The sequence below is a fragment of the Takifugu flavidus genome, chromosome 14, assembly GCF_003711565.1.
Source record: "Takifugu flavidus isolate HTHZ2018 chromosome 14, ASM371156v2, whole genome shotgun sequence".
In the NCBI taxonomy this organism is placed as follows: domain Eukaryota; kingdom Metazoa; phylum Chordata; class Actinopteri; order Tetraodontiformes; family Tetraodontidae; genus Takifugu; species Takifugu flavidus.
Genome location: NC_079533.1, coordinates 9841404 through 10118647, shown reverse-complemented (window position 1 = coordinate 10118647; position 277244 = coordinate 9841404). Strand labels below are relative to the sequence as shown.

The 277244-nt window shown below is 43.8% G+C and overlaps 7 protein-coding genes across 20 annotated transcripts; 4 read left to right on the top strand and 3 right to left on the bottom strand.

The window, feature by feature from the left end:
* The first annotated feature begins 59296 nt into the window (after positions 1-59296).
* LOC130537751 (roundabout homolog 2-like) lies at positions 59297-123952 on the top strand. Its single transcript, XM_057054761.1, has 27 exons — positions 59297-59913; positions 63373-63699; positions 93925-94082; positions 94228-94348; positions 94470-94608; positions 96627-96763; positions 98109-98233; positions 98789-98960; positions 102418-102623; positions 104291-104372; positions 104468-104633; positions 105083-105249; positions 105327-105448; positions 106723-106954; positions 111938-112062; positions 112164-112335; positions 113384-113560; positions 114241-114267; positions 114349-114388; positions 115648-115775; positions 116427-116699; positions 117490-117652; positions 118041-118298; positions 118923-119128; positions 121119-121280; positions 121392-121649; positions 122459-123952. Coding segments are annotated over exons 1-27 (4380 nt in total). The 5' UTR covers positions 59297-59678; the 3' UTR covers positions 122461-123952.
* Positions 123953-128443: 4491 nt separating this feature from the next.
* LOC130537316 (roundabout homolog 1-like) lies at positions 128444-197123 on the bottom strand. Of its 5 annotated transcripts, XM_057054012.1 has the most exons (32): positions 196992-197123; positions 195788-195857; positions 192121-192234; positions 191197-191286; positions 174526-174852; positions 145881-146038; positions 142277-142397; positions 141135-141273; positions 140917-141044; positions 139344-139468; positions 139092-139263; positions 137580-137785; positions 137420-137501; positions 137172-137340; positions 136725-136891; positions 136520-136641; positions 135731-135965; positions 135470-135591; positions 135219-135390; positions 134916-135113; positions 134213-134239; positions 133436-133475; positions 133103-133257; positions 132650-133009; positions 132450-132569; positions 132231-132366; positions 131147-131287; positions 130636-131060; positions 130378-130518; positions 130087-130308; positions 129869-130002; positions 128444-129656 (listed from the first exon to the last, which is right to left on the bottom strand). In XM_057054012.1, exons 3-32 carry the CDS (start codon positions 192209-192211, stop codon positions 129642-129644), a joined length of 4740 nt encoding a protein of 1579 aa, XP_056909992.1. In that variant the 5' UTR covers positions 192212-192234; positions 195788-195857; positions 196992-197123; the 3' UTR covers positions 128444-129641. The 5 variants fall into 5 exon arrangements, with proteins under 5 accessions (XP_056909992.1, XP_056909993.1, XP_056909995.1 ...); XM_057054013.1 differs by having other exon boundaries at positions 191197-191280; positions 195788-197072; XM_057054015.1 differs by lacking the exons at positions 191197-191286; positions 192121-192234; positions 195788-195857; positions 196992-197123 and adding exons at positions 187700-188096; positions 188166-188321.
* A 4737-nt stretch (positions 197124-201860) lies between these two features.
* LOC130537317 (protein phosphatase 1D-like) lies at positions 201861-206924 on the top strand. Of its 3 annotated transcripts, none has more exons than XM_057054018.1 (7): positions 201861-202525; positions 202848-203076; positions 203223-203347; positions 203451-203632; positions 203726-203953; positions 204279-204366; positions 205039-205225. In XM_057054018.1, the coding sequence occupies exons 1-6, from the start codon at positions 202009-202011 to the stop codon at positions 204360-204362; spliced, it is 1365 nt and encodes a 454-aa protein (XP_056909998.1). In that variant the 5' UTR covers positions 201861-202008; the 3' UTR covers positions 204363-204366; positions 205039-205225. The 3 variants fall into 3 exon arrangements, with proteins under 3 accessions (XP_056909998.1, XP_056910000.1, XP_056909997.1); XM_057054020.1 differs by having other exon boundaries at positions 205019-205138; XM_057054017.1 differs by lacking the exon at positions 204279-204366 and having other exon boundaries at positions 205039-206924.
* A 6632-nt stretch (positions 206925-213556) lies between these two features.
* Positions 213557-218202, top strand: LOC130537310 (T-box transcription factor TBX2b-like). Its single transcript, XM_057054002.1, has 7 exons — positions 213557-214048; positions 214165-214432; positions 214604-214750; positions 215657-215733; positions 215816-215961; positions 216137-216624; positions 216939-218202. The coding sequence occupies exons 1-7, from the start codon at positions 213744-213746 to the stop codon at positions 217299-217301; spliced, it is 1794 nt and encodes a 597-aa protein (XP_056909982.1). The 5' UTR covers positions 213557-213743; the 3' UTR covers positions 217302-218202.
* A 1060-nt stretch (positions 218203-219262) lies between these two features.
* On the bottom strand, positions 219263-222893 carry LOC130537311 (uncharacterized). Its single transcript, XM_057054003.1, has 8 exons — positions 222802-222893; positions 221201-221289; positions 220733-220826; positions 220553-220634; positions 220104-220437; positions 219932-220025; positions 219755-219836; positions 219263-219667 (listed from the first exon to the last, which is right to left on the bottom strand). Exons 2-8 carry the CDS (start codon positions 221232-221234, stop codon positions 219275-219277), a joined length of 1113 nt encoding a protein of 370 aa, XP_056909983.1. The 5' UTR covers positions 221235-221289; positions 222802-222893; the 3' UTR covers positions 219263-219274.
* Positions 222202-247572, top strand: acaca (acetyl-CoA carboxylase alpha). 8 transcript variants are annotated; one of them, XM_057053993.1, is made up of 55 exons: positions 222202-222422; positions 223376-223631; positions 224850-224982; positions 225230-225368; positions 225769-225878; positions 225979-226060; positions 226160-226258; positions 226345-226451; positions 226531-226641; positions 226884-227093; positions 227198-227368; positions 227506-227667; positions 227760-227923; positions 228015-228165; positions 228271-228374; positions 228460-228687; positions 228802-228952; positions 229038-229172; positions 229328-229474; positions 229561-229749; positions 229874-229974; positions 230135-230223; positions 230386-230510; positions 230904-231017; positions 231268-231381; positions 231458-231547; positions 231646-231764; positions 233200-233223; positions 233599-233745; positions 234211-234354; positions 234447-234549; positions 234645-234752; positions 234833-234889; positions 235138-235182; positions 235752-235793; positions 236359-236574; positions 236712-236867; positions 236958-237161; positions 237596-237751; positions 237840-237986; positions 238367-238636; positions 238903-239000; positions 239159-239279; positions 239362-239472; positions 241426-241569; positions 241657-241777; positions 242430-242526; positions 242689-242785; positions 242873-243008; positions 243086-243263; positions 243341-243453; positions 244135-244289; positions 244825-244995; positions 246000-246139; positions 246241-247572. In XM_057053993.1, exons 2-55 carry the CDS (start codon positions 223402-223404, stop codon positions 246365-246367), a joined length of 7203 nt encoding a protein of 2400 aa, XP_056909973.1. In that variant the 5' UTR covers positions 222202-222422; positions 223376-223401; the 3' UTR covers positions 246368-247572. The 8 variants fall into 8 exon arrangements, with proteins under 8 accessions (XP_056909973.1, XP_056909972.1, XP_056909978.1 ...); XM_057053992.1 differs by having other exon boundaries at positions 236958-237182; XM_057053998.1 differs by lacking the exon at positions 233599-233745.
* A 6737-nt stretch (positions 247573-254309) lies between these two features.
* On the bottom strand, positions 254310-258162 carry LOC130538006 (LIM/homeobox protein Lhx1-like). Its single transcript, XM_057055216.1, has 5 exons — positions 257546-258162; positions 257108-257328; positions 256627-256901; positions 255845-256001; positions 254310-255590 (listed from the first exon to the last, which is right to left on the bottom strand). Exons 1-5 carry the CDS (start codon positions 257713-257715, stop codon positions 255220-255222), a joined length of 1194 nt encoding a protein of 397 aa, XP_056911196.1. The 5' UTR covers positions 257716-258162; the 3' UTR covers positions 254310-255219.
* Between the last annotated feature and the right edge of the window lie 19082 nt (positions 258163-277244).

Below are 277244 nucleotides of genomic sequence, written 5' to 3'. Positions count from 1 at the left end.
AAAATGCGCGTCCTTTATCAGCACAAATCAAAATTTAGCGCAGATCTGACGCAGCCCTGTTACCGTAATGCGTCCCGGAGCTGCTACGCACTCAAATGAGCACGACCAATGTTTCAAGCATCGTCACTGTGATCCACGGAGGGGGGGCGAGTGGACAATCCCACGCTGTGACTGCCTGTTTTTCTACAGACTGGACAGCAGAGCGGATGAAGCACACCGAGATGCTGACTTGGAAATGGAAATAATGAGGGTTAATCTGGATAAGGACGGGTCGGTTTATGCAGATTTATCAAGTCACATGTGCTCCCTCTTGGTGGTCAGACTGTGAACAAGCACACAGTTAGTCTTGGATCAAATATCTATTATCTGCTGGTCATTCAGAAATCCTCACACAGCTGATGAGTGTCAAGATGGGGCATCGGATGCGACGACTGGAGGGATAAAATCTGGCTGTGAAACGTTGTGTTTGTCTTTGGAAATGCTGTACTGGCACTCCGCATTTATCCATCTGTGCCAGTTTGAGAACGCTCACACAGATGACTCGAAGGCGATGTAACGCCAGGCGGAGTCGAGTCCGGCGTCGAGCGGAGGGTCGTGCACATGGCTCAGACGGGGTGACTTGATGGGAGGGGGTAAAGAGTGCCAAAATATAATGAAAGCGCAGCTCGGTGCAACAACGACTCTGGGCTTCCGTGCCCATTATTTTCCTACTAATTAGCTGAGAATGCTATGACTGCATTCAAATTAACGAGGTGAACTTCAGTCCATCATCATTACAACTGATTTGCGGTGCACTTTTGAGGAAAAGCCCTCGTGTTGTTTTGTGTTCATCGCCGCCAATGTGTTGTTTAATGAGAACATGATCCTGGTGTCTCGGTCGCCTTCAAGGCAGTCGCTGCAACCTCCATCTGCACTGAGGTGGGTGTGTGGAGTCCTGCACCACTCATTTTACACTCTATTATGGCCCACCTGAGCACACTCAGTCATTACTGAATTACCTACACGCCATCCATTTGTGATGACAGACCTGCAGAAATTGTGCTCCATTTCTCAGACAGCCATCGCTAATTTCAGAACAACCGGAGGAGCCACCAAAGGAAAAAAGGAGAGAATTGGCCCATTACACTACCTTTATTTGACCACTTTTCATCAATAATTTTGACTGTTTGCTCACAAAGGCAGCAGGAATTACTGGCAACACATCATTAGCAGGAAATCAGATTCACTTCCGAAGTTTCAAACTCCAAACAGTCCTGGGAGACAATTACATTTAAGTCTCACACTGTGTTCATCCACAATATCAGAAAACAAATTTCAAAGGTAATATCTCCCGTAAATCTCTGTCCAAATAGAGCGGTTGAGTGTGTTTCAAAATTAATTCAAAGGATTGCCGTGCGCCACTGCAGAGATCAAGGACTTGTTATGATGCGAGAGCACCAGTGAGATTAAATTTGAGCTTGTTGTAATGAACTGGTTTGTTTTTACAAAGGCAACGGATGGTAATTGTGAGGTTTGAAGGACAGATGGTTTAATCAAAAGCGCATCTCTTAAGTACAATGTGGCAGCAGAATGCCTTGTATTTTAATTATGGGAACAGTAACTGGTCAGAGTGGTCGGATCAGACATCTTCTCACACTTACTGTGAACCAGAACGTCTATATTCTCCCCAAACGTGATGCTTTTCAAAGGGCGCCGTTGGGAATTGCTCCTTGACATTAGCTCAGCGCCTCGCAAGGTGGTGTGAAATAATATTAATAAAAATGTGTGTGTGGGTGCTTTCCTCCGATTTAAAATAGCCCTACTACCAGCCAACTCTGTGAAACAGACAGATAACCACACGTATTCCCAATATTTGAAATGATCCATGAGCGTTTCTCTTCATTTTATCCAGTAGAAGGTCGACCTCGTCGGCAAGAGCGGAGTTGCACGTTAAGAGCAGGTGAATTCCACCAAAATAATATATGCATCAGAGAGGTATTGTTTTTTAAGCTGCAAATCCTGATAGCGTGAATGTTTTATGGTTTTAATGAAAAATTCAATAGTTTTAAGATATGCATATCCATTATTGTTAAAAGCTGTAATGGGCTTCCCGCTGTTTTCAGATCAGTCATTCAGACTCCATTACTCAGTCCTGAATCTCACTGAATGCTACATAAAGGGAGAAAATTAGCAGCAAAGCAAATTAATAATACAATTCCATCCATTTGACATGAACCAGGCTTTGTTCAAAGGCCCCGAAGAGACCCTGAACCCCTCGCCGGTGCTGAACCACTCTTATGGTCGGCCTGAGGCGGTAATGCGGCTCAGGTGTTGTAAACATAGATTGCTACCAGCAGGTTGTGGTGATGGTTGGCAAGGACGAGCGGAGTTGGCCGTCGGGGTCGGCTTCCTTTCACAACAAGCTGTTGGTCCTTGGAGAGACCCTCGTGGCTCCAGTGGTGGAGAAAAGGAGTGAGTGTGAGGGCTTTATCGAATGTTATTCTGGATATGAAAACACTCCAAAGTGAAAACCAACTAACTTCATTAGCATCATCTCATCCAACATTTGAAGGGGGGGGGGGGGGGGGGGGGGGGATGTTGTAGGGGGGCAGCCAAAATATAAAACAGGATTTCTATTGTTCAAATACTTTCTGGGCACCAAATATTCACTTAGTGTTATGTAAACCACCCTTGCACACAAAGCCATTAAGGCCAGCAGAGATTGGATTTCCAGATTAAATTAGCCACAAATTTCACTAAAACTCCACACAAGCACGCCGCCAGCAGGGGAGAGCTTTCCCACTATGGCTTGGTAGCCTTGTATTTAATGATTTCCATTTACATCTCTAAAACCGATAAATATGACATTTAAGCGGTAATCTAATAAGCCGCCTCTACAGGTCCAAGTGGAATTAACGCGGTTTGCATCTTCTGAAGATGTATTCAGAACGGACGTCTCAGCTACTTTAGCACTTTTCCCCTTCACTCACGGGCTCATTTCCATTTTCCGTATAAGCTGCATTTCTAATATAATATGGAGCCAGTTTGTGCAATAACTAATAACAGCTTCAAAGGTTGCGGTGTGAGCTTCACTAGAGTTACAGTTAGATATATATTGTTAGAACTCCGGCCAAATATGGGCTTTTGAAATTTATGGCATTTCATTAAGGCCTGAAGTGAAAACTATCCAAAAACAATAAAAAGCATATCAATAATGCGCCTTATACAACTGGGATAGTCCAGAGTCTACATGCACGCAAACACAAATTTTCTTTTAAGTGTGATTTAGCTGTTGCCTGAGGGACTCTGAATGAGTGAGCAAAAGGCACAAAGCCAGCGGAGCCCTAGAGGGAGAAAAGTTTAAATTCTGTGTTTATATGAGGGGCTTTTTATACCCAGAATTCCCTGCAGTTGTAAGGAAATTTGATCATTGCATTGGCACACTGGCGGGAACTGGTGCGAGCCAGAAAGTACAGTGGCACTGGAAGGAAAGTCAATAGAATTTTACTTGGGCCAGTGGGCTGATTGTCAGATGCAATTATAGGGAAATACACATTTTGGAAAACGGACGCTGCACCACTGAACATAGGTGGCGATAAGAATGGAAAAGCGAACTTAATTGATTGGAAGGGTGATACGGGTGAGGTAAGTGTAGCACTTAATGCCGTGAGTAATAAGATCTGCAGGAAGAAAACCACAAAGACTAAGGCTAGACTGGGCTGGTCCCCACAGCGGGGGTAAAGTAAAGAACGCACCATGAAATATGCATGCTAGTACTGAGTGTAAAGGCTCTACAAACACACATCAGCCTGAATCGGGCAGGAATGTGATAGACATGACTCCTTGTGTGGTAATAGTTTTGTATTATGATAATATCAGAGGAGTTTCCCCGTTTAAAATTCAAGGTTTACAAATTGAAGCGCGACAACATGACACGTGCAAAGTCGCGAGGAAGAGCCGAGGAAATCTCGCAGCAAATGAAATGTTAAATGAGAGCGTTGTGTCGAACAGTGTAAAGCCCTCCGGCATTACAGTCTGTTGTTGGGAAGTAGTCTTGCCCTATTATATCTTACAGGCTGTGATTTGTAATTAAATATTAAGTCTGATTAGCAGAATGTTTCTACGCGAGCGATCCGGCACTTCAGAGCTGTCATCGGGTAGCCGGGATGCTAGATTTGGAGTCATCACAATGGAAACCCAGTGAGAAATCTAGCGTTATTTCGCTTATATTGTGTGTGCCACCGCTGCCGCAGCGTGCACGGTATTTAAAGTGCTGTTTCTACATTTGACTTGGTTTCAGTGGGTTTGACTTAAAGAGCCAGGAAGCTTGTTAGGGAGCGTTTTGGAGCAATATTAACTTTCCGTCCGTCATAGCTCCCATAGTTCCTGGAGTTCACAGCCCTATCATCTGACTCTTGAAACTAATCACCTGCGTCATACATACTGTCAGCTTTTAGATGCCTGTAGGTGATAGAATAATTGGTTACGGTTCACTTTCTTCCAGCAGCGCGATGCTGTAATGCGTTTCTTTAAAAGGCGCCATCCTCCATGTTATGGAGGTGGCAGTGGATCCTGGTGGAAGACAGAAGCACCAGAGACGTTTTGCTCAACGGTGGAAGCCAACTGTCACTTGACAGCTTCCAAATATTGATCGGCCTTTTATCCTGACATCACATTATCGCTGCGTGAGACACAATTTGGTTGCATTTTCTTTTCATCACTGGAGGAATTTGCTGCCACGTTCAGCTCGGTTTACCAATTTCAGAAACAAACGCCGTGGTGTGTTCTATCCGCCTTTTTAAATGCCGCTTTATTTGAACATGGTTGAAAGGAGCAAATTTTCTGGGTTTTACAGGTTTTTTTCAGCATTGTACCAACAACAACCACAAATATTGACTAATGCTATCTGGGCTGAGATGCACTTTCACTGAGGATCGATACTGCGCAGCAGCAAAGTGTACATTATCAATGTCCTACAACCTTTTAGATGCTATTTTCTTACTTATTGCAGTACACTTTACCTTAAAGAGCAGGCGGTGTACAAACATATTGATGTTAGTCCAATACTGCGGGGTTGTGGGGGTGGTGGTGAATTATATTGTTACCTGTGGTGTCCCAACCTTTTATAAGTCCGTCGCTGTACCACAGTGTGATGGCTGGCTGAGTGCTGTGTTCCCAAACAGCTACCCCTGAAGTGACAGGGTGTAACCTTTATATGGGGCCGGTCCGTCTCCTCGGGGACAGAAGGTGAAGACAGCAAATTCACATGACCGCGTCTCTTAAGCAGCCGGGGTGTTGGTTGTGGGGCACTCGCTCAGCTCGCAGATGTCAAAGCCTTGGAGCTTTGCCTGTTCACCGCTTGATAATTGGTCATCCATCTACTCTTCTGTGATCACCAGTGAGGCTGTGGGCTCTTTGGGCCAGACATTTATTTCACATCCTATTGGTGCTTGTTTGTTTCCAGGGGGGTAGTTAGCCATTCGCTTCTGGTTCGCGGATGCATTCGAGGTCGCAGCAGTGAGTTGCGGCCATTTTCTGCCTGATTTTATTATTTGGTTATTTATTCTAAGCAGAGTGGAGGCAGAGGAGGGTATAATTGCTGACGTTGACTGCTGACACAGAGCTAAACCGCATTGCTTAAGAAGCTATAATGTAAACTGTATTGGTTCATGTATAGCTGGGAGCTGCATGGGACTGCTTGATTAATGGGTTGGAGCTAAACGGCAATGCTTACTTTGTCTGAAGGAGCAGCTGTGTGTACAGAGCGGAGGTAGAAGGACAGGGATGAAGGAAGCACGCTATAGTGTTTGGCAAGTAAGTGAGAATCTGATTTGAAATATCTCTGCGACTCCTGAATGCGGCTGTAAACCAAACTGAGATTAATATGAAACGCACTTCCCAAACTCTCTCCCCACAAGAGTAATGCCCCTTGCCAAAGTTTTTTGGAAGTCTCCTTCATCACATTGTAGTAAGAAATGTGGTCAAAAATCAGGGAAATAAAGTTCCGTTGCTCAGCGTTCTGTTCTTAACAATTCCTAACAATTGAACAGATGCGGATTGGCCCAATTTGCAGCTCACGGCACAAAAGGTGTAAAGGTGGCGGCTCCCCAGAGTAATTGCCATTGTTAGAAAAACTTGCTTCATCTCCATTCAGGTCTTAACCTCGCGGGACACTTCAGCTTTGGCACTAGCTAAAAGTTCAGCGTTGCTACTCTTCAACACTCCTTGTTTTAAAAGGGTTTACATTAACAAATAGATGCATTCTTTCTAGAAATGCTTACATATGCATGAAAAGCACAAAAAAAACAACCTCCCAGTACATGAGCTCTCCTGGTTCCTGAGCTCGGACTGAGAACCATGCGTCCAAACGTAGGACGCAGAGGGTTTGAGAAGCTGTTGAAGTTAATGCCTGAGTTGGCCTCTGGCTACATGCCATGACTGCCTTTTTCCACTTTTTTCAGTTCCTTAGTCCATTATTTTGAATCATTTTTGTTTCCTTACTCACAAGTGCAAAATGAGCAAGAATTCCCAGCATGCCCCAGCTCCTAATTAGCTAACAAACTACTGCGAAACTTCTCCTGATGAAAATCTAAGCAAAAACTCTTATCTGGCATTTTTTTTAATGTGGAGTTTCAGACAAGAAAAACCTTTCTTGTTTTGTATTTGCACTCATGGAGGCCACAAAAACAGGGAGAAATAAAAATAAACTAAGGATATCTTTAACAGACTTATAAAGCAACGATTCAGCGTCTCCATACAAAAATCATCTAGTTTAAATAAGACCCACAACAGAGTAGCTGTTTATTTTTTAGTTTTCCATCTCTTTTTTTTTTTTGAGAAAAACTATGTATACTTATTTCAATGGTTTGTGGACATGTTACTGTATTTAGCAACACCTTTTTGTCAAAAAGTGACTGGAAATAAGAGAGGAAAGAAGGTTTTTCAACCACGTAAGTTGTTACTTGTCAGCAAAAGGTCAAGACGCACTCATTTGAAAGAGCATAATATTCAAAATGCCCAATTTGTATTGACATTTCTCCTGAGTGCACTCTCCCTCCCATTTTGGCACCATTCCGTGCCATGGAGAGCCATTAAATTACTAAATGGGTGCAAGCATCAGGAAAATACCTGCTCCTGCTTGACACGACTGTCACTTTACAAGGTCACCGAGCTTGATCTACCCCTGTGCAGAGCCGGGGGCCCCCCTCGCGGTATCACAGAAACTAAATTGACAGGAAATTCATCCGCTAATGAAAAGACAAAAGAACTAACCACGTCTTATTTAAAATGCCGCCCAGACTGATTTTAAAGCATACCATCCATCTCTCCCTTTCTTTCCGCTATAATGAAGTCTCTCGCTCAGTTGAGTGAACGTTCCTTCCTTCAAACATGCCTAATTGGACTTCACTACCTCTCACTGTGGATTGTGTCTAATTAAAGGTCTTTCATTCTTCCACTCACCTCTTGTGTCACTTCCTCTCCCACATCCACATAAAGTCTGGGACTCTTTTTCAACACCCCCCACCCCCAACCGGCAGATTTTTATTTGTTGGCGCTGTTTTGGGTTGCGCCTGCTCCTGTAGATGTTCAGCATCTCAACATTTTGCCTGTATCTCTGCTCAGGGCGCCATTTGTCTTACTTTTGTTTGCGTAGACATATGGGCTGGAAAGCTGTTCAACATGGAGGCTGAGGCACCACCTTATCTCCTCCAGTGTTCTTTCTCCTGTGGCGCGAAGACAAAACATATTTATTCGGATATTATGGGGTGTGAAATGCCACATTATGCCCACTGTAGGCATGGATTTGGGATGGTGCTAGAGTGCCTCATTAAGCAAACTTCACCTTAAAATGGGCTTTTCAGGCTCATGACAACAGAAAAACCAACACGGATTAATAAAAAAGAAAAAATTCTTACCAAACCTCTGCATTTATAATCTGAGGACATAAACACATGTGCTATGCTTGTGTATCAAATATTAATATGCACAAATTGCCATTATATGTTAGCCGAACACTCAATGGAGTGCTGCTGCTACTGTAAGCAAGTTTTAATGGCGCAATATTGTTCCACAAATCACCCGAATGTTTGAATATAGCCAGAAGTAACGATTCACAGGAGACGTGATACTGGGTTCAGACTGCACCCCAGATACAAGATACAGAGCAGCATGTTTAAGACTAGCCGGACTACCGGGCCTACGTTGAAACTACGCACATTCGGAAGTCGTGGTAGGACTCTTAATGAGCCTCAGAAATGGCACAAAGCGGGATCACTTAGGTGGCGAACCTTATCAGCTGCTGCTGCATCAGCTCCTCTGTAATTCAGGGCTCCTTTGGCCTGACTGCTGATCTGGAGCATTGAAAATGAAATGGAACCGTCTGCAAGAGTAACATGGAGGCAACAGGAGCAGATTGCTGGAATGAATTGAGAAAATTTGCTGACGTCACTCCTGTAATGGAGGCCGATTATTAACGATTGTGCATTCCGTGCATGGCTGATTGAAAAACCAGACTCAGATAACTTTGTGTTAACAGATTCGAAGAGTAGACCAGCTCTATTGTTGAACTGGATGAACAGTTGTAGAAAATTATCTATTTGATGCATAGAATTTTTTAATCAGCCAATTCCAATCTTATTTTTTGACATAACGCTCTATAATTACTGCAATCTGACTGGCCTGCATTGGTTTTTCAAGCTGGGCTCGTGTGCAGTAAATCAATAGTGGTTCAGATAGAAAATGTGACTTCGGTGTCTATAAACATGCCGGGAAAACATTTTTAGGACTGCTAGGAATGTTCACGTTTGCAACTGTGGCTCTCCACCGCTGGTAGAGGTAGGAGTATTGTTCTATTTCTGGGCTGACAGAGGAGGTGATAACTGGTTCAACAAAAAGGACTGAGCCTGGTGAGGCAGCGGAATGAAACAGGGTTGTGATGTTATGTTAATGCACCGCATTCAAGCCACACTGGCAAGAGCAAAGAAGCAGCTAGCAGCAGGAGCAGAGAGGGAACACAAGCACCGACGGAGGTCACAGCAGAACACGTCTGTCAAAGCCTGCTGCTGGACAATGTAACAGGCAAAAGATGTTATTACCATGTTATTATCAGTTCCAGCCAGTGCTGCTGAGTGTCTACATAGGCGTGCACAGTTGGACCCACACATTGACAGGATTACTGATCTGTTTTGACTCGATTTGTGCTGATTCGATTCAGGCTCACCTCTCAACAAGCCTCACCAATTTGTTTGAACCTAGACATTAAGTTGTAGTTGTTTATTTGACAGAGGGAAGGAATCTCTGGAAGTTTGGACGCCATGCTGTGGAGGCGTGGGGAGCACAGCAGGAGAGAATCTGAAAGTCGGGATAAAAGGCTGAAGCAGCTGCTCGTGTCCTCTAGCCTTAAAGTTTATCTCCCACCAAGCAGCCACTGTCTCAGGAAAGAGATGTAGTCTCTCCATGTGGCAGGCAGAGTTGAACTTCCCATTCCCATTAAAGATTTATTCTACAAAGCCCGGCTGGCTTTTTTTTTTTCTTGTAATACCTTGTGTGAATTTCAGCTAATTTGAGCTACAGCTCAGAAACTAGAACAGTTGGGGATGCTGCTTGCCAAGTGCGGAATGGCAGCATTTATGAGTGGGAGTGAGCATCCTCGATAACAAGTATCTACAATAATGCGCACCAGAATCTGGAAGTTGCGTTTGCCAACTTTGGTGTTGACAACGCATCACAAAGCTCAGAAGAGAGACTGAAACAGTCACATCGGTTTAGTTAAGAGATGCTAGTGAAATGTCGTTTGCTGGGGCTGCAGCCTGATAGTTTGGTCTTGATTAAAATCATCAGTAATTCATTTTATTTTAAATTTGGAATAAAAGAAACAATGAAAAGGTTTATGTTAAGTCCATGTGCTGACTTTAAAATCAGATTTAAACCCTTCGGGTAGCAACAACCGAAACATCGTGTGCTGTTGCTATCGGTCACCTGTCAAATCAGCGTTGACACTAATTCCACATCTTCGTTAACGTTAACTGTTAATGTGACACCGAGTAATTTGTTGGGTGAGAAGATGATTTGCAGCGTGGACAATGAAAGACTAAAATACTGATGCTTCCTGTCAGACCTAATGTCAATACTTGTTGCTGACATTCAAGAGAAAAAAAAAAGCTTTATTTACAAATATAACAAATTTGCAATTGAAAGAGAACTTAATTTCCCAAACTGTCTCAGCTGCTGGGCTGACATATTTCACTTTCATAACAAGACATCCTTTCACGCATGACTTCACTTGTGTTCGCCGCCCCTCTTTCCAGATGGGGGCCATCTTTTTGTTCTCTTTTGGCCATCATAGTAGCGGTGAAGATGATTTGACAAGCCTGCCAGGTTTCTCCCGCTCATCCCGGGGAAATGGCGGACAAAGAGGGAGCAACCTGTGAGGCCAATTACTCAAGTTTTCCTGTTTTCTTTCACTCCACTCCAAATAGAAAGGCTTCGATGAAAACTTTAGCGGTGGCTGCGCTAACGTGACCAATGTTCATGCATTCGCTCATATTCACATCTTCATTTTCTTCATTTCTGCACGCACAAATCTGTAAAAAATAGAGTTCAGGGTAACTTTTTCTGTGACTGCGGCACGCCACCGAGGACTGTGACGTAGAGCTACTTCGCAGCTTTTAGATAAGATTTCGATGCTAGCGACAAATCAAATGCAGAGCCGTGGGACTGTGAGAAGGCGGCGGTGCAGCCAATCATGCAGAGCCGTGCTGCCAAAAATGAGATTCTTATCGGTAGTCAATAGCTGTTTTCATAAAATGCGGCGCCGGTCAGCATAAAATATCCTTTTAAACATCGGGGGAACGGGATGTCTTCACACCAAAATATCTGCAGTTACTTTGAAAAAGAACAATTGTCTGGAGAAACAATACTTTTTCCATAAACCGTGTATTTTTGGGAGGTTTGGGACGTATATGCGAAAGACCTTTGACTCTGTCAGAGGGCTAAAGTGGAGCTGGCCCTTCTCTCTTCATCTGTGTGTTGGCCTGCTCTTGGCCAGAGGGGATGCAGTCAAAGAGGGGAGGAGGTGGAGGAGCTTGCTTGGTATCGAGCTGGGCCTGAGCAGTTTCTCAATGTTCTGACTAACTAAGCACAGCAAAAAAGAAAACAACAACAACCAAATAACCGCGTTTTACCAAGTTACCGACGTAAGAACGAGAGCAAATTTGCACTCTGGGAGGAGAATTATTCTGCAAACGTGGCAGCTGACAGAACACGTGTAAATTATACTGGCGATAAATCCCAAAATGGGGCTGAAGCTTGGATCGAAGACGATGGCGTTGCTGCACACGTTTTCACTGGCTAACGGGGCTTTTGCCCTCAACTTCAAAACTGCGTATATCTGTAAATAGAAAGTGGTAACAGGTCGCTGTGGGGCGGACCTCAAGGCAACAGAAAAAGAAGCAACGTGCAGAAAAAGAAAGAGAAGAAAATTCACACATCAAGCATGTTGCAATCTTTGCAGCAGCCACTTAATGGCATCAGGCTTCTCTCGTGAAGGGTTATTTGTCGGTTTTCTCCAGAATTTGAATGATCATTGTCCTATTTTGAGTTTATTACATGGAAACCCATCCTGGTATTTGTCTGTTTTGAAAATTGTCTACATCATCTTTTGGGCGTTCCCTCCAGGGTTCTCTAAAGAACATCCTCGATCAAAGGCGCTAACCCTCAGAGATTGCCCTGGGGAGCATATACTGGAGCGAGGTTTGTCTGGGCCAATCACAATTTTGCTTCTCTCCTTCCCGCCGGTGCTTAGAAAACTGAATTGCTCATTCATAGAGGAGCAATCGTTCTTTCAGGCAACTAAGGGACCTGATCTGTCGTATGGGAGGTAAATAACTAGAAATAAGGGACTGTCCACAAAGTAAAAAGATGGCTTTCATGTGTGCATGGACTTACGGGACAGGTTTTTCTATTGCATGGCCACATTTGTCCACTTAGAGGTCACTCAATCCGGGGAAATGTTGGGTTTCTGGCTGCACCCGTCACGTTAGGTGCACCCTCTGCTAAGTTAAAGAACCCGCGTAAGCTGACAGCGTGTTTCGTACGTGCAAACAACGCCAAGATGCAAAATCACTCGTCGCTCCGTCACAACGACGCCGCCGACGATATATAAATGTAACCAGTTCAGGCTTCGCTGGTGTAATTGATTCTGTGTAGACAAAAAGACGGTCGAAAAAAAAAGAAAATCCACATTCATTTATTCAGCAAATTGTATTGATCATCAAGATGTCAGCCTTCACTCAGATTGATGGATGGCTAGAACTAATAAAGTTAAACTGTGTTTTCTCTTTAATCAGCCTGTCACTCAGCTTGTCAGTGTTTCCCCCCCGCTGGCCCGTCAGATCTATGATTCTGAAGCGAACATCAGCCAGCATCATAAAAATGAGGTGGAATATCAAATTAAAAATAAAATTGATTCCTTGAGGGGAGACAAAAGTTATTGTCCCATCAAACAGAACTCTTCTTTAAGGGGGGTGGGTCAGAAACTTTTTTACAAACAAGACAAGAAAAAATGTTCTCTTCAAGTGTCCAAAACCCCAAACACAAAACAACACACTCTAAGTTGTACTCCAGAGAAACAAAATACCATTTAATATATTTGAATTATTCAGGTTAAACTAGGGGGGTGTTCTGTAACGGGCGATTTTTACATATTTGCAGTAGACCATTCCACACTCCAGTCCAGAGGGTGGCAGTAATGCACCTGAAGGAGCACATGTGTTTGAGAGATGACACGAGCAGAGAAATGTGTGTGCTTTGTGTGTGCTTGTTCATTTAGACGACACAGTTCTTGGCGGGCAACAATGACTGATTGAGCACAGTGATTATGTGCAACTTCTGGAGTTGGCTTTGAACACAGAAGTTGTCCAACAGAGTTGCAATCTTCTTTTTCTCGGTGAGTACATGCTAACATCGGCTTCTATGCTAATTTCCTTGTGTGTTTTATTTTTTTATTTTTGTGTTTAAAATTAGCAATCTGTTATTTAATAGTTGTCATTTTATTGCCAGCATCAGTTGCTCGGGATTAATTATTAAAAAGGCTGAGTTGTATGTGCATACATATACATTTACATATGGTTAAAGCTGTGCATGTTACACAGGGTAGGTTTTTGCGATACCTCTATATCTGAACACTGGAGTCTCTCCATGATGACGGGGTGGTGAACCACCATTTATAAGAAACAGGATATTTTCTCTCAACATCCCATCTGTCCACTATTAGCATGGTATGACCCTTAACCCTAACCATCCCCACCCAATCATAACCTAAGAGGAAGTCTTTTCCTTTTCATTAAAAGTGAATTAATTTCATTTAGTTCCAACCCAAATTCATGAAGGACATCGAAAGACAATTTAAAATTCTCAAGCTGTTCTTTTCTGGAAGTGTTCAATAGATTTTTAGTATTTATGCTCACTTTTCAACTAATTTTGGTCCAATGAGCACTTGCCTTTCAGGTGGGTTACAGGACTTTATGATATCCACCAAATAGGAAAAAGTAAGACATTCTTGGCACATGTTTCCAACATTTGCTTCCGTTTGAAATTGGAATCTCTCTTAAAGACAGCACCTGGGCTTCAGAACACCACCAAAGCGAAACCATGCTGTGCAGCCTTGGTTCTGGACAATGTGACACTGCCTTAAATATTAAAAAGAGTAAAACTACTAGCTAGCAGCATTATTCCTGCTAAGTAGGCGCACCAGGAGCTCTTAGAGCTAATGCTCCCAAACTCTATTGAATCCAGGAGGAATGCGATAGGTGAAGTTGATTTTATTAGAATTGGTCAGAATATTTTCACGAATTAATTTGTTTCCTCAACTGTTGTTTTTTTTCAAATTGGTTACATCTCTTCAGCTTGTCGGATATGTTTGATAGAGTTGAGATTCAACGTAATCTCAGTATTACTGCCATCTGCTGTGGTGACTGGCATGACGGGAGTTCTGCACCTGTGAAGCTTCTATAGGATCCAAGAATTCTTCCAACATTGTGTCAATTAAAGGCAACACAAGTATGTCTCAAGTGGAATTAGTCAACTAAGTCTAGAATGAAAGCTTCTGGTAGAACTCTAGTGCAACTAAAAGCTACAAAGCATCCACAAGATCATAGAATACCACGATGTAATTTTAGCAACACTGTCCACACCCTTTCGTGTCACTGTTGATCCGTGAGCTGTGCACTCTTATTTCAGCAGCTTTTTACCCCGTATTTTGAATTCTAAATTTAACGCAAGGCTCCTTTCATGACACAGTCGTGTGAATCGTCCTGATACAAAAAAGACATAAAGTGTATTCGCTCTGTCGTGTGCCGCTTCGGTCCTTCAAAGCACGCCGTCATGACCAAAGGACTAAGTTTACCCTGGACTTAATAAAAACTTCTCATTTCCTCTCTCACCCGGTTGTGACATTTAGGAGCGGTCAATTACTCCTTTTGTTGGAAACCTCCACTAACTCTTCTGACACAGTCGCTAACCTTTAGCGGAACGCAGACGACACCCAATTCATGTTTCTGACCTTTTTCCCATTCCACACGCCGCTGACAGTCGGTCTCCCGCTCCCAATATCAGCTTTAATTTGATAGTTTGCATCTTTCTTTGCAGATTGAGCTACGCGGATTTTTCTTATCCCATCTGTGTTCAATAAATGATTAAAAACTCGGGAGTTGCTGTGTTTCTGTGTCAGCTGTGCTTTTAGTCCAACTCTGATCATTCATTTAAAAAACCAAAGCAGCAACAATGTTACATTACAGACGAACGATGTGGAAAAATTAATAAAAAAAAATAATTTTTAAATAAAAAATTCCAGCATTTGTCTGTCAGGCAGACCTGTGAGACGACTGCAACGGGAACATTTGTTTACCCAAATCAGTGCTTCAGAACATATTTGGGTGCACAGGCACCCGCAAGGCGGAGTTGTGCCATTGTGTGCGAGATGAAAGGGGCAGACGCTTTTGCCTCCGGAGACGGAAACTCGGCCCTCGGTGGGCTGTTTCGCTCTAATTAATTCAGCTTCATGTGTCGCTAAGTTCTGAAACTCCGCATCAGCCTGGAAACAGCATTGTAAAACTTTTAGAATTCAATTTGCGTGCCCGCCGCAATACGTGCAGCAGAACTGAATGTGCAGCAGGCATATTGATGAAAGCGGCCTCACATCCAGGTGTCTTCAGCAGACGGGACCAAGGCCGCTTCCTTTCGCTGTCTGCGAGCTTGTTGGCTGTTTAGCAACTGGATGTAAACAAATGGACAGATTTGCCTGCAACTGACGTATTATGACCTATTATGGTTGAAAGTGGTCAGGAAGACTTGAGGACAGTGCAGAAGGGAGCAGAATAGTGCTGAGTCGGCGTATTTCAGGGAGAAACGTGGTCAGGAACATCGTTGTATCAGACATTTGAATGTTGAACTGTACTCATGGTAGATGAAGCAACCTCAGGAGTTGAACTCGGGGCTTTGTCTGCTAGTGAAAGCAGGAGAGTTTCAGCATGTTTGACTCAAAGATGACTCACAAAAGTGGCACTAAAAAGCTCGGAGGCTTTTAAAGACAACTGTTATTTTAGAGACTGATCAGAAAAAAAGGCTCCGGTTCTGTGTGTGAGTTCAGCCTTGCCCCCTTCCAGGGTGATGGCTGAATCAGAGGCAGATAAAACAATGCAACAATCAAGTCTGTCACGCAAGCCTGCAGAGGCACCGTGATGATCTGGCGCCGCTTCATTTGTCTCGGATCAAATCCGTGATGTGCCCAAAATGAGAAGTGAGACGACCACTAGAATCAACCGAATGAGCAGACTTCTTTCCTGATGAGCTTCCAAAGACGACAAGGCCAGGATTTGTTTTGTATCATTCCAGGCACCTTATCCAGATCTGGGTCACAGGGAGAGCTCGGCCACCCCATCACCAAAGCCCTGTTATTGGGCTGAGCCAGGCCGGACCCCGTGGGCGAAGGCCCGGTCATCGGGGTCCCACCAACAGACATGGAGCCTGGATTTTGTTCCCCCGTGGACAGTGCCAGGATTATCTGGCAGCAATAATCCACAAATGGCTCCAAGCACACGAGGCATCATTTTAGGATCAGCTGTAAAAGCGAATTTTATTTTCTGGAAAGTAAATCATAAATCAGAATCGAGCTTATGCAACCTCAGTCTTTGCGTCCTCCCAGATGCAAGAAACTCTGTTTGGGGCACCTTTGATTTACTTGTTAAACAAATGAAATGAACATGCAAAGCCTGTTTCCCATTTTAGAAAAAAATTAGAGACTTAATTTGTGTTCATGCTGATGGGCTTTTTAAGGTACAGGAGAGTTTTGAACAAAATTGTATTTGTTCTCAACTAAACTGAGCTCATCACCCTTGTGTAAATTGTTTTAAAATGAGCCAACCTGTCAGCTGTACCGGCAACAACGTAACATTTAGTTTTTTTTATTTATATAGAGCGAATCGGCCAAGATTGCCGGTGCGACTTGGGTTTACGAGTAATTTGCCTACACGTGTCGCTCACACCCGTGATGCCCGGCCTCCTTCTCCTCTCAGACCCTTCCTGTCTGTACCTCCCATTTCCATCATCCTCTGACGTGAGCCCTCATTCAATGGGCTGCACAGAAGGGGCTGAAGATAACAGAAAACAGCTGCCATCACGGGCAGTCTTTGACATTTGCCCTGCCACCTATTTGTTTGGACTGACCTTCAAACTACGGCCGTATATAACAACTCATCTTCAGCGGTTGCCTCCTTGCCACCTCTGTAACAACACGGTGTATAATAGCGACACTCTGAAAATCATTCACATTTTAACCTCTTTCTCTTCAAAGATCGCCCATGAGCTTCTCAGAATATGTCTGCTCTCATTTTCAAAACGTTATGGTCACAGTAATTAGCCTTGGAAAGTCCTTGAAAGTCTTTGGTGTAAGAAGGCGTGGGAGCTCCAGTCGGCGCCGGTTTTCAGGCTGCAGGTATCGCGAAGACAAACAACTGGGTACATCAAACTAGGAAGAACAAATAACATCCAGGGAAATTAATAATATGAGCTGCATGGCGTGACAGCGTGGGTGTGTTGTGGGCAGTTATGTACTGCTACTCGCTACCAGTGTGTGTGTGTGTGTGTGTGTGTGTGTGTGTGTGTGCGCGCGCAGGTGAGCATTTGGAGCAAGCCTCACAAACTGGAGTGGCCAAAATCAATCGTGCGTGCCAAATCAAAATGTATAACCGGCCAGATTCCACCTGTGCCTCCAGTGTGGATGCTGTGAATAATGGTCAGACAAGACTTGGAGAGGGTAATCAAGCAGCCCCAATGAAGGACCCCCCCCCCCCCCCCCCCCCCCCCCCCCCAAACGATGCAGTGAAAATAACCCTAAATCAGGAATGTATGATGACGTAACAGATGAAAGTGAATAAACAAAATGAATAAATGAATGAAAAGATCTGTCATCATTGTTCATGTCAGCTCTTGGGGGGGGGATCGAAAACGTTAATGTTTATGTCTATTTGGCAAGTGAGCAGCTGCCTCTGCATGCGGCTGTGGTGTTGATCTTGGCACAGCATCCCGACAAGCATGTTGCCGTGGAAGCGGCTACTTCCACAGTAATGTATTTACTGTCTAATTTGTGTCTCAGTGAGAGCCCATATATCCTGTTTAGGGAGTGACACCTCTCCTCCTCCACTTTATGAAGCGGTGCAGGCATTTGATTGGGACTTGAGCATGCTGTGCTGATGGATGAGCTTGTCATAGCATCCCCGTGATGCTGCGTTACCCGCAGAAGGCACAGGGCTCAGTAAACTCAATCATATAGTGAGACATTGCTTGAAACATAGTTAATAACTCATTCATAACACTGGAAAATAATGTCCTTAACAGTTAAGCCTCCCTTTGTGAAGATAAAGTCTGAATTTATGGTGGGGGAGGGTGTCAGACTTTAGGTTTGTCAGGAATACAAATTAGGGGTGTTTGATGAAAGCAGATATTTCATTTTTAAAAAGACACATCGGGAAGTTGGGGATGTTTGGGAGTCAACAAGCTCATTTTGATTTTTTTGTATCTAAATTTGCTGCTCGCACTATGACTTGCCTCCTCTGCCTGCCAGTGCGCACGGTTGAACGCTGCGCTCCCAGTGTCAGGGATTCAGCTAGAAACGCGGGTGCCGAGTTTGATTCCCCGAGGCAGAAGTTCTCATTGGCTGACAGGTGTTACAAAGTGTTCAATTTGTGGATGTTGCAAAAACAACCCGTTGAAACGGTGCACTTTCACAAGCCTCTTTGAATGACTCTTCGCTCTTTTTATTTTGGTCTTCTTGTTTGTTGGGGCGTCTATTTTCGTTGCCGTTTTTGCTGAAAATCATCTCAGTCAACAACACCTTGAGCGCTGTCGCTCGTGCAAAAAGACTGATGAGCGGGACTAATGAGAGTTCCACTGATCACCGTGCGCGTCGGGGTTGTATTGGGGGTGTAAAAATATACAAACGCTAAAGGCTAACCCAAGCTCGACCCTCATCTTACCTGTCGTTTATCCTGCAGGAGCTAAATTAGCAGCGCGGTTAATTAAATTAGCAGTGCGGCTCTTGTGATGCATTTGTGAGTGCAGAGACACGTGTCCTCACCCTGGAACCAGCTGAAACAGACGCACGGTGTTTACAGCGCACAGAAGGTGGCTCTGTCCACGACAAGCCTCTTTGAAAATGCAGGCAGCTGACACAGCTTTTAAAGTTTTGTGTTTACGTGTCGTGGGTAATTCTCACATGTACTCATCTTCGCTACTCGCCGTTACTGACAGACAGCAGAACTTTATTTTTTAATGAGCATCCGGGGCCCAAGGTCCTTGCACATTTTGAATGGATGTCCTCGATTCTCAAGCCTCCATACCAAGCCTGTAGCCTCAGATTAAAACAAAATAAATAGGAAACACTTTTTATTGTCTTTGCTTTTTTCCAGTACATGTGATTAACATAAATTTCCTCACCAGGCACAACTTCCTTCAGGCGGAATATGCAAAGTCTTTTTTTCTCTCCCACAGCTGATAACCATGTCTGTGTGCACAATAGCAGAATATTTAGTTGGTACACATCGCTGCAGGCTGTACATATCAATATACATCATTTTTGGTTGAGCACATTTAAACGGCTAATGCGTATTTACAGATTTTACAGCAAATCTGAACATGTTATAGTACAGGGCTGATGCGGGTTTGATACCGGATACATCCTGCAACGCTGCCATGATGCATCTTGGGTACCATTATTCACAGCCATCACGCACCGTTATTTGAGCCGTAATACCTATTGATTGATGTCACCCTATCCGAAAAGTTTTAAATCAATTATTCACACATAAACTGAGCAGCTGAAATGGGGATATGTAATTCTACACAGGAACCAGAACGCATCCACACGTTAGCAGAAACAGAAAGTGCTTCTTAATTGATAGAAACTCTTCAGCGAACTCCGTCTGCACATAAAATGACACTCCTGGTGAGCAACAGCATCCGAGGATTTATCCAATATTAATCATCCCTCAGAGTTTTATCCTATAATTCAATATCCCCAAACTGGTTTTGGGTTGGATGCTAGTAATGCCAAAGCCACTGCAGTATTGTCACAATATAATTTTACTATTTTCTTTTATTTAAGTGTTTTACAGTAGTAATACACGTTCTTGGAAGACAAATTTCCCATCCTTCAAATTCATAGCAACATTGATTCTGTCCCATGCTCGACTCCTCTGAAAAGTCCATACGCAGTATTTTGTGGACGTGTGACCCTGAGAGAGTCAGGGAAAGTTTATGATAGTCCAGAAGAAGAAAAAAATATTTGGCAGTTTTGCTGACTCCAGGACCTCCAACAACAACAGTGGTGAATAACTGGTAACCCCCCCCACCCCCACCCTCCCGTTCAAATCAGCTAATACATGCTGCTTCCTTGCACGCACTATCGGAAACAAATAACTAAATGTTGGCTAGTAGGGATGACAGATCTGGGAAAGAAAACTTTCACACAAACAAAATAACCTATAGTTGATGATTGATTTATGAATGTTGTTGTGTTTTTTTTAGTTTTGGGGTTCTTATGCCTCTTCTGATGAATAAGTAATCTCAGCTCTGCCCCTCCCCCACCCACCAAAAAGTCACATTCTAAGGGAATCAAGGACGCAACAGAAAATCAATATGTAGAATGAAAGGCCTGCTGGGTCAGCCTATGAGGCAGCATGCAGGCGCAGACGTTCCATTCAACACCATAAATGATTTAGAGCTACATCGCACTGAGGACAGTGTGTGCCTCTTCTGCTCTATAACGAGTTAAGAAAGAAAAATTGTACCTTCTGCTTCCGACCGCTTTAATTACCAGTTACAGTACAGTGAATATTTTACACTAAGACTATTTCGACAAGCAAAAATCCATTCGCAGCACAGCTGATTGAACAACAACAACAACGGCAATAATAACGATGCCATCTGGTATTGTGATCACACGGCTGTAATTTGTGAAATGTTTCCATCAAAACATGGAAAAACCTGCAGGGAGGAGGATGGTCAGTGACGACGCTTACAGGCCGCAACGGTGACGCGATGCTTTGTTTGCTCTAAGGAATGAAATGTGCGCCTGGAATCTATCTTCCGCATCATTACATCAGGTCGGCGTGAATTGTAGCTGCAGGTTGCCTTTATTGGCAGCAGGGGCGGGACGTGTGGTCTTCTGCTGCTGCAGCAGATCTGCAGACGCTCGGGGTCGTGATAATGAACGAGCCACGGTTGGCCGATCGCAGGTGGCGCCGACTCTGCACCCGTGTCATAACAGAGGCTGATCAGATTTAACTGTTGCCTTTTGAATCATTGCCAGCTTTAAAAAAAATAAAAAAAAATAAATCTCCTCAAATAAATCCAGAAGTCCTATTATGCAGGATTCAATTTTGCTCCTCATCGGATCTTCCACAACAGTCCAAATTTCAGATGTGGCCCCTGGGAAAGAGCAATTGCATACCCCTGTCATGTTAAAATACAGCATTAAAGTAAACAGCGCAGTCGTAAAGTACAGCAAAAGAGCTGCGTAAACAGTGTTCCTGAATATCTGAACCAGGCTGGAAATGAAAATAACGGATAGACTCAACTGGGACACGATTTTCTGCAATATAAGAAAATTAAACGGCATTTATTAGTGCAGCTTTTGTCTTATAGTCATTTCTGCTCAATCTCGCCATGATTGACAGGAGTCCTTGAGGTGCGGATGGGTAGCCATCTTTAAAGTGAACTGGGAGTGAACTTTCCAGGTTGGAAGCAGCATGAAGGAGTAATAAGCGTATTTAGCTGTGGTTTATCCCTCACCACAGAGGGTTGTTTATATCTAGCCTCAACTCCGGCACATAAGGAATGAGGGCAAACTTTTCCGCTGCATTTTAAATATTCTACTTTTTGCCCCAATGTGGCCAAAAAAAAAAAACAAGGAAAGGAAAGGAAAAAAAACGAAAGAAACGGCGATGTGAATTCCAATTTTTACTCGGAGGCAAACTTTCGACAGCGTGGCATTTGTATGCGTGGATGGAGATGTCAGGATGACAAAACGCGGCACGTCAGTTTGGAAATCTGACCAGATGATTCATGAAAGTACATCGCTCAGTCAGTCACACAGGCAGACCACACAGGCGGCGGTTGGGCCGGGGATTACCTGGAGGCAGGGACGCTAACACAAAGACAGAGCAGTCGTGATACAAGGGTGCTCTTTTAGTTAAAGATAAGGACAGTATAAAGGAAGGTCCACACAGCCCAGATAAGGACCCAGTGACCTTTATAAAACTGAAAAATTACAAACAGAAACCAGCGTATATGGATGCTAATTGTCAGAGAGACGGTAGAAACACCATAAAATTGATTATTTTGCCGCAGTCTAATGGTGCGTAGCAAAACCTTTGCCCCCATGTGGATGCCATCTAGTCAACCCCCCCACCCCAAAAATGCTGCAGTGACATTAGGTCACCGCTGCGGGACGTGTAGGGGAAAATCTGAGGAATCGTGGCATCCTCAGACTGACCCAAATGTGATCGTGCATCCATGACATGTCAGGAAAATTCTGAGCGATGGACGCCCATCAAGGCGCAGACGCACGACCTCCGTGGGAGTTCCTGCGGTACCTTGTGTCGGCATCTGTGGCTGAGGGGTGGATGTCTGTCGGCAGAATGCAGCGCCTGTGGACATTTTAATTGCTGGGAAATGTCCAGGATCATTACAGTCAGGGGAATTTTTTTAACCTGGACTGTCATCGGAGTGTTGTTCCGTGGTATGGAAGGGGCATCGCACCACCGACCACCAGGCAACCGTCGTTAGCATGCGGATGTTTGTTTTGAAGTGTCAGTATGGTGGATTTTCTAGGTCAAACATCATCTTTCTGCTCCACTAGGTGCTCGACCGGAAAGCTAAATAGCAGCCTGATAATTACCGTCTAAAGCGGAACATGTACCAAGTAGCAGCTTTATAGATCCACCTATCATCTCTGCTATTACAGGTGACGGCTATAGGCTATCCCATCATGCAATGGGAAAAACAGGCTGCGGTATTGACACATTTTGACCTCTGCTCACCATTTGCTATCATAGGGGCCTCCCCTGCCTCTCCTGAGAAAGGACGTACACACGTGTGGTGTGTCCCTGTTAACAGAGAAGAAAAGGTGCACACGCAGAGCACCTATCTGGGTTTTCATGTAATTACTGTGCATGTAATTCTTTTCCTAAGTTATGGTAGATGCATTTATTAAGGGCGCTGAATGATGATAAGGGAATAAATGCACAGGCATGTTAATATACTACCTCATTTCCTTTCTCCCTTCGTTGTTCTCTCAATAAATCCGGAATGAGGACTGAGTTTGTCTGGCTGGCACATAATAAGCGAAAAGGCACCAGCCCTTTTCTTCCACCAACCTCAACCAGGAAAACAGCCCAGCCCGGCAAAGTGATTCCGGGGATCATTAAAGAAGCTATGTTCTATGATTCATGATAGCCTCGCCGTAGATTTCGTATAATTGGGGTGCAGAAAAGTGGGAGTTCTGCCGAGGATTTCATCTCCCTCATCGGTTACCGTTCCAGTGGCACTTGTTCTTTCCCTTTCTACTTGCAAATCATCCGCACATCAAAGTTCTGCAGCAGCAGTGCACCGCAGTAATGAATGCCCCACATTTCTGCTGCTTAAATTCGATGATGCCCTGTTGAAATCTTGAGGGTTCCTCTCTTCTTTTTTTTCCCACAGTTTTTCGTCACGGTACAACTTTGGCTGTTTATTTGTGGTGAGGACAGTTGGACAGTGTCACAGATGTTTCCAACAAATAAAAATAATAATAATAAAAAATCTATCCAATTAGGACAAATGAATCGGGGTGGTGGGAGCTCAGTCTGTTTGGAACTAGACTGAAAAGCGGAGGGTTGTCTATTCGAACCCCTGGTAGACCAAACATGGAAGGTGTTCTAGTAGTAGGGACACCTTCAGAGCACTGCTGAGGAACCCTTGAGCAAGGTACCCAACCCATAAATGCTCACATAGGGCGCTGTGATGAACTGGTAGCTCATCCAGGGGTGGACCTGCCTTCACCCATTGTCTTCCCTCCCTGTGACCCTGAAAGGGATAAAGGGCTTAGGGGGACAAGACCTTCTAACTTTGGTCAGGGATCAATTTATCCCTAGTCACGATCACTTTTGATGCCTGAATTTTGAAATGAAGATCTGCATCTTCAAGGTGCTTTTGCACCTTCTGTGATGAGTTTGTTCACTCATCAGTATCCCAAAGTACTTAAAGGTGTCACGTCAGACTATGTGAGAACATGCTTTGTCCGCCTCTGCGAGATATCACAGCCAATTTTTGTGTTTTATGAGAGAACTCTGGGATTTTATCTGCTTAATCCTTGTCTCAATAAAAGATTTTATGCTGCAATAGCAGTAGTGTACTTGACATTAGATGGGATGGTTTTTCCTGTGACAAACTGGAGGCTTACGCTGCCATTTGTCCAAAGGCTCCCGCTGTTTTCGACTGAATCGGGGGGAATATTCTTTTTTTTGGATAGAAAATAGTGATAAAAGTAGACAGAATTACAGGCCAAAGCATTACAGGACGTTTGCAGTCAAGGTTGATTTGTCACTGGAGTCTCCCTGAACAGAATGATAATATTTCACAGTTTGCCATAAAGAAATATCAATTTGCGGGTGTGCGGGTCACACCGGTGTTTTGGGGGAAACCCACCGTAGATGGACCAGAATTGAAGCAGGAGATCTATCCATTCCAGACAAATCTCTGCAGTCAACCCCATTTTGCGCAGCCATTGATTCAGAATTAAGAAACAAGAGGGAAGGAGCAGAAAGTAAAGAAAACGGTAACGTTACCATAGGAAAACAAATCTGAAAAAAGTCAATATTCCGAGCAGTGCACTTTTTTTTCCTGTCTTTAAACGTCCCTGGAGGAAATCTTAAACGGACTCATTTCAGTTTCGGCTCGCTGGAATTTTTAAAAAAGGCGGTAGACAACTGGCGGCGTTGTTTCATCTGCAGACAAAAAGACAAGTAGAACTATTCAACATGTTCCCGGTCTGACATTGGTTGATAAAGCATCTTTGTGCGGGACTGTAACCTTCAGAATTTGATGTCTCACTTGCCATTGGTATTGCATGAGGTATTGCTAAAACACAATTAGTTAGTCTCAACATGACGTTTAATCATGCAAAAAGGAGCACAAAGCTTCCAGGTGCTGGCCCAGAAAATGCAGGACAAGTCAGGGGCACACCAGACGAGACTTGTGCTTGTGCATGGCTTGCAGGTACGTTTAATAATGTTAATTTGCATAACTGAGTCGTCTGTGAATGAATAACAATGGCACTGACGTCCACAGCTGTCACCTCAGACGGCTGCCCTGCAGATGCTGACATTTCATTGTGTCAGTCACGCACATGCACGCACACTTTCTGACACTGTAGCCAGCTGAAGCAGGCGTTTCAAACCAAACCAATGGGAACTTGCAAATGTTGGAAACTCGTGTCTTATCTACTACCAACCAAGGACAGTTGTGTTTGAATGCAAGCTAAACTAGCAGCATTTCAATGATTCCTTCTGCTTTAACACGTAACTATCTTTTAAAAAACTAATAAGTAAATGTGTGATGATAATTTCCTCTATTGTGATTCAACCTTAAAGTGGTTGTGCTGCCAAACGGGTCACGCCGCTCAGCTCTGTTGTTCTGGCACAGCCTCTGCAGTAAAGACTCGGCTGGAGTCAAGTGGTAAAATCTGATGAGGAGCAAAGGCTCAAATGATGAGATATGAAAAAACACATTACAGTGGGAACTGTGGATGGGAGCCACGCTGACCTTTTTAGGCTCCAGAGAGAGGCAACAGAAGTCAAAGCAAGGAGAGTTAAACGTGGTTTATTTCACAGAGTCACTCTCTCCTCTCAGGTTTACTGTTGTGTTTATTTGCATTTTAGTCGCGCCGGCGCTGCGACTGTATAAGAACCTTATCTGACGCGGACAAAAGTGCAAATGACTAAAGGGACAGGGAGTAAAAATGCCCATTTCTGACACACACGGTGAGGGAGTGTATATTGTGTATTATTACTGATCGGTATTCACTGGGCCACTCATGTCAGTTCATGTGGGAGTTTTTTTTTATAAAATAAAGCAGAGGTTTGTGTTGATTATGTGGTTTTCTTGCAAGGGAAGACGTGTTTTCTAAATTTCCAGGGCCGACTGGACCTTCCCTCTGCGACGTGTGCTGTGTAAAAACTTTACACCTTTATAAAATCAAGATAATTACATTCTCCACAAAGGTAATTACATTTCCAGTGGGGGCAAAATATATTGAAAACAGAACACAATTAGAGACGAGTGGACAGGTGAGCTGAATTTAAACAATGCATACAAAAACTTCTCATATATTTACCTTCCTATAAGAGATAAATGGCTTTATGGTATTACCTATCTATCTATCGATCTATCGGTCTATCGGTCTATCGGTCTATCGGTCTATCGGTCTATCTAGCGGTCTATCTTTCTTTCTATCTATCTAGTGTTCTATCTATCTAGCATTCTATCTTTTTATCTATCTAGCGGTCTATCTTTTTATCTATCTAGCGTTCTATCTATCTAGCGGTCTATCTTTCTATCTATCTAGCGGTCTATCTATCTAGCGGTCTATCTTTCTATCTATCTAGCGTTCTATCTATCTAGCGGTCTATCTTTCTTTCTATCTATCTAGCCATCTTGTGTCTGTTTAAATTCAAAGAGAACCTTTATATATCGCAGCCACATTAAAATATGAAGATGTGATTTTTTTTTCTTCCTCTTTAATGTTCCCGGTGTATTTTAGTCACTTAGACCTCATGAAATATTTCCCAGGGTGCAATGGAGCGGCCAAATGAGGTGAGTGTTTGGGTCCTCGCAGGCCTGGCCACAGCTCTCACATTAGACAGCCCATCAACAGCCACATTTGCAGAGGAAAACATCGATGGTGTGATTAAGCTAGAGGTGAAACTCAAGGCCTCAGACGACACTTTCCATTTTTGGCAGCCAATATCTACAGAAAACCCATTATAGCGTCTACTGTAGGGCCATACGTGGTGTTTATTTCTGAATATGTCGATGCCTGGGTGATATGCTAATTAAAAACAAATGCAGGGCCTGATTGCTGTTTCAGGAGTGTTGGCAACATAATGCTTGAAATTTAAAAAGGATCTAATCACAGCCTCAGCCTAGTGCTGCTAATTGATAACTTAAAATACCATATATCTGTGCATCATAACATTTAATCAACATGTCAGTTAACCTAATCAACGGATTCATCTGAAATAGATTTCACAGCTTGATTGCAAAGTATTTCTGGCGCTGGTGCACGAAGGCATAAAATCAAAGGTGCCTAGTGAGTGAGTGAGATTGATCAAGCGGTGGATAATGCCAGTTATGTGCCTGATCCCGGCCTCTCCGGATCATTCCTCCTACTGACATCATTTCCGTCTTCAGAAACGGAGCGAAGTTTCCGACTGTGGGAGAATGCTTTTTCAGCAGCACCTTGCTGCAATAATAGCTCCCAGGAAGGGTAGAAGCCGATGCGAGGTGCCACACACGCCTTTGTTCGCCGTGCTCCCATTTCACTTGCGAGCAGGTCCTTCGCAGCCTCTGCCATGTGGCACGCAGAGTGTTGGCTGCGGCTGGAGTCTGAACCCGAGGCAGAAGCCCTGTGATGAGATTCCAAACATTCTTAGAGGAGGTGAAAAACAATCCATACTGCTTTGGGCAGTCACTTAGCTCAGAAGTTTCAATCCTGCCTATTCAGGAGTCAGCATATGATAAAGCTACCTGTCCAAATATCATCCTGCAGCTGCTGGAGAGCTTAAACCCCGCACTAGCACCTCATAGGGGTATATGTTATACGAGTGACCTGTGCTCTGCTCACCACCGCGGCCAAAGCGCCTCAAAACGGAGCACGAGGAAAATGCAGATCTGCTCTGGAGCCGCCAAGACGAGGCTGCACATCCTTGTACTCGCTGGGTCCCAGCAGTGAACACCTCCTGCACCGCTCTCCCACTGCTATCGCTGTAAATAGGGAAGCATTTTTGCCTCGTTAAATCGGGAATACTCATCCTGGCGTACGGAACCTTGCCTCTCCAGCGCCAGAAGAGCCAGTAAATCCGAACACCGTCTTGAAAGTAAATGCCCCTTGACTCTCAAAAGCGGTGCATTTTTCTGTGTGTGCGTGTCTGTGTGTGTGTGTTTTCTGTCTAACTTGTGAGCACAAGTTTAGTCAGTAGCCGCATGTAAATTTGGTGTAATAGAGTGTCGCCATCCAAGCATCTTGTGCTCAGCAGGAAGCACGTTGCCTCCCCTGTGCTGGTGTTGTTTCCATTCTGACATGCAGCATAAACGGATGACAGGCTTGTAGTTTTTTTTTTTTTCCTTAAGAGTTGGAATAAATGGCGTGCATGTGCATGTGCTGTGAAAGGCTTCTGTTGGGACTGTGTAGGAGGGAGAAGCGGCGCGAGGAAGAGAGGGAATAATTGTTTGAGAGCTTGTTATGTCATCACTGAGTAATAATTGCCGTAATTAGCGAGAATGTGCATCCGTCTCCTTCAGATCCGCTCATGGAGAAAGGGATGAATCTAACAATGTGGCGAACGGATTGGTTTGTTGCAAAGAGTTTAAAATCTTATCAGATGTGGGGCGAATCTCCTTTGCATTCAAGCGGCCCGCGATAAGAGTCTCTGGCGATCCATAATGTTTGTCTGCAGTAATTAACTGGAGGTGAAGATTACGGGAGATTTCTTCTCTTGCGTGTAGACATTATGCAGAATTCAGATTCTGACCTAAGCCCAGAACAATGAGCCTCATTTATAGCTCCTGCTGAAGCTGACGGGGGAAGGGTTTGACAGTGATCAAAAACCGCATGCTAATCCACCCAGTTGGCATTTGTCACTGGTGTGTATTTATGGCAGCCGTGCCGTGTGTTTTAATGCGCTCTTTACACGACAGGGAAGAAAACAAAAAGCTGAGATTTGTGATGTCGCTGCGAGCGCGGCGCTGGCAGCAGGGGGTCGCGATGCTGAGTGCCGATCGTCAGGTGATCTCCGAGCCATTTCTGTCACAGATATGTCTGGATCACAGCCAATTACCTTAAGCTGCTGCTAAGCCCTGCGTGTATTCAATGACTCTTAAATACAGATCGGACCGTATCAGCAGCCGGTCGTGGGCAGGAGTGACCGCCGTTACACTCCTGCAAGCAAGCGAGCGGCGTGAAACTCTTGATAAAAAGCTGAGGAAATAGGAATGTTGGCACATCCTCCATGTCATTTATGGTCTGCGCAGGAACAATGTCAGACAGTCCAAGGGATCAGCGAAAGGAGAGTGTGCCCTGAAATTGAATAAAACAGCTTTCAAATAATCAGCAGTTTCTTTCAGGGCAGGGAGAAAGCCCTGTTCCATTTCGCTAACGTTCCTCTAGAACCTCTACGTCTGGGTTTTTATGTCAGGTCATGAAGAAACCCTCGACCACTCAAAAGGAGCATGTCGTCGCTCCGGATTTTTAGTCAATGTGGGAGGTTGGATTAAATCATCCATTCTTAAGTCATTCCGCACGCTGCAAAGGGTAAAAATGAGGGCTCAGCGGAGCTCCACAGGTGGTTCCTTCCTATAACTCAGAGTTAAAGCATCTATCTAGGGCTCGGGCTTTTAAAACAAAAACCTGAGTCACGGCTGGCGGGGCGGCGGATCGTTATTGTGGATTTACTCTTTGATTTTATGCGTGACCTTTCAGTTTTTCATGTCATCGAATGTTGAAGATGCCTGTCTAGTTAGCTATCTGAATTGTCAGCTAAATCTGAAACTTTGAGGGAAGTCGCCACCTTTAAAGAAGATCGCTACAGATGCACCGACCTTTATTTTTAGCCAATCACGTGCAGCCAAAGTCGAAGCGTGCTCTCAGTCCTCTTATCCAGATGCCCGTGCCTACGTCTCCACCCCTATCCCCAACTCCTCCGTGGTCATCCAGAGTTTACCCACCCCCTTCACTTCATGTCATCTGCTGCCGCTCCAGCAGCATCTACGCCCCTGGGGAGTTTCTTCCTCCTGTTCTGGGGACTAATTGCCAAAGCTTGTGCTCAGATAAGTCCTTCATCTATCAAGCTCAGTGTTTTCCTTGGATCATCAATCACAGACTTTAGATTTTTGGTTTAATTGTGAGCCGTGCGCTCAACATTATGACAGCGAGAAAGCATTTGTTCCCGCTGAAACGCTCTCGCGCTGTTAACAATCACTATCTACTGTTTTTTTCAAGAAAAATAACCAGAGTTTTTGGAACCAAACTCTGATTTGGTATGCTTGGTTGATTTTCTCTTCTTTCAAATGTGTTTCGGCTTGTTTAAAAGGCCCTGAAGTCCCAAGAACAATGCTCTACATATGGAGAGCCGCTCCGTCTTTATGATTTCAAATTAACGGCTTCAAGAAGAGCTGTAAGCTCTGCGCGCCACTTTCCAGTTAATCCATTATACATCCGTCATCCATCTTGGCGGATCCACCTCTTGTGCTCTTAGAACACTGCCCAAGCAGAGAAGGAGTTTGACTGGAGAAGCTCCTGCTATTAACAGAATTAACTCCTGCCAGGAGCGCAGCTCTGGGAGAACACACCAATTCCATTATCTCAGCTGGACGGAGGCCATTCCCCCCCAGTCACTCTGCAGCCAAAGTGCTCCGAGCACGGAGGCCACCGAGCCCATTGTACAGAGACCCAACATGCACCGACTCGCAGTTGCACTCTATCAAAGCTCTTCTGCGTGAAATATTCATCTGGCTTGAAAACCACATTTAAATCTTTTGGACAAAAATGCATATATAAATAAATTACATATATTTAATTCGTTTTTGCTTTTACTGACTCACTAAAAGTGCACTGCATTAAAACCAGGGAAATTCTTTTGTGTGCGCTTCTGTTTACATGGAGACTTTGTCCAAGAACATTCTACAAATAGTGTTTTAATTTCATTTTAGCATGAATAGCAGACACAAGACGCTCGTTTCTGATATGAGTTGATGGAGGAGGACACGTTGTACGGCTCAGGCATAATTCATCGATCACCGCGGTAACACTGATGAAATCATGAATACACAGATGTGATTAAACACGAAGACATTGAGGACAATGTGGCTTAATTGCAGCTGAGACCTTTTCCATGTGACACTCGCGGGTTCTCTTGTGTGGCCTTTCTCCCGGTTTCTCCAAAAACATGAGCATCAGGTTGATTGATGACTCTAAAGTGCACCCCACTGCGACTATGTCACTAAATGACGTGTGTGTGTGTGTGTGTGTGTGTGTGTGTGTGTATTGTGGGAGACTGGCGAGGTTTCCAGTGTGTATTCCTGCCTGTCATCCACTTTCTGGGAAAACTCTCAACTGAGACCCTGATTAAGTATCGGTGCTGGTTCACAGTAAACGGTGACACAAAAGTATCAGGTTGCTTAGAGAAATGATGATAAGAAGATGATTTTGGGGTCGCCACATAGCAAAAAACCAGATGAATCAAAAGGTGATATTAGTATTGGTTTCCAAATTGACGTCTGCTTGTGGGGGAGTTAAAACAGCATAGAATGGGGTATAATCGGTGTGTATTTAGACTGTGGATCCCAAAATGAGCACATCCAGTGTTTCGCGCTCGTCTTCTTCACTGAAATGAAAATGCTGCACTTAGGTGGAATGATCTGCTCTGTAAGAGCGGCTCAGCTCCCGCCTTCCTCCCCTGTCCATCAACCTACAATGTTAGCGTGACATCTGTTAAATGCGTCGGCAAAAAAAAGAATTCCGGCTGAAACTGGGATTTGGTGGCGTGGGTGTATCGGGGTCGGGAGATCGTCCACGCAACTTTCTCATATTTGTTGCTTACTTCGTGCGGATGTTGGAACGCCGCATGAGAAACGGTGCTAAAATTACACTGCCTCGTTAACAGGGTGTCAAGTTCAGCGGCAAAGCTTTCAGGTGGTGCAAAACGCAACGATGCTCTCATTAATGAAGTGGCTGTTGCGTCGTTGCTTTTCTTCTTTTTATTTCAGAGTCAGCTTCCTTTAGGCGGAAAGCAAGCGCCGAGACACCGTTTTTAAAAGCAGTAGCGAGACCTTGCCTGAAAGCTGCCGCTTCGCATTTCCTACATTAAACACAAAAACAAAATGCTATTTTTTTCTCGTTCTTTCTCTGAAAATGGGAAAATGACAAAATGTGCTTTTCCTCCCGCATAATTCTCCATTTCCTGGTTTGAAAAGAACAGCCGCAATTGCCTTTGTCAAACAGATGGGGACGAATGCGTTTGGCTATCGTAAACAAGTCAAGTTTTGGGGGTTTTGGGTTGGTTTAGTTTAGTTTTAGTGGTGCATAAATATGACAAACCAATAAAAGAACAACCTTCAGAACAGACTCAATAAAACACCCAATGCAGGGACCAGAAGTCACTTTCCCAATTAATAATTCATATAAATTGAGTTGACTCAGTAACACCCCACCCTACAGCAGCACTTCCTGTCTCGGCACGGACGGTGGGCCCAGCATGGACCCCCCCCTCCCCACCAAAGCATGAGGATGAGGAGGGGGGAGACAGTCAGACAGGTGAGAGACGGATGAACAGACCGCTCAGGTAATTAAGGTGCAGGAGGAAATGACAGGAGAGAGAGAGAGTGCGCCACAAGCTTAACAGACAATGCAGACAACAGAAGAAAACCTCCGCGGAAAATCAACGCAGCCTCGCTGACCCGAACCCACTGATCCACATGGGCCTCCAGTGAAGCCGCAGGGTTGCGAAATAATCATCCGATAAAATAGAGTAAAAATACTGCAGCTAGCTCCAGCGTACGTGAAGCCTGTCCTTAACCTTAAGAGTGCTGAAAGTGCAGCTGACTTTCCCTTTTGAATGTGAGGCAAAGGCAGCGTCTGTCTGGTCTTTCTCTCATCGCACAGCGTCTAAAGACCGAGATCTTTTCTAAAGGCCGTCTCGGATAAACACGAGTAATTCAAAGGAGAGTTGCCTGTGCGGCGTCTTTGGGCTGCTGCCTCCTTTATAAGAGCCAGCCATTTGACAGGAAGCGGTAAAAGTGCTTCTGTAGACGCTGGGATTTTAACAACACTGGCATTTGGAGTCAGTTCAACATTTCTCCAGTTATGATTGCAAACGTTCAAATAATCACCCCAGCCCCCCCCCCGCCTGTCGCCTGTGTCGTTGCGTCTCTATATGGCGCACAGCGACAAAAAAAAGAACCCCATTAGAGCCAGAACAACAGTGGAGATGTCACCGTCGTGCACGGGCTTGTTTACAATATCCAAACCTATTTATTGCCATTTGTTTGACGCTGCACTTGACGCAACCGCTGTTGTCTTTGCCGAGGAGGGAATAAGTGGTAAAAAATTCTGAGGGGGCGATAAAAATATTACCATCTAAGTGTCAGGCATCAAAGAGCAACAGGCGCGACCAGAATCAGTCAGATGGCGTGTCGGGGCTTCGTGCTACGCTCGGCGCGTCGTTCCCGGGTCGTTTTTAGCAAACACGAGATCTGAACAATCAGATAAATTGTGGGAGAATCATGCCGAGGCTGTCACCAGCAGCTTGTTGGGGGTGTGCGTGGAGGGGGAAGAGTGAGCGTTACAGGGAAGACAACTGTCCAGGTATAAATATGGACTGTTTTAAAAAAAATAATAATCCTATTAGTTTAAAATGTTGTTTTCTGTGCCTCCCTCCCCGGGCAATTTATGTCCACAAACAGAAGCCGTTCGTGATGTTGCCTCCTGACAAGATGTATCACTTCCACGTCATTATGTGCTGTGGCCAAAACCAATACAGGAACGCTGCGTTTAGCCCATTTTATTAAATTTACTGGAGATGCGACTCGCCTCATTTAATGCATGTGACCTTTTGGGGAAGCAACAGGAAGCTGAAACTAAGAGTGGATTTAATGAGGCTTCGCTGCGACAGAACAGGGCGAGCCTCTCCTGTCCTCGCCAACACTGAAAGCAGGCAGCATTCCTATAATAAGAGTAAAAAAAAGGGAAACAATAGATGCACTCCAGCAATGAGACCCGCATTCTTGTAGAAAGAACTTTTCTGGGCACGTTGTTTCCAATTTAGTTTGGCGCAACATCATTGCAATTAGAATTTCAAAAAGTCACTTGGCAATTACCAACATATGGTTGTCTCCCACATCCCCGTTTTTTGGTTCAAAACACTTTTTATGCCGACTCAATCTGTTCCTGCATCAGGGAACACTGGTTCTGTGGGAGGCATTAGAAATGGTGACAAAAACCTGCACAACAGGCGCTGAATTTCCCTTCATCGACTTGAATCAGGCTGGTGTGCAAAGCCTGGTTTTAAACTGGGGGAGTCGAGACCGCTTTCTGACAGCCTAATTAAAGTATAAAACTATGACAAGAAGCCATTAGGAACAAAGAAACTGTCAGAGTCGTTAAAACCTGGAGTATCAGACTGAAGCTCGAACCTGTGAAATCTGATGAAAGTGCTCCTCTGGGCCTCGTTCAGCCGTTAGGACTCATAAATAAAGAAAAAACAACACCAAGCCAATATTCAAACAACAAATCATTCAGGATGATGAAGGGATCAGGCTTTTCACTGTCGTTTCCTGGCAACAACGATATCTTGCACGCCTGATAGACATTACACTGTCCAAAGGTCTGCAGATCCAGTTGGCAAAACAAGAGGGCGAAGAACAACACGCACTTGAATTAATGTCGTGTTTATATCACATTTTCACATCGCCACACATCCCACATCACACGTGTTCTCACGGCCGTCCTCTCACCTGTGCTGTGTTGTTCCTGCTGCTAGCATATTCATGTCCTGTGCCTGCTCTGTTTACGTTCCCCTCTATGAAGCAATATTGTGCTCGGATTTCGTGCCATGACATTATTTCTGCTCATGCACTTGCAACTCATCCTAAAAGTTTCAACCTGGCATCGAGCAACGCGTTTAAGAACGGTGGCAGCGCTTTGGAATGTACATGTCATTCTAATATTAGTTGAGCATGTTAGTGTCTGGCACTAATTTCTTGCCATCTGTAGGCAGCTAAACTCAATTAGCACAGAACCTCGCTATTTACATAGCAGCTCTAACTAGCCAAATTGGCCGTTTTCTATAGATTGCATTGCATTGAGTGACAAAAGTTCCTGGCTTAAGTTTCTGCATTTCTAAGAATACACAAAAGTCAAGACAGTAGGTAGATATTATTGCAGCAGTCTAATTTGGTCATTAGCATTAGCCATTGAGCGCAAGAGCGATTTCAATGAAATCACTTGGAAACACTTTATTAGCTGGGAAAATGAGATGAGTCCTGGTAGCTGAAACATGCTGTAACATCTCTTTTGTCTCTCTCTGGTATATAACAGTTAAACAGAGGTGCAGAGAAAGATGTTACATGGTGTAAATGTACACAATAACACCATTTTGGCTGCATACATACATAAATGGGCAAAAATAGCCCGGTCTTGCATCCTTTGTGAAGTTACCGCTTCCCGGCAGGTAGGTTGGTGTATTAGATTCCCCTCTTCTTTAAATCTCTGTCTGAGATTAAAAGCTGATGTGCGCAGTTTTTAGGCCGTGCGAGTTCTGGAAATGAGCCCTCGGAGATTCCAGTCTCTGATCCGTGATGTCACACTGATGTACAGCCTGGAGCTGTTCCACGACACCAACGGCTACAGATTGGAACCCACTACGTCTCCACAAGTGTGGGTATTCTTTGAACCCTCTTGTGTTTTGTACAACCCTAGTGCGACAGTGCACTGCATCCTGGAACGGTTTTATGATTGAATGTTAGCGAGAATCCGATTTGACTGTAAGCTGCAGAAGACAACACCACACTTCACTGCATATAAATGATTAACGGCGGTTTAAAAGCTGCAGGAAGCTTCAGTTGTAATCAGTGTATTAAAAAAATAGAACCCTCAACACGTACTCTCAAGCCTCGCTGCGTGTTTTTGCACCTTATTTTAGTTTAGTTACTCAACAGCAAACACGTATGTACTGTAAAAAAAAAAAAAAATCCTCACACACACTTTTCTTTTTTTTTTCTGAGGGATTTTTAGCAGGTTTGGAACCTGAAAAGTTTTTGATTCGGTTGCCTGTTTGTGCAGCTGTTCCCCATTAGCATAGCATTTATTTATTTATTTAATTTTGCGATTCATACCAGCCAAGTTTATCCCTTAACTCTGTTGTAAATCTGTTGATAGCAAAGGCCCCGGTCTTGTGCATCAAACACTCTTTGGTTATGTCACGCGTTCCTTTTTCTGTCCTTTTCCAAATCAATTATGCATCACTCTGGCATCACAGATTTGAGCAGGACAAAAAAAAGAACAAACAACAGGAAAAAAAAACAGCCTTCTGTTGTATTTTGGCTGGAGAAGCAAACAGCAGCAAGTGTTCGCTCATTCACTATTCACAAAAGAAAAAGGCGCTTGCGCTCAAAAGTCACTCGTGCCGCCGGAACAGCCAAATTTCCAGCAATCAGGTGGGACCAGATGTTGCACACGCTATTCCCAGCTTAGGGCAACCAGAAACTCGGACCGGCGGCAGGTTTTTTCCCTCTGCATCAGCTGATGACACAGCGAATGTTGTCTGCTTGTCGTTAGCGCGACGCCAGACAGCAGCGTGAGCCACCGGCACGGTTCAAGTAGCCCCTACTGAGGCCCAGCTGGCGGAATGTTCCTCAGACCGGTATAGAAAGAGCCCAACAGTTCTAATTTACCTCTAAAAGCTGCAATGTGTAAGTCAAATGTCACCGAATCAGCTCTGCACCTGTGCGGACCAGAGGGTTAAAGGCTTTCCATCCATGAAGGAAAACATGGTAGGTATGCATTTATTTATACCCTGGCTCTTGCCAAGTGTCCCTACAGAGCTGTCTGCACTTCCAGCACCTCTCCACTTTGACGCACTTCCCCTGGCGGAGGCTGACTGCTCCGGCGAGCGTGTTCCGCCCCGCTCAGAGCACTCTCCCCGCTGCCTGGGGAATGACACCCTTAAGAAACACCTACATGGAAATGCAATTAAAAGCGCCTTTTGCTGAATAGTACAGGCTGTTTCCAGGGATGACAGCAGGAAATGTAGTGTGAAGGCAACATGGTGTGGGATGGACAGAGGATGAGGGATCAAGGTGGGGAGGCGAATGCCACCCAAACCTTCCATCCGAGACACTCCGCTCCCCTCCCTCTTTCCGGCCCTCTGTGTCTTAATTCCGCTGTTTTTATCTGATGAAGCGTGTTCACACGCCCTATTTATAGCCGCTGCCTTCTCCGCCCGTCAGGAAGATATGTAGCAGCGTTCCCTGCCAGGGCTGCAGAGCGAATGTTGGAGAGTCCAGAGCTCAACTGTTTGTAATTAGATCTGAATCTGTGTTTTAATTTATCCAAACTGTAGAGCTTCCCACCAGCAAATCCCACCTTTGAGAACATTCTTTGAGTGCAAAATGGCGAGGGGAAAGATGTACAGGAGCCAAATATTTAATTAGACAAATGTTTCTGTAAAGGATTAGTCTGTCTCTTAAGAATACTTGGACGGGGGTTTCAGCCATGTGCGTTTCCACCTGTATTGTAGTGATGGATTTCAAGTGGCTAACGCTTTCCCCAGAGCAGCAGGTTGTGGGGGGAGTGAGCATTAAAGGTCCGTCTTCTCCGTCAAATCCCAATTTTAAAAAAGCGAACTGCTAGAAAATAAATAAATAAACACACTAAATTGCCTTTGGCCGCTTGCGAGCTTGATTAACTTGCTTTGCTAACGTTATTGGGTCCACGGTGGCTGCGTCTGCTGTGAGTTTAGCCTTCGCCAGTTATTTGCAAGTGCATTATTGTATTTGTGTGAGATTATTTAAAAAGAAAGCTGTGACCTAAAGTGTCTTACATTCTTTATCTGGAAACATCCCAGAAAGAAGCAGAAATGACCCTTGAGAGGCTGCAGTTTCTCTGTATGATCATTACTGGCTGAAGGGGAATGGCTTCCATTCCACTAACATCCCAGTTCTATTTGAATATACTGTATATTTAGTGGCGGGCCAACGTTAGTACGACACTTGAAGAGGTTTCTGATGAATTTGCAATTAGGATAGCCAGTGAAAACACACTGAAAATGAAGGACTGCCCCCCTCAAAGGCCGGACTTCAACCCCCTTGAGCAAATTTGGGACAAGTTTTCTAAGACGCTGGTCAACTCAGGCAGTAAATGCCAACAGATTTCCTTTTAAAAGAGTTGCAGGCAGCAGAATTCCAACGTGGTGGAGTTGCTAAACATGGCCGCTCCTTTCCTGATACTTGGAGCTAACGTGCCTCCTCTGATGAAGGCTGACTCACTTTGTTTTTATCAGCCTCCAGTGGAATCCTTCGGCTCGGCTCGGATGACTTCATCGCAGCTAGTTTCTGGAGTTTATTCAGCCCGAGGGAGGACTGGACATCGAACGTGGCGCTCACGGTGATGCATCGCTCTTTTATGCCTGCGCTACGCCAACGATAGCCTGTTTAATGGACTTGTTTTGGAAAAGCAGCATCCTCGTCCAGCTCCGCCATAGAAAAGTACATCACGAATGATTTGCTGATGGTCCTTCGCTTCACATCCCAAACTACACAGTAGTTACAGTTACATCTCATTAGTTAAGCACGTCTGTTCCGATCGTGGGGGGAGCGGGGGAGCCGGGGATCAGGTCTCGCCGCTGCGCGTGCCGGTTTCAAAGAAAACGTTCCCATTCCAAACGTAATGACCGATTAAGCTAGAACATTTCTTTAGCATCACTCGCCGTCTATGCTCCATTTTGCCTCATTTCTTCCCTTGTCCTGCTAGAGGGCCGTTTGAAGGAATCATTTCCACGACGCCGCGCAAAACTGTAGCTGTTGTTGGAGCGTGAGCGGCGGCGACGAGCGCTAATATGATTTCAAGATTAGCGTCGCGATTGTGACACAGCCTTATCCTCTCTGTCAAGGCCCTCGCCATGCTGCGGCTGCTTAATTGTGCAGCTCATTAAGTGCTTCAGTATCACTCTACAATACAGACAGTCATCACTGATATGGCTTAATATCATCATTCCCCCCCTCCCGTTTGAGTCCTTTGTATTTTTCCCCAGCCCTGTGGTTGTTGTTCAAGTTAAACTTCAAACATAATTGAAACGTGGCGAGTTTCTAAGAATCCCTCCGAAGTGCGCCTAAGCTATTTTCCCCTTTTTTTGTGGGGGGGTTTTGCCCCACTCTCTTTACATTAGCACGGATAGCTTAATCTAGCATCATATGCAGCGCGTGATTTCGATCGCTCTTATTACGCCTCCAAAACAATGTCGGTCGGTCGTGAGTAATAAAATCAAAAGAATGGTGGAAAGCTAGAAATGGCCAGAGGCCCCTTGTCACACCTCTGAGTGTCATTTGTAAACCCCCACTCTACCCCACCCCATCCACATTTCGCTTCGGGGACAAACAGTGTAGGGTATTGTGAAACATGTTTGGTACCAATTATTATTATTTTTTTCTCTCCGGTGCTTCTCTTTTTAATGACAAATAAGACTGTCGTGCTTCCAGCCGTGCGGCAGCTCTCTGCATTCATGTTCTCCGCTGCACGGCACACTTTAACCTCGGGTCCAGACCGCCTGCTCTGCACTTTACCACAGGCTCCTGGTCTGCATTAATTGCTCTGGATGCTAATTGGACTGCGGAAACGGTCCCTCGAATTGCCAGTTTGCTTTGGGGATTTCTACCATCTGAATTTAAAAATAAGAGGCAAAAGTGGTATTCCAATTTCCACAAGACATCTGGATCTTCTTGCCCTGAAAGCACATCCATAATTAATACACGACGTCTGGCGGAAGGTGGCTTTTTTATTTTTTTTTTACTAAGTGGTCTTTCCACATTACCCCAGCTAAATATGAAAAGAAGACGTAAACTTTGCATGCAGGAATATGACATTTGAATTAGAGCATGCGGCTCATTAATTTTAAAGCGCAGGGAGCCGATGAACTGTCCACGTGCACAGACGTGACGCTAAACGTACGAGACTGCAGTCATAGATTATTATAAGCTAGCATAGGGGGCAGATTCTTGTGTTTTTCTGGTCTTAACTTCCTGTGAGGACAGAAGCAGAGGCAGCGGTGTTTAGAGAAGTGGAAATGTGACTGGTGGTTTCCGTCCCCAGATAAATCTCGCCGACATTTGCCCATTTCTCACCGCGGTGACGGAAAAGCCCTCAAGGAGGGCCCTTATCTTTAACCGCTCCACAGATCAGACTGCAGTTGCACAGAACTGCAGCTCCCAGGTATGAATTCACAGATGTGCCAATGAGGCATCAATCTAGAGCTAAATAAGAGCAGATCCAGGGTCAGCAGGATCAGATACAGCCGCACCTAAAGGGGGAGGGCTATATATATTTGGGATTAAGGAAGCTGTAATCAGACCAGCATTAGCACTTAATCCCATGTGCTTTGCTTGTATGTTCAGTGATCATCTGCTCATCATTTCTCAAGCTTCACAGAAGCCTGTTTAAGGTGAAGTCCATCCATCCTGTATGCTAAAGGTGATGCAGCAGTCTGGAGGAGCACAGGCCCCCGCATGGCTGCGTTAACGACCACAGGTTCCACGAAGCACAATAACCTCTTTCTGTCTGTCACACTGGCATCACTTTCACCAAATATTTAAAAAAGAAAAAGTGTAATAATTGAGGACCCGTTTCGACTCCATCCATCAACATAAAGCACCACTTATCACTATCAGTCACAAAGACAGACAGAACACGTGCTGCTTTTACTGAACCTGCTTCCGGTTCTCCTCTTTCGACCAGTAGGGGGCAGCAGAATCACGTGAATTATCACTGTAAGTCAGTGGGAATTTTGACAGCCTCGTTGCTCTGTGTGGTTTCTCCAAGGTCCAGATAGAGAGTCTGAGTCAAAGACTCAGAGATCGCATCAATGCTGTTTGGCTCTTCTTCTGTCTGTTTTCTCACGACTCTATTTTACACTTATCCAGACATAGCTGAAGAAAACATACGAACAAGGATCAAATAAGCAAAGTCTTTATAATAAAATACAACAAAAAATGGAATAAAACATAACAACAAAAGCATTTTTCCTCCGCTGACGTCTCCGTCCTTGAAATGTGTAAAGCAAAGCAGAGGGGAGGGCGACGCTCCGACGCTGCAAACAGACACGGAGGTTAGGACGCGCCGGCTGCCTTGAGTGGCTGCGTGGTGGAAAAGCAGGAGCCGCTAATGGAGACAAGCTCTTTCCATTACACCTCCATCTGTTCCAGCCAGTACCTGCTGGCAGCTGCACACATGTTGGCATCAGACAGACAGACAGGCAGACAGACAGATGGAACCACCTGACAAAATGTCTCAGCTCATCCCATCAATGGAAATATTTGGATCCTGGGTTTTTGCGCACGTCAGGAAATCTAACGCACATGTGTCCGTTAAAAGGCGTCTGGGAAGCCGCCGCTGGAGGCGCTCGTACATGGCTGCTGATCTGGCCAGAGAAATCCACCATGAAGCCATCATTCACACATGAAACATTTATTTCTCCTAATTCTCCTTGCAGAACCTTTGAGTGGTAATAACATTTTTCTTTCCGCTTGGACGTACCAGGCGAGCGACAGGAAGACTGTGGGCCATAATTATCCTGTTTGTTCAGAGGCCCAGCGCTTTTTATTATTTAAATCTCCCAGGGCTGTGAGAGTGCTGAGAGGCGACTCTTTCTCCCATATTTTTCGCCATGCCGCATTCAGTGGTGTTAATGCCACCCTGTAATTTTTTTTGATGCTCTAGTTTTCCTCTGTTTTCACCAAGAATGTGAGGGATGTCTTCAGAGAGACAAAGGCGCATGATGGGGGACCAAACCAAACTGCCTTCTACAGACATAAATAGTGGTTAGAAAAGACATCAGATGGCCATATTGTTGTGAGGAATTAACTTCTGAGCAGCGTGTGCAATGGCATGTGTGTGTGTGAGTGCGTGTGTGTTCCTCATATAATCATGGCTGCGATACTAAGCAGTTACAGCTCTAATGATGTGTAATTATGTCACATTTATTACTGTCCTATTCAACAAAACAAAGGCTAATTATGCCAATGTATGAGTTCTGTATGTTCTTAATTTATTGTGTACATTTGCTGTGAAGGAGAACGCCTTTAAAAACACTGTAGAGTGTGAAAATATGTACTGGATGTGTGTTTGTGTGTGTGTGTGTGTGTGTGTGTGTGTGTGTGTGTGTGTTGTGTGTGTGTCTCCAGGTGACAGGAAAACCAGTAAATACTTGTAGTATATATAAATATAAATATAATATAAATAAATACGGGTACAAGCGGCTGAAATGAGCTTCCTCCGTAGGGTGGCTGGGCTCTCCCTTAGAGATCGGGTGAGAAGCTCTGCCATCCGGGAGGAGCTCGGAATAGAGCTGCTGCTCCTCCGCGTTGAGAGGAGCCAGATGAGGTGGCTTGGGCATCTAGTCAGGATGCCCCCTGGACGCCTCCCTGGTGAGGTGTTCAGGGCATGTCCCTCCGGTAGGAGACCCCGGGAAGACCCAGGACACGTTGGAGAGACTATGTCTCTCGACTGGTCTGGGAACGCCTGGGGATCCCTCCGGATGAGCTGGAAGAAGTAGCTGGGGAGAGGGAAGTCTGGGCTTCTCTTCTTAGGCTGCTGCCCCCGCGACCCGACCCCGGATAAGCGGTAGAGGATGGATGGCTGGATGGCTGGATGGACGGATGGATGGATGGATGGATGGATAAATATATATATATCAGTCCTTGCTGAGGCTCTACTATGATCTCCAGTTCACTTCTACTAACTGCTGAAGGTCTGGAGAAGTTAAAGGATAGAAAAAAAATCAAAAACGCAGCGACTATCGGAGCGCCTGATAGATTTTCTTCCTCTCTTGCTTCACCTGCTTCACAGCGTTATTTATCAGGCGGCCTGGATGCCTCTGCGTGTCCAGACCCCCCCCCCCCCTCCCCCGTCTCCCTGCGAGGGCACATTCAGCGCTGATATTGGGCCAGGCCTTCTCACTGCACACGCTCATACAAGCCAATTGTGCAGGAGACAATTGGAGGAGAAAGAAGTCCGAGCCTGGGAGAGCAGAGATATTCGAGCGGGCCTCTGCGTGGCTGTTGCGCTTGGAATGAGACCCCAGCAGGGCAGTGCTGTATCCTCTGATAACTCGAGTGGACACCAGTGAGGGAGCTTTTCAGATGGGCTGCACTTTAACTCCTCTCCTGGGTCTGTTTTAGCTTCAAGACTCAGAAGTTGCTTCAACCACAGCCTGAACTCTGACCAGTTGTACCTCGCTCCCAGCCTGGCAGCTATTAAACACCACTAGTTTCCATCTTGTTTACACCACATCTGAAGTAATGCTTACAAAATCAGTTTTCAGCTGCTAGATATTTTTTAAGGGAGACCTAATTGCGTTTTCTGGGTTTTTTTTTTCTTTTTTCGTCTCTGCGCACTAACGAGGGGAATCGATTCGTTGTATCTGGCAACTGGCAAAAGCCTCGTGAAGGATGTGATCAGCGAAATGTTCAACAACTTTAATCACAACTGTTGTTGTTTCCTGGCTGATCGGAAGGTCACAACATGCTGGAAATCCATCGACTGCCAGATATCGTCTCGGAAAGTGCCCAAAAAGAAGAGAGGAAAATCCATAGCGGGATGGTTTTCTCACTCAGATGAAGGAGCTGCAACTTCAGCGCAGCCCGTTTCCGAACCAGTCCGATCCAGCTGTGGTCCCCCCCCCGACACACACACACATACACACACACACACACACACACACATATACACACATTTACATGGATGTGATAGTGGAGCTGCGAAAGAGGCAGTGGGCTACAACATTTGTGAGTCTACACACTGATGTAACGATACACACTGATCTAACGATACACACTGATCTAACGATACACACTGATCTAACGATACACACTGATTAATGATACACACTGATGTAACGATACACAGGATCTAACGATACACACTGATGTAACGATACACACTGATGTAACGATACACACTGATTAATGATACACACTGATGTAACGATACACACTGATTAATGATACACACTGATGTAACGATACACACTGATTAATGATACACACTGATGTAACGATACACACTGATTAATGATACACACTGATGTAACGATACACAGGATCTAACGATACACACTGATCTAACGATACACACTGATTAATGATACACACTGATGTAACGATACACACTGATGTAACGATACACAGGATCTAACGATACACACTGATGTAACAATACACACTGATCTAACGATACACACTGATTAATGATACACACTGATCTAACGATACACAGGATCTAACGATACACACTGATCTAACGATACACACTAATCTAACGATGTCTGTTTGCACATTTTGTTTACATGTGCAAGATGTAATGAGATGAGCGTTTGTCTCTAAACTCGCAACGTGCCATTAAAGCGTGACACCTAAAGGAAGCAGTGTCCTTTAACTAAAGACTGAGGAGGCAGAATAGGACCCCCCCCCCACACACACACACACACACACACACACACACACACACCATAATGATGTCTGTTTACAGTGACTGAGCAGCAGAGTTTAGGATTTACGGGCTGTTGTGAAATGAGCGAGCACAAAGACACGAAAATGTCACAGTTTATCGGATGACTTGTGACCTGTAAAACTCTCAAGAAAAAAAAAGAAGGAAAGAATAAAATCACTGATCAGAGAGCAGCGTATGGACAGCGTGCACAATAACACGCATGACCAGCCCTAATGATTTAATCTCTACTGAAACGTGCTGCTATAGCATAACGCCAGAGCTGCTGAGCTGCCCTCTCCGGATCCTCTCAGATCCTTGTGATTAGGAAGAAAAGGGTCACAACTGCAAAAATAAAAGAGTAGCTGCGGCACACGAGTCTCTTTACAAGCCCAGCGATGCAAATTTCATTATAGAGACGCGACAATTATTTCAGCCAGTTGCCCACAGAAGCCACGTGAGTCAGACGCTCGCTCACATGTTCTCCCTAACATGTAAACCCTCTGGTCCATGTAATTGGCTTTGATTGGACGTTTGGAGGGCCGGCACGCTGGTTTGATCCCATCATGTCCTGTGTGTGTGTGTGTGTGTGTGGGTTTTCCCTGGGTACTCCAGTCTACTTCCACACGCCAACAGCATGAACATTAGGTTGATTAGAGATTCTTAATTGCCCCTCAGGGTGAGTGGTGTGTGCCTGTGTGTTTCCTGAAATGGACTGGTGTGGCCCTGGTTCTTGCCCACTGACTACTGGGATGGGCTCTAACCCCCAACAGCCAGTGCATGGATGATGTAGAGCCTTGGATCCGTGCAGCTGTATAAACTATCATCACAAAAACACAGTTATGGATTTTTGTTTTTAAGGTGGGCTTTAGCCTCAGGAAAATAGCTAAAAGTTATTAAATGCCCTTTGCTTGATTCTACTTCCTTAACAGGTTTAATTGAATTCATGCGCGTGCAGATGCTAAATGAAGGAACGGAAGAGTTAACTTAAGTGGTATCGATGATGTGGCACATTCCTTAATTTTCCTCATTGTGATCCAACATGCTTAATGAATCCTGCTGAACAGGCACTGGGTTCTAATGGGAACCAGCTGTGAAGCGCTAACTTTTAATAGCTGATTGTTCGGATGAAGCTTTGCTTTCAATGAGCCATAAAAGATGAGGATTAGAACAATAATAATAATGCACTCATCTCAGGCAAATGTAAAATTTCCCAATTTCCTTGAGTGAATTGACTGACGTTCCCAACAGCAATAACGGAGCCTTTGCCGTATACTTTGTATCAGGGTGAACTTCAGCTGGAATGTTTCAGTCACCAGTACTTAACAGTGCAGCAAAGGTGGCTCTTATTAGCTTGTTTGCCAGTTGGCAACATTTGTCAGCTCTAAAAGACGGCTGCCAAACAGCACTCGAACATTTTCAGAGCAGTTGGAGCCAACAAATGGAGCTCCAAACCATCTGTGGCCACACTACTGGTCCACCTGTAGTGTCTTTATGCAGCAGTTATTTTGTCACACTCTCTATACCATATTTTTTCTCCCTCCCTCGGTTCCCAATGTTTTCATCCTGCAACCACCCCCCTCCCGTCCAATTACCTTCGGCATCAACGCGGTTTTAAAGGCAATTAAAAGTCAAGAAAAGAAAACACAGCCCTGCTGCTGGAGTAAATCTGCTGATTTATTTGTGTTCCCTGCTTCCAACCCCTGTCTGCAGCAGTGACAGAGCAATAAAAGAAATGATGTATGACTTTCTATTCCAAATACAAATCCACATAACTCACTGATAGGCCACACCCAACAGCAGAGAAACATCTATTTATTTTATTATTTCAGTGTTTTCTATCTATAGTGACAGGGGAGCCGCTGACAGCTGGTCCAGGCGCAGCAGCAGGGCCGACAAAGCTCATCCACACTGACATTTAATTCATGTGCCAATTAGTGTCACATTTATGGCCAGCGTCCACATCAACGCGCAGCTCTTTATTTATCTCCGGAAAGCGTCAGTGTTTAAGGTGTCCACTTGCTGTGCAGTTTACTTTGCAAGGTCGGTCCAAAGCAAGAAGTGTTGAAGTTCAGTTAACTTGAAATCTGTGGGCAGCACAAGTGCGAAAATATGTGTGCTAAGCTCAAAGCAGAAAAGCTTGGCAACATTGATCTTAGAGATAAACAGTGGTTTAAGCTTTTCTACAGCGATTCAGCTACTCTTCTCCTGTCAAAGACGCGCAGCTTGCCTATTAGCTTTGAAAGGATATGTATGTATATATATATATATATTTACACTATTTTTTAAGATGGGGAAATACAAGATGTTGAGCTCAGTTATAATGAACAAGAGATGTTGTAGGAAGAGTGAGTTCCATTCTCCAAAAGTCTAACCCAAGCAGGCATATGCTTTTTCTGAGAGTATTTATGAATAGTTTTGAATATAATGAATTGGATGATTGTCGTGTAATAACACAGTATGACCAGAAGATGGCAGCAGAAACGCAGTTTCACTAACAGCGTCATTATACCGCATCTCTTTCTGACTGCAGAGGATCACACACACACACACACACACACACACACACACACACACGAACACACACACACACACACACACACACACACACACACGAACACACAGGCTTACCATAACTCATAATGTTGCAGCTGTATTTAAGGGTGTAGTATCATACCTTCGTGTCTATATGTTGTTTAAATGTATTTAACTTAGTAGCTTAATCTTGATTCGAGAAAAAAACATATAATAACTATGTTCTATGAGCAAATTATTTACCATTTAACATATACTAACGTTGATCACTAGGTGGCAGTATAACAGTGGACATCTGCAGTTGTTGAAATGGTTAAATGGAGTCTACATTGCTGCGGAAGATGGTGCCCATTGCTATAAAAAGCAATAAGAAAATGTCACACTCATGTGCCACTTATACATTTATATATTGTACAGATGATTTTCTGGCCAGAAAAACAAAACAAAACAATCAAGGTCCAACTGGATCCTGACCGGAAAAGATGACAAGACAACCACTGGAATGCACCAGTCTCCTACCTGTAAAACCATTATGTGCCACAGATTGAGCACATTAGACAAAAGTAAACTGCTGTAGGAATGTCAGAGAACCAAGCACGTTGTCTGCGTTTTCAAACATGCAGAAGATTCAGCCGTCAGTTTTTGCATCTGACTTATCTAGAGGAGCAGCAGAAGTCCAGCAGACAGCCCTGTTTGAAATGGTAAACAGCCTGTTGTGAGCCAGTCACCATCAGTGTGAAGACTAGAGGCAGCCTGCTGGCCACTTTTTAATGTTAACAAAGTGTTGCATAGTGCTGGATGATGAATTTTTCATCAGCAATGTCACAGCAGCAGCCAGATGACCCTGGCGCCGTAGAAAATAACCAGCATCCTGCTAGTATCTGCACCGGGCTTGGGTAGAGATAATTGGATGAATCTATGCCCTGAAGATGTGAGGGTGTTTTGAGGCCAAAGGGATGTCCAGTCGGGTGTAGGATGAGTGTAATATATGTAATTATGTAGCTAGTATTTCCTGCAGTGGCTGTTTGTAGCTCTTCAAATCTCCAAATAGTTGACCCGTGGCCACCACTCTGCCTGAGTATATGTGCTTTTTTTTTCTCCTCCGGTGATATTTAAAGGGATAGAACAGTTGCAGAAGAGAGCAGACACAAGCGTCCTTCTGGCTCTTTAATTATAAAGAAAAGCATGTAAATACGGTGGAGTCTGCAGGGTCCCCAGCCTTCCGTGCCAGCCGGCGTCAGGCTCTGTGGCCATCACTCAGTGGGGTGGTGCGAAGTTGTGCAAGGTGCGTCAGGTAGATCCAGCCTGGCAGCCAAAAGCCCCCCGGGGCCACGGCGTGCATTCAGGTTAATTTGAAGTGATCCGATTAAGAAGCAGGAGCGTTGCCACGGGAAAAGGGAGCGCTGCATGCGCAGCTCTGAGGGAACTTGGTGAGGGCGCTGCTTAAGGATGGCTGCTCACACCAGTCGCACTCCTTGATAGGCCGCGTCCAGCACGGCTGGTGTCACACCGGCAGTCGGAGGAAGGAGTGGGCACTTTGGAGGAGGATGGTGGATGGTTTGGTTTCCCAGGTTTGTGCAGCTTTAGATGTTTCTGCCTTTCTACAGTCTGAGTGTCTGCTGCCTTGTGAAGCTTCAAATATTTTTGTTTTCTCAGTGTAAGCTCTCCTACTGTTCGGTGTTGTTTCTTCCTGACTCTTTTGGAAGCCCCCCCGACAGATTCTGTACTTTTAAGAACACTCTGTGCTAAAAATCCCAACTGAGTTGAAATAAAAGGGGGGAAAAGGGGAAGATTGTTGTTCTCAACGATCACAGACGAAATAAAAAATATATAATTCAGGATTTTTGTCCCCATCTACGCTGTTTGCCTGTCAGATATCAATGGAAAACAGTGGTTTTAGATGAAAAAGCAGCTACTGAATAATATTTAAGCCTTTGACTGCTAACAGGACAACCTTAGATTAATTATAATTCCCTTTCTGTCATTAAACAATCACCCTTTAAATGTGCAGATGCTGATTTTCCTTGACTCTCTTACGAGTTTGTGTCGGCTACAGTTTTACTGAAATCATATTGATCCTACTGAGATGAGGAGTGTTTGCCTGCTCCATGAATAGCACCTTTACTGATGCACCTTTGGTGGCTTGTGTCTGTCTGAAGAGGACACAGGAGCGGCCAGTGTCCAGGCTCCCCCCACTTCAGCAAGTCCGACTCGCTTGGTTTGCTGCTTTTTCAGCTTCCTCCAAACGAACTTCTGAAGCGAGAGCAGATGCAGGCGCTGAGAGGTGAGGGAAGTAAACTGGGCAATGACAGTGGTGGTGTGAGCGCGGCGGGCGGGAGGAGAAGGACAAATGTATCTAATCTGGTTTACTCAGACTTTTGGTGGTGGTGGGGGGGTGAGAAGCATGCTGGGTAAGCTGACAGCCCTTAAATCTGGGGCCCACGCTCTCGTTGACGTATGCAATTTCTCTGACTGCAGCCCAAATTTGCCAAAGTGTCGAATTTAGGCAGCTGCCGATGAATCCAGTGTGTGTGTGTGTGTGTGTGCGTTTGTGTATGGGGGGGGTGACCAACAATCGGGAGAGGAAGGAGCTGATGGTGATTAAGGTGATCCCCATTAGAAGGGTGGAGATGTTCCACCGAACATACCTGACCCATTTAAGAGTTGGGTCGGCCGGCTCCCCTGAACTTTTAACTTTTATCTCCAGCATCACTTCATTTTCTGCCTCCGCAGGAGGATTTTCCTGCAGATTGGTTCCAAGCTGCTTCACCCAGCACCGCCCTCGTCCCGGATTCAAACGTACCGTCACGTCGCCTCGGGGAAATTAAATCTCGCCGAGACGAGGCGCGGATTTGGATGGCGCACTCTGCATTAATGTTAACATTGTTTAAAATTACATCAGCTCGGAATTAAAGTGTCTTTCCAATTAAGCTCCCGTTACCACATATTAAGAACTCACCGTAAGCTGCAGGCGGCGGAGGATGCGTTTCGGCCCAGATGGATTTCCTTTCATGCGGTCTGGCACACGGTGTGTGTGAAGGAGCGACTAAACCCCCGCAAGATTTCAGGTTTTTGGAGGAAAATAAAATAAAACGCAGCAGCCAAATTCAGACTCTCGCCGCCTGTAAGCTGGTTTAAGCCCCACTAACGGCTAAGCTCTCCTTACTATTATGTGCTGCTGTGTGGATGGAGCACAGTCCAACCCCCCCTGTCTTTACACCCGTCCTTTTAGCTTTCATACCTCAGACGACCAGTTCAAAAGGGCCCCTGGACATTAACTTTCTCAGGTGTGAACAAAGTGGCTGCTTCAATACCAAAAGAGCTTCACACTGAGACCTCCCACCACCCCTGAGGGGAGGGGAGAGTCAAGGGGGGATCCACGTGGCATCAGGAGTTATCAGAACACCTGAAGGTGAAAGAATGGCGGGCAGGACTATAAACAATGGCGGCGGAGCTGGCCACCACTTTGGATTAAAAAAGTCTTCCCTCCACCATTTCCTGCCGAGAGCCGAGACGCCAGAGTTTTTCCAAACGTCACACCAACAGTTTATTGACGGTAGTGATGAGGCGGTGCCCTCCCCCCCCCCGCTGTGGTGCCTCACACAGAGCCTTCAGTCAAAGGTTCAGTAATGTTTGGGGGGCTGTCAGCCTTTAACATCCATGGGGGAGGGGTGGCGTCCCCCAGTCCTCAGCCACCGGATCTTCAACAAGAAGTAGGCACTTTGAGAAGAAAAGTGGTCCAGGAAGAATTTATAGCTCACATTTGCATTTGCGCCGACTTCTCAGGGCTGCGATGGAGGCTCAGACTAATGAAGAGAACATTTTGCTCCCTTTTGTTCATTTATTTTAAGCAGCGTCCCGTCACTTCATGCTAGCGTCCTTTATGCGGTATGATGTATCTCGCAACAGCCGCGCTGGTTCAGGAACCTCTTGGAATTCAATAATTTAGTTCTCAACAAGAAAGAATTCTCTCACCAGCAGTGGTGTTAAAAAAACTGCCTCTATGACAGCATTAGTTAATTGTTAAAATACTCGAATATACAAGACTGTGGAAATCTTTATGTAAGACTGTAATAAATTGCAGCGTTTAGTTTAATAGCACAACCCTGATATGCTTTTTGGCCTAACTGAAGAACACATTAACACGGCCTTGTAAATAAGTGCAATTCAATTGGAAAGATGCCCGTCAGGTTAGCCAAAGTCATTATAAGCACCACTGGGATTTCTTTGTTTTTCCTAATATCTCAATTTAATGCAGCGATAGAATCTAAGAGTATCAAAGCAGGAAAACATCTCTTGACTTGCACCATCACCACCACCACCACCATCATCATCATCATCATCATCATCATCATCATCACCATACATATCACTCATCATACAACTCAAGAGTCTGAACTCGGGGTGGGGGGACTATGTCATTCCTTTATTGCAGGGATCCACTGGGCTGATATTTAATGCCGTGCACATTATCAGGAGCGACATATGACAGTAACAGTAGCTGACAATGTTCTCCCTCAACAGGGCCTCCTGGAGTCGCTGCCTCTGCCGCTCTCTTCATCACTGAACGGAGGAGCAACCGGCGTCGGGCTGGATGGCTCTGCGCCGAGAGCCGGGGCGTCACCGCAGCCGAGGCGATCAGATCTGACAAATGAGCTTCGTAATGTTGGGGAAGGGAGGGCCGTTTAGCGGCAGGTCAAAGTGCACGCGTAGAATAGCAGCGTTGCCGTCGGCCACGTTCAGGTACGGACTCTTTTCTATTAAGGAAATCTATTGTGTTTAAAATGGGCCGCTCCCCTCAGATGCTTCCTCACAGGAGCTTCTGTAGCCACGGTGGTCTGGGATCAGGACTACATCACAATTCATGACAGCAGGTGCAACCAAACAGCCTTTTGTCCTTAACTTCAAGACAATATGAAATGCCAGGATGGCTTAAAATAGGAGGGGGGGGGATCAATGGGAATGCTAAAGATGAGCGAGTCTGCTGATGAAGCTGAGGCGACACACAGAAGGAAGCGGCTGGTACTGCTGCGGGTTATTTGACGCAGCCGTCCCTGCCTCCCCAACACCATGCATTTTGCATTGGCAAATTTACTTTTCCGCACTCTGGACCAACAAAAGGAGCCGCTGCACTTTTAGACAAAAAAAGGGAACAAACCCTGTAATTTCAATGACGCGCGGCACCAAATTACACCGTCTTGAATTAAAGACATCTGCCAATCCTGAGGCATTCACACTGGAACTTTACTGCTGTCTCACTGTCATTCACTGAGTTCACTGGAGCTCCGGGTGCTTTCGTTTTCATCCTTCCTTGTTTTAGCAGCAGCATCACGAGGACAGAACGCATTCGGAACAATATATCACACGTAGCTTGCTCTATTATACATGTAGACGCTGGCGGTATATGTTTAATGCATGTAGCGCCTTACATCCCGCGCTCTTCCCGTGCACGCAGCATCAGAACGTGGCTGCAGAGTGATGGAGACGGAACAAAATGAAGAAATAATCAGAGGGAGGCAGCTCCAGAATGTGCGTTACTGATTCATTAGCGGTGCATTCTGAGTTCCGAATAACGTGAAGGTGACATCATCTGTCTTGTCAGATGCACTTAAAAACATTGTATTTCCCCCTAATCAATCTTGAATATAACTCAGGACAAAATTTGAAGCTCTATTACTTCACTTAATTTAGTGACATGAGATAAGTGGGCCCTCTGGAAGCACTTCATCCACATGCTTTTAGGCAAACAAAAAAAAAAGAAAAGTGCTTTACTTTCAATACCCAACCTTCACATCTGGCTCGTCTCATTTAAATTTCAATATCCAGCAGCTGAATTGTTCGGTCGGCCTGTTTCAAGCGATATGAATTTATTATGAAACAATAGCGCGCCTGCATTTTCATGAGTCATATTTCATCCCGCAGCTCTGCTGGAGACTCTGCGGCGGCGCTCATTTTGTTGCGATTCCACAATGTCTGAGCTTAATCTGGCGCTAGTGCTGTTAGCGGCGTGTCTGAGCAACATCAGGTGGGTGGACACAGAGCGACTCCATGTGAGGACTGCTCCGACTTCTGCCGTCATGTGACACCCGACCCACGAGTTTTTAGCCCTCCCTGCAGCTTTCTTTCCCAGGTCCTATCCTAACTTTAGCGCAGATTTTGAAACGAAGCACCTTGTGTTCCTGTCATCACTGGGGAGACGGATGACTCTACAGGAGCAGCTTTCGGAGCTCCCGCTCTTTCCACATACCTTCTGTCGATGCCTTGATGGATGTTTAGGGAGGTAACGCTGTTGGCATTGGTGCAAGCCTGGACAAAAGAAAGGCATGACAATAGTAACCGTGCGTCATCCCCGACATTTGCTGTCACTGCGTCACCACACCTGAAGTCACATGATCCCATGGATCCCATCGAGAGTGTGGAGCTGCTGTCGAGCTCCAGCTCATGCAATCACCCTGAAAATACAGCAGAACTTCCATGGGATCATGTGACCTCAGGTGTGGTCAGGTCTGCTGAGGCGCCACCAATATAAAGTGAGGAGTGAGGAGTTTTCAGTATTTGTCTGTACTTTTGTTCTCACGCTCCATGAAGCATCATCAGTCGCCGTTCAAGTACTGTTCCAGGTCTAAGTTTGCAGGCTCTCTAGTACACTAAGTTTCCCAGAAGAGTACTTGCTCCACCCACCTCATCAAGTCAGATGTCACTTGTTTGGACTTGGGACAGCTAAGTATCCCATAATGCAGTTTACTTGTCCAAGTATGGACACCCAACACCACATTGAGAAGCTTTGGCCACGTCTTTAAAGAGCTCTAACATCGTTAAATGTTCTCCAAATCCACCCTAAATCTGAACTGTGTGTCTCCGGAACTTAGAATACATTTTAAATGTGATAATAAGAGAGAGACATCCGTCTGTTTAGATTGTCTTGCTCTGCAGGGTCCCTGATGTGCAGCTGGTACTTCCTTAACAACTGCCAATGTGGGGGAGCAGCAATGTAACCGGGGTCATTTTTGGATCACTAAATCTCTTCCACTGCTACCAGGAACACGCAGAGCAAGGACATAAACTTTGGGTCAGTTGTATCTACGATCTCATTCTTCCGGTCACTAACCAGGAAGCGCATGACCGCACAGGCTGGGACGCACGGAAGGCTGAGGAGGAAACAGAGTCTCAGGTGACCCAAAAGCCTGGCGCTTCCATTCCCCTGTTGTGACACACCTGACCTCTTGGGGTTAGATCATAGAACCCTGTAACCAGCAGGGAACGCTCCTCAGTAAAGGAGGTGCTCTTCGAACAGCTCAGAAGGAACGTCTTTTCTTCACAGAAATGCTAATTTATGCGGTGGCTCTGTTCAAATCTCACTGGTGCAGAAAAGAAAATCAACCGTCTTCTTCTTCTTCTTCCTGCAGTTTAAAAATTGCCTTTATGAATAATGTCGTAGTAGCTAACGTAAAAAAATGAGTTTTCTTTTTCATATAATAAATATCTATTTATAAACATCAACTGTGCTAAATACAAGGCTAGCAAGAATTGTTTCATATTTATCATGGATTTCAAATGCATGAATGAACCATACGTGCTGTGTGTGTTGTAAATCATTGTCCAATTCTGCATAAAAGATGGCAAACGGAGATTGTAAAGAGATCTTTGCTACATTTGTGGGCACAGAAAAGACGGCGTGTGTGCGTGTCATGTGCCCCTCCGATATTTTTATTTTCCTCCCTCTTTTAGAGCCCAAGCTGCCATTTTGTGAGAGCTCTAACACGATTAAGAGACGAGCGCTGCGTCAGTCCCTCGCCCGTGGTTACCTATTTGAGACACAGAAACAAACCATTTCTATGGAAATGCAATGTTTACACGCATGGTAGAAGTCTATTATCTGCCATTTTGAAAATGTTAAGAGTGCTTCCTGGGGTTTCTCCTTCATATTGCTCGCAGCGTTTTTGTCCCTGTTAGCCTGTTTTTTTTTTGTTTTTTCCCCTGTGCTCATCCAGAAGAAAAAAAACAAATGGTGTAAATGTCCTTGCGCCTGATTAAACACGAGCTTTTTCTTTCTTGTCCGCGCCTGTGTCGCTGGAGAGATATCTCAGTAGTGTCCTCCGAAGTACATCTTCCACTTCTGGAAGCTGAATGGTGGGGGTGGGGGGGGGCACTTTTCACCTTGAAAGCATTTAAATGGAGTTGGAAGGCTGGGGCCCTTCTCTCACCACTCTGACAAGGTGTGGCGAGAGTTCAACGGCGTTTTGTGGAGCGTGATGGAGCAACTACAACAACTAAATATAGCCATGGTGATCGGAAAACGCACTCATCTTCGAGAGGGAAAACGGTTTGTGGGGATGAGACTTCCACCCTCGCTTCAATTTGTGTGTTTCCATAAGAACTGACCCCCACAGGGTGTCAAATTTTATACATATAAAGGTGTAGGTCAAGCTCTATTTTTTTTAATTCAGTAATTGAGATGTTTGCATCGTCCGGGAGCTTCTGCATGTCTGCACATGCGGCGGATTTCAGAATATTTGAGCTTTTTCACCCCAGAATTTAACGAGCCGAGCAAAAATAACCGAGCGGACCAAACGGAAGCTTGGACAGATCAGCCGCTGCTCGGAAATCATGTCGTGCCAAGAAGGTCTGATTATGAGAGACGCATTTGATGGGGGGGAGAAAAAAAAACAGTGTAGAAGAGATTTACATGCTTACGCTTGGCATTATTCCACCACAGAACAGCTAAAAGTGATCTCATTTACTTTAATTAAGAGTGTAGCTCGTGCGGTGCCAGCTCTGGGACGCGGGTGTGATTAGCAGGTGTATTGCTCTCGGAGAGCTTGCTTTTCTTATCATGCGTAGCTCTGCCTTCACTGGGTCCCATCCTGGCAGTTAGCGCTCACAGCTGTTGGTTTAATATGGGGTTAGCTGCTGAGTGACAGGCTGTCACCAGCACGGTAACCATTATTCTCTGGCTCATGTGCTGTGTCCTCTCAGAGCAGCAAGCTGTTGTGCTAACACACTTAGCAGCATCCTGTCCCCTTACAATACAGGGCCCGTTCTCCGTTCTGAACCAGCATGCTAAAGCTAAAGCACCATCAGGGCCTGTGCATGGTGGGCAGGCTCTCCTTGCCCAACCAGGCTTACTCCATGGATCACAGAGGGACATTTGTTCATTGATCATGCTTCATTAAAGGCTGCTCGTGCTTATCGAACAAGGTTTACTTGATCTGCCTCCTCTCTTGCACCAGGCTGGGATGTAGCGAGCTGCTTGTTGTTGTCGGTCACCTTTAAATCATATTGGAATGATATCGCACGCTTTGACCACGTCCCCCCCACACCCACGAATTGGTGGAAACTCAGCGCCGTTTTTCTGTGCGGCGCTGAGTTGGAACTGCTGAAGCAGGGAATCCTTTAAAGGGATTTGCTCCAGCAGCAGTCAGTTGGACCGTCACCGCTTGCCCCGTCAGCTTCCAGCGCCTCTCCCCAGTAAGCTACCTTCTGCATTTTTAAAGGGTGAACAAATTTGTTGTTTTGTCACACCAGCTTTGAAATGGCCCCGCCACATTGCGCTCGTGAAACCCCTGGAACGCCAATCCGAACAGCTGGCTCAGTTGTGCTGAAGTGACGGATCACTCGACAGGACCGATTTAATCTGGAATCTGGTCTAGGCTTCAGTTTTATTTATTGTTTTGAGCGGCCTGACAGTGACTCTGAGAGGTGCCGCATAATGTGATGAGCTGAAAACATCAGGCTGCTAAATGGATATTACAGTCACACCGGAGCTGCGCACCTCTGTCGGCTGAGGTGATGTACAGTAAACAGGAGGAAGCAATAATGTTCTTAATATAGTATAAAAATACATTTTTTTGTCATTCACGTGGAGGGAAAATGGCCTTTAAAGTCCACTCTCTGCTCATTTGGCTTCCTAGTGCCCACAGTTTGACACCTTGTTTAATTTTATGTGTACTGTTCCCCAGGGCGCCACATTTAGGGTGTTACAGGTATGTCATAACAGCAGTGGATGCCACCTTCTGCTCACTGGCTAAATTGGATGTCAAAGACTAGAAGATGAAAATGATGACATAATTGGTTGATGCATCACTGGAGCACTGAGAAAAGTCCCAGTACCACCCCACTCCGTGAAGCACCTTGGGATATCTTGACCGTTGTGGTGCGTTCTATTTACCACAGAGGTGACATCACCATAAATGCTTCCGAGCATCTTTTGCACTGTGTTATAGTCTGACCTCACCTAAAAGTAGCATCGCAACGCATCTACTGGTAGAAAGGTAGCGTACCATGACCCCCAGAGATGCCTGCGTCGAATAAATGGTGTCTTGTAAAGCTTTTAGTCACTGTTTTGTTCCTACCATCAATGACTAGACTCAGTCTGGGTCCTCCTGAGTTCCAGTCATGGGCTAAAGACGTCGCTCACCGAGAGGCTTCAAGATTTAAATGAAAAGAACCGTGAAAACTGGGGGAGCTTCACAGCTGACAGCTACTTCCTGTGTCCGGCTGTGAGCTCATCATTATCTTTTACACCAGTAGACTTGCACTGGGGGGAAGAAAATGCATTTATGGAACTTCTGTATTACTAACAGAACCTTTCTCACAAGAGCAAAATGTTATTTTAAATAAAACCATATAGAATATTCAGATGGCTGGTGGATATTTCCAAGGGCAAACGTGCACTCATTCAAGGTCGTTTCTACGGCTGGATCGTTTTGTGGCCGCTCTCAGAGTCAAGAGCCGAGGCTTCCAGACAGGCGTTTGTCACTTGTGCAGGTTGAGACTCTGTGGTCAGGACACATGTCCGCTCTGTCTGCTCTCAGGAAGGCTGAGCCTGCCTGTGTCCAACACACTTGTCACACACACCATCTGTTCCCTCCAACACTCCTGGCTTGGACAAACATGGCGTGGAGTAGGTAATGGTGCAGACGCAACTTGTGACCTTGACACCATCTCTTATGTGTGAACGTGAGGGGGGGAGGGGTGGATGAAAGATGGGAGCCTTTCAGATTTTACCTTTTAAATGTACCGTTCTGCACGTTGCCTGGAAACATGTTTGTCTCGGCGCGTGATCAGAGACGCGGGCGCTCTCGTCCGCCTCCCTTATCGTGTTCAACTTTAAAGATAAGCATCACATCCCCTCACGCCACACGTCTCTTTTTTGACACCTGCAAAGATGTTAAATTGCCTTCCACAATTATTTATGACAGGTGTCATTCGCTCGGGACGTCTCCATTTTAGAGCTCCTCTCGCTCCCTCTGCCACTGGTTCCATACGTGAAGACGCTTCACGCGGACGCAGCCCACCGTGCACAATATCGGCACCGTGTGTTGAAGTGTAGGTTGTCGTTGAGCAGCCAGGAGAGCAAGAAATGGTTGAAGGTGTGAGCCATATCTCAGTGGAGGGAGCCGACACGTCTTCATGATAGAAAGCAGCCCAAATGTGTGTTAATGTTCTTACAGGACATGTTGTCCTCAAGTGTCCCCCTCCTAAATCGTTAATGCTCACCTTGACAGGCTTTGTGAGGTCATTCATTTCCAGAAAGGCTTATTTATTATGTCTTTGCACTTGTGAGTGACAGCGGGGACGATGTGTTAAGGTCACCATTTGGGTAAAGTTTGGAAATGGACCAGCGCAGGGCAGAGTGAGACGTCCCTCTTTCTACCATCTCCATCCTCTCTGGGCTTTTCCAACGGCAACAGAGAAGATCTTTTTGTTGTTCTTCCACCGGCCACCAAAACAAAGGCCGTTCCGGTGATGTATGCCGGGACGGCGGCTGCATAGAAGCCTTGGACGGTGAAATTTAAACAGAAAGAGACGGAACCAGACAGATTCTGCCGGAGACATCATCTTCAGGTCAAATCCCCTCAATTTAGCCATCACCTACAATTATTTTTCGACCCACTGCTGCGAAGAAAGCACTAAAAATGGTTTAATTTTCCCCATTTGATCAATATCTCCTGATGCAGCCCGGCTCACTCTCACCTCACGCTGCGACGCTGCATTTCTAATGCCATTGACAATATTGAACAATATTGACAACAAGGCCAGGCAGGATAAGCCCCCTCAGGCAGCAGGCAGGATATTTTTTTTTCTTTTACAGCTGTTGTAATAGCTTTTCTCAACCGTGAACATGAATATAAATGCCGCAGAGTAAAACCAGAGGGCTTCATATGTATATATTTTCCATTATTGCCTTCTGCAGAATGGCGTAGACAGCCAGTGCATAAAGGATTAGCATGAGAAAAGTAGGTAAAATAAATGACAGGCGGTGAGGAAATTTGTGTTTTTATTTATTTAAATTTGGTCATTTTGAATAACTCAACACATTCATTTGGTTCACATATTTTATATATATATATTGAATCCAGCTTTATTTTCTTGTCTTCCCGTGCAGTATTTTAGTGATTTTGCACACCAAACAAATCAAGAAGATAAATAATGAACGCATCATTTCAGATTGATGAAATCGATAAAGAGAATAACTGTCTTGTTGGCTGCCGCCACAGACACATTCAGTATTGACATTTATTGTCTTATCAATACCTTTGATAGCGCCACTTGACGCATGTGTTGAAAACGTGACAGATTGATGCAGATAACGTGTCCATAATCTAAAAAAGTGAGTTATGAACAGGAATCAATACCAGCGCATAAACCCCCCGCCCCCCCTATCCGAAACAAACCCAATGAAGTGATGTGAGAAATCTCCACACCCAGAACGTGAACCCTCGCTGAACGCGCGGCCACAGAGCTGCCTCATGTTATATTCCGTTAGTTAGTTTCTCCCCGGGCAGCAGGCTGGAGAGGAGGGGCTGCGCTGCTGTGCGTTGCTGCGCCGCGCAGCTTCTCACCTCTGACTGGATCCCTTCTCCACCTTCCATCGCTCCGCTTGTCCCGCGCAAGGATGGACGCGTGTACCTGCGGTGAGTCCCGCTGAAGTGTCGGCAGAATGCGGTCGGACGGGACTGGGGGTGTTGGAACGTCGCTAAGTGGAGAGTCTCGGGGCGTCGGTGATGTTTGCAACTGAAGACTGCAGAAATTTGCCAACGTGTCGGCGAGACCACTCGCTCACTGGTGCGCTTTTGGAGAGGAGGGAGAAATGGAGCCGTGAATGAATTCAGTCAGCGACCGAATTAACTGCAGTGACTGGTTTAGTGCTCCTAAACATCAAAAACGCCACAAAGTCGCTCAAGTGAAGACAGGACAGATTCACTGCTCGGGGTTCGCGTCCCTTTCTTTCCGCTCGAAGAGGAATTCGTGCGCCCGCAGTTTACGGGGCCAATATGCCAGAATGGGTCCTCTACAGTATTTATTTCTCTGTGGACTTCTGTACACCAAAACTGACGGTAAGTTCACGAAAAAAACGCAATGTTTGTAATGGTTTAATTTCCCTCTTAAAGAGCTGTGAGCTGAGGCGCATTCATCCTATTCTGCGCAGGTAAACAGTAGATTGGTTCTTGATGAACTGATGAAGGATGTTCTTCTGGGGTCTGCAAATGGCTCAGGCAGACATTGGTTACTTGGTTATTCATAAGGTCTGTGCATAGTTAAGTATATGAAGGCATTCTTTGGAAGCTTTGGCCACATTTCCAGCTTTGAGGTGTGAAATGCCACATTACATAGACATATGTATATATATATTTACACACACACACACACACACACACACACACACAGCTTGTCTGTTCAAGTGCAGCTGTACCTTTTTACGTTTTTGGTACAAAGTGTTGTTTTTAGCATGATGGATTGTGTTTATTTATTTATTTATTTATTTTGGTGCCTCTTTGTCCCCTGCAGACCCTTAAACCTAAATCAGCGGTAGCATAAATGAACAGGTGTGTTCAGTGCAAACCGTGGCTGATGATTTGGGTTGTTCTCGGGTTTAACGATAGTTCTGAGGTGTATGTTGGTTAAAAAAGAGAGAGAGTGAGAGATACAAGGTCTTTTCCATGAATCGTCAAGCTTCAGTGGTCAGTTTTGAAGGGATTGACTGGGCCTTCGCTGCTGCTGAAAGGTGTCTCCGCCTGCACACTGTGTATGTATTCAGAGTGAGCTTCCTTTCTTTCTAATGTCAAACAGTATCTTAAACATGACCCTAACCAGATTGGGTCTCCGCAGTCTTAGCTAAGCAGGTTAGCCCCCCAGATCCAGTGAGTGATATAGATGCACTGTTGGGAAGCGTCCTAATGTTATGAGCGTCAACATGTGGTCAGTTGTTAGGGTACAGGCCAGCGGAGCAGATGGCTGCTCTGGTGGTCCATTGAAGTTTTTAGTTGGGGAAAGCAATGAGGGAGGCATAGTCATATAATGTAACCTATAATCCAGCAGTTTCACTCACCATCATTTGCATTTTACTGGCATTCTTTATTCCAAACGCCACACTGTAATTTATATTCACTTTGTGTCCTGGATCTCTGCATGGCTGCTTGGATTACTAATAGATCTGCTGTGGATTGTTATTCAGCTATAGAGTTAATGGTGTTTATTGAACTGATTGATTGGTCGCAATGGATGTTGTTCCTTTTATTAAAAAAGCAGAACTTCCCTGCAAAAAACAATGTATATATATATATGTATTTACGACATTCAGATGTGCATCTGTTCTTGTCTGGAAAATCTTATCTGTGCCACAGGGGTAATGTGGATTTATGCACCTTTAGTCGTCCATCATACAGAGCAGCAGGTTCTCTGACCCTGCGAGGCATCAACGGACTTTGTTGTTGTGAAATGTCAAACCCAGTCCTTTGCTAACAGACATCCTGAAAGAAGGATGTTCTTTGCCCCACAATCAAAGCCTAAATTTAGTGCCTCTGGTGGAAAGATGTCACCTCAGACAGAGTTCCATTTGAATTGCCATTTAACAAGCCTTTCCATGCTACATCTAACTTATTCTGCGAGACCTCGGAGCTTCAGCACCATGGACAGAGACGCAAAACTAGGCTGACTTGCCAAAGACCTGAGAGAAAAGAAAAATCCGTTTTAATTGAATTGTAGTTATTAATACCGAACCATCCATCTGTTTATTACAGTACAGAAATAAAGCAGCCGTATGAAAAACAAATATCCATCCATTTATTCATTGTTTACCCCACTCATTCATAGTCAGGGTCATGGGGTGCTGGAGCACGAGTAGAATGCAGACAAACACTGTGGTTGGTTGCCAGTCCAGAGCGGAGAGACTGACAGGACCCCACAGGCCCTTCTTGCTGTTAGATGATGGGATCAGGAGCCACCAAGCTATCCTCAACTTAAAGCACCTAATTTCAATTATGCTGTGCGGCAGCTAACGGCCTCAAACTGCATTAGGCACAGCAGAGAGCCGGTAATGGGACAGCCAATTAGGAGACGTTGGTATTTCACATGCAGCGTGTTTATCTGGGCATCACCGCGGGGCCACGGAGATGCTGCTTGAGCAGGAGACGTAGTATGTATGTGGCTTTAAAAGCGTGCTGAAAACATCATACATCATCACGCGTGGCATGTCGGCGGCAGCTAATGGAATGCTTTTCATAACAAACCTCTCAACATTATAGAGTTCGACAATAATTTCACTCATGTTCGCCGATGCACGGCGAGTCATCATGGCCACCTTTTCAGTTTGAATTATGACCATCTTGGGAACACAAACGACGCTGCGTAACATCTTTCTCACTTTAAATTCTTCTTTTTCTTCGTCTGGACCGCTTTTTCCCTTCCGGGGTAACAGGGAAGGTGCTGGAGCATATCCCAGTTGCTTATGGGCAAAGACACCACCCCTGAATGAGTCTCCAGCTCCAGAGCCCTACAGGAGCATTAGGGGTTTTGTTACCATGCTCAAGGGTACCTCGGTGATGCTCAGAAGGTGTCCTGGCACTGCTTTCTACTAACAGAACACCTCCCAAGTCTGGTCCGGACCGGGGCTTGAACAGGGAACCCTCTGCTTCTCAGCTCAGTCTCCTGCAGACTGAACTACCACATCTCCATATTTCTTTCAGTTTTACTTCTTTACAGCACTAATGTCTTCGGAATAAGACGGCATTTGTTTCCAAGCGAACAGGAAGCCCTTTTAACATGGCTTGTTCAGCATGTAACAGATGAGGGATGCGATAGTGTCATGTCTGTAAACAAACAGTGGCTCTACATTTGGGCCAATCCATTCCGACATCTATGAGATGAAGTCCAACAGCATCAAAGTTGTTTCGTGCAGGCAAGTAAATAGAGAAATGAGCCGAGTATGGGTCCTTAAATTTGACATTCTTATTGTCGCGATTTAACATCCTCTCAATGCTCTCCTTAAAATCCAAACACTTGCTTGCCAGTTTAATCATCTAGCCTTTAAAGGGGCTGAGATCATTTGTAAACTTTGCATATCGCCGCCATTAGGGTGCAAAAGTGAAAAATGTAGCTGTTGCTGCTCTGCACCCACTGAGACAACATGTCTGATGAGGCCGGCGTTTGATGGAACACGTTAATGAAAAAGCTAATAAGATGTAATGACTCTTCGGCCTCAGTCTGCGTGAGAGCAAATATGTGGGCTGCAGTTAAAACGCATGCGTACGCCACCGCCAAGTAAGAACCTGACGCTAATTGACAGTCTTTCAAGGAGAGTAATCACATTACACCTGGCTGTGTACTGCAAATTTAATATACAAATGTATGCAGTTCTAGCAGCAGTGGTCGCCCAATGGTTAGACAGGTGCTTGTGCGTTAGAAGATGCTGCTTAGCATTTCTTGGCTTTGCTGTGTTTGCAGGAAATTGAATCAATGCATCATATATATATACTAAGAACTACTTATTTATTGCATTTGCAATTTTTTTTCCTCAGGGTCTCGTGTTCGCCAGGAAGACTCCCCTCCCCGCATCGTGGAGCACCCCTCTGACCTGATTGTGTCCAAAGGGGAACCGGCCACTCTCAACTGTAAAGCAGAGGGCCGGCCAACCCCCACGGTGGAATGGTACAAAGACGGGGAGCGCGTGGAGACGGACCGCGACAACCCCCGTTCTCACCGCATGCTGCTGCCCAGCGGGTCCCTCTTCTTTCTGCGCATCGTGCACGGACGCCGCAGCAAGCCCGACGACGGCAGCTACGTGTGCGTGGCCCGAAACTATCTGGGAGATGCTGTAAGCCGGAATGCATCGCTGGAAGTGGCATGTAAGTCAGATCTCTCAGTCGGGCCCTGTGGGCAGAAAGGTTTGTGTCCAGCATGGGGAAATAGGGGTTGGTAATCTGGCCAAAAATGTGTCGCCAGGGAATCAAAAAAAGGTAGAGTTCAGGTTAAATCAAGCATGAAATGTCTGGACTGTTGGAATAAAAGATGTCATCTGTCATAATAGGAGCAATATCACCTACCCACTGAACCTCCGAGCATGTGCTTGTGGATGCTAAACCATGTGCATAGCATGTGTGAATACATTTTCAGATAGCTAGTAGGACCTGTTTGGCTGACCTGTTTGTGTAATGTAGGGGCAGAGTGTTGCATGGTGCTGCAGGGAGGGGGAGAGTAAGGGGGCAGGAAGTTTAACCCGTCTACCTACTTTCCACTGTTTGGATTTGGAAAGACACAACATTCTCCCAGCCAGCTTTCTCCCCGTGTGGGAGAGAAGCGCTCTGGGCTATTCGCATTTCCATTATGTGCTAAACTGAGCTGATTTCTTGCCATGAACAAGCTGCACACGCTCAGACGCACACATTGATATACATGCCTGCGCGCACACTCACACTGTCTCTCCATCGTCATGTTTGGAAAATATTGGGAACTCCATGAAAAGACTCTACTCTCTAGTTGGATTTGAAATGGACCCAGTGACACGTTTCTATGGCTACCATAGGATGTAAACGGAGACCTGCCAAGCTGGTTCCTGCAATGGAATCCATGTGGCTTTAAAGTGGAAACTGTAGAACGGGGTTGCAAAAATAAGATAAAGCAGAAATAAAAGAACCCTCCTAATAGGCACTCAGTGGAAACATTACCAGAGATCTTTGTGAGTATTTGGGCACCACATCCTCTTTTTGCCTTAGTGCCTTTTCCACATTAGACACTTGCATCTCTGTTGTCTCCTTTCATTGGTGCTGTTTGCTCATCTTTCTCGAATCAATACTGCTGAACAAATAGCAATGCTGAAGAAGGAGCATTTTTAATGCAATCAAATCCTCCCTGAAATAAGCACACTTGTGTGTGTGTGTGTGTGTGTGTGTCTGTGTGCTGCGTAAATGGATTTGTGTTAACAACCATGGAAATTGTAGCGAATATCAGTTATTGAATATAAAAGAAGCATTCTTTGGGCAAATGAACTGTCTTTGGGCCCTTTGTCGTTTAAGCCTTTAGTAGTAATGTGATGCATTTTACCTGTGGCTGTTATGAACTCGCCTCAGGGATCAGTGTGTGCACGCTGCAGCACACATGATTTCAGTTTTAACACTGCTTTCTGCTTTTTCGTGCATTAAAAATAAACAGTAATAACACAAACTAGCAGCCTGAGCAGCCCGCAGTCGTGTTGTTGTAATTTAGAATATCATGGCTACGGGGACGTATAATCGCACGATCCCTTCAGGAGCAGCAGGATGCTGCCAGTGCCGCCGAAGCCAGTGTTGTCATGCGGTGCTGCGGGTGTGAGCGGGCGGGGAGATAAAGTGCTGTGGGGATGCTCTGACACCGAGTCTGGCTCAAAACGGCCCATTTCCTGAGAGTCCACACACACACTCATTTATTGCTAATGAGCTGTAGCATTGTATCTCAATCAGCGGCTTTGAGTACACAGTCAACTGCAGGGGAGCTGCTTCCTTGGGTGCAACCTCGATGTTGGTGGCTCATCATGCATTTTATGAGCTTCGGTCAGAATGTAATTTGAAGGGACAGTCTATAGATTCCATATGATGCACAAGACATTAGGGCTGTAACAGTAGCTAACCTTCCTTTATGCAGATGTTCTAATGAAACTTTTTCCATCTTGTTGACGATGTCCTCCTGAATGTCGTTAGGAATCATTTTGTTGGAGAATAAATAGCTAGTCACTAGCCACACATCCAAATGGAGGACGCCAGGGAGACAAAAAAGTAACCCCGGAGCAGTATGAGAACATGTGCTGTTGTTATTTGACGGACCTTCGCTGGGCACAAAACTGCAGGATTTTCTCTCGTATTGAAATTCTATTTCCTGCTCAGACTTGTCGGATGCATATTTGACACGAGCGATAACATCAGCCATTTTGCAGCGAAATGAGGCCATGTCTGCTTATTATTAGAAGGTCCTGTGTCTTGGTTGGATAAACCAGACTGTTTCTCTTACTGCCACAACAGTAAGAGAATCAGTCCCCCACCATCTTACACGCATGCAATTTTAATACCGCCTGCTGTTAATGTGTACAATCACAGGAGGCCAACAACCGCGTCCGTCGTCATTGGTATATTTATCCAGGGACGGCAGCTGCGCGGACAAACAACTGTGCTACCTCCAGGCCACCAGTGGACTGGCACTAATCATCAGAGTGAGTGGCTGTTGATGGAATTAGAGCAGCTCCCCCGAACTATTAAGAAAGGACAGAAAGACGTAAACAGTGATGTGTTGAAGGGTGGCGTGGGCGGATTGAGGAGTGTTCATTAGTGCGAGACCCAAGAGCGAGCTGTTTGACTCCTCTAAGTGAATTAGACATATAGTCACTCAGCCAGACAACCATCAGTTTAATCCTCCGGAACCCTTGATAATTCAGTAATATGTTGTAGTGCACAGTGGTAATTGCATCTAAAGGTCCAAGGCAACAATTCCTCCAGTGTAATACTTGTGATAGGATTTTGTCAAGTTTGTCAACAGAAATATGGGGTCTCTTAAAATAGACTAAAGACGGCATCAGCAGTGATAAAAAAAGGTTATTAGTCAGTTTACCAGATGCTGTAGGTGACACATCTAGATAGGCGACATGAATTTCATATTTCCATACTTGCTCTTGTGGGTTTGGTTGATTTATGTTAGTCTGGTGCATCTCAATGTTACCAAGTTCAGCACAAATGAATTAACCACTCAATCTGACCCCAAATCTCACAGTAATCTCATTTCAAATGAAAATAAAATCATCTTTGCTGACCTTTGGCCTTCCTCGCTGATATCCACCCATCCATCTTCTGCTAATTTTCCCTTAGTGGGTACATGGGAGCCTAAACCAGTTGCTTTCAGACAAAGGCAGGGTAGAACCTGGACAATTCTCCGGATAAATGCAGCGATTTATATATGTATACGCTTTTTCAGTACCAGGGTCTTCTGGTCTCATCCTGTTTTCCTACAGAATGAACCTTATAGCAGAGCAGATTCCCTCAGAGTCCTTCTATAGGCTGCAAACAAGGCAAAACAGGAAAATAAGCAAAGGAACCAGGAGCTGTGAACCAGAGTGTCCAGCAGCACAAACTGGGACGATTATTGACTGACAGTGCAGCAAAAGAGAGGCGATGTTTTCGTACGGCTGCTCCCTGTTGCACTGTTTGTAGTTCGCCTCTTGTTGGGACCATCGAGCGGCAACATCATACAGAGGGGACGGCTTGTGCCACCTGAGGCTCAGGCTAGATGTTGCAAACTAGAGCTTTAACCTTTTTTTCTCCACAAACATATTTCTGTCCGCTGATTCAAAAGCTCTGTCTGAGATTTTTGGTTGCGGCAGCAGGAAGGAGAGCCGTGGTCAGCCACGGATAATTGCGGGTATTGTTAACTCTAATAGTGGGTTTGTGAGAATCTGCTACGCCATTTTCCCGAGGTTCAGTGGGCTTTCCTGTTGGGAGTAACTCTTTGGTGTTTGTGGAAAGTGGCAAGTTGCCATTAATCATTGCACCCATTTACAACATCCAAAGCGAGCGGCTGCCAGCTCTGTGTGTTCCTAGGCAGATTGTCAATGTTTTCTGTGAGTAGATAGGTTGGCCACATTGCACCATCTGTTGCCAGTCCAACCCCCCCAGTCTGCTTATCCCCTGTTTGCTTTCCTCTGCCTTGCTCCCGTTATACTGGTACTGGGTTCTGGGTTTTGCCAGCCCAGCTGATCACAATAAGTCCTTACCGGCCACTGTACCGGCCAGCAAAACTCCGTTTCTGGACTCTCGGTCCAACTTTTTTAGTGAGACATCCTGCTGGATCCTTTAAAGTCTAGGATGTCTGATTTAATAAAAGTAAAAGCCACTCGAATCAGTGAAGTTTTAGTATTCACATACACATTAAACATGCTTTTACCTGAGTCATTACAGATGGAAATTTGTAAGTGGATGAATATGATCATTTCCTGTGCTCTCATTGATTGGATTTGTGGTAAAGGAGCTATTATTCAAAGGCAGGCATGACTAAGAAGTGTAAAACTGTCAATATACCTGCAGTACAAGAGCATAATTCTTTAAAAGCACTCGGGGGTGGTGGAAAATATGAGGCCGTCGCTGCCATTTCCTTCTCTACTGCAGCCTCACATCAAGGCAGGTTTCTGCCGCGGGTCCATCTTACTGTGTTCAGACAACACGATTGTACGACTACTTGTAAACCAGCAGGCTGCACACAACTAGCAACATTTAAACATTCCAAACCAAAAGCAGTAACTGGAATGCGTCTGAACTTTAGCCCAAGGTTCAAGCTCCCTGCTAAAGTTAGCTTCAGCTTGATGTTTGCTGTTCCCATCGTATCACGTTGGGTTCACTTAATCAGATCCAGTCGCTCCGGGTGGCCAGTAATAAGCACCAAGAGCACTTCTCTCTGCTTCTCTTGCTGACATTGCTGCTGAAAAACGCTAACTGAGCTCTTACGACTGAGCAGCAGAGAAAAAGAAGAAGCTTCATTACCCTGGAGCGTTTATCAGCTCAGAGTTGAACTTTTTCCAACTGGGATCAGAGTCCAAACCAAACACATAATAAACATCACAAAAATACACCTGCTGCGCCCTGCTTTCAATGTTTCCAACGCATGAAGATGTGTCTTAGACGAGCGGAATAATAATGATAGGCGAGAACTGTGAACTTTTCCTCGCATGTGTCTTCAAGCTCCACTGCACCACAGTATCTTTTGCATTTATAATCCCATAATTTATGTTTCAGCTGTATTAAACAATACTTAATAAGTACATAAATGTATTTTAGCAAACATGGCCCTCAGGGTCAATGTAGTTTGAGTTAGTTTTAATTGGAAAATTAAATATTAGCTATTTCATGATGATTTGGAAGCAGGAGATTTACTTTTAGTGCAAATAGAGGTGTCCAACCAGGCAAGTGGAACTAATGAATGCATATTTTTTTGGCTGTAGACAGTGAGATAAGGGGCTAGCATCTGGTGCTAACTGGACCATGCTCACTCCTCGGAGGTCTGTGTATTAGGAGGTACGGTAAGTTAGCTACGGGCTAGCATCTGGTGTTAATTGGACCATGCAAACACCTTTAAGAGCCTTGGTGCACTTTCTTACAGTTGGTTGGAAGAAACATATGCCCGCTGCTAACTGGATTTACTCCGTTGAAGCTTCCTAATTCTTTAAAGAAACAGCTCTGTGTGTCTGTATACGTTTAAGATTTTAGCCAGTTTGCGTCATCATTTGATGTCGAGACGAAGCATGTTATATAAAGACATATTGTCTTGCTAATATAATCCTCCTGTTGTATGTAAATAACAAACACGTCTCAGTGTGAGCCAGGATAGCACCTTCCATATGGCCGCTGAGTGTCTGTTACACCCTGCTAAACTCTCTGAGCCCTTCTTTTGAAAGAGAATATCTGACATCAATATAAATGAGCAGCCATGTAATAGGCAGCTTGACTTTAATTTGAATCTGACTTTTAAATTGTCTCCTTGTGGCACTTCCACTTCTCATACATCTCTTTAATGACTCCACCTCACATGCGTATCAGATTTGAATTTCTGTCTTATACCAACAGCCAGCTGCGTTAGGGCGCATTACTAATTTTGTCTTAAAATTTTACGGCCGGCGATATTTGTCATCACTCATTTGTTTATCACAGAATCAATGTTAATATTGAAACATTCTATTGAAGCTTTAATTACCTTTGATTATATTGTATAATTTAGCAGAGTGTCCTTATGTAAGTATTTATTTCATCAGATGTTTTAATAAATTGATCATCATCCATGAATAACCTGTCTCAGGGGCTTATTAGTGAAGTCCAGCTGTACATGTTCATATTGTAAGGTTAAACAAAGCCCAGTCCAGTCTAATGACAGCTCCAGTCGTCACTGTTCCTTCATTAGTTTAAGGGCCTGGTCTTTAAGAAGGTGAGACTCGTAAAGGTCTCTTTGGGTCAAGCTGCCCCCCCATGCACCTGTCACACAAGCCTTGACGGAGGAGCCCCTTCATGAATAAACCAAATATCCCTGTCTGCCCGAGGTGTTGTGCCACAGAAATGAAAATCCTCCAGCACATCAGTGTGGACGCCAGCATCTGCCAGTCTCTCCATCACTATCTGACATTGTCCCCCCCCCGACCCAAAAAAGAAAAAAAAAACTAGCAAATATGTTTACTGTCAAGGTAGCCTCAGGTTTGGTTTTTTCAGGGTGCTACAAATGACTCCCGATAATTCTTTTTAATGTTTCGATACCTGATATATTTACACTCACCCATGCACGCAGAACCCTTTAATCATGTTATTTTTTGTGTGCATGTTTGCTGTATGACGCGGCAAGGCTCATACCCCGGCGTCCGGTGTGATGGATCATGAAATGATTCATTGCACGCTGCACCCTACCTTTCAAGGTAATGTATTGTGCTGCCACACACAATGCAACGCTGGCTATAATTTAATGCAGTCGTGTTTCGACGTTTGAATCTAAAATATGGCCGCACGGCTCCTTTTAAATGAGATGGTGCTGGCTTAAGCTACTCCATTAGCGGTCCTTGAATGCAGCATTCACACTCTTATGACTTATTTCTGCTGGCGTGCATATGGAACCCGCAGCTGGCTGTGGGATTTCTCTTCTTAGTGCGTCATAACTGCTATAGGATGTCTGGCAGCGATATTTGAAAACAAATTAAAGAAAAAAATACACGAGGAAGATTCAAATTGCTGCTTTTGAATGTGTTCTGAGCTTATGTGCATGTGTGGGTCAGTGTGCAAGCATGAGTGACTCCCTGTACTTGCTTGTGCATTTGGGTGTGACAAAGTGAAGTCATGTGTCTTGCAGGGAAATGCTAATAGTTTATAATTGTTGCCGTGCACTGTGCAATTTCTGCATGCACGGGCCAAATAAGCGCCTTTGGAAATATTAGTTGGTAAAACAACCAATGGGAACGTCGGAGGGCTTTGGGTGTTTCGCAGTTCAGTAATAAAGTTGTTACTTTTCTGGTATATTAAGCTGGGAATAAAGCTCAACTTGTGTTTCAATAAAGCTTGTATTTTCACTCCCTTCTGAGGTCTCCTGTCTGGCTGGGGTGATGAGAGTAAAGAACATCATCAGCCAGCCGCAGGGGCTCGGTTTATTATTTATGTGTTCTGCCCAACATTCCACCAATCTAGGCCAAAGCCCTGTTCTAGCAGCTAAGTGTCAAATTCCAGACTTCCGTTTGGCCATTCATTCACCTCCATCACACCAGTTTGTCCTGAAAACAACTCTCTCCTCCGTGATTCATGAAGAGTGATGAGTGCCAGTGCAGCAGTGAACTCACCTCCAGTGTTCCCAGTACACACCTGAGTGGGTAAAAAACCAAAGTGAATATCCGGGAGGCTGATTAATTCATGAAATACACCGAACGAAGTGTCTTTCTTTTATCCGATCTCCAGAGACCGCACTCTGCAGCACCTGTTTCCTTGTGCTTTTTGCCCAGGTTACACGAATTCATAAATAAAAGCTCTAAATGGGACAGAGTGAGCTTCCCTTTCTGATCTGCCACAAATCCATAAAATGCTGCGTTCCAATATGTCCACCGTCTTTTTCTAGCATCATAGAGGAGCATCAAAGATGAGTGCCTCCTCTCTGGAATATGCCTGCAAGGCAATTGTTGGTGTTCTGAAAGGCAAAGCATGACCTGGATATTAGATTTGGACTGATTGACCCATACTTCAAGAATCCTTTTAAGAATCACAGCATTAGCAGACTTTTGCTATAATGCTTCCCTCCATCTCCTGTTACTCACCTCTTTTCCCAATTAGTCTTGCTCACGTGCACTCTAAGCAGGCCACCAGTTGGAGAATAGGTTAATTGGAGACTCTAAATTGGCCTGTGAATGTAAGTGTGGATGGTTGTTTGATTCCATATGTTAGCCCTGCCATTAGCTGGTGACTTGTCCTGGGTCTACCCCTACCTCTTGCCCGCATGCTGTGGGAATAGGCTCCAGCCACCCACCAACCCCCACTGTTAAGGAGAAATCAGATGGATGGAATGTAAAAAAGTGCACAGGGGACCCAGCCAATCCATCAGGCTGCCGATTCAATACAGAGTAACATTTAGAAGAACGCAAAACCAGGGAGACCCCTTTGACTGACTGGGTTACTGGAGATATATTTCGGGCAGCATTGTGATGGTGACTGGAGCTTCTCTGAAATGGAACACCATTTTCTTGCCTGGCAGTCTGTCTTAATCTGGCCTTCCTCCCTTTATGGTAAAACTTGGTAAAACCCTATTAATGTCCCTTTTCTTTATAAGGATCTGCTGCCTACACACGAATAGCACTGGCCCCCATTTGCTTAATGTCAACGTGCCTCTAAATGTGATCCGCATCCCGCGGAGCTGCAAAGGCTTAACGTCGCACCTAACCACACTTTACTAAGGCACAATAAAGCGTGACACGCCACGCAGTCGCAGCTGTGGGAGCAAAAGTTTCACTTTCACTGTATAAGAGGCTCCTTGGCCTCATCCCGCTTCTCCTCTGAGTCTTCTGAAACGGCCTGCTGGTGAAGAGCTGCAACTCTTTCCTTCTTACTTCCGCTCAATCGTCCTTGTGGAAAGGCACGGGTAGACAACGGAGGATCAGAAGTTGCACTGATCTGAGGTCAAATCATTCAAGATGGACACACGTGATATCCACTTGATTACGCAGGAGCTGAAACTGTGAGGAGCGTTTGTATGTGCAAGTGCTTGTTGTCCTGAGGAGCAGGCGCTGCTCTGTAGGTAGTGGGTTAGTTCAGTCTCATGCTCCACTAGTTAATGTGCACTAGTCCATTGCTGCAGATGTTGTCTGCGTGGGGACTGCGACTGAGTAGTGACCAACGGAGCTCAGGATGGGGAGGGATGGACAGTGTGTTCCAGAACAGATGTTACCAGCTTCTGTGTGTTTGTCGTTGGGGGCTTTAATCTGGTCAGTGAAGGGAATTAGAGTATGTAGAAAGACAGAGCTCAGGGATAACGTGCGCACGCCGTCCCCCGGCTGTCTACAACTTTCTACAGTTCAGGTGGAACTGAAGATGCAAAGGAGGTCCTCTTGTGAACATTCACTCCTTTCCTTCCATATGTGTCGACACCCCAACAAAATGGCACCCGCTTGATAATTGGCCCAGAATTAGGGCGCGTGGTGTATTGTGGAACCTGTGGAGATTATGCATAATGCTTGAATCTGTGGAGATTATGTAGCACGGGGATATTATGCCTCCATTTCCTCTGATTGCCTCGCTATTATTTCCTCTCTTCTGTGGTGACCACCCCGCTCATTTCACCATTTTCCCACCTCCCCAATATTGCACTTCATTCTCTTTTCACTTTCCACTCAATTCCCATCTGTTGTTCTGCTCCCGTTGCCCCTCTCGTCTTCTCTCTCCTCTTCACCACCACCCCCCTCTACCCACCCCCCTCCCCTTCCCTCCTCTGAGCCTCTGGCTGTCTCCCCACAAGTGATGTTCTCCTGGCCAGATGATGCATGCAGATCTCTTGTGTCTTCTTGACGCTAACTCACGTCGACATTTGCACGGCATTGTGGGATTACGCTCTCGGTCATATTTCATGTAATGATGAAAATGATGATGCTGATGAGAATTCGGGAGAGGCGGGGAGTCCGTGGGTGGGGGTGGGGTACTATTTTCTGCCCTTGTCTTTGCTTCAATATCAATCAGTGCAGTGAGTTACGATGGTGTAATTGGGGGTTTTGCAGAAATGGTAACAAGGATGAGGGGTGTTTACGGGCGTGTTTACATCCAGAATTGTCCTCCGTGTTCCACCTTTTTTGTTTCACTGTACAGGTTGGTAGGTTCTCAACTCTATGCCGAAGTATTGTTTGGGATGTTTATTTTGAAGGCAACTGGACTTCCTAAAGGTTCTGAACGCCTAAATAATAGAGCCCACCCAGCCTCCGGTCGGCTCTGGCCCATTCCACAACTGTAATTGCATTAACAGGACACACTTGAGGAGTACTTAGGCAAGAGTTGCGGGAAAGCCTCGAATCTTATATAAACCTGGCTAGATTATCATGTACTGCCTCAGGTACACAAATATAGGGAGTGACAGCAGCAAGGGGTTCTTTTTCACAGTTCTGCAGGCCCGCATCGTCTGTTTGTATCCGCTGCTCCTTTTGTCCACGTGGCACACAACCGCGTTTAAACCAAACAGCAGGAAGCGACAATCATTTTCTGCCTTTTCTTCACAAGCGCGCTAACAAGGCGAAATGTGTTCCAGGCAAAACCAGTGAGAGGAAGCAACAGAGTGGATAAACACATTCAGGGGAAGAGAGAAGGGTGTGATTATTATAATAACTCCGGAGAAAGACAGGATGAGTGGAGGTCATGGCAGACCTCTTTTTTTTTTCTTTTTTTGCCCTCCAACAGGGGGGGTGCGCTGCTGTAATTGTGTGTTTCTGGGAGAGGGCTGGTGAAGAAAACGCGAGAGGTGCTATTCGCATTTCAGGGAGCCGGTGGTATGCAAAGCTGTGTCACTGGATATAGCATCTGCGGAAGAAAGACTTTTTCCTTTTTTTCACAGTCTTCGCTACACCCTAATTAATCTGCTTAAAGCTGCTACGCCTGTCTCCAGCAGTCTTACGCATCTGAAAAGGCAGACAGCTCTGAATCCAACCAGGATTTTCTCCATGGATGCCAGTAAGGAAAAAGAAAAATCAGTCCAGCCCTGCAACTGACAGCTCTCTGTCACCGGGTTTAAAAGTGAAGCTAAAGGGAAAGCAAGCGCACACCTCGTCATCTCTCCTGATGGCTGTTGGGCAGAGAGGCAGTTACTGGCGGTTATGGAACCCCTGTAACCATCACTTTGTGTCTCCGCTGCCCACCAGACAACAGCCACTTCCTTTTCCACACAAATGGAGCAGTTTATGGCATGTTTGCTCCTTTAAGCCTCTCCTCGGGCTCAGCCCTCCATCCGGTCTTCACTGGGAGCCGGGTGACATTTGTTCTCTGTCCTCCCCACTCAGCATATCGGCTTTAATACAGTAACTCTACAACACAGACTCAATTGTGTTTTTCTGACCTATTATATGACACCATGTTGATGTTGGGATGGATTTTCAGTGAATAATAAAGCCAAGAGAGTCGGCCTGCATTAGAGACGGCGGTCAGATGACCTACCTCCCAGAACCTTCAGGTCAGGGAGCGAGCGGGGACTAATCATATGTTCAGAAGGAGGCAGAATTAGCTCATAACTTGGGATTTACTATAATTTCACTTTAACTGACTTCAGCTTTACGTGTGCCTTGTAGCTGGAACCTTATAATAACCTATGAAAAAGGTCAGACGTTTAATTAAACATGAGTAAATGTGTAATTACAGCATGAGTATGCCAAATTAAAAGAAGTTGAGTGATTACATTAGATGCTGTGTTTTGTCTGTGTGGGGATTTGGGCAGTAATTTGGGCTCTTGGCGCATCCACAAAGACAGTCAAGTGAGAGAAATACGGTCATGGTCTGGTAATCAAACCTGATCTCTCACTGTAGCAACACCATTATGATAATACCACTTGACCTGCCCGCTCTGTTGAAATTGAGCATCTCTTTCCATCGTTTCCAGCTGAGCTCAAGCATTTATAGTCATCCTTATTATAGTCAGGAGGTCTGCTTGAACTTGCTTAGCGAATGTTAGAGTCCTGCACTTAAGGGCTTTTTTTTTGGTACTTTTATGAGATGAAGAGCACAATTTATCATCCATATATATGGACAGTTTTGCATGTCATTATGGAGGGAACGCAGCCCAATCCTTTTGAGCTTTTAGCATAATTAATTTGGATTTTAAGGTATGTCACTTGTTGAGTGGAAAATGGATGAGAAGATTAGCAAAAAGACCCCATTTGTTTAATTTGCCGGACCAAAAATCGCAGTTGGTGCGGATTTACGTGACGTGTTTGGTAAACTACTGATCTCAAGGCTGAAGGGGATCTTTAAGAAGTGGATTTTTACCAAACATCATTCAGACAGATGAACGTGTGGCTACTTTAGGGCTACTCTATTTTTCTGCTCCTTCCTTCTGAAATCTACCCCTCATCCATTAAGCATCATTGGAGATCTACTGCAAGGCAGAATATTTTAGTAGACACAACCTAATCAAGATAATCTGGGGGGTTAGAGTGGAGTAAACATTTCATATTGGTTTGATATGAAGCCACCAACCAGATTGAGCAATTACACTGCTTTCATTAGGCATCACAACTGCTCCCATGTGGAATCTTTGAATAAACAACACATCATAAAACATCCATCCAACAAATACTTTTGTGTCCCACAGCAATTTTATTCAACTCTCAAACATCATCAAACACATTACTTAAAGGATTAGGTCCAAACCTTTCCAGTTTGTGTTCTTTCCGCTGTAGTTTTGCAGAGATGAATATTCCAAACTGGGCGATTCATTCAGTTTTCTAAAACTTTCCAAATTGATGGACTAATGAGGGGAATCGCATTTAGTAGAAGCTCATATAATTCCTGATTTGTGAGTAATTAGGTTCGTTTGAAGCCTGAACTAAAACCAGCAATACACTTTCTGAAACGTCTCATAACGTAATTAAAAATGTTCTGTTTCACAGATACAAATGAACCGTGACTTTTCGCTCTGTTCTATTTTAATTTACCACCTACTGGTGAGTCCACCAGACCACAGCATAATAGAATTTGATCAGCAGATCATCAGGAGATCTGTGGTGAACCTCTGATCTGCCTGCTGCCCTTCAACAGAAAGAGTTTTTGATCATTTTCCCCAGCGGTGTTCATGTTGGGCTTGAATAATTATGACGCCATGTCATACAGACCCAGTTTTATAGATGTATGAGGTACAGGTGTGTGAGACATGTCCTGTTTCATAGACTTACAATAAATAGGCATCCATGTTAAGGTTAAAAAAAACAGAGCTTAAGATGTAGCTAAAAACCCAATCAATTCAGCCTAGAAAACACTGGCTCTGTTTGGTAAATGTCGACTTTAATCCGTGTAATATAATGGTTTCCCTCAGTACGAGATTTTATCTTTCTCTTCAGACATGACCAGAGTAGCAATTTGCACCTCCAGACTCTCTCATTCTTCCCTCCACGGAGAGCAAAGATAATGCACAGGCTCTTATTTTCATCAAAAAAATTAATGGAATACGTAAAACATTCATGGTTAATGAATGTGACTCGGAATGTCAGGGAAGCAGGCGTGATCGGCACAGCTGCATGCAACTGGAGGACTTTATTCACACGGAGTCCCTTTTTCACTCTTTCCAGTCTTTCCAGTCTCTTAAAATTGTATCATTTAATACTCCCAGTCTTGACAACATCTGTTTTACGATTGGAGTTTGCTTCTCTGGGAAGCACATGTTCCGCAGCTCATAGATATCTAGTCCAGGTCTAAAAATACCTTCATTTATAATTTTACTTGGACGGTTATATTTATCCAAATTACGTCTTGACAAAATTGGTTTAACTTGTGAATTTGCATGCCTGAATTCATTAGCCTAGCATGGAGACGAGGAGGTTATTAAAATAATTTATGTCACTGACCTGATTTTACTAGCACTTTTCAAGGCTTTGCAAGTTCAGACCAGCCACAGTTTGTAAGATTAAAGCACGTTATCAAAGTGCCGCCTCGAACCCAGACAAGGCTATCTCTTCTATTTTAATGCCCAGTTTAAAGAACAGGGTGAGGAGGTTTTCCTCTAAGCATACTCTCCCTCAGGCGAGTGTCATTCTTCCTGACTTCCTTGCTTTAAAACTCACTGTTAAATGTTAGCATTGTTGCAGTTGTGGTGCTGCTGGTAGACGATGAGTTCTGTTCCGCTCCTCTAAGTCAGTAATCTGTTTTTTTTATTATTATTGTAATTTTCTTTTATGGATACAAGTCCATTTCTTTGATTTATGTCTCTAATTATTCATAGCTCCTGCCATGTATTTACCCTTTAATAGCGGTGGTTTAATTCAGAGGAGGCACTGTTTAAAAAAACACTATTTTTAAAAGAAAACATTTTTTTAATTTAAGTGAAGTCCAAATGATCTACTTCTTGAATGCCATTTAAATCCCCAGACTTTCAATTATGGTCTGATTATAAAATCCATCTATTTGTTTTTTAGTTAGCATAAAATCGCTGAGTGCATACATATATACATAACTGAGAAATATACGCACATTCACAGAGAAAAGCCCATGATGCTGAAAACAATTCTGCAACCACTCTTCTCTTTCCTTTGTTAGCATAATTAATCCCTGATTGGCGTTAATTGCTTGTGTGAAGTCGAACTGAGAGAAAAAAAATCCCTATATGGACGAGGCTGTGCATGTATGTCCATGTTTATCAGGCTTTAATGCAGTTTCCCTGCCAAATGAACACAATATTTGATCGCAAAGCCTCTAATTGCCTCTTCTTCATCTCGCTTACGTTTCCTTTCCAGCCCCTCATTACCAGGTGCATGTTGTGTTGCTATCTGGGGTTTTGATTCTGACAAAATGGCACTTATACTATAGATGCTAAATCATGAATACCCCATACGCCAATCTGGTGGCCACTGCTATTCTCTGGTCTGGATTCAATCAGATTACCAGCAGCTGTTCATCTAACTTAATAAACTGCAAGCTAATAATTAGAATGTATCTATAAAATCTGCACCCTATAGCATCACAGTTAGCAACCCCTAATTAATCAGAATGCAGTGTAGAATAAACAGGATAAACTAATACTAATAATAACCGTGCATGAATTACATTTTTCGTGCGGCGTTCTCTCTAGTGGTGCATTCACACCCGCGCGTTAATGTTCACTGTGTACGCAGTGTGTTCGCACCTCCTAGCTTAGCTTCCGTTTTCCACATCACTCTGCTCTTTCCTTGTGTTTGTTCCTCCTGATGCAAGGACGCCGACAGAGCTGGGGGGGCTGCAGCGGTGCAAGTATTTGAAGGAATGCCATTTCAATTTCATGTTGGAAGTTGAACGAGCTGTTTCAGCGAGTGGCATTTTCGGCCGCGTGTTTATCCCTGTGTGTTGTGAGGCGTGTGCGCGCGCGTGAAGTAGCTGCCACGGAGTCCTTATCACCACCTCACACACCTGCTTCCCTCCAAGACTGAACACACCCCCTCAACCCACCCACCGAACTTCTCATGTCTCATGTCTCACCATCAAAGGCAGATCCAGCCCCAGTTGTTGATTCCTTTTTCCCTGCATGGGTTCCTCGCCCTCTGTTGAGCTGGTCTGGCTCGGGTTCAACAGCCCGCCACTCTCCCCTTGTATCAGTCTGCGATTCCAAAGTGAGAAAATCTTGCAGGAAACATGCGATTCCCAAAGGAGGGACAATTACGCAGCTCAGAAAAGACTCCCGAGTGTCAGAATGGACTGACAGTTATTTCCCCGTAATGGTTCAAATCACATTTGTGCAATAAGAAAGATCTTCCAGCCTCTCACCCGTGAAATTCTGTTGGATTTCCTGGCCTAAAAACATTTAGCTTTTAGCATTTAGCTTCACTGTAGCATAGCCTATAAATATCAAACCACCTTTTTCATAAAGAAAAAGCCAATTAGAAATCAGCCAAAATCATCTGGCGAATATTCTTAAATGCGATGGTGGTGCCAGCTAATCTTTGACATTTGAATGATTTCGATACGACCAAAGCCGCCGCTGGCTTTCTGTGCCAAACTAGAGATCGATGCAGAGATCAAGGTTTAAAGAAAAGGCATATGACTCACTGAAATAAATCCAGCAGACTGCACCCAGGCTGGTTCCTAATATTTTCCCTCTGCACCTGCCAAGCTGCTTTGTGGATACAGCTTTTAGCTGCAATGCCTGGAAGCGATGCAAATTCCTCACAGTTGTGTTACAAGGCAACAAATGAATGCTGCATAAATCTGGTTTTTACACATCTTCGTGTTGCACCGCAGACCTTAACAGCATCTCGGTGTCCTCCTGCGTCCCTTTAACGTACACGCAGAGTGGATTTAAAAGTCAGTTCCCATCCTTCGCCCCCCTTTCATTCTCCCTCTTATGTTTCTGCATGCATCGTCATAAAAGTAGTGAAGTGTGCACATTTTTAATTAACGCTGACAAGAAAAGGGGGAAAAAATGTCTTTGGGTTTCTAATTAACATTGAAGTTTAAGTATAGTGAAAAAAACAAAGCGTGCTTTTAGGGGCATTTTCCTGGTGTCTCATCAAAAATCAAGGGCTCGATTAGGACGCGGTAACTTCTCCTGATTGGTGTGACGATAAAACGGTGGCGTGTTGCGCTTCTGTGTCGGTTTGGATCATTTAGGTACATTTTTCAGCGATTAGAATTAGGCACATTTCATTTGTGACAGCAACTTAAACATGGCGTTACAAGTTCCCTGACGGCACCAATGTGTGGGCCGATTGTGTCCCTTTGACTGCCTGAGAGAGAGAGAGCAAGAGAGAGAGAGAGGAGGGGGAGAGGAGGGGGAGAGAGGGGGGGCGACAGAGAGAGAGAGCATAGCAGCATTAATAACTGTAAGTGGATAATGCTCTAGCTTGAATTCCGATCAAGGATTAATAAAAGCATGATTCAGTCAGCCAGTGGCGGCAGGAGGTACTCTGTGTGTCTTTACGGGAATAACTACATTACCGCTGGTGTGTCCGTCTGACCTTTAGCCTTACATAGACAAATGTTCGCGTGCTAAACATACATTTTTGTTGGCCCTCTGGTCACAGAGCGGTCGGTTAAAATGAACAGGGGGACACTGAGAGTCAATGTTAATGCAATCAGCGGGGGGAAAGTATTTTTCTGGTCACGCACCTGTCCACTTTCTGGGACGCAAACATTTGTACAGCCTTCGCTCTTGGTTCTGGGCCCGTGCCAGCGCCGCGGCAGATAACTGAAATGTAATAGCTTGTTCTAATGTCGACACGTTGGCTTTGTGCTTCAGACTCCTGATGGAACGTCTCTGCGACGCTGTTGCACGCCGTGTCCAATCAACCACTCTGCTGAGCTGCATGCGTAATTTCCACTCGAGTATGAACGCAGCTCAACGGAGTTAATTGGAGCGTTGCAAGGATTCTATACGGGAATGCCTTCAAGAGCGGTGGCTTCTGATTCAAACGGACCGCTGGGTCCCGCAACAATGAAAAACACGACACGGCACAGCACGAAGAACGCAGACGTTAAACTGGAAAGCAATGTCACATTAAGGTACTTAATAATTATTAATGCAGTACATTATGTAATGTTAAGTTTCCACTCGGACAAAACAGGGAACGCGTATGCTGTGCTGTGCTAAGAGTCCATTAACCATGATATCTGTTCCCTGCCATTAGCTCCGAACGCTCCGAGGGCAAACTCGAGTCCGACATCTAATCCTCTTACCTGGAAGAGGACTAATGCGCACCGAGGTCCATTTGAAAAAAGGCATCAATTTCTTATGTGCGTGGGACCGATGCTGAGGCATCAATGAAGAGAACCCCATTATTGTTGCCTCCCCAATCTCTTATCGCTCCCCCATCTCTGCTCCTGCCCCCCCTTCACTCCCTCCACCCAACAGATGGACTCCCTCTAACAGAGCTTTGACACCAGATGTGCAGTTCCAGTGTCGAGTCAGGGACCAGCTGGGCTGAGTGTGCCAGTGGTTCTGTTAATGAAAATGGCTGTTCTCTTTCTCTTTGTGTGTGTATGCGAGTGTGTGTGTGTGTGTGGGGGGGGGGGGTCACTGGCATGTGACAGTTGGGGAAGTCTGTGTGGGTGAGGATTTTCAGGAGTGAGCCGCAGCGAGTTCTACTCAGCCGTGCAAACCCACCACGGTTGAAACTATACGACCACCCATCCAGAATAACACCCCCCACCCCCCCACCCCTGTCTACACTCTATCCCCCCACATCTTTCTATCGTGCAGTGCTTTTTTCTTTTCATCTGCGATGCTGCTTCCAGCCGCCCCCCCTCCGTCCTCATACATAATTATTCATTCTCTCCTCTAACCGGTTTTGCAGCACAGGGATCGCCCGCGTTATTACTAATTCATACACGCTCCTCAAACAAAAATGCACCAGAACAAACAGGCTCGGGTGGAATTTATACAACTGTAATTGTTCGGGAAGGAATATGGTAATTCCTTTCAAAGATATTTTGTTAATTGTAATGTTTGGCGCACCCAAGTTGAATGTCACCCCATTAGGAAGGCTCCATTCTGATAAAACCTCCAGCCCCAGCTAATGAAGTTGTTACTACATGCTGTGCTCTGTAATTTAGGAATTAGCTCAGAAACAATTCATTATTACTGATCGTTCCACTGATCAATTAAATGATAAGGAGACAAAGAAACCCTGTTTGCTCGGCAACAACTCTGACAGCGTCCGTGAGATGCCGACGATTGAGCGAACAGTTTCTAGTGCTTCTTCTTCTTTTATTCTAAACCTAATATGGAAAAAAAAAACGTCGGATAAAGAAGCCTACACCTCTGTGATAGCCCAGTTATCTCAGCTGATTACGTTTTGCCCCCATCTCCCTGCCAGGAGATTATGAAGGGGGGAGGGTTTAATACCTGCACCAAATGGTTGACGAGGTGCAAGCGACTCCTCCAGGGCTTCGACGTGCTCGTGAAGAAGGCGCTAGCACTCGCAGGATAAACCGCGGCTTTTGAAAACGTCCGCAGTGGATGAGGAGTCCGCTCACCTTTGTGCTGTAATATTTTCTTTTTTTTTTCTTGCATTTGTTGAGCCAGAAGTGTCGCAGCAGCCTGCTGTGGAAGGAAAGATTCCCAGAGGATTCGGAGCAGAGATGTGATACCAGACATTAAAGCTTGGCAGTAATCTAGCGGGCGAAACCGCCAGCACGTGCATGAATATCCCCCAGTTCTCTCCTGACGTGCACTGATAGCCGTTCCAGAGTCCCCCGTGCAGCCATAGATTAAAAAGCAAAGTATGGTGCTCGTATGTTTAGCACAGAGTAAATCAGACACTTAAATAATTGTAATCACTGGTGTTGAACCTGTTTCTACCACCCTGCTGGTTGGGTTGCAAATGTGTGAATATTGTTTCTAATCCAAAACACAAAATAGGGGTCTGTGGAAGTGGAGGTGGGTGGATGCATGAATGAATCCAGAGGTTTTAACAAAAGGGAGAATCTTAAATACCCTAATTTAGCCTGTTTTTCCACAAGGAACAACCAAAACATGAATTCTGTCCTGTTGGTTCATCCAGGTTCATCCAGTGATTTCATCCAGGAAGTGGAATTTGGGGACCCTCTTTCGTAGCTGGGTGACATCTGTACGGGTGTGCAGCTCGGCTGGCTCCAGAGCTGCACCACTGACGCATGCCGGCCGTTCCCAACATCCGCCACAGTTCTTTGCTGTCAATAAAGACATTCCTGATTGTATTTATGGACAAAACTGTGGACCGTCGAGAAAAATGTCCCATTTGGCCAAATGTTTATATGACACAAATTATAAAACCATTTCTTTGAGGAGAACCTTGGATTTCCCAGCTAAGTTAACGCAGAGACCACACAAAACAGAAAGACAGCTTCAGTCTTTGTCACTGAAGAGCAAGGACGTCAGCGCTGCACACTTCAACGCTTTAATGGTCGTTTCTAATGCAGCTTTTCATCTCGCTCATCCCGTTTCTACTCTTTTGAATTAAAGTTTAGTATGCATTGATGTTTCATTGGCCTGCTGGCAGAGTTTACGAGTGGCTGCGGAGCTGAGCGTTACTGATACGTGTTGTGTCGCGGCGTGTGAAGGATTTCTCTCGTAGTGGCGAGGCGGAGCAATTAAACAGGATTTCAGAAATAAGTGGAGTTTTATAATCATCGATAACAATGGTTCTTGCTGTGGACTGGAAGAAAATATGAAAACAACAGCCAGGTAGTCTCCTCCCGTAATTTAGTGTGGGACTGGATGCTTCAGTAGGTGTGTTGCTCCGTAGTGCCTCATCAATTACAGTCCCGGGGAGAAAACACGCTGCAGTTTTCTGGTTTTTCAGATGCCGGGGTTAATGGCGCTTTTCTCAAACGCCTCTGCCAGCCAGTAATTGGAGCAACTTAACAATCATAAGTGCAGTCTTTGTACTGAAAGGGAGCTGGGGTAGCGTGCAGCTTTATTAGGGATGAAAAGTCACCTTTTATTGATTGACCTTTTCTTCATTGCTCAGTTGTGTCCTGGTTTCACATCTCCAAGTCCCTGTTTTAACGCCGTCCATTGAGCTGTCCCCAGCAACGTCTCCGGAGGGGCTGATAATGAGGAGGAAGACTACTACGCGCCTGCACTGACTCGATCTGCAGGTTTAAAACCATAAAGTTTTTTTTTTTTAAATTTGTTTGTTTTATGGATCTGGAAATTTCTGAAAGAGCACAGGCTGTGGAAGCCAACTGTGCGTTTTCTTTGCGCTGTCTGCTCGGAGGCTTCGGGAGCCGGTGGTTGATTTTTCTTATCCGGGAGATTAAGACACGATTGTCAGTTTTCTTATGCCATCTACCTCGAGAACGCACGCTGGCATCTGTGCCCGGGCCTGCATCTGTCACTCATTTATTGCAGGTCTTACACTCTTGACCTTTCCTTTCACAAGTGGGCAGCCCAGGTGTTGTGCCCCCCCCTCTTGTTCGCCTGAACACAGACGATTGGATCTGTCCCGTGGCGTCTTATGCAGAACAGGCAGACGTGCATGGCTCCACCATGTCACCGCCAGAGAAGTGGAACTCCTTCAGCTGCAGAGTAAACCTCTTTAAGGAGTCATTTTACTGTGATTTAAAGGCTAATATTAAATTGCCAGCAGGAAAGAGGGATACATGTATGCGATTCGCTTTGTTTCACCGGGGGCAAATGTCTGTGCTCAGCCATGTTCCATCTCTGATTGTCTCGAAAATCAAATGAACCAGGTCCTCCTTTATTCGGAGAATCTCTGAGCCAACTGAAATGGTGAAATGAATATGTGCTGTGTGTTTCCCTGCAGGGGAGAATGTTATTGCTGGCTAATGCATTCATTTGACTTTATATTGGGACATTTTGCTAATCTAAAAAGTAAGTGTAAAAGTTTAATGTATAAAAAGAACCCGCTTCAATTTATGTGCAAATAACAGCGTCTCACCTGTGCTGTAAGGTAATTCACTGGTTCTAGACGCTTAAATCAGACTAAATAAATAGTTTTTGTGATGACAGCAGAATCTTTCATATTATGTCAGAAAGCTAAATGGCCTCCAGGAGCCACAGATTTGCATCTTATCTGCAAGTGAGCAGGGGGCCAGTCTGCTGCCTTTAGCCCACTTGGCAGCCTGGTAGCTGTTGCTCATCTGTCCTCCAGCTAGGGTGAGCACATCACCAATCTGGACCGGGATTAAAGGACCTAATGCTAACAGCTGCGCTGAGATTAGCCATGTCAGTATTTACAGTTATTTTGTCTACTGGTCCAACAGCACACTGTTCAAATTGCCAGCTTCAATATTTGAGTTTGTCAGTTGATTTATTTTATTTTTTTTGATTAAAAGAATCTCTGTCTGGTTTTGTTGAAAGCACAGATGTCGCTGGCAATGGCGTGAAGGAGAGAAGGAATCACCTGGATAACTGGAAAAGGCACAAAACGTGCAGGCAGTGGGGTTGGGGGAGGGGGCAAATGAGGGATACTGACAGAGGATGAAGAGCGGGATGATGAACTTGAAAAGTGAATGTCTGCGGCGTAAAGATGTTGATGGATTGAGCAGCTTTATCGTCCGTGTGTGTGCATGTGTGTTTGTACGAGGGAGAGGCAGACGGTTAACGCCACTGTGTTTGCACAGGCGTCAGCGTGACCCCCCAAGCTATAGCGGTATGAATATGCATGCGTGTGTTCGTGAAGTTCTTTCTCAGGAGAGACCGATCAGCCCAGGAAAGGTGATGCCCCCCCAATCGGACTGATCTCAAGCCTCCCTACCTGGAAAATGTCATATAAAAAAATATATAAATGCCATTCTCCTGGTAGATTGTGAATCCTGATCTCTGTGGGCATTTTAAGTGATAGCAGAGGTAAAAAGACATTTAAAAGGAGAGCACTGATGAGGAATTGGCGAGGGATCCGTGCAGGGGAGCCTTTTTTTCCACTGTGGGAAGAGCTGCGGATGTGATTAACAGATTTGAGGTAAATAATCTGCTCAGTGGAGCATTAGTGATATGGGCTGTGGCGATGGGAGGAGCTCAAGGTCATAAACCTGGAACCCTTTTCTCACGGTAGGGGACTTTTGGCTCTATATATGCAAAATGTGTTGGCCACACCCCCGTGAAATGCCGCCACAACCTGGTCTAGGTGACGGCCCAGATGAAGGGTAGTTAAAGATGTTCAACTCTTCATGACTGACCAAAGTTATCTCAGAACCGCAGTTTGTGTCTGTATATCCAGCACTCTAGGATTTGGCTCCATCTGCCCACTCAATCTGGTCAGCCTGCTAACATGGCATACAGTATATATAACATTGTCTAGAAACTTAATTAGCAGCAAATGTGCACTTCCAGCACATTTATTGTTGAACGTATTTAAGGTTGTTTTTCTTTAAGTCATGTTTTATACGAGCTTGCGGCAGTACACAGTGCAATGATAACCAAGCACAAACTGCAAACACGCAGCCGCTTTCATTGCTGTCTCAACCCTCCAACCCACCCACATCGTACCAACACCGACAGGTGACGAGTAATTCACCTCCGGGTTGCATGAGCTTTGTGTTTTACAGCCTACATTCAATCATTCTAGTCCATTTACTCATTTACCGATCAAAGGTCAAATCAGTGCAATCAAAGCAACAATGTGTACCATATTTTATCAGCCGCAGCGCTACTGTGGCATTAGCATATTAATTAATTTCTCTTTGTGGGGAATGTCAGTGGTAGTGGGGGTCGCCCTGAGGGTTCTTACCAATGCATTTCTACATATCTGTGAACTACACAAATATGCACACATTGTGGCCCATCTGGATGTGCCGTGTGCATGCAAAGGGGGATATAGGCAGGATGCTGTGCAGAGTTTAATATCACCGTCGTTGGTGGCGGGACGTGTTTGATCATGCCGAATGGTGCGGATGCACAGATTGTCAGTGATGATATTTCTCCTCCCACTGAGGTTTCCACAAGAGCCAGGGAAAATAGAAATATGGCACGTGCTTTTGTAGCAAAACAGTCATTCCTTTCTGCCTTTTTCCACGCCTGAATGTCGTTTCGCAGAGGCGTTTAGAATTAGAGTGAAGTCGTAGTGGGGAGTTTAAAAAAGGCTGCTTTTTATATCTTTGAATCTGTGAGGAACGCATTTTGCTTTTTGTTTGGCCACTTATGTGTGAGGATTTCAGCAAGAGTGACTATGAGACACAGCAGCGTGCATAATTTCAGCGAGAGAAGATGACTACACGTAGGAAAGGCTCTCTGGGTGACCGCTGCTTTAGTGAAACAAGGCGGATAAAAGGCTGGATTCTGATCCCTGACTCATTTTCTGGCTCATGTTGTTCATCTCCACAGTATTGCTCTCAGGGTCTATGATATCCATGATTTCTGAGTGTGTTTTGGGGATTTTTATTCATTTGTTTCTTTAATCTTCACATTCAGTCAGTACAGTGAACCCAGTTAGGGTTTCAACATATAGTAATCAAATTTATTTACCTTTTTATTTCAAAAGCAATAATAAGAAAAGAGGAATTGGAAGAAAAAATGGAGGGTTCGGCACCCTTAAGATGCATAATCATAAATTGAAGACGTGCAAATATTTGCACAAGGCGGTGTACCCACATATGCACCCGGATTTATAGGTTCAGATAGATGAGATATGTCTGGGGAGCAGGCGGGGGCACATTTACATTGGTTCGTCTACAAGATAGAGGAATGTGTTCTCGTGAACAAATGCAAAGAGACGGGAGTAATTAATTATAGATGTGGAAACGTGGTCTGAGGGAATGCTGTTACTGTAACTAGAGGCAACGCAAGAGAAAGATGTTGGGAAGAGGGGGAAGGGGGGTTTCCCTCATATACCATCCACAAATACAAATTTAAATTGTGAGAGAAGAGAGCGGAGGCTAATTAAACATGACAAGGGCAGGACATTTACTGTTAACCCTTCCACAGTGGTGGCTGACGGGCTTCTGAAATTAAAGGCCAAAGTATACATGAAAAAACAGTTTTCATCCAAAGTGTACATTCATTTGAATATCTCGTGAAAAGACGGGTCTTGAGCAAAATCGGGGGAAAATTGCGTTGGTATTTAAACGAACGCACTTTGCCGAATTCTGTAGAAAAACAAATTTGCATTTACAAACTCATCCACACTTTAAAATTCCAATTTTTCTTTTCAGCCTTAGGCCGGCTCACTTTTCCCTCAGCATCTATTTCCAGGCCTTCATCTTGATGGTAATTGGACTCGACATTAATGATGCCAAAACAGCAAAGTGAAGTAGGTCTTGGTTTTCCTCGCAGCCTGCTTTTAACTGTGACTGTTGCCGAATTTGGTCACCGTGGCGTTGGAACAATTTTTCAAAACTCAAAAGTAATCCTCGGTCCTGATAACGTCCGGATCTTTGACAGTAATGTGATTAGACATGGGAAGACGTAACTTCAGTTCTCTATTCACTGCATTATAGCTAAGTGCTTTAGTTCAGTCATCAGTAAAAAGACACATTTCTAAACAGTCTTTTCCTTGAAGTGGGCACGATTTGCCTCCGCCGTGTCCTGCTGCTGCTGCGATGGCAGAAATATAATAGGTAATGCACGTCTGTGCTGGGCTGGTAGCCTCCGGGGACACACTGTAAATGCTCCTCATTTCCCTGCTGATTGTACTCCTGACTGATTGCTGATGACTTTTTGGGGGCACCGACATGTTAAGTTGCTTATTTATTAAAAAAAAAAAAAATCCTTCCCAGTGAAAATAGCCCTCCGCTCTGTTTTCCCTCCCACCGCCGCCTGTGTCATCGAGTCTGCACATCTGTCTCGGTTTCTGCGTCGGCCTCGTAAATTGTGCTGATATGTTGTGGTCATCAGCAGAGTTTGCGACATGAGAGCTGGGCAGCTGTTTCCAAGTTAAAGCGCGTGTGTGCGTGCACATGTGACAGATATGGGACAGCCTTTGACTGCTGTTGAGACACACCCCTACAGGCGAGTGTTTTCAAAAAGAATCTTCAGCAAACTCCAGATCACATTTGCAGCGCTTGTCATGTGAAATCACTTAGCCGTTGGAACGTTTGGTTTGTTTTGTTTTTTTCCTCCCCTGCATCGGCCACTTTAAAGAAGCTTTGCAGCGGCGTTATAGTTTGTGTCTATAGTCTGTCCTCACGATGGCAGATGGGGAAGAAGAAAGGCCACGCTGATTGACGTCTGCAGCTGCCGCCCGGTGTAGCTTTGTCCACGAGCAGCATGTCGCTCCTTCGCTGTGGCTGCGATTCCCACGTGAAAATGCAGCCATCTGCTGCATGCAGCAACTGGCAAGATGTTAGTGTCTTCATCTATCCCCTCCACTCATAAACAATTCTGTTTATTTATGCCTCTGCAGTGACCGCGGGCCTAAAGACTGTATCAAGAATATAGATTTCTCCCACTACACGCACACGGCTCCACACAAGAGAGGAAGAGCTCTACAGAATAGCAAATGCGATGAAGCTGCAACACCACAAATTGGTGCATGTGGGCTGTGGTTTAAGCTGTAGCTCTTATATGTGACTTGATTGCCCTTTAATACATTCCAAAGACTTTGAAAGCAATACCTGATTTTGACATTTATGTTTGCCGAGTGACGGCCTGTTTATCACTTAATGTTGGGGGTCTGCAGATGATTTGTGCACTTCATCCTCACATTGTTTTTGGCAATAGTGGGTTTTTTGGGACGTGCTAAACACTCATTTTCCAGCATTATATGGTGCTGTAGTTAGTCTGAAAAGGTTTGCAATTTAGCAGGTGTCATTTCTTTTCTGCAAAAAAGGTTCAGCTGTGGCTTGAAGAGAATATCTGATACCCTAAACACATTAATAAAGTCAAACTTATGCTCCTAAGGCTTTGCGATGAGATGATGTCCTCTAATGGTCTCAAAAAAAATCCTCATAATATGAATTAATGAGCAGCGTATTAACACATCTAATGGTGGTTTTCCTTGTTCACCTGTGATTAACCTCATTACAGCACCAGCCTGCTTTTTCCCTTTCAACCTTTCTTAAAGGGGGTCGTGTGTTCTCTCTTTGCATCAGCCAAGGTTTTCTCTGTCTACTTTTCTGTCAGTAGAGATTGGAGATGCCGAGCTGCCCCTAGATATGAATGTATGAGAGAACGATGTGTGCATCCCACTCAGGATGACCTGACAACCTGTTTAAAGCGACGTCCTGACCTTCACCAGCTTCCCCCTGAGCTAGGTTGCTAACCCGTGATTAGTGTCAGCGGGATGAATGACTGTTATTCTGATATTAGCTAGAATCTTATATGCAAACAAACAAAGGTTCAGACCTTGCTTGGAATAGACTAAGAATGCTGACAACAATGCCTCTTTTGTGTTTTGGAGACGTATATGTGAACTGTATCATGTCAATAAATCCATAAAGATGTGACCATGGTGGCCAAAGGTTCAATCAATCTAAATATCTTCCATAAAATACTTGCTATCTGCTCATGTCGACAATAGCTGGAATCAAAGGCTCCCAGGATTTTCTAGCTCACATGGAGCTGCAGAGATCCTGACATGCCGCCATGAAGAGACTCACAGCAGCAAATGCATTCTGCTTTATGGATACATGAGCACTGAGTGTACCGGGGACCATAATAAATGCCTGTGAGGGGCAAATGTACTGGAACATCAGCAACTCCATAGGAATCAATGAGCTCCTCCAAATCCAAGTACTTGGCACCAAATCGAGTTGATATTCTTCTGCCGAGTCCCTTTGGGGGCCTTGCGGGCTGAGCAGCACACACCAGCAGGATCTTCCTGGATTTGGTGCTGTGATGTGTTGAAATGAAAATCAGTTATGGAGTGATGCAAGAGCTGAAAGGGGCCCAAAGAAGTCCCAATGCCAAAATGGAACATCAAGAATCCTTTAAACCTTCACCCCACCTCCTGAGTTTTAGAAAGGATACCTGGTGTCATCATGTGGGCCCAGATATTCCCACCATATCACCGTTTACCACCCATTGTGCCACAAAATAGAGGCCATTCACCAATCACTCTCCTCCTGATCTGATAAGTGAAAGTGCCGCATGAGCGAGACTCCTGAATAGCTCGTTTGAATAATGGAGCAATCCTTAATCAGCCGGTCGAATATTCAGAAACAATAATTACCAACCGACAACAGACTACCCAGGGATGCTGCCCCACTGTGCATCCTGCTTTTTCTGACTGGTGCATTTGTGCGTCTCCACCCCCATCACGCCAACATGCTTTAATGAACACTAGCTTCAGAGACCTGCTGAGAACAAGCAACAGGGGACCCTCCCAAATATAGAGGTGGAGGTATGGGATGGCTGTCGTTGCTGTGAGGTGATGCATAATGTTCAGACTGAATACATCACAAGCATGGAGCTGGCTCTATTCATGCATATGGACACAGATCACATCCTTATATGCTGAGCTCATTTTCTAATGCCATTACACCATGGAGCGCACGCTACCATCAAGGGGTGCATGCATTTATTCAGATACTTTTTAGATAATGTTTCAGTAGCCACAACTTTAATCTTCAATCTCTAAAAGACTGATGTTATTTTGTGTTTGTTTTTCTCTGTGTGGAACATGTTTAAAGATCACATGTGAGGAAATTCATTACAGCAGTTGACAGCTGAAAGTGCATCACGCGACCACGTAACCTAATTTAGAAATGTCACAGCCGGTCTCGAGGTCGTAAAACTATCATCCAGTCTGAGAAGTTGAATTTCTGACAGCTAGCGTCCATCATCACGGTGGCATCTTCCTCATTTATCAAGGCTTCATTCATTTAAATGACAGAGGTGGATCGTTTTTGAGTCGATACCAGTAGAGTTTTATATGAATACTTACTAATAATACTTCTGAACTACTTTCACAGGTACTGTGGACCCTGGTTTTCACTTCCTCGTGATTGCTGGCTGAGCCGGGGCTCCACAGTCCCTTGAGACAAGTGTTGCTGTTCTGGAAGCATCGCTATGACAACTCAGGCTCTGTAAGGTTGATGCCTGGATGAGCGGACTGTTTTGTCTATGGGATGGGTCAGTACGCGTATACCGTGTGACAGCCAGCCAGGCATATGTCTGCGCCACAGTTGTGTGTGCAACTGATACTAACGCAGTGGAGCACAGACTGGATGTGATTGACAGCTGGGCCGAAGGGCCTTTGGCGCCTTTCTGATTTTACTTCTCACTGGAGGTGTCCTCGGGGAATTCCGATGTTTGCAACATCCATCAGCAAAACAACTTTTTGCTGTATTAAGAATGAAAGGCACATTATATCATTATAGGGATTCAGTGTTTTTACTTTCACAGCCTGGTTTTGTTTGATTTTAGGCAATTAGCCATTCCAACGACACATGAAAGCATTCGAGGTGTCTTGAATGAGTTTTTTATCACCGGATTTCTCTATTTCCCAAATGTTGCCACGTGCTTTCATGTTGAAATGCGGTCTACACTAGTCTTGAAGCCAAAACAACATGTCGCGCTGTATTAATGCAAAAGAGACACAATTCATGGCCGGATCTGAATGATGCTCTCTATTTTTAAACCTGCTCTCAGTGATATCTTATACAGTGCGCTCATTCCTGTTGCTTTAAAGCAGCAGCTTTTAAAAGAGTGATGTTTGGAATAGATGTGACAGAATGAGGAAGATTTGAAGGAGTAACCTTTTAACTTAGCGGCAGCTAGCTCATAGTTCTCAAAGAGCATGAGTATAGATTTAAGAGGTATTTTTTTGACAATTCTTGATGTTTCCGCTGCTTTGTAGAGTCAATATCACGTTCAGCCTTCTCAACTGGGGGAGAATCAAAATAAAAATGCCTGTCCAGCAGCAGGAAGCACAAAAGGAAGCATAAATGGAATTATAATGAAGCAGGGTGTGTATGTCGAAGCAATTTTGACACATTTCACCATTCATATTTCAAGTAGCTGTCACCATTTGCAGAGCTGTATCATTTCCTTCACATGCAGTTGTTTTGCTGTTAAGATATTTGAAAGTGTTTCACTGCTGGTTTGAAAGGAACCTTTGCAAACAAAAAAGTCATTTTATAGTCCTTTATAAAATAGTGCTTTATTCCCACAGCATTCAGGGTCACCAGTATTTTTCCATCAACATTGTACATTCAGTGCTACAACCTCATTTCATGCAACCAAGGTCTAACCTTGTGTTTGCTAAAAAAGAACAAGCACATTCTTCAAAATGCTGATTATTCTCAAGGTTTGAACCTGGATTTAAAGGTCTCAAATATCTTTTTTTTGGGGTGGGGGGACTATTTTAAATTGGAATGTAAATATAGTGAGATGTTATGATGTTTTCTTTGATTTAATAATGTCCACTAGACACTTGGAATCTTGTCAAGTATCCCACAGATGACTTGCAAATGTGGCCCTCTCCTGCGGTCCTCAGAATTATACAGTTTCATAAGAAGCCAACTTTAATGGATTTGCCCGTTTCACGCTCGGCGGAAGATGACCCTGTTTTCTACTTGCATATTGATGTTAGTAGATTCATGCAGCTTTTTGAATTCATAATTTCTTTAAGAATTTTATGACCCAAAGCCTTAAGAAGTCTGTGCTTTCTGGTGCATTTTAGGTTCAGCATAATTTTTCCATTTAACCCCCTCAGCTACAGCCACAGTTATGTTGTTTTGCTGGGGGTTTTATTTCTCGTTGCCTTTATTTCTCCTGTACTCTATATTGCTCCGTTGATCCTACCTGGCTTTACATTCTCGTGGATTCAGCTCCGGAGATCCAAAATGGCCCCTTCAGGGAGGGAGCTGTATTATTAAAAAAAAAAAAAGAGAGATTGTTTAGGGTCCTCTGAGTCTTCATCAAAAAAAGGGTATTAAATCCAGACAGCTCAAATTCTGAGCAGCTTTGTGGTTCAAATAATAGAATGTGATCACCTGAACTAGAGTGGTTGTAACAAACCCTGCAGCTTAACATTTATAGAAATTAATTCATTCCTTTTTTCACTTTTTTTGCCATAGTGCTACGCGATGACTTCAGGCAGAACCCGCAGAACTCGGTGGTGGCAGTCGGCGAGACCGCTACTTTGGAGTGTCAGCCTCCACGTGGGCACCCTGAACCCACCACCTTCTGGAGGAAAGATAAAGCTCGTCTTGACCTCAAAGACGACAGGATCACGGTGGGTTAATCTTCGAGGCGTGCCTCTTTTTACAATAATGACTCTCACTGAAGCAGCGGTTTATCTGTCCGCATTTGGAAAGTGCTGCAGAGGGAAGCACTTTATGCTGAAGAGGCTCATTGGAATTGTGTGCAATCTGGAGCAGGTTCGTGGGGGGAAGCTGACGATCTCAAACACGAAGAAGACAGACACGGGAATCTACGTGTGTGTGGCTGCCAACATGGTTGGGGAGAGAGAGAGTGAAAAAGCGCAGCTCTCTGTCTTTGGTGAGGACCCTGAAACATAAAAGAGAATTTTTTTTTAATAAAAAATCCTCTTTTTCCCAAGGTTTGCTGAAAACTTCTAAGGCGGGTTAAAATCAATGTAATATATTCTGCCCGCTTTCAGAGAGACCAGTGTTTGTGCAACGGCCCGTGAACCAGGTGGTCCTAGTGGACGAGAGCCTGGAGTTCAGGTGTCAGGTCCATGGTGACCCCAAACCGACGCTGCGCTGGAAAAAGGATGATGTAGATCTGTCCCGCAGCAGGTGAGCAGCATGTGTGTGTGTGTATTCATACCGTTCATGTTCAGAAATTCCAATTTTTGTTGAACGTGTTAACCACAGCTATAATTCCGATGTTCTGGAGGAACACCGATTGAAGAGATGTATTCAAAAACAAAACACGTCACAAAATAATGTCAAACGATGCTGTTTTTCACAGGACTCGAGCTAGCATATGTTTGCAGATCTATGGTGCATAACATAGTGATTTTGTTCTGCTCGTGCAAAACAGATTGAGATTGGAGCCTTGTGATTGCAGCTCTTACAGTAAATGTTCTGTAAATTGCAATGTAAACATCGTTTGTCGATATAAATACAGAAAAGGCCCTTATTTATGTAATACCAAAAGATTTTGCTCTCTATTCATACAGATGCATAATGTAGCAAACATGATTTGTAGTTTCTGTCCTCACTATTTTTAGACTGTAATTTCTTCTTTTTTTTTGTGAAGTGCCAATTAATGGCCTGGCAATCCATTTACATCTCTTATTTGTGCAGTCATTATCGGCCTGTCATGTGGATGTTAATAGTTACTGATCAGCACTTTATACTTTTAATTACAGCATGCCTCATAATACAATCTGGCCATCCATCAAAGCCTTTTAATGTCTGCCTTGTTCAAACAGTCCTTGGTTTTCATGCATCCTCTGATGCAGCGTGCTTTTCTGGTTGACTGATGCATTCACGCTTCCAAACTGTTCTGGTACTTTTTGATTGATGGGAATTTGGCAGCCACTCATTATAGCTTGTGTTCTCGGAAGTGCATTCAGATGCGATCAGAGTTGCTATCGAGTAGATCAAGAGCTACGTAGGAAGAAAACAATACAACAGATTAGCTGAACAGAAATCTGAAAAACCGTCGCATTCAAATGCACGTCCACTTGTGGTGCGGATCCACAGACACCTGTTGGGATCCCTCATTCTTCCGTGAACGTGAGGTAGCTTCTCTGGTGTGCCACTGTAAATGTTTTCAGGTAGATTCTACTAACTGCTGCCTGTCTGCCTACCTGAGCAGTGCCCTCTACCTCAGCACCCCTTGACTCTGGAAACATGTCCTACTTTCAGACATGCTTTGCCTCACTTCCCGACTTCCCCGTCTTTCATTCTTCTCCTCCACCTCTCAGCCTCCTGGGAAGGCTGTATGTGGGTCAGAGATGGGCTGTGAATGGAGTCTTCAACAGACTCCGGACAGGCCCTACATTCCCCGCATCGATATTCTGCCCTCATCCTTCCCAACGTCTATTTCCACTGTGACTTTTTCTCACCCCTTGTGCCATTTCTCTGCCTGACTTGCATTCCATCTCTGGATCTGTATGGCTGGCTAGACAATTTCACAGGACTGCTCACGCCAAAAGGGCCCCAGAGAGTGGGGTGGGGGGTAGCTCGGTGCTCCTCTGCTCATTCAGTTTGTGGCTCCTCTAAGGTCCTTATCTAAACTCTGGCATCTGAGATGTTTCGCTAACGCCACCGCGGCCCTACAGGATGCTGCACTGGTGAACGCACTGTCACACACTGAATATATCTATGAATTAGTCATCTCTTAAGTGCTGAACTCATTCATCGTATTCTGTTTGACTTGGCCACTCCCTACTCTCAGACTGTTTGTTGTCGCTCCGTCTGTCTCTCCTCGGCCACTCACACACACTCGCACACGCACCGCAGCACACAGCGAAGCCCACACCACAGTGGGTGGCTCATCATTATAAATATTGAAGTAGTGGAACAGCCAGGGTTCCAGCTGAAAGCACCTTTCATTTTGCCATGCCTTCATCTCAGAATAATTGCTCCCCCATTTTTTTCTGCCTCTGTAAGCGAGTGCTTGCAGCGGGGAGTCTTAATTGCCAAAGAAAGTCTGTTTTTAGTCATCACAGAATGACATACACTTTATAAAGGCGTCCATCTGAGGCATCACACCAGTTTACCCAACCTCACTTAATTGGTTTACTTCATTTAATCAGCCTTTTGAATGTCCATTCATTGCTGTTGCTGTTGTCCTTTGCTAGGTACGAGATCAGATACGAAAAAGACGACTTCGTCCTGAGGATAAAGAAAGCGTCGGTCAGCGATCAGGGAACCTACGTTTGTCTGGCAGAGAACCGTGTGGGTAAAGTGGAAGCCTCTGCCTACTTGACGATCAGAGGTGGGTAGCTGCTGCTAGACTTGGCAAAGCTCATAACCAATCGACGTGGTATTTTTGTGCCATCCAAAGTGAGCCCCAGGGCAATGTTTCCTTTATTGCCCTTCTTTCCGAGCATTATTACCCCCCTGCTGAAAGGCCAGACCTGCAGAATCGGCCTTTCCTTCATATAGCAGACTGAAGTTGATTGTTTCAGATCTCCAGCCAGGCTCCAGATATGAACAATCCAACCAGCTCTAAGTAGACAGTTATGACTTCTCCTCGGGGGGCTCATTGACTGTCCACACCACACAGTCCACATTTGCACAATAATGATTAGAGAAAATCAGGTACCTTCAGATTTCTGTTCATTGTTTTGGAATTACAACCTAAACGTGGAAATAAATGAAATGATTATATCAAGACCTCACTTTTATGACATTTCATCCTTATATTACCTGTTTACCCCCAAAGGGATCTAATAACAATGCTGTAAATGCAGGTCTGGTTTAGTGCCGTAGAGGACTTGAGTTCCTTCACATGTGGGAGTGGTCTCTCTTGACCATCAGTTCAAGTTTTGAACATTGTCAGAATATTTATATCATAGCTTTTGTTTCTCCTGAGTGGACTGTTTTCAGGTAAACTTTACAGCTGGGGCAGTCTGGCATATGTTAACTCTCCCCACAACGTTGCCCAGGCGCTCTACCCTCGATGCCCATGCCATCACATGCTGTTGGTGACCAAGCTTCACCTTTAACCTCCCCCCAAACGTCACGGCTGGAACCCCAGTTCCACCTCATCCATTTCTGATTTTCATTCTTTTTTTCTGTCCCTCTGTTCTGTTCTGCTTTCGTTCTCTCTGTGTTTGTGCGTTAATCTCACCCACCCCATTGTTGTGTCACCAGCTCGGCCCGTCGGTAAGTAAGAGCTGAACCCATTGCGCATGTCTTTTTTTTTTCCTGATTTTGCTCACAAACATGTATGCATGGACTCTTGTGGCATTCCACAAACACATTCATTGCATACTGACTTACATTTGTACTATCAACCTCTGACTTCCTCTAGCAGACATAGTTTTTTTAAGAAAAATGTGGATCTACCACTCATTTTCTTTCAAAAAAGGGGGTCCAGATACATTTGGTTGATATTATTTAGTTCAAAATCTGATGAGTATGTTGATGCACTCTGTAAATCAGATCATAGTCTGCAAATAACTCTTAAACATAAGGAAAAAAACTGCATGAACCTTTTCCTGCTGGGCCCTTTGTTCAAGAATTTTCATTTTCAGCTAGTTCTCCTTTAGCCCACGCTTTGCAAGTCGGTGCAGGAGCTGCTGTAGTGTTACAGTGTTTTTCACCTTTGACCTCAGAGGCACCCCAGTTTGTGGTGCGACCCCGTGACCAGATTGTCGCCCAAGGACGAACTGCTACTTTCCCTTGCGAGACACGAGGTAAACCGCAGCCAACTGTCTTCTGGCAACGAGAGGGCAGCCAGGTGAGGATGCTGATTTCCTAAATGGAATCCTCTACTTCCCTCTATCAGATGCAGATTGAAGTATCCGTAATATAAAAAGGCCAAATCTGGCCGGAAAGCTCGGAGTGGTCCTGCTCTGCATGCAGATAATGAAGCGGTCATTTATCATCAGGCTACACCAGTCGCACCGGCCAATTCACCGGGCAACAAACAATGTCATGCGCTCCATTAAAGTCATTAAGCATAATAAAAGCAGGCTAATGTCCTTTCCTGCCCATCAGCGTTGTCTGCTTGGGTTGCTCAAGCAGACAACGCTGATGTCTCCATTCTGCGGTCATGTAAGCTTCTCATGACTCTGAGGCAGAATTTTCTGTCATAGTGGTAAACACTGCTATATATATGCATTTTCAAGTCACCAATAATTCCTAAAATCTAAAATAAATGCTCTACATTGTGAACGTGTGCACACATTTCCCGACACGGCATGAACGCAGCCACAAAAGGTAGATAGCTATCCCATTCCGATCAATTTGATAGATACAATATAGCAGATGGTGCTTACATTTCCCCCTGCAGAAGCTTCTGTTTCCCAACCAGCCGACGGATGAAGACGGCCGAGTCTCTGTGTCGGTGAACGGGGAGTTGACTGTTGCGTCTGTGCAGCGCGCCGACGCAGGGTATTACATCTGCCAGGCGCTCACTGTGGCGGGCAGCATCATGGCAAAGGCCCAGCTGGAGGTAGCAGACGGTAAGGTTATACACCCTCCGACAGAATGTGATCATCTTTATTGCATTTAATATATGTGCTACGGCGACATTTTCCCGCTTACTTTCAATCGTAGTGGATTGTTCGGTACATTATGGGAGTAGTGTGCACATATTAGTGAGTACTCAAAAACACTCTTGTGTAATTGCATGGCTCAGTACACAGGTAATTTCACTAGAGTGAAGCCATTACCCAATACACCCCCACTCCCCTCAGCGTCGCCTCGACATGACAAGAAAAACTGGCGGCTGTCGGATTTTTTTTTTTTTCTGATGTAATATCTTAAAATAGACAAATTGTTTAAAACTAATAACAGTAGTTTATAGTCAAACAAAGAGATCTGGAAAATAGCCAGTTGATATTTTACAGGCTGTGGAAGCATCAAACATATTTTACTTACCTCCCCAAAGGCATAATGTGTAAGTAATCTTGCTGTTGTTGCTTACAACATTCATTATGTTTTAAAAGCCTTGGCGATATCGGTTTGAATTTGATGCCCCTGCATTTTTAGCAGGACGATGTGACACATTCTTGGCTTTTAAAACCACGGGGGCACCACATACACACACACGCACACACACACACACACACACACACACACAGCATTGTCCAGACCTCATTAAACATTGACTCTCAGTATATCAAAGGCTATTTTCCCTGCCTACGCGTACATCAGCAAGGATGCCTGCGGAAGTTCTAAAAGCCAGTCACCCGTAATCATGCCTTCCATTATCACCTCGCCATGGTAAGTTTGCAGCCTGAAAAGACTAAAACTGTGTAAAATAAAAACTCCCCGTGATGGAGAGACACTTTCCACTTGAAAAAGCTTTAATACCAGCAATAAGTGCCGAGCCGCTGCCAGCTGGGAGCTGTTTATTCTCTCCTCTCCATTTGTTTCTACGCCTTTTTCTCCCACTCATTTAAAATGATCATCTGTTTAAGGGTATTGGGTATGGATTGATACCCACATATTCAGAGTAGACCGCGTGGAAGCTGAACAGATGCAGTTATTGGTGTTGGTGTGTACACAGACATTTGCTGCAATGCCAATGTTTAAAGGCTCGCACAGTGTGCCTAATAACACCATTTTGTTAGTGATGAATGGGAGAATATTCACTAAGCAGATTCATTTAGACAACATTTAAATCCCATAATGTAACCTGCGTAGGATTTTAACAAATTTAAATATCCATGTACCTAATTAGACCGTGGTCCAATTTGCACCAGAACATTTTCAGATTAAACTGTCACAACAGCTATTTGTTAACACAGAAACAGTGTTTTACTTCCATGAAAGCTGTTTTTTTTGTTTCGTTTTAGCTAAAAAATTGGGACAGAGTGGAGCATTTTCAAATGGCCCATCCTGTTTCCATGTAAACAGGTGACACAATAGATTGACAACTATACCGAGTCTTCTTGACTGTCTCTACAACAGATTTGTCAACAGTGATTCTTCAGCAAAGTGTGCATCCACCATCATTTGGGTCGGCAGAGACACATTTTGAACCATTTTACGGCATAATATTCTCACTCAACTTGAGTCTAAAGTCTCTGCACTCTTGTTCTGCACAGCAACTCATGGCGTGGTGTGGAAACTACAGCCCTTTTAACACTTTGTACTTTTGTACTGTTAACCAATTCTAAATTTGGAATGGCAATTTAGCTTACATTTGAACTTTAACAGTTTTCCTGTAGTCGTGCAACCTTTGTAGAATTAGCTAGATCTCAGTAGTATTTTTAAAAAAGGAATACCATCCACAAAAGGTCCTTTGAAGGTTCGAGGACCAATGAAAATGTCCCCACTCCGCAAACACATTTTCACTTTGCTAGTATAATGCATATTTTGATACTCGGTATGTAGCCAGTACAAGAACCGACACACGCAGAGAATTCTTTCTAAGCTTGCAACCTGAGGTCAGCCATTTTTTTGCACAAAGTTCTCTGGAGCCTATTGAATAACTTGTTGAGGTGGGTCACCATTAGAATCTTTCAGAACTGCTGGAAATCCATGCTTTCCAAAAGATAAGCTTTTTTTTTTTTTTTTCAAAGGCCAAGCTCTGACCTACAGGAGCGAGTGCTTGATGTAGAATTTAAGTGTAGCATCACTTCTAACAGACCCCTGCGGACGCCGAAGGTGCCTGCGGCTAGAACAGGCTGACGGTGCGAAGTCTGATCAAAGAGAGCGCACCAAGACCTCGAGATCTTTCAACTCCCGCCTTGAAAGGGGGCGTATAAAGTGAAGCCTGGATCAGACGCACTTTCTTTAATCAATGTTTTTATAATCAACATGACCTCAGCAGCAAACAGGGAAGCAGTAATTAGATCTCCCAACATCCCTTTATCTGCAATCTCCTGTAAAAGAATGCACTTTATTTGGCAGTGAGCTAAGCCTCTAGAAACTGATAAACTGCACTGAAAATAAATGTTTTGTAATTAGTTTTGCCACTGACGCTGAAGGGTTTGATTTGATTTATAAGATGGACTACAGCTAAATTAAACAGAAATGTGATGGAGCTGTTTACTCGGCATATGTGCTGTGTAGTAAACTGTCAGAGTGGAATTTAAATACAAATTTTACACTAATAAAAGGTTAGAAGGAAAGCTTTTTTCTAGATTCTTGCCACATAAATGCTGTAAATGCAAAGACTTGACAGCTCAATAATGAATGTCAGAGTACTTGTGAACTTGTCCCTGAACCCTGTTGCATGCGCGGCTATTCTGTTGTTGCGCTCCTCATTGTGCTGAAGTAGGTGTGATGGAAGATAGAGTAGAGGAGGGGGTAAACAGGCTGTAAACACTTGTGTGAATCGAAGCCGACCAGATAACAATGGAGAGCAAGGATATTGGGAGCAGGGGACGGTTGCGAGGCCTTTTGGATGATATGGCATGCTTTAAAAAAGCTTTTAAAGAGATGAATTGTCACACTGCTTGGCAAACTAATGCATGGTTGGATTTTGTGTATGGAGTTAAAGATGCGGATGGAGTTGCAAAGAGGGAGGAGGTGCAGTCATGACTCAAAGCAGGAAGAAAGAGCACAAGCAGGAACGTGTTGAAAGATGTTATAAGGAAGCTACGGTAATTAGCAGCGTGGGTGAAGCATCGTTAATCCTCACCTAGTAATTAAAGCATAAAGGTGTGACTCTCTGTCACGAGCACACTGACCTGCCGTTGACAAAAGACTCACGAAACAGTCACTTCCTCTGAAAATAAATCCAGCTGATGGATCTCCAACATCTTGCTTCTGCAATCACTAATGAAATAAGTGCATCTTGCAAATTAACACCTTGAGATAAGGTCATGTCTTTTCTTCACAAATCTGGCAAATTTGACGCAGTTACATAGGGAAATTTACGGCTTTTCTGTCCAATTGACACCATACAAATTACATTGAACGAGAGCATTTAAAAAAAAAGAAGTAAACTTTCCTTTTCATCTTCAGCCCTGAAGGACCGCCCCCCACCCATCATCAGGCAAGGCCCGTCCAACCAGACACAGGCGGTGGGAGGTGTGGCCCTGTTCAGGTGCCAGGCGTCTGGGGACCCAGAACCTTCTGTCACCTGGAGGAAGAATGGGGTCAGTCTGCTTGGAAAGGACCCGCGGTTTTCCCTGCAGGAGCATGGCAGTCTTCAGATCCAAAACACCAGGGTGGGTGACCAGCGAGTGCTCGCGATCGCTCCAGCGTGACTCTCCAGACAGTTTTACACGGGTCAATCACAAGAGAAGTGAATAGAGAATGATTAATTCCATGCGAAGATATTGGCCCTCTGAGAAATCAAATAACGCCATAAAAGCAGTGCCATCGTCATCCATCTTTATTGCTGACCTTGACGGAAACCACACCCACCGAATGATCCAAAAGAACCAGCTTCATTACAAGTTGCCCTCAGAGGGTTTCCTCCCCACATGCTGACATTTCGGAGCTGTTTTTTATTGACAGGTGGTTTAAATGATGTGGAAGATCAGTGCGAGTTGTGTAGATAATACCAGTTTATCCTATTAAAGTCCCGGTCTTTTGGCCACCAGCTCGTAGTTTTGGCCAACAGCTCTGCAGCATATAATCACTCATCAAAGTAATTACTGAGGCGAGACAACGCACTGCTATCGACAGAATGAGGCTCGCCTGGGAAAGTTATACAAGTAGATTGGAAACATGCCCAAGTTATGCCAGTGTGCTCCCAGATCAGATTTCTGATAAAAAAAGATTGTCTACAACGTAAAAAAAAACAACAGCATTTGTCAGTAAAGCTAATGCTGGGTCGGATATGATAACAATTTCCTGCGGGGGAAAATCATCTGTAACTATGAATGTGAGTGTGATACTGCGCCTGAAGATTCAGAAAACACCACAATCCAGTCTCATTCCACAGTGACTCCTTCAGGACCTGAGGATTAATTAATAAAAACAAAAGCCGTTCTAATTAAGCCTGGAGAAAACGTTTCGCTCCCTAAAGTGACAACAGCACAGTATCAATTGGATCTCTTTTTTCGGCGCCTTATCTCAGTCTGCACAAGTTTTACTCACCGGTTCTTCTGTTGCGCAGATGCCGGTTCCAGTACACACCAACGCAAATGTTTTATGTAGCAGATTTTAACCGATTATTATTTGGGATAAAACATGTCATCAGGTTGCTTTAAAAGCATGGCCACCCACTATAAATTTGTAATATATTTTTTTAAGTTGTAGACAGTCGTACTTAGTCGCAATCTCAGAGGAAGTGCGGAGTTGAAGGACGGGCACCTGTGAAAAGAGTGTGAAGGGGCTCATATAATGGAGTAACTGCAATAAGCAGTGTCCTGTCACAGTGTCACAGCGCCATTTCAGTGGCTCTCTTCCTCGTTTCTGCTCTCTCTGGAGAGGCAGTGGAGGTCCGTGGCTCTTAAAGAGCTGCCTATATAAAATGGATTGTCACATCACTTATTCCCTGTGTCAGCATCGATGATAATGTTGATGGCTTTTGGAATGAGGGTAACTGTTATTGGAGGAAATCAATTAAGAAAATTAAGATAAGCCCTTACTGGGCTCTTTCTTTTTTTCATTGGCTGGTGTTAAAGTTTCCTCTCATCCACTCTCTGGCTTTTCTCGCGCCAAATGCAGGCCACTGAAGGTTAATGCATTTTTACTGTACCAGCTAGCTGTGAACCTCCTTGAGAAGCCCAGAGTGACGTAAGGCTTCCACGGTCTGAGATCACTTTCAAAAGCTGCTGGATTCAGCCGCAAAGCCAGACAGCAAATCTGAGCGGAATAAATTTGGTTCATTTACATACGTGTAAAAGTTGTCATCTCGACTAAAGAAATATTTCCAATTCCTCAGCTCTCAGACGTGGGGTTGTACACCTGCGTCGCGACCAGCTCTAGTGGGCAGACATCATGGAGTGCTTACCTGGATGTCAGAGGTCTGTCTCTATAGGTCTTATTCATAAAAAATAGCTATTTGTGTGAAATATGCAGGTATTTATTTTTTGCCTCCGTCTTGCCTTTTCATTTTCAGACTCCTCTGACCTCATAGACTTCGTATCTCACAATTCAACCATCCTCCCCGGGCCCCCCTCCAAGCCGGAGGTCACCGATGTTACCAAGAGCAGTATCTCGCTGTCATGGGAACAGGGGCCGGAGGTGGGCTCCCCGGTGTCCGCCTATGTCATCGAGGCCTTCGGGTATGTCTGTGACCCACAGCCTCGAGCTGCATTTAGTGACCCCGAACTTTCATTGCAATAACAGATGTGGGGTGATTCTGTGGGTAGTTCAGTGATGTCGGGAAAAACGAAGAGCTTCCCTCTTCCAGAGGCACACTCAATTTTACAGAAGTAAATAAAAATGACCAAGCTTTTTCAGTGTATTTGTTACAATGTGGCTGAATAAAAGGACTCAAACCTGAAATAACGCGGATTAGTCTTTCTCAATGACTGCCAGATCTTAGACCAGATCTCCATCTTTCTTACCAATATAACTTATTGGATTTAATTTGCTTAACCTTTGGGCATGATCCAGAACTGGATTCTCTTTTTAACCTCATAAGTGCACAACCTGTAACTGACCTGGAAACTACTGAGGAGAATATAAATAGTTAAAATACTTCTGAATTTTAATCCCGCTCTACCAACAGTCAGTCGGTGAGTAACAGCTGGCAGACGGTGGCAGACCACGTGAAGACCGCGGAGTTCACAGTCAAGGACCTACGACCCAACACAGTCTACCTGTTCATCATCAGGGCCGTGAACGCTCAGGGGCTCGGTGACCCCAGCCCGATGTCAGAGCCTGTCCGGACACAAGGTACAACAAACATTTTCTGCCCTGCTAGTGTGGGTATTCATTTCCTCTTCCTGCTTGTACTTCTTTTCCTCTCCTAGACATCAGTCCCACAGCACAGGGAGTGGACCACCGTCGCGTGCAGAAGGAGCTTGGGGACGTGGTGGTCAACATGCATAACCCCGTGGTGATCAGCTCCACGTCAGTGCAGGTCACATGGACGGTAAGTGAGCTCAGTTTCGGGACTGTGCTCCGGGTTTGCTGGCGCGCACGTGGCGGTTTTCGGGGTCCGAACAGCTGGTGCTCCATCAGTTTTGAATCATTTGAGCGGATGGTAAATCAAGAGTAATGTTTCTGTTCGGCCCAAATGAATCACCATTATGTGATACATGTGTCACTTCTGGAGGCAGTTTGGAGTCAGCCCTTTATCTGGGAAATGTCATTTCTGTTGGCAAGGTGTCCCCACTGCCTGCTGCTGGAGGTTAATGACAACCAGAATGTGCTCACACCAGCCGGCTATTTCATGCCTGTCATTACAAAAGACACATACTGTAAAAGTGCCTGTAGGAGGGCGCGGTGACAGGATAAACCGCCGTGTTAGATCTGAAGGGACAGTTAGCAATGAGGTTTCATTTGTCTCAAAATGAGTGATCTATTGTCCAGGGTTTAGCAAAAGTTTGGAGTTACAAATTCTGTATTTTATTCTGCGTTTCCAATGGCTCCACAAAATCACACATTTTAGGAAACATGACATTAGACAGTTTTTTACCGAGGTAAATGACAATCCAGACCCCCCAGCAGGTCTTAAGCTAATTATAGGAACAGCGTGGTAGTTGACGGAGTGTGCTGTCACCGCGACCAAAGTTATTTACAAAAAGTACCAAATATAAGATTACCAACAATTTCAGTTAGTTTAGTAGGTACGACTCAGTAGGACACATATCGTATAATGAGAAAGAGGCATGAATTAAAAGGAGATAGACCAAGCCAGCATGCCTGCTAATTACCATAGATGTTGCTGCTCTATTGATACTGAGAGTGAAAAGTCAAATTTTACAACAATTTTTTCGACATACTTTTAACAATAACCCCTAACCCTCATTCAACCTTTTCCTTATGTGTGAGCAGGTTTAACATCAGTGTGGGCTGCAGCTACAGACAAACAGTGAAAACACTGTTACCTTTTGGACTCTTTCCCAAGTGAATCTTTTATTTTGCTATAAACATCCTCCAGATATGAAATCAGTTATATCAACACAGTAATGTAGAAGGAGACAAATGCCAGAGAAGCAGGGAATTTCTACTGTTCTTCTCTGCTTCTTTGACACTAATTAAACTGTATAATTAGTTGAAAATACATGCATTGTCACTGGCAGGAGACACTACCTGAATGCAGATCCGCCATTCCGAATCCTTTTTCACAGAGAAGGACGACACCTCCCTGGTTATTACCGTGAAACATGTCTATATCCCGCTCTCTTCTGCTTCTTCTTTCAGGTGGAGAATCCATCGCAGTTTATTCAAGGCTACCGCGTTCTGTTCCGGCAGACCTCAGGCCTGCCCTCCCCGGGGCCGTGGCAAATACAGGACTTGAAGGTCGCCTCGGAGAGGAACATAACTCTCTCCGGCCTGAAGAAAGGAATAGTTTACGAGATTAAGGTGCGGCCGTATTTCAATGAGTTCCAGGGTGCGGACAGTGAATCCATGACGGCACGCACCATGGAAGAAGGTAAGTCAGAAATTAACACAGTTCTCAAGAAACTCTGTTCACTGCTGAGTGTATGTTGCAAGAAATTGGAGATTCCGTTATGCCTGAGCAGAATGTGTCAATGATTCTTCCTACTTTCATACTTAGACGCCGCTGGTAATGGCTCTGTGGCTGGAGAGTAATGAATAATGGCATTTCAAGTGCTCCCACCCACACACGCATACTCCAGCAGTGTCGTGTCCCCTATGTGCGAAAACAGGTCTCTCAGACAGCACAGCCGGGGTCTTTGATGAGCTGGGGCCTCTGTTGGGTGGTGAGAAAGTGGGGGAGGGCAGAAAACACTTCTTGCAGCCTACAGTTGACTTCTCTCCCCAATATCAGAAAGAGTGGCAGCGTTTTGGTTTTTTTTCTTTATCACAACGCACAACCTTAAACATTAGATGTCACCTTGTGATGGTCATTTGGACCATTCAGCACCACCCAATTCATGAATGAATCTCAGCACCGGTGCCGGTTACTGTCCATAAATCCACAACATGATCTTGTGGATTTTTTATTCTCAGACAAATGCTTTGGATTGATACGTTGAATGGAAATTGTGGAATAGAAAGGGGCGGTTCGCACTGTTGCAGCTACGATGCTGTGATGGGAAGAGCGATGGAAAATGATTGGCTGATGGGGAAAAAAAGTTCATCTCCTAAACTGGCAACTGACCTGTTCTTGTATTACTTGACCATCATCTACAAAGAATGGCACTTAGGTGGTGGGGGAAAGTTGGCTTGTAAATAAATTACTGGATCGTTATTTTATAATTCTTGTGAGCTAAGTAGTTGCTAAGTACAGCTATCCTCATCAGTCGTCCAAGTCCAGTAACTCCAGCACTTTTCTTTCCAAAAATGGCAACCTTAATGGAATCTCTCGTGGATGTAGCTTCAGTACCTGATAAAGACCACGCTGGAGTTTATTTGCTGCCAGTTTGGATCGTCCTGCAGAATTTCAAAGGGCGAGAGTGAACTTGCGGGTCCCGTTATAAAGCTGCAGTACGAAAGTGTTGCTTCACCTGCACCGCGTGGAATTGTAACTGTGCAGAGTGCCAAGTCATGCAGAGACCATTAATGCATCTTCCTCCCAGTAGGAGGATTAGAAGCTATGAACAATGGATATATCTGGTGTAGAAAGAGAACCCCCCCTTCTAACCGTAGCCCAATTAAAATGGCCACACAGGACTGTTGAGGGTCTTTGTGGGCTGCTGCACAGGCTCCATTCAATTTAGCCCCGGAAATAAGGCATCATGATAGATGAAATATTGGCCACAGATGCCCCCAGTGCCTGAAAATGTGCTGATGTGCAAAAATGTGTGCGGGGGGACATAATTCATCGAAAGAAGGTGGGGAATGCGGTCCCATCTTTGCGAATTCTTTACAGAAGGTGTCTATTGACAACAAAGGTCAAAACAACACGCCTCACCCTGCACATCGAGGGGTAAATTGTTTATTGTGATTAATGATCCTCACAGTTGTTCGACGGACCGTTAGTGAGAAGAAGCCTGTGGCCAGAGTCAAATCTTCCACATGTCTGTTGTGGCTACCATCCGTATGTTCCGGTGGCTAGCTTTCCACCACGGGCAAATCAAAGGAATTGTTCTGGTGGCAGGTATAGCTATTAAAATGATCCATGGATATTATAAGACCTGGCACAAGGCAAAGACAAAAATATCTTGCATTCATTAGCATTTAGATTTCATTTGAGTCAGGGAGTTAAGGGACATTCATTTATTGTTTCATAAGTTTTCAATATGCAGTGTAGGGATATTTGCTAATTTATGGAATTAATGACCATAGCTAAACTCATTTGGATAACAGGTTATGTTTACCACTTTACATGGCATATAGCAGTGCATTAAGCAGCTTAAGTGCCTTTTGTTTAATAGCACAGCTGTTATTAAAATCTGAAATTGTCCCCTTGGACATCAGAAATAGTGATTACCTTAAATTACGCTCCAGTCTGTGGTTTCATCAGTCCAATATCAGTATTAGTCACGTTATTATGAGGAGACATTTTGACCTTCCCTGCTGTTGCAGCCATTATTCGTCCTCAGGGATTGTTCTCATAGATGGGGGGAAATGTCGAACTTAACACTTAATGGTTCCTGCGTTCTCCTGATGTAAACCTCTGACTGGCAGGGCACGCTCCATCCGTTTGCTGAAGTAGCACAACTGAAATGACAGGTAGAAAAACAGAGCTCGCTGGTGCATTCGCCCAAGTTGAGCAAAAAATATGTGTTTTGCGGTCTAATGGAAATCTCTGTGAAACTGTTTAAAATCCTCTGGGCTGCCTCCTTTTTTCCACCTCCCCTTTTTTTATTGTTTGCTCCCCTCATTTTTACAGAGCATGCTTAGCTGTCAGTCTGTCTATGGGAATTTCATGAAGCTGCTACCATATGAATGAATCATCAGGACGTAACCGTCTTTTACATTTAGCGCTTGTTTTCCATGCAAGAATTTAGTGCTCTTTGCAATGTTGGCAGCAGAAAGGAGAATTCAGAAGAAGCAGCCGTAAAGAACAGTGAAACGGACCCATAAAATGTATTAAAACCAAATGGATAGGCAATTTGTTTTTGCCAGCGCTCGAGTGAGCCACATATTTTCCTGATTTCTTATATTCTGTCCGTTGGATTTACAGAGTTTGGGGGCAACATTTAACTGCGCAGATGTAACGCCGCTCATCACGCTGCTGCAAAAGTCCAGCATCTCGATACAGCGCAGCCTAGAGACAGAACAGACTGAGCTATTTTTCCTGGAGACCATGATAAAATAACAAAAAATAACTTAAAAGCAGGGATTGATCCGATGAGTGGGACATTTGTCACCACCTCAACGGCTCATGATTTGGCTTTCTGCAATGAAAAGACACACAGATGTTACTGTATCGGCATCCTGTCCAGATGCTAAAGGAGATGATAAACTGTGAATATCTTGTCTTCATCGCAAATTTGTGTCTTCACTTTATATTTGGCTAGCTTCTCATAACCACTGCTTCACTTTAGCAACAGCAAGCCTGACTGATTTGGTCTGACAGTAATTGGTTTAGGGAGTCTTGTGGCTGAATCCAGATCCCCACACAGGGTTGGGTTTATTGGTTAAACACAACAAAATTGAAAAACCATAGAGATTCGATTCTTTGTTGTGCTGTGCTGTCAAATATTTTTGCTGACATCCGTATCTGTATTGTTATGCCCTCATTAACAGAGGGGATGAGAACTATCCTGGCTGGGTGCTTCAGCCTCATCGAGATGACGTGTCCAACTAAATTGCATTTCTCTCCGGCCATTTATACAACCAATCCCATCCGGCGAAGTTTAACTCAAAATATTCCTGTTGCTCTGTGTCCAGGTGGCAAACAAGAGGAAACTGTCACACTCCACCTACCTTGGCTGCTCTGCTCCTGGGTCACAGTCGCTGCTTTGCTGACAGTGCACTGCAGATAATGTTATTATTTTGTCGGTTCCTAATTGGGCCCAGAGTAGGTCTTTTATCCACCGAGTCGGGACAAAGTGAAGCTTTTTTTATGAGAATCCTGGCAAACTATCTACGCAGAGCTGTTATTGAGTGATGATGATCTGCTCATTTGCATTAGGATGGCGTGTGCCTCCTGCTGCCCTTTTAAAATCACTTCTCACTCGTCATCCACTTTATCAGGCCAGTGTGGTGTGTTGAAAATGTCTCCTTTTGTTGATAGACGTCATTGTAGGACATGAATCTGGATGATTATTTATTAATTTGCCCAGATTGCCATTAGTTGGTACTAAAATGAACATTCAGGGCCGTGTTCCAGTACTCTAGAGATGGAGCTTGTTATCCCTGCCTAGTGTAAGTGTCATTTTCACCCCTGCTGGGACATTGGATACTCAGTCTGGGTGTGGGAGGGTGTGTTTTGGCCCCATCCTGTCTGAATGTCCAACATCACCATCCTGCACATTTGTGATCAAGCACCTTTCTGTTTTGTCAGACTTTGGAGTGATAAGTGTCATTTTCATGTAAGCACCACATGTGGAGGTCTCTTCAATGATTCACAGCTAAAATTAATTAGGAATTACTGTAATCTTCAAGCCTGATTGATCTGAGCTGCATATCTCAGCACCGGCTTTATTCAAGATGACGTGGCATTTAAGATGAATTATTACCATGAGGAACTGACTCATATCACGTTACATATATTAGCATGAAATGTGAACATGCAGCGTCTTTTTTAAGGTTTTCCACTCTCATGAACAGTATCGTACTGTCTTTTCCTGGTTCTGCAGTGCGATTTGCAGGAATTCCAAATGTTCTAATTCAGTATTCAGCCCAGGCTACTTCATCCAGAGCAGCATCTGGGCCTTTTCATATCTTTGCTTTTGCAACTGGAGATGGTCTGAATCCATAACACTCAGGCTCCTCGCGCTGATGGTCAATAGCATTGTCTTTTAGATAATATATGCAAAATTGAATATAGCTCCATTGGAAGCCTGCATGAGATATGGTCTTAATGGTTCTAATCCATTATGGAGGCTCTATTGGCTACTGGGCTCAGCGATATTTTCTTGGCAGAAGAAATTCCACTCACTCGCTGATCTGCGCAGGAGGATGGGTATTGTTTGTGCAATTAGAAAAGCACAAACTGACCCTGGAATGCTTGATGTGTGTAGCCTATAATGCCCATCATATTATAAGGCTGGAATTCAGTACAATAGGGCTAGGCTGTGTTTTTAGGACGCAGCACTTTTCCAGTTGTACAAACAACCATGAAGATATGAAATTGAGATGAAGTGCTGCAGCAGCCATCTGCCACGCTTGGCGTGGAACATTTCTTGTTTTCTTGCTTGCTGCATGAATATAAAGGGCGGGACTGTGGAAGACAAATCCTTCTTTAACGTGATCAAAAACACATTTTTCTTTAAAAATTGCTCTGCTACATCACATTACGTCAAAGTGCTTTATTATTATTTTTCTTTTCCCCCACCAGCGCCTGGCGCCCCACCACAGCAAGTGACAGTGCTGACAATAGGGAGTCAGAACAGCACCTCCATTAGTGTTTCATGGGACCCTCCTCCCTCCGACCAACAGAACGGCATCATCCAGGAGTATAAGGTAGGATCAACCACTTTGGTAGCGCTGAAAACTCCATGAATTCTGGTAATGTGGCGCGGCGCCGTTGAATGAATTCTGCCCGCTGTGTCCGTCTTTGTCAGATCTGGTGTTTGGCCAACGAAACCCGTTTTCATGTCAATAAGTCTGTGGACGCAACCATCCGTTCAGTGGTGGTCGGCGGGCTGCAGACGGGAGTGCAGTACCGCGTGGAGGTGGCTGCTGGCACCAGTGCAGGGGTGGGGGTCAAGAGCAAACCCCAGCTCATCACTTTAGGTAATCCATTCACTCTGTCTCACACACTCACAACTCCTTAAGTCAAACGAAACAACCCCATAATGGGTAACCCCGGGTCCCCAGAATGCGTGGGGGAGGGGCCCGCGAAAATGATTTGTCAATTTATTGCACTTGCAGAAAGAAGATTGTGCGTTACAATGAGACATCTACAGAGAAATCAATAGCCTTTCATTAAGTGTAGTGTCTGGTAACACTGTGCCAAGTACTGTTAGCCATATCAATAATTCTTCTCAATATGTGGGCAGCTGGTGCTAACAAAAAAGACAGTGTTTTTGCAGGAGCTTATCAGACTTATCACATCTTATCAAATAGCTTAAGAACAGCCAGCCTATATAAGCCCAGAATCAATATCAGTAGCCCAGGCCAGATGCTCTTCATCCACGACTTTTGACTGATATATAATAACAGCCTTAACACAGGGAAGGGGGGAGGTGGGGACTCAGACCTGGGCGCCGCAGCTTAATGATGGGGGGGTCAGGGGCGGTGGAGGGGCGGGAGGGTCGAGGGGGTGTTCCTGCCGGAGACTGTGAATCTAATTTCACAGCACAGTAGCTGCAACAGAAAATCAAACTCTGTCAGGGCTGCTCTGTCAATCTCGTGTCTTGCAGCTCCAGTTGATAAGTGCACAGCTGAATTGATTTATTCTGCTTACATATTGGATATAGTGATGCTGTTTTCGTTTTTTGGGGGGTGGGAGAAGGGGTTTATTTGACATCTGATTTCTTTTGAAAGTTCCTGTGGTTTGTAGGTCGAGATGCGGTGAAGTTTGACCTAAACAACCTTTTATTTATTTTATCTTATGCTTTAACTCCCCAGAAAATCCCACATGATTTACCAACATGTACATGAAATTACACCATGTTTACCTCCTTTATTTGAGACGGTGTTTAACCACCAAGGAAACAAAATAGATTTTTCTGAATCATTACATTTCCATCCAGACATTGAGTAAATAAATCAGGGTCACGCCATTTGTTTTTCTTTGTTTCTCCCTGGACTTGTGTGTGTGCGCGTGCACGGCCCTCAGGTGCAGAGCTGACAGACATAATGACGGGCTCAGAGGGCAACAACAGCATCTCGGACGTGGTGAAGCAGCCGGCCTTCATCGCCGGTCTGGGAGGGGCCTGCTGGATCGTCCTGATGGGCTTCAGTGCCTGGCTGTACTGGAGGAGAAAAAAGCGGAAGGGGCTCAGCAACTATGCAGGTAAATAAATAAATAAACGCATCAATAAAATAAGGTTCTGCACACGGGGTCGCTCTCCTCAATGAGAAGCCAATCATCAGAGATGAGACTCCATTTGAGGTGGCTAAAAAGCACAACAAAGGAATTATATTCAGCTCAGATGGAAATAGGCTCTATTGACTTAGTGTGCACTTGATTCAGTGTGCACTGATGCACATCAACTGTGCTGAGCTCCACCAGCACCTCACCTTAACATTCTTAATACCTTCATGCAAGTCATTTTAACATCCGCTTCCATTATCGGGGCTCTCTTGATGTTGTCTGCGCATTAACATGAGGTGCGTCTGAAATTTTCTTATCCCTCTCTGACTCTGGCTGGGTGCCGTTATCGTAATGTGTATTGCAGCTCTCATTGTTGTGACTCTCGGAGTGGATGCGCAGATTTTGTAATTCAAAGAGGATTTTCATGATTGAACGCTGCATCTCTGATCTCCTCTCGAAAACAAGTTCCATTCAAAAAAAAGTCAAGAAATACAGCTTCTTCAGATGGAAAATGTTGGGAAGATAATGTATATTTTTGTATATTCTGTCCCTCACTTTAATGGAGGAACCTCATTTATGTTTTTCCTCTTAAGGCTATATATATATACATATGTCTGTTCTCCTTTACAATATAACATTTCCTTGCTTTTGATTTGCAGTTCAGTCCTTCACCTTTACTCGTGCAGGTATGCCTCACACATTTGTGCATTTGCATGTGGAACCGCGGTTAACGTATTATTTCTTTCCCTGTTTGTTTTTTCTATAAGTTACATTCCAAAGAGACAGAGGCCTGATCAGAAACGGAAGGTGAGAATTTAAATTTCCCATTCAAAAGCCACAGTAACCAGCATTGCGCACATGAACAGCAAAGATTCATGCGTTAGAGAAGCAATTCTTGCCGAGGCAGTTCGTGATTTGCCCTGGTGAACCCTCAACGCTATTATTTTGTGAAGACGACTAATGCATGAATGAGCGCCTGTGGGGGGGCATCACGCTCGGCAGCCAACGTCATGTCACAGTGGGGTCACATTTGATTTTTCAGACGACGTCTAAAAACCAGAGGAGGAAATTTTCCCCTCAGTTTTTGACAAATCAGCACACCTCAGCAGGTGGATTAGAGCTGTAACCAATGTGGCAAGTGAGGGACCGAAAATAAATATTTTCCCTCCTAATCCTCTTGTGTGAAGTCCCGCACTGTAAATTCGCATACGTGCCACTGTGTTGGCATTGGCCCGTGTTTCCTCGGTAATTTTATGTAAATGTATGTATGCTTGTGTGTATTTTAAAATGGAAATTATTGATGTCATTGTTTGAACACCTTGAGCCATCAGCAAGTCAGCTGTGAACAATTCCCCTGGCACTTGGCAATTCAGGGCCTTTTGGAGAAAAAAAAAAAAAAACGAGTGTGTAGCTGCACATTAATTAAACATATGTGAGTAGATTGCATGCAGCATTTCAATGTTGCTTTCCCTCTTTAAAGAAAAAGAAAGAAAACAGCTGATAGGAAGCATTTGTAAAGTATTGTATTCCTTCCTGAACTGATTCTCATAACTTTCTTACCTTGAAGTCAAAGACTGCTTTCATGGCTGTTGTATTTCTCGAAGACAAAATGACACGGTAGCTTTCCTGAACCACCTAATAGGCTTTTTCCTCTCCCTGTTGCCATGGAGACAGTGCTCTGGTGTAGCTGATCTGCCAGAGGCTGTCCATGATTCTCAATTTAAAATGTAAATTTCTGTTGTGCTAAGGCTCTAAAGTGGATTTAGTGTGTATTTGGGCCTGCTTTGTTTCTCTGGGGGGAGTTAGGGGTGGTTGAGTTAAGAGGAGGCAGAAGCCTGATTTATAGACTTGCCATTTTATGTCTTTCTGTTGTTTATTGGCGCCTGTGCGCTTCGGCTGCTCCACAGGCGAGAACATGCTGAATGAGATCTCACATCAATTTGCCGTTGATGCGGCAAGAAGGAAATGAGCAATGCTGATACTGTGAAAGCGGAATATTGGGCCATACTGCTGGTTCACTGTCTTACCTTTTCTTTGCCTCTCTCCACTCAAACAATCCCTTGCAGCCGTCCGGGGCTGTTAAAAGCGGGTGACCCAGGCCTCCCGTGGTTGGCTGACTCTTGGCCGTCCACAAGCCTCCCAGCAAACGGAGGATTAGGAAGTCCGAAGGGCGGCAGCAACTTTGGCCGTGGAGGTAGGAAACATAAACAGGCAGTGATGAAGGAAAACAAGGGCTGGGCAATGCCTGGTTGGACAGTTTTGATGCTCATCCATTAGGAAGCGCAGTGACAGGACATCACACATGGGCATACACACACAAACAAACACGCACACAAATTAAAAGAGCCTCGGAGGGCCGTGTTTTACTGATGTGATTTGACAAGCCTGATATTTGGCTTAATTTCATGGCGTTTGCATACATGCCTGCTGCTCTTTCTCAAGCTGGGCCTTTGTGTACTTTTCAAGCCTGCCTGGAATTGATGGTTCATGTAAATGTGTATTGTGTTGTGTGTTTGTGGGGTTGCGTGTTCTCCCGGCTCACTGGCACCCCGCTGAGCTGCAGGCTTTATGTGAGATGGTGAATCTGAAGGTTAGCACTGTTTGAATGTCCCTCTTGTGTCCAGTCCACCGGGCCTCCACAGCATGTTGCATACTAATTATGGTTGCAGAAAATCACTTTCATTTATATCAAGTCCATTTGAGACCTGTATTTAACTAATGCAGAGTGCAAGAGCAGCGGGGAGCGTTAATGACCTTAAAGATCGTTAACTTCACGCCGGCTTACCTCTCCATGATCCCTTTCCCCCTTCCCACCACGTTCTGTCAACCTTCTCTTTTGTCTCAGATGTTCTACCGTCGGCAGCGGTGGAGAAAACGGGCACCATGCTGTCCGATGGTGCCATCTACAGCAGCATCGACTTCATGGGGAAGGCAGGCTACAGCAGCCCAGCCCAAGGCAGCCAGCCCACCCCGTACGCCACCACTCAGATACTGCAGTCCAACAGCTTCCATGAGCTGGCTGTGGACAGACCAGATCCCCGCTGGAAGGCTTCTCTACAGGCACAGCAGGAAATGGCAAATCTGGGCTACTCGCTAACAGATAGGCGCCCTGGCAATGGTAATAACAATAAAAAGCATTTGCTCTGCTCTTTTTATTAGCATTTGATGAACAACTGAAACAAAATGGTGTTTTGTCAGAAAACAGGAAGTAATTTTCCTGGAAAATGCAAACATGTCAAGTGAAATCAAGGCTGGAAGAGCAAAAAGAAAATGAGAATTTATTTACATATTTACTAAAAATGACGCCTGAGGACAATGTTCTAATTACTACTCTGCCTACATCATAAATCTACCCTCAGAGCTTGACTAGCCCAGAAATGTCATCCAATCATGACGCATATCTTTGGGTTAACTTGATTAGTGATGGAGCAAAAAATGTTCGGAGCTATTTATGCAGCTTATATGCATACAAGTCGGGAAGGCATTTCAGGCAGTGCTGTTGATGTCCTGCACAATGGGCCATGTTGGAACTAAATGTCACGCTGTGATAAAGTACAGTAGGCACATTGGCTGTCCAGAACCATCTGAAAACGGTGCGCTGCTGGTTTTGATGCCTCTTTAAGTCCTGTCAAAATTGAGGAAAAAGTCCTAAAGTCCCTGCTGTCAGGGTGAAGAAAGGAGAAATAATGTATTCTGGATCGGAGACTGATTTGAAAATGTTCACATAGCACAGGCAGATAAAGTGATGGTTGTGTGTGTGTGTGTGTGTATGTGTGTGTGTGTGTGTGTGTGTGTGTGTGTGTGTGTGTGTGTGTGTGTAAAATAGTGTAGGTGTCTATAATATACGGGCTTCTGTTAGTTTTTTGATGAAAAGAACCCAGAAATGTCTCCCCTTCCCCCACCCTCAGGTACAAAGGTTGGGAAGAAAAAGAAGGTAAAGGGTGGAACAAAGGCCGCTAAATCAAATGGGACATGCTGGGCTAACGTGCCCCTGCCTCCACCACCCATGCATCCTCTCCCTGGTACAGAGGTTGACCTTGACCATTACCCGCAGGAGAACCACGGCGGAGGGTAAGATACATTCACATCTCATCAATCTCCCCTTGTGGAACTTGTGCACATGACCACAAATACATGACAAGATACGAAACAGGGGTTAGGCTGTCCGGCACCTGTGCCCAGTCTCTTCCTGCTTGACTGGGCGCACGACCGTGTGAACCCTCTCAACCAGGACACAAACACAGATGCTATTTGTCTCCGTGTCGTGTTAAAATGTAGATCCAGTTGGGTCTATTTGCTCTAAAGCCAGCAGGAATATGTCAAAATAAATGCTGCTTGCTCATTGAAATGGTTGCTGCAACAGCACGCAGTGGAATAAAGTGTTAGCATGTTACTTTTCTCCAGCTCCTGTCGGATTCCCAGCTGCGTGGGCTAAACGGCATTTCCGTGTGCGTTTCAGGTATGACAGCAACAGCTGGGCCACGCCCATGTCCGTTCAGACCTACCGCCATCAGAATCTGGACAATGACGACGATGAGGAGAGGGGTCCCACTCCTCCCCTGAGGGGGAGAACTTCATCGCCCCCAACAGTGCCCTACAGCCAGCCATCCTCCTCCTCCCTCAGCTCGGCCCACCATGATGAAATGCAGTCCATCTTGCAGGCCCACCTGGACGAGCTGACCAGGGCTTACCAGTATGAGGTGGCTAAGCAGGCATGGTGAGGCTGCTCTACTCCCAGCAGTTACAGGATAATGCTGGATTACACTGTAGCTGTATCTATCTATAGGATACCTCTAATTTTATTGATTTGACTCCATTGATAGTTTGGATTTCGCGTGTGAACGGACAGTGTCTTAAACTGGTATTTGTCAGGCCGCTGTCGGTGTCTCCCGGCGGTGATAAAAACAGCCTTCCATTGATTGCACCTTTGATGGAGGATTGGAAAACTTGACAAGCCAGTGGCGACACGTGTTGGGGGTAATGACTGGGTTTAGTCTGACATGCTGTTCTGACATCAGTAAATAGAGTTGCTAATTATGCATGCGTCCCCTCCACGGTGGGATGTGAGCCATCATGGAGGACAGCTGTGGGGGAGATAACAGGCATGTAGCTGACAGCCCTTCCCATCCAGATATCCTTTATCCAGGCCAATTACCACAGCATTGTGTTAGCAAAAGGCACAGTAATGCATAGAAAGTAATCAGTGGAATTAATGCAAGCATTCAAGGCATCTTCTGAATATGTTCTGATTCTGCATTCTGGGAGTTTTAATTGCTGTCATCCAACCTCCGGTGCTTTCAGAATGCTGATTAATGTACATTATTTATCCACATTCCATTAGGCACTTGAAGAGCAGTCCAAATGTGACCAACACCCCCATCGCTCCAGTGGACTTCATGTCCAGTACGCTGGGTTCTGATCTGGGCGCCACGCTGCTTTCAGAGGAAGACGAGGAAGAGGAGGAGGAGAGATACGCCGTGGTGTCAAAGAACCTGAGCGGCTTTGAATACGCCCCCAGTCACAGCGCGGACAACCTGGAGGGGTCAGGTAAGTCTCGGACTGCTTTGGGCCGATGTTCTTTTTCATATTCTTCCTTAAACCTGCCATGAATTCCATATTATGTGTGTGTAGCATCTTATATATAAAAATTGCAAAAAACGGGACATTCATTCCAGACATTCATCATCTGTCTAACCAATGATACCTGTGACTCTTTCTTACCTCGTCCAGTGTAACTACATTTATTAATATATGTCTCAAGGAATTTGCATTGTGATATACAGTACATTTCATGGCATGGGGGCTTTAATGAACACAAAGGGGGAAAATGGGGCATCCATGAGCAGCAAAGAGTAGTATCCCTCTGTTTGGTCGGATTAATAATCCATAGTCTGTCAGCGAGTCCCTGCTGTGCTCTCAAATTGATTTATTTTCCCAGTCACTCAATTTTGGAAACAACAGACTTGATGATTAATTAGCCGTTTGACCCCCAGTAGTGACATTGAGTAAATATCCAAGTAGCAGTTTTACTTATTTTTTTATTCTCTTCTCTTTTTTTATTCTCTTTCTGTCAACACACCTGTCAAAGGGTCATTTATCGAACTCCATCACTTTTTCTCCCCCAAAACTGCTACTGACTCTAAAAACGATGTCCTCAGCAGTTTTTTGGACAGCCGTGACAGATAGCCGTAGACAGAACATATGAAATGTGCAGACACACACTTTTCCCCCTTCGCATATGTAACGAGACAGAAACAGCGGCAGACTTTTGTCCCGATGGGAACTCGCTCATACTGAATGATTTTACAGTTGACAATTTACCTCCCGTGACAATGGGATGGCCGCGTTGAATCCCAGAGGCTGAACTTTGGGCGCGTCAAGGTCACGGCGGCAGACGCACGTGTCTGCTGTCTGGCTGAATGATGCCGTTGTTGTTTTGAATAGGAAGCTTTTCCCCACTGAAAACTGGCAGCGCCAGCATTAGGAAGGGAGAAAAAAAGTCTTTTAACACAATCCAGACTTCTGCTGAACGGTCCAGTATCGAAGATCTGTCTGCCAGGAGGGTTGGGACCAGTGAAGCACTAAACAGTCTGTTGGCTGGCTCAACTATTACACGCACAAATAGCTGCGTGCACACACACATACACTGAATGAAGACCAAAGGCCCGTTTAATCACACACTAAAAGCAGCCACTTATTATTCAAGTGATTGTTAGTAGTTTATATAGTAGCACCCAGGGAACGTGTTTATATTACCTCTGGGACGGTAATCAAACAGAAAAAAAATAATTAGTATAAAATGAAAGTTTGATCGGCTTCACTATATTCAGCTGTCTGACGAAACCATGAGCAGAATTCCTTCGCAAAGAAATATCCAGACAGTCTGGGGAAAGTTATTTGAGGGCCTCACGCACATCAAAAAACATAGCATAAAACAGTTTTTAAAAGACTTTAGCAGCACTCCCCTCAAAAAGTCGCACATCTGACATTTATGGTTTGATGCATGTATAAATAGGGGCTCTGACTGATGGCGCCGCTTTACAGAGAGACTTGAAAGCTTCTCCCACAGGGACAGAAATGCACCATTTTTAGACTCGCTGGTTTGATAAGTTAGCATTACTGGTGCGAGCTCGTGCTTTTGTTCGTCCATCACGGGATGAAATACGGGTCAGTGTGACTAAAACTGTTTACAGACCATTAGCAATGCAAACATGCTGTCCCCCTTGTTTGGAGCTGTCATGTACTGAAACCGCGCTGTATGAAAAGCGCCTTTAGGGAGGACGGGAAGACGCCTTCGGAGCAGTGAAACATATCTAGAACAAAGCCAGTGTGGTGGCAACAATTCCACGAGAGCTTCATATCGCATTAGTGGCACATTAAGTGGCACATTGCCTGCTTTGAATTTACTTCATTGAAATTAAATATTCATAGATGTTTGTTTTGACTCAAGAGTTTCTTGAACCCTGCCTTTGTAAACCTGGCTGCCTGCAAATATACCGTTCATTGAATAATCCCTCTCTGTGCTGCTCATTCGTAGGTAATAGCTCACATCAGTGTCGCTCAGACGGCTCTGCCACATCAGAATATGGTGCACAGAACACCCAGAGCCTTGGCCATAAGGGGGCGCCATTGTCCGGCTTCAAGCCACAGACAAACAAGGTCGGGACTCTGCCGAGACGACGAGACACCGGCGCAGACGGTAGGTGTTTTTCCATCCATGCACAATGCTCCAATAGGCTTTATCCAACTCAAACGCAACAAATTGCTTCTATCGTTTGCCAAATGATTTTATCTACCCTCCACTTCACAGCCCACACGCCGGCCATGAAGTCCCTGCACAGTGTGGGTCCGCGCCTGAACAGCTCGTGGGCAGCTGCAGCCTCGGACCCCTCTGAGGAGTGCATGGTGACCGTCTCAACGCTAGAGCGACAGCATATGGCTTCCTGGAGCGGCACAGCATCAACATCTAACAGGGCCACCCTGAGCAGAGGATCTCACAGGAGGCCTGGCACAGATCCCTCTCTAAACGGGCATAAACCCGCAAACAGCACAGAGAAAAGGGAACACTGTGAGTGGCCGTCCTCATGAGCATGTGTTCGTATCGCGCTCGGCGTGGGCAAAGTGCAAAGCTGCAGTTTACTCTGGCAATGACCAATAATTGGAACCACATTTTAAGTTTGTACAACATAATTTAGAAAAATTGAAGATTCAAAATCAGGGCCAGATCAGCTGATGCAGCACTTCCTGCCTTATCTACCTCCCACCTTCCTTCAATTACACAGCCAGTGGGGAAAAACATTCATGCTAAATAGCTTAGTGACAGTAAAATGTTCGACTCCTAACACCCACATAATGGCCTCGGTAGTCCAGTTCAGACGCAAAAGTCAAAGAGTCAGAGTGAGAGAATACAACATAAACACGGTCGAAACTAGCTTTCGGAGGAGACATTTGGCGCTACAAGGCGATGTTTATTGACAAAGTATGTTTACAGGGTAGGTCAGTGGGGTTGCATGATGAAAAGGCACGTTGGAGGCACTGGACATTTGTGAAGGGTTCCTTTTCAACCCGATGTTTGTGTCCAAAATCATCTTCGAATTAGCCTTTTCGGACACATGGATGTAAAAAGCTTGTTTGTGTTTTCAGCTTCAATGAGTGGTACATTGCTAGCTTTATTTATATCGATGTATCTTGAGGGTATTTCCTGGTAAATCGTTATTGAGGCATTAATTATGAAGCATTCTTTCAAATCAAACTCATCATCTATAAAAGAGCTTGAGTCACGCCGGCGTGTCACGTGAAAAGGGCTGCTGCTGCGAAGCGTAGATGCAAAATGCCGCCAGGGTTTCACCCGCTTCTGCTCCGTTTCCCCTTTTCCAGAGTCACCGTGAAACATCCTTCCCCGTGTTGGCTGCCTGTCCCAGGACGCCTCGTTTGTAAGCTCTACGAGATTCCCCCCCGCCCCCCACCAACACCAACACCACCACCACCACCACCTCCCTCTGAGCGACGCGGAATGATGCTCGGAAGACGGAAAAGGAGACGGGACGGAGACGAAGAAGCAGAGTGCGAGATAAAATGCAGAGCTGTAAATGTCATGTACAGACACAGACACCAGTCTCACAGTGTTATTTTCATCCCCCTCTCTTCAAACCAGTAAACTGTTGTATGTCCGCTTCTGTTTTCTGTCACCTGCTGTATAAAGATTCACACAGTGGAGACGAAGAAGAAAAAAATCCCAACAAAACGACTAAAAAATCCCCCCAACCCCAAAAAAGGGACTTGCATCACTTGTAAATACATTTTTATTTGTTTCTTTACATTGGTTTCTTTTGCTGTGCTATGCAAGCCGAACCCCGGTGTTGTCTCTTTTTTGTGATTTATTACTGTGAGTCATTTTTCATTCATGCTCAAAACTGCAAGCTTATTTTGATGAAGCTACTGTATCGTTGTACTTTGCACAGAGCATTTTGGTATATAAAAAAAAAAGGAATGAGACAAAAAAAAAAACCAACATGACGACAATAAGCACAAACCCTAATGACAGCTGAGCCGAGGAGAAAAATCAATAATGGCAAAGAGGAGCATGTTCAGCAGAAGATATATACACGGCTGCGCTCCGACTCTTCTGACAAATATTCATATATTGAGAGTAAAAGGAGAAAGAAAGACATGTTTGGACTCGTTGGCCGACCCCTGAAGCTGTTTCATACTTGCTGTTATGCGTTCTGTTTGCAACGCTTCTTGGTAAAGGGTCATTTTTATAGTAACGCATCGCCCGCGATATCCAAAGCCAAATCATCCGCCACTCTTAAAAATATTATGCTAGGAAAACAAACCTATATATTTAACTGTTTCCTCCAGGAACGTAGAGTGACATTATTAACGAGTGCAATAGCAAAAAGGGCAATATGAGAATAGAGGGGAAGGTTTGGTGGAAGACCAAATGGATGTGGCGTCGCCTGGAGACAAATGAGATGCAGAGTTTAATTTTAAATATATACAGTATGATGTTGGACACCAGATGATCTGTGTTGATTTGCTCTTGTTTGTGACACTCTGAAACGGCTACGAATTGGCCCCATCTCCATCGTAAGTTGTACAGAATGACTGCCAAATTGAAAGCTATTTTTAAAAGTCCTTTTTCCAGTTTTAAAATCCTGCCAATTAAGGTTTTCCTGCCAATGAGATTTGACTCTGCCATGTCTTTTACTCTCGTCGGGATGGTTTTGTTTCGTCCATTGCTCTGGTATTGGCTCCCCCGTTGAAGACTCTTTACCTGCCATATTGGTTTGCCCTCAGGAATACACAGCCACATACAGTAGGGCCGTTTTTCAATCCTTTGATGCAAAATAAAGTGTGTATGTGAAAGTTTCTCCTTGTGATGCCTCAGTCTGACACACTGTTTTCATTGGCCACACACGGTCCATTTCTGGGCCAATAACTGTGCATCATCTTACTCAAAAACGATACTGATGAGTCTTAGAGTAAGGATTTTCTTTTCACATTTCTTTTTACATTTGATAATTCATTATAAGTTTGGTGAAAAACTTACAATAAATTAACCAAACAAATTACAAAGCTTAATTACTAAAACACTGTCCATTTCAAATATACTCAACAATATACTGTGTGATGCATTTGCAGTCATCTTAACAAAGAAATCTCTTTTTTTGCATCCAAACAGATGCTAAATTAAGTAAACCATGAAAGAGAAGAATCTTTTGTTGCTATTGCTTGCTGGTAAATGTTGAACTTTAAAGAGTTGCACCTGGGCTACAATCTGCGTTACATTCTTGTTGTGTATCTTAGAAATGCTCCAACACTTTCCAGCCACATTCTAAAATAAAGAAAGTATTAGGACAACCAAATCAGTGGTGTTCCATCACCTCCAGCAGGTGATAAACACAGTTTTGCTGTGGCAAGCAAGCCGAACGTTTGCTGACGTCCGACTTCTTGCCTCGCTCACTATCTCTCACTATATGTGTTTTAAGGCAGAATGACGGGGATTAGGATTGTGAGCGGGCACACACGCCAGTGTAACAACACAGTGTACAATAGAGTTTAAGCTGTAAATCCAACTGTTTGGCTTCCCACAAATCCTGCTGCGACAGGAGAATGAGTGTTGCACATTCTCTTTTGTACTCACTTGGGCACAATTTGACCACGTCTGACCAGACTCTCTCCTAAAATCAGATTTAGCCGACCTTATAAATGTGTGTATATGTGAGACATAGATAAGCCGAGCCTACTGAGGCCAATTAGGAAGCTCCACCTGCACTCACAGCTGTCAATTCAGTCTTAGAAAGCTGCAGTTTTGGAATACTTTAAGTGAACTTTTGGTTCACTCCCCTGTAACTGACACATTCAGAACTCACAATTTGCCCTCCGTCCTTACACGGAAGCTCTGACCGATGATCTATACTTTACCTGGATAAAATCTTGATTCACAAAGGATCCTTTTTCTCTTTTAATACAAATTTTATGTATTTTATTTATAAAGTGGAAGGCGTAATAGGATTCAGATCAGGAGGCGGAGAACTGCCCACTGCAATCCTTGACCTTCCATATGATTATGAGTGCAGTTGAAAGCGATGCAACACAAAGGACAGACTGAAGGGCATGATGGAATATCGGCATTAATCATCTAAACAAAGCAAACCGAAAAACTCACTGGATTGTAACATCTGCACAAAATCGGCATTTGAAACATCTCTCCACACGGTGACATAAAAGAAAAGACAAATAAATGGGACAATGTTGACAAAACTCAGCCACACATTCATATTTATTAAGGACCTCCAATAACAACTTGTGGATATATTAGTATGTCAGCTTTCAGGATATGTTTATCTGCAATGCCACCATCTGCTCTGATCAGCAATATTTTAAAATATTTGCTAGCATGTGATGAATTAGAGTCTTATGAAAGACTGATTTGGGATGGTATTAATTCCAGTATTGCCATAGTGGCTAAAATGAACCCACTATGGGACTGTAAGTCCTGCTTTGTGGCTCAGCTGCCCTGAGGATAAGCTACGGGCCATCGGATTCCTGTTCTTTTGCTCCCTCTGAGACTAATTTATTTTCACGTTACTCACCGGATGGTCCGTTGCCTCTCTTGCCACTATCTCACATTGTGTTTGTCATGAGGAGCCTCTCCACAAGGTCTCTGATACATTTAGAGGGCTCCAAGGTTAATACATTTGCATGCAGTTGCTGAAATATATCTTTACCTGTCTTCACTTGACGCAGCCCTGAAGCCATTAATGAGTTTGCTGAGGGATTCTCAGGAGGAAAATATGTATTTTAGCCTTCTGCTACATCATTATTTTACAGTTTCAACTCAACATTTCTACCACCCAGCATTAGAGACACATAAGCAAGTAACAAATTGTGAGTTTAACACTACTAATTCAATGTAGTTATTTGAGTCAAGTTTACATTTAAATATTATCAAAAGCGTGAACTCAGAATATAGACCTTCACTGAAGAAGAATGTTCTCTGTTCCATTTCTTTATTAGAACATTTGCATATTTATGGATCACAGAACAGCGCCACGAGACACAAATTGTTATTCAAAGCCGATTATTGTCGTACGTCTTACAAGACGTCTGGAGGGGATCTTTAAACAGAGAAATCTCCTTGACAAAGCCACATATGGATGATGGGATTTATTGCCTGATTTTAACCGACCCAGTAGCACATCTTTAAAACTGTCCCTTCTGTGGCTTTGAGTGACTTTAAATAGCCTTTGTTTCATTTTAGATTATATTCTGTGAGATGCACAAAGAGGATGACTGATGAAAGTTGTGCAAAATTCTGTCTGAGTGCATTAAAAAAAAAAACAGATCCCAAAAAGCCCCTCAAAATGACTGGGTTTTAAAAAAAAGTCTCAGTATAATTTCAAAGATTTTTGTGTCCAGAAGGCTCCTATATTTGGATATTTCCTCTTTTTTTTGGCTGCACTCACTGAACTTCAAACTTGTGGACACTCCCGTCCACCATGCTCTGTCCTCAGAGGACACGTCCTCTCCTGAGATTTACAGCTCCATAAACAAAATTTGAATTTATAACTGCTGGATGGAGCTCTGCCTAACCACCGGCTTCATTATCTGTGCCGTGTCCTTAATTCTCCCCCAACTGCTTGCTTTAACTGAGAGTAATCTTCCTTAAACACCATGGCAGTAAATCCAAACTCGTAAATTCTCGCTCATTACTCCGATTCCCCTCTGCTCACAGTTTCCACACGGCCTCACCCCCACCCGGTCCTCAACCTTGGCGCCCTCCTTGCCTCCGAGAATGCCGGTGATATGGGAAAACACTGTCACGGCTTTAAATGCTGCTATCTCTGACACCACCTGTTGTGAAGCTAATCGATGTCTTCATCGCCGCCAGACTTTTCCTCTGCCGCAGCGCCTCCTGCGCTGCCTCAATAATCCTCATTATGGGGAAAATCCCATTGGTTGCACGAGCGCTTGCACCAGTTTCCGGATCAATAAATGGAATATTTGCCTAATATTGTGGATTAAATTCGATATTTGGCATGTAATGTGAGAGAAAAGGGAACACTTACATGATAAATGGTGCAGGGGAGACCTGCATTCACTGAACACGCATTCACAGCCGTGCTGTCTCTATACATCTGCCTCTTTGATCAGGAGACATTCAAGGCTCACAGGTGACACTTTTGCTTTTTCTGTCAGCCTCATGGGCGCCGCCGCCACAGCTGCCGGCTCTTTGTCAACAAATTGCAGAGATGTTGGACTGCAAACACGGTAAAATTCTAAAAGCTCTGCAGCACAAGCACGAAGAGAAATGTGCTCAGAACCAGAAGCTTAGAAACCCAGATGGACCCTCAGCAGAACCTTCGATCGTCCTTGAAAATGAAAATAAAAAGTCCAATGCAGCTGCTCATGTGTTTGTGGTATGAAATGGGGTTTTTGGTGCGGAAAACTGCATAAGTCCATACGGATACATAGTAAGACATTGTTTATTAAATACAGAAAATAAATGAAAATGAGGCATAGGTTATCTCAGAAACTTTCTCCTTTAACTTACCTTTCTTCATGGTATTTATTGTGAATCTTCCTTGCAGGAATCAGCATCATGTCGGCCATTTATTACAGGACCAGATTACCTAGCAAAGAGCATCCTTAGATGACACCTTGAGAACATTTTTTATTCTCTAACAGGGAACAAAACTCATTGAACAACCTGGATCCAAGGTTGATAGTGAAGTAAGTTGATTTGTATCAGCAAATGCACGCTGCATGTTAAAGCTCGCCTTGTTTTACCCTTTTTCAACCTTTTTCAGGCTTCTGTGGTTATAAAGTCTCCGACTGACCTGCCCTCGCTGTCCATAAACGTGCATATTCATTCATTTACCTTCTGTTAATTCAGGTTTTCAAAGTCGTTTCTATATAAGTGTTGCAGTAAATGAGGAACCTTTCTGAGATCACAAATGTAAGAAAAACAGATGAGCTGCGCCTGGTGTGTGAGGCAGTTCGCCTTCTGCCTCCTGGCCTGCTGAGGAGGACGCCGGTGGTTGCAAAAATAAGTCAGAAACAAACGTGTTGCGATTCCTGTAACAAGGACAAAACTGTCCTAATCACATGACCCGCATTTTCCTCCTGCCCCCTTGGTCATTTTGGTCATCGAGCCATTCAAAGCCATTTTCACAGATCAGAAATTGCTCTGACACACGAGAGGCTGCGGTTAATATGAGGTCAGAAATTCCAGAGCAGAAATACATTCAATTACACGGTAATAACAGAAAGGGCAGCAGAAGATGGATTTGTTGGCTAACAATATAGAAAACATCAGCCGGCGGGATTGTTTTTAATTAAAATGAGCTGCAAAGATTATTGTTGCTTAATGAACAGCAATATTTATTCAAACCGAGTACTTAAAGTGACATTTTAGTTCCATATATAACTTACAGAATAGGGCTGGACAATATGACAGAAGTCTATAACAGAATGCAAATGTAACATTTCAAACATAAATAAGAATATACAGTATATCTATTTTTAATATATTAGGGCCTGCGAATATTGGCAATGATGCTTGTTTTAGTCTTTATGTCCACAGTATTTTTTATTTTTTTCTCATTGTTTAAGGTAAAGTTTTTATTAAGAAAATGTACAATAATCTGTGATTCTTTAAGTTTACTGTCCAGCCTTAAACCCGGAGTTACGGTTAAGGTCAAGGAAACACAGGAGAAAACTAAGTGGACTCAGTGTTGGAAAACAATAAATGGAACCAGTCCATGATCCGGCGTGATCATCCGAAGAGGAGGGGACGCAGCGGTGGCGCCGTCGGGTGAAACTCCCTAAGAGTGAGTCTGCATGCAAATCTCTGAGTACACAACAGATGAAATCTGAATGAAAGCTCAAATATACGCAACGGAATTCACAATCACAATCAACAATCTTCTTAAGCCTAAAGTCAACGGCTGAAAAGATCAACAAGACTCCAAAGACGCAATTCCCTCCCCCCCCGACTGAAATTCATATTATGATTTGAAATAAAATTAAGTGATTGTGCTTTCATAACCACAAAAAAATACAAAGACAAGATGTACATTACTTATAAAACATTAACACTATTATATAAAATTTGAAGCACTTCTGTGGCAGTAAACAATTTCAAGAATTTACAAGATGGCTGGATAATGACCGAACGATTACAGTAAAAAATAGCAGGACAGCCGAGATCACAGGCGGGACGCGTCGGTGCGCGACGCTCGCAGTTGCCGTCACATGTGCGTTCACCTCATTATTCCCCAGCGGCCAGCGTTTCTGGCTGCACACCCATTAAAGCAAACGATCCACAGTGCTTCAGGCCGAAGCACAGACTTAAACAGGACAGCACGTCTTCAGTCTCTTTTTTTTTTGTTCGTTTGTTTGTTTTGTTTTGTTCCGACACCAAATGAGAAAATGTGAAGTAGAAAACAACGAGCATGTATTGTGCAGTATTGTTCCTAAAGTCCATCTGAAACAATCACAGGAACTTTTCTTCTTGCGCTTGCGCCTCCTTTTTATTCTTTTTTTTTCTTTTTTAGCTTTTCAGGAACTGCGGAAACAAAACACAATCAGGTTTTTACCCATGGTGAATTCTCACAGACAATGGAGGATTATTACATCCCATCTGTATTTGTTGGTGCAGAATTTGACTTTAATATTTAGGGCTGTATTGTATTAAATGCACCGAATGAATAGAAAACAAGCATTCTAACTACACTTGGATAAAATATACAAGTCAAATTAGACATTCTAGATGTTTACCTCCTCTACTCCTCCTCTCTGTTTGGTCCTGGAGTCTCCACATGATAAACTGGAGGAATTAGCACCATCGGGCTCCCTCTGAGTCGGTCCTGATGGGAACGATGGACGACTGTACAGGAAAATATCCCCTAATTCTGAGGGACAGACAGGAGGGAAACCACGTCAACAGGCTTGTCCCTCGCATTTTAAAAGTGTGAAGAGAAAATCCATCCTGCTACCTGAGTGCTGTCGGTTTCTGCTGCTCCCCTTCCCTCTGGGGGGGCTCCTGTGCTTGTCCTGGTTCTCTCTCTGTTCGCAAGCGGCATCCTTGACCCGGTGTGTCCCGGTGCTGCCTCGTCGACCCCGGTTCTCCCCTGAGCCCATCCGTGGCAGTGTGGCGCCCCTCGCTTTATAGTCACAGTGGGCCGTGGGGCTGGAGAAACTCAAAGGCATGCAGGAGTCTGGAGGGACAGAGGACATATTCAGTGGACCGGCTGTTTCCTAACCTCCGTTCACAATCTTTTCCGTACCGTCGTTGAAGCTGTCGCTGGGCTGGTTCTCCTGTTCACCAGGCTGGTTCTGTTTATGCCTCCTAGGTCTTCTGTGCGTTATTGCAGGACTCATGTTGCTGTCCGTGGACATGGGGCTGCTCGGTCTCTGTGTCCACCGACCTGATATCACGAGATCGGGTCTTTATATACTGATTACGTGGAATTTTGACATTAGATTGGGCTAATATTGTCAACCGGTGCCCAACCGCTGTAGCTAACATGAATGTGCATTTTCACCTGGCTCCTCCGGGTATCTGCAGACACGCAGACCTACGATGTCCCGGGACAAAGCTACCGCCTGGTTGAAGTCGCCGTCTGTAAAGAAGGATCCCTCCGAAGTGCTCCCAACGCTGGACCTGCCTGATGAGATGTTGTCCTCAGACGCTGATCCCCAGCTGTTGACCATGGATCCTGTGACCGACCGGTCGAGATCCCCCGTGCTGGAGGCCGGGGTCTGCTCCTGACCGCCGTGGAGCAGCTTGTGCAAAGACGGGTGTTTGAGTCTGGGACAGTCTTGTCCTCGGCTGCAGTGATTTCCGGCGGGCTCCGCTTCCGTCTCTTCCTCTTCCTCCACCCGCTCTTCGTAGTCTTCCTGCCCATTCATGTCCACGCAGAGGCGTATGGAGCTGTAGGTGTGTGTCGGGGAGAGAGGGGAGGGGTGGCTGGTGCCATGGCGGCGTGACAGAAATACTTTCAATCTTGTCACAAAGACATTGACGGTAAGGTTTGCGAGGAAGGCCACTCCTACCTCATGTGCTCCGCTCCATTCTGCAGACCCGGGTCCCCTTGTGATGATGAAGGGTGACTGTAGGACCCTTCAGCAGAGGATGCGGTGGCTCCTCTAGCCGGTGGAGAAGGGCAGCTCTCTGTCCTCTCTTCTGGATAAAAACTTATTGAAAAAAAAATGACATAAATGCTACAGAAACATGTCCAACTTGATTCAAAGAAACTACTTTCTAATGTTATTTATATCAAATCCAAAAACAATCATTGACAGTAATATTTCAGTACACAATGAGTTGCTCCGGTTTCAGGTGAAAATATACTAGAACGCATTCTTGACTGTGGAAAGCACAATTTAATGTACAACATGGAGCCTAAATCTATTATAACAAAGATTTAATGTATGTACATCCTCATCTTCATTTTCTTAACCACTTTATCACTTTTGGGGTCATGGGGAGGGTACACATATGGGCCAAGGCAGGGTCCACCTCTGGATGAGCCCCCAGTTGATTGCAGGGCCCTATGTGAGCATGTGTGGGTTCGGTAGCTTGCTCAAGGGTAGCTCAGCAGTGCTCTGAAGGTGTTCTTGCAGCGTCCCCTACCACCTGTAGACCTTCCATGTTTTGTCTGCACTGGAGCTCAAACCGAGAACCCCGCGCTTCTCATGCCAGCCCCCATCAGCCTGAGCTGCCACCACCCACCTGTGCATCTTTGAACCTCCACATTTGTGGTAATGGGCACGTATTCAAGCGCTGCCGTACCTCTTCCCCTTTCAGCACAGAGGAACGTATCTTTTTAAAGCTTTATACAGAATATTTACAACAAACCTGAACCATTTTTGCATCACATTTAGGAATAAAAATGGAACTCTTATTCAGATCGCTCATGATCTTTGCATGGGCAGGATGCTAATTGCATTTGTTAATTGCCTGCAGACAAAGCAATAACGTTGCGCACTTATTAATCAGTTAATGAATAAATTAATACGAGCTGGGCATGTTGAGTTTAAAGACCCAAGGAGCAAACCTGCAGCCAGGGCCACCCTAACAACCAGCAGATGAATTATGTATGTCTGTATATTACAGATGAAGTGTGTGTCTCTATACCTTCGCTCCAGGGGCAGGCTGTACTCATCACAGACACACACGTTTGCATGAAGAGGAGATAACGCTTCTCCCCAGGTCTCTGCATTATGTTTGGGGATTTTGGGGGCCCGCGCTCCTTTCTTTTGATTTTGACTCCCTGATAAATGAGAACACATCAGGGCCATCATACTGCTGTGCGTCATTGCTCAAAGGTTGAGGAGGATGTCCTGCTGCTGGTACCTGCGGTGCTGTTGCTACCTCTGTCTGAGCTGTGGTACGAGCTTCCCGTGTTGTGGTCACGGTTGTGGTTGTAGGGCACAGGCTTGGGATGGATGGCTCCTTCACTTCCTTGTAGATTATCTGCAGATAGAGAAGTGAGACTTTTTTTCCTTCTGTAGTTTCTTCTATGGACTTTTTTTCCAAATGAAACCCCAGTTTACCTTTAATTAACATGCTTTGTTCACTTATGTTGTACTGCATCTGCGTAGCCATCTCCTTCGGAATCGGGGGCAAGTTGGGGGGCTGTTGTTTCCAACAGGGTATGTCCAGAGGCTCTGCTATAGCACCGGCAGCAGCTGCCTTATTCTTAATGTTGGCCTGAATGAGCTGCGTGGTGGCGTAAGGGATGGGTTCATACGTGGCTGAGGAGTCGCCATCTGGACTCGTGTAGCACATGTTGGAGTTGGGAAACATTTTAATCTCGCTGAGCTTGTTAGAGAGGTTCACGTCACTGTAAATGGCCGTCTCAGAACTGCGCTGTGTGTTTTCGGCATGGTTCCCATAATTGGCTATGCAGTCAGCTGGAAAAAGACAGGATACAAAGCAGCTTGCTTTGATTTATTTTCTTTTATTGCCAGCATTGGACCTGTGACATGAACATGTATTGCACTTACCTGGTCGGCTGTATGTTGTCATGTTACTGTCACTGGTGCCATTGCCATTATTGCAGCAGTTGATGCTACAGTCCTTGTGATTGGCACATGCATTTGGCCAATTGTCTGGCAGCCAAAGCTGGTTCAGAGGTTCGCTCATGCCGAGAAGGCCAGGTCTGCAATAAGGTAGACCAGAAGACTGCCAATCAAAACCTTGTACTGGATGAATAAGGATGCCCGTAGTTCAATGTGTAGAGCAGGATCACATCTCCCCCTACTGGACGCTCTTGGTAACTGCGTCTCTCTTTATCTTGCCCCTTTTATATAACACAAAGGAATAAAAATATCACTCACCTGCCAGCACTGCACACAGACTCTCCTCTTTGATACGCCACTGCAGAGGGAGTAAGGAGAAAAAAAAAAAACATTAAACCTTGATGAGCTGTCAAACTGGCAGAAGAGCCAAAAGTAGAGAGAAACCATGAAATAACTCTTAAGTCAAGTCTAGACTCACTTCAATGCATGTTTCCATCAATAGGGCGCAAAGTCTGGCTCTTTAGTTTAATATGTATGAAGGGAGCACAAATAATTGCCTGTGCCTTTACTGATCTCTGCATACCTTTAGAATGCTTTGAGACAGTTTCTTCCTCCACCACCAGTAAAACATCAAACAAATTCTCCTGCTGAATGTTTTCTATTTTCCCCTTCTATAATAACCTGAACCTAAGCGAGGAAGCAGATGTGGTTGGTGCCATCTGAGCATATAAATGCTTATGCAAAAATATTGCTTTGACTTATTCTTATCTGCAAAGTCCATCATTGGTTTAAATATGCAGTATAAAACCCAGGTAGCAATAATATTTCCAAGCTTGGGTGCACTTTAGACTTCTGTTGAATCTTATTTTTGCGGATATGCTTCAATCTTTCAGCAGCGCATCCATGTCTTTCTCTTTATAAAAACCCAACAAAAAGCCCCATAAAAACGCTGAATTGCACACACCACTTTGTAACAACACTTCAAAGCGACGCGGTGGTTTGAGCTGAATAAAACATCATAACCTTCATAATTAATTTACCAAAAACATCAAATATCAGAGGCCTACAAAGATAGAAGAACCGTGTTGCACGTACCTGTCGGTGTGAAGGTGAACGACGGGACTGTGGAGAGAAGGGGAAAGAAGCATTAGCATTACAATAATCTGAATGGGCTGTGTTTTTAGCACTAAGTGTTGTGTTTGTGTCACATTCCTTCTGTGCATAAGTGCAGTGCACTCTCTGCTGTGAGTGATGGACATCTCCTCTCTGTGAAAACATTTAAATAACCACATGCCACCTGCCATACTGCTGAATGCATCTTTGACATGAGTGTCCAGGTGAGGGTTAATGGGGGTGACAGGCAATCTGAGAGAGGGCTGGAAATAACAGTTGTATTGTAGCGGTGGACGTGGTAATGGCAGGTTGACAGGTTTGTGCCTGCACAAAATGCACCGCGTGGAGAAAATGACACTCTACAAATGAGCGGCGAAAGGTCAGCTTTTGACTGACTGCATCACAGGCAAATCCGAATGTTTGTGTCAAAAGATTATTGCAGGAGGGTGCGTGTGTGTGTGCTTTTTTGCCCTTTGATGTGATGTGTTTATTCCTCTGAAAAATATCCCTTCATATCAGTGAGATAATGACTGGAATGCTTTTATAGAGAAGCGGCAACATGTCGTGGCTCGATCCCTCTTTACAGTGCAGGGGAATTAACCTTTTAACATGCACACATTTTTGGGGTTAGCATTATCTGCTTAGCATTTTAGACATATGTGCAAGCCAAAAGAAATGAAACTACCTTTGCGGATGCCAGTATAAGTGCTGCTAAGGCCACTTCTCTTCTTGCGGTGTCGATAAAGCCACACGCTGAAAATCATGAGAATCAGCCAGCAGGTGGCGCCAATGCCAGCAATAAAAGCCGGCTGCTTCACCACATCTGAGATCTGGGACAAAGTGTCTCTCTCCTCACTGATGTCCATCATCTGGCCCGCAGAGTCTAACAGGTGAGAGGCAGGGGGAGGATGATTGTAGGAAAACATTGACATTGTCTCGCACAAAAGAAAGCTTGACTCATTTTCTGAGTGGGTGAGGGTTATCTCACCTAGTTGAAAGAAAGTGACATTGCTTTTGACCCCAGGACCAGCGCCATTGCTGGCTGCGACCTCTACACTGTAGCGGATCCCTGGTGCCAGACTGGGAATAACTACAGAGTAGGTGGATCCGTCCACAGACTGGTTCACATGGTAACGGCTCTCATTACCGAGGCACCAGATCTGAAATGAGAAATTATTCACACTGTTTACCTTTTCACGCCAAAACACAGTGAGCATAAGAGCTTCCTGTTACAACTACCTTGTACTCCTGAATGCGTCCAGTTTCTTCCCATTCCGGGGGTGGTTTCCACGCAACGAGAATGGCCGTCCCGTTGACGTCACTCTTTGTCACTGTGACGCCCTGCGGTGCTCTTTTAGGAGCTAAGACCATGCAATATATAGTTTATTTTAAGAATAAATAACTTGATTCCTAGGTACATTCGACCCCCTGATTGTTCATAGAATTCTTCTCAGTGATATTTTACTCTAAAGGGGGGAAAAAGAAGATTGTTTCATTCACCATCCTCCAGTGTCCTGACCACCTTCACCTCGCTGTCAGCCCCCTGGAACTCATCAAAGAAGGGGCGCACTTTGAACTCGTAGATGGAGCCTCCTTTCAGCTGACCGATCACCACCCCGTCCTCCCGGGGGGCGTGTACCTCCACGATGCTCCACTGCCCCTCCGGCTGACCGTGATCAGCAGATGGCCGGTAAAACACCTTGTAGCCCTGAATGTACGGGGACAGCTGCTCCACCTAGTCCAGAGACAAATTTCACAACAACTTGCAAAGATGTCATTTTTTTCACAATACTGTCACAAACGGCCAGTAGCTGATTGGTGTGATGCTGAACTTCCACTGGGAACAAATCAGAATCTTTTATATCTGAATTCTCACTGTAAACCACAATATTACGGGATTATTAATAGTTTCCCCCTCAGCACAGCTCTGGTTAAAATCAAACCAATTTCCATTTAGACTACATAATTATGAGAAATGATGCCTTAAAAGATGTCCATGGAGCAAAGCGGAATGCATCATGCCTGAGATAAATTCACCTCTCAGAGCAACGGATTTATTATCAGCTGATAAATGTTTAGAGAGAACCAAATGGAATGTCATCACACAATAAATCATTTTAAAAGCTTCTAGCAGGAGTCTGATCCCTCCTCACTGCTTCTCCCAAAATATTTGGAGTGTTGTGCTTTGTATATCTGTTCAAAGTGCATCTGCCCCTGAAACGCAGCCCCTTTTTGTGCCTTGATTTGATCGACGAGGGTTTACATTTAACAGCGTGCTTGCATATTTACCGTCCACTGCACCCTGACGGCAGAAGACGACACGATGGTCGGCACGTGCAGGTGGACCAGCACGTCTCCCAGCTCCTTCTGGATGTGACGGTGGTCCACTCCCGGTATTGTGGAAGGGCTGTCTGTTGGAACATCAAGATGGTAAAAGGGCATTTTTGATTTTGTTTTTACCCCTTGGTGGTGTAATAGTGTCACCCACGCTGACCCTGTGTTCTGACGGAGTCGGAGATGGGACTGGGGTCGCTGATGCCGTGAGAGTTCACCGCTCGGACCATGAACAGGTAGACGGTAGCAGGCTTCAGGCCCTTCAGCACAAAGGTGTCTGTCTTCACATGCTCCACCAGGGTCACCCATCTGCTGCCTAGCGTGTAACTGCCGGCGGAGGATAAACACACACATATGAGGCGGCTTGCATCAGCTGATTTAATATTTACTGAGTAGTTCAAACATGCTGGACTGTGGCGCTGGCAGCCACGGCTACAGTGTTCCAGCGGCTGCCATTGTTTTTTCAGGCTGTTTGCGGGTGTGGGGAGGGGGGGGTATTTTTATTCGAAATGTCAAGATAAACAGTTCAGGCCTGACAACAAAGTTTTCACCAGGATTGCTCGTGCGACGCTGCAATGCCATTAACTTTGGATGCACAGTATCAAACCTGAACGCCTCAATGAGGTACGACGCCGGCGCCGCGCCCGAACTGGGGTTGGACTTCCACGTCAGCGTCACCGAGGTGCGGGTGACGTCGGCAACCTCAGGTTTGGATGGAGCTGCCGGAATCAGGTCCGGATCTGCAGGGTGGCCGGAGTGAACGGCAACTCCAAACTCTGCAGGAAGAAGGAACCCACCCTGTCTTAAACAACGTTTTCACTCATTCCATCCTGCGCCTCAGCAGGTGTAACCTACCCTCCACCTGTAGGTGTGCGGTCCACGAGGCCTCTCCATTTGGACTAGAAGCCACACAGGTGTAGAAGCCTGTGTCTCCCAGCTGGGGTGTGAAAGTACAGCTATCAGCATCGATAAGGCAGCTTCTAAACCAACACGTCTGTAACTCTTCATCGCCTACCTTAGCGTAGCGGATCTCCAGCGATCCCGTATCTGAGATGGACATGCGAGAGTCTACCGGTGACAACACCACGCCGTCCCTTTTCCAGTGGATGGCGGGAGGCGGAGAGCCGAGCGCGTGGCAGCTCAGGACCACCGTGCTGTCCACAGGCACGGTTTGATTGAGAGGACCCCGCTTGATCACAGGGGGAGGGTGTTCGGCTCCAGCTAATAAATAAAGAACACACGGATATATCGCGAATGACACAGTGTGGCAACAATAGGACACAAGGCCAAAATCTGGAGGTAAAAAAGTAAAGGAGGGGAAATAATCGTAAACTGTTGCCAAAAATAGAATCAAAAACGGATAAGATGTGAAAGATAGCAGGGGCGAATTGGTAAAGACTGAACAATAGGTTTATGTGGCCGCGCAGGAAGCGAAGGAAAAAGAAATCAACTTTTCCCCTCCAGCGGAGGGCAACTAATCGTTCTGCTCGGTTCTGCAGGAGCTGACTCCAATCACGACGGCGAAGCCCAGCTAATAACAATTCCACTTAGATAACACAGCTCTCATTTTGCTCTCTTTCTCTCTCCATCTGTGGATGGGGGAAGGCTTTTAGATAAAAAAAATAATAAATATTTAAATATTTTTTCTAAAAAGTAGCAAAAAAAAGGGGGGGGGGGGGGGCACACCTAGCAAACTGCCAGAGGTAATGTGGACCTGTGATTTCCATACAAATGTGCCACTCCAAAAGCGGATGAAAGAAGAGTGGTTGGATGGACAGAAATTGGGGGGAGGGAAGAGCAGATAGCAGCAGGTGCAGGAAAAAGCACTGGGCTTTCAAGTGGTGAATTTTATCTCTATATTTATTTTCTTTTTACCTGCATTATCTGCAACAGAATTTCCAGAGTGGATGCATCAGCGTGTGGACTTCCAGCAGTTTTATGTACAAAGTTACCCGGATTCTGGTTCTTGTCATCATGCAGGTGATTTAATTGGGGGCTTCTCAACTTTGCTGCTGGTGGTGGCGTGTAATTACTGCTACAGCCCTCCAAGCAGTTTTAAATTGCTTCTCTCTCTCTCTTTTTTTTTTTTTTACAATTAACAGCTATTTTAGGACAGAAGGTATGTATAGAGGTAGCAGACCACATTCCATATTTAAAATGGGACCTTTTGTCAACCCGTCAGCCTCCAAATATTAAATAAATAATGTGAAGCAACAGAAGCTTTTTCATTGAAAAGCTGAGGTAGAAGGCTCGGACATTTTTCTATTCCCCTTCATCTTTATGTTGATATTAAACGAGATAAAGGCAGACGCCTTTCTTCGATGGTCACCATGGAAACAGAGTATTTTTGAGCCCAGCGTGCAGACAACATCTCCTGAAATCCCACCACTCCCAAATCAAGGTCAACTACCACACCTGGATGGCGGCTTTCTGCAAACTGTCACCAAGGCCAGTGGTTGTGTGTGTTTTTTTCAGTGCTAAAAGAAAACATGCTGAGGACAGCCCGCCCGCCATTCCTGTTACTCACAGTCTGTGACCTCCAGCAGGGCTTTAGTAATGACACTCCCGGCGATGTTGAGAGCCTGGCAGCTATAGAAGCCGCCATCAGAGTGCTGAATGTTGGTAATGGTCAAACTACCCGTCTGGGAGACCGAGAGGCGGCTGAAGGGCTGAGGAGGCTGGTAGGAGAAGAGGAGACTCTGGGGAGGAGATAGAGATCGGAAACTCTTGGACTGAGCACAGTGATTCAGCATCATAACAGTCTAAATGTTGAACTCACCTCGCTTCCCTCCTTCTGCCAGAAGATAGCAGGTTGTGGATTACCAGTGGCTTCGCACTGAAAGGTAACAAACCTGCCCACTGCTGCCTCCTGGTTTCTGGGGCGTACAGCAAAAGCCGGGGGCACTGCGGAGGAAGACACGTTCACGCAGCAGCCTAAACCCCATCATTCATTTTTAATTACCTAAATGAAGTTTGCCAGAATAATCAGGATTTACCTTTTTTATGAAAAAAGAGCATATTTCTACTCAATTCTCGTAAATGGCATTAATTACATACTGGTTTTGGTGGATGAGCTCGATGGTGGATGATGGATGGGTGACAACTTACCCGTGTTGACTACAGAGGGAAAAAAAGACAGAGAGGAGTGGAATGAGTGATGAAGGAGCTTTGACTTTTCTGTCTGAATTCTTTCCTTCTAGTCATCCATCAGTCCATTTGACTTCTTCACAAACTGCTTAGGTCACGGTCAAATGGACAGATTATATCCAAAACATCTAGACTAATCGATGCCTCTGAGATGTGAACACTCAGTGAAACATCCTGGCTATGAAAGCAGCACTACTTCTTTAAATGCCAGTCACACTTGTCTATCTTACAGTAAATGGGAACCGCTGTATTCTAAACTAGATTTATCATAAAATGCACGTTTCGCTAACAGTTGGTTTTGCGACGTCTGCGGCAGGATAACTGTGGTTACTGTGTAGCCTTTGTGTACTCAGAAGAGAGGGAAAAACAGCAGAGAATCTGGGTTTTAAGCACTTCTGACCATGTTTCGCACTGCATGCTGGCTGCTGTTGGTGCATTGCTGCGCAACCCTATAAAGTCCTTGGACTTCACACTAGCCAAATCTTACGATAAACACTGCTCGCCCCGCTACATCTGTTTCAAATAGTAGCGGCTGAATATCAGCCAAATGTTCCACATCGGTCTAACTACAGAGCAATGATAGAGCTTTTGTATCTGCAGACAGCATATTAATTCCAATATGAAACATGCCTAATGCTTCTGTTTCTTTTGCCATTTTTATGGCCAATTGCTCCCTTGCTCAGTTTCACCCTCTATGTCCCCCTAGCATGGGGGTGTATGCGCTATATGTCTCCATGGTGCAATAATGTGCGTGTCCCAGGCTTTTCCCCCCAACCAAAGGGTGTCATTGCGGCAGCACAGCTCAGAATCCATCTTCTGTGGTCATGAGCACATTTAGTGCTTAGTTGGGACAAAACTGTGTAGCTGCTCCAGACTCCCATACTGCTTTTTTATTTTATTTTTTAGAACTATGGTCTCCGGCAGTCATTAAACGAGCCAAAAGAGGGAAGTTAAAAGGTATGAAAAGAAACCCAGGAGATAACTCTTTCTGTCTGTACTGTCTTGAGAGGAACAGCAGCCCGAGGCACAATCTTGAAATCTAGGTCTGGATAAAAGGCAAGGTGAACGTCGCTGCCTGGATAATTTGTGACACTACAAGAAGAGGTTTCTCCTTCGCTTAGGCTCCAACGAGCTGTCTTTGAGAGCAAATCTTTGAGAATAACAAAATGGCAGCGATGACATATCGAATGGCGGATCATGCTAACCGTGAACAGTGAGAGTGGCAGACGCTTCCGACTTTCCGACCATGTTTTCCACCACGCAAGTGTAAGATCCCTCATCCGCAGACGTCACTTGACGAATATTCAAGGTATGGTCCTCGAGGATTTCAAATCTGTAAAAATAAAGACCAGACAAATAATGAAGACAAGGATATCACGCAACAACGGCTCGGTCAATTAACACGCGTGCCGTTGTGGGTTACCTGCCCTTGGGCAGGTCGGAGTCGTCTTTCCTCCAGCGGACAGTGGGAACGGGGTCTCCTTGAACGGCACAGTGGAACTTGACACTCTCTTCCGCCAGCACCACCACACTTCTGGGCCGCTTCACAAAGGTTGGACGCTCTGGAAGGCATCACCAATACAATCAGTATATATCACAACTATTCCCTCTTTATTTCCGATGAGACAGGAAATCTATTTGGCGAGGTAGACAAACCAGAAACTGAAACAGGATCAGAATTTGTAACAATATTTGTAATTTGACACAAGTTGATTTAAAAGTCATGATGAAATTGGTTCTACTGGAAAAGTAAGCTGCAGCAAGAGAATCACTGGCTTAAGTCATTAAGCTTGCTGCTTGGCTAAACATTCTGCAAAAGGAAATAATTCTATGTGATTTTAATACATATTCAGCTCAATGTTTGAATAACGGTAAGGTGTGTGCATTCATCGTTAGCTTGTTTGTCTGGAGATGCGTTTGGGCCTCAGGACTCAATTACTAATGAGTAGAATCACATGGGAGGGCTGAAAATGACTGAGGTTCTTTCATTCTGTTCCTCCCAACAGGATGGTTGGCATCATCTTCATCCTCATCATTTACTTCCCAATCTGTTGACCTTGATTTGTCGGAGTGGACCACAGATAAATAATAAGAAATGTTTTCTCTACACAGGAAGTTGCCTCATGAACAAGTCTTCTTGTCTTCTTGCCTCAAGTCTTCTTAAAAAGCACTGCTTGAATAACAGCACTAAAATGCTTCCTGGAGCTCTGCACTCCCTTCCTCAACCAAGGTCATCCGAGATAGTGATAAGGACTCTGTTCTGATGGAAACTGTTGGGGGATGGAGAACAAGCTGGAAACAGGTGTGTGGGAAAGAGATTATTGAAGGGTGGCGCTGGGTGCTGAAACATTTGAGCTATGATTGGTAGACTGCCTCTCCGAACCTGGCATACCGTAGGGTCGGATAATCAATGCAATCAATCATGCATTGAAACCTCCACTCACGTAAAAGAAAAACACATTGTGCTCTGCCAACTCACTTTAAACTGACTGGATAATTGGACCGACACAAGTGTAGAGTGGAGTGTTGTCAGTGAAACGCAAGGACGGAAGCGCTGCCGTTTACCGAGCACGGTGAGTTCCGCGGTCTCGCTCTCCCTCTCTCCAACCATGTTGGTTCCAACGCAGATGTATTTCCCCGCATCGCTCTTCTTGGTGTTGGTGATCATCAGCTTGCCACTGCGGATCTGTAGCGGTACAGGAAGTACGGTAAATACATTTATGTCATCCTTTGTGTTCTTGGCCTGTCGGTGGCAGGTACATGTCTAGAAAGTACGGCATAAAGGCAATTACTTCACCGTGTCTGCAGGGAGCAAGCTGTGGCTGTGTGCATCTGTATGCATCTCTTTATCTAAGGAGCAGAGTTGGCGCTGCCTCAGAGCCGCATGGAAGGTCACTCATTAGGAAATTACATAATTCATAGCTAGTGCTATAGTCAGGAGGAGAAGAGGCACCGGCTCTTTGTAGAGACCTTCTTCAGATGTTCAATCAGACTAGTTTGCCTTTCGAAAACTTTCTCGGTCTCTATACTCTCTCTCTTACACACACACACACACACACACACACCACACACACACACACACACACACACACACACACACACACACACACACACACACACACACACGATATAGGCGCTCCATATTATGTTCCTTCCTTTCAAACCCAGCCCACTATACACCCCCTCAGGCTCTTTGATTATGCGCTACTGTATTGCTCAACAACTACCTGGTGTCACAGGTGATGCCGGAACAGAACTGCACAAAGGTGGACGAGAAAAGCTGGCTTAAAGACCTCAAATGCATATATAGGAGAGTTCAAGAACACCCATACATCTGAGCGCTTTATCCCCAGGCACTGGGGATGTCAATTAAAATCCAATTCAAGATTTACTTTTCATTCCATGCCACAGAATCTTTTCACGCATGTTTGTATGAGAACCAGAGCGTGTGGTAGCACAGGTGAGTCACTGGTCAGGGGCTGCTTGCATTGCTTTGTCCATGGACCAGGTCATCAGTGTCTTTCTACACTGCAGCACCTTGCACAATAGCAAACTGCAGTAACCATGGGTGGAACGCATCACTAAACTGATGCTGCAGGGATGAACTCAACAGCCTTACGTATTAGTCAGCCCCTTCGGGCTAACCCTTTTACAATAAAACAATCCATTCTTTATACTCTGGATAAATAAAAGGCTGAGACCAGACCAATATGTGGCTGAGGTTCCAAATGTGCTGCAAATGATGTGGCTTGAAGGGAACAACCTGACTCAGTGTGGCGTAATTTGTGGTTGTTTGTGTTTTTCACAGACAATGCCATCCATTAGTAACACAAGGAGCGCGTGTGGGGAGGGGGCAGCCGTTCCTGTCAGTATTTAATGGTTTAAGTTTGGACGTGCGGACTCACTTAAGACTCAGTGTGACATTTTCCAATTACTTAAATGTCAGCGGACACATACATATGATTGGCTCATAATCTTTCCTACTGCAGTTTTCACTGTCATTCAGTGGTATTATTTTCATTAAAAGCACAGCCATATTAAAATCAGGCGGCTGTACTAACACCAGATAAAGAGCTTTGTCTTTTGTAATAGCCAACATATTAAATGAACTGGTGTCACAGTGTGAGGCAATGCGGTGACATTAGTCGAGTGCTTTTCAAGGAATATAAGCACGACCGATCTCTAGCCGGTGTCAACACAAATACTGGAAGCAAATCAGTGCGCATTATCACTGACTGGCATGCCTCCATGACAACTCCAGAACCAGATTTTTCAGTGATTCAGTCACTGTAATTAACTTCCTCTATAGCCCTGAGTGAGCTGGAGGTGGAGCACAGTGATATGCTTGTTGAATAAGGTAGAAAATCTGAAAAAATCAATCATCAAAAAGACCCATTCCCGAGGTCAGATGCAGACAAAAACATAAGCCAGTGCCAGTGAAAGTCCTGGATGGTACAATACTGACTAGAAGTGTGGGATTTTTTTTTAATTTGCATGTTTGTGGGGGTTGCTCACACAGATTTGAGGAGTAAACTCATCTGTATTGAAGCAGCGAGGCCTGAATAATTTGTGGTGGACTCTTTTGGTCTGTGCATTAAATGATGTCTTTGGGTGAACTCTCATGGCAAAGACATAGTTCAATGGGAAAGATGATTAAGGGGGACAAAAAAAAGGCATGTCGAAGATACAAAGCCAAAGGAAGCCTTTGTATTTGTCTCAGAGGAGCCACTCCCAGTCCTGATCGAGGCCTCGCTTTAAATCAGAGGTAACGGTTCTGTCCATCACAGGCTCCAGGGGACTCTACCTGTCACTCCACACTTGTGTAAGCTGTGTGTGTGTGTGCGGGTGTGTGTGTGTGTGTGTGTGTGTGTGTGTGTGTGTGTGTGTGCCTGTGCCTCACACTAACTAAAAATATTCAGAACCAAAATCCTGATCTTACTAGCAAAGTGGGACCATGTTTGCAAAGTGGGACCATGAGTGGGGGGGGGGATCTTGTTAGGTCCCACATCTTGGCCCCCACATCTTCAAAGGCCTGTTGAAGGTTACAGAGGTTTGAGGGTTGCAGTAATAAGGTTGAGGTTAGTGTTGGGTTTAGTTTAGGGAGTTAAGCTAGGGTTGGGGTTAGTTAGTTTAGATGTTAGGGTTATGTTAAGGAGTTGGGTAAAGTATTCGCAACATATATAGAAATATAACATTGTGTGTGTTTGCAAGTGTGCAGGATCATGCATATAAAATTGCAATATGCAACTAAAATTTTAAAAAGAACCTTAACACAGGCAACCTGTATCTTTGTATCACTGGGACCTTTACATGACCAGAAGATTCTGGGAGTTAGCAGATTATGAATGTGATCATGTAAACAGCACAGTGTGACCATGTGTGTCATCTGATTAGGAGAAATCTGATTAACATGGCCGGCTATTTTCCCAGTATTCCCATGTAATGTTCTGTGCACAATCTACTCACATTCCTTCAGTTTTTGTGCATCTGCACACATGTAAATAAACAAATAAACAACAAAATGTGGCAGAAACTCCACAACGTGCCTCGTTACCTTCAGTCTTATGTTTTTATGAACAAACGTGTGTCCTCAGAAATACATTCAATAAACTGACTGTAACATGTAAACCAGGGATATCGTAGCTAGTGCATTTCTGTTGTGCACGTAAACACGTCAGATCTGATTATAACAATCTAATAACTCCTAGTTATCGTATTTTTATGGTCACGTAAACGGACACATTGTTAGTTCCTTCATTTCAAATCAGTGGAAATCCTTTCAGGGAACTCTGCTTCAGTAAGAGAGTCCTGCCCATCCTCTAGTCATGCAACAGCCCGAACTGTTACCAGCACATCACAACCAAGGTTTTGTCAAAGTAAGCTGATCTTTTGAACAGGGACTACTGTTGCAGACAAGGCTAGACAGGATTCCCGACAGGGAACAAGAATGCATGCATATCATGTGTACATCTGCACAAACGCTCCCATAATTAATGTTGCAGCGGAAACCTGGTTGGGATTCTGTGTTACAGGACTGGCAGAACTACTCGCCCTGGCCAGACCAACCACATGGCATAGTGTGTAATGCTATGAGGAAAAAAGGAAAAATTGTTCTTTAAATTCTCTTGAGGAAGAGGTCGCTCTTGCAAACGTAGAGCCATAGTCTTACCGTAATTCGTTCATCTCTGTCATCAAGGTTGGCGCCATCTCTCCTCCAGGAGATTGTGGGTTCAGGGTGCCCGCGAGGTGGTTGGCACTCCAGCACTGCGGGCTCACCCACTGCCACCATCACATCTACAGGGTTCTGTCGGAAGTCATCACGTAAAACTAAAACACAGAGAGAAAAAGAAATAGTTCAAGAGGGATTCAAGCCAAATTTCCCATGCACGTTAAAGTTGGGTTGACTTTGTCTAAACAAAAACCCAGAAAACAGCATTGCAGTTTTTACTCCATCCATCATGGTGATCATCCTTCACTGATCTGCTGAGAAAGCTAGCCACCTCATGGCTAACAGCAAAACAGGGAGATACTGCAAACGGCTTCAGAGCACAATGCAGAAAGGTGAGATCCAGACGGCTCCAGCAGCTCACAGCAGAGCTCTCCCACAGCCATTCATCATCCTTCCACAAGCTCGAGTCTGGAGAGAGCTGAAGCGAAGAGGTCGAACAGAGGGATGCGATTTCTTGTGGTTGCAGGCAGTTCCTTCCTGTCTCCAATATAAGCTGCATTCATCCGAGTGCCTCAAAACCGGGGGAGCAAATTCCAAATTATAACCGGAGTGAGAACGGAATTAGAATGAAACTACTATCCCAAAGAGACGGTGAAATCCTAGAAGATCGTCATCTACATGAGGAATGAAAGCAAATATCTAAAATTGCCAACTAATATTTACTTATGGGGAGGTGAACAATGCGTTAATGTGTGTAAGAGTGCTCTTAAGAAAAGCCAGTCTTGAATTACAGGGGGGGTGGGGGGGTGGAGGAGGACCAGAACCTGAACAAGCCAAAAGAGCTGAGCCAACATGGAGGGAGGATAACGGCAGAGCTCCACTGAGGTGAAAAGATGGAAAACCGTGAGGAAAAGGCATAATCACTCCCAGATGGTGGCGGCTCTTTCACTTCTGGCCGGGGATTTGCACATTGCGCTGGTCACGTCGGCCTGAGGCTCTGATGAGGACGAGGATATGGGGGAACAAATTGGGACGACCTTCTAATTGGAGGTATTTTCACTTCTTTGAGTTTCGGCCTGTCGCTCTCCTAGGCCACGACTGGCTGACTGCTCGACTCGAACACTGATGGGAAACAGCTGTCCGCCAGCCCCCGCCCCCCCTGCCCGACCCCACCACCGCCCCCAGCACCTCCACCACCAGCGCACCACATAAAAAAAGACATTTCTCACAGGACATTAAAAACAGTCCAAGTGACTGCAGCAGAACAAATGTGAGACCTTGACGACTGAGCTTACAGCGTTCAAGTCTGCATGCACATGTTGACCGACCGACTGACTGATAATATAGTATAAATCCGATTGCAGTCAGGTTACACATCTGTTTTTGCTATCGTGTGAGGTCTGAGAGTCGCCAGAGGATCTAAAACCCTGGAACATTTCCCAGTGCGTCGTTAAAGATTCATTTTTTGGCACTGCTGAAAGAAATAAACTGAGAACTGCAGACGAAAGGGCACAAATCTGATGCAGATTATGAAGTTTAGTGAAGAATGTTTGTAAGTATGAGAAACAAGGAAATTTTGGCACCGTGTTTGAAACTGCTGCTTCTGCACCCGGCGGGGGGAAAAAAGGCATCCGCTTATTAGGTTACATTAAGGAATTGCACGCCCAAGTAAAAGGTAAATACAATATAAGCACGCTGAAATGACACCAGTGATTCTCTGTAACTGAAATTTGTCAAGAGTCCTGGGTGCATTTGAATACATTTACTGAGTCATATACTGTATTAGCTTTAAAAGATCCATTTAAATTCAGCCTATAGGACAAGCTAAACTCAGCAGGACTGATGTTGCGGACAAACTCTAAATCCTGTAATCCTCTTTGACAGCGTGCATGTTAAACGAGGCAGGCTGAATTATCAAATAATTCAGAGGCTTCAACATACACAGAACAAATGCCGTAAAATGAATCCTCCGTTTCTTCCCTGTGACACAAACATGAGCTTATTTGTTGTTCTCGATTGTGTACGTGTTAATTTTATGAGGACAAAGGCTTTTTTTTCCCTTTGCTCATCTTTGCTTCTGTGTTTAGTTGCAGCAAATATAATTGGTTACTTGTACACAGAGATTCGGGTGGAATTATGCATGTGGCTTAGACATGTCCCCAAATTCAATTTCTTTGCAATTGAGTTTCTTTTTCCCCCCATTTCTCTTTGATGTTTGCATTAGCATTTGAAGGATTTGTGTCATCTCCATACCTTTTCCTTGACTCTTATATCTTGGTTATTCCACATGTGTAGGGTTATTCCACATGTAGCTTTTTTCTCCCCATCATCTCTAATTGAACTGGCTTCTGACAGCGAAACTAACCTCAAGACAGGCTGTCTCTTTACGCTTTACACTTTTTGCTCTCGTCAATTCACCCCCCCCATCTTATCCCTCCAGATGAGAATCTGGTTGGCCACATCAAAGCGTCCGCCCTGGGCCCCGCTGCCCTGGATCTAAGGGAGTCTGACTTGTTGTTAGTCCTCTGGAGCCTGAGTCAGAGCAGCTTGAAAGGCCTACTGCAGTCGAGCTCCAATAATCCTCTCCTCAGCGTCCAAGTAGAGGCACCACAATATAACCCCGTGGACAGGGGCAGAAAAAAGAACATAGCATGACCTCACCACACGACATCCCTGCATCATTCGGCCTCATCTTAACATGCATCTCGGGAGACCTGATCACAAGAAAGCAGTTTTGCATTGGAGACCGCCACGTTTCTCCTGTGGCCACTTGTGTTTGCAGACGTGCATTAAGTGTCCCTACAGTTTGTCTGAGAAAGCACAGAAGGTGGCCCAATAGCTTTGAAAGGAAAGCGTGGCAAGTGAATTTAACGGTTCTGCCAAGGCTTCATTTTAAATGGTACCTATAGGGTAACATCTACATCTATAGTGAGATATTATAAAGGCTTTAATGAAGTTTGACTTTGGATACAGTGAGCATGTTTTCACACCTACCTACACTTTAATCAGGTAAAACCACATGACCATCAAAACGCCTCCAAACCCTCATCAGCATCACTGTAAACTGCATTGGTTTAGTTTTCATTAAGATTAATGAAAACATGCTTTTACTTTGAACTTGACCATCATATCCTCACATATGATCTCATAAAAACCCATTTTTTACCAGGGTTTTGGTGTGTTTTTGTACATCTTAATACAGTGTATCAGCAACTTCTGGATCAGTCATAAACAAAGTCTGATAAGAGAAATACTTCATATTTGGAATGCAGCTATACCTGGATGAAGCCAAAAATGATATAGCTTATCGACAATGTAAACAATAGATAAGAGTCCATTCTGACTGACTCCTATACTTACAGTGTTTCAAAAGCCAGCAGGGCTGAAGTGGAGGAGTGTTCCGACTGGCACTATCCAAAGGGAACAAAAACCAGCACTAAAGCTCTCCAGTGCATTTCACCAAATGTTGGTTTTCCAAACCATTAGAGGGGAGCAACCATAGCAACGGGTGAGGCTTCAGTATGAGGTCCAGGCAACATCACAGAGGCAAGCATGCCCACAAGTGTCTGTGTAATTATTCTCAATGCCCAAAGAGGGGAAATTAAATTGCATACAGAAGGTTTAAATTAAAGAAAAAGTGATTGTCACTCATTCAATTTCTTTTTTTAATGCTATTTGTTTAACCACTATCCAAAAGCTATTGACTGAATATAGTAGTGTAATAGTGTAAATCTGTGGAGGCACATGCATTATTAATTAATTTATGCATGATGTTACTTATTCCAGTATCTCCTGCAAGCCGACCTCCACTAGCCTCTTCAATATCAGGAAAACAGAAAAACAACAGGATCACCACTGAATTTGTCATTAGCATATTGATCGCTGTACGCAAATACTAAAATAAAAAAGCTGGAAGCCAACGCTGGAATTATGGTTCTTTCTCAGTTCTGTGGCTCTGTGGCAGCCAAACCGCACTAAATTGCTTTATTCCAGAAGCACACAGTAATAAAAAAAACAAACGAAAAAGAAAAGGTACTGCAGACAGTAGACTGGGCTCCTCTCGCTGTGTTTACAGGTAAAATGTATAAACCAACCTTTTTTAAAATTCAGAACCAGAAGGAGAAAACTGAATATATGGATTTTTGGCGGGGGGGGGGGTGGGGGGGGGGATACAGCAGTCCACCCTCAGCAGATATAAAATCCTTGACTTTGTGCTACTGACCTCTCCCTACCCCCTACCTCTTTGCTTCTACCATGCTCCCCCTGCTCCTCCTCCTCCCCTACTGATAACTGCAGTCTCAAAAAGCTGCAAGAAAAGCAGCTGCCTGAAAGTGAAAAACAATATGAGCTGCTCATATACAGTATATCGGGTCTATACATCGAAAACAACACGCAAGTCGATCCGTGCGGGGCTCCGCTGGGCCTTGCACACTTTTACAAGTGCACACCAAACCAATAACATCTCCAACCAAGCAAATCCAATAAAAAATGGAGGTCCTCTACAGACCAAATTACACAGTTTAGCTCTGTCTGTAACTCTGCCACGTGAGACTTGTAGCATAACACGGCAAACTCTGGAAGACGCCACACAAAGGAAGCACCTTCGTTTCCTTTGCCTCCCCAAGATCCCCATTTAAAATTCATTCTCTGCAAAGAAATCGTTACTTTCAAGAGTCCCAGGACAAGAATATAAAACTGTCTTACATTTGGTGAGCCAATTAGATCAACACAGCGCCCCATTCTCTTAAGATTCCAGATATATTTGTCAGGAATTGTAAGGTCTGAACACTGCTTTGGTTATTCCTTATGGAATATTCCAAAGCAAGATGTGTCAGACTGCATACAATTTCCTGCAACAACCTTTTCATTATTCCTACTACTTTCAATTGTTACATGCAGTTTTATATTTTTATTTTAGTATTAGAACGTTTAGATGTTTTTTTTGAAGCAGTGGACATAAATTTGATAACAGTTCATTATGTCTTGTCTTGGATGGATGGATGCATGGATGGATGCATGGATGGATGCATGGATGGATGGATGGATGCATGGATGGATGGATGGATGCAGCAGTTTGCTAGTTTGTGGATGTTTGACACTCTAATCCTGCCGTCTACGTGCAGAACGCATCCCTCAAAACCAGCTAAAAGGATTGTGCAACCTCTATTTTAATCTCTTCTACTCATCCCTTCCCTCTGTATGGAAGAAGACGTGAGAAAGAGGGAAGAGGAGAAGTCATGGCTGAGAATCAGGAGAAGTCTGATACCGGGAGAGACGGACGGACATGAAGCAGATTAGGGGAATTAGTGAACTGGCGAAAGAGCTGGCTGAAACGGCTCCGATAAGGTTAGGAAAATTGTCAATCACAGAAAAGTGCAAAAGGTGGACTCAAGGTTCAGCGTTGCATTAAAAAGAATCTTCAATCCTCTCAGTTGCTGCAAGAATTTCAGTCCGTAACAACAAGAGTTTGTCACAACAGTGGTAAAACCTGGCTGGGTTCGTGGCTTCTCACAAACACGTTATGGACGACCAATTCAATCAGAGTACAATCAATGCTGAATCAATAAAACAGAACCAATATGCAAACAGGGAGTCAAACAGGAAGTCAAACAGGAAAGCCGAGAGGCAAATGGCACCTTCGTCACCTGGCTGTGATAGATTTCCAAGAAATACACTCTGGCAGGTGGTGCCACAATTCTTACCTTGTTTTTTATTTATGGAACAAAAAATAATCACACTCTGCCCTAAGAGGTCTACCTTTCAAACTAAAAAATATATTTACAGCACACAAGTGCACCGTTCGTGTGTCATTTCATTTCCCGCTAAGCTGTGTTACCTAAGGATATTTATTTCCAATTTGAAATGGTCTTCCGTCTTATTTCCCCAATGATGATGATGATGATGATATAAAGGTTATTGTCTCTTGTTTCCAGGTTAACAGATTAATTCAATAATCTCTGTATGAAAACCAAAACCTTTACCGAGACAGGAGTTGATTCTGAAGGAAACATCTTGCCCTCTGTCTTCTGCCTGGCGGACCATGCAAGAGAGGCGTCATTACTCCTTTTCACTTCAGGTGTCATTTTCACACCTACATTTAGTAAATGTGGCCATGTGTGCACCGTGTTGATCATGTTGAGGGTTGTTTTTCTTTCTTTTTTAACGAGCACAATTGAAGCAAGTTAATAATGTGAGAAGAACAAGCAACAACTTGTCCACGGTGAAGATTTGACATATAAAGGAATGTAAAAAAAAAAATAACCATATCCACAGATGTTTAGGTATGTATGCTGCAAGAATGTGTAAAAGTGTCTCATAAAGGATTCATTTGTTATGGTGGAATGTTTTTTTTTTCCCCTCTTTTGTAAAGGAGCCCAGGTTGGCCCAGTGATTGCATCATGTATAGCAAACAGTAAAGGGATCATGGGAGATTAAGGTTTGATTTGAAAAGGCTTGTTCGTGGCTAAATACCATCTGATCAAATTTTGAAAACAAAGATCTATGTTAGCCTCAAAAGCCCAATCCAAGTTCACTGATTTTCATTCAGTTATGAAAGAAATTTTTAAAACCTCTACAATAGCTCTATGGACAAGTAACCATTAAAAATGATGGGAAAACAAATCCTGTGGGCTTTTATATATCGGAAGAAAAATGCTCCTAAATGCTTGGAATTGTTGTTTCTTCAGGCCAGAACTGAATAAACATAATCAGTCAAACAAGTTGTCATGGTAATTATTTTGAACCACATTCATTTTGCGCAGGCTTTGCTAGTTCATTAAGTCTAGCTTCTATTAACTTAAATAAATGAATAGAAAGTACATTTACCTCAGGCAAATAAATCCATTCAATCACTGAGTGAAAATGTTCCAGTAAAGTGGTTATTTCCAGCGGTCACTCAAAGGATGTGGAAAGTTTTCTAAATTCATGCAGAAAATGCATGATTGTTGGAAAGGTCAAAACAAAAAAATAACACACAAAGGCACTGCCCCCACCCCTACACCCCACCCTTTTAGGCCCCGACTGGTAACTCAAAATGTTAGCAGCAAATGTTAAATGTGTATAAAAATGCAAAATGCTGGAATAAGAATATAGTAAGAATGACGTTCCAGTAATAAAATAATTCAACTTAATTGTAGATAAAGACCAGCATCTCTTATCACATCAATCCCACCACTGAATTATCACCAACTATAGCAGAATTCCTCCTGTTGCAATGAGAAGAAGTCATCAAGCAACCACCTAAGAATTCTGGGTGGATAACACTAATAAGCAGTGTCAACCAGGACTTATTTTTTTATCACTCAGGTTTCTCTGAAAAGCTCCGTCCTCATTAATGTGTTTTTGTTTCAAAACAGCGTTTTGCCACGTTTGCCCTGAGGTTTCTGCCAATATTTGATTTTTGATAAACAACTGGTTTTGGTTTTTCCAGTTAGCTGCTACCTCTTGGCTTTAATAACAGATACAGTCAGAGAGAGGTAGGAACATTCAGCAGCATTTAATTCCACTTAAATTCATCTGATTTGTGCTTACACAAATGCATAAATAGGTAACAACAATAACAATATTGCTTGGGGACTTAGTCCATTCTCATTTTTAAATCTAGAATCCCTCTAGCTAGTGTCATTATTGGTATGTGCTGTGTTAAGCTAGCTACTGTACTGCCCCATCTGTCTCATTATTCTGGTGATGTGATAATGAGCCTAGACCTTATTTCTGGAAACATCACTACTGTTGTGTTGACTGCAGCAGGTTAAAGAGGCAACAGTGTGTAGGCAGTACCTGGGGATTGTTGAACAATGACCTACATACTCGGTTATCACCTGGAAACACCACCCAATCAGGACTGGAGAGCCTGCTAGGAGCTGACTTACAATCTGTTAATGTGACACACATACTGCACTTGAGGGCTGATGCAGATGTAGACCAATTAACTCACTCAATTATGATCAAGCCTGAGATTAGGATTCAAATCAGAATCAAGAACCCAGCTTGTTTGCCACATTAATTGTGACATTTACAGCACACACCTGAATCCTCCAGATAACAGGAAGTGCACGCCAGTGTGTGTGAGACACCAGTTTGGATCGAAATCAAGTCCTCTTCTTCTGAATAATGGAGAGAGCCATGATGGAGGCAGCCAAAAGGTGCTCCCCTTTTTCTCCGGGGCAAGAGAAAAGCCCTACTCTCACACACACACACATGCTCTCTCCCACACCCACCAACGCACCACCTTTTAACCCTCTCATTAGTGTAATCCTGCATGTGAAGAGTAAATTGTCATGAATAAATCCACTTAGAAGCAAGCGAATGAAAGAGTTTCACTCTGAGATGCTTACATTACCATTTCAATAAGCGTGCCACGCTGCAAAACGTTGGCACTGCTTGACAGGGTAATTGGGGACGTTAACGAGTAGATAAAACACAGTTAGCGGAGGGAAACTTGAGTCTAAGTGAGCAATGCGACTGTCAGTTATTTATTCATTTTCTTTATTTGATTATTTCGCATTGACACAAACCGCTTTTCAGACTTTGCCACTAATAAGGCCAACCGATCCACCTGTCACACATATTCCTGCAGAAGACTTTTGAAGGTTTTTTTCAATGGCAAAACAAAAGAAGCGGTTTGCAGACAGCGGGCAGACCTTGAGACAGATGTATTCTAGCACAATGGCTCATACAGTAGAAACCATTGTTTGCATTGCATGACCCGTCTGATGATGTTTAGAGAATCTCCCTGGGCTAGGTTAAGATCAAAATAAGCACTTTCGGTGAACTGTACACAAAAGCAAAGGGGGGAAAGAACCTCAGAGTGTGCAGAAGCAGAATTACACACTGCAGACTTGAGGGATGCTCTGTTTAAATGAGGATCTACAATAATTCCTACCTGGGGTTCTATTTGAGAAAGAGGACAGAGTGGGGTGGGGATGGAAATAATAAAGGGTAAAAACCCAGGAGAGTTGCAACCGAGGTAGGAAGGCACCCAGGTCACAAAGAGAGGGAAATGGAGAGGAGGAAGGTGAGGAAGAGCTGGTGCTGCAGACGCGATGTATTGCACCAAAGAGAAAACCGAGCGAGACAAAGACGCGCAAGTCTGGGTAGGAGTAGAGGCACAGACACAAAGAAACAAAGAGCTACTGTGAACATACTGAGCGAGACAACCCAGCAGAGGCAGCACCATAGTGTTCCTTCTTTATGGTGAGGCGGTTGCCAAAATAGGAGAAGTTCTATCCTAACACACACACGCATGCAAATCCCACGTACACCCGCAGTTACTGTTATGTTCTGCATCCTAATGCACCCCGAGGTATCCCAGCTCTTCCCCAGTCATCAATCTGCGTGACAATTCAGGGCCCAGGAGGGAGAGGGACTATATAGGCAGGTGTGTGCCTGCAACATCCTGCAATGTGGCAGAAAAAAGGGCATAAATCAGATGAAGATACAAAATCCTTGGAGCTGTTTTTGTACAAATATCTGAGAGCAGGCGCTCCCGTTTCATAGCCGAGTTTAACGGATTGACAGTCATACAATATTTTTCCATTGTGATGCATAACATAGGAAGAATGTTTTTTTTCCCGACAACAGAAAATTGCATTGAAATACTGTAGATTGAACAGTGCAGGTAGTGATAAGGACATCATGTGACTGCAGTGCACGTATAGGCTGCATTTAGCACTGTGAAATACATATCATCCCATGACAACTGATGGAAATGTGTGGAAAGCAAGGGGGGAGCGTCATGAATGACTGCCTGCTCTTGTGCAATTTAACTGCCTTTCACGTGTCTGATGCAGATAATAATGTGCAGAGTGTTGTTGACGAGACGTAGAAAAGGACGGCAGCACATTCAGCCTGCTGACAACAGAGCAGATGGGATGAAACAATCACTGAGAGAGCTGCTGTATTTTCTTTCCTGTCTTTGAAAGAAAGCTACAAACAGGCAAATGACATATGATTCGCAGAGGTGTATCATCCACAAATAATGACTAGAATAGTAGCAATTGGTGGCTAATGAGTAGTAACCCCCAGACGCCGTGAGGAGGTTAGTGTTGGCGATTCAGTCAAGACCAGTTGCAGAAATCAGATTTCAATAAAAGCTTGTTTGCTTTGGCCCAAACTGCTAAAGGGAGGAATGACTGAAGAGAGAAATGAACGAGGGGTGAAAGATGAAGCTTTAATGATCCCTCTGGGGAAATTATCCTGATTTCAGCAATGCAGAGGTACAGATAAGACCAGGACGAACACAGTTACAATGAAAAATGAAAGTAATTAAACCATTTAGGAAACATTAAGTATTGTTCTCAGTGAAGGAAGATAAAAGCATTTCTCCGTGCCGAATGCTTTGATGCTTAGATGCTTTGTGGCATACAAGCAGAGTTCTTTCTTTGCCCGAATAAATTTAAATAACAGTTTACTTTTGAATAATTCTTCGATGTCTTTTAGGACATTTGAAGAATCTGCAGGCACCCTGGGAAGAATATCAGATGAGGCTGGAAAAAACACACACTGCAAATGTGCATTGAGATGTGTAAGTGGTGAAAAATTGCAGATGGAGCAAACATCGCAGAAGACGGGAGGAAGAGGGAAGACAGATTGCACAGAAGAGGGGGGGGGGGTCGGAGGATTGTGCTGAAGCAGTCCCCCAGCCCCTTTAATTGGTAGGAAACAAGAGGTCTCTGAATAAACACCCACCACCAGAGAGAGAGAGAGCGAGAGAGAGAGAGAAAGAAAGAGAGGGGGGTATAGAAAGGCTCTCCCTCCTGGTACGATCCTGCTTTTCTCCCGAGTGTTCAGCTAAAACGAACTCATGCTCATGTCATGCTCCCCTCACAGCTCCTCCACCACCCTGCTCTTCCCCTTCACTCGTCACCAGCACCGGCTGTCTATCCTCCGCCGTCTCTTGTGTGTTTGTCTGTTGCTGGGACGACGCACGAAACACCGACCCAGGATTTCCAAATATAACAACAAGCTGCTGCCCAGAGTCCCACCAACTGTCTCTGAACCTGCTGCTAAATCTCCCTCTTTTCGCCTCTGACTGGCCTGCAGTCAGACCCTCATTCTGCAATTATTTTTGGTCTTCTCCCTAATTATCTGGTGCAGGATGAGTAGCCCCTTCCCTCCCCCACACCTCCGCAGCTCCTCTGGTGAGAGACCCCGATGAATAATTTCACGTTCCTCTAGCCTTCTCTTTCGCTCTTTCGCTTGTCCTCAAATTGATTATTGTACAGAAAGCAAAGCTAAAAGAGAAGCCCACTGGGTAATTTGTCTTTCTGACGAGGGTTCACAGACAGGTGTGGGGGAGGTGAACGGTAGAGGGCTTGGAATGATATGCAAAGGAGAGCATGAGGTTAAAAAAAAAAGTGATTATGTTGAAAATTTTATATTTGATGCTTCACTCTCATCTTGTCTGATACCTTATTCCGTTTGAAGTCATAGGCGGCGGCATTACGAAGGGAGGGTTCCGAAAAGTGAGCAAGGTGCCTCTGCGGCTGCATAAAGCTCGCTGGAAAATAGAGCTAACCCAGCCCTCTGTCATCCCTTCTGTGTCATATAAACCCCACAGCAACCAACATGCATCTGACCACGACTCCAGGCAAACACGACTAATGCGCCGCTGGATGGTGCCAGGTGTTTTTGATCTCCCCGTCGGTGACGCTTCCATTGGCTGGCGTGCAAAGGTTGGAATGATAACAGGGCCGCAGGGTATCATTTGAGCGCCACGACAAAAATCACTAGGTCTGAGGCCGAGACACCCGCGCCTTATTATTAGTATGAGCTATTACGTGAATAAGCCCCATTGAAATACAGTTATCTGTCCGTGACTCAGGCCTCTGCAACATTAGGTGACTCATTGAACCGAATGGGAGGATGTTATAAAGTCAAGATGAGGTCAGTTGTGTGTATTGCTGCCAAGTTTGGTTAAGCCAAATACACACCTGAGCATGTTTTTTTTTTCCTGCATTCAAACTTTTTTTCTACACATGGCTTTGATTTCCACCAGTGCAAAGGCAGCCGAATCAGCCCCCCACTGCGTCTTTTTTATCCCTCTTCTTTTCCTCCATGTACAGTACTGTACCCTCATTGCCTTTCAAGCTCCCCCGTGTCTTCCTGTCTTCCAGCTTCAATCTCTTCATGCTCTCCCCTCCTTTGTTTCCTTTAAGCTATCTCTCCATCTCTCCAGGCTTTACTCCTCCCCATCCTTTTTTCTTCTCTCCTGCATCAAACCTTCTCTCAAGTCTTTTAACTCGCGCTAGATTTCCCTCACTGATTTTTTTTGTTGGGGAGGTGGGGAAGGGGGGGCATGCACGGCTCCTTTTCCCCTGCAAGTCTTGTTGTGTATTCACCACCAACCCGTTCCAAAACCCTAATGGATACCATCAGCAGAATACCAGAGTAAACCACACAAGTGCACTGCGGCTTTGCGTGCGTCTGTGCCTCGACATTTCTCTGCACCTAAAAAGAAACGAGGAAGAAATGCTGAAGAACAGCCTCTTTGCACTTAAAGCTGCATCTTTACTTAGTTTATACATTCATCACATCTTTCACACTTTTCTCCATCTGGTTCAAATCTGATAAAACTCCGTCCGCGCGGGAGTTTTTGCCGTGTATTTATTGCTGAAATGTAGGTTTTTGCAAAGCTGAAAATGATAATTACCCATCTCCAGAAAAACTGCAGTTGCTTCTGTAAACTCAGCACTTATTGTACACTGCATGAGAACATTTTTCCTAGTTTGTGGTAGAGCTTCTATCCCCAAGGAAATTATAGGGAAATTTCTTTAATAACCCATCCTGTCTCCTAGAAATAATGTTTATAGGATACTAATTTGCAGAAGGCAATGTGCTTTAGAGATACAAAATGCTGCCTGGAATTTATATATATAGTATTTATAGAATACCCAGCATGTGTGCATGTGCGTATGAAAACAAATTAACATTATCTGACCCAAGATGGGTAAATTAAATATTTGCTCTTGCAACATGATATCTGCTTGTGGCGATGCTGTCGAAAACGGCAGGATTATGTTTGTATGACTCAACTCCTTTGAGGAATACAGTGGCCGGTCTGGGAAACAGTCAGCTAGGACGCGAAGGACTCGGTTACTCTATTGGCATTTATTTGAAGCCACAACCATTTCCGAGCATTAACGAAAGTGTTTGCTGTTGCCTAAAAAACAACCACACGTGGGCCTCGAGGTGCCAGACCTGGTTTCCTCTTGCAGCTGTTTCTTCATTGAGGCATTTTTCACGAAGCCACTCGTGTGTTTGTCCGTTTATGCTCCTGGACACTGTACAGTGACTGTAGAAACCCAATTGTGATGTTCTGATCCGGCAAACATGGGCTTTGGTTTAAAAGAACAGGATCTCACGGTCTGTCTTTGAGCAGTCAGAAGCTCCACACAGCTTCCTATCAAAGCCACAGTGCAGGCACACACAGCAGGGAATCCAGCTGCAGCTTTTGGCCTTGTTCTCACCATTAGTGGAGGAGCGAGGCACGAGCAGCGTGCACCGAGGCTGACAGGAACGAGTCTGAAAGGTGACCGGCAGGACTGGGACCCGAGGATGGGTGCAGACTGCCATGACACCGCGGGACTCTGCACTCCACAGGTACACGGCAAATCGGGCAAACCCAGGCAGTGACAAATGGACACCATTTCCATTTATTTATCACCATGTTGGGTGGACCTCAGTACACATGTTGGCCCGCCCCCACCCATAAATCTTTATCCCGTTAACAAGATCACTGCATTAGCTCTCCCGAGCAGCACAGGATAAGCAAACATGCTGACACACAATCCAATATATTTGGCTGTGAAATGACTGGAAAACACATGTCTCGCATTATAAACAACACTCCAAACAAGTTAGCGCAGTCGTGCACAGCAGTATCTAATATAAGAAAGAGCCTCCCAACTATCCTGGGGAGGAAAATGAAATAAATCTGGGGGAGAAGTCAGTTAGAAGCCAATAATAGGTTTCTGCTGTGGAGAGGGAAAGGGAGAAACCCACAGGGATTGGATGGGGTCAGGGGTGAGGGGGAGTACACATTTACTGTTTGGATTTGATAAGGCCTGGAAATTGCTGCGAGAGGCAGCGGCGTCTAGGAGATACATGCAACCTTTGTCTGTCAGTCTGTGACTGCAGCAAGGTCAGCTCCATCAGGGGGGGCTTGTTGAACATGACATCTCTTCAGCTGTAACTGTTGACATCATTGTCCTGCTTATGTGTATCTATATCACTCCCAATCTGACCACTTGATGAAAACACACTAGAGTTATTTTTTCCTCTTCCTGTAAAGGAATCCTACTCCCCTCCTTTCCCAGCCTCACTCTCGGTGACATTAATGCACACACGCACACACAGCTCTCCCTGCTGGGTTTGTCATATTACCTGACAGAACACCAACAGATTCCTTTTTTTTTTTTTTGCTGCTTCGGTGCCAAGCAGCCGGTGGCATGAATAGCTGAGACGTTCAATTTAATTAGTGCTGCGCCCATATGGATTAGGAAAGAGACAGACATACCCACAACCGCAGAGTTTGTCACACATCCCCACTTGATGGAGCCTTAAAGTTGCCCTCGGCGGCGTGTTTATACAGATCCACACATGAATACACGCACCAGAGGAAAGAATTGAGAGGGGGACAAGGTCTGTCAGCTCTGTAATCAGGTGATTCCTCTGCTGCAAATTTTATTGGCTTTCGCAGCGGCGCAAAGAGAGCGTTAAGGTTGGCTGGCTGCACCATGTGTGCAGAGACAGCTGCTCGGATGGGCGGGGGGAAAAGGAGGGTGCAAAATGAGCATATTGCTAAATAGATTATTTTAAAAACCAGCGAGGTTGATCAACAGCATACTGTCATCCTGGCTCAGAAAAGCATGCAGATGGCTGAACGGACCCGCTTATCCTCGCATCCACCGAATCCCAAGAAAATGACAGTTTGAGTGTGTGCTAACTCGTAGCAGATTTCTGGATGAAAGGTTGTTCTTTCCGGGCCTACTACAACCCACAAGTTCAGCCAAAAGAAAGTGCAACCGGTTGAATGTATGTTAACGTTTAAACCAAATGAAATGGGGCTTTTTGCAAATCCAATAGTACAGCGTAGGATTTGGGGGCATCTGGTCATTAGTGGCATCGAAGCTGTCAGCAGTGAAAGGGTGAAACCGTAGATCGTTGTGGCAGGCTTAAAGTATCCTTTGGAATTATTATTACTTATGTCACTTTTCTTTCTCACACTTACTTATGAAACTTAACAGAAGGAATGTTGAATTGGCTTGAAGGCAACAAAAAGACTTTTAAACACCAACTTGATTCTTGCCAACTAGCAACAACTTGGGCCAACGCTGAGCTCACATCCCATTCGCTAAAGCAAGGAGCCAATCTGAGAGCTCCTTTGCTAACAAATGACACATGTTCTGTAATCGATGTCTAACACAGATGATTGACCAGTACACACAACATTTACTGGCTCCCAATGGCGAGTCACTGGGTGTGCACGGGCCTTAATGGAACAAAGACACGGCAGACAAAATCAAGTAAATCATGCTCTGTGAATCTGAGCCACAACTGTGTGCTCATTCAGGTCTCACAAAAAACAGAGCCTGGCGTCTGAAAGGAACCACTGAGCTAAACTGCTGCCAGGTTCATGTCATTACGCTCTAATGAAAATATAATTGCCAATATTAGATCCAAAAAAAAAGTCCCCTAGACACCACAGCACTGGCCTGCTACGGCCCTGGAAGGAATGTTTTCAGCACAAACAAAGCAAATTGTTGTAGGGAAAGAATCATTTCCACATTCATGCCTCTCAGTGTAAGAAAGCAGTGAGTGAATGGAGAAAAAAATACAACCCTGCCGCGTCCGATCGATGAGACTTTGTTGCTCAAATGATTTCTTGGCTACGTGGCTGTTTGTCATCTTAAGACCACCCCTGAAGTGGAAATGGTGCACTCCATGGTGAATTGGTTTCCCTGATTGATCTACGATCTGAATGGATGGTGCAATTTCCTAATTCCTGTCCAATAATACCCACAACGCACGGACCTAATGGAGACATCAATGATGTGTTGGGCCTCAGAAAAGTGGTATGATACGGTAATGGGGTTTTTTAGCTTCTGAGTTTGCCTTTATTTTTCCATTTACCAACAAAATAAAATGCGATTTATTTTGATTTGTGTATTAAGTGGTCATTTCGAATGCAACACAGTGTAAAGATATTTTAGGTCTTTTCTGGAATGTGCTCAGTGCAGTTCATCCAGCTTTCATTCTCTGACTGGACTCAACAACGAGTGCAACCGGGTAAGACAGAAATGACAAATGAGGGGAAGTATCTGGGAAGACTACAGTAGACTGTGAAATAAAGGCATGTAGAGGAGGAGGGGATCAGGGTCGAAGAGAGGTGGCGGAAAATTAATCACTTCAGTTTCTGGTGTTGGTATCCATGCTGCTACACAATGCGCATTGCATCCCAAGACGCCTTCTCCCGGGATGTGGTTGACTTTTGTGTTTTCTTAATTCTCATACAGCTGCTCGTTCAGCAGCATGGGTCCCAATTAATTGAGCTTTTATTCCTAACACCCTCGGCCAGACTTAAAAAACAAAGGCTCGGGGGGGTTGAATGAAATGCAGGTGGTCACCGCGCTTTTAAAGCGGACTCGGAACACTTGACAAGGCAGGCAACTGTGAGGTGTAGCAGAGCTGAAACTTGTGATTGGACTCAGTAGGGGTCCTCGCCAACGGTAGCCCAAGTTTAACAGCATTTGTTGAAGCCCAGTGGCAAACGTGCATGTATATGCCTATCGCTCTGTTCAGAAAACACACGCGAGTGACAGCGGGGGCTATTAAACATGGCAGGCTGTATATAGAGCAAACACTGTAGTGCACATCCCCACTGTGTGTTCACAGGAGTGTGAAGCTTCATGCACCGCTCCCTCACAGGAGTAATTTGGTGCAGAAGTCACCTGGCTAAGCTGTTGTGCTTCTGCTCCTCACTGCACACAGGCAATCAGGAAGGAATCATTCAAATCCGCCAGGCGTGTATTCACAATTAATAAATTACTGCCTTTGTTTTTTTTAACACAGACGTCTGGCTGATATATGTGTCGTTGCAAGGTCTTGTGTTTCTGATACTGGCACTGTTCTAGGGTCACAAGCACAGAGGAACGAAAACAGAGGTAGAAAATGAAAAAGAGTATCAAATCAACAGTGTGTGCATGACTATGAATGTATTTAAGCCTTAATAATAGCAACAGAATTGCTCTGTATGGAAGGGTGTCATCTCAGGAAGACACAATTCAATTAGCAAAGTGTTCCACAAGTGTTTCTGACCACTGGAGTCAAAGGTTTAATCAGGCTGGTTTTATCCCCATCTCAAGGTAAATGTGAACACCCCCCCCCCCCCCCCTTGTTTCTTCCCCTCCACCCACCACCCCACAATGCACCGCTCCCTCTATCCCCTGCGGCAAAGTGAGGCAAGAAACAGTATCCGCTCTCTTACAGAACCTCCAGAGATATCTGACTTCTCAGCACGCAGCTGAGCAAGAGACGGCGAGAGAGATCCACGCACGTATAGGACGTGCACACGCCCACGGCAGATACCCCGGCCTCCGAGATAATCGATGCCAACGGAGCTGCGGCTGATAGAGAGGGTGGAGAAAGTCGGAGCAAAGGCCAAATTTCACCCACACGAATAAATCCTTGAAAGGAAATATGCTGGATGAAGGAATATGTGAGCCCTGAACCAAAATATGACCGGCTCCTTTGTCTGAGGGAGCCATTTTCAGCTTTATGTTAGAAAATGGCAAAATGCTCAGAAGTGAAATGAAAAAAATGAAGACACGCCTGGGTGTAAAAAAAATTGGATTGGGAAACGAGTGATTCAAAGGAATGTAAACCTCTAATTAAGACGCCAGTGTCGTCTCAGGCCCTCTCCTTTCCTTTTTATTTTGTGGTGAAAATAATTGAGGGCTGCTGAAAGAGAAGCACCCATGCCGGCATCAACAACACATGGGTTCGCCTCTGGTCTACAGATATTTGGCACTTTTAAAGGTGCAGAGATAGAAAATAGGTGACAGCAGGAAAATTAGGCATGTGACTGACAGTGTTGCTACATTACACTCGCTGTCCTCGCACATGCTGTCAAACAAACCCAGAGGAGAAAGTGACAAGACACGCAGGTGTCCGCTGGCCATTAGTGTAGGAAAAAACACTCGGCTAGTCATGCAGCTGTCAATTAAACACATTCTTGTAGCTTGTAGCACTTTAAATACAGAAAAAGTGGTCTGCACTTGCAATTAATATAGAAAACAGGGATAAAAGGGTAGATATTACAAAAGACAAGCAGTGGTAGTGGCAATTTACAGCTTAGACAACATCAGCACGATCGCAAACAGTAGAGAGACAGCAAAAAAAAACATGCTAACTTTTGTTTAGCACAGCAGAGAAGCTTGCAGGATCCTGTTCACCCAATCAGCCCAATTATTAGTCCAGCAATGAATCACTCCACCCGCTCCAAACAAATTTAGTGGACCAGTAATGAGCAGCTCTGCTCAGAGGCCACAGGGACAGCACGCAGCCGTAGAACATCCGTCTTACACATGTCTGTGAATCTTTCATGAGTGTGTGTGTGTGTGTGTGTGTGTGTGGGGGGGGGGGGGGGGGGGGGGGGCAAAAGTGGCACAGGCAATATCAATCTGATCAATGCTGAGAAGTGTAAATCCCAATGTTGGAAAATGAGTAACGAAATTCATCAGTGCACATCTGCCTAAGCGGCGTGGTGGTGAGGTACCCGCTAAAAGTCCAGACAATGCTTAAAAAAAGAAAAAAAGACAACCACCACCACCCCAGACAGCCTGTTCACCCTTCTGTCGTCTGGCAAAGGATGCACAAGTATCATCTGCCATAACAGACAGAGGAGCTTCTCCCCTCAGGCTACGACAGAAATCATCCCACACATTTCATCTAAATTCGTTTTATTTTCTCATATATTGCGAGTGTGTACTCATTAAGATTTCGTTGTGTCTTAGTGGAATCACAACCAGGTGGGTTGCATTTCTCCTCTGTTTAATATCTTCGATTTTCCCTGAAGATCAGATGGAATTATTGAATGCGCACAGTAACAGGTGGCAGATGCCTCCTCTTCCTCCCTTCCTCCAACACCAACGCTCACGCGTTCTCTCGGCGACAGGCCAGTGGCTTATGGAGCTGTCAGGGAATCAGATCACCTGTCTGTCCGTGCAGGCTGTGATCGTCAGCTCCAACCTCAGCACACAATCGTCAGACAAGCAGCAAAACACACATGATGTTTCCCTGTCACACATGACAACCGCTGCACAGAAGTGAGACGTGCCCTGGAGAAAGTGCACGCCAGCTAGGTCAAGTGTCAGTCTTCATTTTAATGGCGCCGCAGACACAGATATAGTTTAACGAGGGTAAATATTTAAACCTAAACCCTTTTACATCTTTCTATAGGGAAGAAAAACCCACTTAGTATATTTGCAGGTTCAATTAAGATAAAATCCCATGAGTTAAATCCTGGCCTAAATAATTCCCTTTAAAGTCAAAAGTGGGGAAGAAACAGAGAGATATAGCTGGGATGTACAATTAAAGGTATCAAAAGGTAGAATATAAGTGTGTGTAAGAAAAAACATTTATATGTATGTTAATGAATGTGTCCAAGTGTTAAGAGTTAGATTGCTTTGAAGATCCTTTTAATTATCTGCAGTCCCTGGTCGGCGTCTCCTCGTTTACCTCCCAGTTTCACCCTCTCCAGCTCCTGGTGCCTCATCTCATGCTGCCGCTATTTGATTTGCCGTATCGTTGCAATATAGCCTTGGGAAGTCTGGGAGGAAGTATAAGGAGAGATTTCCACAGAGGGGAGAAAAAAAAAACCTGCCTGGGAAAGGTTGGGCAAACAAAGAGGAGGGTTTTATTGGCAGGAAAAGGAGTATAATGAAACATTCTGTCTCATCATATTCTGGAGTGGAGATATTATCCTTTGACTACCTGTGAATTTCCCCTATGGTGCATTTGTATAGCACATTTCAAAACACATGGGCTCCAATATTAGAGCAAAAACCACAAAAAAGAACCTTGATGGTGAAAAGCAATGGACTTAAGTGTTGGGGTGTGCCAGGGGCTGCCAACTGTATAAACACAGAGGTGGTGAATATTAATGATTTCAACAGGCAGACAGGAGCATAATTGGAAAAGAGCTGAAATGGCCCTCGTTTAATTTTACAGCAGCAGAAAAACACCGGTGATGCTCAGGACAAAGAAAAATGGGCTGTGAGCATTTTTCAGAATTATTCTAATTTAAATGTTTTTTTTCTCCTCATGTAAAAATATATGTTAAAATAAAATGGGGGTGGGGACGCAATGTGAAAACCCAGATACACACCCTAGTTTTACCCCGCGCAGTACGTGCGATGCACTTTGCACACATAGACGCACACTTACATACAATTTGTGTAGGGCGTAAATGACAAAAATGGGGAACACATCACTGGACATCAAAGCTTTTAGTGAGCCGCTTCTCCAGCAGCAGCTCCATCACAGACCTGTCTGCACATTCCAGAGTATTCCCACAGGAGAGAGATGAAGCGATGCTCCACGAGGAGGAGGGGGAGGAGGAGGAAAATGGCAGAAGATAGGGGATGCAGAACTGACAGTGAAGCACGACAGAGGAACAGCAGTGGTGCTTTGGAAGTGTTCAGCTCATTATTCAGTTCGGCACAGAGGAACCTCTCTACTCTCACTTCCTGTACCCAATTTTGCTGCAAATTATGAACGACCACATGCGACGCCTGTTAGAGGAGATGCCAGAATCTTTGGTTCTGATGGGTTTGCAGCGGGAACGACACTACATAGACACATTAAGCTTGAGTATTGTAACCGCGGTGGTGTAATAAGACACAAACATCAATGAAGTAAGACTCCGGTATTTCTAGATTGCAATGTTCCACATATTTTATGCATCCATTGGCTAAACTCAAAGTACCCAAAGAAAATGAGGTACGGAATGATACAACTACAGAGCAGCACAGACAAAAATGTGTGTAAAACTGCTCACTACGCAACACACTAACCTATAACCATTAATCCAACTATAAAACCAGACAAAACAACAAAAGAACACAACAATGCCACTTAAAGCCAAGACGAACAAGGCTTAGATATTCCACGGAAACATTTTTCTTTTATAACTGAGCAGGAATAAAAATTAGTGATTTGTTTTTCTGCATATGAATATAAAATCCTGTAAAAGCCATCATACACTTTTTTACTATGTGGCTTTTTTGACATTCACTCTGCCAAGGATCTTGTTTTTTCATCCCTGCTTTTTTGTTTCTTAATATAAGCATGAACAAAAAATAGAAGACAAGAATTTGTTTTCCATCTGTTCTGTTTTGGGTTTCAACTCTAGATTCAGAAGCTTGGTGAGAGCTTCAAGGTCAGAATAATTAATTATCCCTGTCAAAGTGAAGTGTCTGCCTCTAAATCACGTAATCTTGCCTTCTCAATCATCAGCATTACTTTCTCTAAAAAACAGTCGTGAAAAAGCTCTGACAAATGAAAGCTGACGGGAAGTTGAAATTCATAAGTGGCACAACCTTTGACCTTACAGAGATGAAGAATTAACCTTGAGCGCCACTGCGGCGGGTGGGCGTGGCTGACGATGCAGTGACGGACAGACGATGGATCAGGCTAATATCTGCAGAAACACACAACCATCCCTCTCCTCTCCGTGACAGGATTACTCAACTGTGTGTTAAGCCTTTAATACTTCCACAATGACAAATGCACAAGTAAAATATACGGCAACCTAGACACATCATGGATTATGTCAGTGAAGGGTTTGTTGCATGCAGCGGCTTGATGATGAGGTTTTTGCCAGTAATTAATTTCAGTAGTTAAAAAATCCAAGCTAACAGCTAAGCAATCAGGTTTTTATTTGGCCCTCCGGGAAGCTTCTCCTGCTCTATTCAAAATGCCGGAAACAAATGCATATGACTTCAGAGAAACCTGACACAGCACGCGCGGTCTTTTGTCGGAAATGGATCACATCTTGGCACATTACTGCTCGGAGGCTGGGAGAGACGCAACAGACGGCGGTCAGGTTCAGGTGGATGGGGAAAGAGGGAAATATGCTAAGGTGGACTGCGCTAAGCTAAATACGTGTCTCCCAAAAAACAAGATGTTGGCAACATGATTTGAAGGGATGTAAGGCAACACAATCGAAGAGAAGACACACCCAAGCATGTGCTTAATGTCACCCATGTAGGGGTGCACGGGAGCAGACAGTACACAAGTCTATCTGGAACAGCCAGATTTGCTCATTTGACTTTCCAAGGCTATTTTTCCCTCCCGGTGGCACATCTCTCTCTCCCCTTGTCAGCAAGTAATTCTCCAAAGATAAGCAGAAAAGAGGGAGAAGGGGAAAAAGAAGTGTGCGCCTTTGCACACACAACCACACACAACCGATAAATAAGGCTTTAAATCTCTGTAATGTAGAAATCTGCAATTAATTGGCTTTGCATGTGAGCTTATTATCACAGAAAGGTAGACATCTTTGAGCGTCTTGTCGACAAATCATTCTATTGTAAAAGGAAAGTCAGATAAGGTGGACTGAAAGGCAGCCCTAATTGCCAGTATAATTCAATAATTTGCTGGAGATGAAGGTCAGTCATTTGTTTTCCATCCACTTTTTTTTTTTTAAATGTTGAAATGTGTCTCCAGATTTTAAGGTTTGTTTGTTTGCTTCACTTTGCTTTTCGGCGTTTTTGACTTTTTCAGACTGTGCTCACAAAAAAAAAGGCTTTATTTTGAATCAAAACACATAAACGTTGAGCCACATCATTAAGAAACCCATCCACAGAAAACCAAACAACTAGAAAATATTACGCTGCAGGGTGTTGTTGATTCTTTTCCTTGCCATAATTGTGGGCACAACAGGCTCCATCACAGTTATTTGTTCTCTTTGTGTTTCCAGTTAGGGTTAGGCCATACAAAAGTACTGAAAGACTTGTTTGTGTCTCCAAAATTGATAGTGCCTCAAGTGGTGGAGAACAATTAGTCCCACATTTGTGTAGAACATCAGGGACCTGCTTTTTAGTGTCTTTGGTCAATGTTTTGGAGAAGTTTGGTGAAGTAGGTAATTAGTTACATCCATTATTATGACTTCCTGGAGAGACTGCCAGTATGGGCATGTATTTCTATACATGCCACAATCTGTAATACTTTGCTATTCTGAGATTATCGCCACAAACCCAGAAGCCACTACGCAACGTCTGCGACTCCATGGTACTTCGTCTTCCTTCTCCCATCACTGAAAGCCAGCAAAAGCCCATGTCCTGACGCCCTGGCTCAAATGCAGCTCTTGGAAACGCTGAGCCGAGGGGAATCCAGCGGCTGAGATTGTTTAGACAATCCTTGCGGCGCGCTCACCCTGCTCTCCGGGCTGTAAACACAAAGCAGCTGTCCCCGGAGAGCGCCGCTTCACCGACTGAGCTAACCGCTGGCCAACTGGGAGGAAAACTCAGGACTGAAACACAGGGAGAAGAACAAGAGCAAGCAAAGAAGTACTGGTACCTGACTTAGCGGCTGCAGAACATTTATATTCTAACTCTCAGTGGAGAGAAGGACGACTCCTCTCATGCACGCTTCTCTGATGTTGCGCAGAATCCTTTACTGTGTATATCCAGAGTGACAACAACAGGAAGCCGTCAGTGACAGCGACAGCCACTGTGAAGTGAGGCGCTATTAGCTAATGGATAGGAGCAGGCCACGGGGGGAGGCCGACCCCAGAGGATCCTGCTTTGTATGTCTCCAGCACTCACCTGTTTTCAGCACAAGATTAAGAATCAAAGAGGAGCGGACAGAAAGACGGACCAGGGGTCCCACCTTCAGCTGTCAATCTCCCAGTAGGACTGGGCTGCGCGGATCCCATGATCCACTTCAGAGAGTGTGGAGCTACTACGAATGTGTCTGTCAAGTCAATGTATTCATGCGATTGCTGCAATCCATCTTCTGTCACCCACTGGCTTCTCGTTGCAAAATATGGGAAAGAAAACAACAGCGAATGCATTTAAAATGATGGATACGGTGGGGACAGGAAGGGTTTATTTCTTTTAAAAAAGAGGAATGTGTATGAATGAGCCCAGGATAATGGTTTCTTTCCTGGTTTCTACGTGCACAAAAGACACAACTTTAGCTTTTTTGTTTTTGTGGTATGAAAGCGAATAGTCAGATATTAATTGTGTGTCTTCTGTTTTTCAAGCATTTGGCCATAAATGTCCTGGTTTGAGGTTTGAGTTTGCTGCCTTCTTTCTTTCACAGCTTTATCTCATTTTTCCTCTTGGCTCCTTTATTCGCCACCAATCAAAAGCCTTAACTGGATTTTTTAAATTAGCTTAATTTGTGTCAGTTCCATTGATAGTTCTAATCTAAAAGAATAAAGTAAAGGTACAATCATTTTCTGTACTGAATTGCTGCACAGTTTCATGGACATTTGTCCAAGCTGAAAGCTGTGTAAGGACACGATTCAAACAAATTCAGGTTTTCATGAAAACTTAATATGCCACCAAAATTTTGAAATGTTGTTTTCAAAGCAAAATATATCAAATACTTTATGCTTATAATTATAATAATAAATGTTAGATAGTTTATGTCCGGGACACATGCAGCCACACACGCCCCTCTGCATCGTCCATCATCCTGACGGGTTGTTTTTATCATTCATCAAGTGTGTTTTAATCATTTTCATTCACATTAGTTTGGATTCCCTTGTCACAAAAATATACAAATGCTGGCTTTATTCCGTAACCTTGGTCCAAACCAGCAGCTGATTGGTTATTTTAAAGCCTGTGTGTACATTAGAGGGGGGGTCATGGGGAGTTCAGCTCTGTTAAATAGCTTCAAGTCAGTCCCAAAGAGGTGATCCTGTTGATTGTAATGCTAATATGGGAAGGGAAAATGGAGAAGTGGTGAGGGGGTGACCTTCCTCCCACCTCTACGGGAAACCATCAAATCTCTGAGGTAGTGACTTCGGAACAACTTTGACGCTCTGACAGCGAAGAGACTCGTCATCTTTTGATGAAAGAGTGGGAAGAGTTGCTGTCAGTTTTGGGGGGTTAGTCCAAATCAGGACTTAAATAGATGACATTAAAGACCCATTTCACGTTTGCTTTTACAACAACAGATGTGATTTGTTTAAAATAGTGACCATTGTATCACATCATGGACAAGCTGATCTGAATCGAAGCAGAAAGCCGATGCCAGGCTCGTCCGTGCAAAAGCTGCTGAGGCAGTTTATCGCTACATTAATGCCTAATGTGCTCAGGCAAATGGAGTCGTCCACTTAGTTTAAGAATATCATTTATAAGTCGCCGTTAGTGGACCTAAAAACAGGTCTGCTATCCAATAACCTTTAGAGTGCACAGGCCGTGACTTTGGCTTCACCTCAATAAAGCGCTTTATGATTGAATCAAGTGGCTCAGGTCAATAGGACATATGTTCATTTCCCAGGGACCTCTGGGGTCCCTGCAGGCAGAAATATTATGCTGAGTGTCGTCTGTGACATTTATTGGATGGGAAATAAGTTTCATGTCATCTCCCCCCCACCCCATTTTTTCCCAGATTTTATCTCTTGGTGTTCAGAAAAAGGCCCCACTCGGCTGCGTGCACAACATGTGTCTGTCAGCGTGCGTTTCAGCCCCCTGGACACGCTTCAGGCCCCAGCCCAGGCTACATCTGTCACTGTCTCCCCCATGTCACTTCAATTTTCTGCAAACAAGTTTCACTTGTGAGCCTTGAAGAACCGACATATCTTCTTTCCCTCCTCCTTTCCCGCGCCTCCCTGTGACTCCTGTCCTTCACGTCTGCCAGCCTGCCTCTTGTCAGCCGCCTCCACATTTGTCATCATCTCTGTTTCATTTCGCTGAAGCTCAAGTGGCAGTAGAAGAAGTCATAATACAGGAAAAATCATTTTGAATTGAGTTGAGGGCATTTGAGAGTAATTAATTTTCCACTGGAGCTTTCACGTTCACTTTGTCGATATGGGATCAAATGACTTTGACAATCCTGTTGAGTGCTGGAGTATTATTTCTTTCAGTTGCCAGGTCCCTGAATTCATCCCACATTACAAGTGGCATGTAATAGTATATTTTATAAAAGCAAACAACTTTACCCACTCTGGAAACATCCCTCAATAAATGCTAGTTCTACATTTGCAATTACATATCCAGATATTTGAATTTGTTGTATATGTCTTACATTCATCTTTTCACACCGTCCCTGCTTTTTAATAAAACCAACGCTGCTGGCTGACATCGAAACTATCATAATGCACGAGCTGTTCAGAGAGCCAACTTTGAAATTTGTTTACAGACGATGAAAGTGTTCAATTACAGAACAGAACACGGGCCTTTCAAAGCATTTAGATGTGTTTATAATGTGGCGTGATGGCTGGGCTTCACACTGGTTCTGCCTGCATCGCAAACCAGCGAGCGTTCAGACTCGCATTATGCTAATTTGTCTCTTATTCGTTGCATTTGCTTGAATGCCTGCAGCATTTTCACTTGACAAATATAATAAATATGGCCGTGTAAGGCGGTGACCATCACGAACAAGGTGCCATTATTTATATTTCAATTTTGTGACCACCTCGGAGGGCTAACATCGCATCTCATCTGTTCTATATTTCCCAAACAAGATGTATTTTCATGTTCCGTCTACCAGAGATTCTTCTTTCGGTTCCTCCTTTCAAACAAGACAGTCTAAAACCAAGCAAACCAAAACATGCGTGTGCGGCGAGCTTTTGTTAGTTTTAAAGTAAAACAGAGCACCGCGGCCCATTTCCGGCGCTGAAATATCCCTTCACATCAAAGCCAGCACTAAGTAGTAAAAAAAAAAGACGTGAAATTAACAACAACCCCATAAATGTGACCATAAATGATCCGGCACATGACTCCATTGACAGAGAACATTCCCAACAACCCTCCCCTCCCCCTAACTTCTGTTGTAAACTCCCCAACTCAGCAGCATTCAGCAAAGAGCGGTTCTGTTTCACTACTCAGCCTCGGAGTGACCCATGAATCTGTGTGACCTCCGAGGGAAGAAGCAGGGAGGAATAACTTATCCTTGCAGCTTCAACAAGTCCTTTCTGTGTTTAGCTTGCTGAGTAAGCAAGTCTTCTCCCTGAAGAGATGAGCTTCTCCGCGTTATGAGTGCTGATCCAGCATCAACGTGATGCCGTTTGGACGTCTGCTGCATCATAATGCAGCTACAAAAGATGAAATGAGAAAACTTAGAAGGGAAACATTATTGGAAAAGATCTGCTAATGTCCGCGTCCAGAGGGAGTTGAGAGTTCTACTCAGGGACACGGCTGGGCAGAGCTGTGCAGGATACCTGAGGTTCGTCCTCATGATGCACTTTACACCAGATTTCGGTGATTTTTTCGGGACCTCCTACACCTTTGCTCTGTAGGCATTCACAGACCATCTGCACTTACCCCTCCGACGGTCGTAAACCCGACCTTTGACCCCCTGTATTCTAGTCCACAAGCTCCATTCCATCACCGCAGTCAAAGTTTGTCCAGACACAAGAACATTTGCTCCGCGGGTCCCGAGAGATTACGGACAGACGCAGTGAAAGCCAGTTTAGATGCTGACCAGCGCACGTTTGACACTCCTAACTAGCAGTGAGGGGAACCCATCACCTGTTACCGTCACATTCAACACCACTTTTGACCTGTGGGACAAAAGCGGACACACAGTTGCTGCGTGCTGGACAAGTGTTTGACATTGTGATCTCTCAGCTGCTTTGTGCAAATAAAATGACCCACGTTGGGAAAACAAAAGGGGCATATTTAGAGGTATTTGCTCTCAGGCGTAAATATCATGTGCGCATCCAAAAACATCTTTTAAACTTTTCATGGACAAACAAAAATAAAAACGTACGGTGATCATTAAAATGTGCAGCTGTCCGCGCAAACTATTCGCGCGCGTCAGCACTTCTAATACATCTGGACACATCAGCATTTGGGATTTGTCTGGGCTGTGTTTGCATTTCAGTCACCGTGGTGGAAAGCTGTTGCATCAGTGCAAGACCATACTTTCATAATTGGACAGTAGTGTCTGTCAGTATCGACCTTTTTTTTTTTTTTGTCAAACATGAGAGCACATTTTTGCATATTCACAGCCCGAAACACACAACAAGTGTCTTGACTTGATTGGCCACAGGAGACCCTGTGTCCTAAACGACGTCTAGGGACTGTGCACTAACTAGGGACTCTGTTATTGTGTAGAGGTGTCTGTTGTGAGGATCACTATAGCCCATTTAGCCCACTAGTATCTAAGTGTAGTGGACTGAAGAAGCCAGACATGACATTGATTACTGTTTTATAACTGTTAATTATCAAGATCATTGGAGGACCAGTGACAAGCCAGTGTTTTAAATTAAGCTTTTTTTTTCTTTAGATTACTGTAATTAGTGATTAGATATTTTGTGCGAGATTCGTTCCTCTGAAAAAACTGTAGGTTTGGCTGTAACTAGAAAACTCCCCGATTTCATGGACATCTTCTTCCATGGCTTCTCGTCACATGCTCAGTTGGTTTCCACATTCTGGTGCTTGAAAACAAATAGAACTGGACTTACTGGCCACTTCCAGGGATGCATTGTGGCTGATTGCCTGACCCAGATAGTTTCGGGCCACGCACACGTAGCTGCCATCGTCCGGTTTGCTCCGCCGTCCGTGCACGATGCGCAAAAAGAACAGCGAGCCGGTGGGCAGCAGCATGCGGTGAGAACGGGGGTTGTCGCGGTCCGTCTCCACACGCTCCCCGTCTTTGTACCATTCCACCGTGGGGCTTGGCCGGCCCTCTGCTTTACAGTTCAGGGTGGCCGGTTCCCCCTTGGACACAATGAGGTCAGAGGGGTGCTCCACGATGCGGGGAGGGAAGTCTTCCTGGCGTAGACGAGACCCTGAAAAAGAAGAAGGAACACTAATTAATTTTCAAGCACACTCTTCAAACAATAATTCAAACCCCCAAAAATAGCAATAATATAATTAATCAAATAATACTTAACCAGAAGCAGTAATGAAAACAATAGCGGCTCTAAATGAATTCGACATGCCGCATTATTACTGCCGAGGAAATATCTCGTATTAACAATAATCCAGTTTGACAATATAATTACCACACAATCACATGTCGTTCAGAACGTGTTTTGCTTTGGTTTCAGCAGCCGGAATCCCATCAGGCATTGCAACCGAAACGAAATAACACTACAGTGTGGAAGGATATCATGCCCAACAGTTTATATAACGCATATCTTTGTAAGGAAATAAATCGTTGGATGGTTCAAAACTGAAAATGAGAACCGCTTCGTCCCTAATTTCATTGATCGGCACATAATTGCAGCAGCGGCGCGGTTGCATGTGCCACAAACAGCAGCCTGGATAGTCTACAAACAAAAGAAAAGGCGGCTATCCTCGGCATGAGACGTTACTGTCTCCTTCCCCCTGCAGGAGTGTACACGCAGCTGTACATGCAGCGGCGGGTTGCCAGGCTCTGAAATTGTTGCCCCGGCCACAGAAGTATGAATCAATACCTCCACACAGGCTCTCTCTAACAACCACCAAATCACCTGTAATCCCAGATACACTGCTGGGATGCCAATCATACTGGACCTGTCAAAATAACTGTCTAACAACAGGTTTCTGTGAGGCAGAGGACAAAACGGAGCCCCTTAACAAGAACCACATACACAACCCCAATCCCTTCATACATCTTGCATTCTCTCCACCTCCCACCCAGCTCCAGCCTCATCCAAACACCGGCTCTTGCTTGTCCAACTAGTACCTGCACCCCAGTATCAATATACACAACACTTGTTTCTTTAAAAATGATTAGCTTATTTTATAGATGTGGGAGGAGACAGAGCGGAGGTAAAGACGGCGTCGACACCAGACACCACTGTTTACCGGTTTTATTGCTCTGGGAACACTTTCCTGCTCTTTCTAGCTACAGCAAACACTACGTGGTGCAGCCTCCAGCAGGCCACACTTTAATGTGCCAATGGCCCTGTAAAGCAGATAATCACCACTGTGCTGGAGAGCGATGAGCTCCTACACTCCCACTGCAGCCAATAAATCCCGCACAGACAAGAGTTTACCCACATTGCTAACACCTCAAACATTGGGAAATGCTGTGAGTAAGGCTGTGAACCACTGATGTGCAGGAGCCATGTAGTATTTTTGCACAAATTCAAAGTCTCAGTTCCTTCAAAAATGGAAAAGTGTTGGTATAAGTCCAATTTTACATCTGTTATTAAAGTAAGTGCTGACATCGCATTTTTAGGCAGCCAAATGTTCCCTCTAACTTGGCAATCAACCTGAGATAAGCCCTCCTGCTGCCTCGGCTAATTTATCTCTTCCAATTACTTTCTTTGTCTTGTTTTACCTTTAATGCCATCAATCAGCTATGCTAACTAAAATTCTAAGAATGCCAACAGTGACAAAAGGTGGGACTGTACAAAAGATTTGCAATTACCCCTGTTCTGCCAAACGCTCCACCAAGGTCTTGAGGTGTGCTTCAGATATGCTAATGTGCTTACATTCACGATGCTCAGACAGCACATGCTGATGAATAGCCATAATTCTTTTTTTAAATATTGTCACCTTTACAGCACAATGGAGTACAGCAAGGCCTTGAGGAAATGTTACTGGGAGTGATGATGCTCTGAAACTCAAAGTCAAGGATGAAAGTTCACAGGCAGCACAAAATGTCTGCACCAATATAATCGCTGGGCTGAGGAGCCTGAATATTAAGGTAGCAAATACAGAAAAGTAAAAGATGGGCTGCATTTAAAGTAAAAGACAGGCTACATTTTCAGAACCTGAAAATAATGTTTTGCAGAAATGATCATTTCACACCAAACAGCGAGAAATAACACCTGTTGTGTTCAAGAACGATTATCAGCCGCGCCCAGGCAGGAAGGAGAGCAATTTAAAACCAAATAAAGGAAGCGTGACAACAATATCATAAAGACAAGAGCAGAAAACAGCTGTGAGCATCATCTAAAATGAGTTCAATTTGACACAGTGTCTGGATATTTAAACCAACAATAGAACAATATAAGCAAGCTGCCCACTCCACACATACAGCCGTCTTTCTTAACTGTGTTGGGCAGATACCTAAAGGTCCAGACAGTCTGATTCTGCTCCGAGGCATTATAGCAAGAGGCAATATCAGCTGGCCACAACTGGCCCTCGCAGAAGCCCAGGTTTTATCTGCAAAGGGCCAGCAGCCAGCGTGCAATCAGTATGCGAAAAACACTCCCACGAATCCACAATGGAGTACACACACAGACAGCAAAGGTCATTTGTAGCACCTGTGTCCCTACAAATACGTTTGAGTCGTCCCGTCGGCAGTCTTGTTGTCTCCTGAAGATCCAGAGTGAGATGTCGAAATGAAGAGCAGCAGACACAAAAGAGAACGGCGCTTGGCTTTGTCACAATTGCAGAAAATTGGAGGTGGGTAGAGGGTCTGTGTTCCCCACAGATCTGTGTGTGTGTGTCTGGGGGGGTCTAAAAGAGGGAAGTAAACAGTGCAGGAAACAATTAAGGAACTATTTGGTGTTTCATTCTTACAGGTTTTAGGGAAATTGTGGGAAACAGCACATATAGGAATAAATTAGAGGTGGGAAGGCGAAGAGGAGGAACTGAATATCAGGGTAGATGGTGTTCCAGTCAAATATGACAACTATGTGGCACAAAAGTGTGTTTAATGCAGCATTGGTAGTCTTGCAAGTTCCTACCCTCTTTATTGTGAAGTATGCAACACTATATATTCTGTTTATTTACAGTGTGTGAAAGGAAATGACTCTTAAAACATGGAACCAAAGAAATATACATGAAAGAATTCTCACATTTCACCATCAAATTATCTTTTCCACTCTAGTAATGGCCAAGTGTGGAAAAACGATCGCTTGAACTTCATAACACTAATAAACAGGTTATACAATTGAAGCTGCTGACAGCTGACAGATTCATATTGGTGGAAATGGGAAATCTCCACCTGCAGAATTGGGATTACTGGCACTGCGGCGCCAGGGGCAGCTGACAGACGCAGGCGGAGGCTTAGGAGTGTGCAGCGTCTTGTTAGGGAAATTACTTTTCTCCTGTCTGTGGAAGTCGTTTGCATGATTCTTTGTGATCCGTGGCCTAGGCGGATCAAAGTCCACACTTTTTAACGGGGCGACGGAGATTGCCAGTAGCTTCCTGAGGACACTCCTGGAAATGACATCACGCGTGACTGACAAGGAAGCCTCATGCTGTACTGCAAAAACCATAAAACGGGCAGACCGATGGGACATGTGCCATTAATTTGACCTGAAAATACATGGACGTCTGACCAATTCTGCTCCCTTTTTCACCCTAAAATAAGCAAATTAAGCAACTCTGCACCCCAAAAATCTACCCTAGACTGCACAGGCTTGTGTGAGAGTACGCGTGATGTTACGCAACTTTCCTGTGCATCACTGTGCTACCTTTGGTATTTTAAGCACAACTAATTACACAGAAACGTCAGCAAAAAAGAAAAAGTACCCTGTAAATCCCATCTTCTGAGATCCAGTTCTGAGTAATGTGGATTTAGTTTGACATTAAAAGGTCTGGAAGAGCGCAGAGAGCATAATTATATAATTGACTCTAACCAATGGTTACATAAAAATGCACAAACATACTTAACCAAATTTTCCGAATACAGCGGCATAATTAACTGCAAGGACACGCTGAGAGCAGGGTAGGAGGACGCTCCGGGTCCACGGCTTTGGATGTTCGCAGAATTCTCCTTTAGAACTTTGACACAGATCAACACTATTTGCTGTTATGCCTGGTTTATTTAAGGGTTAAGGCTGATTTATGTGTCCATTAAGGGGGATTAGCTGTCTTGGCTAACATTAATTTGGAGTTATAGCCAACTATTTACTTTCATGTTTCTGTGGCAGAAAGATCCTTCAACCAGCAGCAGAAATTATTTTAGAAATTAGACTTTTAACTTCCCAAACCATAAAACCATCACATTTTGAAAAATGCATTTTGTTTTTCTGCAAACTTCTCCGAAACTGCAAATCCAGGAAATTCAAGAGTCTAAAGATCCTCGTCAGCCCTGAACACTCAGTCGGGAGGGTGAACTTGTTACCTATAATCTGTGCAAATAAAGGAAAAGTTAAGAGGGGTCTTCATGCAGATTTTGAAGGAGGAACATAGCAGCACTCTAGTAGTTACAGCCCACAACCTCTGTGCAAACAGATCTTCACTGCCTGCTTATTTTTGTAAGAATTATACAAAACAGGTTTGGCCCAGGCATTTTTAGTGGCTTTTGACCCAGGTTAGGGTTATAAATCCAGGCTTCATGCAACGCCAAGCTTGTCATTTAAAGTAAATATTTTAGTAAAAATGCTCTCCCTCTTCTCACATAGCTGTCTGCCTGAAAGTGAATATCTCCCAAAGGTGGGCGTGACTCACTGGAGAGCATTTATTTTTGCTCATCCCGAGGATAGGCACCTATTCCAAACACACACAATCATTTGTACAGTAAAACACACTCATCCAATAAATGCCAGACATTCTTTCTCAGGCTGTATAAACTGCAATTAAGTGGAACAGTTGAAGACTGTCATTCACGCAAGTATGCGAGAGAAGGAATGCTTCCCTGTCTGTGTGTGGCCACGGATAAAGGTGAGACTACCAACACACCTATACTGTTTTAATAGTTTTTTTGTTGTTGTGGTGGTGGGCCAGTTTAATGTCACTGAATATTCAGGGGAGTTTTGAGTACGCGCTGTTTCCTCTGCCACATCATTAGCACAATGAAGCAAATTCCAGGGATGAGAGTCAAGGTCGGGGCTGTGATAAGGCCTCACGCAGCACTGCCAGATGTTCAGAGTCAGATACCAACTGAGTGGAAATAGTAGGACACAAAAAACCACAGAGTTCATCGTAGCGCTCGAGAGAAACAGATTCCAGCTTCTTATTTCTGTAAATGAAATCTTAAAAACCTGGCCGGATAAACAAACACTAACAGAACATGTTGATTGGATAAGTTTGCACGAGTTAGGGTGCAGTATATTGTGGGGAGGAGCTGGGCTGCCAGCTGGTAGATTCTCACTGCAAAGGCACACGCAATGAATTCCCCAGGGCAGGCTGGAACCAGAACATTACTGGTTCAAGATAAACAACTAAACCAACCAGGTCACCAGGACTGTTCGCACCTGGAGAACAGATCCATCAGGCTGGCAGTGGCAGGAAAACCGTGGTCGACCAACATACGTGCATTCAAATATCGCAGGCGTGACTGAATTTGTTGTCACTGCACCTTTACTGCTGCGTCAAACATCATCAGCTTGTTCTACACACTCCCTTTCCGCTGTTTTTGGCGTCGCGATGCATCGATTCGAGGCCGAAGCGTCTCTCTGCAGTCGGCTTAACTGCGATAGGTGGGCTGGGGGGGTGGGGCAGAGGAGCCAGGAAAGGCCAGGAGCACATCTGAGAGGCTTATCCACACTCAATTACACGTTCAGTGAAAAATAAAGTGGCTGTACAGGCCATCGATTATCACTCAGGCGGTGCTCGAGACTTCCTGGACGGAGGCAAAAAATAAACACAGCGAAGGTTTGTTTGTGTCAGAGATCAAAATCCATTTGGAGCTGACCTTGTGATTCAGAGATTCTTCCTTTCCTCACTTCAATGCCGGTTCTTTGTTAGGCCTTCTCCGAGCCTCTGAGGTCCTAAATAGCTTTCGCAGGACCAGCACTGAACGAACGCATTAATTCAATCAGCGTGCCCGTTCATTACGTTGGAGCGCCCGTCTGTGTGACCTACATCTTTTATTTGCAGACTTAATTGTGCCGCTGCTAGCGGCAGCTGCCCAGATGTGGATGGACGCTGGGAGGGATAGACTTGGCCCTCAGCACCAAACTCACCCAACTGAGAAGCCGGTGATCTGATTACAGCCTCTGAGGAGAAACTGTAGAAAATGTATTCCCAAATACGGTGGCTGGTAGTTGGTCGGTTGTGCTGCCTTCCCTTAGCTTCCTGTTTGTCCCTCGGTATTTCTAACAAAATGTCCGTCATTGCTTTTCAAGCCTCAAATCTCTGGGCAGCAGCTTTAAAAACAACAGCGGGAGTCTGACAAATTAGACGAGACGAGGGTCCAAGTCTTATCAAAACACAGCTGCCAATGCTGCCGCTGCTGTTACACCGTCAGATAAAAACACAACCCGCATCAAAAAATAGTATTTATTTTTGCCACCACCTTGAAAGGCGACGCTCACCGCTTTGAATCGGAGGTTGTTCATTGCAAATGGCAAATTAGAGTTTGGAATCACTCATTAAGCGCAATATCTTCATTTTGTAAATGAAGATATACCAGACAAAACCAGACAGAACTTTTTGTTTTTCTGTTAGGAGCATCTTCAGAGGCCAGGAATACTACAATAATGCGGATCAGTGGGAAGAGACACAATGTCAAAGTTCAAGACAGAAAACGGCATCTGGGCCTCAAATAAAACCGTGACCTCCTTTTTTCACAGTAAACCTGTCAGTGTCAATCACATCCACAGAGAAAATATGACCTGATGTACAATTTCGACAAATAACTTGTAACTGGGAGTGACTGAACGTGTCTCAATTATAAGCCAACGTAACAAAAACGTGTCTCAATTATAAGCCAACGTAACAAAAAGGAGTTACAATTCGATTCTCCAAAGCTTTGTTCCCTAATAAGCTTGGCACGTAGCAGCTGGAGCGCCTGTCTGCTGCTTCATTATGAGTTTATCTGTATGAACAGCTTCTGATTTGGCTCCATTTTGGTGCTGCTGATCACACACGTTGGTAGAGAGAAACCAGACGTGCTGTTGACATATACCACTCAAGCCATGTTTTCAGTCGGGTCCACGTTGTTCTGCATTGAATTTAAAAACAAGGCTCATAAAGATTCTCTTCGCTTCTCAGTGTGTTTCATGTGGAGCATTGCAAGAACGAAACTTGGAAGCTGACTAATTCAGTGGTTTAAAATCTTGGCACGGGCCGGGACGCTCGCTGATTGAAGAGAGGCTCACTCGGCTGTAAAATGCAATTGCGATGATTTGTGAAAGCAACGATGTGTCACAGCATTCTTGAGCAAAAAAAAAAAAAAAAAAAGGTTCGCAACAAAGCCTCTTTAATGATCTGGCCGCGGCCCACACTTGATACCATTCTTGTACTACATGACAAAAACGACGCCAGCAGAATCCGTCCGAATGGAAATAAAATGAGTTTCTGAATGCCAAAGATTCAGGAGCAAAATGTCATTTAATGTGGGATTAGTGGGTGAAATGATTTTATCTCCGTGTCCACGGGCTAATTATTGGACTGAGGACCCCTACCTCCAAGTGTCTCGCTTGGCACCTTTTGATCAGATTACGCGTGATTTGCAGGAAACTGTGACACGGCCCCACGAGATACAGTCAGATGATGATAACAGCAGCATTGGGAGAGTGGTGAGCGTTTGACTGTTGGTTATTTGGCTGTTTTTTACAACAAGGTGGCAGATTTTCTTTGAAAGGAAAGCTGAAGGCGAGAACAAGCCTTTGAGGCGACGGGTGATCCGACCAGCTGCATGACTCACAAACTCAACAGCCGGTCCTTCACGGCCCGTGGCCAAAAGATTGTGGTCAGAATTGATCTACATGGGGTTTCTGGGAGCAGATTTTAAGGTTCATTTGGGTTCTTTGGCCTTCCCTCTACCACAGTGGTCAGGTCAAGCCCCTTCCTATTAAGAACAAGTACATTTACTTAATCTGAATATCACATTAGATCCCTAATCTTGTCCTGAAGCTATAGGTCATGTCCCTCCATCACTTGGTATTTGATACATGTGTAGCACTTAGGCCGTCATGGCAAGGGAGATTAGATTACAATGGTAAAATAACATGAGAAACAACCTTGAAAATGAGATTGTGTGTATACCTCGTAGGAAAGATTCCCAGATTATGCAATAAGAGGTAGATCTCTTGATCCAAGATGGGAACCATTTAAATCTGTTTTAAATGATTTGCTCTTATTGTAGCTTGATGCTGATACTGGTGTTTCATGTAAAAGCGATTAAACACATAATAATGCCTTTTCCATAAATAAAGCTGAATGAGATTCATGAATACATACCGAGGGTAGTCCAAAGCAAAATCCACCGACAACAGATATTCTGGCCAATTACCCCAGAATCTTCATTCTTATCAGGTGCAACATTCTGCACTTCCCACATAATAAAAGCATCAGTGGCTCCTCCACTGGCTAATGAGGCTGCTTGTCAGAATGCTGGAGATGCTTTGGGAGGCTGCATTCCAGCAGCGGCTTCAGCACTAATGAATGTAACATTAGGTCGGACCCCTCGCTGCAATAACAATGTCGGTCCTGGGGGCTTCGCCCTCATCCTGGCCCGCTTTTTCACCTTCATCATCACTGAAGTACGAGTTCCCGATGAGCCCGCAGGACCGATTTTACAATTAGAACTGCAAACAAATGTGAAGGAGTTATGAACACAAAGCAGATGAGCGCTTTGGAAAACGGATTCTTGGTTTTAACAGCAGACTGAGCTGAAATCTTCAGGAGCTTTAGTCTCACTGGGAGTATGGATCCTATTGATTATTAACCGCCTGGCTGGACAGGAGATGACTCACACCGAGGTAATCTTTAGAAGCGTCCCTGAGGTCACGCTATTACTGTGACCTTTAAAGCTGTCCTTTTAAAAAATATGAATTCACCTAGTTGCTCTCTAACGTTTGAGCATCAACAGAACCAGAAAAACCTGCCACCACTTGAATCATTCAGCCCTGATGGAGATTTAAATGGGGCAGCCTGTGTTAGGCTGATTTATGACATATGTAAGAGGACAGTGTTTTCTTTCATGCATAATACTGGATCATTGCAACTTTCAGCGTATCAATAATTTCACACATGAGCACAGGAAGCTGAAGTGAGGTTAAACGGCCTGAAAAGCACAAATCTATAGGATTTCCTCACGTTGACGTGAGCTTTTGGTGGGTTTTTTAGGACACAAGCAGGGATGAGGCCAAAATGTATTTACAAAGATTAAGTTCCTCAACCTTCTATCACAGAGGTCAGCTGGGTTCAGGTTAGTCTTACTTGTGTGTGCAGACAGCCATCTTAGATAAGGTTGAATGGCATCAATTTTCAGGTTTTATGTGTAAATTGAAGCTTATTCCCAATATTTTCACCGGCATCAGCCTTTAATTCATGTCTGTTTATGTGTTATTTTGCTAGCAGAATTAGAAAAAAATGAATGCTTCCCTCACATTTAATGAAAAGGTCAAGACTTTTGTTTTTAAATTCTCCATGTTTAAGTAGGTACTTGAGTTATAGTTGCAAAAAAAGCCACTAATGCACATTTGCAGAACATTTTCAGCTGATATATTGACAGAAAATGATCTGTGCCTCTTTTTTTATGTCAGAAAATGGTAAAAAATAGTTAAACCCGCGTGAATGAGGCGTGAAAGGAAGCTCCCGGCGAGGGGCTGCTAACGTTTGTGAGATGGACAGACAGTAATCGATCCTCCGCAGGATTTGTAAATTTTGTCTACGCCTGTGTAAAGGTGTGATGACCTGTGAACTCCAGGCCCAGAGGCACTTGTTCAGGCTCGCGGACGCTTCCCATCTCGGCGGCTGGCAACCGCGGGGCCACAGGAAACCAGCCAGCAAACAAAGGAAACACAAAGCGTTTGGCACACAAATTGATAACGCACATTACAAGATAGTGCCATTACGTATGCATTTATGCACATTTGCTCAGAGGCAAACAATTGCGACAGCGTCTGCGGAGGTTTGTGCAGGGAAAGATAAGCAGTCTGGGTGATTCTGCCAGGAGAGATCCTGGTGGACGACAGTCTCATGAGCATTTGTCAGGTAATAATAATCCCCAAACACCTGCAACAAACAGCGCGCATTAGGCATGACCTCATTTCTACAAGGGCTGACTCCATAATACGCTGTATGACAACGGCTTATCCTTGTTCCTTCTTTCTTACACTTACTCATTCTATTTAAAACACTGTATTACCTCAAGGAAATGGGATGGCTAACAGAAGGTTTTTTTTATTGATTTACTAGCACAAAGTGGAAGGATATACGTCCACTCTGGGAGTAACAAGACCCTGAGCCAAAGTTCAGTGTAAGCATCTAGCCTCCACTGAGCCGTAACGTTAGCTTAGCTGGCCGACCTGCGTGCGTCCCTCTGCACAGTGTTTGAGTCCCTACATGAAACTGCTAACAATGAGCTCTGTGAACTGTCTTGACTCACCAAGGTCACAGTCCCTGAAAGCTCAATTGCATAGCTGTTGAGTACAAGATAAAACAAGTGCAATCTAGCTCCATTATATTGAAGAACGGCAGAAATTTCGACAGCCCATTCCTGGACTATTGAGCAATTCACGGCAAAACAAACAACCCTGAGAGGGGGGAAAGAAAAAAAACGAAGCTTTGTTCATTTTTGAGGTGAAAGGGTGTTCATTCAATGATGTCTTTTACTGACTGGCTTGAAAATAAACTCCAGGATGGGAGAGACAGCGACGCTCTGCTTGAAAATAGATGAAAAGAGGAGCTCTAACAGAAAGCAGACGCGCAGAAGCCGAGGCGTTTCGACAGATCCCAGGGTCTATAAATGGAGCAGAGCGGAGCCACACCTTAAACACATTTCTGCTTTTCTGAGCCCAGAATGTTAGCCCTTTCCATCAAACAACATTAATGAAGATGCGGTCTCCGCTGAAGCCTGTTAGCAGCATTACTCCAACAGAAGTGGAGAAGGAATCTCATCCGCCAGACAAAGGAATTCTCAGACTGTACTCAAAAAGTCCTCATTAGCGGCGGGATTCTAGCTCATCGCTGTCACATCAAGAACGCTACAGAGGTTCTCGTTAGCTTCGGAGAAGACACCAGTGGGCGGGTCTCCCCCAATCATGCCGTCACTGCTAAATGTCCAGAGTCCTATAACAAGTGCCGTGTAGTAGTTTGGGTCACAGCAGTCAACCAATGCGGCAATGAGTGTCAGTCCCCGGAACATCACAAGCACGCGAACTCTGGCTGGTGCACGTCTGGCTCCCGCAGGTCAGCCACAGGTCTCAGGCAAACTGTTCCCCTCGGGGACGGAACACACAGCACTGATGGAATTAAAGCATGATCTGCCGACCCCGGAGCTCCAATTGTACTCACAACTGCGCAGATAACACGTGCGTGAGAGGGTTATAAAGGTAATATCCGCCCCAGGGGGGACTTTGGGCACACACTGCTAACGTAATTAGGATAGTTATTAAATCCTGTCCTGTTTGAAAACAGCAATCTGACAACAATCTCCAACAAAGGATTAAAGAACGACAGGTTCTTTTATTTCCCCACAATTTCTTTGGCAGTGTTTGCAGGCCGTAGCGCGGGCGTGAGGCCACGGTATCACTCTGGGGACGCATAATTTAGATGGGTGGGATGTAGGGGACAAAGAAATGTGGGTCCACGCTCATGCTTTTAATGACCAGCGTTTAGATTATTATTGCAGCATCCATTTGCTGTGGGCAGATTCATTAGCGGGGGGTTTAACTCTCAATTGGGGAGCTTCAGGCTGCCCTTATCGCTCCGAGTTGGATGAAATCACTTTCCAGCAAAGCTCGCGTTCCTGTTATAGTCGGGACCACGCAGAGGGGAATGAGATGGTACACGCGGAACACGGAGCTCTTCTGATTAGGACTTGTTCAAGCGTGGATTACTCTCGAGGACGGGCATACAAGTCTGGCAACTCCTCCCTGCTAAATTATTTGATATCCACGGAGGACGGAGGTGTGATAAACATACAGATGGATGTTTGAAAGGGGCCATTCCCCTCCATCTTTGGACACACCTTCCCAGGCTTTGTAGGAATTGCTGCATGCAGTCAAAAAAGGCATTGATGGATTGTCTGATTTAAGTACCAGGTTCCTCAAACTCCAGACACGCTCGACTTTTTGTAAAGAGCTTGTCCCTCTGGAAATTTCGAAAAGAACGAGCTGGAAAACTGATGTCAGACATTTTTGTGTGCTCTTTGAGGACATGGAAGCCTCCGTTTGAGCCGTACATTCAAACAGAAGAAAGGAGAAGCACGGGACTTAAAGGCAGACATAAAGGCAAAAAGAGCTATCTTATCAGGTGGTTTCTATCAGACAGCAAGCGGGGCTCTCGCCGGGAGCGTCTGATGTGGGAAAAGTTATGGGATGTTATCAGAACTCCATCAAAACTTTTCTTGCCTGACCTCTGCCTGTGGTATCACAGCATGTTATCAACCTTCTGCCTGAGCTAATTTTCCCAGCATGATTCCCGAGCCTCCAGCTGAGCCGCGAGAGCTTCAGCTCGTACACAGCCTGCACAACGCACGGCTTGGTGCAATAAACCCAGCTGACCGGCTGCATCTGTGGACTCTCTCAGAGATAAGCACACCACGTAAAAACCTGTTCCCCACCGTTAATGAAGGGAATCCATCTGCAATGGAAGGGTCCGGTCCACTTCTACCTGGAAGTTGTACCAAGCATGCGCTCACTAGTGAGGGTGTGGACCATCCCTTGAGTCAGGGGCCACAAGCAGCCTCTGCTGATTGGAGTAAAAGGTGACAGAAAAACCTGAGAGACCAAGAGATTACCTCTCACCTCGTCCTCTCTCTGTCGCCATCACACGCCTGAATGCAATTTAATTACTGTATTTAAACTTTCCACGCATGAATAATTTATCATTTATCTTCTATCTGCATCCTACCTGAACAAACGTGCACAAGCGTCAGCAGACAGTAAATCCCCGTCCAACAGGCAGGCATCATTCAGGAGCAGCTAGAGACGGTCGAAATCCGGTCAGAATGCGCGTTTGCTGCGTCTTTTTTCATCTAACGCGCGCGTTTTAAAGGTGATTCAGGCGTCCAGATGAAGAAGAGAGTTCCCGAACAAGAGTCCAGAGAGATACCAACGTTCAGAGCTGCTCCTCTGCCACTGACTCTCTGTTTGAATCAAAGTTTTGAGACATGGTCGCACACTGGAGAAGTGCTCCACTCGACACCACTTTGCTTCTCTCCGCTCCCGTCGAACCTCTCACTTCCAGACGCCGACAACTTCGCTGAATTCATCTGTGATCGGAGATGATCTTGGTTCCACTTCGGGAACTACAGGCAAAAATAAAATCAAATAAAAACCCGGAAAACCAGAGAGCAGAAGCTTCAACTTGCGCTCACTTTAACGCTTTAAATGTGGAGCTGCGCCCCGGTTTGGTGGAGGAGCTGGCGCTGGTTGGATGGAGGCGCAGCGCGTCTCTGCGCACACTGATGGATTTGGTTTCCCTCTCCAGTCAGAGAGGCTTTTCTGTTGTGCGGGGGAGATTCTACCAGTCAGGCACCATTCAACCGCACGTCCTCACAACCCCAGACTCCTCTTTCCTAATGAACCAATTTATGACGACCTTATTAATGATCTGTTATAAAAGCTGAGCTCTCGTAGCTTCAGCATTCAGTGGCAGATGCCCAAAGTGGTTCCTTGAATGGAAGAAGCCTGACCTAGAGTGTATAAGTAATTGGCTGCGTTTTGTTTAAAATATCAGTCTTTTTTTATAAAGTACGGTAATATTTTAAAAGTATCTTCAGGCAGAAGCGCGGATGACTTGACCTTGGTGAATGATCTATCCTTTTTATCCTCCTATGAAGAGAGAGGGCTTTGTGCACGTACTTATTAAAGCCCAAAGGGGCTGGGGTATTAGAATATTGCTTTCTTAACGATCCTGGATCTGTGCCTACATTGAGCCTATATATATATAGACTTCTTTTTAATATTTTCCCCGGTGTTTTACCACCATAACCTTTCACCTTCCTTAGAAATTTAAGTAATACTTTAAGTGTGTTGGAAATAAAAGACCCTACAAATTACGTATTGATATCAAACCTAGTGAAATAGTCCAACTGCTCCAAAAGCGAAATTTTTACCTCAATAAAATCCATTTTAAAGCAGCAGGAAGTGACTGAACCCCGGTAGATGCCAGCATGTCTGTCATCTGAGGAGGTCAGCACTCCCTCTGCTGGTCACACCTCTGCAACACAGGCTGAAGCCAAGGTAACTGCTGCAGGATTGGTTGAGTCTTCCTGAAAGTGCCCTGAAACACATGTCTCATGAGGGAATCTTTCTTTGAATGAACCGGTGTGCTGACCTCTCACTTTAGAACCTTTAATCTGTGTCCTTAGAGGAGCTCAGCTGATCCTCAGAGACCTCAAATCAGCAATAAAGCCTGCAGTTTCTGCACAAAAGTAAAACAAAAGGTATTAAACCCACCTTGGAATTCTTTATTTCTGCTACACCATATGTAAAAAGTAACAAAAAACATCAAAATAACTCAGCTGCTTTTGTGTTTGTCTTTAAAAGTCAACCAACAGTGACCTCTGCTTCTTTGCTCCTACATTTCTTGCAGTCATCGATCGTCTCTGCATCCCTGCTAATCTTGGTCTTGTGTAACGACGACAAAACTATTCTCATTTAATAACGAGAATGGAGTAAAATTCTGCAGCAGGGATAAAGCGGAGAATAGGTCCCGCTGTCGCTTTTGAATTGAGAATTTTGAAGTGCCTTGGAATAGTTGGTCCCAATCCAAATTCCTTTCCAACGCTAGAATATCCAGGAACAGATGGTGGAAAAATGGACACAAAGACATGTGCGTCTTCATGGCAACACAGCAAATAAAATGGCAAGGATTTTGAGCAGACGTGTGCCAAGTATTGAGGCCTATTTTTATTTATTTATTTCACTCCAGCGTAGCTCTCCAGTTGGTTGAGAGCCAGGGGAGAAAATATCTGCAAAAATCATAAAGCTAAATCCAGGAAATCTTTATAAAAGGATAAATCAGTTGGAATTTGCACAGAGTAACGAACCTTGCCTCAGCTAGGAACTCCCTTGTCGACTGGTTTTGCCTCTTTTGGGGCAGCAGAGGTGTGCACAACCGCGTCTGAAACACATCTCTAACACTGGCAGCACTCTTTTTTATAATCCGGCTTTTATTTCCATGCCAACTCTCTAAAAAGAAGGAATAATTGTGCAACTTCTTCACCCCCCCAGTTAGTGTCTTTGCCCGTTGTGACCATGTGTTGCTGCACATCACTCAAGATGCTTCAGGTCACAGAAAAGTCTGAAAGCAAAAATGATGGAAAACATTGCAACCCAAAAAAAATGAACAGTGTCTTACTCCAAAGTGGGAAGAAAAAAAAAATCTGGCAGCCTATTGATTTGTTAAGACTTGGGCATGCTGTCATCTTCATCCCCCGCAGCGCCACAAACACATTACTATCTCTTCAAAAGACCCCCTGTCTTCCACCAGACAACCGTTATCTCCAGAATCTGCATCAGATGGACCATTAAAAGCTCCAATTGAGACTTTATAAAGGAAAATATGGATACGCTTTTGAATAAGGATGAAAGACCAGTTGGAAAAGATGTCATGAATAAGTCAGATGTTTTATTTCCAGGAAAACAGAGGCTAAATGTTCCAGCTCATTACTGCTCATGTCTGACTCCTTCCCAGTAAATGACAAACTGAAGGGAGGCTTGAATTGTGCTGGCGTTGGACACAGAGCTTAAGGTCTGGAGATGCTGAACTGGCATTAAGGGGTATTATATTCTTTGTCAGCAAGAGGAAGCCTAGACCTCTTTCCAGGATTTTCCAGGCTACTTTGTGTCCTTCAAAGGACAAATGTGGAATCGGTGCAAACATTTCAGACAGTTTTTTTTTTTTTTTACAAGTGTTATAGATACACTTGTGAAACTTGTCACATTAACAGGAAAACCTGCTAATAAATGGGAAGAAGAGGCGGTGTAAACTGCTCAATCGAAGTGGCTTCTGACATCACAGCCGTTGTGACAGCAAATAACTAACTCCATGCAGGATGGAGTCTAAACATCATTGCTATAAGAGCATTCTAAATTAGAGCCTTTTGAAGATGTTTTTATTTGATCTAATGTCAGCAGAGAGTGGAGCCACAGCAGAACAGCTGGCCACATGCAAGATGCTTTGCTAGCATTACCAGTTTTAATACATAGTTATTGATTGCAACCAAATGCATCCAAGCATGCAATGACCTCTGAGATCTCTGTGCACAGTTCAATGAGGACTTCTACATGAATGAGAAGATCAGCATGGCTCTTATTCCATTGCTTTCTCTAAGTCTACAAAAAGAAAGATGATTGTGTTTGATTTGTGGTATTTAATTCAACAATAATCCATTAGTTTACCTTTGTATCCAAAGCTGTTGTCTTCAGATGATGGTTCTGGTACTGATGTTTGGCTGTTGACCTCACGATTCCCCGTGAGTTTATCTGTACCTTGAAATACCATCAACAACAGTAGTGAGTGTTATTACACAGTTCATTTAACATTTTACTGAGGAAAAAAATGTCTAGGGTATTTCCCTTAACCGTAACATTTTATTTTATTATAATTTTTTAGCTTTGCCAGCAGATTTAAACAGCGGCAACACACAACACAATAATTAATGTAGGTATAGACGCATTTAACTTTATGGAGGCATTAAATTCTTCATCTCCAGAGGAACATAAGCTCTCCTGTGGAAGTTGAATGCAACAAACATCAGACTGTAAGGCCTGAAATCAGTTGAACAACAATTAAAAAAGTGTTTTGGTAAATATAAATTTGAAGGGCTGATAACATATTCTACTTATAAGTCAGATGCTGAAACCTGAAAGTGTTTCAAAGAGTGAGGTTGTAGGAACATGTTTTAATAATAAATTACCGCTAGATGGAGCCATTGCGTCACATAATGTGGTGTCATTCTACGTTAACATGCTGATTCAGTGTTTATTGTCATTTACAGAGCAGAAAACACGTTTCCTTGACAATGATTTTTAATTTTGACGCTATTAACGAAAGTCATGCTGAATTTTCTGCTTATCCTGACTGAAATTGATATCATTTCTTTTTTAATAGAAGCTTTGAACATAAACTTCAACAGCAAAAGAGCCGCGGTCTATGTCCTGGAAGATACTTTTTGAAGTATTCAAATGGCATAATTTTAAAATAATAACTAACAATAAAGATATGACGACTGTGATTAAAGTTTATGCAAGAATAATAAAAAGCCATTACATATAAAACTGAAATGAAAAATAATGAGTGTGGGAAAAGCAGAGTGTTCTGACCTGAAATGACCATGGTGTGACACCGCTGCCTCTGAAGGACACAGAGCAGGCTGGTGAGTAGAAACAGCGCAGGGGCCTGAAGAACCATCATGTGCCCCTTTGGCCTTTCCAGACCTGGAAGCAATAAAGAGGTCAAGGCTTAATCTTAGACAGACATGACGTAATCATCAATCAACCAGAGACTGAAGATGACAACATTATCTCCTGTGGTTTCCTTAAGAAGGCTTTGCATGATTCCTATCTCTCTGTGTTGGTTTGTTAAAACGCTTCAGGAAAATTGGATTTTAAAAAAAGAAAAAGAAAAAGAAAAAGAAATGCTCATTTCCAACCCTGCTGAGCTCAAGGTGACCAAGTTCCTGAGTAAAATAGTACCGTGAAAGTGGCGAGGCAGACAGATGGACTTTGTTCTGAGTCCTTCTCAGCGCGCAGCCAGACTGACTCAGTCTGATCCGATCTGCATATAACAGGGGAAAGCGTATCACCGCAGCCTCACTGTTGCTCTCCATATCACATTCCAGCACTCGCTCGAGCGATGTGTCCCTGACACCTGCGCCAGGCGTGCACACGGCGCTCCATTCAACTTTCACGGGCTCATGCATAATCCCAGTCAAACACCAGAGAAACATGCTTACATTTACCTCCTGCATGTCACAGACCAACCTTCCAGAACAGACAGTCACACACACACACACACACACACACACCAAACCAAACACTCTCTTGTGGGAATAATGATGAGACACGGTGACAGTGCCAGGCCGCTGAAAAAGGGAGTCAGTTGCACTGATCAGCCATCTGTGGTACAAACAGCTTTGCAACTCATCCTGGCTGTCTGACGGACAGCCAGATCCCTGGGGTGTCTTGGCGCCCTGTTGGCCGCCAGCTCCCTGCTCCACTTTCATTGTTCTGACAAATGTGCAACAGCCATCATTGTGAAGGAGTTAAAGCAGGCGCTGAGGATCTTGTGCACGGAGTGATGACAGGAAAAAGGGGGTCAGTGTGGGTCGGGTCATGTGGGTCAATTAAATCTGCTATCAAGTGAATTTACTGTAACATTTTATCACTTTTCCACTTCATGACCAGTCGATTGCTCGTTTGTGTAATCGATTAGGATCCATTGACTCTGATTTGACTTTTCCAGGCCTGGCACAAATTCTGTTTCAGGTCATTTATAAGCTGGAACTGTCACTGTGTAAAAGAGAAGGGCTTCATTTTTGACTAGTTTTCCTGAATAAATAAAACTAACTGTAATCTCTCTGTAGCCATTAGCTGTGTTTGAGACACCTGACACACAAATCTTGAAGAGTGTGACGATACGATGCTGCATAACCTGTTAGGTGGTATAAAAATAAACACATTGCAACTGGGGACTCCACTGACAACATCCCATAGTTCCAGTCCTCCTTCAGATAGGTCAAATCATCAAATATGCAGGATAAATATAAGGTAAAATAGGAGATTTTACCTTGTATTTGTCAGCACTACATATTCTTAGTTTTATGCGTATTATGCTCGAATAAACAATATGACATCACTGATAACAAAACAGTCACAACTGAGTGTCTGAACTCTAGTAAAAGTGCTGATCTTTCAAAGATTACACAACTCTGAGCTATAATATCACAGTGATGAAAGTCTATATTAAACAGCATTCATATGGAAATCTGCTGATGCAAACATTTGCACAAGATGATATGATGAGCCAATCAGATTATAGCTCTGGATGTCAGCATAATATGTGTGAGTGGCGATATTAAATGCCAAAATGAGCAGCGTAATCTAACAGAGGAAACTGGGGGGGATCTGAGAGCAAAATGAAATGAGAAATTCACAGAAAATCACTGTCTGTATATAGTTTTTGTCGTGTTGCTTTCATTAATGTAGAATCATGTGGGCTCCAGCTGCTGCACGTGTTCAGGTGCAGAGGGCCTCATCCTGACTAGAGCTCTGCTGATGGGCAGAGTGTGCAGATCAGAGACGACAGGACTGCTGATTTCCCCTTCCTTCTTCTGTCTACATGGAGAATAATCACACCTTACCCTCCAACATATTGTCAATAAGGCAGAACAGGAGCTTCCCCGAAAGGCAGCAGACAGCCCACACTGTAGCGCCCGCTGGAGCGTGAACAGAATCAGCCCGCAGCCCAATCCCCCCCCCCCCCCCCTCCCAGTTCACCCCTGAGTATTGATGGAGACAGCTCACGGTGTGCAATTGAAAATGTTAGGCCAGATAGACGGCAGCGCTGCACAAAAGACCTGTAGATTTTGCATGGACGTGATGTTCTTTTTGATTCTGTGAACTTTTTTAACCTCTAATTTTTAAGGTAGAATATGCACATGATAACAAAGCATGATGGTGAGTTGGCGTCTGCAGAGCAAAACCACCAGGGTGCAGAGTAAACACGGGCTGGGCCACAACCAGGAAGTGGGATTCACTGATAATTCAGAGGGAATATACTGTAGGAGACTGACTCCTATAGATAAATGAAGAAAAAAAGGACAGAAAGACACTCACACGTTCTTTACATTATTGCCACCCATTTGAAGTTACACGTTAGAGAAGGATGTAGTAAAAACTCATCAGACCAGAGGAGTTCTGCTCAACTGCCAGTAGGGAAGTTGATGTATGATTACACCATCTGTATGGTGCAACGGGTGGGTGGGAGTACAGGACTGCATATATAGTGCATTATGGGAGCTATCAGAGCAAGACAGGGAATATTAAAAGCTTGAGATGCAACACCTGTCGGGACTCAAAGTTACAAGTGATAGTTGAATGTGTGGGGCCCTGTCAGAGATGATCGCATATAGCAGCAACACACACACACACGCACACGCACACACACACACACACACACACACACACACACACACACACACACGCACCCTCCTCAGAGGACAGATATCTCTGATTCTTTGGCATTGCCACCATATAACCACACGGTTGGCTGCAGTTCCACTAGCAGTGTTAAAGGCTGCACAAATATTAGCTAAAGATTATTATCAGGTAACAGTAGAGGAGACATATAACGAGCCCGTGCCTGAACTCCAAACCTCCACTTCATCCGTCCTTGATAAAAAATATATTAAAAAAAACCTCAAGCACACTTGAAAGGAATTTAGATAAAGGGATTTAGTATCTGAATCCACTGAATCCTTTCAACTTGACAAAGGATTTTTCAAGGCGTGCACGCATTAACATTACCGAAGGATGATCCCCGTATGTTCTCACTGTTTCCTAACAAGACAAACTTTCTTTCTTTTTTAAGTATTAGGACATAAATACATTCACATCTATTATCTGTCATGTAGCCCGTAAAACTGGGGATAATTAATATTGATAACTGCTGCCTGATGAAATACAGGATTACCTGCTGCGCCAGGTTTCACTTGCAACATATTCTCAGTTACATTATAAGCATTCAATGAAAGCATATTTAATTAAATCAGAGCTGTTGGAGATTTATGACCAGGCACTGTAGATTGTAGATTTGAGAACATGCATAATTGAAAAAGCAAACGGGAGTTATCAGAAATATCCGCTCAACTTCCAGCACCACAGGATGTGGACAGCACTCCTGTGTTGGTGAATGATCTGAGGGTGAAATAAATAAGCATAATTACTCAGGTTAGTGGGATATGAGGAGCAGAACAAGTTTGCAACTTACCCTTCCAGGTTATGCATCCGTCATTACTGTTCCATTTTTTCCACTCCAGTCAGATCGGTTCCAGTGTGAGCTTTTGAGGTATCCCGGTACCAAACAATGAACGCAGAAATGGAAAGGAAATAGAAGAAAAGATGTGCACAAAAGCAGTGGTGGGGGAATATCAAGGAAAGGGAGCCTTTGCCGGAGGAAAAGCCTAAATAATCCATCTGTGATCCAGAAGACGCTATCAGATGGGGTGAATACAAATCACATACCTACCTCTGCAGCAGCCTAGGTCCAATATCCTCAGGGTCCTAAGGCTACACTCAGACAATTCACTCTCTGCAATTAAGTCGGACATTAGGGACAATAGAAGAGGGCAAATTTCACCACTAAGATGATCATTTATTTCCCCTAATTTTTCAAAGCAGATCACTATAAACAACATAGTTTGTCTTCTGTCTTCAGTATTACTCTCAAATCATTTGATTTACTGACAAATGACTTCATTGTTGCATATTCTGCTGTGAAAATATACAATTTACTGGATGTCATGTGACAGCGCATCTGAGTGGACAATAATCATAAATAATGCCTCGATGTACAAGGTCGGTATTGCAGCAAAAGCCAGGCAATTTTTGTTGTTTTATTTTTCATAGAATGAAACTGATATTAGAATTAATGCTCCAGCTAGAAATTGAAAATAAAAAAATAAAAATTCACACCAAATTAATCTGTTAGGGCTTCTTTAAAAGCTGAGGTGAATGTTTTGGTATTCTGCAGCTGCAACAGAAGGGCATCGGGGCATGTGACCCGAGACTATTTTCCTTTCAACCAGACTCTTATCGGCAGCCCTCTTATCAAGATCCATCTTCTAACGCAGCAGTGTGGTCTTGAATCAACCTCAAGTCAATATCTTGGTCGTCTGTCACGCTGACAGGAGCAGATTTGAGAGTGTGACATTGGAAAGATAATCGCCTGAAGGGGAAACAACAATAATGTCTCTTAACTGGCCAGGGTGACTAAGTTACAGCCCTTGTGGTTACAGCCTGGGGTGGGTTGTATTTGAAGAGCCTAGGATATTGCCTCTCACCTGGTTTTGAAATATTTTTACTTTGAATCAATGACTTGGAAATATTACATTTATTTTTAAGCTTATCTAATTTTTTTTTTTTTAATCCTGTTTTGTTCTGTGCTGGTAGGCCCAAATATTGCTTTAACTAACCGATCCATTTCTGCTTTGTATTCCTCATCAGAGCCATGGGGGGCGCTAGAGTATAGCCCAGTAGTCAAGGGGGCAGTCAGGAGGCAGAAACCCAGGAAGAGGTCACCAGTCCACCGCAGGACACACACCATCGACTTACGCACAGCGAGGCAGTTCCGGGTCTCCTGTGGACCTGATTTGCATGTCTTTGGAAAGAACAATGAGAAAACCTGAAACAGTTCTCCTTTACAGGTGAGAGTCAGAGGAAATGCAGCATTTTAGTAATAAATTGTCTCCATGTGGCTCCAGTGGTGCTATCCATGTGGCAACAGCAAACCAGGCTTTATTGTTACAATTCTGGGTTGACTGCAACTGTTAGAGCTTCAAACCACCAGCAGCACATTTTAAAAGGGGGTCTCTGTGTTATTTCAGTTATTTAGCTGATTAAGTGTATACCATGGCCAACGGAGACGTACAACTACAAGGTCATTTATGTCCAGGTTCACCGGTTAATTCTAACACTTCACTATATTTCTCTTGCAGCAGATTAAGTGGATTTCTCACTCACAAACACACTAGATTAATATAATTGATTGTTTCTCTAATATCCAGACGTGAACACTGGTTATTTGAGCAGACATTTATATGGTAATATTGCAGTCCCGTCTCCTCTCTCGTCTTTAGTTTGGCTGACAGACGCTTCAGTTTTTAGACAGACAGGAAGCCAAACAAAGCTATTTTTATGGATGGGCCATTATCTGAGAGCTGCATTGGGATTCTATGAGAATGTAATCCAGGTGTCATTGCCCCTTGGCAATCTTCGGAAATTCATTTTCTCAGCAGCTTCACTTGAAAATGACATTCTGACACTATTTACATGGAAATCACTTTGCCTCCTCATCTGTAATAGTGGCCTGTCTGCAGACAGGACCCCTCTGAGGGCAGGACTATGAATGGATATTAAACACTAGGAAGGGGAAGAGAAGGAGAGGGAGAGGGAGAGGGAGAGAAAGAGAGAGGGAAAATGGGAGAAGAAGACAGAGTTTAGAGGTGGGTTTCCTGGGATAAAGACTAGGTGAGAGATTTAGAGTTTCAGGGATAAAGAGACTTACAGAAAACATGATGCCAGAAAATCCAACTGCTCCCCCTACATACAGTATGTAGCCTCATTCTTACATGTGAGATAGAAAGATTTATCCTTAGACAAAGAAGAATTTGACTAAATTGATAAACAGTTGGATAAATGCCTGGATAAATAGATAAATACATGGTTGCATGTATATACTTAATAGTTTCTCACTGGTCTTCAGAAAACATGCTGAAAATGAATTATACATATCAATTATGCATCTATAGACAGACCATATACATATGATTACTATTTTTAAGCGATATCAAGTATATCAACTATAGAAATAGTAAAAATCAAATATTGATGGCAACTGTTGACTATGAGGTGATGGTGTTGTGACTAAAAGGCTGCATTATAATAATGATTCATGACATCACCATTCATGATTTGGGTGAATTTGACCTTGTGTCTTCTGACCAACATGTCAGCCCGATTTATTTGCATTATGCACGGACAACAAAACAACACAGCAAATGAAAATGTGTTATTTAGCACCTGTTGTCGCACGGCAACTAATGAGAAATGTTGACTGCTCAGTGATTTTGTTCAGCATAAACAAGTTCTCGTGCATAAAATTTAGACAATTTGTTCACAGTGTTGTACAACCCTGAATGAGTCCCTATGTGAGCATTTTGGGGTGTGGTACCTTGCTCCAGGGTACCTCAGCAGTGCACTGAAAGTGTCCTGGCACCTTCCCCTGATACCAGAACACCCCCCAAGTTTCATCCGCAGGCTTGAGCTGAGAACCCTCATTGTTGACTATGTGGTAATATATTAATATTTTCCTACAAACTACCTATTAAAGGTGTTTTACTCTAATCCGAAACATATAAATGATGCTGACACAGGCGCATCCCTTTTGGTTTGTGTTGATACATTCTCCATCTTACAATCTGAAAGTGTACTCACTGGGCTGGAGTCATACCTGACGTTCCACACCGGCCGTACTGTGTAGACAGTTACTGATGCCATCGGTACAGGAGCCCTGATGCACCTACTGGGTTTACTGGATTCCAGAATGCTGTGGGAACATAACAATATGATTACAGTGGCTCTATAAAGAGCTACACTGTGTGAGGTCTGAGTGATGTGTTTACAGTGTTTACTTACTGTGAACATCATTTAAGTATTTGATATTAAATGAGAGTCTTGAAGTTGGGTTCTAACCTGAGCAGTTGGGTTCATGTGCAGATGTGTTACATACCGTAGTAATCAATATTTGTCAATAATAATAATACTGCATCCTCAGCTCAACTCTCTCCCACACTGTGAACACGCTCCCATTCACAGTCCTAGAATCGTCCCTCACTGATCCAAGTCAGCACAGAAATAATAAATTGCCATTTAACTCTTAGCAGGCTGTGTGTAGCTGTCACACTCCTCCCCACTCTTCGTCTTCTAGTCTACCCTCTGAAAAAATATATTAAATATGCATTTTAAATCCTTTTACCTAATCCTGTTGCTCTTTCAACTTCCAAAATGTATCAGTGGGCCCCATCTTCAGATGTGCTCTTCATCATCACAGTATAGCTAAACATTAGTCCTTTCACTTCATGTTTTCTTTTCATCCCTCCCTCATGTCATGATCACATATCCTGTAGTTTCTCCTTCTCTGCAACTATCACTCTCCCCATCTTCATATTTTCCCATAATATGTAATGTATGATAGAGTTCTGTGTGTTTTGTTCTCATCCTTCATTTCCATTACTCCATCGGTTGTTTCTTTAATTCCCTTTTTTAAATCAATGCTTTAGCTTCAGTTCAGCCCAAAGTTGCTTCGATTAATACCGGGTCTGCACATAAAGCCTGTTTTGCAGATTTATCTCAAAGTTCATTTCCTTGAGCTCCAAAATGAGCTTTTATCCAAACAAATGTAACAAGTATTGATTAAACCTTACGCACCAAGGCTGATATTTCACACAGAGGATCCTGCCTTGCATTTGACAGACTAGTTTGTAAACCTGCTACACACTGTTATTATCCTTACTGCTCTGGCCTCCTCTCTCCACTATAATGCCATGATTATTGCGAATAATTCTGCTGCGAGAACTGAAAGGTCATCTTTTATTCTTGCTGTCTGCTTCACTTAAGATTCTGGAACAGCAAATGCTGCTGCTCTCTTTCCTCTTTCTGGCTGTTTGGAGCCATGTGTAAATATCTGTAAAATACCCATAGTATTTGCTGTTATAATTTGATGCCTTTAAATCACAGCCTCCTTTTTATTCTTGATTTGTTTCTGCAATCACACATCTATCTCTGGATTTGGTAGTATCCAAGGAAGATGTGGGAGAATAATCGCAGAAAGACAGTAATTTTTGCATGTAAGAACCATCTTTTCTGCTTTCTTTCCCACACACCATAACTGGATGATTAATTAATTAACTTGCTGGATGATTAATTCCTTGTCCCTGTATATTTGTCCAATATGTAATTGCAATTTAATTTCTTCTTCATTGAAGTGGCATTTCCCCCATTTCTACCTGTAATGATGATATTGCTGATAATTTCTTTGCTCTTACGTATATACTGTCATTGCTGTACTTTGAATCACAAGTTTTTCAAACTGTGTTTCTGCTGCTGATCCATATGCTATATTTCCATAACCTATAACTGATGGTTGAACATTTTCATTGAATTACTACCACTCTTTATTATTATTATTAAACTACATCTCTATAAATATAACATCTTGTGCTCTTTCAAAATTCTTATCACACAGTTTAAACTTGAATTTCTCTGCTACGTTCTTTTGGGTGGGACATATATCTAGTCTTGTCTGCTGAAAATCTGAATCTTTCTGACCAGTTACACTTGTTAATGCTGTAAACCAGTAGTGTTTTGGCTGTAATTGCAAAAACACTCTTTGTATTCTTTTTTATTCTGTTTGCATTACCAACAGTTAATTGGCCAAAGTGCGCCCCCTAGTGGTTACATATATGCCTTCTAGTCAGGAAAAAAAAGTACACTGTTTACATGTTTACACTCCAATGACCAAAGAAATATAATCTCCATTGGATGGTTGAGTACTTACTGTTCACTGCTGATTTTCACGGTGAAGGTCAGACCGTTAGGCTCCACAGGTGTGTTACAGCTCCTCTTCCTCACTAAAAAAAAGGTCAAAGAAGGTTGATGTAACAACAATGGGACTTTTTTTGTCAATAGTTTGCAAATGGCAAAATCTATTTAACCTGCCATGATAAAATGTTTTATACCAATAATATGAGTAAATATTCCAGTGTTTGATTGTGACGTTTGTGGGTTTAAAAAGTGCATTCTTGTTGGATGTTTCCAAGATGTTCCTGATCACGAGGAGCTCACCTGGTTGAACCTCCGGCTCATCCTCACTGTCTGGGAAAATGGACATCTTTCTCTTGGCTGCAAACACAAGACAATAAAAATCATTGTTGACTAAGTGGTGGTGTTTTTATTTTCCTACAAACTACCTATTAAAGGTTTTTTACTCTAAGCATAAGCATATAAAAGATGCTGACACAGGCACATCTCAGTTAACTTTCCATCTAAGTCTGAGTTTTTCCACGCACTTTTGAAACACAGAGATTTAAGTCAGAACGTTAGAGTCCACAGAGTGTAGACAGCTCAAGAGACTTTTCAGTGAATTAAATTATTTCGAATATATTTCATAAGGCTTTAAAAATATCCGCTATTTAAGTCTCCATGGTGACGTCAGCGGCTCACGTTTCAAACTTCCGCCTTTGCGGTGATTGGTGCGGAGGATATGACGTCATCACGTACAGCGGGACGTCTGGGTGAAGATAAACAAAAAGGAAGGAAGCCGTCGGCCATACAGTCGCGGCAAAATCGGTTCAAAAATACCTTGTACGCTACTGCTAGCAATCACATATGTCTTTTTTAGCATTGATGTAATTATCGCCAGACGTTTAGATCATGGAAGACGCAATAGTGTTTCGTATGAGTGCGTTTTCGGACCAAGGGGGAAGAAAATACATGGAGGATGTTGTCGAGATAAAAATCGAATACGAGCCTACACAGCCGACGGTTGAAGATGATCCAAAGTCGCAGAGACACGGAGGAGAAGATAACGCCGAGAACCAAACGGCGAAAGGCATCGAAAGCCAGACGCACGACAGTGACGTTAGTGCCGAAGCTGGACCGGTGTCTGCCGTGTGGGTAGAAGACCTATGCACCGAGGACAATGGCAAACACGGTGCACCGGTGTCAGACGAAAAAGTCCCGGAGCACACAGTCAACACTCAGAAGTCGGTGGCGTTTTTCGCCGTGTTCGATGGCCACGGTGGTCGAGAAGCGGCACATTTCGCCCGCGAACATCTGTGGGATTTGCTGAAGAGACAGCGGGGGTTTTGGTCCAAAGATCACAGTGAGGTGTGTGCAGCTCTTCGGAAAGGCTTCATCGCCTGTCATCACGCAATGTGGAAAGAGCTACGTAAGTAAGCGTGTTGTTTGCACTCGGTTTCACTGCGGTTCATCGGCTGAAATCAGAGATCAACTTTGCTGCCATTAAGAACCTAATCCGAGCTGTCACATACGGAACATATCAGCCTTATGGCATCCTGAACAGATGTGCAGCACAACTGCCACAATCACTTCACACATGCAAGAGGAAATTGCTTTTGCACAGTGGGAAAATACCGTGATGTGTTCAGAACAAGGAACAGTTTATTTGAAATTGCACCATCCTCAATTTCAGCAATGAGATAAACAAATAAGAGAGAAATAATTTGTGAAACTTGATTGTGGTCTTGCAGCGGAGTGGCCAAAGACGATCACCGGTTTACCCAGTACATCCGGCACCACGGCCAGTGTGATTGTGATCCGAGGAGTTCACATGTATGTCGCTCACGTCGGGGATTCTGCAGTGGTGGTTGGAGTGAAAGAGAATGACTCTGACATCAGACTCCAGGCACTGGAAGTCACACAAGACCACAAACCGGAACTCCCTAAAGAAAAGGAGCGGATTGAAAGACTGGGTGGCAGGTGACTGCAAAGACATGGATTGTAAATTTATTGTCCAGCGGCACAAAAGAAAAAAGCAAAGAACGTGATAATGGACTCTCGAATGGCCTGTCAGCATTGCTTCCATTCCTCTCAGTCTGAATTTCTCGTCTGTCTTGTGTTTGAAGTGTCATGAAGAAGTCTGGAGTTAACCGTGTGGTGTGGAAACGACCCAGGTTGACCCACAATGGTCCCGTGCGGAGGAGCACAGTCATAGATCAGATCCCCTTCCTGGCTGTGGCCAGATCTCTGGGTAAAGATGACGGCATGGTCGTCCATATACGTCCCTCCAAACATACACTGAATGCTTCTATTGCTTCACCTTCCTTACATCAATACCTTTTCATATTTTTAAGGAGACCTGTGGAGCTACGACTTCTACAGCGGTGAATTTGTGGTTTCTCCAGAGCCCGACACCATGGTGTTAACTCTCGATCCCAAACGACATCGCTACATCATCCTGGGCAGCGACGGACTATGGAATATGATGCCTCCCAAGAACGCTGTCAATATGTGTTATAGCCATGACAAAATGGTGGTAGGTTAAGTAATGGAGGAGCTAGTAGCTTTGAACAGTATGTAAATGTCTGGCATTGTCTTTCATCATCTACGGCTTCTTTTGTGCTTTCAGGGACCAATGGGAATGTCTTGTGCCTGCCGCCTGGGTTCCACAGCGCTACTGTTTTGGAAAGAGCGTATGCTCCGAGCGGACAACACAACCGTTATTGTCCTGGCTCTCCACGAGCGCGACGGTCCGCCCATCCCGATGCATCGTGATGAGTTTGTTGTTGACATGGCCACTGGGGTCAACCACGTGCCGTGCCCAGGGACCACTTATAACACGTATAAGGTCCAAAAGGTCAGTGCAGCAGATTCGCTGAAGGTTTTAATCAGGATTAATCACATGTTGTACTGTAAGGTGACATATTTTTCACTGAAATCACGCTGACAGTGGAAAATATCCTCAATATTGTTGCGTGTTTGTTTGTTTTTGGCTATTCACTCTACTGTCTTTTTATACTTGTGTATCCCAGTTCATTTTATGTCCATTTTGTGTGTAAATCACTATTGCAAACAATCCTGGTTCATGGTCGACAAAGTTGTTGGCTTGAGGTGATACCAGCAAGTTTCTAACAATGGACTTAGAGTCTCAACAAATCACTTTTTGTTTTCGGGGCCAACAGCCGGAGCCTGAGGATGACATGTTTTATGAAGAAGATGAGATATATGGAGAAGAACATGAGGAATGGCCCTGCCTGGATTGGTAATGAGGTGAATATTCTTAAAAGAAATGTAAATGCAACACAATTATTGTGGGTTGAAAAGTGTTGTTTTGAACAATCTACTAAATATTAACAGACTGAGATGTAAGGATGACAGACCTTCTGTATTGCTGCTGAGCACCTCTTGCTTGGAATTATTGGTCAGCAGATGTGATGGATCACCGGTTAAAAAGTTGGTTAAGGATATTTTTCTTCCAGTTGCTTTAGCTGACTTATCAGGAAACTATATATTTATTAGAACAATATGAAATTAGGCTGTCTATTATTTTAAAGAAGCCATGCTGGCTGTTTACCTGTCATTAGGTGTGCAGATCCATCGTAGCCACCAGCCTCGTGACAATCTGACATGTCTGTATCAAAGGGCTCCAAACGTATAGCAGGGAGGCCGTAACAATGCCTGCTTTTTTTTTCGTACCCAGACCATTATTGCATTCTCCACATTTGTTCCGCCTGTATGTTCAGACATTTACATCTCGCATTAAGAATACATACGTTCTCAACAATCTGCATTAATAATGATACATATCAATGGTATCATTAGAATCTCTTTTACATTTGTGTGTCTTGTTTATGTATTTGCATAAATCCAGTTACTTAGTGTATGATTTCAATGTATAATATATTTTGTATGTGACGTTTAGGTTATGTGGTTTTATTTCAGTGGAGTGATGTTCCTTCACCATTCAAAGACTGTTCCACTTCTCTGGAGGAATCGTTTGGAGGACGCTATGAAGCAGCCTTACGTGCTTCGGCACAGCTCTCACCCGATGCTGAATCTGCGAGGACCACGCCGCCGGCATCTGACGCTTCTGTGAATGTTTTCGAAAAACAAGACTCTGCAGCAGAGGCGGAGCGCGACGTTTCCACCCCGCCGTTAAAAAAGAGCCGGCATTGCCCGCGCGCGCCCCCTGATCTCAGGGGCGCCCCCCTTGAGCCTCGCCGAGACCCAGAGGAGGTGCGGGATCAGCTAACCAGTCAAAAAGCTACTGAAAGGGGTGAAAGTAGCTCCACGGAAGAGCAAGGTATCCTGCCTCAGCACTCTGCCTTGTGCGTGTGCTAAACCTTTCCTCCAGAGAGATGGTCTGCATCATTTGCATACGGATCAGGTGTGCCTCCGGCCTATAGATGTATACTTTTTTATTAAAGTGTGTGTTTTTGTAAATATGTAAGAAACTTGAGATTGTAAATGTGTTGCTGTTCTGACCATTTCTTCCAGCCCCCCCCCTCCCGTTGATTTTATTGTGAGTTCAGTTTTTAGATCAGTCTGACCAACCAATCTATTTTCATACCTATGAATATATATTTATCCAGAGGTTGTATTTTAAAGAATATGGATCTCTACAATCAAATCTAACGTCAGTTGAGCTAATGTGGCACGATCTTTCTGAGAGAATCAACTGTTTTAGATTGTGGCGACTAGTTTGATGCCATAACATGCCCGTCTTCCTTCCAATGTTTCTGTCCATCAGCTCAGTTGTAAATTTTATTCCTCCCACATTCAGTGTTTTATCCGTGATGATTAACGCAAAGATATTTATCGATCTGAAGTATTTATAAGGGTACTGGTTTTATATGTTTTTTTATGCGTGTCTTTACCAGTGACATGTACTATTAAGATCACCGTTGCTCCTCACTGGTTGGTGTATTTAATACATACAGTTCTTACTTTATTTGATGGTTCCTTTGAAACCAATAGCTGAACAGCTGTCTTAGAATTGTTGGGACGCATCAACAAGGGTCCCCTCAAACGCATTCGCTAAGTCTTTATTTATAACCTTGACTTTTCAGTTGGTACAACATTCACGTATAAATGATGGTTGTGCAATGCAGTGGTAAGCCAGAGATTCATCATTGGTCATTCCAAGGTTACCATCTGTATTTTAGCCCTGTAAGCTTCTGATGTGGGTTATTTTTATTTAATTTATTGTTCTTGATGTCTGACCTAACTGACCAAATTAAGAACCAGTTAAATCTGTATTTGTTTGTGCTACAGAGATAAGCATTGCTCGCATCTATAACGTGTTTTATTGTGCACCTAAAACACCTGATTAGATGCATTTTGGAAGTTGTAAAGTTCTAAACAACACTAATATGGCAGCTCGGTTGTTAATGTGATTTTGTTCCCTTCTTTTTCTTTAAAGTGTCATTTCCCTTAGCACAAAGGAATCCGCAGTCCTCTGTCTAATTTAATTTCATTACAGCTCTCCCAAGCATTTTTTCAGACACCTTCAGTTAATTTCACCCACATTAGCATTCGAAACCTCATCTTTTCATCCGCAGGTTTTGCAGAGCATTTTGTTGATTAGAACACTACACTAATATGCAACAGACGTTACTATAGTACATTATTATGCAAAATTATTGAGTGTTTCTGGAGTCTGGCATGCACAGATCTAATAAGTGTGTTGTGAAGTGTCCAGACATAATGGGTGTTAATGGGCATGTGGTCAGACTTTGTATCCAGTGTTGCCAATTTTTAGACTGGTCAAGTGTCATGAATTTACTGGCTATACAGTGTCTGTGTTGTAATAAAAATGTCATTTTTCAGTCGGTGCTGTGGTACTTGATGTCTGGTTTAAAGAGGTTCTTGAAATTCTAACTTGAGCACTTTTCTGGGGCGCCTTTAGTGTTTAGTCATGTATAAATGTGCATTCTGTCCAGCAGGTGGACAGTTTTTGTGTCCTGCTCCAGGAGGTATAGCAGCAATGGTGGGAAATTAAAGTAGAGATATATTTGAAGAGTTAAAAAAAAAAATGTCATGATATATTTCAGTTTGGATGAAAATTGAAAGTAATTCAAAGGAATAAAGCAAAGGATGCAGTGGTGCTTCTAAGGCTTAGAGGTATTCTCAGAAGCATTTAGATTTGCCCTTATAATCTAAGGGCAAACTCTGAGGGTAACACCAGCAACTATTTAGAATTTATGCAGCCTATTAGGGAAAATTCACAAGAATTGCTCATAGCATTAGCTACAGTAGCTAGTGTATGGATGTAAGTCTAGCATAATCAAACAATAGATTAGTAATTAGTATTTCTGTTCCATTTAAAGATCATTCCCTCCAGGTTTTATTTATCTGAGGGAAAGTGTTTTGTTTCTTGATGTTATGATTAATTTAGTCAATTCCTCAGGCCATTTAGTGAGACAAGGACGGTGAGCGCTCACTTGTAGTAAACCAGCGCTACCAGCAGGGGGCCCGCGGCTTACAAAAACAAAGCTGTAACGACTTGTTGGGTCACAACTTTATTTTCATAACAATCATTAACATATTTTTCTCTAGAACAATAAGGTATAGATTTTTTTTTCCTTTCGCAAGTCATTCCACTGAAAAAGAGCACTTAAAAAGGTAACTACTAGTAGTAACCTTTATTCATTGTACATCAGCATTCATTTACTGTAACAGACAAACACAGAGGATGTTCATGAAGAGTATCTGGAACAGGAAATACCCTAGTCCTGAAAGAGAGGGTGTCCTGGCACTTAGTGCACAATTGGCAGGATGAAAAAAAACAGTTGATCTGCAAAAGGGATGAACTAATATATTCTCTCACAGCAAGTATCTGGTTTGGGAAAATGTCTGGATAAAAGTCCCTCTCCGAATCAGAGAGGCAGTTGTGTAAGGTTCCAGATTAACTGAGGATGGGAGATCAACAGCTTGTCCTTCTTCAGAGCTTTGAGTGCTCAACCAAAAAGAAAAAAGAACCTGAGATCCTCTTAAGACAGACCTGCCAATGAAAACCAAAAAGTAAATATGCTCATCAATGACCACCGTAAAGACACAGCCCTGGCAGTCATTTTATTCATGAAAGACACAATAAATAAAAGGGACGTCTCTATTTTACAAACCGTATTTTCCAGACTCCTGGAGTATTTCTGGTCATCTGACGTTGCATCAGATCCGTAGAGCATCTTGACTTAAATATTTTATTGGCTGTCATCCCATCATCTGCTGACCTTCTGACACGCAACACTTCCTTTTTAGTTCGGACTGTCACTGGTCATCAGCCAAGCGTGTGTTTGCTGCTCCCACTGTTGCTCCTGCCTTTCTGTGCACGACTGTCATCTCAGCGAAGTGCTTAAAAAACAAAACCCACAGACGCTCTTGTGGATTTTCCGAGATGGTTCCTGGGAAAGGGATCGCGGGGTTCTGTGAGCGACGCGGTTCCACAGCTACAACCTGGAGTTCTACAAGTTCTGGAGTTCACCCTAAAACCAGAATCATATCTCCAAAGGTTGCAGGTGATGCTGTATCACTGAAAAACTGGATCAAACCGTTTAAATCCAGGAGAAAAAACACATTTATATCGTCATATTTCACGCTTGGAAAGGATCAGTCGCTTCCTTTCATCATTCGCAATATTTCAGTGAATTTTACACCCGTCTTTGTTGTCCCGGTTTATAAGCATCTTGTGATGAATTTGAGTGTTTCTTGTTTTAATGCAACTTAATGAAAGTTGGTGAATAACGGACTTGTTGCGACACAAAAATTGCTCCTTTATGCCACGGTCATGAGACCCAGGCCAGCATTTTTAACGCCTCCAAGTGTAAGGTTTTACCAGGATCACATGGAAATTCAGAGGCCCTTCAGAGTGCCTCTTTAGGAAGGAGTAACCCCTTCAGAGTGGAGGCCTGCCTCGCACCCTGTGACCACTTGGACACTAATTTCATCAGCACTGGAAATGCCTGAATCATACAAGAAAACATCTAAGCGTCTATGAACAGATATGTAGCGCAGCAAAATGACTTGTTTCTCAGAAACATTCATTTCTTTGCAACCCTTCATGTTGGCAGTCACAACATTACGGTAATCCCTGACTTATTAGCATCGGGGTGTTTGTCTGTTGATCACTAAATCCAATTCTGAGGCAGTTGTCGATGTCAACTTCCACGGAATTAGCCTCCTTTATACTACGGACACGTCAGCATTAATGATCAGAGGAAATCGCTTTTGCTCCAACTAAAAGATCGGAGTGTTTCGCAGTTCACATGATATCTGCTCAATGACTGGTTTAAAATAAGCCACAGTGGACATTTACATTCCTGCATCACGGCGAAAACAATATTCCAAACTGTCTTTCGCTTTAGTTCTTGTTTATCTTGGACTGTTTTACCCCCAAGTGTGACTTTAAGAATGTTCTCTTTATGGGACTGGATTTAGAGGTTTGCTGAGGTTAAGATTCTTAACAGTCTTCCTCCTCACACACAAGGTGCGGGAAGCAGATTGACACGTCAACTGTTTTCAGAGACTTTTTTTAATCTGCAAGGCCCAGAAGGCTGTTTGATTGCCCAGCGCTTGATGTTTTATCACGAGCAAGATCATAGAACCAAAAACCTAGATGGGCGGCAAATATGTCTGTGATTGTTGGTTGTTTTTCCCCGCTCCTTTTTTAAAACTACGTTTTAATGTAGTTGTGTGGATGTCAAACGATTGTGTTTAATCTGTTGTTTGTGAGTTCTTTCCGGGTCACCATTAATTATAGAACCCGTCTGACCCCCCATTAGCCTCTTAGAGTCTTACTCCGATCGAACCGCCGAAGCCTGGATTATAACGCCATAGAGGGTCATCAACCTAAACCTCAGGCGAGAGGTGTTTTGCTTGACACCCACTCGTTGATGCACAAATTGTTCTGCGAAAGGTTTTTTTTTACGTGATCCTACTGATACGACGAAATCAGCACTGTTTATCTTTAGTTTTCTTTTTTAACCACTACTCTGAAAGAAAAGCCTCTGTGTTCTGTTAAGATAAATGCTCCCTATTCTAACCAAATCAGTCTTTATTTTCACACCCTCCCACTATCATTTAATGCATCTCAACTGCTTTTTTAAAAGAAAAAAACAAGATTTCGTACAAGCTGGTCCCTGTTGAGTTTGTGACTCATATGGGTTTGTAAGCTATACCAGTTCTCTGGCATTCTCCCATATGAAAACATACTGAATGAAAAGCAGAAGTGAAATGTCTTTCTTAAGCCTGGTGATAGACAGATGCACTTATTTGATTATATTATTTAATCATATTTAATCAGTGGCCACTGGACCTGCAAAAGCACATGCAGATGCTCGTTAACATGAAACAAAAAGGGGTAGAAAGAAGAGACAGTTGGACCTTCAAAGTCCTTGGAGGCAGCTGTCAAGTTTCCGACATTGTTGCGCAATGCAGTGTGTTGCTTTTCCAGTTGGGATTAAATCCAGAGTGATGGCAGGAGAAGGTTCTTGAGATCAGGAGCTGCCCATTTCGTCCTCCGCATGACAAGCCAAAAAACCCCACAAAAACAGGGATGTCCCTAATGGTCAAACTCAGACAGTAACCAAAAGAAAATTCCAAGGCCATTAGCAACACATTTGATAGATGTCCGAGCCGAAACGTCTACCTGTCTGAAACGCCATTAGTCTCCATATTGAAGGGACACAACATGTTGGTGGTCTCAGGAGGTCATTGGTGGTTAATTCCCGTAGCTCACATGTAGATGAGAAATATTAAGAAGGGTGACAGTGGGACAGGTTTTAGGAAACATAAAACCACATAAAATGATACTTAAGTCAGTCTGTTTCTGTTTGGTCCATGACCAGAATGTCCTTCTCAGGCGATTGCATTTAAAACTCCCCACAAACTCTGGTCAATTGTTGTGTAATTAATAATGCATCAATGTGTGATCAATAATACAGATGGATGATGGGAGGATGTCTATATAAAATATGTAAAGTATGTGTCTATATGTAAATATGCATTTTTATGCATTAACTATCAAATATCCACAGTAATGTGAAAAAGAATGGAAAACTTTATTTGTTTGTTTCAATATTAGATAGGTTAATGCTGTATTTTCAGTCAGTGTGAAAAAATGCGCTCAGTCACTTGGTCTTCAAATTGATCAAAACAGTGTCCATGCAGCAGAAACAGAATGCTTGGTTTCCATCTCTTGAGTTTCAATGTTGCATCTACAGTCTAAAGAAAAGTGACTTCCAGAGAAATGCGTGTTCCTTTAAATCTAAAGTTCCGTTTGCCTCTCAGCAGAGAGCATCAGATCTGGGCACAGAACCCAACTGTCTGCCGGTCCAATCTCCCACTTGTTTGGGGAGCAGAAACATTTCAGAGTCCTGGTAAATGAACAGAGGCAACTCTTATTTAGAGGCTATTAGAGGTTATACAGACAGAATCACACCACAGTGGGAGAATTACTTATGTAGTATGAAAGTCAGGTCCTAATTGAATTTACAGTTATATAGTGTATTTATAGGAACAATGACTTGGCCTTTTCTGTATGATTAGTTGTGTCTACTCTCATTAGATTAAGTTGGTATCTCAGATGCTTCTGTTTTGTGCAATTGGATTACGTAATGCAATTCAGAAATTGGCTGGAACAAAATTAGGTTTGACTTGTAGGCGGTCTCTCCCTCCCTTTAAGGTCAGTGGTTTACCTCAGAAAAGTCACGTAAATGATAAAACATTCCAATTCTGCCCTGCCAGTAGACTGTTTTTGTTTTAATTATTAAAAATAATCCATAGAATGCGATAATCAAAAAAAAGCTTCTCCATGTGCTCTGACTTCACAGAATATGACACCAAAAAATATTTGACCCTATGGCTACAATAATTGTTGAAATTCGACAAATTCCCCGTTGATGTCTTCTAAAATTCCATTTTTCTTTCTAATGACAGCCAAATCTGACAAACAAAGGAATCAAAACGATGCCAAAAAGACAAATGTGAGCCATAAAAACCCGGCCGAGCTGGTTACTCAAGGCTGGGGTTGATGAAATTGGACAGTTTGCATCACACAGTAGCACAGGGAGACTATTCCAACTGGATAATCTCACAGCTGAGAAGTCACTTCTGGACCCTCTAATGACCTAATATGCACTCAAACCACAAAAGTTAAATCATGAAAATAAAGAACGGGATTCTAGTGCGCAAAAATGGTAATTCATCCATGTTTTGGGAAACATCAGAGCTTTACAATAATTACAAATGTGAGGTTTATTGTCCCCGCCAAGAGATTTTCACTCTTTGGATGCTACTGCTGCTCTTTTGAGAGTCCAGCCACTCTCTAAATCTCTTCCTCACTCTGCTTAGCATGCTGGGTCAGTTCGACTTCGAGAAAAAATAAAAAAATTATTTGTCTTTCAGACTCTAAATCCTCAAATTTCCCCTGCTCCTCACTTTTTAGCCATCCGTTGCCCCAGGGCAGAATTTGTAGAGCCAACTAGATTATTTCCTCATGATTCTCTTATAGGGACTGCAGATGCTGGTCTGGGACATTTGAGATCAAATGGCAATTCAAGTTTTCAAATGACATTCCATCAGTTAAAAAAAACACAGCCTTTTAAAATAAACCTTCATGTGTTTGAGATTCCCAAGATGCTTTTCCCCCCAGCACCTCTCATGTGAGTTTCTGAGGTGATTCAGCATTAAAATGTCCATTAAATAAATAACAAATAACAATGAAAACAACTTTGTCTTAGTATCTTCAAACTCCAAGTACATTGTTGTTCATGTGCATTCAGTTAAACTCGTGCCAAAATTAAAACTTTTTGGTAGAATTCTCCCTCTGCCCAGCGAGCAGACCCCCCCACCTTTTTTTTTTTTCCTTTAACCTGTTCCTGCTCAAGGTTTCTGCCTGTTAGAGGGAGTTCTTGCTGCGACTGATACTTGTTGGGGGTCAGGCTCTGAGTTTCTGGAGAGCCCTAGAGATCATTCTGATTGTGACAGACGTATATGAATAAAGATGAATTGAATTGAATTTCAACCTCCGCTCTGCAGAAGTTCTGTATTATCTCCTTAACAAAAGTGGGAACCACATCACTCATCACGCCTTGTTTCACTAATTTACTCCCTACTTTTATCTTCAGTATCGTTATCAGTTTGTGGAAACTGGCCGAGCAGCCCTGAAATCCGCTGTTTGTTACTGCCTTTGACGACAGCGGAAGAATAAAGGTCATTAATTAGACATGGCTCTTTACACAGTTTTAAAAGCTTAAACGAAAACGTGCACACTTGATTATAACTGGGACATTTTCGGAATTTGCCATGGCAAATCTGCTACCTTCTGGGGGGTGGATCGGTTAAATTTTCAAATTGTGAGCTTTGTTGTGCCAGTGAATTATGATTTCAGGGTAGGCTTAACTTAACTAACCCTCTGGCACTTCGTGTGACAGCTGCACAGGCTACTGTCTTCTAAGCAAAGGCGTAAATGCTGCAGCGTTTGGCCGTCACCATCCGGATTTGTTATAAACCCCTCCCAGAGAGCTCTGTGCGCAACATGGTGCGCTCTGGACTGTGAGCGCACCTTCGCTCCTCTTCGTCCTCTCTCTGCTCGGTTGCAGACCACGTTGCACAATTCTGACGCGTGGGGCGTCAGATTGGATTTCCTGATGAGAGATCCAGTTCATTCTGCTGCAGTCATGGACTACTACCCCTTCCAAATACATCGACCAGGTGCCTACACCCTATCCTCCGGAGGTCACCCATCGTTGCTCCCCCCGCTCATTCCCAGGGTTGCCCCGCAGGTGGAGCGTCTGGCCGGACAGGTTGCTGCAGACGGCCGAGCGGCTCTGCGAGGTCTTCAACGAACAGAGGAGGTGCTGGATGAGGAACCAACGGTCACACTGGATTCGCAGAGTTTGTGGAGTGAATTTCACAAGAGAGGGACTGAGATGGTGATCACACGATCAGGAAGGTACGGATGCGTAAAGGTGTTGCTTATTTTCATATGACATCATATAAGTTTAGATCAGGTGCTCCACTTTAGTGTTTACAACTGTTTCCTGGACTCTCTTTTTCAACGCAATCCAGGAGGATGTTTCCGCCTTTTAAAGTGCGCGTAAGAGGCCTGGATGAAAGCGCCAAATACATCCTGTTGATGGACATTGTAGCTGTTGACGACTACCGCTACAAGTTTCACAACTCCCGCTGGATGGTGGCGGGTAAGGCTGATCCAGAGATGCCCAAACGCATGTACATCCACCCGGACAGCCCGTCCAAGGGAGAGCAGTGGATGAGAAAGCCCGTTGCCTTCCATAAACTGAAACTCACCAATAATATTCTGGACAAGCACGGCTTTGTGAGTAGTATAAAATTCGTCATCACTTTTTTTCTCCCTGTGTGTGTGTGTGTGTGTGTGTGTGTGTGTGTGTGTGTGTGTGTGTGTGTGTGTGTACACGTATATATATATATTTATATATTTTTTAAATTTTAACTAAATTTTCTTATTTTTTTTCGATTTCTTTTCTAGACAATTTTGAATTCGATGCATAAATACCAACCTCGGTTTCACATTGTAAAAGCCAATGACATAATGAAGCTTCCATACAGCACCTTCCGGACTTACGTCTTCTCAGAAACAGAGTTCATTGCTGTCACTGCCTACCAGAATGAAAAGGTACGCACGCACGCACGCACACACACCGCACACACACACACACACACGCACACACACACTCTAGCGCATATGCCAGATTTTATTATAAAAAGTGTTTAATTCAGAACCAATATAACCTACCTTAAATTTTATAGTCCCCTTAATTTCAGCAAGTCTTTTAGATCATTCATGCTTGTGACAGTCAGTGCGTGTGAGTCATAATAATCAAACCAAAGTAAGTATTCAAGAATTCAAGTATATTGATTCTTCTTATACCAGCCCACATTTACCATAACCTTTACCCATTTACAAGGCCTGTAAGAAAGCTAACAATCAGTAATTAAATAAAATGGAATAAAAAAGAGGAATTGAAAGATTCTAAATTACATTCTACTAAAGGTAGCAGTTGATTTTAGCCTTGCTAAATACGTAAATGCATGTGAGATAGTTTGCTCTGCCTGTGCATGTGTGTGTGTGTGTGTGTGTGTGTGTGTGTGAATGCACGTGTTGAGTGAATAAATTTATAACGGCTAAAGTTGATTTTGTGCCGCTTGGATCTCTGGTTTTCTGATAAGTCCTTTCTGTTGAAGTGATAAACCCTCCTCAGGAGTGCCTTCAATGTCTGTGCCTGCAGGTGGATAATTCCTGAGTCTAAATTAAACCTACAGTTACAGTTTGGGGTACTAAACTGTAACTGCATTGATTACCCAAGAAAAAGTGTGCTTTCTCTCAAGGTTCCAACTTGTCATAACTTTAAAGGCCTGAAGATTGTAAATGGTTCTCCCAACAAAAACTACATCTATTTGCATCTACATAATCTGCAGCCTAATTTGAAACCACAGTAAATAGACGTCATACACCTCTCAAAGCTGTGCTGAGGAACAATGCCAGACCGATTGATTTCTCGATTTGCTTTTTTCTCTGAAGATCACACAGCTGAAAATCGATAACAATCCTTTTGCCAAAGGCTTCAGAGAAACTGGAAATGGGAGACGCGAAAAAAGGTAAATGTGTTTTAAAATCAATCCTGTTGGTAACATTTGAGCCTGTGCATCACTTTCCTCCCCCCATATTCTGGATCCAAAGGAACAAACAGTCTGCTGTCCCTGGATCAGCGGACCAGGAAGGTGCTGACTCTGATGAGGCATGTGAAAACCCCAGCACCAGCAATCACCACCATTCCCCTCTTGAGTCACTCAGCAGTCCTCTGACGCTCCCGCCCCCCTGCCAGGGTAGGTTCACATCATTTTTTCCTACATTGTGCTTTAAATAGCCATCATGAAAACAAAGTTTGACTTTTCTTAAATATGTTTCTACCATATATCATCATTAATATTACATTTGAAAGCACAACAATATATAAAAACTAAAGCTGAAGTGGTGTTTTTTTATTTATTTGTCTTGTAGAAGAAGACGGAGAAAGTGATTCAGACATGGAACCACCGGATGAGGACTTTGCTGAGACCAGATCTTCCAGGGCCGATCGTGATTGTACTCAGGACAGTGAGGAGATGCTGTGCAACATGTACGCAGAGACAGAACCATCCAAAAAGATGCTGACGTTTAGAACACTGCGTGATTATCACATGGTGGCCGCTGATGCTTTTAAAACAAACAACAAATATAGAGACTATGTGATGGCGCAGAGACAGAACTTGTCCACCTTCAGTGGTGGCCACCTTCAGACTTTGGATTTTTCCCTGAGCCAGAACTTTCCAAAACACCTTCAAGCACCTGGGCTGTTTCAGCCTGGACAGTCGGCGGCGATGCCAGGTCCTTTTTCCTCCACACACGTGGGACGATTTTCTTCTTTGCCCAAAACAAACAACCAAGATGGTGGAATCCTCCCACCTCCCTTCATGTGTCAGGTGCCGAAGCACATCTCAGCACCTCAGGTATGAATTGCTCCCAATTTTGCACTCACCAAATTATTTCAACTGTGCATTTTTTTTTAAACACAGCAAGCAAAGTGTTTATATTCAAGTATTTCTTCAAAAACTTTACATTCAGGAATGGAAGTTCTAGGCAATACTTCCTTATTTTATTGTTAATTTCCTGTCAATAAACCCAAACCTTGACTTCATTATATGCAGCATTTATGGACCAAAATATTTCATTTCATTACACTCTGTGGATGGCTGTGGATGAAACCCTGAGAAAGTTACTCTTTGTAAAATTGACTTTGATTTTGTTGCTTTTCCCTGTCCAGAGAATGTCACCGTACCACTTTGGAGATTTGCACTCATATCCATACCATTACATGCCGACACCAGCTGCCAGCATCCCAGCTCTTCCCACCTGTTCTTCAAGCTCTCCAGCGGACAGGAACCCCCGTCTCTGCAGCCCTCAGCCTTGGCTACGCTTCAGCCCTTACCTGATCCCCACCTCTATCCACCTGAAGCCAAAGCCTCTTTCAGCCAGTCTTTTAATGAGTTCGAGCTCATTTTCTGGCGCGTCAAAATCAGGGAGCAAACATTTGGGTCCAGCGTCTGACAATGCAAGCTCAGGACTGACGCACCAAACATCGTCAATGCTTCCACCACACATGATCTGCAAAGCATACAAAATCTGATGAGTGGGCTTGATAAAGCACTTCCTTAGCAGTGGTTTGTCTTACCATCGATGTGCAGTGTTTGTTTGCTGCTTTTTTTGAAGCAGGTTTACACAGCATATTAAAATACACATTTTTGGGGGTCATTTTTGGGTTTTAAAAATAATGGAGTCAAACTTCCCGGGGAAAAAAGATGTATATACATTACGTCTATAGCCTAAAATATAGCTTTAAACCTGCTGTGCCAAGTTTAAATTGTAAAACAGGTAGTCAAATCTTATTTTTACAGTGTAGACTGAAATAAAGTGACATCTTTGATGATAATATTGATACTGGAGATCAATACTCAATTTTATTATAAATCTTTAAAGAAACCAACATGGGAAGTCAAGTTAAGAGCTGTCATAGGTTCAAGAGTCAGGGTAGGTAATCCGGTACGGATCAAGATTTGTCAGGATGTTAGGACGTTTAATCCTTTTAATTATTTATCCTTGGCACTTGTGATCACCTTTCTGGCTTGTCCTTAATACGTGCTGCTGCTCGGTGCCTTGGGTTCAGTGACCGTTCTCCCTCCGGCGTTCTCTCACCACCTTCTGAAACTGTGCCATCGATGATGCAGGTCCCAACATTGCCTGAATGAGTGAGTCCCGTGCACGCGAGTGCACGTATAATGCATATTGACATTAGCTGAGCGAAGTCCTGGAAACACTCTACCTCCTGAGGAGCTCTCCAAAAGATGGCACACAAAGAGTAATTTAAGAGTTATCAATAACAAACCTAACAGTAAAAGAAACTGGTGTTGAGTAAAGGGAACATTTCTCTTTACCCTGTTTGTGAATTGATTTTAATTGTTAGTAATTGTTATAAATAAAAGGCATTTGAGAAAGATGCTTCAGAACTGTTTGTAACAGTTCTAATAGTTGTTCATCTCTGTTGTTCTCGTATCTTTGTCATCTTATCACTGTTGTTCCAAGCTGAAACCAGAACTCCAGACCAGAATCACTGGTCACAGGAACACATTTGTAAAAGTGGTTAGAGTGAAACTTCTATTGTTCCAGGAGCTGGAATGCTGGATCCTCTGTAATCAACAAAGATTGGAAGGTTCCTTCTCAGATAGAAAAAAAATCCCTCTCAAAGCACTTAAAAGTTACACTGAAAATGTCTTAGACAATGTTATTCTTACTCGACATGATCTCCGGACTGTGCTGTCAGCCATTATTGTTACTAAGTGGAAACAATAAGATATGGATTTTCCATAATAAATCAAAATGTGAAAGTGCTATTATTAAGGACAAATCAGACTCCAAAATATCCCTCAAAAGACAAAGTGTTCTTTTCCAATGCTTTCATGAACAGACACGTAATGGTATAATATATGGGTCTAATGAAAGAGAATAGAAAAGTTTGGACACAGCTATTATTCTAATGGTTTCTAACAAAAAAACTTGCATTTTTAACCATCTTGGTTTCACCCCAAGAAGTCATTACTTATTTAAAATATTTAATAAAAACAAACAAAAAGTTGAGTATTGCCATAGTAGATAATGCCATTTACATATAATATGAATACGGATATTAGCTTTAGAAAAATTAAAAGGTCAACGACTGCTGAGGACATTTCTGAGCTGAGAAAGACTTCAGAATCGTTCAGAATCAACTGGTATTTGAGGAATGTAGAGTTTAACCATTTCGGCAAAGAAATGTATTTGTCAATAGTCTGAAGAATGAAAATCTACCCTGCTGATGTAATATCTTTCCATCTCTAAAAAGACGAGCGCCTTATACAAATATGAATAAAATCGATCTATTTGAAGCTTTTATCCGCTTTACTGTCATCATTCTGCGCCGCGTTGCCGTCCTGTCGTCATTGCTCTGCTGCCATCTTCTGGCCCATGCCGAAGTAGCAGTTTTAACCGACCTTTGTGTAACACCTGCCAAAGTTCATCTATTTATTTTGTTGTTCATATAAAAAAAATACTGCGTTCTCTTCAACATTAGAATTTATTAACAAGTTTTTCAAATAATGTTAAGAATCTTTCATTTCTTTCTGATTCTGCCCTGTCTCTTTCTTCTTCTCTCCTCAACGTCTCCCTCTGCCACTTCTCTTCTCTCTCTGCCTGCTCCTTCAAAAAATTAAAGATGCTTTCACTGCTGTTCATAGGCCTCTTTCTTCCTCTTCCACCTTCTCTTTCTGCCACAGCGGGGGCAAAGGCCCGACTGTCAACCATCCTGTCTGCTGCAGTGTTCATGGTTGCTACCACGAGCTGGGGCCGACTATGAGAGTGTTGCCCCCGGAGTGCAGCATCCATTGCACTGTACCACTGCCAGGTGGCAGCAGTTACATTATTGTCCTCTACCCCTCTGATTGTAGGTGGGCCCCTAAGCTCCTGTAAGACAGTCAAAATAAAGCATTTCAAATCACAGTCCTTAACAATCCCCTTTTCCCAATGTATCGTTATCTGCAGGAAATCGACCTGGTACTTGTTTTTCAAATTGTTCCACTTCTTCTTGGCCTGTTTGGCTGTGATAGGCAGGCCAGAAGTGGCAACAAATTCACTGGGGGAAAAAAAGCATCAAACTTCCATTTAAAAAAAATCTTAACACTATTTTACACGCGAATGTACATGATACACGAACAAGTCAATACCCACTCCCAACCGTTTATGGATGAGTTACGGCGGCCGGTGAATAAATTCCCGTTGGCTTCCCTCCATTCAATCAGAGCTTGGGTTTCTTCTGTTGTCCCTGGATAAAGCATAATTTTAACCCACCACAGAGGCCATTTTGTGAAAACAACAGTAATATTTTGAAAATATAACTTACAGTTGTGGGGCTTCCTTTCTGTACTTTCCACCATTGTTGCTGCTGTTGCTGGCTGAGGTGAAATGCATTTTGGGATACCAAGTTGTCCAAGGAGGACGTCTGTGCTGTCTGGCATTTTTCCTCTTCCTTCTTTGCCTTCTTCCACAGAGGGGTCAGAGGCCGATGTGTCAACCACCCCGTCTGCAGCGGCACTCATGGTTGCTACCACTAATTGGGGCCGACTAAGGGAGTGCTGCCCCCGGAGTGCAGCATCCATTGCACTGTACCACTGCCAGGAGGCAGCAGGCACTTTACCAGCCTGTAGCCCGCTGATTGTGGGTGAGCCCCTAAGCTCCTGGAAGTAAATAAAAATAAAGTTTCAAACTAATCATAGTCCTTTAAAAGCCAATGGAAATGTATTACTATATGCATGTAGATTTCTATCTATTTAAGATGAACAAGAAAAGTACCTTGTACTTGTCTTTCAAATTGTTCCACTTCTTCTTGGCCTGTTTGGCGGTGATGGTCAGGCCAGAAGAGGCCACAAATTGACTGAGGAAAGAAAAAAATGTATTCCACTATCCTTTCAATAAAATATGGAGACTGCGCTACGCATCAATGTAGATGATACACACACTCTAAATACTTACTGCCAACCATTTATGGATGAATTGCGACGGCCAGTGAATAAATTCCCACTGGCTGCTCTCCATGCAATCAGAGCTTGAGTTTCCTCTGTTGTCCCTTGAAGAAACATCACAAAGTTTAATCCACAACAAAGGCCACGAGAGCGAGTCAACAAGTGGGATCATGGGAACGGTTATTTTGTTTGTTTGTTTTTTTCAATTAAGTCAAAAAGAGCCAAAAAACACACCAGAAAATGGAATCAAGCCACATTTTAAAAATGCATGGTTTATGGTATGCGGGGGTGGGGGGTGGATTCCTTCCAGACTTGCCTTTACGGCTCCAAAATGGGAAGGAAGTATGCTAGCTGCTGTTGCGATAACAAAACGTCTGCATGAATTTTAACTGGATAAAATGTTTACAGGACACAGGTCTGGCCACTATTTGGTAAAGGCGTGAAAGGGTGTTGGTGACATTTTTAAACTACAACTTACAGTTGTGGACCTTCTCCTCCGTACTTTCCGCCATCGCTGCTGGAGCGTACTTGGCAGTAAGGTGAATCGGAACTGTACTTGGGCGGCCACTGATGACGTTACACAAGTTGGCGAGAAGGCAAGTACGGACAAGTAAACAGGAATAGCTTTTCTTTCACACTTAAAACAATTTGATGGAAATTAGATAATTCATCTACCCGAGTAATAATGTGAATATGCTACTTCCAAGTCAGTACCAACACTGGCAGTTTTTGGGAAAGCTATGTTCGCTGGTATTTTTTACTGCACGGTCAAATATTTCTATTGATTTTAAATATACATGATGCTGCATCTGTCCAATAGCCAGATTCGCTCACGGTCAAATTCAGTTATCATTAGTACAAATATTTTTTTTAAATAATTTGTGAGCATCACCTAAACAATTTAAACTGGTTAATTGTGCTTTGCCTATGTTCGTAATTTTTTGTAACGTTCTCAAACGGTAATAATATTCATGTATAACGTACGATGCTTTTGTCACACTATTGTCCAGAAAGCACATGCAGCACATGCGCGAAAGGGAAACGCCTCCCGCAGACCCCGCCCATCTACAAAACCGCTCTGCAATTTGATTGGCTCTCCAGAAACCAGACCCACACAGATCTAGATGAAATAGTTACTACACAATACGACGAGCGAGTGTATTATCAACTTTATTTCTCTCAAACGCGTCATTCACATTTGGCACGGCAACAAACCACAGCCCCAGGAAAAATCTAAATAAATAAGCCGAGGCACTAGAGCTCAAAGCACCAGAAAAATCCAAACTAAAAAAAATATCTCAAACACTTTAGTAACCTGAAATAAGTAAAATGGTACATATGATAAATGAAATATACGTGTATATATCACTCGAGTGGGGTTTGTTTTCGATTACAATTTTGAAGGCGCCGTGTCGCGCCTTACTATGGTTGTAGTTTCGAGGGAATTCTATCTGTTGTATTTCTATAGCGGAAGTCGGAGTCATAGGTCAGTGGCCAGCAGTAACCTGAATGCGCATCATCACATCACCCCACTCTCTGCTGTTCCAGAGTCTGTCGGAGCTCTGTGACCTCATCATGATGTGATTCTCTCTCTTTTTTCCCCCGCATCACTAAAGTCTGGGATGTCTGGTCGTCGCACTTGATTAACTGATCACTCGGGCTGAAGTTTTCCGGGATTACGTTCCGTTTTATCTCTACCGGTGAGTTGACTGCGTAGGTGTTTATCCCGGATTATGATTGGAGCTGCGTTGTCAAGAACAACAGTAATAACATCCCTGCAGCGCACATTAAATATTGTACTTATTACTCAGTTTAACTTATGAAGGAAAATGTACTAGCTAATGCTGGCCAGCAAGCTAACTAATCTTTAGCATGCCGGTTTAGTCGTGCCTGCTTTTAGGACGCTATCTTTGACAGAACAGGTAACAATTATTTAGCTGCGACTGCTGTTACGTTAGATACCATTGTGGGTGTTATCGTCCGGTCCTACTCTTTTACGATTGCGATGTGTCAACCTGCAGTGCTCTTCTCGTTTTTCTGGTCCCGCAAGCAGTTACCCATGTCTTAGGTGTGCCGTACCTTTCATTATCCCCCTGTCTGGTCCCTCCTAAATGCAGACAGTTGCTACATCGGGAACATTCGCTGCCCACTTGAATATTGAACTGGTTTACATGTGGAAGTCTGGAAATAGTCCAGCCAGGTAAGGTTGGTGTAGTTTTATCTCAACGATAACAAATATAATATTGGACAAAAGACCAGAAAGGTGTATGTTTTTCAAATTTGTGGCACATCTGAACAATTTTAGCGCAAAGAATTTTCAATGTTAATTTTCCGTATCTTTATTTTATTTAACTGGCGGATGAATCAGAACTCGACTTCCGGTATTGGCTGCATGGCGGATGAATAACGAGCAGCACTGCGTGTAAATATTCCATCCTTATATACTGACATACAGGTTCCGTGATGTTACTTTATTGAAACTAGCACTCGATGTACTTATTCCAAGATCAGTTGCGTTATTGCAGTAGTGCAAACAACATTGCATGAGCAGGCACTACAGCATTGTGTCACACTGGACCCTGATGTGTGGACTATGGTCAAGCTTTTTTATCTCCAGTTTAAGTTTTTCTGCCACGTTTGCTTTTCTTTCCAGTGTTCACGGCCTGTTCGTGTCCAGCCATGGCACAACAGAATGGTGCTGCAGGTAAGAGGCCTGCTGCTGCAGCGCTGCACTCGCGCTTCTTGGTGGGATCGGTGTCGGAGGAGAACTCGGAGGATGAGATCCAAGGGAAGGCTGACCTGCAGCTGGAGGAAAAGGAGAATCGGTCAGTGTCGCCATCCTCCTGCAGTTCAGACAGTGCCAATGAAACTGGATTTGATCAAGTGGATGGCACCGCACACAATCTAAGGTTTGACATCAAAGGGTAATTTTTATTCCCCAGTTCATGTACTAATGATAATAACAAATTATACACTGGGCCTATTGTTACTTTTTCAGTCTTTTTCTTTGTGAATCAACTATTTTTCAATTTTAATGTCCAAATTCTCTTTTTCTGGTCACCATACTTCACTGCAAACGTGCTGAAAACTGGCTTCACAAGATGCACAGTGTTTGTGTTTCATCTCTGTGAGGTCGTGTCAGAGTTTAAAATCCTGGTTTAGAAATTCCAAGTCCTGGCATTAGTGGGCTGTTCAATACTGAAAACCTTTGTTTTAAAGTTTTAGGAGTTGTTGGTCTCTCTGCCAACAAGACTTCAAGTCATTGGACTTGTCAAACAGTATTAACCCCGAAAGCATCAGAGAGAGCTAACAAAATCCTTAAAAAACAAGGTGCTGATAAAATGAAATTCTATTCATATTTTTCTATCTTTATTACTTTGCTTGTATATTTTCCAAACATCGAATTTCCCATCAGATGTATTTTCTTTAGTGTAAGTTTATCAGTGTCAGATTCAGGGGGTGAAGGTGGATGAGAGAAGCAACCCTTTTAAACTAGACCTTCTGGTCCTCAGTACCTGCCTGGGGACAGAAAGTCTCCGAACTCCACAGCTGGAGTGAAACAGGAACCTCTTATTAATACCAATGCGTTTGCTTGTAGTTGGTAACCTTGACGATGATCCATTAATTGGGTATCGGGCGAGTGAAACCAGCCAGCCAAGCAGGCCCCTGCATAGACACACCCTTTATCTGATTACTCTCCTGCATGGTGCTCCTGAAGGGTGGAGTCTGGTTTAACACTCCTGCACGTCAGTGAGAGTCGCTCAAGCATGTAAACATGTTTCACTATTGAGATGCATGTTCCACATTGTTCTCTGCATGCTGTGATATGTCTGCAATTTCATCATGAAAGACAGTTTACTGTTTTGACAAAGATGTTGTTGTTTTTTTTAAGCTCTGATCACATAAGAAAACACAATCCGTCATGTGTGGACCTGCTCTTGAAACAATACAAGCTGTTCGCACTTATTTCATCTCTCAGATTGTAAACATAAACTATATTCAAAGCTGCCACAGTAAGAGTAGCTCATCTTTAAAATAAGTGCTTGTTTTAATGTGCTGTACATTCCAGACATTGAGCTGGCATTGCGTGGGGCCTATAAGTGCATTCTTTGTGTTTCTCAAAACAGGCCAAGCATGTCCGGGCTGCACTTGGTGAAGCAAGGCAGGGATCGCCGTCGCATCGATCTGCAGAGGGACTTCACCGTAGCTTCCCCTGCGGAGTTTGTCACCCGCTTTGGTGGCAACAAAATCATCGAGAAGGTGACATCTTTTGAGTAAATCACACCATATTGCTTTACTTTTATATAGTACCTACAGTCTAATGCACTCAAGGTTTATAGAAATATTTCAAATTATTTAGATAATAATGCAGAACGTATTGGGGGAAGACACATATACTATAAACACAACACACAAAGTGGAACTAGACATGTCTAGTTGTGTCTAGTCTAGTGTGTCTAGACGAGTAAATAGAAATGTAATTCTAACATGTATATTGTGTGCACAGGTGCTTATTGCCAACAATGGTATTGCAGCAGTCAAGTGCATGCGCTCCATCCGCCGCTGGTCCTACGAGATGTTTCGAAACGAAAGAGCCATCCGATTTGTTGTCATGGTTACTCCAGAGGACCTGAAGGCCAACGCAGGTTAGCTTAAATGTGATACTGACAACTTCTGATCTTTACCTGTTTTGCTGTTCATATGAGTCTAATTTAGGGTGGTGGTAGCTCCGTCTGTTGGGAACTGAGCTGAGGAGCACAGGGTTCTTGGTTCAAGCCCCAGAGCAGACAAAACATGGAAGGTCTTCTGGGTATCAGAACACCTTCAGAGCACTGCCAAAGTACCCTTGAGCAAGGTGCCAAACCCACAAATGCTCATTTAGGGCCCTGTGATGAACTGATGACTATTCCTGGGGTGGGCCCTGCCTTTGCTCATTGTTTACCCTCCCCAGGACCCTGAAAGAGATAAAGTGGTTCAGAAGACAAGATAAATGTAATCTTGCCTAATTTAGGCAATGTTGTCAAAACTTCTTTTCTTTTTTTTCAGAGTACATCAAGATGGCAGATCATTATGTACCAGTGCCAGGAGGGACTAACAACAATAACTATGCTAATGTGGAACTCATTCTAGATATTGCTAAACGCATACCTGTCCAGGTAACAATGCAGACTAAATTCTGCGTCATCCAAATATCATCCAAACAGCAGCCAGTTATTCATTTACATTAAATGAGGATCTTTTTTGAATGAATTACAGGCAGTGTGGGCTGGCTGGGGTCATGCCTCAGAGAACCCAAAGCTTCCAGAGCTACTTCACAAAAATGGAATTGCCTTCATGGGTAAGACAAGCTTTTTTGGATCCACTGACCATTGTTTTGGCTTTCGCACTATCACTTTATATTAGTTTACTATGGTAAAACATTTTTTTTCCTGCTTAGGACCCCCAAGTCAAGCTATGTGGGCTCTAGGTGATAAGATTGCCTCATCCATCGTTGCTCAGACTGCTGGCATTCCCACCCTGCCGTGGAGTGGTGCAGGTAGGGCAGAATATGATCACCTTCTAATCTTTTCTGTTGCAATCGTGTGAAATGTATTCACCCTGAATGTGTTAACTGTTTTTCAGGGCTGACGGTAGAATGGTCAGAAGCTAACCAGAAGAAGAGAATCATTAACGTTCCCACTGATGTGTATGAGCTGGGCTGCATCCAGGGTGTAGAGGATGGCCTCAAAGTAAGTGTGTCATGAGGTTTATTCTTTACAGTACTTAGAATGCTGTGTTTTCTTGTTTGCTAAAATAAATCCACTCCAGGCTGCTGAAGAAATTGGCTACCCTGTAATGGTGAAAGCTTCAGAAGGAGGTGGGGGGAAAGGCATCCGTAAAGTCAACTGTGCGGAGGATTTCCCTAACCTCTTCAGACAGGCAAGTGGATGCTTGTAATAAATGCATATTTGTGTTTAAATATACCCATTCAACCTTTTATTAGTCATAATCTATTAGAGCCTGTACATTTGTGATGCGAAAACACAATGTCCACATTTACTAAGTAAGTACTTAGTAAAATTACTGTTTGGGTTTTCAGATTCAGTGTTTTTACTGTCTGCGTGATCATGTTCTGTGATCTGATGAACAATGCCAACATAAATGTACTCTTTTTTTTCCAGGTCCAGGCAGAAGTTCCAGGCTCACCTATTTTTGTCATGCAACTAGCCAAACATGCCCGACACCTGGAGGTCCAGATTCTGGCTGATCAGTATGGCAATGCCATTTCACTGTTTGGCCGGGACTGTTCTGTGCAGCGACGACATCAGAAGATTATAGAAGAGGCTCCTGCTACCATCGCCACGACTGACATTTTTGAGGATATGGAAAATGTACAGTTTTGCCTCCACTTATACTTGAATCATGGAGACAAGATATCAGTTCAACACTGAAGGTAAATATAAAATAGGTTGTAAAGAGCTGTTCTCTCTTGTAGTGTGCAGTGAAGCTGGCTAAGATGGTGGGGTACGTCAGTGCGGGCACAGTTGAGTACCTCTACAGCCAGGATGGCAGCTTCTACTTCCTGGAACTCAACCCCCGACTACAGGTGGAACACCCCTGCACTGAGATGGTGGCTGATGTCAACTTACCGGCTGCTCAGCTACAGGTCAGAGTTGCTTATTCTGTCGCACCCACCCCTGTTCCATCATATACCATACTCAGTAGATGCTTACTCCATTGGCATCAGTACAGTATCTGGCTTTGTAGAAGACTCACTGTAACAATGATTTGTTTTTTTTTTAGATTGCTATGGGTATTCCCCTTCAAAGAATCAAGGATATCAGGATGCTTTACGGTGTCCAACCTTGGGGAGACTCCCCAATTGACTTTGAGGGTCTTGCAACAGCGCCTTCCCCACGGGGCCACGTAATCGCAGCAAGAATCACAAGTGAAAATCCCGACGAGGTAGCCATTAATCTAATCCAGCTCTCATCTGCCTATGGCTGATACTTGTCCTGTTCATAGGAAATTCAAATGTGTGCTTGAATTTTTTGAAGGGTTTCAAACCAAGTTCAGGAACAGTACAGGAGCTAAATTTTCGCAGCAATAAGAACGTCTGGGGCTACTTCAGCGTGGCAGCAGCTGGAGGTTTGCACGAGTTTGCCGACTCACAGTTCGGACACTGTTTCTCGTGGGGAGAGAATCGGGAAGAAGCCATTTCGTATGTACACATTCTTTATGTATCACAATACATACATTTTCCAAGAATACTGCTGGAATATATATGCAACTAAAATATTTGATCTTTTTAGCAATATGGTGGTGGCTCTGAAAGAGTTGTCTATCCGAGGGGACTTCAGGACCACAGTAGAATACCTCATAAAGCTCCTGGAGACTGAAAGCTTTCAGCACAACAGCATTGACACAGGCTGGCTTGACAGGTTGATCTCAGAGAAAATGCAGGTATGCATTCTGGGTCCTGTGTTTCCACTGGAGCGCTGAGCTAACTCTTTGATTTGCTCCGTGGCGTAAAGGACGACTCACATGTTTGATGTTGTTGCTGTGCAGGCGGAGCGTCCTGACACCATGCTGGGCATTGTGAGCGGGGCTCTTCACGTGGCGGATGTCAGTTTTAGAAACAGCGTGTCCAACTTTCTGCATTCTCTGGAAAGGTTAGGAATACAACCTATAAAATGGAAAAAATAAAATCAAACACGCCTACAGCTGTTTGAACGGCATCAACATTGTCTTTGCCAGGGGTCAGGTGCTGCCAGCACATACTCTGGTTAACACGGTGGATGTGGAGCTCATCTATGAAGGCACGAAGTACGTACTGTCAGTGACACGCCAGAGTCCCAACTCCTACGTGGTCATCATGAACAACTCCTCAGCTGAGGTGGATGTTCATCGACTAAGTGATGGAGGCCTCTTGCTGTCTTATGATGGAAGCAGCTACACTACCTATATGAAGGAAGAGGTGGACAGGTACAAGGATTTAAAACCTCAAGCTAAAATTGAATCAAGAAATCGCCAAAAGAGACACAGTTCAGCTGTTAAAGCAAAGGTTGTTGTTTTTTTGGTTTTTTTTGACAATTACAGGTATCGGATCACAATTGGGAACAAAACCTGTGTTTTTGAAAAAGAGAATGACCCTTCGCTGCTAAGATCTCCTTCGGCAGGAAAACTGATCCAGTTCACAGTTGAGGACGGTGGACATGTGTTCTCAGGGCAGTGCTATGCTGAAATAGAGGTACAGCGTTTTCTTAATCCAGAGGAGGGTAATAGTCAGATAAATGAACTTTCATTGTAGACATTGTATATTTGCTTCATTCCAGGTGATGAAGATGGTAATGACACTTACAGCTGCAGAGTCTGGTTGTATTCACTATGTGAAGAGGGCTGGAGCAGCACTGGAGCCTGGCTGTGTCATTGCCAAGCTGCAACTAGATGACCCCAGTAGGGTGCAACAGGTAATATTTGTCTGGCCAATGCAAAGTGTTTTCAGACAGGCTGGACTGTGCCATGCAGATTCCACATTAGCCTTGAACAAAATGAACCCAAATATGTAAGATTTGTTTACTCATGGGGGCAAACTGTATTCTACAATCACGCGTTTCTCTTGTAGGCGGACCTGCATACAGGTGCTCTGCCTATAATCCAGGCCGTTGCTCTGAGAGGAGAGAAACTACACAGAGTTTTCCACAGCACACTGGATCATCTTGTTCATATTATGAATGGTTACTGTCTTCCTGAGCCTTTCTTCTTCACCAAGGTTAAAAAAAAAGTCCATGTATGCTCACGCCGATGATGCTGTTCTTGAAATTTACTAAATTTACATCTTCTTCGTGCGCTCCCCAGTTAAAAGAATGGGTGGAAAGGTTAATGAAAACCATGCGGGATCCCTCGTTGCCGCTGTTGGAGCTTCAAGACATAATGACAAGTGTGTCTGGGCGCATCCCTCCTGCCGTGGAGAAGGCCATCAAAAAGGAGATGGCTCAGTATGCCAGCAACATCACATCCGTTCTCTGCCAGTTTCCCAGCCAGCAGGTACCTGTCAAGCTGAGCCAAGACAATTTACTGATAAAAGGGAGAATTTAAGAACAATCAGGGTTGCATTGAGTACATCTGTGGGATGTTGTAATAATGACATGTTAAATTGTCTTGTTTCCAGATTGCAAACATCCTTGACAGCCATGCTGCTACTCTTAACAAGAAGTCAGAGAGAGAAGTCTTTTTTATGAACACACAAAGCATTGTTCAGCTGGTGCAAAAGTGAGTGCCACATTCTCTGTGTTGATGTAACCTAGTAAGGATTGAACATGAGAGCAAAACTGGAGACTAAACATATATGACGCCTTAATTTGCTTTTGGTCTTTCCATACATCTGCTTATTCCTGCTTTGTTTTTTGTCGGGGTTTTTTTCCTCCATCAGGTATCGCAGTGGCATTCGAGGGCACATGAAGGCAGTGGTGATGGACCTGCTCAGACAGTATTTGAAAGTAGAGATTCAGTTTCAGCATGGTGAGCGTTGTAGCGGCTTAAATGTCAGATTTGCTCTTAAAATGCACTTGCTCGACCTGTCCACACGGGGGAGCTCTTTCAACATCAATAGTTCATCGACCGCTACAGCTTCCTGCCTGCAGACAATTTTCTTACTCTCTTTGATGTTGTTTTATTTTCCAGGACATTATGACAAGTGTGTTTTCACGCTACGTGAAGAAAACAAAGGCGACATGGCCAATGTGCTCAATTATATTTTTTCCCACGCTCAAGTCACAAAGAAAAACCTCTTGGTCACTATGCTGATTGTAAGTTTGTTTTATACACCCTGCCATCATATTATAGAATGTTTTTGTTATCATATAGTATATAGTAGTGACTTCCTCATTTGTGATTATCTGTCAAGTAAGAAGTTGGATTTAAATTGTACTATTTTTTGATGCTCCTTCCAAATATTATTACACATCAGCATGTTCTAAAAAACCTTTTTACAAAATGATTTACATTTAGGGCCAAATGGTGGTGCAGCAGTAAGTGATGTGGGTGTTCTCCAGGTGCTCTGTGGTTTTTTAGGCTGACTCTAAATTGTGTCCTCTGATTGACTGACGACCTGCCCAGGATGTACCCTGCGGGTTGTTTTCAGGCCACCAATGCTTTAATTAGTGTTAGGTATTGATAATCTTTATCACATATTTGTCTAGGACCAACTATGTGGCAGGGATCCTACGCTGACAGATGAACTGATGGCCATCTTGACTGAACTTACCCAACTGAGCAAAACAACCAATGCCAAGGTGGCACTGCGCGCCAGACAGGTATCCCTCTGATTCCATATTTTCTATGAGCTTTGTTCCACTGATGCAAAAGAATCCGGATCTTTATTTGCTGATACAGATAAACTGATCAAGACATGCTTTAAACCTTAAGTCACTGAGGAGAAATTGCTGAAAACCTCATTCATAAAGCTAAACTGCTTGAGAAGAAATTGAAATTTATTGAACTCCTCATTTGCACTGCCTCATTAAAGCCAGATCTCCCTGAATGCATTTATCATGTTTATAACAGGTGTTGATTGCGTCCCACCTCCCTTCCTATGAGCTACGGCATAACCAGGTGGAATCCATCTTCCTCTCTGCTATTGACATGTATGGACACCAGTTCTGTATAGAGAACCTGCAGGTAAATAAACAGGAAGTAAATGTGTTCAATGTGCTGCTGCTCAAAATAAAGTGATGACCATTATTTTTGTTTTCAGAAACTGATCCTATCAGAAACATCCATCTTTGATGTCCTCCCAAACTTCTTCTACCACAGTAATCAGGTAGTCAGGATGGCCGCGCTTGAGGTGAGATGAATACTGATCTCCACCACTGAGCCACCAGTTTGAGAAGACGATCGATACATCAGATGTAATTTTTGTGGTAATATCTTCAATTTGTGTAGGTGTACGTTCGCAGAGCCTACATCGCATATGAGTTGAACAGCGTCCAGCATCGTCAGCTGAAGGACAACACATGTATAGTAGAGTTCCAGTTCATGCTGCCCACATCCCACCCCAACAGGTATTACAGCTCAAAAACCCCTCAATGCTTTTGCAGTCTGTATCGTTCTTGCTGACGCCCCCTATTTTCAAAGGCACGATGGACAAGAATCAAGATATAGAGTATTTTTCCCTTCAGAATCATCATCAATTGAAGAATCTGTAGTTTTAATCTCTATTTTCTTTTTACACCAGCATACTCCTTAATTTTTTTAGCCCTGCTGAAAATGTGCTACCAAAAAAACTGACATTATATCTTTATGTTTGATAAAATTGAACAGTTTCCTGATTTGACAGTCACAATTTAAGTGTGACGTCACTGACTTTGGGAACCATATTTCGTAATATAATGCTAACTGACTCACTGTATTTTTATTTTGTCCATGCTGCCACAGCTCCTTGTGTTCATATCCAGCTCTGCCATTGTTCATCCATGCTCTCCATGTAACGGCTTTTCATGTGCAAAGCTTTTTTTTGTCTAGACGGAAAAAACCTTTTTTTCTTTTTTTTAAAGTGTGAGCCATTAGCTCCATAGCTCCTTAAAAGTCCCATTATATTAGCCCATCACTGTTGTCCATGGAAAAAAGGGGCATTATCTCAAGATTCACAGAGGTACTAAAGAAAAACGCAGATTTTGCTTTGGACAAATTTAGGACAGTAGTGTAGTGTGTGTCCATATTCGGCATCCTTTCTGTGTGATTGTGTTAAGTTTGTGTGAATGAGCGTCTTTTAGTGGATCTGTCTTTTGTTGTGTGTTCTCTAATATGTCTTGCTTTGTTGGCTACATGTTTTAGCAGTGAGGTGTAGAATTCAATTATTGCATGTTGTTAATGGATGTAGAAGTGTCAATTGATCCTTCAGTTAATCTTTGTTGGGAGTATTTCTCAGGAGAAGAACAGTTTGGATCTCATGATGCACATTGTGAAGGCATCAGTCAGTAACTGAAATGTGTGTTTAGTGTTAAAGAGCTTTCGGACGTTTACTTCTTTTTCCATTTTTGCTGCTATTGCATGTTTTAGATGTTGATCCACTCATAATAAACATAATCCATTAAGCTGCGTTCACCTTTAAAATGGCATAGTTTGCTCACCCCCATGCTGACATAAGTGTCTTTTTCTGTCTTCTCAAGGGAAATGGCATTTCCCAAAGTTGGGAGATAATTCTCCAAGCAAAAACAAAAATGGTTTTCAAACCGTTTCTGAAGAGGGTTTAATTTATAAATGTAACACATATCAGAAAAGACAGCAGACACAGGTGGAGAAAGGATGGATTACACTGGGGCCCGCATAAAGTTCTGTTCAGTTTGTGTTGCATCAGCATGGCGAGGGTCAGCAGATAATGGCTAGGTGAGCTGTTCCATAACAGCCCTTCCCATACTCATGTTGCTTCACCTTGACTGTCTTCCTTTCCTGATGCCTGCCACTAACCACTTAGTAATCATTGTCATTTGATTGCAGAGGGAACATCCCCACTCTAAACAGGTATTGTAAACATTCTTTTTATTGCATAGATTTATTATAGTGAGTGACTGGCGAATAATAGAAAAATAGGCTGCATGGTCAGTGTAAAGAACAAATAGTTTAATTCTGATGATGCTTATTACAGGTCAACAGGTAGATTTGTGTTATGGAATTACCTAAAGTGAACTTTCCTCTAGCTACTGATATCAGCATGATGCAACATCTGTTGAGTTTGTGTGTATGTCTTTGTCCTGTGAAAGTGTTTTTCCTAACTCTTGGGTGTATGAGCTGCAATATTTTGGGGTAAGAAAGGATGTGAAGACCAGAAATGACATGTTGGACGAATGTGCTGTCAATGTAAATCTGCTGAACTGGATCCTGTAACTGTCCTGCCAGGAGAATGTCCGCCCCAATCCTGGACAGTCTAAAAGCCATGGACACTAAATTACAGGAAACAAAATCCCAGGATGGTAATGCACATAGTAAATCTAAGGATGATAATCCTGAGAAGAAAAAGGCCTCAGATTTGGAGTCAGTGGACAGGTTTGACAGAGAAAAGCTCTTTTGTGGTTTAATCCCTGGGACACTTTCAATCAAAGAACTAACACTAAGCAATATGACAATAAAGGGTTGGAGATGTATTTATGTTTCGGTTTTATATTGGTCCTTTGAAATAGTCTCTCTTTACCTTTTGCTTTCTCTGCATTTCACACGATGTGATTTATTAATTCTTTTTGTGATTAGAACCTCATGCAGTTTATAAAGAGTCCAAAAGCGCACAATAATAACAAACCTGCATTGTTGTTCATAGTCTCGAGACCAAAAAACTGTTTTGAGGTTCTTAATGGTGGATGTGGGTATTTCATTGGTACAACATTGTAATTTCTGCCTGAAGAAGTTTTTCCTGTTCCTGTTTCACTGTATGTTCTTACCTTAAACCCTTTGACATTAAATACAGAAGTAAATGTTATCCTAACATTTCATTGTGTTTTCATATCAATATAATAGGATGTCATTCTCATCCAACCTGAACCACTACGGCATGGTGCATGCAGCCAGCGTCAGCGACGTCCTGCTCGACACATCGTTCACGCCGCCCTGTCAGCGTATGGGAGCCATGGTTGCTTTCCGCTCCTTTCAGGAGTTTACCAGGTGGGTCCCTCTATAGAATCCTTATATTTGATAAAAATGCCTCAGGAGGAACAGGTGATTGATTGAATTTGTGGTTCTGTCTTCTCTTTCAGGAACATAACAGATGTGTTGAGCTGCTTCACTGACTCTCCTCCACCAAGTCCCACCTTCCCCGAAGGAGGAAATCCCGTTCTTTATGGCGAAGAGGACAACAAGGTGAGAAACAGATCTATTAACCTATAGTACAAGATCCATGAACCTATAGGACCGTGCAACCTTGATTTCTGACGTGTAACTGTGTTGTCTTTCAGAGCATCCTGGATGAGCCCATCCATATCTTGAACGTAGCCATAAAGACCGACAGTGACATTGGTGATGACAGCCTTGCAGCCAGCTTCAGAGAATTCACTCAGTCTAAGGTTGTATTCCTCCTGAGTTAACGCTTGATGTCACCTATAAAGATAATGGCACTCAAACATTTTCCTTTTCTCCCGTCCAGAAATCTCTGCTGTTTGAACATGGAATCCGTAGGCTGACGTTCCTTGTGGCTCAGAAGGTAGGGGTTCTGATGGAGAGTGGACCTGGTCCCTTTTATTATTATGCTTCTCTGCATGTCATTATTTAAGCATGTATCAAATGAAACATCCTATATCGATCCCATGGAAAATCTTTTACTAATATCTTTCATTTTTAAATGGAATGATGCTGTTAAGCTGTTTGATTGTAGTAATTTGCATTTGAAATTGAGCTTATCCTGTCTATCTCTTTCTGCATGCCTTGTTTTTGCTGCATTTATGATGAAAGGATTTCAGGAAGCAAATCAACTGTGAGGTGGACCAAAGGTTTCATGTAAGTAGAGGAAGACCAATTTTAGGACAGGTTTAGTCATTTAAGGCATCTGTTCAGCTATAGCATTTAGATTTATTTACAAGAAATCTACCAGCCCTCAGACCAGAAATGCATAAAGTCCTTTCTCTGCTGTCCCTTAGAGCGTAGGCAATGATTTGTCCCTGAATGTATAATGAATCTGTGTGTGTAGTGAACGTTTTAAAGAACTGTCAGTCTTGGAAAGTCCGACAACAGAAAAGTTTGTAATACTTCATATACCTTTTGTTTGCACATCCAAAAGACTTTCTTGATTTCTCATTCCTACAGACTGGCTGGTATTTTATTCAGCCTAGAGGTCCTGGTGATTTCCAAACTGTTACCCTTATTCCATTTGCAATTTTAGTCTTGCATGAATCCTCAGGAATCTTTAACACAAATTGCAGCTTTTAATTACATATAGTACATAATTCACTGTTATGTACTGTAATTGAGTTCATTATTAGTTCTGTCTGTTGTTTTGTGCAAACATGCCTTCTTTATTGTTTGAATACATTGCTGATATTATCATATTTATCTTTACTAATTTACAGAGGGAATTCCCCAAATTCTTCACATTCCGTGCCAGAGATAAGGTTGGTGTCCTCATTCAAACATACATATTAAATTATTATGGACAAATCTTTACATGTTTTCTGTTCCACATATTGCTGTAAAGGGATTTATCGCATACCTCGTGGAATACCGTACATGCAATTCCCCAAAATTCCAAACAGGAAATAACTTCAGAATCGCATCATTACTCTGTCCTTTGGGGGGAAACAAACTGTTGTGTGAAATGTTTTTAATCGAAAAAAAGAGTTTTTTAACACAAACAATCACTGATGACTCTTTCAGGTTTCAAAGCATCACCAAAAGTCATTAAATTAATGAACTCTTTAATTATAATGTCTCCTGTTTAAGAGAAATGATCTTCATTAGTAGCTTTCTAAGAGATTAGCTAAGCCGTCATTGATTTCGATGCTGTGTGGCTTACAGGCATCATTGTACTCTTAAATTAGTTTGGTGCTCCTCAAAATTCTATTTTTCTTGATGGAGGAGCTAATGAAAGCCCAACTTGTAAAGAAAAGGGTTCCTCAAAGTCCAATTAAGACTTTGCATTGCGATGTGGTTGACTGTGCTCTGCGTCCTTATCAACAGTTTGAGGAAGACAGGATCTACCGTCATTTGGAACCAGCACTAGCTTTCCAGTTAGAGCTCAACCGCATGCGTAATTTTGCCCTGACTGCCATCCCATGTGCCAACCACAAGATGCACCTGTACTTGGGTGCAGCACGCGTGGAAGTGGGCACGGAGGTTACGGACTACCGTTTCTTCGTGCGAGCCATCATCCGCCATTCAGATCTGGTTACAAAGGTGAGACATTAGTTCACTCAGGGACATCAACCCTCCCTTTCAGTGATGCGTTGTAGGTTTTGGACCTTTTTCTCATCTGCCCACTATTTCCATAGCCGTGGGACTTAACCGGTAATTCTATTTTCTCCATTTAAAAGGAGGCATCGTTTGAATATCTTCACAATGAAGCAGAGCGTCTGCTGTTGGAAGCCATGGATGAACTGGAAGTGGCCTTCAACAACACATCTGTACGGACAGATTGCAACCATATCTTCCTCAATTTTGTTCCCACAGTCATCATGGACCCATCAAAGGTTTGTGAAGCTGCCGGCATTTGGATCACTTGCACTCCGACAGGTTACATCTTGTTTTGTTAACTTTGCGACTGTTTTAATGCACTTCAGATTGAGGAATCTGTGCGTTCTATGGTGATGCGTTATGGCAGCCGTCTGTGGAAGCTGCGGGTGCTGCAGGCTGAGCTGAAAATCAACATCCGCTTGACTCCAACTGGCAAGCAAATCCCCATCCGCCTCTTTCTGACCAATGAATCAGGCTACTACCTGGACATCAGCTTGTACAAGGAGGTCACTGATTCCCGAACGGGACAGGTGGGGCCCAAAGATCAACAGGTGGGGCACTTAAACATCTTCCATTTCATCATTTTGAGGTCCACTTTGGCAACAGGCATCAGCTTCATACTGGAGACACCCAGCACCCAGGATGCAATTTACTAGCGTACTGTAAGAATTGTTTTGATGCAGAGCTCCAGTATGGTGTTTTGCCTTTAGTCTGGTGGACCCGCCTTTTTTTCTTACTATCCCTTGTAGCTGATCAGGTGAGCCGTCTTTATCCCTTTCATTGTTTGCCTTTTAAAGTAGTGTGGGGAGTTTTGGCATGCATGAGTGGGAATGTGTTTTATTGAAAAGTGACTTGCCTTCAGTTTTGTTACTTTTATCATCTGTATCCTCATCAGATCTCAACACACCTGGGGTGGGTAAAGAGGTCAGTAAACCTATAAAGTGACTCTGTCCTTTGTTTCCAGATCATGTTCCAAGCATACGGAGACAAGCAAGGCCCATTGCACGGCATGCTCATCAACACGCCGTATGTTACCAAGGATTTGCTGCAGTCGAAGCGTTTCCAGGCGCAGTCCCTGGGCACCACTTATGTCTACGACTTTCCAGAAATGTTCAGACAGGTATGGCAACAAATAGTTAACGCCCTTGGCTAAGGGGTGTTGATTAGCTTAAATCTTACTATTTTTTTCTTTCAACTTCTTTTCCTAGGCTCTCAAAAAACTGTGGCATTCCACCCAGACTTATGCCAACTTGCCAAAATGTCCTGCCCCCTCTGAGCTGCTCACCTTCACAGAGCTGGTTCTCGATGCTCAGGGTCAACTGGTGCAGATGAACCGACTGCCAGGGGGCAATGAGGTCAGACATCCTGAGTGTGTTCTGAAGGGTTGATGTATTAAGCCAGACATAAAAAAATACAAGTCAGCATTTGTCTTTACCTCTTGCAAATTGTGCAGTTTTCCCTTTCAGGCAATAGGTGTCTCTGTTGTCTTTAAATGGCTTTTGATTTCATGAAATATAGGAATGCTCGTTTTTTAATGGTACCCCTGAAGATATCATTTAATCACATAGAGGAATAGCTCAAATGCAACATAATGCTATTTAGTGCTAGAATAAAACATTTACAGTGCCTCTTACAATTTGTATTAATTTCAGGACCTTTTGATTGTAGCATATTGAAATATTATCTGCAGATTTCCAGGATGTCTTAAAATGGTTGTCTTTAATTCTTTTTTCAGATTGGAATGGTCGCATGGCGAATGACTCTGCGCACACCAGAATATCCAGCGGGACGTGAGATCATTGTCATTAGTAACGACATCACACACAAGATAGGATCCTTTGGCCCGCAGGAGGACATACTGTTCCTACGAGCCTCAGAGATGGCACGTGACAGTGGCATCCCTCGAATCTACATTGCGGCCAACAGCGGTGCCCGTATCGGACTGGCCGAAGAGATCCGACACATGTTCCACGTGGCATGGCAAGACCCAGCTGACCCCTATAAGGTCAGCTATCAAATCCTGTCTCGCATTTGTATTTATGTGGTTTTCACAACAATCCTAATTTCATTTTTGATATAGTGAACTACATTTTCTTTAGAAATGGTTTCATTCACATTTGTTGCTTGTAGTGTTTAGATGACTCTTTTATTATGACATTCTGTATAGTGCAGCATATCTTTTGTATAAATTGACTGCAATTTCTGGCACTCCCGTGGTTTGTTTTCTTGTGCATTTTCTAACTCCGCTGTCATGGCAATCTCCTCTGGCAGGGTTTTAAATATCTCTACCTCACACCTCAAGATTACAAGAAAGTCTCTGCTCTGAACTCTGTGCATTGCGAGCATGTGGAGGACGAGGGTGAATCCAGGTATTTGTCCTTATCCAATATGAGTGGCTTGAGGAAATGCATCTGTCTGGCACCGTAGTGTCATTTTGCTATTCTGAGAGATGACAACAGGCTGGCAGAATGGGGTTATTTGTGGGCCACATCTGGCTTTGAGTGAGTATATGTGTGTTGTAATGCAGGTACAAGATCACTGACATCATTGGAAAGGATGAAGGGCTGGGGGTGGAAAATCTGAAAGGGTCTGGAATGATTGCTGGAGAGTCATCTTTGGCTTATGAGGAGATTATCACCATGAACTTGGTAAGACTGAAGTGGTTGCACAAGTGCTAGCTAAAAAAAAAAGGCAAAGAGTTGATTTACTCAAGGTTGTCTGGTCTTATAGGTCACTTGCAGAGCCATAGGGATTGGGGCCTATCTGGTGAGGCTGGGACAGAGAACTATTCAAGTGGACAATTCTCACATTATCCTCACTGGTGCTGGAGCTCTCAACAAGGTAATAACACAACGGTGTTCTGTGATTGTGTACCTTGTACTCATCCAACAGCATTGAATGGCAAAATCTCTGTCATTGAAGTGACGGATATGCATCTTAAAATTCCAGAAAATAATCAATAATTTGTACTGAAATAGAGCAAATTCTGTGTATGTGTTGCTGATAAATTCAACAACGGTGATATTTTTTATGACAGGGAATCATTTGTGTATTTATTGAGAAAAGAAAGGAAATTAGAAAAGTGTTCTAAATTTTTGGAACTGTTCCAACTCAACGATCACACCGCCTTCTTTATTGTTCGGTTCTACTAGGATTCCCTTTTCAATCCCAGCCAGAGGCCCGCCTGCCACTCATTGTGAAATAATTGAAAGTGAACCGTGAAGTTGTATTTGCATAGAAATGGGGCGACATGCCGGAGGCTGCAGTGCAGGACACTCATATCATTTGTTTTTAATCTAAATGAAGAGTTTTGCTGAGGCAGATTGTTTCCTCTATACATTTGATTGGTGTGTGTTTGCATGTGTGTGCGTGTGTGTGTGCATGCATATACATGCTTCACTGACTCTTCTTGTTTTCTATTCGCTGTCCTTGTCAGTGCATTAAGATGACTCCATTTCAAATTGGATGACAGATCGCAACACGGCAAATCATGCAAATGGTGCAATGATGGTGTAGCTATTTGCTGGAAGCTCGATTGTTTTTCGATGACCCTGCTGTTTAGCTCTATCTGCTCTATAATGATGTTTGCTGACATGTGTTGGCTGGGTGCAGATGATGCATTGCAGTGTATTTTATGCTGCAATCCTTTTGTTTGCAATTAATCTTGATTTTTAATAATTCAATTTGTAGCAGCAGAATCAACACAAAAAATGGGCCACTTATTGTTTCCTTTTAAGGCATCGCATATTTTTCTGCTTATTAATCTGAACATAATGTAATGCATGGGTCTACCACCCAGAGATCACCATTACATTAGCTGCTGTGAAGCGTTCAGGTTTTCATGGGGACTGAATAGTAACTACTTTCTTTAATACCCCTGTGAGCTGTTGCCTCCTGTTGGTCTCTCATTTTCTTCTTCCCTGCTTGGTCCCTCTCTTCCTCACCCAATATCCACTTGTCTGTTCTCTGCTGTAGAATCTTAATGATGGCCACCTGATGGCCAGAGGCATGGGGGTTTTGTGTATGTCAAGGTGACTGCAATGTTTCTTGGGGCCACAGGCTTTCCTGACAGCTTTAGGAGAGCGCCCTAGATTTGTAGCCAGATACATAACCATTAACGGTAATAAAGAAAGTAAATGATGGCTGAAAAGGTGAGCACTGAGGGGAAGGACTGAGCTCCTCTGGTTTTATGGAAGCCCTGCCACCTGTTCTGGGCTGCTTATGAAAATAAGGTGGGGTTGGGTGCAGGATTTTATAGCTTCAGTTTGACACAGGAACAATTTCTGCAGGTAAAACCAATTCTTTAATAACACATTTGACAAAATAACGGCAAAAATAAGTGTTTTGAAAGAGAAAGAATAACATTGTCAGGATGAGTGGCAGGTTCTCCCACCCAGCTATGACTGTGGTGGTCACAATGCTTTTGGCTGCAGGTCAATATTGAAGGGACATACACAGCTGCAATTATCTGGCAAGTCTCTCTCTCTGTTATCTCATTGATCCACAGCTCTCCAGACCTGAAAAATGGTGATGTAACCTGCTTTTGTTCACCAGGGTTGCATGCACTGATCGGTGGATTAGTTCTGCTGCACTTACTAGAGGCCACAGAGAAGGGTTTAGGGTATATTTATGAGGGAGCGGAATCCTGCTGCTCCTAGTGTCAAGCAAAACTGGCAACATGTCGGTGGGTTTTTGCTGTTCATGCAGTGGGAATGCCACACCCCCAAAACACAATCAGAGATCAATCACTTTACTTTTAAAGTCCACATTTTTGGGGTTTTTTGCCCTCTGCAGGTGCTGGGAAGAGAAGTGTACACATCAAACAACCAACTTGGCGGAATCCAGATCATGTACAACAATGGTGTGACCCATAACACAGTGTGTGATGACTTTGAAGGAGTCTTCAATCTTCTGGAGTGGCTATCTTACATGCCCAAGGTCAGGATGTGTTATATAAAATCCATAACCTTATATTTGGAGCAGTTTGTGTTTGGTCAATGTAAAATAAATGCAGTTTTTCTTCAGTCTAAAAACAGCCCAGTGCCCATCCTTGATGGCAAAGATCCCATCGATCGACTGGTGGAGTTTGTACCCACAAAGGCTCCCTATGACCCTCGCTGGATGCTAGCAGGGCGCCCAAATCAGAGTAAGTGTTCAAATTGGATAATATGAACAATTTGTGCTGTGTCGAAATAAGGCTCACATGGACAGAATCAAAAATCTGTGTGCAGTCGATGATTTACACACAAATTGTAATAATCCACACTTGCAATTTGTGTGACAAAAATGAGGCTTGAAGCACAGAATAACTTATGAGAGAGTCTGTGACCTCCGTGTTGCCAAAAGCAAGATGGAAGTAAACCTGATGCAGTGTGTCTTGAACTGTGGGTCAGCACTTGGCTGTCTCCACTCCTGTGTCATTACAGCTGCATTCTCTCTGATAATGCAGGACCATGTTGAAAGCCAGTCAGCGTAGGTGGTAGTGATGAGTGGCAAAGTGTAATTGAATGGGTAACCTCACAGAATGGGCATGTTTGTCAGAGTGTGCAAGACAGCAAAAGAGCCGAGTAAGCTTCCTTATAAGGCTATCCGTCATGGTCGCTACAAAGAGTACAGATTCGGAGCCAGAAATTCACCCCAGTGATTGCACTGGAAGTGAAGAGTGTTTGTTAAAAGGATGAACTTGAAGCAATCATTTTAGGAGGGCTATTTTTGTTGGTTTGGATTTTTTATTTTATCTTTTTTATAAATAGAAAATGTTAAATATGTCTATATTTTCTACCCTCTTGTCTAAACAGCTCCAAAAGGTTCCTGGCAAAGTGGTTTCTTCGACTATGGCTCCTTCATGGAGATCATGCAACCTTGGGCTCAGAGTGTGGTAGTGGGCAGAGCCAGGTAATTCTTATTGCACATATAAATATATATATGTATAATTTAAGATATGTTGTTTTAACAGGTGAAATAACTGTCCTGTTACACTGGCAGTGTTAGGGATATCAGGGAAAGACGCACAGCTGTTTTGTAGTATTCGATACCAAATGAGCTCTCTCTCCACAGACTAGGAGGCATACCCACAGGGGTAGTTGCTGTGGAAACCAGGTCAGTGGAACTGTCAATCCCAGCAGACCCAGCCAACTTGGACTCAGAGGCTAAGGTAAGACATAGCTCCATACATACATTAGATGTATCTACTGTATGTATTTGGAGTCACCAAAGATCTGATGCTGATTACAATCTGCAGATCATCCAGCAAGCAGGACAGGTGTGGTTCCCAGATTCTGCATTTAAAACAGCCCAGGCCATTAAGGATCTGAACAGAGAGGGCTTGCCTCTCATCGTGTTCGCCAACTGGAGAGGCTTTTCTGGAGGAATGAAAGGTACGCCTGCCTCCGTGGCCTTCGGCTAGTGTGGATTTGAGCCCATGCGCTGTCTGAAATGAAACCCTTCTCTACAGATATGTACGACCAGGTGTTGAAGTTTGGAGCCTACATTGTGGATGGACTGAGGGAGTACAAGCAGCCGGTGCTGGTTTATATCCCTCCACAGGCAGAGTTGAGAGGAGGCTCTTGGGTGGTCATTGATCCCACCATCAACCCCCGTCACATGGAGATGTACGCCGACAAGGACAGCAGGTAAGTTGGATTGAGAGCAGATTATAGTATCATCTTTATCTCCTGGTGTTGGTGACTTCGACCATTCCTGTCTGCAGAGGTGGAGTGCTGGAGCCTGAGGGGACGGTTGAGATCAAGTTTAGGCGCAAAGATCTGGTGAAGACTATGAGAAGAGTAGATCCAATCTACACGAGTTTGGCCGAAAGACTGGGTAAATTTTACCTTGATTTCAATCTCGTTCATCCCCATTTATTTTTGGACAAAATCATCTACTCACGTGTGCTGGTTTTGTTCTTCGCTCTGTTTTGATCGTATCATCTTCACCGCTCTCCCTCGGGAGATGTGTCAATCACAAGAGGGTAAATCAATCAAAGGCTGTCCTGTCTCCCCTGTGCAGCTTATTGATTTTCCTCTAAGCTCATAGCAACTCTGGCCCAGTGCAGTGCCTGCTCTTTTCTTAAGGCGATCTGCTGGAATGGAAGCTGAAGATGAGGGGCCGGTTTGAGAGTTTACAGATTGGAATTGACAGAAATCAGTCTTTTGTGACTTCAACTAGGGGTCTTGGGGGCTCTTTGAAGCAAAATGCATTTAGGCAGAGTTAATGCACTGTTGCGTGTTCATGCAAAACCCGATGTAACTGTAATGAGGTTGTAAACGAACGATAACTACAGGGCTGCCGTGCGCTGTAAAAATGTCTATGTCAACTTTTCTCGGTATCAATACTCTGTATAATGCTACAATACTACTGCTGACTAATGTTTTTCACTGATGATAAATGAGATATTGTTTCAAAAACGTATTTCCATGAACATGTGAGAAACAATTTTATAGGTCATTATATATAAATCATTAGATATTACCACTATAAAGATATTTATTTGAACATGCACAGGGACCCCGGAGCTGAGTCCACCAGACCGCAAAGAGTTGGAAACCAAGCTGAAGGAGCGTGAAGAGTTTCTCCTGCCCATCTACCACCAGGTCGCTGTGCAGTTTGCAGACCTCCACGACACACCGGGTCGCATGCAAGAGAAGGGCGTCATTACGGTGAGCTTGTTAAACATTATCTTGTGCATCGTGCACCGAGGCTGTGTGTGTGTGTGTGTGTCTGTGTGACTGTGTGTCTGTGTGACTGTGTCTGTGTGTGTGTGTAGAACTTAAAAAGGCCAGAGGGGAGAAACGGTGCGCACCCGCTATGTGAATAATGTTTGGTCTCTACAGCCTGAGAGAGTCGTCCTCATAATTATCTTGTGATGACCCTGGTCAATCACCTTAGAAAGTGCAGAGCGGCCCCAGGCAGCCTCCTGTACCCTCACACTTCCATCCTTCACACACAGGCATACACGCACTCCCTTTGTTAACATGACCAGAGGGGTCTTTTCAGATGGATGGTAGGGTATTTATACAGCCTGTATCACTGTACTCTTCCGCACCTTTAAGTTAAGTGCACAAGCACGGCAAAGGTAAAGCTTCCTCTATACTATTGCAGCTAAATGTATTAAACTCTGCATTAGAACATCATATTTAAGCATATTTCTAAGAAAGTCCTACATAGGTTTATCAGCTCTTTTATTTTTTTCAGGATATCCTTGAATGGCCAACATCTCGTCAGTTCTTCTACTGGCGTCTGAGGCGACTGCTGTTAGAGGAGACGGTGAAGAGGAAGATCCAGGAGGCTAACAGCGAGCTGACGGACGGTCAGGTCCAGGCAATGCTGCGCCGCTGGTTTGTGGAGGCTGAAGGAGCAGTTAAGGTATAATATACTGCGGCTTATAGGCTGGGTGGAAACTATTGGAAATGTTTAATAAAAGGGGCCAGAGGATTGAATAATTGAAAACCTTTGATTAAATCTATATTGGGCCAAATTGATAGTACCTCATGTGTTAAACTATCACCAGTATTCAACTGTCTGAAATTTGGCTTCTGGCCTTTTCACCATAAATGGTGTCTCTGCACTTTGACTACAGGAGATTTACAAATCCTCAAAAAGAAAATGACATGACAACATCCCTGACAAGTGCATAAATGCTGCTTCTTCAGGCTGAGTCTCAGGCTCCTGGGACCAGCAGCAGGGGTGACATGAGCCGGCCGGCATTGGCGATCTCCCACAAAGTGGCCTTCTTGTTAGCTAATGTAACATCCAAATCATGATCGGCTGTCTTAAGCCACCATTAATCACAGCCCTGGCACGTGCAGATAGGAGAGAAACACGCTGTTTCTTAATTAAAAGCAAACAGATTAAAAATGATTAATAAGGGCATTAAATGTTCTTGTGGACCACAAGCAGGACAGTTCATAAAAAAGGGCTTGAGCCTATTAAACCCATCACCCCCCCAAAAATCTTTGCTAAGCCCTCCAGTGTGGCTTTGTTTGGGATCAAAGATGCCAGCACTCATGAATACTAATTTTCCTTTCAGGTCCATTCATCAACACGTTAAACTCCATTTTGTGTCTTTCTGTCTCTTTTGTCGTCACACAATCGTCACATATTTTATGGACTATCTGCTTATCGTGCTTATTTGAATGAAAATTACAAAATCAAGGTTTTGTTCATCCCTAAATGCTTAGAAGCATCACAAGGAATTGATGCAAAGCCTTAACTTGAATTCGGTGTAGTCATTATTGCAGCTTAAAAAAAATTGTTACTTATGTTACTACTTTCTTACTTTATTTTTATTTTTTTTAAATCACAGAAACATCTGTGAAGTCCTGTGGATGACAGGGACTCTTCTCTCATGCTTCCCTCTCTTTATTTAGGCCTATCTGTGGGAGAACAACAACGAGGAGGTGGTGGCGTGGCTGGAGAAGCAGCTCGCTGAAGAAGAGGGCGCGCGATCCGTTATCGACGAGAACATCAAATACATCCGCCGAGATCACATCCTCAAGCAGATACGCAGGTGACTTGTCCCAACACGTGTACTCCGAAACCAATTGTTCTTCACAAAACCTTCCAGCTCCTGATGAGTTTTTATTTTTCATTCTGCTTATGAAATTCCAGCCTTGTTCAAGCAAATCCAGAAGTGGCCATGGATTCCATAGTGCACATGACCCAGCACATCTCACCTACACAGAGAACGGAGGTGGTGCGTATCCTGTCCACTATGGAGACGTCAGCATCCTCCTAATCGGGAGTCTGGTCTCTCTCTTCTACCCGCCCTTGGCCTGTCTGGGTGGCTGGAGCACAGGCCACAACCAGGGCCAGGGAAGCCTGGCTGAGACCCAGGCCTGAAACTGAGGCTGGAGGAGCCAACATGAGGATCTCCTGGTGACCGCCAGGCTACTAATGAACCGTTGGCTATGATTCATCAGTTCCCATGTAAATTGTTTTAGAACATATCCTTGTTTTAAAAAACATATTACATTCAACTTCCAATAAAAAAAAAAAAATTATAGATAGTGATTAATATATGGTTGGAGTTTACACAGTCGGTCAAAGTGGTTGCTAACGTCTCAGTCATAATCAGCAGTCTCTGCTTGAACTGGAGGTGTGTAACCGATTTATTTTGTTAAACTGCCTCACATTGTTTGGGGCATCAGCAAGAAAAGGTGGGTTTCAGCTCCCTAATAGGGGGCACTTAGTTACTGAACAAAACACAGGAACACTAGCCCGGCAGGGAGCGGGGACAGGGTCCAATTTAGACCCCGGCTGCTTCACAGTTACCCTGCAGTGAGCAATGGGCGGCTCATTTCCCAACAAAACCACAGCTGTTCCTTCTGTTCTCATTCACACAGGACACGCGCACTTTACCGCTTGCTGCACGCAGAATCAGAAACACAGTTGTAGAGGATCCATACAAACAAGTCTGATGCAGTGCACCCACAGAGATGATGGATATATGAACGACTGTGGCAACTGTTTGCACCTAAATTTTGCTTTTTAACTTCAAAATATTGCTGTTGTTACATTTGAGTGGCTGATTGGTTAAATGTTTGTGAACAGAGCCAGATGTTAACTAAACCTACATTTGTAATTTTAACTGCACTCTACCTGATGTGAAGCGGTCCTAGATGTCGCTCTTTTTTTTCCGATGAGGTCCACATAATGTTTTATCTTTGTTACAATAAACTGACTAATTGTGCTAAATGTCAAGGGGGTGGGGGGGGTAAAAGCAGCAATGTGATGTTAGTTTCCGTTTCACAGGTCTTGTATCAGACTTGATGCTGTGCAGAAAATGCAATGTTGACTACATTAGATGACTTCATGCTGCATACTGTGCCTTCATCTGTGCATGTCGTCCCGTTGCTTTATAAGTAACTGGTTGTTTCCCATGGCAAGAATAGAGAATAATTTGCATCTGAAAATTGAATAAAGCTCAAAACTTGGTTGAAAGTGTGTTTTTTTTTGTTCAAAAACTTCTTAATCTTTTCTTATTTTTTTCCAAAGCTTGCAAGAATTTTTCAGTAATTTAATTTGTTATTCTTCGTATATATTGATGATCCTTGGAACAGATTATAACATCACTTGAAGCCTCATTAAGCTCTGCAGTCAGAACAAAGTCTATTACTCTGGAGAGACGTTTTCTGATTACTCGAAAATGATAGTCTCCCCATTCCCCAAACCGCAGACGATTAGGGGCATTTTCTTCCTGGCTGTTAAACTTCAACAGTATTAAACCGGATGAGGCAGATCAAACAAATACTGAGGGATCTATCTAATCTTTTTTTTATTATTTTATTTTATTTGGGTGCCTTTCATATCATCCCCTTGACTCATCCAACATCCCACCAACAAATATGTTCGACAAATTGAGCTGCATGCACCCAATACCCATCACAATTACAGGAGGTCCAATAAGAAAATGAGACATTTAGTGGCCTAATTGGAAAAGTGCCATTCCTTGGTCTCTCTGGACTCGGGAGTGTTGCGCATTGTGATGGCATGTTGGACTAATTCCTATAATCGCTCACAAACTGCAGAATCGGGTTCTCTTTCCCCCTAGCTGAGCTGGAGGAGGCGGAGCGGTGAGGTTTATGACAATCCTTTGCATTTTGAGGCAATATCGAAGTACAATTTAAATGTAGCAAAGTCTTTAAGCAAGCTGAGCTTTTATTGACATGATAGTAAGAATAGAAATTGAGAGAAAGTTGTTGTCAGATTTAAAGCTAAAATAGCAGAAAGGGAGGACTCGTGTCTGAGGCTGCCATAATTCCACATTCACGCATCTCAGTAACTTGACAGCACTTGAGGGACAATGCCAGTGACCCAGTTGCAAGATTCCAATTAGCTGGGTGTGTGCAACAGTTGAGATGAAAAGGGGAACAGTGTCTTTACAGAGCCCCAGGGCTGTCTGATTACTGCCTGAAAACAAGAGGCTTTGCCCGTGACAAAGACTGGAGCGCACACACAGGGAGCGCCAGGCCCCAGCTGTTCTCTCTCTCCACCCTGAAGAGCTCATCTCATCTTTGCCAGCCTCACTGCATTTTTTTTCTTTCCTTTTTACGTTTCAATTATATTGGAAAGTGTACACCGGGCCCTTCTGCACACCGTCACACTTCCCGAGTGTTTTACCATAAATTTGATGGGTTCATGAGGTGACCTCCGCTTGTCTCAAACATAGAAATTCTGTTTTCATACATAGGAGAAAGTTTTATGCCTGTATGAGAGAATTTATATGTTTTAACATTTAAATTAATTATAGTGAAATAGGAGACAAAATGGAATAGTTATGGTTGGGCACATAGGTAAAATGGGCTGGTTATAGTGGGACAGAGAGGACAAATGGACTGAATGTAGTCAGACAGAGAGGCTAAATGCACCATTACTGGGCGGAGAGAGGATAAATGTGCTAATTAGAGAGACAGAGGGGCTAAAAAGACGTATAGTGGGGAAATACTTTGTTGTTAGTTGTATTGAGACGCAGGTCAAGTCATTAGGCTGAAGTAGAGCAAAGCCAGCAGTGTAAGATGAAAGAAAAACTTGAAAAATGCTCTAAATATACTTTTTGAAGTCTTTTACACTCCTATTTGCATTCAGTAATCGAGTAAATAAATGACTGCACTCAGTGGCGCTGGACCTCCCGATAAAAACACTTGCGACAATTTCAACCACATTTTTTTCCAGAATGAGATTCGTCTGTGAATTTCTAAGCTTTCCAGATGCATAAGTTTGATAGAGTGATTTAATGAAGCCAGTTCCTGCGAAGGATTCCCCACCCATAGATCAGACTGTAATAAATGATCTATTGTATATTTAATGCAGGGAGCCAACCTGCAGAGCTATGTTCAGGCAGTGAATCTCTCCAGGGGCAGCAGAGGGAAGACAGCCTGTCAGCCAGCTGCAGGAGCCTTAATCTCCAATCTGCATTTGAAAGGTGCCACAAGGGTCAAAGATTACAACGCTCTGTGATCATCGCCATATTATGGGCACATTATCAATCTGCCAGAGCCTTTAAAGATGGGGTGGGCGCTGAATGGTGGGATGTCAGAAGAGAGGGCTAATGCACAAACATGCTTCCCGACCTGCCTTCAAGATCTAAACTTGTTATTACAGATAAAAATTGCAAAGCTGATAAAATATTGGACGTGTCATCTCCTGGAATAAACATTGCATCCAGCGGTCAATTCGCTGATATCAGTTGATCCTGATGGGGAACGCGTGAACACTACCAAATGCTCCCCACGGCTATGCATTACAAACCAGGTGAGGCTCTTTCCCGCAGCCCCTTCCACCCCCACCCTTTCCTCTGTCATCCACATCCCAACATTAACATTCATGGAGCCGCTGGACCGTGGCGAGCCGAGTACATCGAGCCAGAGAGGAGATGCAGGAGGGGTAGAGAGGGTGCTGATAAGGGCTGGTGGAAGAAAGTGGAGTGGGTGGGTGGGTGAGTGGCGATGGAAGTGAAGGTTGCCCAGCATTGTGCTAAAGGAAAGGTCAGCAATCAGACTTCACAATTACTTTTTTAGGCCATAAAGTAAAGATATTTTAAGAGTAACATGGATCGAGGGTGAGGAAGACTTCAGGTTCTGACTCCTTCGTCCCTTTATTCTCATTTTAGGAGATTTGACAAGTTTCTTTTTTTTTTTATCAACGATTGCTTAGAGACTGTGTAGGGTAACATGTCAGGATTAAACCTTCTTGTTCGCTTGTGTCTTTTCGTCAGCGTTTAAGACCGTTCAGCCACCGCAGCACTAAGACTGAGTTATAGTCTGCAGGGTTTGCCAAGGGGACGACCCCAGCTGAATGCAAACATCAGTCCAGCAGCATTTTAGATGTGTGCCACATTAAAATGCATACATTATAGGCATACCAGTGGAGCGTGGAGCAGCAAGTCCCCGTGGAAATGTTGGTTTACAGCCTCTCATAGGGCCCCTGGATGGGCTTATTTGTGACCGTTGTCCTCTGGATCTGAAGGACAAAAGCACCCGACCAGGGAAATCACTGGCTTGACAACACCGTGCACATCAGTGTCAAGTGACACCATTGACACATTTAAATCATACTGATGAAGACGTTGATGAGTTCCCAAGATGAGAAGAGGGACGCGAGATGGGAAGCACATGAAACTACTGCACTTAATTATTAAGTGCATCTTAAGAGAGGCACCTACACTTTTACTGTATCTCTTTTTTCATTTTAGAAAGCATCATTGATGGAGAAGAGGTATCTTAACACCAACACTAGTACAATTATTCTTAGTGAAGAACTAGAAGATCCATCCATCATCTGCTACTGCGCCTCTCTATTTAACACCATTGTCCCAGCATCGTTCCCACTATGAGGACCCCCCCAACCATCAAGGGAAGACAAGTCAGGTCAAAGGTTTCCCTGTCGTCCATCTACCATCGTATCTTACAGTATTTTGAGGTTGTTTGACCCGAGCGGGTCTGCAGGGAAGTAGAAATGTAGTAAATCTGCCACATTACACATACACCGATGCAATATTCAAGATTCCAAACTAGAGTCTGGAGGCCAGGAGGAGCCAGTGTGGCTGTTCTTGCTGAAAAGTCTGCCAGAGATGTGATGAGAAGACACCATCAAATGTGAGGAATGAATTAGCATTTCCATCTCAGTGTTGGGCTGAAGGCTGGTGAAGGAGGTGTAATCGGTGCAGCCGCTTGATGTGGGTGCAGAGTTTCATCCTTTTAAATACGCCTGAACTTGTCTTCATTCATCTTTTCGTCAACCGCTTCTTACCGAGGCGTTCCGCTGACTTTCCCCAGAATGTTCTTGCCTACGTCACCCCCACATCATACCAAGATGAAGCCCAACATTTCTTAAGAATATACAAGCGCATTGACTTAGCATTCCTATATTTCCTTCAGGATTACAGGGGTTGCCGCTGATGGCTTGAATAAAACGTTGAAGGCGGCTTTGGCCCCCCTTGATCAAACACTGAATCAAAAAGATTTGTGCACTCAGCAGACTCACCACAGCTGATGAGCCACCTCCACCTTTGCCTTCGCCCCACTTCCTCACTCCATTACACACACATGCACACGGATTTTGCAAAGCGGAGGCTTTCCAGGAGCTCTTCCTTTGTCTTTGTCTCCATTTTATGATTACAGAGCACAGCTCAGCTCGGAAGAGTGTTTTCATGCAGCGAGGGCCCGAAGACCTTTTCATGTAGTGCCGCATGCAGGGAGGGTATTTTAGAACTGTAAGCTCATTTCATTGTCTCCACACTAAATGTCTAAAAAAAAAAAAAAATGTAGTCACTGAAAGAGGCTGATACAAATCTTGCCTCCTATCCGGGAGCTTCGGCTTTTGCGAGTGAATGACTTGTCTGTATCAATAATGCGCTGAAATCTCCTCAGCACTTGGCCTCGCTGATTAAACAGCGCACGAGAAAGAAAGTGGGTGGGGAACACTCACAATTCTGTCCTCTTCAACTTTAATCAAGAGTACACTGACGTGCACCCACCCCCCCACCCCCACTCCCGCCCTTTCATAATAATGGAACGCTAAAAATTCAGGAGGCAGGCTCCACATCAATCACTCGCCAGATTTGAGTCCAATGCAATAAATATGTAAATGAGGAGCAGCCAATGTCTCACAGCTTTGAGATCAGTGCGGGGTGGGAAGGGGGGGTGGGGGGTGTGTATTAATTGCCCATGGCCAGAGGAATCCTATTACTGTGGGCATTGATTATAAAACTGTATGTGTGAATGATTTTCATGCAGTAGCCTTTAGCAAAAATAAAAATAAAAAACTATATATATACTATATAGAATCAAATTGGGCCATGATGTGCAGGCGTCCAAAAGAAAACAACAGCAACAAAGTGACAAGATCCATCTTCAAATCAGATTCTAATACAACAAAAAGGTTTTTTTTTATTGAAACTTACATCACTTTAGTAGTAGCCAGTGTTTTTATTCTATTGGGTTTCAGATTTTGCCTGAGGTTGTGTGTGTTCTGCTTTATTTAACAACCTTTCTCCATTCTTAAAGGCTGTTAGCAAATCTTTATTGTAAGAGGGGGAAGGACTCGTGAAAAAGGTCATAAAAGAAGTTTATATAAAACTGTGTGTTTTTGTAGACCAATGAATATTAATGGCAAAATGAACTCTAAATAAACTCAGCCCTCACTTTATAAAATGTAAAATAGAAAAGCCATGCAGGTATTTTGGAAACAAACAGATTTTCAGCACAACCACATTAAAACTATATATTTTTAGTCCTCAGAGGAGGAGCAGCAGTCCAGGCACCACCAGCTTTAAACTCATTCATTTATGCTCGTGTTTGACTTGTAAATCTCTCTTTTAATCAGACAAGCGGGCATTCGTTTGGGCATCAGCTTACCATTGTGTCCAAATATTTAAAAAAAATCTAAGCTTAAAGATTAACTTTGAACAACAGAATATGACGCCGTTTAAAAGATGTGATATTTGTATCAGTGTTCAGAATCCCAACAATTCTTCACAACATCGATCACACGTGTTCTGCTCTACTTAGGTTTAGCATTAAATTTATTAATGATAAACCGAAGAAAAATCAAAAATGACCTTAAACTTTATCCTGACAGGAACATGTCATCTGCTTCGATCTTCTAAGTCATAAATAAAATAAAAAAGCAGTGTCAAGGGCACGTTTCCTGTACCGCTGAAGGGATCCTCTTAGTAAAAGATGACAATAATTGTACTTTGTAGAGATCTGAACCTGGATCACTGCACAAATGCCCCTCAAAACCAGAGCACAGATTCAAGAGAATTCACATTTATGTAAACAGTGAAGTTTATTTTACAGCTATGCTATAACTGTGCTCCCTACGCTGTTGGTATTATTATAGGTTGATACTAAAATTATTAGTAAATAATTACCAATTAGGCGTGTGTGTGTGTGTGTGTGTGTGTGTGTGTGTGTGTGTTGTGTGTGTGTGTGTGTGTGTGTCTGTGTGTGTCTGTGTGTGTGTGTGACTGACTGACAATGACTGACTGGAAAAAACAGTCGTCCACCTGAGTCACACATTATTTTGTTTCTCTGTCGTGTCAGACTGGAATTACGTTTAAGCATTTTCACAGTTTTTCTTTTCACACACAGTTGGTGGGCACTTTTAAACATTCAGCCTCATCCACAAAGGAACTAGTTGATAGAGATTACGACATATTAATCCAGCTCAAGACACCAGGCTGCCTATTAATGGTTGAAATTAGCCTCACCTTCATAAACTACTACTGCTGTCGCATATTTATCTTAATGGAGGGGTGATGTAATCTGAATTGTTTCGCTCTGACCTCACTGAGCTGACATCATCCCCTTAATAAACCTGCAGCTCTCTAATGTTCACATGAGCTATTGAAAAGGAATGCCGATCACTCGCTGCTGGATTTGAAAGTTTATTGATCGTCGCTGAGGTGTGTTTGAGAGGATCAACGTTGTCAGTAGCAACATGACCGAGATGTTGTGTCCACCGTGCTGAAAGAGGACAGACATTAGCTAAAGTCTCTCCATTACATGCTAGGAAAATATCCTGAGAGGTAAACAATGCTAATAAACAAGGTTGTAAATAACTGAAAATGTTAAAGCATGTGTGAATGGAATCCACCTGATATCATGACACTGTTTGCTCTAGAGCTACAGAGCTCTACCCCCCCCCCCCCCCCCCCCAAGTGAATAACAAATACCAACAATCAATATGCGCTTTATTTTACAGTGAATGGTCGTAAACATCAGTGCCACAAATGTAACAGTTAAGTGTGTTGTGAAAAAAACCAACCCTCTTTGTGCCACTGCCGGCAGCACGTGAGGGTGAACAACTTGACATTTTGCTTTAGAAGAAATGGAAGGTTGGAGTCTTGGCTGTTCTGCTGACTGCTCTGTGGGCATTTCCAAACATCCTCAGAGTGAGAATTTTAAAAGTGCCACCTCAGCAAAAGCTGCAGAGTCCCTCTGCGTCGTTTGGCAACAGTTTCATCATTGTTCGTGACATGCGAGCGCATGGGGAGCTACAAAAGTTTGGTTGCTATGCTTTAAAATGCCTCGATCCCGTACATTGCTGTGGGTCAAACTCCGACCCGCTGGAGCTTCAGGTTAACGCACGACTTCGCTGCCCAGTTCAGTAGTCTGGTGGCGGGATGAACCAGTTTACATATAAATATGACTAAAGATATCCTTCTAAAGGCAGACATGTTAGCGAGAAAGCCAGACAGCAAATGGAACAGCTGACAAATGTATCAGATAAAGTGTTGGCACCATCCTGAGAGACGTTTTTGGTCAATGTGTTCAGAATCTATAAAACAATGAACTCTTGTAAGAGGAAAAGAGCCGTTAACATCACTGCATCGACTCCTTTAGGCTAAATTTGCTTGAAATGTGCAACGGAAAAACATTTGTAAAGGAAACAAAAGGGTTGGGGATAAATAACTAAAGCACTTTCTGTGTTTGTTGGTTTATTGCTTGATCAATGAGGCATCGTAAAAATGGGTGAGTGAGTAAAATCCACAGTCAATAAACAATATTACCAGATTTCTAACACTTCAGACCAATAAATAAATAAATAAATTGACAAATAAATAAATAGATGAATAAACAAATATTACCAGACCGTGCCTTCGCTCATTTCTGAGGAGGGCTGCGACAGCTGGTTGGTGTAGCCGTTGTCACTGAGGGACACGTTAGTGTAGGGCGTCCCAGGGCCGCACATCTCTCCAGAGATGCTTCGACCCGAGCCTGGTGCGTGGGGCTCCGGGCTGGGGGAGTCTGCAGGGTGACGGGTGTCAGGGAAACACTGCAGCTCTCCAGCGTGGTGATGTCCCTGATGGTGGTGGTCCAGGACTCCTAAAGGGGTACCAGCAGGGATGGAGGTGGGCATGTAGCCCAAGTCTGCTGGCGTCTGGGCCTGGGATGATGGCGGTCCTTGGAAGTACTCGTAATTCCCTCCTGGACCATAGTAGTCACCAGGATAATCTGCATTAAATTGAGAAAAATATTACCGGGGTTAGTTCATGTGGTTTAAAATACACACCAGAACTATAGGAGGGTATTGATTTATTTGTTCTGGATCTAATCAAATCACCAGACCATGAAAAAAGGCTCAAAACAAGATAAACTGAACTAATTAAACTTCAGCCTGGAGAATCTCTTTAATTGACTTTCCAGTGAGTCCATTTATCACAAGCAAAGAAAGGAAAAATCAAGACAGTGTTCAAATGTTTACACACCGCCATAATAGGAGAAATGTGCCAGTTCGTCTGGTTCCAGTCGCTCTCCCAGCGCTCTCATCCTCCTCTGGCCGCGGAAGAACACATGTCTGCGGGAGCCCAGGGTGCTCAGCTGCTTCATGCGCCTCTCTTTGGACCTCCGGTTCTGGAACCAGACCTTTACAACAGGAAGGAGAGGAAGGACAATGTTTTGTTTTTTTTAAAAAAAAGAAAGATCAGGCGTCAGAACCGGCAGGATTAAACTCATCATTTCAACAGTTTAGAAGAGTGAAACATGCAAACGCTCCGCGAAGATGCGCTTGTTTGGTTGAAGACTTTCATTTAATTCTCGCCACACCGAAATATTAACTCAAAACTAAATTACAAACAAGGTAAATAATTTAAAAAGCAGCGTTTTCACGGTTAATTTGTAAATTTACCGAATACTCCAACAACTAAAAGAGACAATAAAAAACACAAAATAAAAATCAACAAAGCTTCTAAAACTAGTGAGGATATAAATGTATCCAACGTAAACACAAATTGGCCCTTTTCTTCCAAAACGCATGGATATTTGTTTTGGTTTGTTTTGCACTTTCTATATTTCAGTAGTTTATTGTTCGACATTTCAAATATTATTTTATTTTGATTTTTTTGTAGGTCGTTTGGAATTGAAAATAATGAACCAGACACAGACGTCAATGCTGATCTTCTCCACGCTTTGGTTAGTTTCAGCGGGTTGGAAGTCAACGAGCCACAGTGCATTTGCGCTTTATTATTCTTTTTCAAATCTATTTATTTACCTGGATCACTCTCATGTTCAGGCCGGTCTCCTGCGACAGCTGCTCCCGGATGTGTCTGGTGGGTTTCGGAGTGGCCGCGAACGCCGCTTTCAGCGTTTCCAGCTGCTTGGCCTTGATGGTTGTCCGGGGCCCGCGTCGCTTTCCGACGGCGCCTTGCTCGTCGTTTTCGTTGCCGCACGCGTCTTTGTCGGACAAATGTCCCGTTTCCGAGTCTTTCCCGTCGTCCTGCGGGTCCTGGGAATCTGGAGACATGCTCGGGTCGCTGCAGGAGGTGACTGTCAGGAGGGAAAAGATGGATGTTGGACCTTTCAAATCATTCGAGCCTTCATGGTAGATCAGCAGAATTTAAAATCAATTTATAATTGCATCTAAAATATTTCTGTGCTATAATAATAATAATAATATAATAATAATAATAATAACAATATTAATAATGACGACGATGATGATAATAACAACAATAATAATAATAATAATTCACCTGAAAGAAGGATTGTGTCTTTGCCACTAGAGTTGTGATAGTCCTCTTTGCAGACAAACTTGAATTCGTCCAGGACGTACAGCTCCTCTCCGGTGGACAGCTGTTTGTTGCACATCATGCAGGTGAAACAGTTCAGGTGAAACACTTTGCTCTTGGCCCTGCGCACCAGGTCACTTGGTAAAATGCCTTGCGCGCAACCGTCACACTTGGTGCCAAATCTCCTGTTCAAGAAAGACAAGCACACGGGCGCGATTACACACAAATAATTCAAGCAATTGTGCTAAAGTTAATACTAATTATTCACTAATGTAAATGTAAATTACACCGACATTGCCTGTGATGTGATTTGGGTAAAATGAAAGTGTAAATGTAAATAGAAAAAAAAGAAGACGACGATAGATTTATATATCAACAAGTAATAAACAACCCCTTGCTTACCTGAAGAAGTCATTCTTACAGTACAACTTCCCTTCTCGTGAAAAACACTTTTCTGACAAAGTACATTTGCAATCACAGCACTGGACGCACTTGACGTGCCACGGCCTGTCCAAAACTTTGAGCAGAAACCTATCAAGAATGGGCTTCTCGCAGCTGGCGCACTGGAGCATGCTGCCAGGAGATACTCCCAAACCCGTCGCTGGCTCAGATACACTTTTCTTTTTCTCAGAAATATTTGTTCCTCCGGCGTCCCGGTCACCTGGCTGCTGATGATCCAAGCAATCCAACGCGTCCAGAGCGATCAGAACAATTACATCACCATCCTTGAGGTAAAGCGCTGCTCTTTTGTTCCACGCAGGTCAACAATCCACACATGACCGACGGCTCCAAACGACAGACGAAACAGCATCTCTGAAACAGCCTTATATGTAGATCACGGCTCGGCCTGAGACGATCCGAAGTGGGCGCACAATTTAAAGGGAAAAGCCGCGTTTTCAGACGGTGTGACGGGTCCAGACAGGCGCCAGAGGTAAAGACAAATAAAGGAAAGACGCGCTCCCAACGCCTTCGATCTTTTCATTTGTATCCAATTTTCCTGTTACGAGCTCTCGGGATTGAGAGAAAGCGTGTAATGAGCGCACCTCCTGACGTTCAGCCTATTGCATATTAAGAAAGCCGTGACGTCAGGGCCAGGAAAACCTATAGGCAGTACTGTTCATTAGTATGAAGAGAAGAGTTAGTACAAAAGAAAAAAGAAAATAGCAAAATACAACTGGGGATTATTAAAAAATAAAAAAGCTACAAAAATAAGAATCCAGTGGAAAATAAGAATATTTTCAGATGAGAATTGTTTTATAACACATTATGTGTTATTAAGTTGAATATATACTTTATGTTACCATGAAAAACACAATTTAGTTTTTTTTTAAAAGAGGTTGCCACCTGAAGAGCAGCTGAGCTCCACTCATTTTATTTCTTTTAGAAAATAAAAGACGAAATAAGAAATCCGCAGTTTCTCCACCCTTTGTTTAAGACGAATCATTTAACTTTCTATCTTTTCTTCGCAGCCAGCATTCTCAAGAATATAGGGTCTGGTTCGATGATGATATCACGTGAATAAATTATTCCCTTTGGAAAAGCTTTGGGGGAAAGAAAATCAGCGCGCATCAGTGGCAGATGACAAATTATCAACAGACTTATCCCGGCAATACGGAGAGAGGACAGATGCCGAACACAAGCTTTTCTCACGGATTAATGCTGTGCAGCGGCATTATTCCTCATTTGGTTTGAAAGGACAAGGCTCACTAATGGTTCTAATCTGTGGCGATTGGCTGTCTTTTTTCCGATCTTATCGCGACGCGTTGGCGCGCTGGGAGAGGAGATAGCGCAGCTCTCCATACTGACTCCCTGTCTGGCAGATCCTGATATTTAAACTACCGAGCAGGGCCATTTAAAGCTTTTTCACATGTGCACTTAAACGAAAAATGCATATTCCGGTGGTAGTTGGCGCAATAAAGGCGGAAATATGGGGGGATTAAAACCGGACCTGGAGTCACCAATTCATTAAAAAGTGCCAAATCACGAAAGACGGATGGGGACTTTTAACCGCGCTTCCTTTCATTTTAAATATGAAATGTTTTCTGATATCATGTATATGAATTTATTTTCCCCAGTCTTCATTAACGTCAGTTGGAGTAGATTGCTGGAAAAGGAACTTTTAAAAAAAAATTTCCAGTCAAAGGTTGTTGTTTTTTTTAACCTTTGGACGCGCCAGACTTTAACAAACCCACACATGACCACGCAGTTCTGAACCATGCGCAACAGATGTGTTCAGATGGAGAGTGCCCGTTAGGTCTTGCCCTGGACATAAGTGACAGCTCCAAATGCAAGTGCAAATCATCACCAACACCCACTGCGATCGTGTGTAGGGGGTTGTGGGTGTAATATCTAAATTTTTGTCATGTGTGCAGGTGGTGTACGGTAAAATAAGAACAAAAAGATTAAACTGAATGACATCTAATGTAGATGAGGCCTGCTGGGGCTTTTGCACCATAAGAAACTGCCATTAATTTGTAGCATGATGTGAGAGATTGTACATTCCTTCCTCTTGTGTGAAATAATGATTCAGATGTGGTGCTTCTCATCAGTCAGTGCCCCTCTAATGGCACTCCTTGAGTCCAAACCCAAGTGGACCACCCAAGTTGCACCCTAATGCCAGCTAGTGTCAACTTACTGTACATCCACAGTAACAGGAGAGGTTTAGGGCAACAATTCTATTGCACAGATATGGAAGAATGTCAGGGAACTTCCACCCTTTGTGCCACTGTAGACGCTTCTATTAGTTATCGCAAAATTCTATGACATTTATCTACAGTAAAAAGTCTAAAATGGCATAAATGTCATGTGCTGCATGACCAGGGAGTAGATCTCATAAACACTGGAGGAGGGTTGATATTCTATGCTATATTAAGCAAGTAATTTTATAGAGTTTAAACGTGACCTCATTAAGCTAAATGAACGACCACGGTGGAAAGACCAGGGGGGAACAGGTACCTGCGGTGTGAGTTGTGTGCATAAGTGTCTCCGCCTTGGTTTGTATTTCTTCATTAGAGGTGTTGATTAGAAGTGAGTCTCCCAGTGAGCTGCCCCTCTGTAGCACTGCAGCACACAAGAGGTCTCTCCGCCACGGCGGAATCTGGCAGCGGGAGCGGTGTTTGTTTGGGTACAATAATAACAATAATAAAAATAATAATAATAAAGGCACGTCATTAATGTGTGTTAATTGCAGCTAATTAGCCCTAACAAGATGAACAGGACACCCGCTGGGACCATTCAGACAAATAATTTGTAGAAAACAAAATTAATTACCGGATGCTAATTAAAGTCAATTATAGCTAATTGGGGAGTGTTAGAATGGGAAAGTTAAAGAGAGGAGGGAAATACCCCAGCATGAACTAGCAAATACATCAACACCAGCTTGAGTCCCAAACCGTGACCTTCATCTAATCAGGTAAAAACCAACGGCCATTGATCAGTCTCATTGATGAGGGGATATCGTGATTAGGAAAGAACAAAGAACCGCCCGGACAACAGTTCAGACAGCTCACTCTGACAAAGTGAAGAAAATCTTTCTGTTGTTATTCTGTTTATGACCTCTCCATTTGAGCTGTGATCTATTACAGCAAATAAATGCATTGACATTTTCAAAAACAGCCATGAATTCAAGCAAAGCATCTATACAGCTATACAACAGAACTTAAAGCATAAAAAATATCCATTTATATAGATTTGTTTGATTAAGTTTGAGATCCTAAGGATGTTAGCACAGGAAACAAGTGACCACGAAGCAGGAAGCAGCATCCTCGCTAGCATCCTCGCTAGCATCACACACAGCCTATCTGCCCTCGGATAGGCTGGAAAACAGACAGGTCTAGACTAGGTTCGTGGAAAACTCCTTTGTCTAAGTGTGAATGTGTCAAATAACCTAGAAATCCCCCCTCCCCCCACCCACCCAATCAAGGGAGGCCATTTAAAACCATTTAATTTATGTGAAAACATTTTTTTTTAATAAACAATGGACATTTTTATAAGTGAAGAGGGTCAAGTGCTGGAGTTGTTTTCCACAGTGTGAGGATGAGCAATAGGGGCAATAGGATGGGGGCAGCAGGCACGGTGCAGAAGGTAGGAAACTTACCCATTGGAGGGGGGACAGAGCGTGATCTGCCCGAGGGTGCCGTCAGTGAAAGGACCCGAGGGACCGGGGAGCCCGCAGCCCCTGTGATGATGGTGATTGATGCTTCCACGATTCAGATGCCCCAGACTGCACAGCAAATTAAAAGGCTATTTTGTAAAGTTGTAAAGCACACGCGCACACACAGGCACACACACACACACACACGTTCCTCCTCAGTTCTGTCACAGATTCAGCTTTGACTTCTTTGGTGTCATCGGTCCCTTGGGGTGGTGTGGGGGGCTGTTCCCAGCCTTTTCACTATCGCTCATGCCGGATACGCTGCTGTGCGGCTTGTGCACATATGGGAGTGTGTGAATAGAGGCTGAGTATGGATCTGTGCACCAGGAGAAGACTGTAAATCAGTAGATGGACGCCGGCAAGCAAATATTGACAAAGACGCTCCACTGAGACACGAGGAGCAAAAAAAAGCTTCTGCAGAATTCAGCAGCCGCAGCAGCGTCCCCTCCCTTCAGCGCGCCACCTCCTTATCTGCACATGATTTAGAAATCATTTATCCTCAATTTGAATTGAATTGACCTAAGCGACTCGACGATGTCGTCGCCGCTGGGCGTGTGCCGTGCCCTGGAGCCATGCACGTGTGGAGAGGAGATAGAGACAGGCTGCATCGGTGTGGAGGGGAGAGCGGCTTTCGGGGAGGATGAGTCACATGCCAGAGGTCAAGCCGGTGTCAAGTGGGGAGTGAGGCCAGCTGAGCGGCCCCGGCCCCGCATTGTGTTCACCCACGCAGCTGGTGTCAGTTATCTGGGGTGTTTGTGAGGGGAGACGTGGTGGTGGGCAGGGCTGCGAAGGGTGGGGTGGAGGGAACGCCGGCTGCGTTGACAGAAAGGACGAGTGTGCTCGAGTGTGCGGTTGGGGGAATTGGAGTGGGGGGAGGGGGGGGGGGGGGGGTCTTGAGGGGCATATGGTTCAGAGGAGAAGGGCCCTCTTCCACGCAACACATGCCCAGTCTCTCACAAGCCGGTCAGCTGTCTCGCCTCATTCTAAAGGAAATGGTTATAAAAGTGGCCTTTCGTTTCATTGGTTTTGTTTCCATCTTTGATTAAGATAACTTTTTTCTTTGCTCGTCCACTTGAGATCCTATTTTTAAAGTTTCCTCAAGCACTTTGCTCAACATTTAAAATGCAGAGTATGATAAAGGCTGCTGCACCGATGCTGTTGCTGCCCATGTTAATAGAATTATGACATGATCTCAAATGTGGAGGGAAGAAAAGCTTGACGTAATCCCATGTTCTGATCATCTGCAACTGTATCTAACATAAATGTTTTATGGTGACAGAAAATCACGAGTTGGTCATCTTTTGACGTCATCATCGCCTCCAAGGCGTCTGCTATAATGCTCCGCACTGCACCATGGTCACAGCTCCTGCTGGACCGGTGTGAGCGGCCCGTAGCAGCTCATCACCTCCTCCCACTCATCCCAACCACCGAAGTTTGATGGGCAAAGATTGGGAAATCTGCTGTCTGAGGTGCTCCGTGCTTTAGGAGGCACATCTGCAAAGACGCTACCAACGGCAGCGAAACCTCCAAATATCAAAGACAAAATATGCTGCTTAATAAGAGGGACGGACACAATGTGTGTGTGAAAACACGGATGCGTCCAAATGTCAGACATCCCAGCCTTTACGCTTACCCCAGCGCATCTGTCAGTCTCTGATCTCTGAGTTGTATGCAAGCAGGGGAGTCATACGCACCGCATTAGAATGAAAGTGGTCTGCAGGAGTGCTGCAGACAGACTGTGTCCTGACGCTGCCGCCCACCCTTGTCTTTTCAGCTGAGCCTTCTTGTACTCATCCTTTCATTCCAGCAGCTCTCTGGGACTGGGTTTGTCCCAATGCACTAAACAGATGGGGGTCTCACAAAGGGCCAGTGCTTCTTGGCAAGCTGGTGTCCTACATGGCTGATTACACCTGAATGCCAAACCTAGAATTGATACAGTGGATGGTGGTCATGTTGGGCTGCGAGGGCAGCCAGAAGGAAAATCAGAAAACAAAATATCAGATGAAAGTGTCATTTAATAATAATAATAAAAAGAAGAAGAAGAAGAAGCAAACATGTAAGCGGTAGGTGCTAATTGCAGCCAAACATGTGGTTTTGTTGACAGAATTGTTGCTAATTGCCCAGTAAATCACCTGGCTTTACGCTGCTGTTAACAAAATCTTCACTTCAAATAATTTTGTGTGGAAGAGTCATCAGCGGTGGATGCAAGCAACAGACAAAGGTGTGCTGATCTGCTCGTATGGCGTCGATCAGTGTTGTTCCAGACTGTAACTCCTAAACCTGAAGCTACTTTGGTGCTAATGGGGCTGGTTTTTATCCAGAGTTTAGAGTTGAATAAACAATTGAAACACAATTGAAACACGAGGGATTTTATTTTGGAAAAATGCTCCCATTAATGGTGGCTCATAACTCCTCCTGCCCTCTCAAAGCTTTACTGTCATGTGACAACTCATTTAAGCTTTATTCAATTATTTATCCATCGGTTGTTCAGGCTTTAATTCTCCGTTTGGCTTTACGTGTAAACATAATCAACAGGGTGTCTTTCCTATACTAATTAATCTTTAATCCTCTGCAATTATTGTTGCATCTGCATGTTTTCTGTGTGAACTTCAATAATTTGAATACAAGTCATTGAATGAATGAGCAAAGGCAAAATCACAAATTTGCTCTGAACACACCTATTTGTTTATTTGATATAAAACTGTTTCATGGATCATTGCATACGAGCAAAGGTGCCTCTTTCCAAGTGCACACTCCTGAAATCCACTGTTTCCCCTCCCCAGTTTTCGCTCTCCATCTTCCCAACGGGGCTCCTATTTTGCTCGGAGATGGTGAGAGTGCGTGCAAGACAGAAAAGACAGCGAGAGACAGCCTACATGCCTGTAGCCAGACATTTTCAAGCAAACATAACAAAACAGACACAAACCAATAAACCGGGCTCCTTATCAGCGTCTCTGTCCCTTCCTTCCGCTCAGACTGCCCTCCCATCGCTGTCTGGCCTCCCAGATATGCTAATCGCTCCGTAAGAATATCCTGTTGGATAATTACCATACATTACCTCGTGCTCATCGCCGGATTAATTCTTCATGTGCATAATCGCATTTGGACTTCCTTTCCATCCAAGTGTTAAAGGTGAAACGTGGGTAAATACAATTTATATTGGTCCAACATGATAGCAGGGAAATTCTTGGCAGCTCTTACCTTCAGGATATTGTCTGCAGACTGCGATGGCAGAATGAAGAGGATTATCTCTTCAGACATAAACTATCCCGACTGCTGGATCTTAGAGAGTTGTAATACCACCAGAGGCTTTCTTCACTGGTGGATATCCCAGCATTAGCCTTTGTTATTTGATGGTTTTACATCCATTTGGACGTTCAGGTTTTTGTATTGATCTTTTGCAGCGCAGCTGTCAATGCAAAATACCTCATTACAGCACAAATAAGCTTCAGTGTTTATTTTGCCTCTTTATGTTTTTATAGGAGACACAAACAAACAGCTTAATAATCATTAATACCACTGTTATCTTTTATTTATTTACTGCTGGGAAACTCACTCTGAAAAAGGAGGGGCATCCAAGTAAAGAGCTTTTTAGACTCAGCCTCCAGTGCAGTTTAGAGCAGTAGTTTCCTTTATGTGTATAGAAAACACAGATATTTGCCTTTTGGCCCAAAGATTCATCACTTTTTGGCAACAACACTGCATTTGAATTCTTTTTCTGACTGTGTCATGCACACAGTAAGAAAGTTTAAGTGAAATTGCTGTTATTACTGCAGAAACAAGAGAAGTCTGAGCTGCAAATGAGACATAATCTACTAAATTTAATCTTCACAGTGTCAGACATGTTCTAAATAGAACCGTTTGGGCTTCAGATGCTTTTCACATGAAGTCCAATGAGTTCTGAAAATGCATTCGTACATGATGACAACTGGACCCATCCCAGTAACGACAACCACTCCCCTGTTTTTATGTCTCATTTGAATATATTGAGTGAGCCATCTGTAAGCCATTAATCTACATCAAAAAACCGTTAGTATGGCCATCTCCTCCCCCTGGCCCTGCCCAGGCCCTCACCAACAAACCATCACACGCAGCACCGATGCTTCTGCATGCAAGCAAGTGCCCCAATGAGCACATGTCCAATTCATGCGCTGATAATCTGTCCTCAAGATTTGACACATCTTTTCTACACACTCAGATTTTTTTTTCATTTCTATTTTAGACATGTTTTCACTCTCCCAACTTTCCTCGCCTGGCATCCGACGCTCTTTGCTGCCACAGGAAGATGTTTCAACGTGATCGTCTTGACAACCAATAACTACATCTCTGTCCACAAGAAATGCTTCGCTGTGGACGTGGCACACATGACCCTTGTGAATGAAACATAAAAGCACTATTACAAGAGTAATGACCAAATTTAACACTTTGCTTCAGCACACCTGGGTTCCAGACAAGGACCATATATTTCCTCTGACATTCTCAGAATCTCCACAGAGTGCAGCCAAGCCGAACAGAACTGGCAGGGTCAATATCCCCAGAGAGAGCGAGAGCGGAGGAAAAGGTTATGGAGGTGTTCTTGTGAGGAGTTATTTGTGCCCGTGACAACAGAACCCTGGAATTAGACAATGAAGACAGCAGTGTAAAATTAAGTGCACAAAACAAGTGAAAGGCAGAGCCGAAAAAGAATATCAAGTAGGTAAAATGGTTGATGCCCATGGAGCTTTTCATTGCCCCAAAAATACCAGACCTCTGAGGAGTCTCAAAATTTAATATGCATGAAAGGAGACTGGAGAGTCTGATATCCGAGTCTTTTTTATTTCCGCAAAAGCGCCGGATAATTACTTTCTGATGTCAGTTGATCAGCAGTGGTGTTAAATGACAGCAGGCCCTGAGGCAGAGCTGGAAGCTTCCTCATTGCTCAGTGCTAATGTGCTAATCTGTTTTCTTCCAGCCTGCCCTAAGGCTTTACACACAGCAGTACGGCCAAAATGGGCCTTTCTTTTTTTTAAAAAAAACCCCAAAGTAGTGATTTTAGTTAACATGATTTTAAACTAACCTTTTCAAATGATTAAACAGTGTTGTTGTACATCACATATAAAGTAATAAGAACAGTTGGATAAAAGGAGTTGGATAAAAAAAAAGGCACAAGAGCAGAAGCGTGCGGACAAAAGTGCTCATGGTGGAGAAGATCACAGCATCGAGTGCCCTCCGAGCTCAGTGCTCCATACCTCTTGACTAAGATATATGTCCATAACAAAACACTTCACTCCGGCGTCCTGGCTGCTCTTTAATCAGATGTCCCGCAGTGTCGCCTCAGCATCACACTCAACACAACACACTTAAAGAGGATGGCAGATGGCGAGTCCAGCATTTTAAAAACTGAAATAAGTGAAAAGATTTAAAGAGAGAAATGTCATGAGCACTTTTACACTTTAAAACAGGCATCTGTATTTGAAGCCATGCAACGTGGTGTTTTTGATAGTTGCTGTTGAGATAACGGTGATTAAAGGGGCAGTCGGGGCAGCCCAAATGCAGTTGTGACCATTAGCAGTAGAATAATACAAATGTCTTCTCAAAAACGATCATTGCAAGCTTTATGCTGTAGAGGAGTAGTTACTATCACACTGTTTCACTGCCAACTTACTGTCCAAACGGTCTCTTCAATGCATAAGATTTAATTTGTCGTGTCAATAAAGCTATTTTCAAGCCATCGACCGGCTGCAACCTCCCACCTCCCGTGAGAGCCGAGTGAGAATTAAAAGCAAGAAAGACAAGAAAAAGGAGCGAGACTTGCTGATTCTTCACATCTGACCCCAGATGACATCACAAGACCTGCAAACAGGTCCTTCTGATTCATCTCTCTGGAGAGAGCCACTGGGCCTGGCCCTCTGGACCTGCCTGGCACTAGGCAGGGTCCTCAGGACCCAGAGGAGAAACTAGAGAGAAATACATATTAGGGAGAATATCAGAATCTTTCCAGTCTTCATGCTGACTACTACCAGTCACTATTTATAGCAGCACCCAATTTTTCTCCTCTTTTTTTCCCCCAACAGAGGAAAATCAATTGCTATCTCCAGTTTGAGGGGACACAATCAATTGCCTCGGTCTCATCCTCTCAACAGAGATGAGGAGACAATACCAGAATATGGCCATGTCAGGGTCACAGAGATGGCCTTTGGTTGATGTGTTTGTGTTGCATCCTCACTGTTGTGTAGGGTATTGATTTCATTTATCCTCTGTGCCACAGAATCGGAGCACTATGGAGCTCTCAAAAACATCTCTGCGGCTTTTCCCGGTGTTAGGATATCAAGAACGTGCGATAAAAATCATCTGGAAGTTAATCATTGAAATGAAAACGTGCACCGTCACTTCACTGTTGGGCCAGAGAATTTCTAATATACATTTATCAGCTACTAAAATGTGAAAACTATTTAACATTTGAAGAGTTTGACTGATCTGTGAGTTCCATTTTAATGTTTCTTAATCCCTTGAAAATCTCTCTCTCTCAGTTAGAGGATTATGTTGCTGCTGCATCTGCTGTTGTACCACCTGCGATTTTACACACGGCACCACGTCTGCACCCAAAAACGTTGCCACCCATCATTCAATTTCTTTTCTTTTGAACCTCAGCATAATCCGTGATTGGCATGGTATGATCCTCCGGGGTCTCATATCACATGAACAAAAGCTTCTAAGGGATTACCTTTAATGTTGTATTATTCTTCATGTAAATCACTCACATTGCTTTGAAAATTTCAACATTTTCTTGGGTCGGGATGATGTGACTCATGTAGGGCCTGCAGGCAGCTGAAAAGTCCATTTTTCTACAACCACAATATTAAGTGCACCTCATTTATTCATTGCTAACATTGTTAACAGCGCCGTTTCTCCAGCTGAACCAAATACGGAGGATACTGATCCTCCCAAGTACCTGTTGCCGAGAGAAAGAGGAAATGCGGGTTCTCAGGCAGGTGAGTGACAAAGGTGGAGGTTGGGTAGGAGAGCAGGAGGACACTGGTGTGAATGGGGCCCCGTGAGTCCCAGGGCTGAAGAGCTATCAGTCAGTCTGGGGCTAATTCATGTCAGAGTGAATCCACCTGTCTGAGAGGGCAGCAGACATATGATAGAATTCAGATGGAAATGAGCTCCGTGGTTGCACACGTGAGCAGTTATGACACGAGAGAAGAGTTACAGCACGACAAATAGAACTGACATTCATCTGCAGGTGTCAGTTGTCCCCTTAGCTACAGGCACCCCGGATATGTGATCAAAAGAAAATCTTTAAATAAATCAAATTTGGATTTTTACTGTTTTCACTGATGAGCTAATGATGATGTCGTCTGTGCGTTTTGTGTGCAGTCTAATGAGCAACAGTGAGTTGCCTTGGCTCTGATGTCTTCTCCAAATGTTTTGACAGCACTTTTGCTAGTTTGACTTGGTAAAAAAAGAATCCTCTGCCAGGACATAACACAACATAAAGCAATCAGACAGCCTGCCTATATGGACCCCATCCAGCTTTTGTAGGGGTGCAAACTTGCTACTTGTGTTTGAAACAGATGCAATGAAAGCACATATAAAGCATTTGTGGCATGAACAGAATATTAATTATAGCTATTTTTTTGTGCTTGAAGATGAGTTTATGTGATTTAACTTAGTAACTCTGACGTCTGCTTCAGGTCTCGGACGCTGAAAAGCTTTAAGCTTTCCACTAACAGGTACGTTCTGCATATTGGGACTTGGGGTCGGCCAACAAGAAAAATACAGTAAAATACTTATATATGGAGGAGGTTTGCCTTAAAATAGACATTTGATAGACATTAATGCAAAATGTTTGCTTCAAATGGGCCTCCGAAGTCATTTAAAAAGATTTAAACGCAGGCTGGACAGAACGTAGAGCAGATGGTGAGGTCGCGGCTCTCTGCTGAGAACAAGCAACGTGCCCTTGGTCCTGGGGAAGCAATGTCTAAATTAATATGATTTGTCCACCTTTGATATGTAAGAGGATTATAGCTTATACTCAATGACCGAGCTGTGAATGGTGAGAATGAAAAGTGACACAGAGCAGAATAGAATTAGCAGCTCCTGAAGGACTTCCTCATTCATTGTTAACTTCTTGCCTAATCCTTATTAGGATGTACAGGTTGGAGGGAGTCGGTCATGCTACGGGGACATGTGCCCTCCTATTGTGCCACTGATGGTTAATCATGCTGTCATGGCAGGGGGAGGGGAGAAGGAGGGGGATCAAGAGAAAGCATAAAGGCCCCCTGCTCTTTATGGGTGTTACCCAGTCCGACTGAGCCCTGATCCTCCTCTTTGGTGGTATGACGTGCAGAGTGCAGACTGTCCCAGCAGGTGCATATGTGCTGTTTCACAATGGTTTTCACACCTAAACGCCAGCAAATTACCTGCAGGCTTGTTAAGATCGGGGGAAAAGAGTGAAAGATGAACATCTGCAACAACAAAACATAAAAATACTGTTTTTTGCTCCATCAACACCTTTGAGCCTCGGGAGGCACATCGCTGGGCTCAGCTCAAAAGCCTCAGCAGCGATTTAAAGGGGAAAAGTGCTCTATTTAACAACAAAATCAAGGGAAGAATTGGTGAAAATCACTGCAGAGACGGCTGAAAAGATAATGTAGAATTGGACAGAAGCAGAGCTGTGCTCTTTATCCCCCGATCAACAAGAACAGCAATAGGTAATACTCATTTATTGGTATTTATCAGTAGTTGTGATCAGCCTTTCTCAGATTACGTGGTCGAGAAACAGGAATTTTAAATGGGTTTCACTCCAGTCTGACCCTCACAGATGCGCTGTGGCATCACTGTCATGCAAATGAAGCTGAGCCTTTGGGGGATCAGCGGTTTATCAGAAACATGCTTGCCAGAGCAAGTCAGTATTGTCCACTCACGGAGCGTACCGGGAGCGTACCGAGTCATTCACAGCCCAAAGGTCAACATTAATGCAGCTGTAAACAGAACGATTCAAGCTGCTGCTGCCCATTGTTGCCCCCACGCCCAAGTAATCCACTTTTGAAGTTTTCTAATCGAAAAAAGGACAAAATTCTTCAGATCAAGTCGTCTATACATGTGTTGTTACACAATTTAGCACACATATCTCCATTAACGTGTGACACTCAAAGACAATTAATAAAGCCAGTTCAGTGTCTGCATCCTCATTATAAACCAAGCGAGGCGGCACCAAGACGGAATCAAAAATGATGAGGAAAAATGAACGCTCTTGTGCGCCCTGTATTAACACATTTGAGCCTCCTGCAACAACCTTTTTTTTTTTTTTAACTTTCCTGGCCTTTGTTCGCCTGTTTGTCTGTGGCTGTGTCAGGAATAAAAGCACCGCATCCTGCTATTTCTTTAAAAAAAAAAAAGAAACCAACCCTACGGGAGACACATTTTGTGGGGGGCGTTAAAAAGCTCCTTGGGTGACAATTGAGCAACAACTAACACAAGTTACGATGGGAGATTTTGTCGTTCCCCATTAAATATCCCGTCCAAACAAAAAACAAACAGCATAATTGCAGCTGTTAAAGCAAATTATGACAGTTGTGGATAGCTGTTCTTTAAATCGTCATTAGAGGTGAAGAGGTGGAGCGGCGGTAGCCACAATATGAGTTGTAACCACCCCCCAACACTATTTTGTACAATTGCTGCACTTAACACTACAGAGTCCACTTATGTTCTTGTCGGCCATGAAAATATATATTTGACAACTCTGCAATCTCCTGGGGGATTTCAGCTGTGGCTAAATTGGTTCCTATTTTTGCTGTAACCTCCTCTGTTAGTTGATTTTGGAACATTTAATTGGAAATTTGCATCACTAATCTCCATGAAGCTAAAATTTGTAGAATAATTCTGGCCGAATTTGAAGGGATCTTGGAGAACATGGTCAGTTGTGGTCTGCTGCCAGGTTGGTATTATCTTTCTGTTCTTCTGCACTGAAATGCTGCTTAGCTTATTTCCACTGATCACATCAGCGCTGCACGTTAGATCATTTTAGCAGCTGTAGAATTCCAGTTTTCTTTTTATTCACCCGACTCCTCAGAAGAAAGGATGAGATGTACTCCCCCACTCTTTAATTGTTATTATTCCAAAGCGCGTATTTATTTCCCACTCAAATCGAGATTGCGAATCTGCAGCCTGGAAACAACGACACAGTGAAAGATCTGGAGCGATCCCAGTGTTTTATCATTGAGGATATATAAGCCATTATCAAAGCCTGGAACATCACAATTAACTCTCCAATCATTTATTTAGGCTCCATCTGTATGAAAATCATGCAGCACTTAATCCAAATGTAGTTAAATCATGCTATCATTAGCGTGACAGGGATCTGCTCTGGCTGATCTTTTTCACAGTCCACTTTGCAAATGGCCACATCGGTGGTCATCAGCTGACAATCGTCACACACCTCGATGAAACTAATGCCCATAGTTGCCTACAGAACATTACTGTGGAATCCCTATTAAATCAAGTATCTGTCAACGTACAGTTGAAGAGTGAGTCAAATAAACTCGATGTATTAACTACTTTACTTTAGTATTAATGGATTCATTAATTAATTAAATGTTAAGTAACATTTTTGCACTTTTAATAATGCAGTCAAACCTTTTTGCTTTCTTTACTTGGTGCTTAAATGTTCCACCGTGGTTTTTACAGCCAAACAGGCCTCAACTCAACCCAAGATTTGAATTCTAATGCTCATTTTGAAGCACGCAACACCAAACATCTGGAACTGGAACCCTCTGTGGCGGGCATGGGACAACCTGTTTTGTCCTCTCACAGCCACCGTAGGTTCTTGTACTTTTAAAACAAAGGAGCTCCAGGACAGTGACTCCACTCTTGATTACTACGTTTCTTTTTTTAAAAAAAAAAATCTATTTTATCATGAATAAACTGATTAAGTACAAACAAGCTATTAATGAAACACAAAATATCTGTTCCATCTGTTTCTATAAAGGTCTGATTTTCTTCCTAAAGCGGATTGGTTCACACTTTTCTCACACACTTTCCACCACAACTGAAGCCCAGAATGATTAATCACAGTGTAATAAGAAAATGCATTTGCCAGTACGTAATTAATCAAGACACTTGTAAAATATAGTCCCATGGTGCCTGCTGGTTAACATATTAAAGTTTAATGTTTAATTATAAAAAAGCTCTCAAATGAAATATTTAACACATTTAATGATTCTGGTACTAAATTGGATTCTTATTTGTAGCGGTGCACCTCGAAAAACAAGATTCCTCACACGCAGTATATGAAACCAGCTATTTCTGTTTGGTTATTTAAAGGTTCTGAATAATTCAATGACTCAGCTGGTCTCCAAACAGGTTTGATCCGTGGATCGGATCCACACGGATCTGACGGTCCGTACGCCACTGATTACACTGAACGTGGCGTTCTTGACAAATAGACTTGAACTTCAGACACAAAAGGAAGTTATTAATGATTTAATGATGCCAAGCTGAGCCACAGTGGTCTGTCCTCTCCGTTCATCACCTCCCGTCACACATCTCCAGAAGGTCTGGTCGAGATCCGAGATGTTTTCCTGGTCTTTCCTCCCCTCCCTCGCCCTGCGAGCTCACCGTTGTTTACTCCTCTTTGCGTCTCATTTATCCAAATTAGGTGCCATAAAAACAGGCTTTACCTGACATCCAACACGCTTCAAATCAGTAATGTTTGATAATGATTAAGCGTCACCGCAGGGAGCAGAAAAGTGGGATGGAGCATGGAGGAGGGACTGGAGTCGATAGGAACGCTCGCGTCCTCTGCAGAGGGGATCTATTATGGAGAAATCATGATTTATGTCAAAGGAAGGTGGGATGTCAGGCTGAGCAAGGGATGAAGGTATGAGCCGATAATGATAAATGCTCCCCTCGTTCCCACCCCGGCTCTCCACCCTCAGCCACACTCCTCCGTGGCCAGGGGTGAAACTCTTCAGCACCCATTCTCTGTTTATATTCCGTGTCCTTGTTCTAAAGCCCCTCTTTTTGTTCCTCCTCGTGGATATTGTCCCCGTCTTCTTCTCTGCCCATCATCTGCGGCCATCGTGTGACGTGGCGACCGGTGGAGCTTCTTCTGGAGGCGATGGAGGCGAGGCAGTCACCTTTAAGCCGTGGCTGAGCAATCCGTCTCTGTCAGACGCTCTCGGTACGCTCAAGCAAGACAGGAGAAAGAAGAGGACAACAGGGAGGGAAGAAGCAGATATACTTGATGGCAAATGACAGACCTGATGTTTGGATTCTTAAATCTTGTTTCCTTGGTTGGGGTAGCTGATGTCCTCTGCTGGTGGCGTGCACCATTGTGGTCTGTGATAGCTGTAACATGAATCCTGGATTCCATTTGATTTTAAAATGAGCTTTGTGTTATTATTATGGAGTCCCAGAACTCTGAGTGCAGAGCACAATTCCACCATAGCAACAGGCTCTGGGTTTGACCCTGATTCGGGACTTTCGGTGTGGCATTCGCATGCCCCCCCGTGTCCCGGTCTGTTGTCCAGTTCTCTCCCACAGTCCAAAAATATTGGGTTAAGTGGAGTCAATAAATCCCCAACGAGCAAAATAGGGCCACATTAGCGCGGTGGGATCATTTTGATGGCTCACACAAGTGTAGAGGACTGTTTTAGGGTTTTAGGGACTAACCTTAAAGCTGGCGGTGTGTTCTGTGATGACGCGCTGACCATTTTGTGATGTATAAAGACGTAAAAATCTGTTTATCAGATTTAATATCGTTCTGATTGAATCACTGCATAGTTACACCCCGATTTAATGCTGTTGTAGTTTAATCCGACTCGACGGGCAATATCTGGGTGGTGTAAGGAACCGCTCTTGATATTTCTTGAGCTTAATTAGTATTGAGTTCAGCATCGATAAAATTGGACACAAACACAGCTTCATTCAAGAGAACAGAGTCAATGCAGGTGAGCATTAAACAGAGTACGACATCATTAATGAAGCCGGAGTCATTTCTCTTTTCTCTTTCCTGACCTGCACATTCTTTTGATTTCTTCATTTTCCGCGCTGGAGAGGACCTTCACTGAAAAGGGGGATATATATGTATTACAACGGGAACTTAATGCTAATGCCGCTGCACACCTCAACAACAAACAACAAACTGAGCGCTCTGTTGTGGTGATGAGGTGAGATCTTTGTCACTGCGCTGCTGCGGCAGGAGGGCAGGAAGCACACAGTGTGTAATTGACAGTGACAGATAGCAGTCAGATGTGATTAGTTCTGGCTAGGTAAGCAGTCCATCAGCGGCCCGACTGACAAGGGGGAAGAGAGGCAGCGCAAAGGCACCGGCGGAGAGAAACTCTCTGTTTGGGCAGCAGGGAAACCATGGCAACGGTTTGCATTTAGAATAATCGGTCTGCCACAAAAGCACTAAGCTAAACAACAGCTTTCACTTTTATCCTTCTGTACATTTCACTTGGAGAAAGACCCCCCCCCACCCCAACAAAAATATATTTGTGCTGCAAAAGTTCTGCAGTCTGTACCACAGCATCATGACACATCTCTTTCTGTTTTTGCATCGAATTTCGACTTTTAATGATGCGTAGAAATGCCTCAAGTGACTGGAAAATAAATGAAAGGACATCGGCTCACCCCCAGATCCAGCTTAGTAATTCCCTGCATTCAAAAGTTGGGCGCTGTATGGAAAACTCCATATCTGGTGTGCCGGTGCAAGGTCACCACCAGAGCTGCCAGTGCACGATTCACCAGCAGCATGTTTGGAACGCCGTCGAAATACTAATCAAACATCATTTACAGCTGGCTTTACTTGAGGCTCCTGAGAGACTGTCCCATCCCGCTTGCTCGCCATGGTAACCAGGGATTCATTTCAGAGGTGTCATGCTGCATTATCATCTCAGCGGCTCATCCACTCCCCTCCGCCCTCTGGCTCTCTTCGCTTTTGTCCCTTCCCTGTTCAGACCCTTCAATCTCCATCTCGCGCAGCATCCTGGAAGGAAAACATCCCCTATCTCAGTTCAGCTCTGATAATGCAACACCGCTCTGGTTTTCAGGCGCACGCGCTCGCACAGGTCCCAGCACGTGCACACAACACTTTCACAAACACGTGTACTTTGGGATGCTTTTAATAGATTTTAAAGCAGTACAGAAGCAGATCTCTGGCTGCACAGGGCCATTTTCTTTTGCTTAATTAGCAAAAGACTTGTGAAATAAAATGCATTTTCTCGAACCAGAAAAAATATTATATAATATTAAATAACATATAATATCTACATTGCAGTGGTTAACGCCACATTAACAGGACAAATCCAAGTTTGCTTCAAGAATCCCTTTTTCTTTTAACCACCAGCAGCTGACTGCCACACTGATGCATTTCACTCCCATCTAAACCTTTGTGCCGCTCGCTCACTCACCTTTAGCAACCCAGCCATCAGCTCTGTTTCCCCCTGAGAGTCCTCAGACATGGACAAGAGGAGTCAAGGACCAGAGCAGCTCTGATTAGATGACAACCTGCTAGAGGATGAGCAGCAGCTGTGTCAGGTCTGCTTCTACCTGGCTGTTCTGCAGCCTGTTGTTGGCTCCTGTTGTCATTATTCCTCCCTTCAGGATGGCTTCAGCCACTGTTCTCCCAAAACCATTGTTGTGCCATTTTTATGCTAGCTTTACATCATTTCACAGTAAGAGGAACCAGCTCAGGGTTTACACAAACTGAACAGCAAACCACCCCAGAACATTCTGTTTGTTGTATTAAGCTTTTCTGTGTTTTTAGATATACATTTTTCAGATTATCCTGGCCAGTAAGGAGTCTTTGGCAAAGAAGATCTCTAAAGCAGCCTTGTTTTTGTTGTTAAATTTGGAATGAACCAGATGTTTGATTTCTGTACATCACTTACTGGCTACTATGCTAGCATTCGATCAAAAAGGAATCTGGTAGTTTTGTGTGAACCACGAGGTCAAACCCTGTAAACTGGTCCTTGCTGTCTTCAGTAGTGAGATTGGTTCTTTTGTTTTTCTCTTTTTTTCTTTAGCCACATCTTAGATATAAGGATTTAATAGCTTTATGTCTTTATCTCAGAAAGGAACAACTCAAAAAAGCTCTTTATAAACAAAGGGCTGAACAGCAAAGCCTCTCTAAATCTGATTTAACTTTGCAAGATATAAGACAGGATTTATGTTTTCACTAATCTCTTCTGTAGTGAGAAGCTGATATTGTATATATCAAGTGTTTTCAGTTGATAATTTATGTGTCACTGCCTTAAGCACATGATTCTCACCACATTTATGTATTAATGTAGAGTTACTACAAATTTGCAGTGTATTTTGTGGCTGAGGGATGACTTTTAGTAAATCAATTTTTTGTGGAGCCTGTTTAACTCACACAGCGCCATTAATGTTTCCCATCTGCCTGCTGTACAGGCCATTACATTAAACTGTCTCTCATAATGTGCGTCCCACAGGTCCATGGCTACTGTACTGGATGCTCTGGGACTGCTGACACAGAAAGGGAGGTCCAATAATCTGCCAAATTAGTGGGTTAATTGCCATGTCCTGGTCTCCACTGGGTTGTGAGGGCACATTCTATTTTAACCAAGTAGCAATCTGGCCTGTAAACCCCTCACCACGCAGATAGACACCAGTGCTATGGTTGAAGTTAAAGGGAAATGTTGAAGACTGTGCAGCATTAGTTGGCCCCTGTGGCGCGATATTGCCCTCTGCTGTCAGTAACGCGAAACAAACCCAGTGGACCCAGAAGCTGCAAATATTTAAATTTCATACTTCTTTTCATACAAACCTCTCAGCCATTAAAATGTACGTTTTACACTTTTACAATTCTGCAGCAAATATTTGCCAAAGTAAATAATTGACTGATACGTTTTTTTATTGGTTTTAATTTGCAGAGCTTTAAAATTATTTACCAAAATTAAAACGTTGTCCAGTTTCTCCCCGCTCTTTATCACATTT

Bases quoted from the DNA above. Each gene is read 5' to 3' on its own strand.
- acaca (XM_057053992.1), top strand. From the start codon at position 223,402: ATGGCACAACAGAATGGTGCTGCAGGTAAGAGGCCTGCTGCTGCAGCG. The intron at 225,369-225,768 runs GTTAGCTTAAAT...CTTTTTTTTCAG, and splicing joins GGACCTGAAGGCCAACGCAG to AGTACATCAAGATGGCAGAT. The intron at 234,550-234,644 runs GTGAGAAACAGA...GTTGTCTTTCAG, and splicing joins ATGGCGAAGAGGACAACAAG to AGCATCCTGGATGAGCCCAT.
- LOC130537310 (XM_057054002.1), top strand. From the start codon at position 213,744: ATGAGAGATCCAGTTCATTCTGCTGCAGTCATGGACTACTACCCCTTC. The intron at 215,962-216,136 runs GTAGGTTCACAT...TTTGTCTTGTAG, and splicing joins GCTCCCGCCCCCCTGCCAGG to AAGAAGACGGAGAAAGTGAT. The intron at 216,625-216,938 runs GTATGAATTGCT...TTCCCTGTCCAG, and splicing joins AGCACATCTCAGCACCTCAG to AGAATGTCACCGTACCACTT.
- LOC130537751 (XM_057054761.1), top strand. From the start codon at position 59,679: ATGAATTCAGTCAGCGACCGAATTAACTGCAGTGACTGGTTTAGTGCT. The intron at 94,083-94,227 runs GTGGGTTAATCT...AATCTGGAGCAG, and splicing joins TCAAAGACGACAGGATCACG to GTTCGTGGGGGGAAGCTGAC. The intron at 112,336-113,383 runs GTAATCCATTCA...CACGGCCCTCAG, and splicing joins ACCCCAGCTCATCACTTTAG to GTGCAGAGCTGACAGACATA.
- LOC130537316 (XM_057054012.1), bottom strand. From the start codon at position 192,211: ATGATGGTTCTTCAGGCCCCTGCGCTGTTTCTACTCACCAGCCTGCTC. The intron at 137,502-137,579 runs GTAGGCGATGAA...TTCACACCCCAG, and splicing joins TGGAGATCCGCTACGCTAAG to CTGGGAGACACAGGCTTCTA. The intron at 134,240-134,915 runs GTAGTTTCATTT...TTCTCTCCACAG, and splicing joins TTATACTGGCATCCGCAAAG to TCCCGTCGTTCACCTTCACA.
- LOC130537311 (XM_057054003.1), bottom strand. From the start codon at position 221,234: ATGGCGGAAAGTACGGAGGAGAAGGTCCACAACT. The intron at 220,827-221,200 runs GTAAGTTGTAGT...TGTTTCTTCAAG, and splicing joins GGAGGAGAAGGTCCACAACT to GGACAACAGAGGAAACTCAA. The intron at 220,026-220,103 runs GTAAGTTATATT...TGCTTTATCCAG, and splicing joins AGAAAGGAAGCCCCACAACT to GGACAACAGAAGAAACCCAA.
- LOC130537317 (XM_057054017.1), top strand. From the start codon at position 202,009: ATGGAAGACGCAATAGTGTTTCGTATGAGTGCGTTTTCGGACCAAGGG. The intron at 203,077-203,222 runs GTGACTGCAAAG...TTGTGTTTGAAG, and splicing joins ATTGAAAGACTGGGTGGCAG to TGTCATGAAGAAGTCTGGAG. The intron at 203,954-205,038 runs GTCAGTGCAGCA...GTTTTATTTCAG, and splicing joins ACACGTATAAGGTCCAAAAG to TGGAGTGATGTTCCTTCACC.
- LOC130538006 (XM_057055216.1), bottom strand. From the start codon at position 257,715: ATGCTCCAGTGCGCCAGCTGCGAGAAGCCCATTCTTGATAGGTTTCTG. The intron at 256,902-257,107 runs GTGAATTATTAT...CCCTCCTGACAG, and splicing joins AGACACAATCCTTCTTTCAG to TCACCTCCTGCAGCGACCCG. The intron at 256,002-256,626 runs GTAAATAAATAG...CCTGTTGTAAAG, and splicing joins TGAACATGAGAGTGATCCAG to GTCTGGTTCCAGAACCGGAG.